The 240,031-nt window shown below is 46.2% G+C and overlaps 7 protein-coding genes across 10 annotated transcripts in view; 3 read left to right on the top strand and 4 right to left on the bottom strand.

Moving 5' to 3' along the window:
- The first annotated feature begins 8,529 nt into the window (after positions 1-8,529).
- ITGA11 (integrin subunit alpha 11) lies at positions 8,530-49,137 on the top strand. The gene is made up of 30 exons (XM_033070206.1): positions 8,530-8,676; positions 12,773-12,884; positions 19,252-19,361; positions 20,362-20,453; positions 21,767-21,881; positions 23,760-23,887; positions 24,400-24,548; positions 25,389-25,533; positions 26,540-26,705; positions 27,811-27,881; positions 28,297-28,441; positions 29,866-30,014; positions 30,229-30,369; positions 31,467-31,670; positions 32,312-32,442; positions 32,884-33,050; positions 34,597-34,739; positions 36,312-36,422; positions 37,007-37,092; positions 38,015-38,216; positions 40,233-40,331; positions 41,774-41,850; positions 43,089-43,178; positions 44,553-44,643; positions 44,741-44,854; positions 46,182-46,268; positions 46,707-46,817; positions 47,410-47,505; positions 47,708-47,821; positions 48,020-49,137. Exons 1-30 carry the CDS (start codon positions 8,625-8,627, stop codon positions 48,089-48,091), a joined length of 3,570 nt encoding a protein of 1,189 aa, XP_032926097.1. The 5' UTR covers positions 8,530-8,624; the 3' UTR covers positions 48,092-49,137.
- Positions 49,138-51,310: 2,173 nt separating this feature from the next.
- FEM1B (fem-1 homolog B) lies at positions 51,311-57,500 on the bottom strand. Its single transcript, XM_033070709.2, has 2 exons — positions 57,214-57,500; positions 51,311-54,335 (listed from the first exon to the last, which is right to left on the bottom strand). The coding sequence occupies exons 1-2, from the start codon at positions 57,459-57,461 to the stop codon at positions 52,700-52,702; spliced, it is 1,884 nt and encodes a 627-aa protein (XP_032926600.1). The 5' UTR covers positions 57,462-57,500; the 3' UTR covers positions 51,311-52,699.
- Positions 57,501-61,806: 4,306 nt separating this feature from the next.
- Positions 61,807-69,003, top strand: CLN6 (CLN6 transmembrane ER protein). Its single transcript, XM_033070710.1, has 7 exons — positions 61,807-61,889; positions 63,089-63,203; positions 63,639-63,737; positions 65,948-66,136; positions 66,234-66,289; positions 67,096-67,218; positions 68,613-69,003. The coding sequence occupies exons 1-7, from the start codon at positions 61,807-61,809 to the stop codon at positions 68,902-68,904; spliced, it is 957 nt and encodes a 318-aa protein (XP_032926601.1). The 3' UTR covers positions 68,905-69,003.
- A 426-nt stretch (positions 69,004-69,429) lies between these two features.
- On the top strand, positions 69,430-74,872 carry CALML4 (calmodulin like 4). Of its 3 annotated transcripts, none has more exons than XM_033070712.1 (5): positions 69,430-69,435; positions 70,849-70,879; positions 72,709-72,849; positions 73,728-73,916; positions 74,596-74,872. In XM_033070712.1, the coding sequence occupies exons 1-5, from the start codon at positions 69,433-69,435 to the stop codon at positions 74,691-74,693; spliced, it is 462 nt and encodes a 153-aa protein (XP_032926603.1). In that variant the 5' UTR covers positions 69,430-69,432; the 3' UTR covers positions 74,694-74,872. The 3 variants fall into 3 exon arrangements, with proteins under 3 accessions (XP_032926603.1, XP_032926602.1, XP_032926604.1); XM_033070711.2 differs by lacking the exon at positions 69,430-69,435 and adding an exon at positions 70,568-70,727; XM_033070713.2 differs by lacking the exons at positions 69,430-69,435; positions 70,849-70,879 and adding an exon at positions 70,571-70,727.
- Positions 74,873-83,587: 8,715 nt separating this feature from the next.
- On the bottom strand, positions 83,588-140,403 carry PIAS1 (protein inhibitor of activated STAT 1). Its single transcript, XM_033070872.1, has 14 exons — positions 140,342-140,403; positions 116,424-116,868; positions 101,739-101,823; positions 100,808-100,855; positions 99,235-99,325; positions 98,600-98,734; positions 94,940-95,045; positions 92,727-92,800; positions 90,305-90,465; positions 89,960-90,090; positions 89,609-89,786; positions 87,037-87,179; positions 85,706-85,743; positions 83,588-84,055 (listed from the first exon to the last, which is right to left on the bottom strand). The coding sequence occupies exons 1-14, from the start codon at positions 140,363-140,365 to the stop codon at positions 83,759-83,761; spliced, it is 1,956 nt and encodes a 651-aa protein (XP_032926763.1). The 5' UTR covers positions 140,366-140,403; the 3' UTR covers positions 83,588-83,758.
- Positions 140,404-160,814: 20,411 nt separating this feature from the next.
- Positions 160,815-166,248, bottom strand: SKOR1 (SKI family transcriptional corepressor 1). The gene is made up of 9 exons (XM_033070793.2): positions 166,170-166,248; positions 163,406-165,387; positions 162,935-163,028; positions 162,500-162,607; positions 162,363-162,434; positions 162,116-162,190; positions 161,963-162,037; positions 161,432-161,497; positions 160,815-161,357 (listed from the first exon to the last, which is right to left on the bottom strand). The coding sequence occupies exons 2-9, from the start codon at positions 165,368-165,370 to the stop codon at positions 161,260-161,262; spliced, it is 2,553 nt and encodes an 850-aa protein (XP_032926684.2). The 5' UTR covers positions 165,371-165,387; positions 166,170-166,248; the 3' UTR covers positions 160,815-161,259.
- A 6,692-nt stretch (positions 166,249-172,940) lies between these two features.
- The window catches only part of MAP2K5 (mitogen-activated protein kinase kinase 5), a 129,609-nt gene continuing 62,518 nt past the window's right edge, over positions 172,941-240,031 (bottom strand). Inside the window, exons 16-22 of one of the 2 annotated variants that reach the window (XM_033070741.2) lie at positions 239,986-240,031; positions 232,621-232,650; positions 216,345-216,371; positions 215,991-216,023; positions 199,987-200,048; positions 196,340-196,385; positions 172,941-174,540 (exon numbers count right to left, since the gene is read on the bottom strand). The exon at positions 239,986-240,031 is cut by the window's right edge and continues 26 nt beyond it. In XM_033070741.2, coding sequence (XP_032926632.1) covers positions 174,439-174,540; positions 196,340-196,385; positions 199,987-200,048; positions 215,991-216,023; positions 216,345-216,371; positions 232,621-232,650; positions 239,986-240,031 — 346 coding nt within the window. In that variant the 3' untranslated portion in view covers positions 172,941-174,438. Of the gene's footprint in view, positions 174,541-196,339; positions 196,386-199,986; positions 200,090-215,990; positions 216,024-216,344; positions 216,372-232,620; positions 232,651-239,985 lie in introns of both variants that reach the window. The other variant, XM_033070742.1, reaches the window with a different exon arrangement.

The following is a 240,031-nucleotide window of genomic DNA, read 5'->3' as shown; positions in this document are numbered from 1 at the left end:
GGGAACTTCGGTTCGGGTCCGGGTTTGGCTCCAGTTCAGGTTTAACTCTTGGGAGCCCTGGTTCAGTTTTAACCCTTTAGGAGCTGCGGTTCGGTTTTGGTTCCACTTTAACCCTTTAGGAGCTGTCGCAACATGGCCCGGCCCCCTCCCATCCCGACAGCGCCAGGAAATCCTGGAATGCTGCACTGGGAAGGAGCTTAAAGCCCATCCCATGGATCCCATCCCATGGATCCCATCCCATGGATCCCATCCCATCCCATCCCATCCCATCCCATCCCATGGATCCCATCCCATCCCATCCCATCCCATCCCATCCCATCCCATCCCATCCCATCCCATCCCATCCCATCCCATCCCATCCCATCCTTCACTTCTAACGATCCAACGGATGGAAATTCCATAGAAATTCAATAATCCGTGGATATTTCAATATTCTGGGATATTCCAGGCTGCTGCAGCTTCCAGGATGATCCATCCACGTGGGAAAGGAATTTTTTTTCCCCATTTTTATTGTGGGCAGTGACACCACGACCTGGCTGCTCCGTTTTCCAGGCCCAGCTGGAAGTGACACTTGGAATAATTTAAATTTAGGGCATTGATGTCCCCTGGTGTTCCCAAATAACTCCAAAAATCCCAGATAAAATTATGAAGAATTTTATCCCAGTTCCTGGTCTCTCCACTAAGGAAATCCTGCTCCCCATGGCATGGATTCCAAATCAGTTTGGGGGAATTTGGGGAATTCCAATGTGGAATAACTAAACTGAGGGGCATCCCTGCCACCCGTGGCCTGTGTCACCTTGCACGCCCCAAATCCCAAATATTGGGAATTTTCTCCCAATATTTCAAAATCTCTGGGATCACAGATTAATATTGGGGAAAAATATTTAGGGAAAAAATAGCATTTTATCTGCTTGTTTCCATGGAATGAAACCAGGATTCGGCCCAGGCCTGGAATTCTTCAGGATTAATTTGTTGCTGTTGTTGTTATTATTATTATGTTTATTATTGTGGTTATTATTATATTTATTGTTATGTTTATGTTAATTTGTATTTACAGTTATAAAAATAAAATTAAAATATTTATTTATTTATTTATTTATTTATTTTCTCCCTCCAATTAATTTTATTTATTTCAAACAACGCCAGGCCGATTCCAAAGGCATTCCCAACCCTCCTGGAAGAAAAACACAGCCCAAAAATCCACGGATTTCCCTTTTATAAGGAGATTATCCCACCAAGAATCCAATGGGAGATGAGTTTTATCCCAGGGCTGAGCTTCCCTGTAAAAATCCAACGGATCTGATCACGAGGGGAGGGAAAAATCCTGGATATTCCTTGGAAATCAGCGATTTTTGAGGATGAACCACGTGAGCTGGGCTGGAAAGTCTGGGAAAGGTTAATGCAATTAACGGGGAATTAATGACATCAGCACCTCTAAATCCCGACCCACCCAGCCCTGACCTTTTCCCAAAAAATCTCAGTTTTCCCGGGAGCTGGGCTGGACCCGAAGGATCCCAGAGGATGCTTGGAATGACGCAGAGCTCAGGACAGGGAAAATCCAGAAGGAGAATCCCGGATTTTTCCAAAGCCTTGGAGCAGCTCCACGTCCTGGCCGCAGCACCTGGAGCCACTGGAATTAATTATCCCAATGAATCCTTGGAAAAACTGGGAAAACTTGGGAAAAAACTGAGCTGGGATAGCTGGGAAAGGTAGGATGGGAAGGGAAGGCTGGGGAGGGCTCCTGGAGCTGGGAGGATCCCGGGAATTTGCTGCTGGATGGATCCCGATTTTCCACGGTGGGGGAAATCCCAGCACCTCCCAAATCCCAAATGCAGCTTGGGAGAGCCCCAGAAATCTTGGGAAAGGGGCTGGGAGCTGGGAAAGCTGGGAATGCTGGGGAACAGGGTGGGAATTTGGGAATTAATTTGGGAATTTGCAGCACTGCTGGTCCTGCCAAGGATGGGACAATTCCCTTCCCGGAGGGAATTCCTCTGGAATGAGCAGGGAAACAGCTCAGGCTCCACCAGGACAGCCCAGCAATCCCAAATCCCAGATTTGGGAATACCAGGGAGGATCTGATTCCGTTTGGGATCCAAGCGGAGGCAGTGCCACATCCCAGGGATTTTGTCCCTCAAGTTCGGCTTGGAATGTTCTGTGGGATCCCATCAGAGCTCCCACCTGGATTTGTTTTCCTGGAGAACATCCCTGATCCTGCTACAGATCCCAGGAGAGGGAGATGCTCAGCACCTGGAAAGAATTCCAAGGGTTCCAAACTCCTGCTGGCACCGACCAGGACCTGGGCTTTTCCATCTGCATGCCTGAATTCCCATCAGAGTCAGAGATCCCAGAATTCCCATGAACATCCCTGAATTCCCACCAGCACCAGAGATTCCGGCTTTTCCATCCGCATCCCTGAATTCCCAGCAGGAACGCTCCAGCGGGACTGGATCCAGGCCCCCCATTCCCGGAGTTGTGGAGAGGAATCCCGGCTGGAATTCCGGACCCGCAGCGTTTCCCGGGAATGGGAGGAGCGGATCCCGCTGGATGCGGCCTCGTGGAGCGGAAAATCCCTGGATCCGGGAGCGCCTCGGGCTCCCTCTCCTGGCGCTGCCGGGAGGGAATCGCTGCGGAAATCTTGGGAATGGGAATCAGAGGGAGCACAGCGGGACAGGGAACATCCCCTGGGAAGAGCAGAATTCCACAGAAATTCAGGATGAGGGATCTGGGCTGGGATAAGGAATGAAGCCATTCCCAAAATTTCCTGTTTTCCCCCTCGTCGCATCCAGAGCTCACTGTGGAGGATTTTCCATCTTTCCTCATTCCTCCCCTGGGGTTAATCCCAGAATTTCGTTTCCTGGTGCTGCCGGGCTGGATGTGAGCAATTCCAAAAAATCCTCGGGAAAATTCCCACCTGGCTGGCTGGGAATGTGGGGAGAGTGGAGCAGGATTGGGGATCCCAAATTTTCCATAGGGTTGGCAATCCCAATCTTTCCATGGGATTGGTGATCCAAATCTTTCCCTCAGACTGGTGATCCCAATCTTTCCACCGGATTGGTGATCCCAAACTTTTCTTACGATTGGTGATCCCAACCTTTCCATGGGATTGGTGATCCCAATGTTTCCATAGGATTGGTGATCTCAACCTTTCCATGGGATTGGTGATCCTAATCCTTCCACCAGATTGGTGATCCCAAACTTTTCTTAGGATTGGTAATCCCAACCTTTCCATGGGATTGGTGATCCTAATCTTTCCATGGGATTGGTGATCCCATCCTTTCATGGAGATCCCTTTGCCTCCACAACCCCAACCCCCCTCAGGGACAGGCGGGACAATTCCAGGTTTTCCAGGTCTTCCTCACCATCACATTCCATCTGAAATCAAGGCTGGACAATCCTCCTTTCCCAAAACCTGATCCTTAGGGAAAAACCCCCAGAGCTGCTGCCTCGGCCCTTCCAGGGATTCCGGTTCCGGGATGTTCCGGAGCCGCGTGGCCGAATCCCACAATTACAGAGGAGCGGGAATGCCATGGATACAACACCCTGGAATAACCGCAGCCGCCAGCTACCCGGAGCCTCGTGCTTGGATTCCAGAGCGGATAATTTATGGACAAGTCCAGAGCCGGGCATCGATCCCTGTGGATGAAAGTTCCTCTGGAATAACAATACCTGGCGCTGGGAGCACACGGACAGCCCAAATCCCGGGATTTGAAAGGGAGCTGATTCCATTTGTTCCGCCGGGAGCGGGAACAAACAGCTCCGTCTGCCGCCGGCAGCTGGTTCCCATTATCCCTGGAAAAGATCCCGGTTTTCGCAGGGAGCTGGGAGGGGAATTTGGAGCCGCTTTTACTCGTTCCAAGTATGAAGTGAATGTGGAGCACCAACGAAAATTCCAAGGGGTGAAAGGATCCCAGACGGGGCAGCTCCTCCCAGCGCGAGCTGAAATTCCCAATTTCATCTGGTGCCCTCAGCTTCCAGTCCTGTGGAAATCACCAGGATTGGGAATTCCTGGGAAGTGTGGATTTGGGGGAGAAGATCTTCCTAACAGGAAAACACTTCCAAAGAAATAGGGAAGGGAAGTGGGAAATGAAATTCCCAATTCCAAGCGGTGCTCTCAGCTCCCAGTCCTCAGGAATCCACCAGGACTGGGAGCACCAATCCCTGGGAAGTGTGGATTTGGGGCAGAAGGCTTTCCCAGTGGAAAATCACTTCCAAAGGATCAGGAGAGGGAAGTGGAAGCTGAAATTCCCAATTCCAAGCAGTTCCCTCAGCTTCCAATCCTGTGGAAATCACCAGGATTGGGAATTCCTGAGACGTGTGGATTTGGGGAGGAAGATTTTTCCAGTGGGAAATAACTTCCAAAGGATCAGGAGAGGGAAGTGAGAACTGAAATTTCCAATTCCAAGCAGTGCCCTCAGCTTCCAATCCTCAGGAAACCACCAGGATTGGGAATTCCTGGGGATGGAAGCTGTGGGGCAAGTGGGGATTCCATAGCATGGGAAAAGTTTGGGAGAAGATGACAGAAAGGAAGCAAGGCAAGAGATCCAGGGAAGAGATTGTGGAGGAAAAGAGAGGGATTTTGGGAATTTGAGTGGCCAAAAACAGGTTGGATGAGGCTTGGGATGGTGGGAATTGTCGCTGCCCATGGAATGGGATTTAAAGGTTTAAGGTCCCTTCCCACCCAAACCATTCCAAGATTCCATAATTTTTTCTGTATCTATTTTTAGTTCCTATCCCAGCTCCCTCATTTTCCCATCTGGATTTATTTGGAATCGGAAAAGCAGCGGGATGGAGGAAGAGAAAGCTGTGAGATCCTGGGAAACCCCAGCAGGAGAAGATTAAATGAGAATAAATGGGAAAATCTGAGGAGATTACAAAAATTCAATGGAATCCAGGTGGGCTGGGATGGGAATCTCCTTGTGTGGGTGGCTCTGCTCCATCCCCATTCCCAAATCCAACATTTCCCCAACATTTTCCCAACATCCTCCACAAACTGAGAACTGTGGTGACTCCCTGGAATTACCTGGCAAAATTCCTCTCTTTTTCCAGTGCCGATGGATAAAGCTCAAGGAATTGGGGGAAAAGTGGGAAAAATTTTTGGGATAAGGCCTGCACCAACATTCAGGTTTGTGGGGGATATTCCCAATCCAACAGCGTTTGGATCCCATGGATTGCCTGAGCTGTGGGAGCTTCCAGGAAATTCCCAGAGTTTTCATATCCAATAATTCCTCTCCTATAGGGAGAGGTGTCTGCTGGAATGGGAATTAACACAGTTCAGGAATTTCCAACCTGAACCTCTGGAATTCCACTGGGAGCTCCTTTCCCATCCCTCCTCCTCCTGGGGCTTCCCAGGCTCCTGCATGGATGTGGAATTCCGTGAAAAATGGAATTTAGGGCTGCCCCGTTCCTGTCTGCTGGGGAAAAGCAGGATTTGGAAACTGGGGGATCTGGTGGCAGCTCGGAAAACAGCTGGAGCCGAGCATGGAAAAGGCTCCTGGCAGGAATCCCGGGCTCTGGGAAGCCAGCCCAGGGAATTTAAGGAGCGTTTTCCATGCCTGGGTCCGATGTTTGATGGATGAGTTTGGCTCCAATGGGAATTTTAAAGGCAAACGTGACACCTTTGGCTCAGCTCCTCATTTTCCCCTCATTCCCGAATTTCCCTGGGATGGCAGGGAAGGGACCAGGTCCCCTCGGTGCCTCCCAAGGATTCCCACAATTCCCAGGAATGGGAGCAGGGCTTGGAAAGGGCTGTGAGGGAGCCCCCCAAAAGTTTCTCTTTCCCACCAGAATTCCCAAAATTTCCCCATCTGCCAGTCCCACCCATCCCAGAATTCTGGGGGCTGATCCCAGAAATCACCACAGCATTTGGTGGGGGGTGCTGGTCCCAGCATCCATCCCAGAATTTTGGGGAACAACCCAGGATCCATCCCAGAATTTTGGGTGCAGATCCCAGGATCCATCCCAGAATTTGGGATGCGGATCCCTGGATGAACCCCGGGATTTTAGGGGGTAAATCCCAAGATCCATCCCAACAATTTATGGGAGTTACATCCAGAATCCTTCCCAGAATTTTGGGGAGCAGATCCAAGGATCCATCCCAGAATTTTGAGGGCTCTGAAACCAGGATCCCTCCCAGAATTTGGGAGGTGGATCCCAGAACTCAACCCAGAATTTTGGGAGCAGATCCAAGAATCCATTCCCACAGTTTTGGGGGGAGATCCCAGGATCCATCCCAGAATTTTTGGCAGGATAATCCCAGGATCCATCCCAGTATTTGGGGGGCACTGATCCCTGTTTCCCTGTGTGGAAGAGGCTGCAATTCTGCTTCCCTGTTTTCCTGGCCCTGGGAAGAGCTGACACTGTGGGAGAGGCTGGAATTCTGCTTCCAACTTTTTTTTTTTTTTACCAATTCTCTGGAGCTCTGAGCTCAGCAGAGCCGCTGGATCAGGAGTGAGGGATCCACGTGCTCCAGCTTGGAGCTGCTCCGGGGTATCCAGGGGGACAAATCCCGATCCCAAACCCAGCTCTGGAGTGGGCTTTGGTGTTCCTGAGCATCCATCTTTCCCAGGAATGTGGGAAAAGTGGGATAAAACCCCCTCATGCCCCCCCTCCCCAGCTCGTCCTGCGCTGAAATCTGGGAATTTGGGAATTTGTTGTCATTCCTGGTCTGTGTTTACATTCCTGGTTTCCAGCCTGGCTCTTCCCAAACTCCCGAGGCAGCCACATCCAAGGTCAGACGCCTCCCAAAATTTGGGATCAAGGAGCTGCTGCGGGAACAGCTGGAGCCTGGAACAACTGAAAAATCTGGAAAACCTCCTGGGATAAACCCAAAAAATAGGGAAGGAAAGCGGAGAGATGGAAGCACAAAATCCTGTGGGATTGGAGGAGCTGGGATTTGGATCCAGGAGCTCCCATTCCATGATTCCATGAGGGATTCCTGTTATCCAGAGGTTTTTACAAACAAAACTTCTGCTGGATCCAGGGGTCAGCTGCGAGGACACGACCCGAGCAGCCTCCTCCTTCTCCAGGGTTTTTGAGGAGTCATCCAAGGATTTTAATCTGGGAAAAACACGGGATCTTCCCGTTGGGAATGGCTGATGTAATTCCCAGATCTGCATCCAGCTGAACTCATTCCCTGGGATGAAACATTCCCTGTTTTCTCCTCCCCTCTCCCAGTTTTTTCCTTTTATTTACCCCCAGTTTTTCCCCTTCTCTCCCAATTTCTCCCCACTTCTCTCCCAGATTTTTCCCCCCTTTCTTCCCAAATTTTCCCTGTTTTCCTCCCAGTGTTTCCCTGTTTTTCCTCCCAGTTTTTGCCCCTCTTTTCTTCCTAGTTTTTCCCCACTTTCCCCCCAACTTTTCTCTCTCCTCCCTCCCAGTTCCCCCTGCTTCTTTTCCCAGTTTTCCCCCCCTTTTTCCCTCAGTTTTCCCTCTCCTCTCTCCCAGTTTCCCCCCCTTTATTTTCCCAGTTTTCCCCCAGTGTTTTCCCAGCTTTCTCCCCCTTTTCCCCCTAGTGTTTCCATAGCATTTCCCTCTCTTTCCCCCTTTTTTTCCCAGTGTTTTCCCCTTTTTTTCCCAGTTTTCCCCCCTCCTCTCTCTCCCTTCTCCCTCCCTCTCCCCTGGAGGTGACACCAGGGCAGGGGTGACACCCCCGGACCCCTTCCCGTACCAAGGGAGATCCCACCGGGACAGCCCCGGGATTCCAGGCTGGAATTTCTGGCTGGCACATCTAATTCCAGGTCAGAATTCCTGGCTGGCACATCTAATTCCAGGTCAGAATTCCTGGTTGGCACAGCCCTGATTCCAGGTGGGAATTCTCAGAATTCCTGATTGGCACAGCCCTCATTCCAGGTGGGAATTCCTGGTTGGCACAGCCCTGATTCCAGGCTGGAATTTCTGGTTGGCACATCTAATTCCAGGTCGGAATTCCCATCTGGAATCCACTCCCTAAAGGATGGCACATCTTGGAGGAGCCTGTGCCCATCCCATCCTTTCCTGCTACACCTCATCCCAGGATTCCAGGCTGGAATTCCCGGCTGGCACAGCTAATTCCAGGTCAGAATTCCTGCTTGGCACAGTTCTGGCTGATGTTCGGAATTCCTGGCTGGCACAGCTAATTCCAGACGGGAATTCCCGGCTGGCACAGCTAATACCAAGTGGGAATTCTTGGTTGGGACAGCCCTGATTCCAGGCTGGAATTTCTGGCTGGCACATCTAATTCAAGGTCAGAATTCCTGATTGGCACAGCCCTAATTCCAGGTGGGAATTCTCAGAATTCCTGATTGGCACAGCTGATTCCAGGCGGGAATTCCCGGCTGGCACAGCTAATTCCAGGTCAGAATTCCTGGTTGGCACAGCCCTGATTCCAGGTTAGAATTCTCAGAATTCCCACCTGGCACAGCTAATTCCAGCTCGGAATTCCCGCCTGGAATCCGCTCCCTAAAGGGTGCCGCTGCTGGAAAAGTCCGTCCCCATTCCCATTTTTTCCCTCCTCCCAGTTCCCCTCGTCCCTCCCACTCCCTCCCAGCGCTCTCCCGCTGTCAGGGAGCCGGGAAAAGCTTGGGATAAGGGCAGGGATCTGGGATAGGAGCTGCCAGTCCCGCCGATGCTCGGGAGCCGGCGATTCCATGGCCATTCCCAGCGGGATTCTCCTGGCCTGTTCCCTCTGCCTCCTGCCCGGTGAGTGCCCATCCCAATCCCCCTCCCCAAAAAAACCGGGAATGGCTCGGAAAAAAGCGCTGGAGAAACCTTGGGAAGGTTTGGGAGGATGATGGAGATTCGTGGAATTCCCGGGAAGATCCCGATTCCTCCTGGGATTTGGAGAGGGATTAATCGGGATAATCCCAAAGGATTACTGGGGAGAAAGGAACTTCCCTTTTCCATAAATTCCGTTTTTTCTGAGGTTTGCACCCCTGGAAAACCGGGAATGTTCGGGGTTTAGTTCAGGAAAAGCTCCCTTTTCCCTAAATCCAGCTTTTCTGCGGTTTGTCCCTCTGGAAAAGCGGGAACGCTCGGGGTTAAATTTAGGAGAGGCTTTAGGCGGAGTTTAATTCCAGGAGCTGATCCTGCGGCTTCTCCGCAGGGCTGGGATGGATTTTTCGGCTTTTTCCAGAGTGTTTTTCCTTGTGAAAAAAAAGAAAAAGCGACTCCTCATTCCTGTTTTAATCCCATCTGGAATCCACCCGCGCCGGGAGCCGCCAAAGTGGGGGGAAAACGGGAAAAAACGGGGGAAAAAAATCGGGGGATGGGAAAAAAAAATAAAAAATAAATCTCTTTTCCCCACTGCCAGAGCTCGGCCACCGGCTCGCGCCTCCTCCAGCTGCAAACATTCCCAAACTTCCTGCTGGAAAACGCGCCAGGCTGCTTGGGGTTTTTATGGGATTGGCGCTTTTTTGGGATTTTTTTTTTTTTTTTTCCCTTTCTGCCGGGGGATCCTTTCAAGGCAGCCGCGGCCGAGCTGCTTTTCCTGGAATAATTGGATCCATGTGTGGATGGAGGGATGGATGTGGGGCTGCGGCTGTGGAAAAATCCCTGGAGCTGAAGATTCCCGGGAAATTCCCGCATAAAGGGGGGTTCTGGGAGCGGGATTTGGGAATTCTGCCTTGGGATATGTGGGAATGATCCCTGAATTTGCTTCCTGGGATGAAACATTCCCTGGTTTTCCCCTCCTCTCCCAGTTTTTTCCCCATCCGTGGATGTTTTTATGGACAGAAATTCCATGGAAATTCCCCCATGGACACGGGGCTGGTTCATAAAGGGGGAATTTGGGAATTCTGCCTTGGGGTGTGTAGGAATAATCCCTGAATTTTCTCTCTGGGATGAAATTCCCCAGTTTTCCTCTCCTCTCTCCCAGTTTTTCCCTCATCCATGGATGTTTCTGTCCATGGATTTTCCTCCAGGAATCTGCACCCTCGAGAGTTTCTGCCCCTGGAATTTTTTAGATCCAGAGGTTTCCACCCGCAGGGATTTCAATCCCGGTGGATTTCTGTCCCTGGATGTTCCTGGATCCAGGATTTTGTGGGAATTCCGGAAGCGCCAGCTCCTGGTGTAGCAAACCCCGTCTGGAATCGCTTCCCGGGGATTTTGTGGGAAAGCAGGAATGTTCCAGCATGACTGAGCTTCTGTTCACCCCCAGCATTCCCACCCAAATCCCGGGATTCTCCCTAACAAACTCTGCCTTGGAGGTGAAAACCGGGAGCTCTCAGCATTCCCTTGGATTCCCGGGAATTCCAGACCACCCTGCTGCTTCCCGGAGGTTTTTTTTCCCCCAAATATATTTATCCTCCAGAAAGTTTTCCTTGTTCAGCTCAATATTCCTTCCCCAGGAATTCCATCCCGAGCTCTGGCAATGCTGGAAACCAGGAGGGGGGGAAAAAAAATCTGGATTTTCCTGACATTCCAATAAAAACCGGGATATTCTTCCAGGGAATCAGAAAACTTTGGAGCAAAGGCAGCGAAATCCAGCCCCAAATTTTCATGGAAGCAGAACCAGGGTTGGAAATCGTGGGAAAGCTTCCAGGCACTTCCCAAAAATTCCTTTTCCAGCTGAGAATCCCAAAGGATTCAGGCAGGGCAGTTTCCCCCCTTCCCCCAACTTTTTCCCATTTCCCCCCTCCAGTTTTTCTGATTTTCCCCCCTTTTTTCCCAGTTTTTCCCCCATCTCTCCCAGTTTTCCCCTCTTTTTTCCCAGTTTTCCCACTGGTGCCAGAACCTTTGGAGTAATCCCCGTCCTGGAAATCTCTCTTCCAGGATTTTTTTTTTTTATCCTGATTTTTATCCTGGTAGGAAAGGTGTATTGAAGCATCCAAAGAAAAGCAGGAATTTGAGGCTTCCTGCCCTCGGAATTCCAAGGAAGACCTGGAGCTTTTGGTCACTTCTTTGGGACAGTGACATCATTCCCAGCAGGAAAATCTCTCCCAAATCTCCTGGATAACCTCTCCTAAAATTCCCAGTTGGAATATTCCCAATATTTATTTTATTCCTTTCTTTTTGTCGGAGTTTTGAGATTCCATCCATTCCTTGGAATTTTCTTTCCTGGATTTTTTGCTTCCCTGTGTCCCTTTACCTGGGATTCCAGTTCTTCTCCCTGTTTTCCCAGAGATTCCCCATTTCATGGAATATTTTTTGTTTATTGGAAGGTTTCTATTCCTTTTCTGGAGTTTAATCCAGAAGCTGCAGCTCCTAAACCATGGAATGGGATTTTCCAATTTATCTCAGTATTCCCATTCCCAAAAATCCTCAGCTTGGGGGAGTCTGCAGTGCAAAATCCAGGAAAATCAAGAGGAAAATCCATCCCGTCCTCTCCCACACTTTCTCTGCATCCAAGACGCTTCCAGATCTTGGAATTTCTTGCTGGGAATCCAAAATCCGAAATTCCCTGAATTCCCTCTGATTCCCCCTTTCCCTTCCCCATCATTCCTTGGCCAATCCCAGCTTCCCCCTCTCCCGAGGTTTTCATTTCTCTGGGATGTGAAATGAGGTCAACTCTCCACAAAATATTTTGGCTCTCGTCCCTGTCTCCCTTTTTTTGGTTGGTTTTTTTTTTGGGCTTTTTATTTTTTAAATCCCAGCTTTCTAGAATTTCCTTCTGGAGCTTTGGGAAGCTCCTTTTCCTCAGAATCCGTGCTGTTCCCTGCTCCCAGGATTCCAAACATTCCCTTTAGCTCCGACATTCCTGCCTGTCCAAACATTCCCAAGCTGGAGTTTTCCCCCCAGGAAGTGACGGTGCTGAGTTTTCCTACCCACAGCTCCTTTATATCCCGAGAAATTCCAAACTGAACCTCCCATCCCTGTCCTGGAGGAGCATTCCGAGGTTTTTCTTGGAAGGAAACATCCAGCAGGATTCAGGGAATCCAGTCTGGGGTATCCACGTCCATCCTACTGCTTTATCCTGGAATCTGAACTGTGCTTCCCATGGATGGCATCTCCAGCATTCCCAAAATTCCCACTCCTGGGGGGATTCCTGATTTCCCAATTTCCCACTGGGCACAGGGAGGAGCTGACAGAAAATCCCCCTAATTTTGCTGCAGGGACAGGAAATTTCTCTGGAATTTTTCCCCTGTGAGCACCAGAATCCCGGGATTGGGAACAGGGATCCTGCTCCCGCTGTTTGCATTTTCCAGAGGATCCGTAGGGAAAGGCTTAATCCCAAAAATCCCAGTTGGAATTCCATCCTTAGGGACATCCCTGTCCCCAGCTGCGTCTCCTCACTCCTGCTCCCACAGGGAATGGGAATCCCAGCTTTGGATCCTTGGGAAAAGCCTCGGGAATGGCCGGGATCCCTTTTCCATGGATCCCATCCCGTGATTCCCATGGAAGTGCTGAATCCAGCCCGGCTCATCCACAGATTCCAGAGGGAGAAGCTCCTTTCTCCTTCCCATCCTGGCTCCAGGGAATTCCCAGGATGAGCTGTTGAGGGCTGAATTTCAGGAATTCCAAGTCCTCAATGAGCTCCCAGGGCTGGATATTCCCTGGGAGCTCCAGGATGGAGAGCAGAATTTTGGGAAGCTGCAGATGATGAGGGGCTGGAATCCTTTGGAATTTTCATCCTGACTGGGGTGGGAATGGGATCAAACCATCCCTGGAGCATCCTCAAAAATTTGGGAGAAGCTTTCCCGGGATGGGCGAGGTTGGAATCCAACTCCAAGCAGGAATGGGGCTGGGATTGGAACCATTCCATGGCTGGAGCCCCTCTGAGATTTGGGAATTCTGAGTTGGCCCTGTGGAATTTTGTCCAGCTTTTTGGCTGACAGATCCTTCCCTTTTTTTCCCCCAGGATTCGGGAATTCCTTCAACATCGACACCGCGAGGCCCCAGATCATCGCGGGATCCAGGGAATCTTTTTTTGGATACACGGTGCAGCAGCACGACATCGGTGGGAAGAAATGGTGAGTGGGCTCTGGAAAACTGGGAATTCCAGCAGGAATTCCAGCGGAAATTGCACCAACCCACCCCAAATCTCCTCCAGAATTCCCAGTCTGGGGTAGGAATTGCTGTGCCAGGGTGAGGTTGCTCCTGGAGGCGCTGAACGGAGGAAAGGTTTTCCTGAAAAAAAGAGGAATTTTAGGAGGGACAAGGGAATATTGGGAATTTGGGAAGGCGGAGTGTGGATCACAATTCCTTGGAGCCCCTCGGGCTGGAATCACATCTGGAATTTGGGTCCAGGACATCCTGGTTTTTACAGTTTCCATGGGGCCTGGAGAAGCAATCCATGGGGAATATCCATTGGAAATGCGGGAGTGGCTCAGGTTTGGGATTTTGTGGTGGGTTTGGTTGATTCCAGGGATGGATCCAGACCAATCCCAGGGCTGATCCCAGGAGAATTCCAGGGGATCCCACCCAGATCTTTGGTGCATTCCAGGAGCCCATCCGGATTCTCCAAAACCCATGGAATTCCCTGGAGTTCTGGATCTGCCCCCCAGGTGGAGGAATCCAGGCTGAATCCCACAACTAATACCATGGGTACTCCTGGAATTCCAGAATCCAACCTTTTCTACCTTTGGAAAACCCTCCGGTATCCAGAACCTGAGATTCCCATTCCATGGAATTTCGGGAAGTTGGGGTCTCTCTTTCCATGGGAAAAGAGAGTTTTTCCCATTGGAGTTTCTCCTGTTGGAATTGTGCATCCCAAGGGGTGATGCCTTGGGATAAAATTTGGGAATTCAGTGTTTCCCAGGATTCCCGAGCTCTCTAAGGGAAATTGCTGGAAAATCCCAATTTTGGGAATATTCTCATCCCATCCATAGGGAGCTGGTTCAGCTCCATCCCAGCCGAGGGGCTGAAATTCCCAGGATATTTGGGACCTCTTATCCCATTTTTGCATGGCATCACCACTGCTGGGGTGGCCAAGGCCTGAATTCCCTGGAAACTGGGAATTTTTTCCTGCTTACCCAAGCAGGACATTGGCTTCTTTTCCCAACTTTTCTTGCCAACATCCTCAGGATTCACCTTTGGTTTTTCCTTCTGTTGGTTCCTCTGCTTGGAAAAATGGAATTTTTCCAGCAGGATCCTCTGGATGGACATGGACATAAAAACTCAGGGATCTGCAATTTAGCAGGAAAAAATTCCAAGGGAAAATCTGGACACAGCTGAAATCTGGGAGCAACTAAAAAAACCTCTGGAATAAAAACCATGAATGTGCAGAGGGAGCTGGATAGGAATTCCGGGAGCTGGGTAGGAATTCTGGGAGCTGGATAGAAATTCCAGGAGCTGGGTAAGAATTCAAGGATCTGGATAGGAACTCCAGGTGCTGGATATTAATTCTGGATTCTGGATAAGAATTCCAGGAGCTGGGTAAAAATTCCAGGTGTTGGATAAGAATTCCAGGAGCTGGAGAACTCCAGGAGCTGGCAGGACAAGGAAGGAATGGGAATGTTCTGAGATTCCAATTCCTGCTGAGCATCTTCCAATCCCATCCCAAAGAATTCCACAAAATCCCCTGGAATCCAGCAGAAACTCCGTGGTTCTCTCAGAATCCCGGCCATGGATGTGCCGGGATCCAGCTGCCAAATTCCAAGCGCGGAATCCGAGGATTTTGGCTCCTCTCCTTCCGTCTGAGCCTTTTAATGCTGCTTTTGGCTGCTGGGAATTGTTTGGGAACGGATTCCAAGAATTTTGTGTTTATGTTTTTTTCCATATATTTCTAAAGGAATATTGGAGTGGCTCCAAACAGATTCGATTGTCCAGGTATTTTTGAAAGTTGGGGATTTTCCCCTTTTCCAAACTTTTCAAGGAACCACCCAGCCTCATGGAAGTGCATCCCAGAGAGTGGAAAATCCATGAGGAAAAAAATCCAGGTTATTAAACTCTGGGGGAAAAAAATTCCACTTGGATATTTAACGCTGGAAAAAGCTCATCCATGTGGGATTTGATTTTGCTCCGGCATTTTCCAGAGCAGTGAGGGGTTTCCAGACCTCCCTTTCCACACTTTTTCTGTCTTTTCCACGGAGCTGGAGGTGCCTTCTCCAAGTGGGAATGGAAAAGATGACAACAGGTGCCTGGAATTTATCCCAAAAAACACCGGAGCTCCATGGAATGGCAGGGAAAGGGGTACCTGGAATTATGGGATGGGAGCATTCCCAGTGTCCAAACTGGGGATTTGTGGAAAACAGGGATATCCCTGCACTGCTGGGACAAAATTACCTGGAAGGAATTTTGGGGATAAGCAGAGGGAATTCCTGGGAGGATGGAGGGGATTTTGGAGGATTTGAATCCCAAATCCAGGCAGGTTGGATTTATTTGGGAATAATGAGCAGAACTCCCACAAATGGGATGTGTATCCATTAAAACCTGGAAACTGCCACGGGAGTGGGAGCTCCTGGATGTTTGTGGCAAACACAACCTGGAATCTCATGGAATTTTGGGGAGAATCTTCCTGGAGAAGATTCCAAGTGCAGGGAAAAAAGGGAAAAAAATTCCTTTCATCTTTCATCTCCCCCTTCCAAGAGTTTGTCCAGGTTGCTTCCCATCATTCCAGGAGCTGTGGCTGGTAGAATCCCAGAATTCTTTTCCAGGGAATCCCGGAGACAGGTACCCAGAACCCAGGAATTTTTGGGATGCTGGACACTTTCCCTATCCCAACCTCATATCCCATGTGTCCAAAGTGAAACTTTGATCCCAAAACTCATCCCTGGGAGCATCGTAAGCTCCTTTTCCAAGGGATCCTGGAGAGGGATGACACCAGAAAAAAACAGATAACAGGAACAAAGCCAGCCCAAGGAATTCCAGGATACCATGGGCAACAGGAATGCCACATTCCCATTTTTCCTGGTGTCATTTTTCCCCTTTTCCAGTGTTTCCAGGTGAGGCCTCTCCATAGTTCTTGGTTCAGCTGGGATTTTCCATGGATTTTCCGGGATTTTCTGGGGTCTGAATCCATGGGATCCTGTGGGATCTCCAGCTTCCCTCTGGATATTCCCAAGAAAACTGGGAATTTCCCAGGTGACTTTCCCCATTCTCCCATCTCCACCCCAAACAAATCCTTCTCCCTCAGAAGCACCGTTGATTCCCAGATTTTTTTCCCAGATTTCTTGCCACCCCCCCCATCCCTGGAATGTTCGAGCTCCAGCTCGGAGCAGCCTCTGGAAGTGGGGCTGGAATGACCCAAACCATTCCATGATTTTCTTGAAAAAAGAGGGAAAATCCCCCCCAAAAAACAGGGAATAGGGTGGGCTGCTCCAGATCCTGCATCCAGGGGTGGGAGGCAGAGCTGGGAGCAGACATTGTGGAATTCTCTGCGCTTCCACCAAAATATTCCAAGCGCTCCGGCGGCGGCCAAGCCACAGGAGAATCCCAGCCAAGAAAACCTCTGGCAGGAGCTGGAAAACAGAAACCCCTGGAAGTGTTTTTCCAGATCAGCACAATTCTGACTTTCAATCCAGCCAAAGGATTTTTCCTTTTTTTTTTTTCCCTTCTCCTTTTCCCTTCGGCTGCGCTCGGATTGGGAATATCCAGGATCTGGGCCTGGAGCTCAGGGGTGGAATGGGATGAACCTGAAGGTCTTTCCCACCCAAACCATTCCCAGATTTTTGAGCCTTTCCTAACCTGGAAATGCATGAATACATTCCTGGGATTCCCAGAAAACTGGGAATCAGGACCCAGCACTGGGCTTTGCTTGGAGAGCACGTACTGGGATATTCCTGCTTTTCCTCTTTTTTTTTTTTGGATGAAAGTTAAAAAATCCATCCTCAGACAACTCAGAGCAGTCAGAACTTTTCCCACTTAATCCCTGTTTTTTTTTTCCCTTTGTTTTCTCCGGGAGCAGGGAACAGAGAGGGAGGCGAGGCAGGAATTGTTTGGTTCTGATTTTCTTTCAAAGCCTTTTTTTTATTTTTGGCCAAGTTGTGACAGAGGAGCCACTTGCCTCGTGGGAATCCAGGGAAAAATCAGGAATTTTGGGGTGATCCCAGGGTGTCTGGAGGGGGAAAGCTTGGAAAAAACCAGGAATGTCTCCTTTCTACGGCGGGATGCTCCAGTTTTCTGGGGATGAGCTGGATTATTTGGATATTTGGGGGACGTGGGATAACTCATCCCAAATCCCTGATTTCTGTCTGTTTTTAAGAAGGAAAAATCCAGGATTTCTAGCCTGAGTTTCCAAGTAAAGGGAGAGTGGAGCAGCATCCCTAAAAACACCTTCCAAACAGCTGGAAAAGCCTTTTCCCAAGCTGCCAAGTTTCCATGAGGATCTGACAGCTCCAGCTGATGAATCATTCCCATTTAACCGAAAAGGGAAAACAATCCCATTGTTTTTTGGGAGGCAAGAATTCCGGCTTCGGGAGCTCCACAGCTGCTCCACATTCATGGCAAAAGCTGGGAATGTTTGGGTTTCCTTTGAGCTCCCGGAATTGGGGAGTGAGTGGGTTTGCCTCGTCATCCCAAAGGGATGATCCAACCCCAGATCCGCTGGATTTTTGGGAATATTTCTTAATGGGTGGTGTGATCATATGGATGTGGGAATATTAGTAGATGGAAAAGTATCCAAGAGGATTTCCTGTGGGATGGGGGGCACGTTCCCAGAAGTTCATGAAGTCCCATTAATCCAGAATCCCATTGGGAATTACACCTGGAGATCCTCATTTTCCAAGGAGCCTCCACCTTTATTCCTCCTCATCCTCAAGGTTTTTCCATTCCCCATCTTCCACCTTTTCCCTCCTCTCCACAACCAGTGTGGGAGAGCCTCAGGAAAACAAGAAAATTCAAAAAAAATCCCAAATTTTCCTGGATCCTGCTGAGGATGATTTTCCCGTTGTGAATTCCCACGTGAAGCCGTAAGACAGGAAGTGCTTCCATGAGAATCCTTGGATTTGGGAGCTTTTCCTTGGGTGAGCCATTCCAGTTTGGGAGAAAAGAATGGGATGTTTGTCTTTGGAGCAGCAACATTTCTAAGGAATGACAATTCCTGGTCTAACAGGGAACATCTGTGCCGGTGGCTTTTCCAGCTGCTGGGAAGGGCCCTGTGGAACAAAAGAGCTCCTGTTCATCTGGAGATCCAGACTGGGATGGTTGCATCCATAGGATTTTTGGGAAGCTAAAAAAAAATAAATTTAAAAAATCCCATTTATTTTGGGAGAGGCAGTTGCCGACAACTCGTGGTGCTGAGGATTTTTGGGATAGCCTGGAAGGAAGGGATGGATTCCTCAGGTCCCGCGCTCTTCCTGCTTTTTCGGGATGCTGGGTTGGAATGTTGTGGTCAAGAAAAAGTGGGGGAAATGTTTGGATGTCCCAAAAATATCCCAGGTCGGTATCCTTGCTGGGGAATGGGATTTAGCAACTCCTTCGTTTTGGAGAGCAGGAAAATTCCCGATGTCCACTGGTGATCCCAATGTTGGGATTCCCACATTGGGAACAACTCCAGCTTGGAGAAAATTCCCTTCTCCAGGGTTTTCCTGGGGAAAATTCCTTCCCTCCACTGGAGATCCCAGTGTTCATCTCCCAGTACTCATAACAATCCCAGCTTGGAGCAAATTCCCTTTTCCAAGACTTTTTTGGGGAAAATTCCTTCTCAATTTCCTCACTCACCACCTGAGATCCCAACATTCAGCTCAGGGCTGTTCATAACAACTCCAGGTTGGAGCAAATTCCCTTTTCCAGGATTTTCCAAGGGAAAATTCCTCGTGGATCCCTTGTGGGATTTGCTGGAAGTGCTCCACCAACTCCCAGTTATTCCTTCTGGTTCTGCTGGAATCCCTCATCCATATCCACGTCCTGGGGAAAGCTTGGAATGGAGTGGGAGATGTCTCCATATCCATGTCCTGGGAAAACTCTTGGAATGATGTGGGAGGTGTCTCCATATCCATGTCCTGGGGAAACTCTTGGAATGATGTGGGAGGTGTCTCCATATCCATGACCTGGGGAAATTCTTGGAATGGGAGGTGTCCCTGCCCAAGGAAGGGGCTGGGATGAGATGATCCATGAGGTCCCTTCCATCCCAAACCATTCCATGACCCTTTGGAAAAACTCCTCCCTAGGCAATCCATGGGCACCACAGCTGATTCCATCCTGGAGCTGCTTCCCTGCTCCTCCTTGAGATTCCGGATGAGTTCAGAGCCCTCCCTCCCTGCAGGAATCCATTCTGAATTCCAGAATTCCATGAACATTCCCAGCTTTTGCTGCTCCAGCAGGAAGAGAAGGAGCCATCCTTCCGCTGAGGCTGAGACCTTCTCCTGCCGCTCCCAAATCGGGGAATTGAGGCTGAGGAATCCATTTTCCCGGGGGATTCCCGTTGTCCCGGTGCTGACGGATCCGTGTTTTCCGCAGGCTGGTGGTGGGAGCTCCGTACGAATCCAACGGGCAGCAGAAGACCGGGGATGTCTACAAGTGTCCGGTGCCGAGTGACGGCCACAACAACTGCACCAAGCTCAACCTGGGTACGGCATTCCAACCCAAATTATCCCTAAAAAACGGGATTTTGGGAAGGAACTCCTCCCTGGGATGGTGGAATTCCCAGAGGTGGATCCCTGGAGGTGTCCAAGGCGGGGTTGGATGGGGCTTGGAGCAGCCTGGGATGGTGGAAGGTGGCACTGGATGGGATTTAAATCCCTTCCATCCCAAATTATTCCGTGATTCCCAGTGTGCTTCCCAAAGTGGGAGCTCTGGCTGGTGGGAGCTGTGTTTTCCAGAGGAATGGTTGGATCGGGATCTAGGACATGGCTCAGAGGGATTTGGGATTGACAGGGCTGCCCTGGGGGCCGTTCCCAATTTCTGGGCTGGGCCTTGGAAAAACTGGGATTCCCTGGACTGGGAATCCAGGATGAGGAGCTGAGCCCTCCGGGGGATTCACTCTTCTCCAGCTCCCAGCCTCATTCCCCAGAAATTTTCCTTTCTTGGTTGTCCATCTAGGAAAGGACCCCAATTTTCCCAGTTTTTTTACACCTTCCAAAAATCCCCAAAACCTGGAATTCTGCCAGCAGAGATTCCTCTCCAGCACACAATTCTGGTTGTTTTGGAGATTCCAGGGAACATTCTGGATTCCCCAGGAATGTCCCTGATCCCAGCCTCTCTCCCAAGGACAGGTGATGCTGGTTTTCCCCAATTTTTTCTCACATTCCAAAAATCCCCAAAACCTGGAGTTCTGCCGGCAGAGATTCCTCTCCAGCACACAATTCCCGGTAGTTCCAGAGGCTCCAGGGAACATTCCAGATTTCATCCTCTCCAGCTCCTCATTCCTGAAAAATTTCCTTCCTTGATTGTCCATCTAGGGAAGACCCCAATTCTCCCAAATTTTTTTCTCACCTTCCCAAAATCCTCAAAACTGGAGTTCTACCGTCAGAGATTCCTCTCCGACACACAATTCCCATTTTCTCTGGAGATTCCAGGGAACATTCCGGATTTCCCGGGAATGTCCCTGATCCCGGCCTCTCTCCCAAGGGCGGGTGACGCTGTCCAACGTGTCGGAGCGCAAGGACAACATGCGCCTGGGGCTGAGCCTGGCCACCAACCCCAGGGACAGCAGCTTCCTGGTGAGCAGCATTCCTGGGAACGCGGGCTGGGAATTTGGGAATGCGCGGCAGGACACGGAGGTGGTGGGCGGCTCCTCTCCGGGGGTTTTTGTTTAGGGAATGTTGGGAGATTTATGAGGATTTGTTGGTAAAGTAGAATGAAATGAAATAAAATGTGGAATAGAATAGAGTAAAATAAAATTGAAATGAAATAAAATTGAAATGAAATGAAATTGAAATGAAATGAAATTGAAATGAAATAAAATGAAATGAAATAAAATTGAAATGAAATGAAATAAAATGAAATAAAATTGAAATGAAATAAAATTAAATTAAGTTGAAATGAAATGAAATTGAAATGAAATTAAATTAAAATAAAAATAGTTATAAAATAAAGTGAATGAAATAAAACAATTAAAAACCAAAATAAAGTAAAATTACAATGAATTAAATAAAGTAGTTAAAAAATAAAATAAAATAAAATTTGGGTTTTGATGATCCTGGCAGGTCCTTTTCAACTCAGGATATTTTACAATTCTATTACAAGAAAATTATATTTCTATAAGCATATCTATTATATATTAGATATATAAATATTTAGATGCATTGTGTTATAAATATCTCCTACAATATATACATGATAAATATATATAAAACGTGCATATTTATATACACTAATATTTTATAAATGTCTTTTTATCTGGTAAATATTTTATAAATACATTATCTATTATAATATACTATGATAGATGATAATATATATTTATATATTATATTTATATATAAATTACACAGATAATTATGTATTTTTATATTATATTATATTATATTATATTATATTATATTATATTATATTATATTATATTATATTATATTATATTATATTATATTATATTATATTTATTATATTTTATTATATTATATTATATCATATTATATTGTTTTATATTATATTATATTATATTTATTATATTTTAATAAGGCTATAATAGAATGTATTTCAAATATATAATGCATAGAATTTTTTTTAATTCTTTGATCCATCCATCCATCCATCCATCCATCCATTTATTATGGAATCTCCATCCCTGGAAACGTCCAACACCAACTTGGAGAAATCTTGGAATAACCCTATGGAATGTTTCCCATCCCATGGCCAGGGCTGGAATGAGATTTTCCAGCTCCATCCCAACCCACCCCATAATTCCATCATTCCATAATTCCATCATTCCATCATTCCATCATTCCCTGTTTCCCACACCCTCTCCCCCATTCCATGTGTGCACACCCCTGGAAAGGGAAGCGTTGCAGCAATTCCTGCGTTTGTTCCGCAGGCCTGCAGCCCGCTGTGGTCCCACGAGTGCGGCAGCTCCTACTACACCACGGGGATGTGCTCCCGCGTCAACGCCAACTTCCGCTTCTCCCGGAGTGTGGCTCCAGCCCTGCAGAGTGAGTGCTGATCCCTGACCCGAGCCCTGACCCGATCCCGGCTGCGATCCCAGCTCTGATCCTGGCTGTGATTCCGACTGCGATCCCTGACCCGATCCCTGACCCGATCCCTGACCCGATCCCGGCTCCGATCCCTGACCCAATCCCTGATCCAATCCCAACTGCGATCCCTGACCCGATCCCTGACCCGATCCCTCACCTGATCCCTGACCTGATCCCTGGCCCAATCCCTGACCCAATCCTGGCTCCAATCCCTGACCTGATCCCGACTGCAATCCCTGACCTGATCCCTGACCCGATCCCAGCTCTGATCCCTGACCCGATCTCTGACCCAATCCCATCTCTGATTCTTGATCCAATCCCGACTGAGATCCCTGATCCCATCCCTGATCCAATCCCTGACCTGATCCCGGCTCTGATCCCTGCTCCAATCCCGTCTCCGATCCTGGCTCCAATCCTGACTGCGATTCCTGATCCAATCCTGGCTCTGACCCCTGATCCAACCCTGGATCTGATCCCAACTCCAATCCCTGATCCAATCCCTGTCTGATCCCAGCTCCAATCCCAGTTGAAATCCCGTCTCCAATCCCAGCTCTAATCCCAGCTCTAAACCTTGCTCTAATCTCAGCTCCAATCCCATCTCCAATTCCTTTTCAAATCTCAGCCCCAATCCCAGCTCCAATCCCAGCTCCAACCCCATTGGCTGCACAAAACAAAGTCCTCACTGACCAGGAGTTAAACGTGTCGGAATTTGGAAAATTGGGCCTGGATTTTATGTTGGAGGGCTTAAATGAAGTTTCCTGTCTTTCCTGGAGCTGGGAAGGATTCCTAGAAATTTGTCCGCCTTCTGGGAGCTCCTCATCCCATGGGATGTGATTCCCTGGCTCCAGAACCCCTCAGGACAGAGAGATGGGCTGGGAAAAATGAGATTTGGAGGGGATCAAGGCAGGAAAGGCAGAGCCCAGCATCAAATCCCCAGGGCATCAAGAGGGGTTTGTAAAGATGGGATTTTTGGGATCAAGGCAGTAAAGGAATCATGACATTCCCAGTGTCACTTCCCTCATTATGTTCCAGCCCTCGCTGCAAAGGATAATTGGGATTTTGGGGAGTTTCAGTGTTTATTTAGTGGGAGGCAGGGCCAGCTCCTCTCCCTGATTCCCAGGATGGGATGGAGGCACACAGAGGATCCCAGTGATCCACAAGTGACTCCAATCCATGGATTCTTTCACCCATAAAAACCTATAGGGTGAAAGAGCAGCTGATAAATCTCCAAAATCCAGGATCATCCTTTCCCAAGGAACGCTGTAAAACATCAGCAAGGCTGAGATGATCCTGAGCAATTTTCCCCACTGGAAAAAAAAATCCTTAAATCCTTCCTGCTCCATCTGCAGAGCTGAGCCCTGGGGTCCCCTCCGGGGTTTTTGGCTGCCTCGGAGCCGAGGATTTCAAGGGAAGGGAGGAAATGCCCGCCTTGTGTTCCATGGCAGGGCTGGGAATGACTCAGGGATCAGGAACGGCTCTGCGGGAGGAACGGAGCCGGATCCTGCTCCTCTTTGAAGTGTGGAATGATATTAGGGATCAAATTCCAAAGCTGAATCCCAAATTATGCCGCTGGGTGTTATTCCTAGGAAGCGATCCCATCTTTTCTCGGCAGAGAGGATTCCTGTGGCTTCTCCCCACCTTGCTGGAGCCCCAAGTTCTTTCCCAAATGATAGAAATCCGATTTTTTTTCCCCCTGAGAAATCCTAAGAGGAAGAACCTAGCTGGAAGTGAAGCCATAAATCTGCCCCTTTGCAAGAGAACTTTTAATAAATCCCTGGATTTATTTTTGATTTTTTATTTTTTATTTCTCCCTGGATTTATTTTTTATTTCCGTAGGATGCCAGACCTACATGGACATCATCATCGTTCTGGATGGATCCAACAGCATTTATCCGTGGGTTGAAGTCCAGCACTTCCTGATAAATATCCTGAAAAAGTTTTACATCGGTCCTGGCCAGATCCAGGTGAGGCCCTGAACCATTTGTGTCATCCCAGAGTGATTCCCAGCATCCCTTTTCTGTCAAGCTGCTGGAATTTGTCAAAATATTGGGATTTTTAATCATCCCATGGGAATAACGCTCCCATTAATGTCCCTAAGTGAGCTATGGAGGGATCCCACATTCCAATGGGGACAGGGAGGATGAAACCCCATGGAAAGGAACTCTCCGTGCTCTTGCTCCGAGTAATCATGGGTTGATTTAGGCAGGAATTTGAGCCAGGATTTGAGCAGGAAAATCCCAAATTTTCCCAAATAACCCAGTTTGCTCCCACCTGGACATGCTGTGGGTCCAAACTGGCACATCTGGATCATCCCAAAACTTGGGAGCAGAGCAGCAGGGAGAACCACAAAATTGGGAATTATGAATGATCCCACGGAGGGAAAACCGGGAATGAGTGAGCAACGGAATTTTAACGCGATTCCAAAGACGAGACCTTGTTTTGTTGGCATTTTTGGCAACATTCCCGTCATTCCCAGGTGGGAGTTGTCCAGTATGGAGAGGACGTGGTCCATGAGTTCCACCTGAATGACTACAGGTCGGTGCAGGACGTGGTGGCAGCCGCCAGCCACATCGAGCAGCGCGGCGGCACCGAGACCAGGACCGCCTACGGCATCGAGTTCGCTCGGTAAAACCCCCCCCATGCCCAGGAAAAACTTCCAATCCACGTTTTTCCCCCCTCTCCCTGCGTTTTCCTTGCTACTTAAAAATGGGGGATGACCAGGGTTTGGAGGAAAACATCATTTGTAGGAAGTTTATCCAAAGGTTCATCCTCATTTGTAGCTGGAGCAGAGTCTGGAATTGTGTCTGATCCCTGGGATTCAGCCCCAGGAACTGGAGCTCTCCTGGAAATCTGGAAATCCCCAGGAATTCAGGACAGCTCCATCTCCTCCCTTTCCAGGGACAAATCCTTGCTCCTGCTCTTTTTCCAAGCAGTATTCCTGCTGCAGATCAGGGAATTTTAAGTTGGAAAAGAGGTCAAAGATCAAGGCCACCACTGATCCTGTCCCAAGTGCCACAGCCATGTGGTGTTGAAATCCCTGCAGGAATGGCGATTTGGAAAAGTTTTAGATGGATCCTGGCCGGATCCGAGCAAGGTCCTGAATGATTTGTGTCACACAGAGTCCCCAGCCCTGCTCAGCATCCCTTTTCCATAAATACACTGGAATTTGGGACTGAGTTTTGTCAAAATAACGGGATTTGGGCAGGGGTGGAGAACTGGATGAAGAAATTTTCCCTCACAGTGAGAACAGGCCGAAGGCCTAAAGGCCGTAAAGGCCCAAACTTGGCCAACTCCATTCCCTCATCGGATTTTGCTGAATTAACGCCTCTTTCCTGCAAAAAGTGGGGGCAGAGCATCCAAACAGCATTTCCTGAGGGTTCCTGCAGCTCGGGGCGGGCTCGGTGGGCGGCGGAGCCTCCGCGGAGCCGGCGGGGCTGAGAGCCCAGGACGTCTCTTCACTTGCAGCTCGGAAGCGTTTCGGAAAGGTGGCCGGAAAGGGGCAAAGAGAGTAATGATTGTCATCACAGATGGAGAGTCCCACGACAGCCCAGACCTGGAGAGGGTGATCGAGGACAGCGAGAGGGACAACGTCACCCGATACGCCGTGGCGGTGAGTGAGGGCATTCCCGGCTTCTGGAAGTTTCTGTGGAGCTTGGTGGTGCTCCAGGAATGCCAAAGGGCCAGGACAGCCCGTTCACACTGCTCCTGGAGAATTCCAAGAGTTCCTGGCCATCCCTATTGCCCCTGGAGAATTCAAAGAGTTCCTGGCCATCCCCACCACTCTTGGAGAATTCCAAGAGGTCCTGTCCATTTCCAATGTTCCTGGAGAATTTCAAGAGCTCCTTCTGGAGTTCCAAGAATTCCAAGGGGTCCTTGTGTGCTCCAGGAATGCCAAAGCACCAGGACAACCCATCCCTACTGCTCCTGGAGAATTCCAAGAGTTCCCATCCATCCCCACTGCTCCTGGAGAATTCCAAGAGCTCCTGTCCATCCCCATTGCTCCTGAAACATTCCAAGAGGTCCTCTCCATTTCCAATGCTCCCGGAACATTCCAAGGGGTCCTTGTGTGCTCCAGGAATCCCAAAGCACCAGGACAGCCCATCCCTGCTGCTCCTGGAGAATTCCAAGAGCTCCTGTCCATCCCCATTGCTCCTGAAACATTCCAAAAGGTCCTGTCCATTCCCAATGCTCCTGGAGAATTCCAAGAGCTCCTGTCCATCCCAAATGATCCTGGAACATTCCAAGAGCTCCCTGTGGCTGGTGCTGCTTTTGGGATGCTCCCCTCGGGATTCAGCTGCCGGAGCTGGTGCTGGGACTGGGACCAGGACCCCAAATTCCATGAGGAATGTCCAGCCTGGAGGAATTGCAGCAGTTCCTGGGTTTGTTCCCACAAAGTGGTGTCAGATCCAAGGATGGGGCTTCTCCCATATGGATTTTGGGATGGTTTTATCCATCCTGGGAAAATGGAGCTGCTGGGATATCCCAGGCCAGGCTGGACGGGGCTTGGAGCAACCTTGGGATAGAGGGGGTTGTCCCTACCCATGGAATTTAAGATCCCTCCCAACCCAAACCATGTGGGAATTCTAATTCCACAGAATTTTTTTGTTCCCAACCAGGTCTTGGGTTATTACAACAGGAGAGGAATCAACCCCGAGGCCTTTCTGAACGAGATCAAATTCATCGCCAGCGACCCCGACGACAAACACTTCTTCAACGTCACGGACGAGGCGGCGCTCAAGGACATCGTGGATGCTCTGGGAGAAAGGATTTTCAGCCTGGAAGGTGAGGGGTGCTCCTCCCTGGGAATGTGCTGCTGATCCTTTTTTTCCCCCACTGAATTTGGCTTCCACAATAAAACCTGAAATCCTACTTGGAGTATCTTCAGGTTTAAGGAAATGTCTTTATTAGGAGATTTTGCGTCCCTCAGATATCGGGAGCAGAGATCGCTTTTCCAAAGGACACACTTTGGAATTCTGGTGGTTTTGATTTTCTCCTTTTTATAGAAAAACCTTGGGGATTTGGTATGGGGGGAATTTGGGCGTCAGTGCCTCCCTCATCCATCAAATTCCAGGGTTATAAACAGGAAAACCCACACACAGGAGCTTCCTGGGGTGCCAGACATCAGCAGATTACAGGAATAATGTTGGGATTTCGGCTTTGTTGGCTGAAATGAAATATCAGGAAATATTTCTGTCTTAAATGTCAGCTCTTGTGACAACTTTGTTGCTCTCCCAAACTAAATTTATCCGAATTTCAGAGGAAAAATGCAGCCTGGAATGCACAACTGGAACAGAGGATGGAGGGCTCGCACTGAGAATGAAACATCTTGAATTTGGGGGATTTTAGCTCAAACCAGCTCACAGACTCCCCACAAGTTTCCCAGTTTTCTCTGTCCACCCTGACGCTTCCCTGTGGAAGTTGCCCTGGATGAGGAATTTCCCTGGTTGGAATTAGGAAGCAGGAACCTCCCAGTCCCCATTTTTGGGTGATCTTTCTGCACCCCAGCAGAGCCCCCAGAGCTCCTGACAGCACAAGGGTGTGGAATTGGGAGATGTGGGGAGAAATGGGATCATCAAGGGAGAGCTGGGAATGCTCACCTGGAGAAGGGAAGGATCCAGGGAATCCTCAGAGCCACTTCCAGGAGAGCTGGAAAGGGATTTGGGATAAGGGATGGAGGGACAGGACACAGGGAATGGCTTCAGAGTGGAAAAATGGAGATTTAGATGGGATATTGGGAAGGAATTCCTGGATGGGTTGGAATTCCCAGAGCTGCTGTGGCTGCCCCTGGATTCCTGGAAGTGTCCAAGGCCAGGTGTCCTTGCCCATGGAAGGGCTGGAATGGGATGGAACCCACTAAAGACAAATTCCTTTTTTTTTATTTTTTAAGGAACCAACAAGAATGAGATCTCCTTTGGACTGGAAATGTCCCAGACTGGATTTTCATCCCATGTTGTGGAAGTAAGAGAGGAAATGTGGGATTTTTTCTTTTTTTTTTTTTCTGCTCCAGGTGGGAGATTGGGATTTGGGACAAATTATTAATTATGGAGCTAAATCATTAACATGAGGATAAGGAGATGGTGCTGGATTATCCCATGGGAAAGAGAGACCTGAGCATTCCTCAGGATCTGCAACAGCTCCTCCCTTTTGGGAAGGATGTGCTGGGATCTCCATGGAAAAAGTGTTTGGGGAGAAAAAACCCATTGGAAAAAAAAAACAGGAATAGGGTGGAAATGTCCATTCCAGCTTTTTTTAAACTCTCTAGCATTCCAGGTGGTTTTTTGGAAGAATGGTCTGTGTGGGATCAGAGGGAAGAAATGGGAAGAAATCCCATCAATCCCATCAATCCCATCAATCCTCTCCTGTTTTCCCCCAGGACGGAATCCTGCTGGGAGCAGTGGGAGCCTACGACTGGAACGGGGCCGTGCTGAAGGAAACCAGCAGTGGGAAGGTCATTCCTCTGCGGGAATCCTACCTGCAGGAATTCCCAGAGGAGCTGAAAAACCACGGAGCATATTTAGGTGGGAGAGCTGAACCAGGCCGTGCTGCCACCGGGGGAAAATTCGGGATTTAATCCTTAAAAACAGGATATTCCTCATGGGATGCAGCACAGGAGCATCCTCACCTGGGAAGAGGCTGCGACCCCTGAGCGGGGCACAAATTTAAATTTAAATTTGATTTAAATTCAGGAGCAACCGAGCCAGCTGCAGGTCATCCACAGCTTTTCTTGGAATGGTCTCAAAGCGCCGATGGAATTTCATGCCTGGGCAGGAAATACCTGCTGGGTTAATCCATTCCATGTGCAGCCACCGAAGCTCTGGAATAAAAATATCGGATTGTGAAATGCAGCCTCTCCTCGGAGATGAGGCTGCACCGAGGTGGGATTCTGTGGAATTCTGTGGGATCAGCTCTTCCAGCTCTTCCCTGAGAATGTGGGCATGTGGCTCATCCATGGGGTGACAGAGCTGTGGGTGTCCCTGTGGGTGTCCCAGTGCCTGGAGGGAGAAATCCAGGAATTTTCAGGAATGCTGGTGTATCCCGCTGATGCTTGGTGTAGGAATATCCCTCCAGGATATTCATTTTTAGGGAAGGAGGGACCATCTGGAAAATCCCTGGAGATAATCAAAATTCAACTGGATGGGAATGTGATTCAGTTTCAGTTTTGAATCCCAGAATCCTGGAATGATTTGGGTTGGAAAGGAACTTAAATCTCGTCTCATTCCACCTTCCCCTATCCCAGGTTTGTCTGTCCAGCCTGGGATTGGAACATTCCAGGCATGGGGCAGCCCCAGTTTCTCTGGGGTTCCACTTTTAAGGATTTAAGTGGAATTTAAACCTGAGCCTGAAGGTTCAGGATCCTGGACTTGGGGTTAAAAACCAGGATTTGGCAGCCCCAGCTTTATATTCCTACAAAATCCCACCTGCAACCATGGAAGTGCTGCAGCCCAGGGGGCGATCCCAGTAGGAAAAAGGGATTGCTCGGGGTCATTGGCTTGGGCAGGGTTATTCCCATAGGGGGGAGTGGTTTTCATGGATCCATAGCTTTTATTGGACTGGGAATGTTGACACCAAGAACCGGCAAAGCTTTTCCTGCCCGGTGTTCCCGGAGGAAAGGAACAGCGGGAGCTGCAACTTCCCAACACTCAGCACCTCACGAGTGTTTGTCAGAAATAAAACACTCAGAGGTCCGGGAATTGCAGGAATTGGATTCACCTTCGACAAAAGAAGGATTTGCACAGGAAGTGCGAATCAGGCAGCGCCAAAGCTCCTGGCACAGCTCCAGAGGCGCTGGGGTGCATCTCGGTGATTTTATCTCTGGAAAAATCCAGGTTTTCAAGCTTCCCTTCCTGGGAAGTGTCCAGAGCTGTGTCAGCATCCAGGGCTGATGGAAAGCAGGTCCTGGGAGCAGGCAGGGAATTCTCACTCTGTGCCCATCCCTTTCCAGGCTACACCGTGTCCTCCGTCGTCTCCACCAAGCACGAGCGGATTTACGTGGCGGGAGCGCCGCGGTTCAACCACACTGGCAAAGTCATCCTGTTCAGCATGCACAGCAACAGGAACCTCACCATCCACCAGGCCCTCAAGGGAGAGCAGGTGATTCCAGCCAGGAACGCTTTTCTCCCATGGAAAAATAAACCTTGGGTTTCCCAAGTTGGAACGGCTCGGCAGTGCCATGCTGGTTGTGGATGTCCCCATGGATCCCAGGGAGGATTCCAGGGACAATTCCATCATTCCCAGCCCCAGGGATGATTCCAGGGAATGTCCCAGGGATGGCTCCACCATCCCCACCCCGTACTGTCTCCTCCAGATCGGCTCCTACTACGGCAGCGAGATCAATTCCCTGGATGTGAACGGTGATGGCGTCACCGATGTCCTGCTGGTGGGAGCGCCCATGTTCTTCAGCGAGGGCAGGGAGAGGGGCAAGGTCTACGTGTACAGCCTGCAGGGGGTGAGTGGCACCGGGGACAGCATCGTTATCATCATCATCATTACTATCATCATTATCATCATCGTCATCATTATCATCATTATTATCATCATCATTATTATTATCATCACTATTACTATCATCACTATTATTATCATCATTGTTGCTATCATCATTATTATTATTTTCATTATCATCATTATTACTATCATCATTACTATCCTCAATACTATTATCATTATCATTATCATCATTATTATCATCACTATTATTATCATCATTATTATATTACCATCATTATTATATTATAATCACTATTACTATCATCACTATTATTATAATCATCATTATCATCATTGTTACTATCATCATTATCATCATCATTATCATCATTATCATCATCATCATTAATATTATCATCATCATTATCATCATCATTATCATCATCATTATTATCATTATTACTTTCATTATTATTATCATTATTATTATCATTATTATAATCATCATTACTATCATAATTACTATTGTCATTATCATTATTATTATGATCACTATTACTATAATCACTATTATTATAATCATCATCATTATTATTGTCATTATTATTATCATTATTACCGTTATCATCATTATAATGATTATTATCATTATCATTATTATCATCATTATTGAATATTCTCGTGGAATTTATATTTATTATTGAATTTATTATTAACATGGAGATTTCTTTATTACTACCATTATTATCATTATGGAATATTTATTATTGTGGAATTTATATTTATCATGGACTTTTTATTAATATGGCACTATTATTATTGTTGTTAATAATAATAGTAATAATAGTAGCAACAATAATAATAGTAATAATAATAATAGTAAGAATAATAATGGTAATAATAGTAAAAGTAATAACAATAATAATAATAAAAATGAATTCTTTATTCAGGGTGCAAAGCAGAAGTGGGGCTGGCTGGGCACTCAGGGCTCCAAAATCCCAAATCTCTGGGAATTCTCCCACCTCCCTTGGAGAATCCTGTTCACTTCAGGATTTCTCTTTGCAGCCCTGCTGCTGCTGCTTTGGGAATTGTTTTCCCTCCTTTTTTCCCTGGCAGAACCTCTTTGTTCCCAGCGGAGCCCTGCTGGACCTGCAGAGTTACCAGAATTCCCGGTTCGGCTCCTGCATCGCCGCCGTCCCTGACCTCAACCAGGACTCCTACAACGACCTGGTGGTCGGGGCCCCGCTGGAGGACGAGCACCAAGGAGCCGTTTACGTTTTCCTGGGATTCCAGGAGACCATCCTGAGGAAGTACAAGCAGGTGGGGCTCCCCTGGGTTTGGATTTTCACTTGTACTCCACAGGAATAAATTTAATTTGTCACTGTTTTATGGATTGACGGAGCAGGACAAAGCCACGCCCAGGGTTTAGTTGTTTAATTATTTAAATAATAATTAAGTTGTTTAGTTATGTTAGTTGTTATGGTCAGATCTTCCTTCTTTGGAGGCATCCAAAACTTTGGAATCCAAGCAATTTGGGCTCCCCATCCCTGCTGGGGTTTCAGATGTGTGGAGGTGGCACTTGGGGACATCGGTGGTGGCCTTGGCAGGGGGATGATTGGACAACCTTAAATGGCTTTTCCAACCTAAATTATTCCATGGAATAGCAGGAAAAAGGCTTGAAATTAGAGGTGGTAGTTAGCATTTATTGCAGGGGATTGCTACAGATTTATTGATTAATTGCAAATGTATTTACTCATTTATTACAATTTTGATAAACATTTACATTGGGTCAATCCAGTAGAAATTTTGGACGGTGTCTCCAAAGAGAAATTGCTTTAATTCCCTGGAAAACCACGTTGGGTGCAGCCTCCTGGGATGGGGAATTCTCAACCTGGCAAACCCTTGGCAGGCAGGGATGCTCCTGCTGGAATCCAGCCTGGATTGTTCCCATTCCTTTCCAGAGGATTGCGGCCGCCGACCTGGCTCCGGGTCTGATGTATTTTGGGTGCAGCATCCACGGGCAGCTGGACCTGAACGAGGACGGGCTGGTGGACCTGGCTGTGGGCTCGCTGGGCAACGCCGTGCTGCTGTGGTGAGCCGGGGATCCTCGGTGCCTTGTCCCGATTTCCTCTGCCCAAATCCAGGAAAAATTCATCTCCCAACCACCCAACCACCTTTCCTGAATAAACACCCCCATCTGACAGGGATCTCAGCGCCCTCAGGCCCTAAAGAGATGCCAGAGTTGGTTTGATGTTGAGTTTCACCCATAGTTGTCCCAAAGTTCCAAATTCATTTGTGGCGATTTGCGCAGAGTCCTGATTTAATTAGAGGAGGTTTTCAAATATTGATTAATGTTTGGGGAGCCCCTTGAGGCTGTTGGGATGGAGGGTGGCTGTGCCCAGATGGGATGGGTCAGTCTGGAGAGGGCCTTCTACAAAAACGGAGTGAAAAAGTCAAACCTGGAGCTGTGGGAGACTCCAGGATGTCCCACCCTGAGCCAGAGCCCACCCCACGCCCTCTCCCCACCCCACAGGTCCCGCAGCGTGGTCCAGATCAACGCCAGCCTCCGCTTCGAGCCCCCCAAGATCAACATCTTCACCAAGGACTGCCGGCGCAACGGGAAGGAGGCCACCTGCATGAGAGCCTTCGTCTGCTTCACCGCCCTCTTCCTCTCCGCCCACTTCCAGGCTGCCAGCGTGGGTAAGGCCAAAATCCCAGCTCCTGCCTGGCTCTGGATTCCTCTCTTTTCCTGCTGGACACCCTCAGCTCTCCCAGGCTGGCTCCAGAGCAGAAGGGCTCATCCAGGACGTGACTCTTCCACATGGAAATTATGGCAAAATCAAATAAATAAGGAAATCCCGCTCAGATTTTATTCACTTCTAGGTGTCAGGCTGTTCTGCCTTGCTCAGGTCTCCCAAAAAAATCCAATTTTTGGGATGGAAATCCAGGAGCTTGGAGGAACTCATCAGCCACTTTTGTGTCACTCACATTTGTCCCTACCCCGGCCAAGTCTCCAGGTTCTGGTGGTGGCTCTGCCAAAAATCACCCCCAGGATAAACCCCAGCTCACACCTCAGCTATTCCCTGGGCTGAGCTCTGCTGGGATTTGCCTTTCCCTGCTCCCTGTGATGGGAATTTCACCCCAGCAGGGCAGGAGAGGCCGTGCCCGTCCCGCAGGGCTCCTCCATCCCTCCCATCGCAGCAGCAGCACACATCTGCCGGCCAGATGTGCATTTTCCACAGCATCCAGGGAATCTGGAGCTGGCCAGCTCTCCTGCTCAGCCCTTGGATGCTGCCTGACCCCGAGTCCCCCCGGCAGATTCCCGGGAGTCAGCAGAGCAGGGAAGGGATGGCGGCTCAGCAAATGCTGTCCAAGGAAAATCAGGATCCAAAGCCAAAGGAAAAACTCCCATTGCCCAGGGCAAGGGTTTTGTTTTGTGCTGTCAAATCCAGCTTTTTTTTCTCCCTGATGCTGATAAAATCTGAGTGGGATTTCCTTATTTGTTTGATTTTATCGTTATTTCCACGTGGAGGAGTCACGCCCTGGATGAGTCCCTCTGCTCTGGAGCCAGGCTGGGAGAGCTGAGGATGTCCAGCAGGAAAAGAGAAGAATCCAGAGAAACCTCAGAGCCCCTTCCAGGGCCTAGATGGGCTCCAGGAGAGCTGGAGAGGGATTTGGGACAAGGGATGGAGGGATAGGACACAGCTGTAAGCTGAAGGAGAGATTTAGATGGGATATTGGGAATGAATTGTTCCCTGGGAGGGTGGGGAGGGGTGGGATGGAATTCCCAGAGAAGCTGGATTCCTGGCAGTGTCCAAGGCCTGGTTGGAGCACCCTGGGACAGTGGAAGGGGTCCCTGCCATGGCAGGGGTGGGATGAAATGAGCTTTAAGGTCCCTTCGAACCCAAAAACCATTCTGAGATTCTGTGGTTCTCCGAAATCCCTGCTTGGTTGGGAATCTCCAGTTTCTTTCCAACAGCACTGCAGGAAGCAAACGGATTCTGTAAGTCATTCAGGTGAGGGGCATGCTCTGATTCCTCCAGCAGAGAAACATCTGAAAGGCAAAGAATCCCCCTCACCAATTTTACACAGAGTCTTGCAATAATTGTAAATTATTGTTTGCAAATCTCCTCACTTGGAGAAGGGGAAGCTTTTCCCAGAACTGCCTGGGATTTCCCTCAGCAGGGGATGGGGCGGCTCTTTGCCCAGGGTTTGGGGTGAGGCTGAGCTGGGGCTGTCCTGGCAGGGCTCAGGTACAACACGACCATCGACGAGCGCCGCTACTCGCCCCGGGCACACCTGGATGACAGCGGGGACCGGGTGGCACCGAGGGCGATGGTGCTGCAGGCCGGGCAGGAGCTTTGCCACACCCTCCCCTTCCACGTCCTGGTGAGTACAGAGGCTGTTCTCTTCAGCATCCTTTGGTGGGAATGAACCTTGTCTCGCTGGATCCATCCTGTTGGATCCATCCTGTTGGATCCATCCCACTGGATCCCTCCTGTTGGATCCGTCCTGTTAGATCCATCCTGTTGGATCCATCCTGTTGGATCCACCCTGATAATCCATCCTGCTGGATCCATCCTGTTGGATCCATCCTGATAATCCATCCTGCTGGATCCATCCCATTGGATCCATCCTGATAATCCATCCCATTGGATCCACCCTGCTGGATCCATCCCATTGGATCCATCCCATTGGATCCATCCTGTTGGATCCATCCTGTTGGATCCACCCTGATAATCCATCCTGCTGGATCCATCCTGATAATCCATCCCGTTGGATCCATCCTGTTGGATCCATCCTGTTGGATCCACCCTGATAATCCATCCTGCTGGATCCATCCTGATAATCCATCCCATTGGACCCATCCTGCTGGATCCGTCCTGTTAGATCCATCTTGTTGGATCCATCCTGTTGGATCCATCCTGTTGGATCCACCCTGATAATCCATCCTGTTGGATCCATCCCATTGGATCCACCCTGCTGGATCCATCCTGTTGGATCCATCCCATTGGATCCATCCTGTTGGATCCATCCTGTTGGATCCACCCTGATAATCCATCCTGCTGGATCCATCCTGTTGGATCCACCCTGATAATCCATCCTATCGGATCCATCCTGATAATCCATCCTGCTGGATCCATCCTGATAATCCATCCCATTGGATCCATCCCACTGGATCCGCCCCGCTGGATCCCTTCCCTCCCTTTGATGTACTGAGGGATGCGCTGCCCGCCCATGGCAGCTGCTGTGTCCCCAGGCAGTGACATCACCGCAGCCTCCACGTGCTCCGAGTTCCCTGAGCCGTGTCCTCATCCCGGGGTCAGGCTGCCTTTCCCTGCTCCAAAACCAGGAATGCTCCTTTATTCCCGTCCCAGGGCCATCCCTGGGGGTGTCCCCTCTGGATCAGCAGGGTCCCACCCCGGGGTGCAGAGCTGGTGGATCCCTCGCTCAGGGAACAGCTGATGCACAAACCTGGCCAAACCCAAACATTCCCAGGGAATGAGCAGGATCTCATGGAAGCCAGGCAGCCCCAAGCTGCCAGACTGGCCCGGCCCCAAGCCTCGGCCTGAACTGCCGTGAACTTTTGGGAAATTTGAGGCTGGAGATGGAGCTGGAGCTCATGATTTAGCCCAAAAAACATCTCCCTTCAGAACATCCCTCTGCACCCCGGTGCAAGGCACGGGAGGAGCTCCTAGAAGCTTCCAGAGGGTAGGTGAGATACTGGGAAGGAATTCCTGGCTGGGATGGAATTCCCAGAGAAGCTGTGGCCACCCCTGGATCCCTGGGAGTGTCCAAATCCGGGTTGGATGGGGCTTGGAGCAACCTTGGAGATGGGATCTGTTTTTTTATTACATCCCACCCTGGTTTGGGGGTGCAGGACAGATCTGGGACCTTTGGGGGACACCCCGAGGTGCTGCCAGCCCCGGGCTCCCCTCCCACGCGTTCCGTGTGCCCCAGGACACGGCGGATTACGTGAAGCCGGTGACGTTCTCCATCGACTACGAGCTGGAGCATCCCCAGCACGGCCCCATGCTGGACGATGGGTGGCCCACCTCGCTCAGGGTCTCTGTAGGTACCAGCTATACCTCCCAAAGTGTCACCTCCCAAAGTGTCACCTCCCAAAGTGCCACCCTAAAGGCATCACCACCTCGCAAGGGATCACCTCCCAAAATGTCACCTCCCAAAGTGTCACCTCCCACAGTGCCACCTCCCAAAGTGCCACCCTAAAGGCATCACCACCTCCCACAGTGCCACCTCCCAAAGTGTCACCTCCCAAAGTGTCACCTCCCAAAGTGCCATCCTAAAGGCATCATCACCTCCCAAAGGATCACCTCCCAAAGTGTCACCTCCCAAAGTTCCACCTCTTAGGTGCCAGTTCCTACGGTGTCACTTTCCACAGTGTCACCTCCCAAAGTGCCACCCTAAAGTCATCACCACCTCCCAAAGTGTCACCTCCCAAAATTCTACCTCTCAGGTGCCGTGTCCCAGGTGCCACCTCTTAGGTGTCACCTCCCACAGTGTCACCTCCCACAGTGTCACCTCCCAAAGTGTCACCCCCCAAAATTCTACCTCTCAGGTGCCACCTCCCAAGGCACCAGGGCAGGTTTCTCTCTGTAGGAATTGTCACCAAGCTGCCCTCGTTGTCCCCTCAGGTCCCTTTCTGGAACGGCTGCAACGAGGACGAGCACTGCGTCCCCGACCTGGTGCTGGAAGCCCGAAGTGACATTCCCAGTGCCATGTGAGTGGGTGACCCAGAGCTTCCTCTGGGATGTCACCAGATGTGGGATGCCCCCAGAGTGTCACCAGCTGGGGGAGGCTCCAAAATCCGTCCCCAAGCCGCGCTCTGTAAATCCTGACATCGCTGCTCCTTCATCCAGCACCACCACAAGGCTCATCCAGCCCCTCCATCAGGGGCTCCTTGGCACTTCTGAGCCTCTCCCTGCTCCCTGGCTGGAAGGAATCCGTGGTTTTTCGGGGAATCCACAAACCAGCTCATACTTGGTGCCATGGTGATGAGTTCCAGGGATTCAAATCAGGAAATAGCAGGGAATAACTGCAAGGCTGGCATTACCCACCTGCCAATTACGGGCTTGACTCATGGAAATTATTCCGTGCTGCAGCTCTGTGGTTAAAGAGCTATTAAAGGTTATCCCTGAATCCACGGGAGGCCCTGGAGCTGCTCTGGGGGCTGGAGCACCTCTGGAGCGGGGCTGGGAGAGCTGGGAATGTTCACCTGGAGAAGGGAAGGATCCAGGGAGAGCTCAGAGCCCCTGGCAGGGTCTGAAGGGGCTCCAGGAGAGCTGGGGAGGGATTTGGGATAAGGGACAGGACACAGGGAATGGCTTTAGGTAAAAAAGGGATCAATGAGATATTGGGAAGGGTGGGGAGGGGCTGGGATGGAATTCCCAGAGCAGCTGTGGCTGCCCCTGGATCCCTGGCAGTGTCCAAGGCCACCTTGGTTATTGGCACAGGATCTGGTTTTACATCCCACCTGTGCCGAGCATTCCTAAAAAAATTTGAGAAAGCTCCAAAAATTCCCAAAATCACAGACAATGGGAGGAATCCGTAATTCCTCTTTCAGCAGGGCAGCACGGAGGGAGAGCAGGGATTTCCATGCACTACCCATGGCCGTAAAATCCCGGGAATGCCGCTTGTTTCAGGGAATTCTGCCGGAGGGCACTGCGGAGGGGGGACTGCTCGGCCTTCAGCCTCTCCTTCGACGCCTCCGTCTTCGTCATCGAGAGCAGCAGGAGGAGGGTGGCCGTGGAAGCGACGCTGGAAAACCGCGGGGAAAACGCTTACAGCACCGTCCTCAACATCTCCTTCTCCAGGAACCTCCAGTTCGCCAGCCTGATCCCCAAGGTGAGCTCCTGGGGAGATCCAGGCTCTTCCAGAGGTGCTGCTGGTCCTGGTCAGATGGGAAAGCCGCAGCCTAAAGCAGAGCCCAAATCTGTCTCCATCCCTCATAAATCAGAGCTGTTTATGGGCTCCGTTTCTAAGCACTTCCAGCTCTTTATTTTGGAAATGCAAAAAACGTTTGAGTTTTAATAGCCCGAGCGAAGGTCAAACACAGAGGAAATTATTTCCCTCTATTTTTCTCCTGCTGTTGTTTAAAAATACTCCCTGCACACGGCCAAGTTCCCGTCAGGAACGAGTTTTTGCAGCTGAGAAATAACTCCTGGAAGTAGGAGCTGATCATGGGGATGTGGCCACAGCTCTGCACCTCTCCATGGCTTTCCCTGGATGATGCAGAGTGCCCCAAAAATCCCAGTCCCCCACTCACTCGGTCTTGGTGCCATTCCTCCCTGCTCCCAGCGAGGTTTGGGAAATGTGCTGATGCTGCTGAGCCTTCCCTCACCCCCCCATGACTTCATCCCTGCCCGCAGATCCCATCTCCTTTGTTTTTCTCCGAGCTGTGCCAAGGGAAAATTGTGGGGCTCGCTGCCCACAAAATAAGAAAAATGCATTTTTTGGAGATTATTCCAAATGAAGTGAGGGGAGCAGGGAAAATCCCCAGGATGGAGGGGAGCAGAAAGCACCAGGCAGCAGAATATTTGCAGCTAGTCACGGAGGAGTCACGGATAACGGGCTCCTGGCTGTCCCTCCTTATAACAGAGAATCCAGAGGGGATGGAGATCTGTGTCTCATAAATTAAAAGTGGCTGTGGCCCCAAAAATTCCATAATTTCAGCAGATGAGTGGCAGGAAGCTCCAGGCTGTTGCTGCTGGCTGGTGCTGGGATATTCCAGCTCCTGGGTAAGACTTTTCCGGAGGCAGCAGCTCAAACTGACCCCCTGTGGGATAAAATCTGGAATAGCTCATCCTGTCATGGTGAGGATGGAAACCTCATTGCAGAAAAATCAGGAATGCCAGGAATGCTCAGGTTAACTCACCACAGTTAAATTCACCACTGTAACTAAATTCATAAAGAGGACTTAAATCAGGGGACTGGAAGTTGCTTCCTAGAGATGCCCCTTTCCGGGAACATCCATGGATGCATGGGAGGGACTCCCAGCTGCAGCGAGCAGGGTGGGATGGAGGACTGGCTGGGTGGGTGGGTGGTTCCATGGTCTGTTGGTTGGGTTTTGGCTGGTGGTTGGGTTTTGGCTGGTGGTTGGGTTTTGGTTGGTGGTTGGGTTTTGGTTGATGGTTGGTTGTAGGTTGCATCCTTCATTCATTAGTTTGTTGGCCATTGATTGGTTGGGTTTTGGTCATTGGTTGGTTGGTTGGTAGGTTGATCATTGGCTCTTGATTTTGGTTGGTCATTGGTTGGTCATTGGTTGGTCACTGGTTGGCCATTGTCTGGTTGGTCATTGGCTGCTTGGCCACTGGTTGGTTTGCCCTTGGTTGGTTGGTCATTGGTTGGTTGGCCACTGGTGGGCCATTGGTTGATGACTGGTTGGCCATTGGTTGGTCATTGGTCAACCATTGGTTGGCCACTGGTTGGTTGGTTTTTGGTTGGTTAACTATTGGTTGGCCAATGGTTGGTCATTGTTTGGCCATTGGTTGTTCATTGATTGGTCACTGGTTGACCATTGGTTGGTCATTGGTTGGTAATTGGTTGGCGATTGGTTGGCGATTGGTTGGCGATTGGTTGGCCACTGGTTGGCCACTGGTTGATGATTGGTTGGTCACTGGTTGGCCACTGGTTGGCCATTGGTTGATGACTGGTTGGCCATTGGTTGATGACTGGTTGGCCATTGGTTGGTGATTGGTTGGTGATTGGTTGTTCATTGTTTGGCCACTGTTTGGCCACTGGTTGGTCGGTCATTTCCCCAAAGCCAAGGCCCGTTTTCAGTCCGGGTGTTCCCAGTTTCCTGAAGAGCCTGTGGCTCCCGGGGCTCATTCCGGTGTCCCGGACACTCCTGTCCCGTTTCAGGACGACACCGACATCAACATCGACTGTGCCAGTGACGACAGACACCCCTCCAGGAGGGTGTGCAACGTCAGCTACCCCTTCTTCCGCGCCAAGGCCAAGGTAGGACAGTCCCAGCTGTCAGCTGCGCTCTCACACGGACCTTCTGCCCCCAGATCTGCCACATCTGGGCCGCTCTGAGCAGGAATTTGCTGATAAACCTCTGTTTTGTCCCCTTCTGGAGTCTGAAACGCATCTTAGGGAAGCTGGGGTGGTTGGGATCCTGCCCTGGGGCTCAGAGAACTCCAGAATCCAACCCACCTCCTCCAGGTGACAGAATTTGTCTCCAACCCTTTGGAAAAATTTAATGTGGGCTTCAAACCATGGATGGGAACTTCCCTGAGCTCATTCCCTGCAGGATGAGGCTCCTTTCCTGCCTGGGAGGTTTTCCTTGCTCTGAGGTGCCCCTGGGTCCTGCTCAGAGCCAGTCCAAGCCCCCTGGGTGGTGGCATCCTCCAAACCAGAGTTTGGGATGAGCCCAGCTCCAGTCTATCACTTTTACAATCCATAAACCTTTGGGAAACATCAAATTCAGGGATGAGGTGGGGGAAGGAAAAGTAGGGAGCTGCAGCCACTCGCCACTCGGGATCCATCCGGAATTCCAGTGACCCACCCCATACTCCTGTGGGAAAAGGGAGCAACACAAGCAGGATCTGGAGAGAAAATCTCCCCAGCTCCCGAATCCATCTGAAACTTTTCCTTGGTTATGATGGATTATCCAGGCCTGAGAGGGTTTCCTTGCTCTGAGGTTCCTCTGGATCCTGCAGGTGGTGGCATCTCCAAACTGGTGTTCCCAGTATTTGGGATGAGCCCAGCTCCAGTTTATCACTTCTACAATCCATAAACCCTTGGGAAACATCAAATTCTGGGATAAGGTGGGGAAGGAATAGCGGGGAAATCCACTCAGGATCCACATGGAATCCTACCTGCCACCTGTGGGAAAAACGACCAACACAAGCAGGATCTGGAAATAAAATCTCCCCAGCTCCCAAATCCATCTGAAACCTTTCCTTGATTATGATGGATGAGCCTCAGGCACCAGGCTGGGCTTTAGAGCTCCCAAAAATCCCGGTGGGATGCCTGTGGCTGCACGAGGAGCTGCCTGCCCATGACCTACGGGGCCGGGAATGTGTCCGTGGGCCGTCAGGTAGCGACGCTCCTGCCAAAACAAAGACAGGCTGGAGATGGAATTTTGGCTCTGGAGCCGCGGGAGCTTTAATATTCCAGTCAGCTGTGCCGGCCCAGACGGTTTGAGGTCACTGCAGATGGGACATTTATCACATTTATCCCTTTTTATTGGTGTTGGCTCTCTCCAGCTGCCTCCCCTTCCCGCCCATCCTGCTTCCAGAGGGAGCTGAGCTGCTCCCGTGATGGGGTTGAGAGAATTCCTGCAAATCCTCTCTGCCTGGAAGGGCTCTGCTGGGTCCCTGTGGGATCAGGAATTGTCTCTCCTGCTCAGTACTCGGGGTTTTATCCCCTCTGATGGTTTTTTCCCTTCTCCTCAGGTGGCTTTCCGCCTGGATTTTGAATTCAGCAAGTCCGTCTTCCTGCAGAGCATGGAGGTCTACATGGTTGCCAGCAGGTCTGGGGATGTTTTTTCCCTCTGGAATCACGGAATCATGGAATGGTTTGGGCTGGGGAAAAAACCCCGTCCAGTCCCATCCCTTCCCTGATCCCAGCGTGACCAAACTCCAACAATTCCAGGGATCCAGGGGCAGCCTCAAGGGCTTCCCTTGGGATTCCTTCCTCCAGAGCCAGAGGTTTTCCATGGAATAACCCCATGGAGACCCAGCTGCTCCCAAACTGGGCTGTTTTCCCAAACCCTGTGCTCCCAAACTTGGCTGTTTTTATTTATCTGGGAATTTACATCCATGATTTTTCCGTGGGCTCTGCTGGATCTCCAGCCGCTCCTGCTTTCTCATCTTTTTCTTTGCCCTTAGAAAAAGATCTCCTAATAATTTTGCAAAGTCCTCCTTACTCCCCATCCCCGCACAGGTAAAGATTCCCCACAGAGAAATGTGGGAAATCCTGCAAAGAAAAGGGGAAATCCTGCAAAGAAAAGGGAAAATCCTGTAAGAAAAGGGAAAATCCTGTAAGAAAAGGGAAAATCCTGTAAGAAAAAGGGAATTCCTTCAAGGAAAAGGGAAAATCCTTAAAGGAAAGGAGGAAATCCTGCAAAGAAAAGGGAAAATCCTGCAAAGAAAGGGGAAATCCTGTAAGAAAAGGGAAAATCCTGTAAGAAAAAGGGAATTCCTTCAAGGAAAGGGGAAAATCCTTAAAGGAAAGGAGGAAATCCTGCAAAGAAAAGGGAAAATCCTGTAAGAAAAGGGAAAATCCTGTAAGAAAAAGGGAATTCCTTCAAGGAAAAGGGAAAATCCTTAAAGGAAAGGAGGAAATCCTGCAAGAAAAAGGGAAATCCTGCAAAGAAAAGGGAAAATCCTGCAAAGAAAAGGGAAAATCCTGCAAAGAAAGGGGAAATCCTGTAAGAAAAGGGGAATTCCTCCAAGGAAAGGGGAAATCCTGCAAAGAAAGGGAAAATCAATTTAATATTGATTAAATTATTATTCAATAATTTATTAATTGACTAAATTACTAAAATTAATTATTTGTTAATAAAGTAGAGGAGGATTCCCCTGCACCACTTTAAACTGTCTGGGTGTGACAGGGGGTGGTGACACTTCCCTCCAAATCATTTTCCTCACAAAAATCCCAGAATAAAACCCCGCTTTGAGCAAAAAGCAGCAAAGTTCAGCATTCCCAAAAAAAAAATTCCCGATGATTTGGCTGTTGCCTGATCCCCTGGCCCTGCTGCTGTTGCAGTGACAGCAAGGAGAAGGAGAGCACCAAGGAGGACAACGTTGCCCACCTCAACTTCCAGCTCAAGTACGAGGCTGACCTGCTCTTCACCAGGTGAGGAATTGGGAAAATCCCTTGGGAAAAACCAGCCTTGAAACCGAGGTTTAATTTGGGAATTTATTGAAAAAACAGGAGCCATAAAAATTTTTAAAAATCGGGGAGAGGTTTTTATAAAACTGCCGAGCCACGGGCAGCTGGACTCTGCCGATGTTTAAAGGCAGGAATTTTATTAAAGAGGTGTGAGGGTGAGTTTTTATGGGAAAAAAGGGAATTCTTGGAGGTAATAATGGCCATAACAGGTGTTCCCCGTGTCTGGGCTGGTGGCCATCCCACAAAACCATCGGAGGGAAGCTCAGCTGTGGGATGAGCACGGAACCAGCGGGATTGAAAAGTCTGGGAGAGCCAGGGATGAAGGCAGAGATCATTTAGGAAGCTGCTGATGGGAAAATCAGGGATCCCAAAGCACATTCCCTGGCGCTGCTTGCTGCAATTTTTAGGGGATTTTTCAGCCCTTTGGTCATTTTATATTTTTTCACTCAGACGCCGTAAATGAAATTCCTTTAATAGTCAGGATTTATGGGGAGCGAGGGAATTCTCCAGTTTGGAACGAAGGGAAAGAAGAGCACAGAAAAGATCAGATTTGGGAATTTTGGAGGGGAAAAAGGACAGAGGGGATTTTGAAGAATGTGGGGATTTGGGGCCATCACAGGTGCTCCCGAATGGGTTCCCACAGGATATTCCGGGCTCTTTTCCCACCTCTCCAGCTGCAAAGCAGGGATTGATTTACCTCCTGTGACATCCAAACCTCAGCCAGCCCTGGATGGCTCGGCTTTACTGAAGAGGAGAGAAAATCCTGCAGAAAAGGGGGAAAATCCTGAAAAAAAAAAAAAGGGGGGGGGAAATCCTGCAAAACAGGGAAATCCTGCAAAGAAAGGAGGAATCCTATAAGGAAAAGGGAAAATCCTATAAAGGAAGGGGGAAATCCTGCAAAAAAAGGGGGAAAATTCCACAAAAGAGGGGAAAATCCTGCAAAAAAGGGGGGAAATCCTGCAAAGAAGGGGGAATCCTGCAAAAAAGGAGGAAATCCTGCAAAGAAAGGGGGAATCCTATACAGAAAGGGGGAAATCCTATAAAGAAAGGGGGAAATACTGCAAAGAAATGGGAAAGCCTGCAAAGAAAGGGGGGAAATTCCACAAAAGAGGGGGAAATCCTGCAAAGAAAGGAGAAAATCCTATAAGAAAAGGGGGAAGTCCTGCAAAGAAGGGGAAGTCCTGCAAAGAAAGGGGAGAAATTCTAGAAAACGAGAAAACCCTGCAAAGAAAGGGGAGAAATTCTAGAAAAGAGGGGAAAATCCTGCAAAGAAAGGAGAAAATCCTATAAGGAAAGGCGAAAATCCTGAAAATCCCTTTGTCGCCTTTTGCCCCACAGGACATCGAGCCTGGACTATTTTGAGATCAGATCCAACAATTCCCTGGATGGATCCAACCCCACGGGGCCCCCGTTCCACTGCACCTTCACGGTGAGTGGGAACCGCATCCCGGAGCTCTCCCGGATTTGGGATCTGCCCCAGGAGCCGGGACCCCCATCCCAAAACATCCCTGTGCTCTTCCCGGCAGCTGCAGAACCTGGGATTCTTCCCGGTGCAAGGGGTGACCCTAAAGATCACCGTGCCCGTGGCCACCCGGGCGGGCAACCGGCTCCTGCTGCCCGCGGGGTTCCGCGCCGACCAGGTGGGACAGATTTGGGATTGGATTTGGGTTTAGGATGGGATTCGGGTTTGGGACGGGATTCGGGTTTGGGATGGGGTTCGGATTTGGGATGGGATTCGGGTTTAGGATGGGATTCCAGCCCAGTTCAGGACAGGATCCTGTCCCAGTTCAGGATGGTATCCTGTTCCAGGATAGGATTGGATTCTACCCCAGTTTAGGATAGGATTCCAGCCCAGCTCAGGACGGGATCCTGTCCCAGTTTCCGATGGGATTCCAGCTCATTTTAGGATGGGATTCCAGCCCAGGTTAGGAGGGAATTTTGTCCCAGTATAGGATGGGATTCCAGCCCAGTTTAGGATGGGATTCCAGCCCAGGTTAGGATGGGATTCCAGCCCAGGTTGGGATGGGATCCCCTGCCAGTTTTGGATGGGATTCCAGCCTAATTTAGGATAGAATTTCATCCAGTTAAGGATGGGATTCTACCCCAGTTTAGGATGGGATCCTGTCCCAATTTAGGATGGGATTCCACCCCGATTTAGGATGGGATCCTGTCTGAGTTTAGGATGGGATTCTGTCCCAGTTTAGGCTGGGATTCTGTCCCAGTTTAGAATTGGATTCTAGCCCTATTTAAAATGGGATTCCAGATCAGTTTAAAATGGGATTCCAGCTCATTTTAGGATGGGATTCCAGCCCAATTTAGGATGAGATTCCACCCCGAGTTAGGATAGGATTCCCTCACAGTTAAGAATGGGATTCTAGCCCTGTTTATTACGGGATCCTGTCCCAGTTTAAGATTTCTGCTCCAGTTTAGGTTGGGATTCCATTCCAGTGTAGGATGGTATTCTGTCCCAGTTTGGGGTGGGAGTCCAGCCCTATTTAACATGGGATTCTACACCAGTTTAAAATGGGATTATAGCCCTGTTTAGGATGGGATTACACCCCAGTTTTAGGATGGGATTCCACCCTGATTTAGGATGGGATTCTGTCCCAGTTTAGGATGGGATTCTAGCCCAGTCTAGGAGGGGATTTTGTCCCAGTTTAGGATGGGATTCCAGCCCAGTTTAGGATGGGATTTCAGCCCAGTATCAGTGGGATTCCAGCCCAGTTTAGGAGGGGATTTTGTCCTAGTTTAGGATGGGATTCCAGCCCAGTATCAGTGGGATTACAACGCAGTTTAGGAGGGCATTTTGTCCTAGTTTAGGATGGTATTCCAGCCCTCCAGCCACATCCCAGCTCCAGCAAATCCTTGGGGGTGCTGGGGACCCCCAATTCCATCGAGATGGAAGCACAGGGAAGTGACTGCCCCAATCCCTGTGCCGTGCTGGAATTCCATCGACTTCTCCCACAGGAAAACACCACCTGCACCATCTGGGGGAACACCACTGACTACCGGAGCACCCCGGCCGAGGAGGACCTGTCCCGCACCCCACACCTGGTACTCCCCTCCCGGGGGCTGGTCCTGGCTCCAGGATATCCCAAAAATGGGAAAAACCTGCGATAGGGATGGTCCATGCACGCTGGAATTTTTAGGGGATTTTTAAGCCCTTTGGTCGTTTTATTTTTATTTTCCCTCTCAGCCACTGCAAATAAAACCCCGTTCATAGTCAGGATTTACGGGGAGTGAGAGGATTCTCCAGCTGGCAAAGACTGGGATCATTTTTTTCCAAGGGAAAACTTGGAGGGAAAGAACAACACAAAAAGCAGAAAAATTGGGAAGTTTGGGGTGAAAAATGGGGAGAAAATTTAAAGAATGTGGGGATTTGGCCACACAGGAGCAGGGACATGAGGGACTCTCCCTCCCTCAGTGCCAGGGATGAATCCCAGTGGGATTTCCCCTCCTTTCCCAGCCCTGATCCCACATTTCCCCTTGCAGAACCACAGCAACTCCGACGTGGTTTCCATCGAGTGCGAGGTGAAGTTGGCGCCCAGCGAGGAGCTGAACCTGCACCTGCACGGAAATCTCTGGATGAAGTCTCTGAAAGCAGTGAGTGCTCCACAGAAAACGGGAATTTCAGGGAGAAATCCCCCAAAGGAACCCTCACCCCCCAAAAATGGGGGATTTTCCCCTTTTCCCAGGAAGCCCAGGCGTCTGTGGAGTGATTTTTGTTCCCAAAGCCACTTATCTGATTGGATTGTGCACATAGTGGATCATTTAATTCCTTAATATTCCATAATTAGTTAGTGCAAATTTAATTAATTTACAACCTCATTTTTGCTGTTGTTCTGCCCCACTCCCTGCATCCTCATGGATGAAAACAGAATCCCTATGGATACAAAGCCATGGGATGGGATGGGATGGGATGGGATGGGATGGGATGGGATGGGATGGGATGGGATGGGATGGGATGGGATGGGATGGGATGGGATGGGATCCATGGGATGGGATGGGATGGGATGGGATGGGATCCATGGGATCCATGGGATAATGGGATGGGATAATGGGATCTGTGAGATCCATGGGATCCACAGGATAATGGGTTGTGATAATGGGTTGGGATAATGGGATGGGATGGATCCCTTTGGGAATGGTGGCTCCTGTTCCCTGTGGGATCCCCATCCCATCCCTCTCGCTGCAGCTGAAGTTCAAGGCACTGAAGCTCACCGTGATCGCCACGCTCCAGCGGCGCTTCCGGAGCCCCTTCGTTTTCCGGGAGGAGGATCCCAGCCGCCAGGTGAGCCCTGGGAATTCCTGGACTCTGCCAAACCCTGATCCCACTGGGAAAATCCCTGTGGATGGAGGGACCCAGCTCTGGAGGAATCTCTGCATTCCAGAGGGAAAACCGAGCCAAATGCTTGGACAGCATTCCCAAAGGAAGGGGTGCTCAGCATTCCCGCCATTCCTGCCCGGAATCCGCAGCGTTTTCTCTCCTCCAGATCACATTTGAGATCTCCAAGCCCGAGGAATCGCAGATTCCCATCTGGATCATCCTAGGGAGCACCTTTGGAGGTCTCCTGCTCCTGGCCCTGCTCGTCCTGGCGCTCTGGAAGGTGAGCTGAACATTTTGGGGGATTTTTGGGAATTCCAACGTGTGGAGGAACCCTCTGGATCCATGTCCAGCGCCCCAACACCACCAAAAACCCTCAAAATCTCCTCCAAACCCTCTTTTTCCATATAAACCATACCCAGCTGATATCCCATTAAAAACCCCTGGAATAACAGCGGGATTTTTGTTTCTCTTCCCACAGCTCGGGTTCTTCAAGAGCGGGAGCCGCCGGCGAGCGGCGGAGCGAGAGCAGAATTCCCAAGGGATGGAGTGACCCTCCCAGCCCCGGAGATTCCCGGGATCCCCAGGGATTTGGGGGCTGAGCTTGGCTTTGCAGCGGGAGGAGAGAAAATCCCTTGTGGGACAGCACTTAAAAGCCATAAAAAAAACCCCTCAAACCAACTGAGAATTCCCCAAAAGTCTCCTCGGAGGTGCTTCCAACTGGGATTCCATAAAAAGCACCTCAAACCAACAGAAAATTCCCAAAGAATCTCCTCAGAGGAGCTTCCAACTGGGATTTCATAAAAAAAAAAGTCAAACAAACTAAAAATTCCCAAAAATCTCCTCGGAGAAGCTTCCAACTGGGATTCCATTAAAAAAACCCTTCAAACCAACTAAAAATTCCCAAAAAATCTCATCTGAGGAATTTCCAAATGGGATTCCATTTAAAAAAACCCTTCAAACAAACTAAAAATTCCCAAAGAATCTCCTCAGAGGAGTTTCCAACTGGGATTTCATTAAACAATCCCTCAAACAAACTAAAAATTCCCAAAAAATCTCTTTGGATGAGCTTCCAAGTGGGATTTCATAAAATAATACCTCAAACCAAGTGAAAATTCCATTATAAACACCTCAAACCAACCGAAAATTCCCAAAAAATCACCTTGGGGGAGCTTCCAACTGGGATTCCATAAAAAAACACCTCAAAACACCCGAAAATTCCCAAAAAATCTCCTCGGCGGTGCTTCCCACCGGGATTTCACCGAGGTGGCAGCAGCGGGGACGAGGGGACGCCGACGTGAGGGGTCCCTGACGTGGGGCTGGAAAACTCCTTAAAATAATAAATAATGATAATAATTAATAATAATATCCAAAAAAAACCATGGATTGCTCCTTCCCGTGGCGGAGCTGCGGCAAATCCCGGGCTCTGCTGGCCACGGCTCTCAAACTGCCTTCGTTAAGCGGAGTAATTAAGTGGAGGCGTTAATTAGTCTGAATGCACTGAATGAAATTCTTGTGATTTCAAGCACCTTAAATGCCAAATCTCCAGCTGTACATAATTCTTCTAAAAAGACAGGAAGGAGGGGAAAAAAAAAAAATCCTGCCCAAAAAAAAAAAAAATTTTGAACGTATTTTTTTAAATTTTTAAATAATTAATTTTTTTTTAAATTTTAAAATAATTTTTTTGAAATTGAAAATATTTTTTGGAAACGAATTAAAAAGCAGTTTGATGAGTTTTGTCGCAGCAGAGCAGTTTGGGGAGCCCACCTGTATCATACCTGTACATAGCTGGTGCCATGGAAATCATGGAATTTTTAGGGGCGGGAATGCGCCCCCGGCATAGCGGAATTATTTATGCTAATATTAATTTTATGGAGAAGAGGGAAGTGGATTTTTCTGGAGGCGGGAGGAGGTTCGGGAAATATTCCTGGTATTTTTTAAGGATTAAAAAGACGGTATTTTAAAAATTCCTGGTGTCTGTTCCCTTTTTCCATGGATGTGAGGGGAGGAGACTCTCATCCCTCTGGGATTTGGGAGAGGATGGATCCTGGAATTATCAGGATATGAAAATATAAATTTAAATTTAAAATAATCCTGCTGTTATTTATTATCAGTTATTCCATGGATGTGAGGGGGGCTGCTCCTCTGGGATTGGGGGGAGGATGGATCCTGGAATTATCAGGATGTAATAATATAAATATAAAATAATCCTGTTGTTATTTATTGTCAGGTATTCCATGGATGTGAGGGGGGGTTGCTCCTCTGGGATTTGGGGGAGGATGGATCCTGGAATTATCAGGATATAAAAATATAAATATTAAATAATTCTGTTGTTATTTATTATCAGTTGTTTCCATGGATGGGAGGTTTTCCCAGGATGTTTGAGAGGGATGAGCAGTGATGCTGTTGGGAGACCAAACTTGGTATAAAATGGGATTAAAAAACTCCCAAATCAGATTTTCCATGCTCAGCTGGAGTGGGAATTCTGCATTTCCAGTTTTTTTATGGATTGGGAGCTCAGGGGTCCGGCTGGGGTGAAGGGATCCCCCGGAGAAGCCAAATCCTGGAATTCCTGTGCAGGAAGATCCAGCCCTGATCCCACAGAATCCTTCCCTGCCACATTCCCAGGATTTGGATCCCGGCACAGGGAGGGAAAGAGCCAGGGAGCAGCCAGGAATGGGCAGGATTTGAAAAATAAAAATAAAAATAAAAATAAAAATAAAAATAAAAATAAAAATAAAAATAAAAATAAAAATAAACTAAAAGTAAAAATAAAAATTAAAATTAAAATTAAAAACTATAAATATATATAAAAATATAAAACATAAATATAAATATATTAAACTATAACCAACTATAATATAATTAAACTATAAGAACTATAAATAAAACTATCTGATTATATATAACCAGATACGTTTATATATATTTATATATATGTAATGCAATATATAAATATATTGATATTTTTGTACACTTAAATCTTATGTTGATATTTTTTGTATTATTATATATGTTACAGTCTGTACATATATATTACATATTTATAATCTATATTCTATAATTTATTATTACATATTATATATAAATCATATATGTATTTTACATCTATATCTAGATATATGTTCTATATATTTATATATATTTTATTTATTTATATAATTTATATTTCTGTAAGTATATTTACTTATAAATAGGAAATCTTTGGGGAGCAGGAATTAATTCAGGAGCAGGAATTCTTTGGGGAACAGGAATTCTTTGGGATAACAAGCAGGAACACACCCAAGGCAGGAGTAGCTCCTCCACAGCAAAGACCTTCCCCTCTTGGAAATATTTAGGAATCAACTGCCAGGAATTTTTTGTTGCTTTGGAATCCTCTCCTCAAGAAAATTACACCTTCCACTATCCCAAACTGCTCCAACCTGGCCTTGGACAATTCCAGGAATGTGGAACTCACAGCTCTCTCTGGAAAACCTGATCCTAAAACTGATCCTAAAGCCGATCCTAAAGCTTTTCCCTCCAAGGACAGAACACCCAGTGCTCAGCCCTGGATTCAACTGCCAGGAATTTTTATTGCTGCTTTGGAATCCTCTCCTCAAGAAAATTACACCTTCCACAATCCCAGACTGCTCCAACCTGGCCTTGGACAATTCCAGGAATGTGAACTCACAGCTCTCTAGAAAACCTGATCCTAAAGCTTTTCCCTCAAAGGACACAAACCCAGGACAAAAAAAAAAAAGCAAAAACAAAAAACAAATCAGGAATTCCAAGGTAATTCCACATTCAATGTTTATTTCTTTGTCATACAAATAGAAACGTGTGCCCCAAATCTCGCCTGAAAGTTCTACCTGGATTGTTTCTTTTTTTTAAAAAAAAAAAAAAACAAAACCCACAGAACATTCGTTCATCCTGACGGTTAAAAAGCTGCGTGGGAAAGGAACAGAGGGTCCAGGAGCCTTGTCCCCAACAAGTGACATTTTCCTGTTGGAGCATCTGCCACTCCTCCCCAGAAGTTCTCAAGCGACGACGTTCCCGTACAATCAGCGAAGAGGTTGATGAGAGGAGAAATTTTTAATTTTTTTTTTTTTTATTTGTAAAAATCAGTTTTACGAAGAAGATTTTTTTTTTTTTCCTACTGAAAGGAGTAAAAACCATGAAAAATCCTCGAGTCCCACTCAGGGAGGCACAGACTCCAACTCTTCTTGGAAAAGCCAGGTTCAAGGAAGACTCTCTTTGGCGGCAGACGGCTCCGTGAGGAAGATACAGCATCTGGAATCCAAGAGTGCAGCTGGACAGACTTTGAGTCAAAATATATATTAAAAACAAAAAAAAAGGTGCGTGTTGAGCGTCGAAACGACAGAAAAAAACCCAAGAGAAAAGCAGTTTGAAATGTTGGGACACACACAAACACAAATTTCCCTACCCAGTTTCTAGGGATCCATGCATGATGTTTGGATAGGAGCGACGGCGCTACGGAAAAAACAAACGATGATTCCGGTTATTTTGGGAGGTTTTTTTTGTCCATAGGTTATCCAATACTTACTGGAGCAGTGTCAATGAAGAGCTTGATGATGGAATTCAGCCTCTCAGAGCTGAATTTTCCACCTGCATTTCCTGACAGAGCATCCCTCACGTCTGCAGCTGTGGGAATTTCGGTGTAAAAACACGACTTTTAAAACGTTACCGACATCTTCAGCACGAGCTGAAAGGCATAAAAGCACGGTGAGGTACGAGAGCAAAGCACTGCTCTGGGGGAGGACACTCTCCTTTCAACCCAACTGCCACAGAATTCCCAATTTCTCTCACTGTGAGAAGGTTGAAATCCCAATTTTGCGAATCATTCAACGGGAGTTACCTGGGGGATTCTTTTTGTGTTGTTCAGAAAACCGAGAGATAACGAAGTGATTCTTTTAATCAAAAATAAAAAAAAAAAAATAGAAAAGGACCAAAAAATCTCAAACATCAGATTGGACTACAGGACAACAACGTGGCTTTTCCTGCCCCCGCCCTCCACCATCTCCACCCGAGAACTGAGGCCGCAGACGGAATCCAGAGGAACCCAAAACCAAAGGAATGGAGAAAAACAACTTCATGGACACGGGTGTATTTTGCTGTCTGGTGTCGTCCCGGCATAGCACCACCACAAAAGGTTGGACACGGCCTAGTGGAACTGGACAAACTCCTCCAGAGTTCTGGGGATCTGGTTTTGGTAGCTGATGTTGTAGATCCGCACGGCGCGGGCAGCCAGGCACTTGAGACTCAGCTTCATTTGAGTTTTAAGGAGGATTTCGGACACCCCGGTGGTGCTTTTATCCAGAGGGGTTTTCTTCTGCTTGTTGGTCATGTCCGTGTGGGCGCCGGCCTCCACCAGGCTGATGATGATGGAGTGCAACGTCAAGAAGTCGCTGATGGGCCGGTGGTACTGCACGATGATGTGCAGAGGGCTGTTCCCCTCGTTGTCCACGGCGTTGACGTCGGCGCCGCAGTCCAGCAGCAGCTTGGTGACCAGGGCGTTGGGGAAGCTGCACACGTCGTTGGTGTGGAAATCGTCCACGGGCGTGCCGGAGTTGACGGCGTGGTGCAGCAGGCTGGAGCCGTCGCGCGTGCGCGGGTCCAGGTGGATCAGGTTGTAGATCTGCTTGTTGATGCGGGACTGGTCCTCCTCGCTGCACTGCGTCTTGGTGGAGATGCACACCAGGTAGAGGAAGGTGAAGATGTTGCACTCGTAGTTGTCCATGGCCGTGTGGATGTCGGCGTCCGGCGTGGTTTTGATGCGCGCCATGCCCTGCTCGATCTCCAGCACGCTGCAGCGCAGCACACTCTCGATGTCCTTGGCCTTCACGGGCTCGTTCAGGTGGATCATCTGCGAGAACACCTGGGCGAACCTCAGCAGGTCCTTGTGGGTGTTCCTGTTGCCTTTCTGCCGCAGGTGCAGGGCGTGCAGCCACAGCTTGATGCACTGCTCAAACTCCATGTTGTCCGCGTAGACGGCGCCGCGGTAAATGATGGGGTGGGAGACGTCGATATTGTCCGAGCCCAGGATTCTCTCCCGCACTATGAGCCCTTCCATGTGCAGGGCATCTCTGTCCTGCCTGATGGACTCTAATTCCTGAGGGGTCCTGCACTCCGACCTGTTCCCGTACGCTTCGATCTGGGGAAGCACCTCCTTCTCGATGACGTTCTCGCTGTCGCGGTACCTCTCCAGCATGGCTAAATATAAATAGTGGTAAGTCTTCAAAATGTCATAATTCTCCCTGTCGTTGGCAAACGAGGCCCCCAGCAGCTCCAGAGCTTCGATCCTGCTCCTCCTGTCGCAGTCAGCGTGAGCCAGCAGCAGCTCCACCACGTCGGCCTTGCAGCTCTCGGCGGCCACCTTGAGCGGCGTCATGCCGTGGCCGTTGACCATCATGGCCGCCTTCCACTTGACCAGCTCCCTGACGATCTCCAGGTGGCCGGCCTCGGCCGCGAAGTGCAAGGCGGTGGCCCCGCAGTGCGCCTTGGCGTTGGGGTCGGCGTGCTGCTCCAGCAGGTAGCGCACCACGTCCGTGTGGCCCTTGTAGGCCGCGATCATCAGGCAGGTGTTGTCGTACTTGTTGGCGATGCTGATGTTGGCGTTGTTCTCCACCAGGTACTTGACGATGTCCAGCCGGCCATCGAAGCAGGCCGCCCGCAGCGGCGTCGAGTTGGTCACCGTGGTGTGGTTGACGTTGGCGCCGTGGCTCACCAGCAGCTTGACCACCTCAAAGTGGCCGGCGCCGGCCGCGCACCACAGCGCGGTGGCCCCGTCGATGACGAAGCTGGGAATGAGAGGACAGGGAGTTAGGCTGGTGCTCTTCCAGAAGCATCCCACACCCAGCCAAAGCTGGACCCAGTTTAGGATGGGATTCCAGCCCAGTTTAGGATGGGATTCTGTCCCAGTTCAGGATAGGATTCCATCCCAGTTGAGGATGGCATTCCAGTCCAGTTTAGGATGGGATTCCATCCCAGTTTAGAATAGGATTCTTCTCCAGTTTAGGATGGGATCCCACTCCAATTTAGGATGGGATTCCTGTCCAGTTTAGGATGGGATTCTGTCCCGATTTGGGATGGGATTCCTGCCTGCTTTAGGATAGGATTCCATCCCAGTTTAGAATAGGATTCCACCCCAGTTTAGGACGGGATGGGATGGGATGGGATGGGATGGGATGGGATGGGATGGGATGGGATGGGATGGGATGGGATGGGATGGGATGGGATGGGATGGGATGGGATGGGATCCATGGGATGGGATCAGGTTTGGCCACCTTGAAGATCCCACTTACAAACTCCAGCCTCAGTTCAAAGAGGACTGGGAAGCAGAGCTCTAAAATTATCCCTTCAGTGCCATGAAGTGACACGTTAAAGATCAAGAAAAACTTTAAAATGGATATTTTGACACAAAAAATTTAATCTGCCAGCGCTTCCCTATTCCAGATCCCGTGCCCTGAACCAGCCCTGGTGACACAGGAAGAAAATAAAACCTAAGGAAGCAGAAGTTCTGAGCTGGGCTGTTCCACAGATCTGAGTGACTCTGTGGATAATGGGGAAATGAGGGGACACATCCTTCTTGCTGAGCTGTTTTCATTCCCTTAACCCAGCACACAACATAAAGGATTTGTCTTTCCCACTCCCTGGTTTTTGAAGGATTGAAATGAAGAAACAGGTGGGACTCACACATCCTTCAAGGCACATCCCAAACACACAGGAAGGACAAATATTTCCAAGCAGCCACATTCCCCAAAGTTTAAACATCATAAAATCAGCTTAAATTTCACTTTCACAGCGATTTTTAATCGTTTGGTGAAGCCCTCGTAGCTCTACAGCAACTGTTTGAAAATTCAGCACCTCCAGAGGCTCTCAGAGAGAATTCCCAGTGGGAATTTCTAATTTGGTAAATAATCTCATTAAAATCCCAGCGAGGCAGGAGGGAGGAATTTTTATGAACACGATTTTTTTATGATTTGTTGGTGTTTTGAGGTTCCAAGTGGAAAACCCAAAGGAGAGGAGCTCCACCTTATCTGAGGCACAACAATCCCTGGGGATCACGTGGGCTCTGCTCCTCTCTCTGCACCCATTGTGCCTCAGACAACTCCTCCTTCAATCTGTGCCAGGCACAGCCTCTGGAAAACACATCCCAGCACAGCCAGGCAAAATTCCAGCATGTGCTGTCTGTCAGGAGGGCCTTCCTCCAGGAATTCTCAACCTGCTTCTGATTGGGAAAAAAGAAACAAAAAAAAAACCAAACCAAACCAAAAAAACAAAAACAAAAACCAACTCAGAAAAACCAAACCAAACCAAAATGGGAAAAAAAAATAAACCCAGAAAAACCAAACCAGAACAAAAAAACTCCAGTTGGAAGGGAAAAGGAAGGAATAAAAATCAAACCACGCAGGGAAGTGAAAATGGAACGGTGTGAGAACCCTTCCCAATGGCACTGGCACCTGCAGCAGCAAAAATGTCCCAGAAAGGCCCCTCTGGCCCAGCAGAAGTTCTGGGGTGGGAATATTATCCTGTCCACAGCTTCACATGGGGAATTCCCAAATGGAAAAGGCATTTTTGGCTCATAAAGTATCAGGTGGGATCTCCAAGCACAAGTTGTGGCCTCCAACATCCCCATGATGTTTAGGTGGGGATGTCATGAATTCATTTCTAAAACCAGCAGAAAGGAGGGCCCTGGGCACTGCCACGATGGGAAAAGCAGAGAACAGATCCTCCTGGAAGCTCTGCAGAGCCCCACAGAGGGCAGGGAAGTGATCACAGATCACAGAATGATCCTTGGAAGGGACCCACAAAGGCCATAAAAACACAGAATAATCTGGGTTGGAAGGGACCCACAAGGGCTATCAAATCCCAGAATAATCTGGGTTGGAAAGACACACAGGGCCATCAAGTGACAGAATCCTGAGCTGGACAGGGCCTACCAGGGCCACCAAGTCACGGAACATCCCGAGCTGGACGGGACACACAGGCACTGCCAAGTCACAGAATAATCGGGGCTGGGAAAGGCTCCCAAGGGCCATGAAGTCACAAAAGAGTCTGAGCTGCAAGAGGCACATAAGGACCAATGAGGCACAGAATCACAGAATAGCCAGGGGTGGAAGGGGCCCACAAGGACATCAAGTCATAAAATACAGAGCTGGAAGGGCTCCATCAAGTCAGGGAATAGTCTGAGTTGGAAAGAACCCACAAGCACCAGCAAGTGACAGAATCCTGAGCTGGACAGGGCACACAAGGTTCATCAGGTTATGGAAAAGTCTGAGCTGGGACCACAAGGACCATAAAGTCATGGAATAACAGAGGTGGAACAGCCCACAGGACATCAAGTGACAGAATACAGAGCTGGAAAGGCCCACAAAAACTACCAAATCAGAGAATAATCTGAGCTGGGACCACAAGGACCACCAGGTCACGGAGCAGTCCGAGCTGAAAAGAACCCACAAGCACCACCAAGTGACAGAACCCAGAGCTGGAAATGCCCCACAAGCACCACGATGTCACGGGCCGCACCAGGACCATCATGTCCCGAACACTCGGGGCAGCAGAGCCCTCCCGAGCCCCGGCACAGCCCAGAACCCCGCAGGCCCAGCAGGCCCGGCCCAGGCCGCGCTCGCCCCGCCGTGGCCGCGCCCGGCGCTGTCCCGGCCGGGCCGCACGTACCCGTCGAAGCGGACGGTGCCGGTCTGCTGCGTGTGGACGCGGTAATGCTCGAGCAGCAGCCGCACCACCTTGGCGTGCCCGTTGCGGGCGGCGATGATGAGCGGCGTGGAGCGCTGCCCGCCGTGCTGGCTCACGTAGCCCAGCAGGTACTTGATGTCGCTCTCGGAGCGGTTCAGCAGCAGCGCGGCCAGGGTGAGCACGCGGCCCTCGCTGGCCGCCTTGTACACGTACCCCGCCAGCCCCTCCATGGCCGCCTCCGCCTCCGCGCGGCCCCGCCGCCCGCAACGGCCCCGCTCGGGCCGGCCCGGCTCTGCCCCGGCCCGCTCCGTCCTGGCGCGGCGCCCCGCGGGGCGCACATGCGGCCGCCCCGGGGCTCGCCGCCCCACGGCTCCGGCCCCAGGCTCGCAGCCTCCCGGCCCCAGCCCCGGCCCCGGCCCCGGCCCCGGCGGGAGCGCAGCCGCCGCCCGGCAGCCAAGGCGCGGCCCCCCCCGCCCGCAGCGCGGGCCCGGCCGGCACCGCCGCGCTCCGCCCCGGAACCGCTCGGCAGCGCCCGCCCGCCGCGCCGGGGCCGGCCGGCAACAGCGGCCGAGCCGGGCTGTTCCGGGATGTAAACATGTGCCACAGAGTGCAGGCCGAGCCGGGCCGTTCCGGGATGTAAACAACCCCAGGGAGTGCAGGCCGAGCCGGGCCGTTCCGGGATGTAAACAACCCCAGGGAGTGCAGGCCGAGCCGGGCTGTGCTGGGATGTAAACATGTGCCAGGGAGTGCAGGCCGAGCCGGGCCGGGCCGGGATGTAAACATGTGCCACAGAGTGCAGGCCGAGCCGGGCTGTTCCGGGATGTAAACAACCCCAGGGAGTGCAGGCCGAGCCGGGCCGGGATGTAAACATGTGCCAGGGAGTGCAGGCCGAGCCGGGCCGTTCCGGGATGTAAACATGTGCCAGGGAGTGCAGGCCGAGCCGGGCTGTTCCGGGATGTAAACATGTGCCAGGGAGTGCAGGCCGAGCCGGGCCGTTCCGGGACGTAAACATGTGCCACAGAGTGCAGGCCGAGCCGGGCCGTTCCAGGATGTAAACAACCCCAGGAGTGCAGGCCGAGCCGGGCCGGGCCGGGATGTAAACAACCCCAGAAAGTGCAGGCCAAGCTCAATTTTTCCGGGATCTAAACAACTCCCAGAATGTGCAGGCCAGGCCAGGCCAGGCCATTCCAGGATCCCAAACAGCCTCCACAGCCTGCAGGCCAAGCTTGGCCATTCCACGATCCCTAAGAACAAAGAAAAGCGCTCCAGAGTGTGCAGGTCACAGCAGCGATGCTCTGAGAGACTATTTAGAACAGAGGCTGGACACAGTTAAAGGAATAAAGCAGGGATTTATTAAAAAGCCTTCACAGGACGCACCTTAGGCAGTACAAGAGCCTGGCTGTGGTTCCACCCACGACAGGCCCCTGGTCATGAGTTCTCACACATTCATAGGTTTTGGTCCATTCCCTATTGGGGTTCATTGTTCAGTTCCAGGTTCTGCAGTCCCACCCTCCCAGATTCTCTCCTCAATTCCCTGTTTGCACTTTTTGGGCCTGAGCTGCAGCTCAGCTTTAAATCCTCATTTCCACTGCACGATCACTGAGGTTGGAAAAGACCTCTGAGGTCATCGAGTCCCTGTTCCCCACCTTGTCCCCAGCACCACGTCCAGCTCTTCCTTGGACAGCTGCAGGGATGGGCACTGCAAACCTCCCTGGGCAGCCCCTGCCTGACCACCCTTTCCATGGAGAAATTCCTGCTGGTGTCCAACCTAAATCCAACCTAAACCTCTACTGGTGCAGTTTAACAAAATGTCTTCTAATCCTGGTCCTTGTTCCCTGGGAGCAGAGCCCGACCCTCCCTGGGTGCTCCCTCTTGTCAGGGAGTTGTGGAGAGCGAGGTTGGGTTGGGTTGGGTTGGACTGGGCTTGATTGGGTTGGGTTTAACTGGGTTGGGTTGGTTGGACTGGATTGGGTTGGGTTGGAATTTATTCAGTTGGATTCAGCTGGGCTGGGTTCAGCTGGGCTGGGTTGGGCTGAGCGGGATTTAGCTGGGCTGGGTTGCTTGAGTTGGGTTGGGTTACACTGGACCGTCCTCAGTTGGGTTCAGCTGGGCTGGGTTGGTTGGGCTGGCTAAGTTTGAGTTTTTTTAAGCCAGAACCAGCAGCTCCCATCACCTCAGCCATGCCCCACCCACCCCAGCACACGCAGGACCTTCACCCCTGGTTTTGGGGACATTGTCACCAGCCTTGTCACACACCTGCCACCTCAACCCCCTGCTGGGCCACCTCCCTGGTGACACGAGCCACCAGCAGTAAGGGGACACCACCCCGGGCCCCGTCTGCCACCCCATTGTCCTGGGCGGGATCTGGTCTCAGCCCCATTAATTATGAATTCGGAGTTCTGCCACGGGAGCCGCGGATCCTTGCGGGATGTGAATTATTCATGGAGCAGCAGCCGGAGCCTGGAGAGCCCAGGGGACACGAGGGGACAGGAGGGGACAGGAGGCAGGCCATGCTTAGAGCCACGTCCCCATGTCAGGCACAGGGTGACAAGCAGGGTCCTGGTCAGATTAAGCGGCTCTGTTATCTCGAGGATCTCCTCCCCTTTCCAGGGATATTTTTCCAGGTGTCCTGCTGAGGGAACAGGGATAGCATGTGGACAATCCCCTGCTCCTCACCAGGGACCAAAATCTCCCTTCTGCTGCTTCTGGGAGCCCCCTCAGCTTGAGAATTCCAGGGCAGAATTCCTCGGTGGAAGGCTGTGCCAAGCTCTCAGGGATTGTCCTGCTGCCATTCCGTGTCACACCGTGCACATCCCAGGGATTGGGGACAGGGTGGGACACACAGAGCTCCCGTCCCAGGGATGATGGAGCCCCCCATGCCCAAACCAAGCCCTCCAGGAGGGTTTTGGTGCCTCCAGCTTTGTTCCCTGTGAGGATGGTGAGGCCCTGGCTGTGGCTGCCACATCCCTGGATCCCACTGCATGTTGGACAAACCTGGGATAATCCTGGGAAAATATCCCTGCCCGTGGCAGGATGCACCTCCCGATTTATCCAGGAGGGCTGTGAATCCCTCCCTGCCTGATCCCATCCTGCTGGATTTATCCAGCCAAAACCGAGAGCAGGGAGCAGAGCGGAGCATCCTCAGCTCCCGGCTGATCCAGGGAGATGGAAACTCGGGAAAAGCAGCGTTTGCTCATGGCCAGACCCACGGGAAACTCCAGCTCCTCATTCCCAATAAACCTCGGGCTCGCAGCGATGGATTTGCATGGAATTCCCTGAGTGTCTGAGCTGATCCAGAGGTTTATATCCAAAAAGGAGACAGAGATGTCCTGAAACTCAACTCAAATAAAGGAGAGGCCATGGCTGAAAGCTGAGGTGGTGACAGTGCAGCTGAGCAGTTTCTGTGTTACTGTATTTTGGACTCAACCATGCCCTGGTGCTGCTGCTGATGCCTTAAGTCTTAGCTTTCGTATTTTCCAGATTCTGCATTGCATTGGTATATATAACTCGGAATTTCTTATTAAATATCAGCAAGTTCTCCTCACACCTCAGTCAGACAAAACAATTCATTTCCAGCTTGAGAACCAAGGACACGCTGCAGCTTCAGGCCCAAAAAGTGCAAAAACAGGGAATTGAGGAGAGAATCTGGGAGGGTGGGACTGCAGGAGCTGGAATTGGAATGGGACAATGAACCGGAGCTGAGCCGGGAGCGGGGAGCGGAGCCGGGAGCGGGGCCGGGAGCGGGGCCGAAGCTAAGCCAGGATCCAGGAGCCGGTCCGGGAGCAGGACCGGAGTTAAGCCGGGATCCAGGAGCCGGTCTGGGAGCAGAGCCGGGGCTAAGCCGGGAGCAGGATCGGGCTAAGCCGGGCTCCAGGAGCAGCTCTAGGAGCAGGGCCGAGGCTGAACCGGGAGCAGGGCTGGGGCTAAGCCGGGCTCCGGGAGTCGCTCCGGGATCAGTACCGGAGTTAAGCCGGGCTCCGAGAGCAGGGCCGGAGTTAAGCCGGGATCCAGGAGCCGTTCCCCGGGAGCAGGGCCAGAGCTGAGCCGGGATGCAGAAGCCGCTCCGGGAGCAGGGCCGGAACTAAGCTAGGCTCCAGGAGCAGGGCCGGAGTTAAACCAGGACCCGGGAGCAGGGTCGGGGCTGAGCCGGGAGCAGGGCTGGAGTTAAGCCGGGCTCCCGGAGCCGCTCCGGGAGCAGGACCGGAGCTGAGCCAGGATCCAGGAGCCGGTCCGGGAGCAGGGCCGGAGTTCAGCCGGGATCCGGGAGCAGTACCGGAGCTAAGCCGGGCTCCGGGAGCGGGGCCAGCGCTGAACCGGGAGCAGTACCGGAGCTAAGCCGGGCTCCGGGAGCGGGGCCAGCGCTGAACCGGGAGCAGTACCGGAGCTAAGCCGGGCTCCGGGAGCCGCTCCGGGAGCGGGGCCAGCGCTGCCCCCGCCCCACCGGGGCGGTGCCGGGGCCGCCCCCGCGCAGCCGCCGCTGCTCCGCGGGCCGGGCCCGGAGCGGACACCGGCACCGGCACCGGCTCCGGGACAGGCAGCGGCTCCGGGAGCGGCCCCGGGAGCCCGGCCGGGCTCATGCAGGGCTCGGCACGGCGCCGGCCGTTCCCGGCCGCGGCCCCGGGCTCGCCGCCGCCCGCCGGGCCGCTCTACCCGGGCAGGTGAGCGCGGCCGGGGCTGGAGGGGGGCGGGAATGGGAAAAGGCACCCTGCATTCCCTGGGGATTCTCAGCCCATCCAGTTCCCCCTGCTCAGCCTGCTCTGCGCTTCCCGGGACTGCCCGGCCCCGTCCCGGACCGCCCCCGGGTGCTGCGGGGTCCGGAGCATCCCAAAGGTCCGGGATCCCGAGGGTTGGGGTCAGGAGCATCATTGGGGTCAGGTCTGGGCATCCCAAGGGTCGGGTCCAGGATATCCCGAGGGTCAGGGATATCCCGAGGATCAGGGTCTGGGACATCCCCAGGGTCAGGATCCTGAGCATCCCAAGGGTCAGGGTCCGGGACATCCCCAGGGTCAGGGTCTGGGACATCCCAAGGGTCAGGGATATCCCGAGGATCAAGGTCCGGGATATCCCCAGGGTTGGGTCTGGGATATCCCCAGGATCAGGGTCCGGGATATCCCAAGGATCAGGATCAGGGACATCCCTAGGGTCAGGGTCCGGGATATCCCAAGGATCAGGGTCCCCCAAAGTTCCCCCACCCAGCTGTGTCCAGGGCATCCCGGCGTACCTGGGTTATCCCAGCCCATCCAGGGTTTGACAGACCCTTGCAGGGAGCTGCAGCATTCCCAGCTCATCCAGAGCACCCCATCCTCACCCTGGGGCTTCATTGAATCATCCCAGAGTGGTTTGGGGTGGAAGGGACCTTAAAGATCCTCTGGGTCTGTGGTCAGCATTTCATGGACTTTGGACCGTGGGCTCAAGCTCGAGGCTGATCCCGTTCTGGTCTCAGCACCAGGAGAGGCATGGATCTGCTTTTCCATGGATCCTCTGCAGGGACAGAGGGTGCTGGCAGCAGGAGCTGAAGGTGATGCTGCACCCTGAGCATCCCAGTGTGCGATTCCACCGGGCATCGCCACCTTCTCAGCACTCAGCTCAACTCCTGCCAGTTGGGGTTTTGCTTCATCATGCAAAAGTTAAAAATAGTTGCACTTAATTCAGCACTTCTCACCTTGCTGAAGAGTCCAGGAGGAGCCTCCCCACGGGGACGGGTCAGGGATGGCGACAGCTCCGTGCTCTCCTGTGCTGCCTCCTCCTCAGCTTTGTTATCCCACAGATCCCGGGGAAAAGCAGGTTTGGTGTGGGACAGCAGCTCTGCCTGCTGCCAGCGCTGCTCCAGGGCTCTGTGTCCCTCTGTCCCCTCCAGGCACGGCGCAGTGAAGGCTGAGGACACCTTCAAGACATCCCCATTCCACCTGGACCTGTGGTTCTACTTCACCCTGCAGAACTGGGTGCTGGATTTCGGGCGCCCCATCGCCATGGTGAGCGAGGGGACAGAGCCAGGGGGTCCCCAGGGCTGTCCCCTGCCCCACTGGGGTGTCCTCGAGCAACTCTGGGGTCTCCTGGGAGAGCTGCTCCCTGTTCTCTCTCCCACACCTTTGTTTTCACACCAAAAAGGGATTTGGGAGGCTCCTCCTGCTCTTCCCAATTTCTTATCTCTGTTACCTGGGGCTGCTGCTTCCAGAAGTGGCCATTCCACTGAAATGGAATTTTTTAGAGCTGGGAGAAGGTTCAGGAAGATCCCAAATGCCTTCCTCGGCTCCACAGCTTGCCAACACCGGGCAGGGCTAGGAGGAAAAACTTCCAGAGAGGGATTTTTGGGAAGTTTGCTCCAAGAAAAGCTGCCCTGAAGTCCGGCTGAGCACTGCCAAGCAATCCTGTCCCTCACCCCTAATTGCTCTTCCCTCTCTCCTCAGATCATCCTCCCCCTGGAATGGTTTCCTCTGAACAAACCCAGTGCTGGGGATTATTTCCACATGGCTTACAACGTTATCACCCCCTTCCTGCTGCTGAAGGTAAACCTGGCAATGTCCAGGGGTTTTTCCATTCCCGGTTTTGTGAAGTTTCAGAGGTTTTTAGGGTGCTGGTTGTTCCCAAATTCCTGCCATAAGGAAGAGATAGGAGGATTTGTGATGCTGCCTTTCAAAGAGCACCTCAATTTCCTGCTTCCCCCTGGAATTCTGGCTCAGAGCCCCTTTCCCAAGTGATATTTTTAGGACAACATCCATCCTTGGCTTAAAGGACAGCAGGAAGCAGAGTGGATTTTCTGAATTGTTCAGAGCTTAATTCCACTTGCTCTTTGACCTTGGAGCTGTGGCTGGAGCTGGAATTTATCTGGCTCCAGCTGCCAACCCCTGGATCAGATCCCATAAACCATTCATGAGGTGAAATTCTGTCAGATCATTAGGAACCTTTTCCTATTCAGAAAGCAATTATAAATCTATTTTAACCTCCATTAGCTGGGAGCTGAGTTATGGCCTGAGATGGAAATGATTCTCTCTCGATATTCCAGGGGCAAAAAGGGAAAAGGAAAAAGGATGTGGGACCTTTCCCAGGTGATTTCTGCAGGCTGGGGAGTGTCCACAGAAAAATTCCAGCTGTTTTCCAGGATGCTTTTCCCTGGCCCAGGGTTTGTCCCTCCCTGCAGGACCTTGTGCTCCCCTTGTCCTCCCGTGACGTTCGTGCCGCAGTTCCAGGGAAAGGGGAAGTTAAGCCTCCAAATTAAACACAAATAAGGAGCTTTTCCCTGCTTGGGGAGGGCTGCAAAGCTGATTTAGGGAGAGGGGGGAGGGCCTGGTTGATCCCAGAGCTGGGACAATCCTGAGCCAGCCAAAGCTGGAGAACTCCTGGAGCTGGGATCTGGCTTGGGAGATCTTCCCTGCTTTGCAAGGAAGCAAAAAAAATAAAATTCTTCTGCTTGCCAGAATTCCTGCTTCTATTCCAAGGCTTGTCCCAGCCTCAGGTGCAGGGAGAGCCCAGCACTGAAAGCAGATCCCAAAAAGTTGTCCCAATTTTGTGGCTGTGGGGTCAGAGGGAGCTGAGTCCCTTTCCATTGGGAAAAAAGGGAAAAGAACCCCAAAATGTTCACTTGGAGAATCCTGAAGTGTCCAGATGGAGAGGGAAAAGTGAGGAGCTCTGTGCTGGAGGCTCTGCTGCCACTGGAGGGCACATCCAGCCTTCAGTCTTCTCCAGAGGCAGGAGAAACATGGAAAAACCACGGCCTGGCCTCCCTCATCAACGACATTTGTTCATTGCTGGTGAAATTCCTGAGTGCTCCAAAACCCAGCGAGGGCAGGAGCTGCTGCTCCTCATCCTGGAGGATGGCTGGAAAGAGTTAAAAGAATAAAGCAGGGATTTGTTCAAGGCCTTCAGAGGATTCAACTTGGGCACTGCAAGAACCCAAACTTGGCTACAGCCAGGATGGAGCCAGGGTGGACACAGGATGGACCTAAACGGATTCAAGATTGAACTCAAGATGGACCCAGGATGGACACAAGATGGACACAAGATGGACACAGGATGGATTCAAGATGGATTCAAGATTGATCCAAGATGGACCCAGGATGGACACAAGGTGGACACAAGATGGACTCAGGATGGATTCAGGATTGATCCAAGATGGACCCAGGATGGACACAAGGTGGACACAAGATGGACTCAGGATGGATTCAAGATGGATCTAAGATGGACCCAAAATGAACCCAAAATGGACTCAAGATGAACCCAGGATGGACTCAAGATGGACTCAGGGTGGATTCAAGATGGACCCAAAATGGACTCAAAATGGACCCAAGTTGGATCCAGGATGGACACAGGGTAGACACAAGATGGACCCAAGATGGATCCAAGACTGATGCAAGATGGACCCAAGATAGACCCAAGATGGATCCAGGATGGACCCAAGATGAACCCAAGATGGACCCCAAGTTTTCCCACTTTTATCAGTTTTGGTCCATTCCCTATTTGGGTTCATTGTCCAATCCCAGCTCCAGGTTCTCCAGTCCCACCCTCCCAGATTCCCTCCTCATTCCCTGTTTGTTTTTGGGGCTGGAGCTGCAGCATGTCCTTGTTTTTTGGGTTGGAAAAGCATTGTTTTGTGTGCCTGACTGTGAGGAGAATGCTACAACATTTCAGAAATTCAGAATTATATCCCAGCACCGTGCAGACCCTGAAAAAAAAAATCAAAATGTCAGGGCACCCCTCCTCCCTTCTCCTGTGCCTGCAGCTCATCGAGAGGTCCCCCAAGACCCTGCCCAGGTCCATGGTGTACGTCAGCATCATCACCTTCGTCATGGGGGCCAGCATCCACCTGGTGGGGGACTCTGTGAACCACCGGCTGATCTTCAGCGGCTACCAGCACCACCTGTCCGTCAGGGAGAACCCCATCATCAGGAACCTCAAACCAGAGACCCTGGTAAGGCCCTGAGCTGCCTCCCTGAAATCTCAGTTTGGGGTTGATTCCATGCCTTGTGCTGTTAACTCAGATTTTCCCCCCTCTGTTTCTGTCACAGATCGATTCCTTCGAGCTGCTCTACTACTACGATGAATATTTGGGGCATTCCATGTGGTGAGTGATTCCAGAGGTTGTGGGATGGCACAGGGGAAGGGCAGAGCTTAAAGTGGGGGGAAAAACCACCCTGAGCCAGAGCTGGCAGGGGATGATGTTCTGCTGGCCAGGGTGGATCTGGCAATGGCTGGGAAATCTCTGCTCGGGATATTTCTGGGATGTGGCAGCTCCTGGAGGGCCAGAGGAACAATTCATCCTTCCAGAAGGTTCCTCCTGGCTGCCAGCACCCCCAGCTCTGCCCCAAACACCCCAAGAAAACACCCCATGAAAGCTTTGATCTGCTGCCAGATAATCCTGGAGCTCCTCAGAGCTCAGGGAAATGTCTGCTGGAATCTCTGAGCAGGAATTCCAGAGCTCCAGGAATTCCAGAGCTGCAAGAATCTCTGAGCAGGGAAATTCCAGAGTTCCAGGAATTCCAGAGCTGCAGGAATCTCTGAGCAGGGAAATTCCAGAGCTCCAGGAATCACAGAGCTCCAGGAATCTCAGAGCAGGAATTCCAGAGCTCCAGGAATCTCAGAGCAGGAATCCCAGAGCTCCAGGAATCTCAGAGCAGAGAATTCCAGAGCTCCAGGAATTCCAGAGCAGGGAATCCCAGAGCTGCAGGAATCTCAGAGCAGGGAATTCCAGAGCTCCAAGAATCTCAGAGCAGAGAATTCCAGAGCTGCAGGAATTCCAGAGCAGGGAATTCCAGAGCTGCTCCATCCCCAGCCAAACCCCCAGGAGCAGCTCCATGTCTGGGATGGATTTTGGGAGTTTCCTGCCTGGCAGGCTGATCCCAGCTCTGGGAATTGCTGTGTTTTTTGCAGGTACATCCCGTTTTTCCTGATCCTGTTCATTTATTTCACCGGCTGCTTCACGGCCGTGGCGGAGCAGAGCAGGATGCCCCTGGCTGCCCTGCTCCTGGTGGGGCCCAGCAGCCTCTACTACTGGTGAGTGCCTCTGTCCCTGCAGGGGGAAATCCCACGGGAATCCCACGGGAATCCCACAGGAATCCCACTGGGGTGCTCCAGGAACAGCTTCTCCATTGCCCAGGGCTCCCTGGGCTGGAAAATCCAATTAAACCTCCTGGAAGTTTGCAGCCACTTGGATCTCTGGAGGCTGGGACAGCCCCAGGACAATCCCAGGACAATCCCAGGACAATCCCAGGGCTCCCCAGGAACTCTCCATGCTCTCCCTGCATTCCCAGGATCACCACTGATCCCAAAGATGGGACCAGGATCAGCAGTGATCCCAAATCTGGGAATGCTCTCCCTGCTCTCCCAGGATCACCACCAATCCCAGAAAAGCTGGGAGCAGGATCAGCAGTGATCCCAGAAAAGCTAGAAATGCATTTCTGGGATCACCATTGATCCCAAAGCTGGGAATGCTCTCCCTGCAATCACCAGTGATCCCAGAAAATCTGGGAATGCTCTCCCTGCATTCCTGGGGTGTCCAGTGATCCCAAATCTGGGAATGCTCTCCCTGCAATGACCACTGATGCCAGAAAAACTGGGACCCGGATCAGCAGTGATCCCAAAGCTGGGACCCCAAATCTGGGAATGCTCTCCCTGCTCCCCCAGGATCAGCAGAGTTCCCAAATCTGGGAATGCATTTCTGGAGTTCCCAAATCTGGGAATGCTCTCCCAGGATCAGCAGTGACCCCAGGAAATCTGGGAATGCTCTCCCTGCAATGACCACTGATGCCAGAAAAACTGGGACCTGGATCAGCAGTGATCCCAAAGCTGGGACCCCAAAGCTGGGAATGCTCTCCCAGGATCAGCAGGAGTTCCCAGAGCTGGGAATGCTCTCCCTGCAATGAGCACTGATCCCAGAAAAGCTGGGACGAGGATCAGCGCTGATCCTGAAACTGGGATTGCATTTCTGGAGTTCCCAAAGCTGGGAATGCTGCCCCAGGATCAGCAGTGACCCCAGGAAATCTGGGAATGCTCTCCCTGCAATGACCACTAATCCTGGAAAACTGGGACCAGGATCAGCAGAGTTCCAGAAACTGGGATTGCTTTTCTGGAGTTCCCAAATCTGGGAATGCTGCCCCAGGATCAGCAGTGGCCCCAAAGCTGGGAATGCATTTCTGGAATCCCAAATCTGGGAATGTTCTCCCAGGATCAGCAGTGATCCCAAAGCTGGGAATGCATTTCTGGAGTTCCCAAAGCTGGGAATGCTCCCCCAGGATCAGCAGTGATCCCAAATCTGGGAATGCATTTCTGGAGTTCCCAAATCTGGGAGTGCTCTCCCAGGATCAGAAGAGTTCCCAAATCTGGGAATGCATTTCTGGAGTTCCCAAATCTGGGAATGCTGCCCCAGGATCAGCAGAGCTCCCTTGCAGGTACCTGGTGACCGAGGGCCAGATCTTCATCCTCTACATCTTCACCTTCTTCGCCATGATGGCCCTGGTGATGCACCAGCGGCGCAAGGGGCTGGTGCTGGACAGCAACGGGCTCTTCCTCTTCTACTCCTTCATCATCACCCTCCTCCTCATCGCCCTCTGGGTGGGCTGGCTCTGGAACGACAAAACCCTGCGGAAAAAGTACCCGGGAGTGATTTACATCCCAGAGCCCTGGGCCTTCTACACCCTGCACATGAGCACCCTGCACGCCCAGGGCACGCCCGAGTTTTGATATTTTTGTGGGGGGGGGTTAAAAAGAACCAAAAAAACACAAAGAAATTTAGTTTTTCTAATGTAGATTGATGTATTTCGAATAAATTCCTGAGCGATGGGTGTGTGTGGTGGTTGTGCCTGGTCAGGGAGGGGTTAATTGTGTTAATTAGGGAATCATCAGGGAGTTGGGATCATGCTCAGCATTGGGTGTTGAGTGCAGGGATGGGGCAGGAGAGGCCAATTCCCCACAAAACAATCCCAAAATCCATCAGGAAGGGGAGAATTCCAGGGGTTACTGAACCAGCACCTTCAGCTCTCCTTTAGACATGAGAATTCCTGAGAATTCCCAAAAAATTGTCCCAAAATCCATCAGGAAAGGGATGAATTCCAAGGATTTGTGCACCAGGGCCTTCAACTCTCACTCAGACATGAGAATTCCTTTAAAATTGTCCCAAAATCCATCAGGCAGGGGATAATTCCAGGGATTTCTGCAGCAGCACCTTCAAGTCTCCCTCAGATAGGAGAATTCCTGAGAATTCCCCAAAAAATGGTCCCAAATTCCATCAGGAAGGGGTGAATTCCAAGGATCTGTGTACCAGCACCTTCTGTTCTCACAAAAGGGCAAATTCCCCATAAAAAAACCCCAAAATCCATCAGGAAGGGGATAATTCCAGGGATTTCTGCACCAGCACATTCAGCTCTCTCTCAGACATGAGAATTCCTGAGAATTCCCCAAAAACCCCAAAAGAGGAGCAGGGCTGAGCAGCTCCAGGGATGTTTGGGGTCCCAACAATTCCGGCCAGAGCTCGGAGGTGGAAGGAGGAAACTCGGGATAAAAACTTTTGGGGACATTTGGGAGCAGCTTCCTGCCCACTCTGGGAGTGAAATCCCAATAAATAAAACCTCAAAAAGAGATTTCAACCTCCTCAGCCTGGCCTGAGCCCTTCCCTCCAAACCCTCCTGCAGATCCAGAAATTCCAGAGCACTCAGAAAAATTTGGGGGGATTTTTGGGGTTTTGGGGGCTTGGATTTTTGTATTTGGGGATTTTTTGATCTGGGGGATTTTAGATTTTTGGATTTGGGGGGTTTTGGGTTTTCAGAAATTTGGGGTTTTGGGTTTTTGGGATTGGGGATTTTTTAATTTGGGGATTTGGAGGTTTTTTGGATTTTTGGGGTTTGGGGATTTTTGGATTTGGGGATTTTGGCATTTTTGAGGTTTTGGGGTTTTGGTTTTTTTGGTTTTTGGATTTTTTGATTTTTGGGTTTTTGGGATTGGGGATTTTTGAGTTTGGGGGTCTTGGTGGATTTTTGGATTTTGGGACTTAGGGATTTTTGGATTTTGAGGTTTTTGGATTTGGGTTTTTTTAGTTTTGGGGTTTTTGGGGTTATGGATTTTTGGATTAGTGGATTTTTTTTTTGGACTGTCGAATTTTTGGGTTTTGGGGGTTTTGGGATGTTCGGATCTTTGGATTTGGGGGTTTTTGAGTTTTTGCCTTTGGGATTTTTGCATTTTCCTTCTCCTCCCCCATCAGCCAAGCTCAGCGCTCGGTGCTGCTCTTTGGGACGATCGAACCCGATCCAAACCCGAACCAAACCCGAGCCAAACCCGAGCCAAACCCGAGCCAAAGAGCCCCAGAGCCCATCCCAGGCTGGGAAATTCCCTTTCCCGGAGGAGCCGGAGCGCGGCCGCCGTAGCCATGGCAGCGGGTATTTATTACATTTAATTACCTTTAATTACATTTCCAGCCGCCGCCGCTCCGGACTTTAACCCGAGCTCGGAGCGGCAGCGGCGCCTCCGCTCCTGCCCGGACCCGAAACCCCCCGGATCTCCCCCAAAAAATGGTGAGCGACCCCCGAGCCGCCCCAAAATCCACCCCAAAATCCCATTTTAAACCTTTTTTTTTTGTTTTGTTTCGTTTTTGGTTTTTTTTCTTTCTCCTCCTTCTCTCCCGTCCTGCTCCAGGCGAAGTTTCTATCCCAGGATCAAATTAATGGTAGGTACGGGTTTGTTCTGCTCCATAATTAGCGAGATTAAATTTATATTTATATTAAAAAATATATAATTTTTGGGGCATTTCCTCCCGAAATCATCTCCGTCTGGGCTTGTTCTCCCTCGGTCCCTCCTCCCCCGGGATTTCCTGCCTGGGAAAACGAGGGAATTCCATTAAAATTCTGCATCTTTAAAGCTGCGAGCACCCCCTCCCAGTCCCGCAGCAAAAATTCCCGGTGCCCGATCCCGGCTCGGGAGGGTTCAGAGGAGGAGGAGGATGAGAGGAAGGAGGAAAGAGAAGGAAGATGAGGATGAGGATGAGGAAAGAGGAGGCTCAGGGGATGCAAATTCCCACTGCGAGCCCCCCCCAGGGAAAGGGGAGCCTGGAATTGCTCCGGGAGCGGCCGAAGGAAGCAGAAATAAGAGTATTAATAAGAGTATTATTGCAAATCTGATAATCTGCCGGGGATTGGCGAGGGGAGGAGGAACGGGAGGGGGCACGGGAGGGCAGAGCGCCCACGGACAGCCCGGGACATCCCAGGACATCTTTGGGACATCCCGGGACATCTTTGGGACATCCCGGGACATCTTTGGGGCTCCCCAGCAGCGAGGGCTGGGGACAGAGGGGACAAGGACGGGGTGGCCCCGGTCCAGGCTGGTTTTCCTCGCCCGGAGGGAGGGAAGGGGAGGGAAGGGGAGGGAGGCAGGGAGAGCTCCCGGGCGGATCTGGGTCAGCTGCGAGCCGGGCTGTGCTGCTGGGAAAGTGCGGAGAGATGGGGGAGAACTCGGCGTCCTCCCCCTCCAAAATCTTCCATCTCCAAAATCTTCAAACATCATCCCCCTCTAAAATCTTCCACCTCCAAAATCCTCCATCATCCTCCGCCTCTAAAACCCTTCACCTCCAGCATCCTGCACTTCCAAAATCCTCCCTCTCCAAAATCTTCCACCTCCAAAATTCTCCACCTCTAAAATCCTTCACATCCAGCATCCTGCACTTCCAAAATCCTCACCTCCAAAATCCTCCCTCTCCAAAATCCTCCTCCATCATCCTCCACCTCTAAAATCCTTCACCTCCAGCATCCTGCACCTCCAAAATCTTCCACCTCCAAAATCTTCCACTTCCAAAATCTTCCACCTCCAAAATCCTCCACCTCCCACATCCACCTCCAGCATTTTCCCCTTCCAAAATCTTCCACCTCCCTCATCCTCCACCTTCAAAATCATCCCTCCCAAAATCTTCCACCTCCAAAATTTTCCTCCTCCATCATCCTCCACCTCTAAAACCCTTCACCTCCATCATCCTCCCCTTCAAAATCCTCCCCCTCCAAAATTCTTCACCTCCATCATCGTCCACCTCCAGCATCCTTCCCCTCCAAAATCCTCCTCCATCATCCTCTACCTCCCAATTCCACCCCCAAAATCTTTCACCTCCAGCATTCTCCACCTCCAGCATCCTCCCCCTCCTAAATCTTCCACCTGCCATCCTTCCCTCCTAAATCTTCCCTCTCCAGCATCCTCCCCCTTCACCATTCTCCTCCTCCAGCCTTCCCCTCACCATCCTGCTCCCACCGAAAAGCACTTTTAACAAAATCCTCTAAACTTTTAAACAAAATCCTCTAAACTTTTATACAAAATCCTCTAAAGTTTTATACAAAATCCTCTCCCTTTTAAACACAATCCTCTCCTTTCTCAGCCCTTTTCCCCCTCCCAGCCCCAATTAGCGCCGGGTTTTAATTGCCCTGAATTCCTGGAAAGGCGAAACCCGGGCGGACACCGGACCCGGCAGGATCCGGGGGGGCTCTGGAGGAGTAACCGAGTTTGGGTTTTAATCAGAGTTCAAGGAATGCTTTTCCCTGTACGACAAGAAGCAGAAGGGGAAGATTTCTGCCGCGGACCTGCTGGTGGTGATGCGGTGCCTGGGGGCGAGCCCCACGCCCGGAGAGGTGCAGAGACACCTGCAGCTGCACAGGATCGGTGAGCACGGCCCCAAAATCGGGAAAAATCCCGTTTTTATGGAGCTGGGATGGTCCAGGAGGGAGCACCCACCAGGAGTTGTGAAATCCAGCCTATGGGTTAACACAGTGCTGTTAAAATCCCCCCCAAAAGCAAACAGATCAATATGGATTTTTTGATGGGAGGGTGTCCAGACCAGCAGAGCACAGAAGAATGTTCAGGTCTGCAGGAAAAAACAAGCATGAAACCCAAGGAGTTGTGAGGTCGTGGGGGTCAAAAATTCGGGATCCAAGCTGAGAGAACAAATTTAACAAAGTTATAAATGGGATTTTAGGAGGAAAAAACCAATTGTGATGTGGCCTGGTCCAGAGCAGGGACAGGAAACTCCAGGAAAGGGAAAAGAAACCCAAAGTCAGGGAGAAGAAACTCCAGGAAAAGAAACCCCAGAAAAGGGAAAGGAAACTCTAAGGTCAAGGAAAAAAAAAACAGGAAAGGGAGAAGAAACTCCAGGAAAAGGGAAAAGAAACGCCAGGAAAAGGGAGGAAAGGGTAAAGAACCCCAAAGTCAGGGAGAAGAAACCCCAGGAAAAGGAAAAGAAACCCCAGAAAAGGGAAAGGAAACTCCAAGGTTAAGGAGAAGAAACCCCAGGAAAAGGGAAAAGAAACCCCAGAAAAGGGAGAAGAAACCCCAGGAAAAGCAGAAAAAAACCCAGGAAATGGAGGAAAAGGAAAAGAAACTCCAAAGTCAGGGAGAAGAAACTCCAGGAAAGGGAAAAGGAACCCCAGGAAAGGGAACAGGAGGAGGATGATGATGATGATGATAATGATGATGATGATGTTCAGTCCTGGACCCAGCCCCAAATGGACCCAGCCCCAAAGGAAATTCCCTTCTTTGCCCAGACAGGAACGCTGAGCTGGACTTCTCCACCTTCCTGAACATCATGTACCGGCAGATGAAGCAGGAGGAGCCCGAGAGGGAGATCCTGAGAGCCCTGGCCATGCTGGACAGGAACAAGAGGGGGGTGATCCCTGTGCCCGAGCTGCGTGCCAAGCTCACCCTGCTGGGGGAGAAACTGTCCGAGGAGGAAGGTGGGAAAAGGCAGAAATCCCACTGGGATTTCCCTTTCCTTTCCTTTTTCCTTTCCTTTTTCCTTTCCTTTTTCCTTTCCTTTTTCCTTTCCTTTTTCCTTTCCTTTTTCCTTTCCTTTTTCCTTTCCTTTTTCCTTTCCTTTTTCCTTTCCTTTTTCCTTTCCTTTTTCCTTTCCTTTTTCCTTTCCTTTTTCCTTTCCTTTTTCCTTTCCTTTTTCCTTCCCTTTTTCCTTCCCTTTTTCCTTCCCTTTTTCCTTCCCTTTTTCCTTCCCTTTTTCCTTCCCTTTTTCCCCTTTTCATTCTCTTTCCCTTCCCCTTTTCACTCTCTTTCCCTTTTCACTTTCCCCCTTCTCTCTTCTCCCCTGGGATGAGGAGGGGTCTGTGCCAGCAGGAGACACCAAACTAAACCCAGACAAACCCCCCAAACCTCCCCCATTTCTCAGCAACAAACCCCAAAACCCACTTGGATTAAATTTGTGATTTTTTTTTCCCTCTGTGGAACTCAAAAAGATGGATCTCCCTGCTCCAGAGAATTTTACATGGAATTAAAACCCAACTGCTGGCACCAGTTTGGAAGTGTCCCCTGATCCCAGGGGAGATTCCCAACAAAAATCCCCCAAAGCCCAAACCCTGCAGTGCTTTTTCCTGAACATCCCATGCTCTTTTTTCCCTTTTCCAGTGGATGATCTGCTGAAGGAAGCCAAGGTTGGGCCCCAAGGAACCATCAAATACGAGGAATTTGTTCACCTGCTCTGCCTCCCTTCAGTTGATTACTGACCCCACGGTGAGAGACAAAACCTCAAAGTTTTTATTTCTGTTTTCCCTCTCTGATCAGAGCCAGGAACCATCAGCTGCCTTTCCAAACCTGATTTTGCCTTCATTTATTGCTGGCACTCCCCCTGATTGCTGGGGAAAGATGTGAGCTGGTACTGAAATAAACTGAGTGTGGCAATGTGTGTCCAGCTTCCAAAAGTGAATTTAAAATATTTCAGTGCTGGGGCTGTGGCAGGAGGGATTCAGGGTCAAGGTCTCCTGGTGCTCCAGGAATCAGCACCACCCAGCAGGGGTTTGGGGGAAAAGGGAAAAATGGGGGAAAAGGGAAAAGAGGGTCAGGGAAATTCTTCTTTTCCACACCACAGAAAAACTTCCCAGGGAAATTCCCTTTTCCACACCAGGAAAAACCTTCCCAGAAAAATTCACATTTCCACATCAGGATAAAGAGGGCCAGGAAAATTTACATTTCCACATCAGGAAAAACAGGGCCAGGAAAATTCACATTTCCACACCAGGAAAAACCTTCCCAGGGAAATTCCCCTTTTAAATTCTCCTTTTCCACATCAGGAAAAACTTCCCAGGAAAATTCACATTTCCACACCAGGAAAAACCTTCCCAGGGAAATTCCCCTTTTAGATTCCCCTTTTCCACACCACAGAAAACCTCCCAGCAAAATTCTCCTTCTCCACACCAGGAAAATTCACATTTCCACACCAGGAAAAACCTTCCCAGGGAAATTCCCCTTTTAAATCCCCCTTTTCCACACCAGGAAAACCCTCCCCACCTCCAGGCTGATTCATCCCCTCTGCTCCTCCTTTTCCACATTAATTAACCCCCTCTGCTCCTCATTTTTATCCCTCCTGTCTCTCAGAGCCTCAAAGGAGAATCTGGAATTCCAGGCTGGGAAATTTCACGTGGATCAAACATAAAAATTCCCATATTCCCAAAAATCTGCTCCAGGAGCCTCTTCCTCTTCCTCCACCTTTTTTTTTTTTTTTTTTTTAAATCCTGAATCTCCCCTGTGCTCCATCATAAAAATAATCAGGAATTAATGAATTGATCCTGGCAGCCCCAGCAGATCCAAGGGATTGGGAAAGAATTCCCAGAGAATTCCCTGCAGTGTCCAAGGATTAGTGGGAGGTGTCCCTGCCCATGGAATGAGATGGGATTTAAAGTTCTTTCCTTATAATTTCCAAATTATCCCAGAATTCTGTGACTCACCCAGGAATGTCACACAAAAAAAGAGAAGAAATTGGGGGAAAAAACCCAAAATCTGAGCAAATCCCAACATTCAAAGTGTCCCTGTGAGGGTAAACCAGGAATTTTCCTCATGGAATATCAGACAGGGGAAAAGTGCAGAAAATCAAATTATATCTGAGCTTTACAAAAGGCATGGGAGCAAATCCAGGAATTCCAGTGAAGGAAAAAATCCTGATCCAAGCTCTGATCCCAAACAATCCCAAAGGCAGGCAGCAACCCCAAATCCCAGCCCCACATTCCAGACCCTCTCAGCAGATTTTTTACAGGGAAAATGAAATTTTCTCAGTGAAAAATGAAATTTGCTCCATGGGAAATGAACTTTGCTCCATGGAAAATGAACTTTGCTCCATGGAAAATGGAATTTGCTCCATGGAAAAGTGACACCAGCCACACCCTTCAGCTCTCACCGAGCTCTTCCTCCTCCAAGGACAGGAAATATTCCAGAAAAAGCTGAAAATTGGATTTACAGAGAGCTCAGGGAAGCAGCACACGGGGATCAGAGCTGGGATTCACCAGGAAAACCAAAAATGGGATTTTCCTGCTCTGTTCCCCTTATCCCAGGGTTTGGAAAATCTGGGAATGCAGCTCTGCCCAGGGTTTGCTCCTGGATTCTGGATTTATTTTTCCTGCTGGAAGAAAGAATTCAGTGAGAATTTGTTCCCAAATTCTGAGGGATTGCTCCCAAAGAAAAGCAGCCAGGGAGGAGCCAAACCTGCGCTGTCACTGCCCTGAATCATCCCAAAAAAAAACAATTCCAGGTGAAAAAAACCCAGGAAAATCCCCTCTCCCCACTCTCCCCCTGAGAAAACACAAAATAACCAAAAGCTTTTTATTATTTGGAGAGATTTCCACAGAAATGGGGAACAGTCAAAAGGTGAACCAGGTTTTTGGTTTGGGGTTTGGTTTTTTTGTTTTGTTTTTTTTCAATGTATATAATAAATAATTTCACTCAGTACTTTTATACAAACTGACATTGGGGACTGGACATTGGTAAATCCATGGATGGGTTTGGCATGCCCTATGGAAAAGGGAGAGAAAAGGTTTAAGGCAGTGGATGAAGCTTTCAACTCATGAATTCACGTTTTGTTTATTTACATTTTTTTCCCTTTGTTAATTCGTGAGCAGCAGCACTTTGGGGGACCACCAGTGTTAGAAATCTAAATTCTGTTAAAAAATAATTAAAAAAAATAAAATAAAATTACACTGCTAAACCAAAACCTTTCCCACTAAAATGTGCTTCCAAGCCTGAAATGTTCCAGAAGGAATTTTTGAGTTTTCACCACGTTCTCCTGGAGAATCCAAGGAAATCTCTGAGTCCCTGCAGGAAGCCTGGAATTGCTGCTCCCTCACTCTGGGGTGGTTCAGGGGGATGGGAGAGGGGCAGCTGCACCCCAGATGTGAGTGCATGTCCCAAAACCAGCTGTGGGCTCATCCAGATGTGTGTGCATGTCCCAAAAATATCCATGTCCATATCCCAGATGTGTGTGAGACCTGTGTGCATGTCCCAGATGTGTGAATGCCCCAAAAAAAACCTGTGTGCTCATCCAGATGTGTGAAAGACCTGTGTGCATGTCCCAGATGTGTGTGAATGTCCCAAAACGAGCTGTAGGCTCATCCAGATGTGACACCTGTGGGCTCATCCAGATGTGTGAATGTCCCAGAAACACCTGTGTGCTCATCCAGATGTGTGTGCCTGTCCAAAAACAGCTGTGTGCTTATCCAGATGTGTGCATGGCCCAAAACCAGCTGTGGGCTCATCCAGATGTGTGTGTGACACCTGTGTGCTCATCCAGATGTGTGACTGTCCCAAAAACATCAATGTCCATATCCCAGATGTGTGGGAGACCTGTGTGCATGTCCCAGATGTGTGAATGTCCCAAAAAATCCCTGTGTGCTCATCCAGATGTGTGTGAATGTCCCAAAAACAGCTGTGGGCTCATCCAGATGTGTCTGGCACACCCCAAACCCAGCCCAGATGTGTGACTGTCCCACACACAGCTGTGGGCACCCCCCACACACATCTGGGCAACCCCAAACCCGTGAACAGCTCCCAGATGTGGGTGAACATCTGGCACACCTGTGCACACCCCAGATGTTTGCACACCCCACAGACAGATGTGTGCACATCCAGATGTGTGCACACCCCACCCTGCTGCAATTCCAAGGATCCAGAGCAGGGGCACAGCCCAGGCACCGCTGGGGAGCTGGAATTTGGGAGTTTGGGAATTGTTTGGGAATGCCAGGGGCAGGGAGGGGGAGAAGCAGCCCCAGATTTGTTTGAAGCTGGAACCTTCCCCCATGGGATCTCAGGGGATGGGGAATGTTCCTGCCCAAGGAAATTCCCAAAGTGCCAAATCCCAGCACACCAACACTGCCGGGTTCCATCTGCCATGGGATCAACGGGGCTGGACCTGGAACCTTCCCCAGCAGGGAACTGGGAACTGGGAATGGTGGGGCCAGGAACTGGGAATGCTGGGTCACTGGGAATGATGGATCACAGGGAACTGGGAATGGTGGGGCCAGGAACTGGGAATGCTGGGTCACTGGGAATTGGGAATGCTGGATTACAGGGAAATGGGAATGCTGGGTCACTGGGAACTGGGAATGCTGGGTCCAGGAACTGGGAATGCTGGGTCACAGGGAATGCTGGGTCACTGGGAACTGGGAATGTTCCTGTCCAAATTCCAGGACACCAACACCATCACATTCCATTTTCCATGGGATTAACAGAGTTTTCGACCTGGAGCCTTCCCCTCCACTGGGATCACAGAGAATGGGAATGCTGGGTCACTGGGAATTGGGAATGCTGGGGCTTGGGGACTGGGAATGCTGGGTCACTGGGAACTGGGAATGCTGGGTCACTGGGAATGCTGGGTCACTGGGAATTGGGAATGCTGGGGCTTGGGGACTGGGAATGCTGGGTCACTGGGAATGCTGGATCCCAAGGAATGGGAATGCTGGATCACTGGGAACTGGGAATACTGGGTCACTGGGAATGCTGGGTCACTGGGAACTGGGAATGTTCCTGTCCAAATTCCAGGACACCAACACCATCACATTCCATTTTCTATGGGATTAACACAGTTTTCAACCTGGAGCCTTCCCCTCCACTGGGATCACAGAGAATGGGAATGCTGGGTCACAGGGAATGGGAATGCTGGGTCACTGGGAATGCTGGATCCCAAGGAACTGGGAATGCTGGATCACTGAGAATGCTGGATCCCAGGGAATGCTGGATCCCAGGGAATGCTGGATCCCAGGGAATGCTGTATCACAGGGAACTGGGAATGCTGGATCCCAAGAACTGGGAATGCTGGGTCACTGGGAATGCTGGGTCACTGGGAACTGGGAATGTTCCTTTCCAAGCTGCCATTCCCAAAGCCCCAAATCCCAAATGCCACCAGCACCACCTCCCATTTCCCATGGGATCACCAGGGTTTGAGGCTGGAGGGATCCCAGGGAATGGGAGCACCAAGCTGAGCTGCCATTCCCCAAATCCCAAATCCCAAATCCCAAATCCCAAATCCAGGACAGCAGCACCTCCCCTTTTCAGCATTTCCAGGTTTTTGATCCCCCTGTGCCCCTTTCCAGAACCATGGCAGGAGGGACCAGCAGCTGTGAGCAATCCCAAATCCCTGCTGGATGTCCCAGGAGCAGGTTCCAGGAAAAGCACAGCACTCACACCCCCAATTCCAGAGAATTTCACTTTATATCCATGAAAATCCTCACCCTAAACTGGATCAGAGCCATTCCTGGCAGAGCTTGAATCACTTCCAAATCAGACTGTTTCAAAAATAAGTCTTGCCCATTTTCTAGCCTTTTATTTCTTTTTTTTTTTTTTTAACCTTTTTTTTTTAACTTTTTTTTTTTTTTTGGAACTGACATTTAATAAATTATAAAATTGGTGTATGGTGAAATAGAATATATCAGCCAGATATGTATGAAATACACATGCATGGGAAAAAACTATTGAACTCACCTGGAACTCACACACACAGATCTATAAATACATATATACACACACATATACATATAAACACCAACAGTTTCCTTTTTCCAAAATTCAAGTCAACTATTTAGTGGCAGAGGGATGCTGTAAAAACACTAAAAACAATTTTTTTTTTGATGCCACATCATGTGAACCTTCCAAATAACCATACAACTGATCAGACAGCAATACCTAAATGCTACTTGGATTAAAGAATTTTTTTTTTGCTTTTTTTCTTGGTTTTTTTTAAATTTTTTCCTGTTTTTTTTTTCCTTTTTTTTAATCAATGCAAGATTTATTTACTTTATTTTTTTGAGACAATTTCATAGGCAAAAGGTGGCCCTTGTCAATGCTTGAAGCAGCTATTTGCAATCTTATTATTTTTTTTTGGACATGAAAAAAATTCAGACAAGAATCTGCTAATCTTAGTATTCCTTAACTCTCTTTTTTTTTTTTTCCTGATAAACTCATTACCTGCACTTTCAACCAGTTATAAAAATATTTTTCACACCAGAGGAAATATTTATTTTCTCTGACATGGACTTTGGGACACAAGAGAATCACTTCCTTCCCTCCCCCTTTTCTCTGACTTTAAAGAATCTCCTGAAAAAAATCTGCATTCCAGCTATTTACACATTCCACTCCTTAAGAACAACGGATCAGCCCAAATGACCCAAAAAAAAAAAAAAAAAAATTCCTATTCATGCACTTAAAAAAAAAAATAAAAGAAACCAGGAATTAAATAAGGCTGGAAAAAAAAAAAAAATCCAAAATAACTCCAAAGGGAAAAGTGAATTTTGAAAGCCACAAGGCCTAGAAGAGCTGGCTAAGGAGCAGAAATCTGGGATTTGTGCTGGGTTTGGGGCTCAGGCTGCCACTGCACATGGAATATTCACAGGGGAGCAGCCAGGGCTGCACACACCATGCAGGGGCTGCTGCATCTGCTGAGCTCAGGGATAAAAAACTCACCTGGAAGCAGCAACTGCATCTACTGCACTGAAATGAGGATTTTAGGGCAGGGCTGAGCTGCCCAGGGGGAATTTTTAGGATTTGAGGAGAAGTCAAACACGAGGTTACACTGACATGCTCAGGGTTGGGGATCCTGGAATAAAACCCTGCAGCCCCAGGGGGGCCTCACTCCCCAAAAATGGAACAGCTTGGTCCTGAACCTCTCCTCAGCTGGGATTTGATGTTGATTTGGGGTTTCACTCCATAAAAATGGAATATCTTGTTCCTAAACCATTCTTTAGCTGGGATTTGATGTTGATTTGGAGCTCCACTCCCCAAAAATGGAGTATTTTGTAAATAAACCATTCCTCAGCTAGGATGTGATGTTGATTTGGAGCTCCACTTTGGAATATCTTGTTCCTAAACCATTCCTCAGCTGGGATTTGATGTTGATTTGGAGCTCCACTCCATAAAAATGCAGTATCTTGTGCCACAGGTCATTCCTTAGCTGGGATGCTGGGATTGGGGCTCCACTCCACAAAAATGGAAAATTTTGTCCCTCAAATCATTCCTCAGATGTTGATTTGGGGCTTCACTCCATGAAAACTGAACTCAAACCATTCCTCAGCTGGGATCTGATGTTGATTTGGAGCTCCACTCCCCAAAATGGAACATCTTGTCCTTCAAATCATTCCTCAAATGGGATTTGATATTTATTTGGAGCTCCACTTTGGAACATCTTGCTCCTAAACCATTCTTCAGCTGGGATTTGATGTTGATTTGGAGCTCCACTCCCCAAAATGGAACATCTTGTCCTTCAAATCATTCCTCAAATGGGATTTGATATTTATTTGGAGCTCCACTTTGTAACATCTTGCTCCTAAACCATTCTTTAGCTGGGATTTGATGTTGATTTGGGGTTCCACTCCATAAAAAGGGAACATCTTGTTCCTAAACCTCTCCTCAGCTGGGATTTGGGGCTTCACTCCATGAAAACCGAACTCAAACCATTCCTCAGCTGGGATCTGATGTTGATTTGGAGCTCCACTCCCCCAAAATGGAACATCTTGTCCTTCAAATAATTCCTCAGCTGGGATGTGATCTTGATTTGGAGCTCCACTTTGGAACATCTTGTTCCTAAACCATTCTTTAGAAGGGATCTGATGTTGGTTTGGGGCTCCACTCCATAAAAATGGCAAGTTTTGTCCCTTAAAACATTCCTCAGATGGGGTTTGGAACATCATAAAAATGGGACAAGTCATTCCTCAGCTGGGATTTGATGTTGATTTGGGGCTGCACTCCCCAAAAATGGAACCTCTTGTTCCTAAACCATTCTTTAGCTGGGATCTGATGTTGACTTGGAGCTCCGCTCCCCCAAAATGGAATATCTTGTTCTTAAACCACTCCTCAGCTGGGATCTGATGTTGAATTTGGGGTTCCACTCCCCAAAAATGGAGTATCTTGTTCCTAAACCTCTCCTCAGCTGGGATTTGGGGCTTCACTCCACAAAAATGGAAAACTTTGTCCCTTAAAACATCCCTCAGATGAGGTTTGGGACATCATAAAAATGGGACAAGTCATTCCTCAGCTGGGATTTGATGTTGATTTGGGGCTGCACTCCCCAAAAATGGAACATCTTTTTCCTAAACCATTCTTTAGCTGGGATCTGATGTTGATTTAGGGCTGCACTCCCCAAAAATGGAATATCTTGTTCCTAAACCATTCTTTAGCTGGGATGTGATGTTGATTTGGAGCTCCACTCCATAAAAATGGAATATTTTGTAAATAAACCACTCCTCAGCTGGGATGTGATGTTGATTTGGAGCTCCACTCCCCAAAAATGGAATACCTTGTCCCACAAATCCTTGCTCAGCTGGGATCTGATGGAGTCAGGCCCTCAGGAAGGAGTGAATCTCAGAAATGTGGAATATTCTGAGTTGGGAGGGACCCACAAGGATCAAAGTCCTTGCACAGGAAATCTCCAAATCCCACCCTGAGCATCCCTGGGAGCGTTGTCCAAACATTCCTGGAGCTCTTTGAGCCTTGGGAACGTCCAAGGGAATTCCCTGGGGAGCCTCTGAGGGGGAAGAATTTCCCCTAAAATCCAACCTAAAGCTCCCTCTCAGCTTGGTGGCACTCCCTGGATGAATTTGTGACATTCCTGACTTAAAGCATGGAATCCAAAAGGAGAATTTGCCTGGATAGGGGGGCAATGCCAAAAAAAAAAAATCCCAAAAAACCAACCCCACTCCTGAAAGGCTCTGGGCTGCAGACAGGGCAGGGGCTGCTCTGCTGCCAGAATTACAAAATTCTGCACTAAATATGGGATGGGGAATCAGATTCCACCACCTGGAGACAAAACCCTCTCCCCAAGCCTGAACTTCAGAAGTTCAGCTCCTCTCCTGGTTCTTTAACTGTGGAGAAAATAATGCCATAGGTGTCCAAACTATAGGGAAAAAAGAAAATAAAATAAAAGCAACTCACATGAAAAATGCACAGGTGTAAAATCTTCAGCATCCATAAAAATGAACTGAAGCTCCTTGTTTTTCTTAAATTTTTTTTTCTCTTTTGTCTTTTTTTTTTTTCTTATTTTTACCAGCGAGGCCATCTTAGGTTTATATACAAAAGTAAAACTGAAAATAGACTTTTTTTTTTTTGTTCTCTGTACACATAAATTTTTTTTTTCCCCTTTTAAAAAAAGGAAAAAAAAAAACCACCTTGCTTAACATTTTTTTTTTGTTTGTTTGTTTTCTTTTTTTTTTTGAACAGAAAGGAAAACCGAGCATGAAGATTTCCTCTGTCCCACCACCCCACCCCCCCAAAAAAAAAAAGAAAAAACAAAAAAAACCCCAAAAAATAAAATACAAATGCATCAGTCCAATGAGATAATATCTGGTATGATACCAAAGATTGAGGCTGTGTCTGTGCTGCTCCTGCTGGCCACGGCGTGCCCGTGGTTCTCCCGGAGGCTGTTGGAGGAAACCAAGCTGCTGTTGCTGCCACTGCTGCTGCCGTTGGTGGCTGGCAGGGAGCTGCTCCCCCCTGCATTCAGCTGATCCAGGAACATTTGGGATGAGGTGTAGGGGAAAAATCTGGAGTGTAAAAGTTCCTGATCGTCCGAGGCCGAGACGGCGGCGGCGGCGGCGGCGAGGAGGGAGGTGTTGTAATGCTGGGGGGGGAAAATTGGGTTGGGGTTTTAATAAAAAAGTTCAAAGGGGTTTTGGAGTTTTGGTTGGGGGTTGGGTTTTGCAGTGCAGGCAGTGGATGGGGAAATGGGTTTTTAGGTTTGTGGGGTTTTGGTTTGGAGGAGGGAAGGAGTTGGAGATGGTGGGGGTGGAAAGGGCAGGGAGGGAATGGGAGCAGAAAATCCAAACAGGGAAAGGACAAACAGGAATGGGAACAGAAAACCCAAACAGGAATGGGAGCAGAAAAACCCAAACAGGGAAAGGACAAACAGGAATAGGATCAGAAAACCCAAACAGGGAAAGGACTAACAGGAATGGGAGCAGAAAATCCAAACAAGGAATGGGAGCAGAAAAACCAAACAGGGAAAGGACAAACAGGATTGGGAGCAGAAAAACCCAAACAGGGAAAGGACAAACAGGAATGGGAGCAGAAAAACCCAAACAGGAATGGGAGTAGAAAAATCCAAACAGGGAAAGGACAAATAGGAATGGGAGCAGAAAACTCCAATTAGGACTGGGAACAGAAAAACCCAAACAGGAATGGGATCAGAAAAACCCAAACAGGAATGGGATCAAAAAACCCAAACAGAAAGGGATCAGAAAACCCCAGTCAGGGAAAGGGCAAACAGGAACGGGATGAGAAAAACCCCAAACAGGAATGAGATCAGAAACCTCAAGCAGGAAAAGGACAAACAGGAATGGGATCAGAGAGTTCAAACCAGGAAAAAGGACAAGCAGGAATGGGATTAGAAAACCCAAATCAGGAGAGAGGGAAAACAGGAATGGGATCAGAAAACCCCAAACAGGAATGGGATCAGAAAACCCCAAGCAGGAATGGGATCAGAGAGTTCAAACCAGGAATGGGAAAACAAAAATGAGAAAAGCCAACCAAGAAAAAGGACAAGCAGGAATAGGATTAGAAAACCCCAAGCAGGAATGGGATCAGAGAACCCAAACCAGGAAAAAGGGAAAACAAAAATGGGATCACAGAGCCCCACCCAGGAAAAAGGGCAAGCAGCAGCATTTCTGGGGCTTTGTTTGTTTGTTTGTTTGTTTAGCTGTTCAAAAAATCCCTTGCAGGTAAAATTGCCCCAAATTCATTTTGCCAGCCCCAAAAAGTGAGGGTGAGGCACAACTGGGAGCTGGAAGTGTGCAAATCCCACTGGAACTAAAACCCCATTTGAACAAAAATACCATTTGAACCCAGCTTCCCTGAGGGGGAACTTTGCTCCCATCAGGGTTAAACACCCAGGTTGTCCCAGCCTTGTTCCCAAAGATTTTTCCACTGGCACAACCAGAGCAGCACAAAACCAGGATTTTGAATATTCAGAATTCAAATTCCAAAGTGCAGGCTCTGCTCTCCATTAAGATATCAAAGTATCCCTCAACTTTTACTGCAATTTTAATGCAATTTATTGCCATTTTAATGCAATTTTAGTGCAAATTTAATGCAATTTTAGTGCAATTTTCCTCCATGGGGAGCAGAAAGGGCAGGGAGACATCCCAGGAAGGAAAAAGGACAATTCCACAACAAAGTTCCTGCTGAGTTGAATCCCTGGTTCTCAAAATGTTTATTTTTGCTGTGCCTCATCCCACTCCAGCTAGGAAAAGTGTTTTGGTTCTCCCTGACTTACCTGATTGTCACCTGACAGGAAAGGGAAGAAATCCAAACCTGTCAAGAGACAAAAAAAAAAACCAAAATTCAGCTTCTCCAAACAACCCCTCTCCATTTTTCCACCATTTATTTTGAAATAAAACCAGCCCAACACCGATGCCACTCCAAATTCCCTGTGCCAGCAGATCTATGAAGGGAATTACAGGAATTTCATGATTATAAACCACATGTCTGGGTGTCTTGGGTTACAATACAGAGTGTGATCAAAGGTTTCTGTTCTGTCACCATCTGCTGAGGGTGGGGCAGTGATCCTGATCTCTGTGGGAGATATTCTGCTAATGGGCATCCATTGAAACCAGGCAGGGCAGTGTTCTTTATCTCATGGGATATCTCCTGTTCATGGCCATGTTTATAAACCAGCTGGGGCAGTGTTCTTTATCTCATGGGATATCTCCTGTTCATGGCCATGTTTATAAACCAGCTGGGGCAGTGTTCTTTATCTCATGGGATATCTCCTGTTCATGGCCATGGTTTATAAACCAGCTGGGGCAGTGTTCTTTATCTCCATGGGATATCTCCTGTTCATGGCCATGTTTATAAACCAGGCAGGGCATTGTTCTTTATCTTTTCACAACCCATCCTTCCTCCAGCCAGTCATTTTCTGCTCATGGCCATTGAGTCCCACTGTGGCACTGATAAAATTACTGCATCCCATTGGGAGTTGCTCCAGCCAGGGGGAAGAGCCCAACATTTCTTACCAAGATAAAAACAGAGGGTTTGGGACACTAAGGGAGCCCCTTTCTCCACTGGACTCCAGAGGAAAACCGGATTTCTCCACATCCCCACTGGAGCTCCGGAGGGAAACTGCACCTTGTACAGGAGCACTGCTCCAGCTGAGCCACATCTGTCACTGCAGGAGGATGCAGCCACCATGGAATGGGACTGCTGCCAACACCCTGCCTGACGGGTGTCAGGCTGTACTCTGACTGTGTCAGGGTTTGGGGTTTGTTCTTTGTAGTGCTGTATTTCTATTTTAATTTCCCTAGGAAAGAACTGTTATTCCTAATTCCCATATCTTTGCCTGAAAGCTGCTTGATTTCAAAATTATAATAATTTTAATAATTTCTCCATTTCAAAGAGAAGCTCCTGCCTTTCTCAGCAGACACCTGTCCTCCAAACTAAAACAGCAACTTTTATTTCTTTGTCCATATATAAGCTGTACCTGATTATAAGCCGCACTCTGGGTTTGGACCAAAATTTTAGTCAAAATGGTGCAGCTTATAATCGTGAAATTCCTGTACTTTGATTTTGTGCTGGGTAGGAGTGCTTGCAGGGCTGTGCAGGACTCACCTTGCAGGTCATAAGGCATGGGTGTCATGTGGAATGGGTGCCTGTAGTCCTGGATCAGGGAGGTGTTGATGTAGCTGGTGTCCACAGCAGGAAGGCTCGGGGTTCTTGACACAGGAGAAGCTTGGTGGGGTAAATTTAGAATGCTGGAAAGCAAAAAAATAAAGGTTTGTTAAAAGGAGGAAATGCTGGGCCATCAGGGGGTGTTTGTTTACTGGTTTTGGAATGGAACTTAAATTCAAAATATAAATATAAATATAAATTATAAATAATATATAAATAAATATAAATAGCCCAAGGCTCCTCCTCACAATTGTTCATCAGGAAAATCAGCCCAGTGCAAGAGAGTTGAAATTCAGGAAAGCTCAGCAAACTGCAGCAACTGGAAATGGTGCTGGGGTCTCTGTAAATGTCTGATATAAATGTGTATATATATATATAAACGCCTGTATGATCTCTGTAAATGTCTAACATAAATATGTGTATATATATCTAAATGTCTAATATAAATGTATCTATGTATATATATAAAAATGTCTATATGATCTATATAAATGTCTAATATAAATGTGTGTATATATATCTATATCTGTATCTAAAGTCTAACAAAAATGTCTATAGGCTCTCTATAAATGTCTAATATAAATTTTTATATATATATAAATGTCTATAGGATCTCTATAAATGTCTAATATAATTGTGTCTGTATCTATATCTCTAATATAAATGTATCTCTATCTCTAATATAAATGTGTGTGTATATATCTATATAAAGGTCTAATAAAAATGTCTATATGATCTCTATCAATGTCTAATATAAATGTGTGTATATCTATATCTATATATCTATATCTATATATAAAAGTCTAATAAAAATATCTATAGGCTCTCTATAAATGTCTAACATAAATGTGTATATATAAAAATGTCTACAGGATCTCTATAAATGTTTAATATAATTGTGTCTATATCTATATCTCTAATATAAATGTGTGTGTATATGTATCTATATAAAGGTCTAATAAAAATGTCTATATGATCTCTATCAATGTCTAACATAAATGTGTGTAAATCTATATCTACATCCATATCTATATCTAATATATATCTATATATATCTATATATCTATATAAATGCCTAATATACCTGTCTCTATGATCTCTACAAATGTTTAATATAAATGTGTGTACACCTATATATCTATATCTATAGGTCTAATATAAATATGTGTGTGTGTATATATCTATATAAATCTCTAATATAAATGTCTCTATGATGTGTATTAATGTCTAATATGATTGTGTATTTCTATATCTACATCTCTAATATAAATGTGTCTATATCTATATAAATATAAATGTCTACATAAATGTGTCTCTATGTTCTCTACCAATGTCTAAACAATCCCTTTACAAACCAGCTGTTCTCAGGCCAGGGCTGAACCCCAATCCCCAGAGGGATCTGTGACCCCAAGCACTGACAGCCCCAAGGTGACCCCAACAAAAACCCCTGGAGGGCTCTGGGTGAGCTCTGCCATGAGGAATCCCCATCCCAGAATATCCCTGCACACAGGAGCCATTCCAGCCTGGCTGCCAGCTGTGCCCAGCTGTGCCCAGCTGTGATTCCTGTCCCACACTGCTCCTCCCTGCCTGCTGCTCTGACATTTCCCCAGCTGTGCAAACCCTCCCTGAGAGCCTCTGCATCGTCTCACACTCGTGTTTGCAAACACAACTGAAATATTTGTGTTCCACACTCACATCTTTCATTCCTTTGCACCATTCTGTAAATACATCTGAAATATCTCACTGTGTTCCACACTCAGAGCTCTCATTCTCTTTGCTCCATTCCCCAAACACAACTGAAATATTTGTGTTCCACACTAAGATCTTTCATTCCTTTGCACCACTCTATAAACACATCTGAAATATCTCATTATGTTCCACACTCAAATCTTTGTTTCCCTTTGCATCATTTCCCAAACACAACTGAAAAATATATTTGTGTTCCACACTCAAATCTTTGACTCCTTTTGCTCCACTCCCCAAACACAATTCAAATATTTCTGTTCCACACTCAAAGCTCTCATTCCCTTTGCAGCATTCCCCAAACACAACTCAAATATTTTATTATTTTGCACACTCAAATCTTTCATTCCCTTTGCTCCACTCCCCAAACACATCTGAAATATTTTGTGTTCCACACTCAAATCTTTCATTCCCTTTGCTCCATTCCCCAAACACAACTGAAATATTTTGTTCCACACTCAAATCTTTGACTCCTTTTGCTCCACTCCCCAAACACAATTCAAATATTTCTGTTCCACACTCAAAGCTCTCATTCCCTTTGCTGCATTCCCCAAACACAACTTTAATATTTTGTGTTCCACACTCAAATCTGTGATTCCCTTTGCTCCACTCCCCAAACACATCTGAAATATTTTGTGTTCCACACTCAAACCCCTGATTCCATCTCAGCCCTTGTGCTCCTGAATGAGGACATCACCCAAACGCAGAACGTTCTGGAGCTGATTTATTTTGGCACTGGTGACTCCTCTCTGCACTGCTGTGCTCTCACCCCTTGTTGTTTATTGGTGATGCTGGAGAAATGGAGGGACAGCTCCTCTTGGCTGAAGGCTCCTCCTCCTCCTCATCAGAGGAGCTGTCGATGGTCAGGTCGATCACTTCCACCTTCTTGTTCTTGTTGGATTGCTGGTGAGAGGACACCTGGTGCTCCAGGGAGGAGCTGATGCATCCTGCACAAAACCAACACATCACAGCTCATCAAAAACTCTGATTAAAGCAAAAAAAAAATCACAGAATGTTGGGAACTTACAGCACCCAATGAGCTGATCTCAGAAGTGATTAAAGATATAAATGAATGTTTAGAAATTAACATTTTGGTAAGGGACAGCCAGGCATGGCTCACCATCAACTCCATTGTAGGATGCTGTCACCTCCTGCACCTCCTTCTTGGATCTCATGGGAGCCCAGGATCCATCCTCCTTGAACTGGATCTCATCACAATCTGTACAGAACTTCAGGATCTCCATGAACAACCTGGCCACCAAAAACATTTCATATCAGTCCTCAAAAAGAGCTTTTTTTTTTTTTCCTTTATTAACCAGTGTAAGTCTGAGTTTGTGGTAAAGCTTTTCTTGGGAAAATTAATTTCTAGGGAAATTAAAAACATCAAAATTAAAAAAAAAAAGAGGGAAATGAGCTCAGTTTCAGAGAGAAATCAGATTTGGGGCTGGGTTGCAGCTTCACTCACCCATCAATGATGAGGTGCTCGTAGGGAGCTTTCTTGTCACACACAGGGCACACCCAGGTTGGTTTTTTCTCATTCATTTGGATGTAGAGAGTGGCATCAAAGCACTGCAGGTGGGAGCAGGTCAGGGCCCTGCAGGGGATGGTCAGGCGCATCTTGCCAAGCTGCAAAAGGAAAAAAAATCAGGATTTTATTATTTTGGTGTGGAATTATCCACCAGGGCTTTTCTGCCTGAAAAGAGACAAGAGTTAGGTTGAGTTTTGTGGTTCAGAAATCAGAGTTTTGGCACATGCAGCTCCCTCCTTCCTGTTTGAAATGGTGTAAAAGTGAATAAAAATCATGTTTGGAATTATATTTTATCAAGGAAATTGAAGAATACATCTGCCAAATTTAACAAAACACAGGGCCCACTGTAAACACTGTCCTGGAAATCAGAATTATGCTTCTTTACCATGAAAGTATCATTAAAAGCAGCCAGTGAAAGGAATTTCACTTCAATCTGAAATAAACTGAGATTTAAATTGATCTGAAATAAATAAAAATCTCCTCACAAAACCCCAGAGCTGCTCCAAGTGCTGATGCTGCAGCTCAGGAGGGGTTTGCAGGGACCACATCAAAGGTGAGAAGCAGCAGAGTCTAAACAAGATTTTTACCACATGAAAACCCAACAAAACAATAATTTAATTATATGTTATCAAGGAAATTGAAAAGTATATCCTGCCATGTGTAACAAAACACAGGGCCCACTGTAAACACTGTCCTGAAAGGAACAAAATTAGAATTACGCTTCTTTACCATTCAAGTATCATTACACTGAAAGGAAAACAGACAGTGAAAGAAATTTCACTTCAATCTAAAATAAATTGAAATAAATAATAAATCCTCACAAAACCCCAGAGCTGCGCCAAGTGCTGATGCTGCAGCTCAGGAGGGGTTTGCAGGGACCACACCAAAGATTTTCAGCACATGAAAACCCAACAAAACAATAATTTATGGAGAATTGTTTCAGCTGAAGTTTGGAGCTGTGTTTATTATAAAATGCACCCAAGGCTGCACCTGAGCAGTTCTGGGGGATTTTTGGGAGCCAATCCAGGCTGATGCTGAGCAGTACAAGGAGGATCCACAGGATGGCACCAAAATATCCCAAAAACCCCAAACCAGAACAAAGGCTCTTCTCACTTCCTTTTTTAATTCCCTCTGAACTGAAACCCCTCCTCCCCATCCCCAGAAAATCTCTTTATTTTCCCTTTTCTGTGTTTCTCAGTCACTGTCCCAAGTTCCCAGAGATGGGAGGGGACACAGAATTATCTGGGGACAATTCCCACAGGTTGGGCACCTCCTCCCTCCAAATCCATCCCTAAATCACATCATTCCCTCCTAAATCACATCATTCCCATCCCTAAATCCCATTATTATTCCCACCCCAAAGCTGTTATCACATCAATTAAAAAAATCACATAATTCCCACCAAATCCCATTATTTACATCCAAATTATTCAGATTATTAAATCAGTTATTCAGATTATTACTTCCAAAATATTCAGATTATTACATCCAAATTATTCAGATTATTGCATCCAAGTTATTCAGATTATTAAATCAATTATTCAGATTATTACATTCAAATTATTCAGATTATTCCATCCAAATTATTCAGATTATCAAATCAGTTATTCACATTATTAAATCAGTTATTCAGATTATTAAATCAATTATTCAGATTATTGTATCCAAGTTATTCAGATTATCAAATCAGAGTTATTCATCTTATTAAATCAGTTATTCAGATTATTAAATCAGAGTTATTCAGATTATTACATCCAAATTATCCAGATTATTACATCTAAATTATTCAGATTATTAAATCAGAGTTACTCATCTTATTAAATCAGTTATTCAGATTATTAAATCAGAGTTATTCAGATTATTACATCCAAATTATCCAGATTATTACATCTAAATCATTCAGATTATTAAATCAGAGTTATTCAGATTATTAAATCAGTTTTTCAGATTATGACTTCCAAATTATTCATATTATTAAATCCAAGTGGGTATTTGCAATCAGCAATTTCTGAACATCAGCTCCACTCCCTTTTCCTCCTTTTTGAGAGAATTTTTATCAACCCAAGCCCAACCTGCACACTCAGTGACACACTGAAATATCTTTATATATATATATATAAAAAAATCTTTATATATATAAAAAATAAATATTTGGAGTAACACTTCCAAGCTAATGGAACACTCATTTTCCCAGGGGGATTTCAGAAGATTTTAAGCACAAAAAGAAGAGAATTTCAGCTGCTCTCTGTCCCCAAAATTTAAATAAATCAGGTAAACTTCTCCCAATTCTTAAATAAATTTGGGGTAACTTCTCCCATTTCCACCAGAATCACTTTTAGGGAATAAAAAATCAACTTACTGGACAGAGGAGAGACACTCTCAAGCTGGTTGTTGCTATTTCACTGTCTGGGTCAGCAGTTAGTTTCTCTTTAACTGGGATTTAAAGAAGAAAAAGTTTATTTTAGGTTAATTTGGACATGAATTGGATGATACAGAAATAAAAGAAATTCTGTGGTAAGCTTTGAATTCAAGACTCCCAAAATGTTTTTATGTCTTTACATGCACCTGACCATTATTTAATATTTAACAGCACATTATTTCACTTCAAATTAAAGTTGTTAAATTGTGAACAGCTCTCACATGGAGAGGCACCACCACAAACCCAAAATCCCCATAAAATTATTTCAAACTGAAAAGCAAAGTGAGCAACAGGAACCAGCAGCACCTGAGAAAACCTGAGCTTGAAATCCCTGCAGTGAAATACTGAAATGTGAATTTCTGCACTTTTTCACCCTCTATTTTTATTTGTTTCAATGGTAAAATGAACAAACCAAACTCATTTTATTCCTGCTCTGAGAACCAACAATTTCATTTTCACCTTCTGGAGCAGCAGCCAGAGTAGAATTTTGTGCATTTAAATCATCAAACTGCATCAGGACAAATTAAAGCCCAGCACTTTTATTTTATTTAGTGCTGGACTCATTTCTTCCCTTCTGGAGAAGGTGCAACCCCAGATCTGAGCATTGAAAAGTGATTAAAAAGTGATTAAAAAGTGATCAGGTGCTGGGATTTTCCTCTTTTCCCTGAAAACCAAAGCCACAGCACTTTTTGCTGGCTTTTTTATGCCACAAACTTTCACCAGTTTATTGTCAGAGGAAATAAAAAAGCAGCAAATTCAGGAGCTCTGTGCCAAGAAAATAAAAAATTCCCAATTTTTTTGCTGCTCCAACCCCAGGGTGAGCCCTGAGATACTCAGTGCCCACTTCAATACTTGTGCTATTTATTCTGCATTAATTTTCACAATTCTTCATTTCTGAAAAAGGTGCAACCCCAGATTTGAGCACTAAAAAGTGATTAAAAATTGATCAGGTGCTGGGATTTTCTTCCTCTCCCTGCAAACCAAAGCTGCAGCTCTGTGCCAAGGGAATAAAAAATTCCCAAATTTTTTGCTGCTCCAGCCCCAGGGTGAGCCCTGAGATACTCAATGCCCACTTCAATACTTGTGCTATTTATTCTACATTCATTTTTACATTTCCTCCCTTCTGCAGAAGTTACAACCCCAGATCTGAGCATTAAAAAGTGATTAAAAAGTGATCAGGTGCTGGGATTTTTCCCCCTCTCCCTGCAAACCAAAGCTGCAGCTCTGTGCCAAGGGAATAAAAAATTCCAAATTTGCTGCCCAGCTCCAGCCTGAGCTGCCCAGTGCAGAAACACAGTTGTGCCATTCTGCACAAACAAAGCCAGGATGGCTGAGCTCAAAGAGATTCTCTTGCATTTTTCCCCTGACAGTGTCAACAGGGTTCCTGGACTGGCTCCTAGTGCAAACAAAGGCTCTGAGTCTCTGAATTGGAGCTGCACACAAAGAGCAGCACTATCAGATTCCCAAAGCCCACAGGGCTCTAGGAAGTCCAAAGCTTGCTTAGCACAGTTCTAATTGCAAAGTGATTTTTTCCTTTTTTTAAAGAAGCCCAGCACACACATACTCAGTGGTTTAACTCAGATTTAACTATAAAGTGATTTTTTTGGTTTTTTCAGCAGCCCAGCACACACATACTCATTGCCCTGGTCAGCACAGCTCTAATTGCAAAGTGATTTTTTCCCTTTTTAAAGAAACCCAGCACACACAAACTCAGTGCTCTGGTTAACTCAGTTCTAACTATAAAGTGATTTTTTTTTGGTTTTTCAGCAGCCCAGCACACACATACTCAGTGCTCTGGTCAGCACAGTTCTAACTATAAAGTGATTTTTATTCCCATTTTTCAGCATCCCAGCACACACATACTCAGTGCCCTGCTTAACTCAGTTCTAACTATAAAGTGATTTTTTCCCATTTTTCAGCAGCCCAGCACACACATACTCAGTGGTTTAACTTAGATTTAACTATAAAGTGATTTTTTTGTTTTTTCAGCAGCCCAGCACACACATACTCAGTGCCCTGGTTAACTCAGATTTAACTATAAAGTGATTTTTTCCCATTTTTCAGCAGCCCAGCACACACATACTCAGTGGTTTAACTCAGTCCTAACTATAAAGTGATTTTTTTGTTTTTTCAGCAGCCCAGCACACACATACTCAGTGCCCTGGAGTGATCTGGGTTCCGGATTCCCTTGGCCCGCAACCGCTGCAGCAGCACCGTGGAGGAGAGCTGCTTCACCAGGTACACTGCCATGGAATAGTTCTGGAAAACACCAAAAACACCAGAATAAATACCAAAATATCAGAGAAAATATCAAAAATATCAGAGAAAACTCTGTGCAGCACAGCCAGCCTGCACAGTTTATGGCACTGCAAGGAGCTGCTTCACCAGGTGCACTGCCATGGAATAGTTCTGGAAAACACCAAAAATATCAGAATAAACACCAAAATATCAGAGAAAATTCTGTCTGAAATACAGACAGACTGCACAGTTTATGGCACTGCAAGGAGCTGCTTCACCAGGTGCACTGTCATGGAATAGTTCTGGAAATATCAAAAACCATCAGAATAAATACCAAAATATCAGAGCAAACCCTGTGTGCAGCCCTGGACAGGACCCAGATTGTTATGGAATGGCAGAGCACTGCACTGGTGTCAGTATATTTAATTTTATATGGATAATATATTTAATTTTATAAGGATAATGTTCAGTATTGGTGCCAATACATTTAATTCTACACAGATAATGTTCAGCACTGCACTGGTGTCAGTAAATTTAATTTTATATTGATACTGTTCAGTATTGGTGTCAGTATATTTAATTTTATAGGGATAATATTCAGCACTGCACTTGTATCAGTATATTTAATTTTATATGGACAATATTCAGCACTGCATTGGTGTCAGCATATTTAATTTTACATGGATAATGCTCAGCACTGCACTGGTATCAGTATATTTAATTTTATATTGATAATGTTCAGTATTGGTGTCAGTATATTTAATTTTACACAGATAATGCTCAGCACTGCACTGGTGTCAGAGCATTTAAGTAAAGTTATCAGCCTAAATATGATCAGATTTTTTTCCTTTTTAAAAATAAAAGCTCATTTTGTTTTCAAAACGGGAAAATTTGCAGCGCTGCCTCATCCAAAGCTGCAGCACCTGCAGTGTCTGGAAGCACTGGGCACCTTTTCCTTCCTTCCATTGTCTCTGAAATGAGAATTTCATCAGCAAGGCAGGGCAGGGGCAGAACCCAACACAGCTCAGGTGAACTTCCCTCCTGGAATGAATTCTGGAGCTCTCATTTCTGTTATCATCTCCAAAAAAAATCAGGTTATAAATGTCTTTCTAAAAATGTCACTCAGCAGCAACAGCCCTGCACCCCCAGCACAGAAAAACACTGCTGCCTTCACTTGTTTGTTTAATGCCTCAATTAGGAGAGGAGTTAGAAAAATGCTAATTAACGTTGGGAAATTATTTACTGACAGCTTGAATCTACAAAGGCAGGGGCTTGCCCAAGGCATCTTGTACAGAAGGCTCTGGAAGCAGATTGTGGAGAAATCAAAAGGTGGGGAGCACAGTTGGGACAAGAACTCATTCTTGAGGGGAAACTCAAAATTTGTGCTACACAGGCACAGCCAAATATAAAATAATTCTTCACATTTCACTGTCAAAGTCTTGAAAAATCAAATTATTATCATGGGCCTTAAAGAATCAATTAAGGAAGGATTGTGTATTAAGGAATCATTTAGGAATGATTTTATCTAGAGGTATCATTTAGGAAGGATTTTATCTTGAGGAATCATTTAGGAAAGACTGGTTTTTGTTTTTTGTAGAATTCCAGGATGGTTTGGGTTGGAAAGGATCTCAAATCCCATCCAGCTCCCACCATCCCAGGCTGTTCCAAGCCTCTCCTACCTGGCTTTGGACAATTCTGGGATTGTGTAATAATTCACTTCATTCCCCCAAAATGTTCTTTATAACTGGTTCATCTGTGGAACCTGAGAGCCAGCCAGTTCCCAAGGGATTGTCTCAAACTTCCTGTCCCTAAATCCTGAATTCTGAGCAGCACCCAGGGTCCATCCCCTGCACAGAGTGCAAACCCAACCTGGCTGATTTTAAACAGATACCTCATCAGATAAAACAGGATTTTTTTTCCTAACCAAAGTCACTCAGCCACCCTTTATCCCATCCCCTGAATGGAGATTGTTTTCCATCCAGAAATCCATCACAAAATCCCATCCTGATGTTCCAGAACTATTGTGCCTGAATGGAGTGTAAGCATTTTTTTTATTTTTTTTTTTTCCCACGCTGGGCTTTGCAAATTCTTGGCCAAAGTTTCACCTCAGGACAATTCTGGGCACTTCTAAAAGCAGGGTGGGGGCAGTGGCAGCAGCACAGGGTGCCCCTGGAATGCCCACCCAGCAGCTTTGCTGCCAGCACTGAAAGCAGCTCAGGAATTCATGGGCTCATTGATTGAAGTCACTTTTTGTAGCACGTTCCAGATTTCATCAGGCCGGTGGAACTGCGGCGATTTTCTAACAAAAAAATGTCCCACAGGGACAAAAAAATGTCCCACAGAGACAAAAAAATGTCCCACAGCCACAAAAAATGATAAAAACATGAAGGATAAGGAGAGAAATGTAAAAAAGGTCAATGGAATCACTTGGGTTGTGCTGGTTTTTTTTTTTAGCGTTTCATTTCTTCAATTTCTTCTCCCATCTCTCTGTTTGCCTTTCTGCCCTGATTTCAGGAATTCAGTGGGATAATTCTGGCAAGTTTTGGTCCTTTCCTTCCCTGATTTCAGGAATTCAGTGGGATAATTCTGTCAAGTTTTGGTGTTTTTCACTGCACCTCATTTCACCTCAGTACATTTGGTTGTAGTCACTCCATTTGCAAATTTTCTGTTTTTTAAACTGCATTTTATTTGCCCACATCTCCTCTCCAGAGTGGCTGCTCCACTTGGTTCTCTGATTCCAAGATTTCATTTCCTGAAAGGAAGAATTTCAGGAAATTTCCTGAATTTCAGGAAGAATTTCTTTTCAGGAGAGGGCATTAAAGAAATCTTGTGATTTCAGAGCAAATCAACTGGACAAGTTTTGGTTCACTTCCCACTTTTATTGCTTTCACTTCCTTTCTGATTTTTCTTTTCCTTCCATTTCTTCTCCTGTCTCTCTGTTTACCTTTCTTCCTTGATTTCAGGAATTCACTGGGATAATTTTGGCAACTTTAGGTCCTTTCCTTCCCTGAGTTCAGGAATTCACTGGGATAATTCTGGCAAGTTTTGCTCCTTTCCTTCCCTGATTTCAGGAATTCACTGGGGATAATTTTGGCAAGTTCTGGTCCTTTCCTTCCCTGATTTCAGGAATTCACTGGAATAATTTTGGCAAGTTCTGGTCCTTTCCTTCCCTGATTTCAGGAATTCACTGGGGATAATTTTGGCAAGTTTTGGTCCTTTCCTTCCCTGAGTTCAGGAATTCACTGGGATAATTTTGCCCCTTTCCATGTCGGTACATTTGGTTGTAGCCACTCCATTTACAAACTGTGTCCCCACTCACAGCTCCAAAGGAGCTCTGTGTCACCCACTCCTTGCAAACCCAAGAGCTTCAAAGTCTGAATTTTTTCCCAATTAAACCAAGTAAAGGTTTAGAGGATGCCTGGATCTCTTTATCCAAGTCCCAAACGAGGAGGGAGCGAAGGTGAGGGATCAGCACACCCCAGATCCAGCTGGAATCCCAGCTGGACAAGGACACTGTGGCTACCCCAGCAAGGATTTCCTGCCCAGATGATGCCAAAGAGAGAAGGGAGACTCACTCTGCCAATCTCTGCAGTCCAGGACACCACGATGGTGTTGGGGACCGTGGTGGACAGGCGCACGAGTGAGGTAATGTTGATTGGTCGGCTGGGGCGCTTTGGTTCTACTCCGTTTTTGGTTGGTGGCAGGTAACCCTAAAAAAACAAAATATTTCAGCTCTCAGAAACAAGAATCTCACAGTTTTTCTGCCTCCTGTCCCCTCCCCATACAGCTGGACCAGGCTCTGTGTTTAATTCAAAGAGAGAAGATAAAATATTGAGCGATTTTAGAAATCCAAAATCCTAACCCTGCCCCAAATATTACCCAGAATATAATCCCAGAATATTAAAAGGAATTTTGCCACCTCTGCTGTCTCAGCAAAGCTAAACACAAACAGAAAAACCCCAAAGTTTGGACCAGAGTTTCTAAAATTCAATCCTTTTTTTCTCTGCTCATTTAATATTTCTAAATAAGTGATCTTGAAAAGAGGTTTTCCATATTAACTTCTGGATCTACTGGCTAAAACAAATTACTTGATGTTTTCTATTCATTCCAGAAGCTCCAGAATGTGAAAACAAAGCCTGGGATAAATGTTCTGGCAGGTAATTCCTAATCATGCATCCCAAAAAGTGCATTAAAGGAAGATTTTACTCACTGGAAGGCTGCACGGTTTCGCATTGACTTTCACACACAGATTGGGTGGGAAGTGATCTTCTTGTGGACAACTGGTTTCTGACAAACAAAACCTGAAAGCAAAGAGCTGCCATCATCTTTCAAAGTGATTTAAAGAGCATCTCTTCCTAGAAGGAATTGTTTATCCACTGAGCTATGAAATCACGACAGATCTTGCTAAACACAGCCCTCAAACACCATCACAGAGCAGGAAAACCCCCCAAAATCCCCCCAAAATCCCTCCAAAACCCCAATGGTTCAAGCAGGCTGGAGGCTCCTCCCCACAATCCTTGAATCCCAATTTTTTTCCTGCCTTTTCTCCAGCCTGACCTCCCCACATAAAACCAATGTGTGACAAATGACATTTTCCACTGTCCCGGTTGAGTTTCAGGCACTGCTGAGCACAGCCAAGGAATCCTCAGGGCTCTGATGTTGGATTTATTTATTTCAAGTTCAAAGAGGTGTTTTTTGTGCACAGGACACACCCTTCCTGCTCCCAGCCCAGCTCATGGACAATGAGAATTCCAAGGAGCAGCAAAAACCTCTCAGCTCCCCTGGGTTCCTGCCAGGGACCTGCCCCATCCCTGCCCAATCCAAGAGGGGTTTTTGTTTTCCCTCATTCCCTCCTCATCCACCCCAGCTGGCTGACACAGAGAATTTAATCCAATTTATGATTGATTAAAAACCCCCAAATTAACCAGGATGCTGATCCCAAAGTATCCAAAGAAAATTATCTTGGAATCTCTGTCCATGGATTTTCCATCCCATCCCAGCTGGCTGAGACAGAGAATTTAAACAATTTATGATTGATTAAAAACCCCCAAATAAAGCAGGATGTTGATCCCAAAGTACCCAAAGAAGCAGATCTTGGAATCTCTGTCCATGAATTTTCCATCCCACCTTACCTGGCTGAGACAGAGAATTTATCCCATTTATAACTGATTAAAAACCCCCAAATTAACCAGGTTGGTGATTCCCAAAGAAGCAGATCTTGGAATTCCTGCTCATGGATTTTCCATCCCACCCCTCCCAGATGAGACAGAGAATTTAAACAATTTATGATTGATTAAAAACCCCCAAATTAACCAGGATGGTGATCCCAAAGTACCCAAAGAAAAAGATCTTGGAATTCCTACTCATGGATTTTCCATCCCACCCCACCTGGCTGACACAGAGAATTTAATCCATTTATGATTGATTAAAAACCCCAAATTAACCAGGATGTTGATCCCAAAGTACCCAAAGAAAGTTATCTTGGAATTTCTGCCCATGGATTTTCCATCCCACCCCACCTGGTCGACAAAGAAGATTTAATCCATTTATGATTAATTAAAACCCCCAAATTAACCAGGATGTTGATTCCCAAAGAAGCAGATCTTGGAATTCCTGCTAGGAAAAACAACCCTTGGATTTTCCAGCCCCAAACATTCACTGACAAGAAAATCAAGCAGGATGAGGCTTTGTCCATGCAGGAATTCCCAACCTGCTGGGAAAATTGGGAATAAATAAATTTATTTAGAGAAATCCTAAAAACCAACAGGCAATAAAATCCCTACCTTAGCTGGACCTGTACTGTGAAGTCACATTTGGTCCCAGAAATATCCCTGGAAAGAACAGAACTTGGGTTAAAAATCCTGGGTTTAGCAAGGTTCCTCAATATTGTGAGAAAGATTCTTCAAGAAGTTCAATTTATGGAAATCATTTCTTTTTTTGACACAAAAAATTCACATTTTCAGGTCTATGGAATGGACACCAGACTTTGCTGCTCCTGCTCAAACCACCCTCAAAGAGAGTTTAAAAGGAAGAATTTTTTTTTTTTTTGAGGTAAATAAATAAGTTCTGACCTCCAATTTTGTGGGGTTTTTTTTGGGTTGGGTTTTTTTGTTTTTTTTTTTTTTTTGTTGTTGTTGTTCTTGCTTGTTTTTTGGGTTTTTTTGTGGGTTTTTTGTTTCTTTATGGGGTTTTTTTTTGTTTTGTTGATTTGGTTTTTAGTATATCATAAAGAAAATTCTGATGGATGACCACAAAGTCCCAACTTTATAACGAATTAACAAACTGATGAATTAAATAAATTAATTAATTGGTGGCAAAAAGAGCTGCAGGAAGCAGAATTCTGGATTTTTAGGCAGCTCAATCCCAAATAAACCCACCCAAAACCCAATGATGGCATTGAATTCTCTCCTCCCCATACAGAAAAAATAAATTAAAAAAAAAAAAAAAATCCCCCAGAGGAGTTTTCTCTTCCCATGTGCAGGTCAGAAAAAGGAACATTCCCCTGGGAAGGTTTTTCCTGATGTGGAAAAGGAGAATTTAAAAGGGGAATTTCCCTGGAGAGGTTTTTTGCTGGTGTAGAAATGTGAATTTTTCTGGGGAGGTTTTTGTTGGTGTGAGAAAGGGGAATTTAAAAGGGGAATTTCCCTGGGAAGGTTTTTCCTGGAGTGGAAAGCTGCCCTTTTTGGGTGAATATTTGTGTTTTTCCTCACTCACATGGAGCTGCTGATCTGCTGCACTTGCTGCGGCGTCAGCGCGAAGGCAAAGCAGGTTTCCCGAAATCTCTGGCTGTTGTCTGAGGCTGCAAGAGAGAGCAGAGAGCATCAAACACAGCCAGGAAAACAAAAAAAATTATAATTTGTATTGGATTACAATACAGGATGTGACCAAAAGTATCTGTTCTGTCACCATCTGTTGAGGGTGGGGCAGTGATCCTGATCTCTGTGGGAGATATTCTGCTAATGGGCATCCATTGAAACCAGCTGGGGCAGTGTTCTTTATCTCATGGGATATCTCCTGTTCATGGCCATGTTTATAAACCAGCTGGGGCAGTGTTCTTTATCTCATGGGATATCTCCTGTTCATGGCCATGGTTTATAAACCAGCTGGGGCAGTGTTCTTTATCTCATGGGATATCTCCTGTTCATGGCCATGTTTATAAACCAGCTGGGGCAGTGTTCTTTATCTCATGGGATATCTCCTGTTCATGGCCATGTTTATAAACCAGCTGGGGCAGTGTTCTTTATCTTTTCACAACCCATCCTTCCTCCAGCCAGTCATTTTCTGCTCATGGCCATTGAGTCCCACTGTGGCACTGATAAAATTACTGCATCCCATTGGGAGTTGCTCCAGCCAGGGGGAAGAGCCCAACATTTCTTACCAAGATAAAAACAGAGGGTTTGGGACACTAAGGGAGCCCCTTTCTCCACTGGACTCCAGAGGAAAACCGGATTTCTCCACATCCCCACTGGAGCTCTGGAGGGAAACTGCACCTTGTACAGGAGCACTGCTCCAGCTGAGCCACATCTGTCACTGCAGGAGGATGCAGCCACCATGGAATGGGACTGCTGCCAACACCCTGCCTGACGGGTGTCAGGCTGTACTCTGACTGTGTCAGGGTTTGGGGTTTGTTCTTTGTAGTACTGTATTTCTATTTTAATTTCCCTAGTAAAGAACTGTTATTCCTAATTCCCATATCTTTGCCTGAGAGCCCCTTGATTTCAAAATTATAATAATTTGGAGGGAGGGGGTTTCCATTCTCCATTTCAAAGAGAAGCTCCTGCCCTTCTCAGCAGACACCTGTCCTCCAAATCAGAACATAATTAAACACAATTAAATCAACTTTTTCTGGCCAGCCCAGCAGTACCAGCCACAGCTGGCTCTGAATGGAGGGAGCTGCCATTGAGAGGCTCCTGTAAATTAAAAATACAATGAGAACAAACTGGATGTGCCTGTGAGGTGAACATTAAAATGGGGATGGAGATGTGGAGGCAAATCAAGGTTTTTTTTATGGCTGGAATTGAATGGCAAACATGCTCTGGTATTATAAATAAATAAGTAAATAAATAAAGAAATAAGTAAATAAATAAATAAATAAATAAATATTGTAAATAAATAAATAAATATTAAATAACACTCTTAGGATTTCCTATCAATTGCTTTTTTAATTTCCCTCAGTTCCCCAGATCTTGGCTGGAATTGAATGGCAAACATGCTCTGATATTAAATAAAAATTTATTTATTTATTTATTTATTATTGTAATTGAATGGCAAACTTGCTCTGATATTAAATAAAACGAAATAAAAATTAATTAAATAATTAATTAATTAACAATCTTAGGATTTCCCATCAATCACTTTTTCATTTCCCTCAGTGCCCCAGATCTTGGCCTGTAAAAGTTCAGAGGGGCTGAAGCACAGCACTGGGACATCTCACATTTCAATTGGATTTTTATGGGCACCAAAAAGATCCAAAATGAGCCAAGAACTCGTGAGATGTGCAGCTGTAAAATCTGATTTTGGGTTTTTGAGCCTTTGCACTCGGTGCTCCAGAAGCAAGCAGGGCTCAAGGGTGCTGGAAATGAATGTGAAATAGCTCTGAAATTGTGGTTTTAGCTAAAACACAGCTTTTCACAGCAATGAAAAGGGTTTTTTAAATAATAAATGAAAAGAAAGCACCATCTCCCCACAGCACACACTCATCAGAACACTCTGAATGAAAAGCTGCTTAGAAGATGCATTTCAATCTCATAATTCTTAATAATTTTATAATTATTCATGCATTAAACACTGGATAAATTCCCTATTTTTTGGTTTACTATATTGCACTTCCTGACTCATCCTGTGAGAGCTGAGTGAATATTTCAGGGGGAGAATGGAGAGATTTTGTTCCAAGCAGAGTGTGGATAATTTTAATTAAAATTACTCTATATTAAAATAAAACAATCAATAACCATATTAGTTAAATTTGTGATACCTCTCAAAATAAAAACCTAATATAACTCAAATCCCTAAACATTTCCAAAATTATATAATCCCTAAACATTTTTAAAATTTAGTGCCTTTCTATTCCCTAAACTTATTTATCTTATTACCCAAAAATATTATTCAAAAATAATCCCAATAATATTCTTGACACGTAATTTCTACAATAAAAAACTCAAATTAAAATAACTATTATCCTTAAAAGTTTATAAAAGTACTGAAATGTATTCCAAATATATATAATTTATAATTTTTTGTTCTACCCTAAACCAAACAAACATGATTAAGTTGGAACCAACAACAGCAAAGGCATTGATTGAGTGTAAATATTCCAGTAGTAACCTTCCAAAATCCCATTTTAAAATTTTTTTCCTGCATGACACTGCCCCAAAACCCTTCCATTTATCCCATTATTTATTTTTAAATTTCATTTATTGTATATAATTATTTCTTTATTCCAATTATTTGCTGCTGTGGATGAGGAGGAACAAGGAACATGAAGTTTCTTTGAGAAAGAATTCAGTTTTATAAATAACTTCCTTTTTTTTTTTTTTTTAAATGCATCCATTTCCTCCCTGCCAGCACAATGTCTGCAGGAAACATAGCCACAATGTGGACAATTCACAATGAAAATCTGCTTTTTCCCCATTTGCTCTTCCATACAATTTCACACCTATTTTTAGCTGTAAATGGCCAGATCACAATTACAAACTCTAATTAACAAAAGCTGAATTAGCAGAGCAATGAGGGAATTCCAGTTGTTATTTCCTGCTTTTCCATGGGTTTATCTGCTGGCTGGGTTTTTCTTCAAGGTGTTATTTGTTTTAATCTAGAAATTGTCAATTTTGGCTTCATTAGGAAAGTTCTGGAAGGTTTTTGGGAACTTTTGGTGTGAACTCAATTTTATTAATTAAAAACTGCTGACTAACTAATGCCACCTTCATTTAAAGCTCAATCATCAAGCAGCCACCAAAATTCCTCAGATTTTCCAACCCAAACTTTTCCCCTTCCCACTTTTTTTTCTTTTTTCAGCTCCAATTTAGGGAATCCAGCAGGGAGATGGGAGAACTGGAAATGTGTGCAGCAGGAAAATTGTGACAAAGTTTGGACCAAAGGCTCTAAAATTCTGCCACCCCCTGCTCTCCACCCCAATTTGTGGGATTACCACGGGAGCAGGGCCAAACAGATGAAATCTGATTTTTTTGGTGGTTTTCTCCAATCCTCTCCCTTATCATCTTTCTGTGCTCATATCTAGATCTGCTTACCCTACAAATGATGTGTGAAAATCCTACATTAAACAGAGCTCATCCAGCAGCTTTGCCATTAAAAACTGAATTTCCACGTTTATCTCTCTCTATTCCCACAGATCTGAGATTTTCCAGTTGGAAATTTGGAATTTCAGAGTGCAGAAAAGCTGACAGATTTCTATTATCTGCTGTGTTTAAAACACCAAACAGATCCTGGCAAGCCAAGCACATAATTTACTTTTAAAAGTTCTGGAGGATGATTAAAACCAGAAAAAAAAATCATTTTAGACAATAAAACGGCTACAAACACAACAAAGATCATTATTTCACAAAAGAAAGGTAAAAATAGATCTGCAATTGAAAAGCAAGAGGATGAAAATAGAATTTCTAATCCAATAAAGCTGGAATCAAGCCAGGACAGAATTAATGTGGAATTCTTCAGAAAGATGCCAGGAATGGGTTTGGGGGGCTGGGTTTGTTGTTTCTTTTCCATAACTATGATTTATTAAATATTAAAATGTTTTCTTTAGCACTGTGAATGCAACAGAGCTTGGGAGAGTCAAGAGTTCAAAATGCCTAAAAAAATCAGAATTTCTTCTCCCCAAGTTTTCTTCTCCTAATTCCAGCATTTCCTGAATTATTCCAGGCTTAGCTCACTCCAGGATTGGTACAGATTAACTGAGGGATAAAATTCTGCCTTGTTGGTTGTGGATTTCCTTAAACATTGCACTGAGGTAAAAAGTTTTCTAAATTTGAGGGAAAACTGCTTTAATATATGGCATTCACTGGGCCAAAACACTTGAAATCATATAGGAACATATATATAAATTAAAAAAAAAAAATAGAAATATAAAAAATATATCAACAAATGTATAAAATATTAAGATATAAAAGTATATAGAAATATATAAAATAGAAAATACAGAAATATATGAATAAGTATAAATGTATAAATAAATATATAGAATATATAAAATATATAAAATAGAAAATACAGAAATATATGAATATGTATAAATATATAAATATATAAATAGAATATACAAATATATAAATCTACAAATACATAGTAAATAAATAGAAAAATTTCAAAAATATAGAAAAATAATAAAAATAAAAAATTTTAAAATTTTAAAAAATAAAAATAAATAAAAGTCCAGACTGTATATACAAAAATAAATATATAAATATATGTATATCCACACAACCAACAGATCACCTACTTAATAAACAAAAATGATACAAAAAAAGCCATTTTCTATTAATTCTGCTCTTTATTTTGGAAAACCCCTCCAGCACCAGAGTGAAAAAAAAAAAACCAAGAACCCAGCTTGAGTGGCTGCATTTTCTACAGCTCTAAAAATATTCTGTTCCACCTCACCAGTACCCAGGGCTAAAAATAGCCACACAATCTTTCTGCAGTAAAACACCTCTTGCTGTCTTGAGAAAAAGCCACTCTGAATTTCCAGCCAGGCACAGGCACCTTCCAACCTTCCATCAATTTTTTTTGGTATCAGGGAGTTGAGGTGGGGATGTTCTGATGCAACCTGAGCTTCATCTTCCCATCATCATCATCACCAATTATTCAATATTGAAGGGAAGATATTAAAGTGAGGCTTGGACTGAAATTCAACTTGAATTATCTAAGATATCATTAAATGGGCCCACTTCCAATGATTCCCAATAACTGTGTTTATTTCTAAAAGCAAAAATAATTTTTTTGGAATAAGGAAGAGGATGAGGAGCAGAGGAAATTTTTGCTGCATGCTGTAAGAAAAACAAGAGATGCCTAATTGGTTATTCACCAACCTAATGGTCTGGATTAGATAAATCTGTCCAAATATTAACCAGAAATAAGGAAGAGCTGCCTGGGGAAGGGAGCTGAGTCTGGGGTTTGGGGTGAAAATCAGGAGAAGTTTTTGGGGTCTGGGGGAACTCCCCAGCTATGGGGACATTGCCAAGGCTGCCACAGCTCCAGGAGTATTTGGGATTTTGGGGTCTGTGCAGGGCCAGGAGCTGGACTGGATCATCCTTCCCAGCCCAGGATATTCCCCAGTTCTTGTTTTCCCTCCCCAGTTCTTGTTTTCCCTCTCCAGCCAGGGGAGATTCCTCATTTTGCTTTTCCATCACATCCATTCAACTTCAACCCTCTGTTTTTTCACCACTGCTGAAAATTCAACATCCTCCTCCCAGCCAGGCCAAAACTGAGCTGAGATGAAGGCACAGAAAACATCTGAGCCCTGAAGATGTTAAAATTCAGAGGGGATTTGAATCCAAAGCTGCAGGAAACGCAGCCACAACACAGATTTCTCATCCAGACCTCCTGGATCACCCTGCCAGGGCTCTCTCACCCAGCTGGGCTTGGGAGCAGCACCCAAGGCTGTGCTGGAGCTGCACAGAAGCAAAACCCAAGTGGGTTTGTGGAGAGAATGCTGAGAGGACCCATCCTGATGGGGATCTCACCTCAAGGTGCACTGTGAGGCCTTGAAAGCCACCCCAAATTCTGGAGTTCCTGGGTAAATGTTTATTTACACATCCACACTTCTGCCTCTCAACCACAACCCCTGAGCCCCAAGTTCTGCCATCTCCTGGAGCCAGCAGCACTTTTAATCCACCAACACCACTCCCTGCTGTTAAATGCGGCTGGGTTTAATCCAGATCCCTGCTGGAGCCACCCTCCCCCTGAAGATCCTCTCAGTCATCACCAAATCCATCCCAGCCCAAGCCAAAGCAGGGTCCTGCACCCCAAAACCCAAAATGTGACACCCCTCAGCCATGCCCTGCACTGGCTGTGGGATTCAGGAGATCTGAGCTCCAGCACCAAGAGAAATCCCAAATTCTCACTTTTTGTCCCACCTTGGCTTCATTTCAATCATTTATCACTTATGGATGTTGGATCCTCAACCTTTCCAAACACTCCAAACTACTCGAGGGGAAGCATTTTAGTAAAAACACCCAATTTTTTTTTTATCTTGAAGAGCTTTTCTGCCACCTCCACAGGTCACAGCTGTGCCCAGCAACACCCTGAGAAAAGAGAAGTGACAGGGCCACGTCCTCCACCTGAGAGCAGATGAAAAACTGAACCTGGTTCTGGTCAGCTGCTGCTTTTATCCCTTCAAATCATTTTTAGATTCTGTTCAACTCCCAGTTAATCCTCAGGAGGAACAGGCAGAGCCACCCTGGGGGTGGGAAAGGAAGGGAGTAAAGAGATGTGAAGGAGCTTATTTGAAATTGTGCCTAAATATATATATGAAAATAGCCTGGAAATACTCCAAGGGCTACAATTAATCCATAAATATTATGGATTTTATAACTCTTTCTGATATGTTGTATAAACAGAATACAGGAGAGATCAGCTAGAAATTGGACAGACATTTCTGTTTGATTATTCTTTAAATCAATCACAGGCTAAAGAACTTCTGAAGACCTGCAGGAAGATTTGGGGACATTTCCATGCCAGCATTCCCAAACTCTTCCCTCTCCCAGCTCTCCTCCCCTGGATCCCACCTGATCCATCATTTTGCCAGAGAGAAGGAACATCACAGGATCCTCCTCACTCAAATTCAGCCCCTGGATTCCCTCACACACCTAAATGATGTCCCACAACTCAAATGCTGCTTTCAGGCTTTGGGGTTTGAATTTTTATTCCTAAAAGCACCAACTCAGAGGAGCAGCACAAAGCCAGCAGTGCCACATCCCTGCATGGATCCTGTTTCTGGAGTTTTCCTCTCAAGAAGTTTTTTCCTCAGGCACAGGATGGGATGGTTGAGCTAGGGAGATGGGTTCTGTTTGTCCTAACTCAGGGTATTTTATATTCTCTGTGATTCTGTGGAAGCCAGGCTGCATTCCAGACATGTGTGGAAACATCCATGTCCTGTCAGGGCCTGGGATCTTGGGACATCCATGAACTGGAATACTGGAAATCCATGTTCTGGAATCTTGGGACATCCATGGCCTGGAATCTTGGGACATCCATGGCCTGGAATACTGGGACATCCATGGCCTGGAATACTGGGACATCCATGGCCTGTCAGGGCCTGGAATCTTAGTTCATCCATGTCCTGGGATCTTGGTTCATCCATATCCTGGGATCTTGGTTCATCCATATCCTGGGATCTTGGGACATCCATGGCCTGGAATCTTGGAAATCCATGTTCTGGAATCTTGGGACATCCATGGCCTGGAATCTTGGGACATCCATGTGCTGACAGGGCCTGGAATCTTAGTTCATCCATGTCCTGGGATCTTGGAACATCCATGGCCTGGAATCTTGGAAATCCATGTCCTGGGATTTTGGTTCATCCATGGTCTGGGATCTTGGTTCATCCATGTCCTGGGATCCTGGGACATCCATTTTTCTGGAAACTCGTTTCATCCATGTCCTGTCAGGGCCTGGAATCTTGGGACATCCATGTCCTGGAATCTCATTTCATCCATGTCCTGTCAGTATCTGGGATCTTGGGACGTCCATGGCCTGGAATCTTGTTACATCCATGTTCTGGAATCTCAGTACATCCATGGCCTGGAATCTTGGTTCATCCATGTCCTGGGATCTCAGTACATCCACGTCCTGCAATCTCATTTCATCCATGTCCTGTCAGGGCCTGGAATCCCAGTGACCTCAGCTCTACGCACGAGGAGATTGAGCAATCAGCTGAAGAAAACCTTCATAAATCCTTTTCTTTTTTGTTTCAGGAGTTATGCAGTTGCTTAAAGCTCTCTCAAAAGAAACACTCCTGACTGTGAAAAGCTCAACTTGAGGCCCAGTACATGAAAATATTAAAAAAAAGAACCCCAAGTGTGCAGTAATTCCAGTTCAGCCCCAGCACTGAGCTAATATTTCACCCCATTCTTGCACAATTAAAAGCTGCAGGGCCGGAAGTCACAGAACTCAAAGCCTGAGTTGAGAATTTAGTGTTTTGTTGAACTTCCTCCCACAAAGTACATTTCAAAAAAATAATAAACACAGCAGACAGTAAAAGCGTGACTTTCATATAAACCATAATAGCAATTGCACGGAGCCCGAGATCAGCTCGCTGATAGAGAAAAAGGAGAAATTCTTGCCAAGCAAAACTTTCATGGTTTCCAAGCCAGCTTTCTGGTGCTCTGAATTGTTTAATTGTTTCATGGCTGTACCTTGAACTGCAGGCACCCTCAAGATTTTTAGGCAGCTCAGCTGCAAGATCTGGCTCCGTGTCTGAGGCACCCAGGATTGCTCCAAACCACAGGAAAATTCATGGGAAGTGCAAGAGAGGAGCACAAATGCTGCTTGGGAAGCCTGGATTCAACCCCTGAGAGGGAAATTGTGCTGCTTGTAGAGCCCAGAAATTAAGGAATTGAACTGAGACCTCCATGCCCCAGCAGAGGCATTGGAAGCTCTGATGGAGCTGGAATTCTGCTGGCTCTGAGGGATAATGACTGATCTGTGCCTCTTCCTTCCAGGAGGCTGCAGGTAAAAATTCTAATTTCTCTGGCTCAGATCCAGCTTTCAGGGCTGTGTTCCTATCACTGAGAGCTGAAGAACAGCAAATAAACTGCAGGAGGATGATCCTTGTGCCATTTGGACTGATTTTAAACAGGAGGAGAACTCACAGCCTCTTTAATCCTTTCAGTTGGGAAAAAAAAAATTGAAAAGCTTAATTTCCCTTACAGGTAAGTAAAGACCCCTAAGCCAGTTAAAATGTTTTTTGGAACAACTACACAGCTCAAGCAATTAGGAATGACATTTGCTGTAGCAAGAGGCATTTTTAGGATGTTGCTTAACTATCTCATGTCCCTTCCATAATAATCTGGCAAATTCTGGGCCTTGTTACTGACAGTAAACACATTTCACCACACAAAAGAGATCTTATCTGTGTGTTAGGAGTTACTTTTAGAAAATGTGCTTAAAAAACAACCAATTAGCAACAGTCTGTGCTCTGGGGGCTGGAAATGGGGGAATTAAGTGAGAGCTGCAGCTTCACTTGACAAACAACCAAAATTCTCCTTTTTAGATCCTGAGAGAAAAACAACAGAGAAGCACAGGAATAAAGCATCAAAGCCAGAGTGGACAGCTTGCCCTCCAAACATTAAAAAAAAATAAAAATGACTTTAAATGGTGGCAAACCATGAGTTCCATGCACACATCCCCAGAGCAGGGAGCATTCCTGGCTGGCTCGGACACAAACCCATCCCATCCCCGAGCTCTCTGCACTTGGCACTCAGGGTGACTAATAAAATGTGGATCAAATTCAACAGCTCCACTGCAAATGAACAAACAGCTCTTTGTGCCACAGCAAAAACGTCCAGGGAAGGGCTGGAGGTGGCACTCAGGCTGGTGACAAGGTGCTGATCAAAGGTTGGGATCCTGGAGGGCTTTTCCAACCTCTGGGGTTCTGGGATTCAGCCAGCCCTGCTCAGAATTCCATGAATTTCCTATTTCTATTTCCCCCTTTTGTCCCTGTTACAAATAGGAGTTAGCAGATTTTCATTTCCTTATCTGTTCTCCACGTTGGTTGTGTGCTACCCACCCACACGAAATATTTGGGTACAGAATGCCTGCTCGAGTGCCCTGCTGGGCACCTCCCTGCCCCGAGGCTTTCTCTAATTATTGCTTCTTCAATCAACCATCATTCCTCAAAGGGACAGAAAATTGCAGCAAACCTTCCCAGCTGTGCCACCTGGACTTGGGAACAACCAGGGGCAACCCAAGGATGTGCTTTGCCCGGTTTTATTTCATTTCAGGAGGATCTGAAATTTGAATTACACAAATTCTCTCTCTCTCACACACTTATTTTTTTTTCTCTTCCAGTAGGTTCTGTTTCAAGCAGGCAGAGAATTATTCCAAAACCCCACACAGGGTCATCAGTTCATCCTTGTGGGGGAGGGAAACAGAGTAAATTCAAAAGTTCTTTATCCCTATCCCATGAGTAATCTGATGGGAAAAAGCAAGCAGGAGATGCTGAAACACTGGCTAAATTCCAAGTTCTGAGTGTCTGCAGTAATTTGTGCCAGTGGAAAACAAACCAGGGAACCCACACATGGGACACTTGAGGAAACCCACACTGCTGGCAGCAGAGACAAGGATGCCCAAACCATCTGGGGCAAATATTCTACAAATGATTTCAGATTTTGTAATCAAAGCATCGGTGCCTAAATGGAGAAAATGAATGTGAACAGGGTGGGGAGGGCTGGGATGGAATTCCCAGGGGAGTTGTGGCTGTCCCTGGATCCCTGGAGCATCCTGGACAGTGGAAGGTGTGGGGATGGGCTTGAAGGTCCTTCCCAACCCAAACCATTCCAGAATTTTATGACATGCATGGATACTGAAGCTCTTCCCCTAAATGCTCAAATAAAGGTTTTTTAACAGGATTGCTTCAGACAAACAGAATTCCCTCACAAAACAAAAACCCCAAAACATTCCTGAAGTTAAAAAGAAAGGACAGGGAAGTTAAAAAGAAAGGACAGGGATTGCTTCCAAATACCTACTTGGAATTTCACTTCCATTTTCTTACCCTGACACTCCACAAAGAGGAAGAACATCCCATTGTCCATTCCTGAGGCACTGACCCCAAAATTTGGGGCTGGGGTCTGTCAGACACAGCAAAGCTGACAGCAAAAGGTTCTTCCCACATCCAAGAATAAATAAATAAATCCATCCCAGCACTGGAATGCCTTGTGGAAATTACAGCCTTATTTTCAAGTACAGTAATTTCACGACTATAAGGCGCACCCTTTTGACTAAAATTTTCCCTCGAACCCGGAAGTGCGCCTTATAGTCCGGTGCGCCTTATCTGATGTACAAAGCGGCGAAATTTGCCAAACCGGAAGTGTGAGCTGAGAGCCGTGGGGGGAGCCGGAAGTGCCACTGCAGCTGGCTGGGGGCGGGCCCGGAGGCCCGCGGCACTGCCCCTGCCGGGTGGAGGCGGGCCAGGGGGACCAAGGCACCGCCCCTCTCCGGTCCAGGCAGTCCTGGGGCCTCATGGCTGCCGGGTGAATGTGGGCTAGGGAGGCCGCGGCACCCGCCTTCCCGGGTCCAGGCAGTCCCGGGAGCCCACGGCTGCCGGGTGAATGTGGGCAAGGGGGGCCGCGGCACCCCCATTCCCGGGTGGAAGCAGTCCCAGGAGCCCACGGCTGCCGGGTGAATGTGGGCAAGGGGGGCCGCGGCACCCCCATTCCCGGGTGGAAGCAGTCCCAGGAGCCCATGGCTGCCGGGTGAATGAGGGCAAGGGGGGCCGCGGCACCCGCCTTCCCGGGTCCAGGCAGTCCCAGGAGCCCATGGCTGCCGGGTGAATGAGGGCAAGGGGGGCCGCGGCACCCGCCTTCCCGGGTCCAGGCAGTCCCGGGAGCCCACGGCTGCCGGGTGAATGTGGGCAAGGGGGGCCGCGGCACCCCCATTCCCGGGTGGAAGCAGTCCCAGGAGCCCATGGCTGCCGGGTGAATGAGGGCAAGGGGGGCCGCGGCACCCGCCTTCCCGGGTCCAGGCAGTCCCGGGAGCCCACGGCTGCCGGGTGAATGTGGGCAAGGGGGGCCGCGGCACCCCCATTCCCGGGTGGAAGCAGTCCCAGGAGCCCACGGCTGCTGCGTGAATGTGGGCTAGGAAGCCCACGGCAACCCCGCTCCTGGCTCCAGGCAGCCGCGGGAGCCCATGGCTGCCGGATGAAGGCAGGCTAGGGAGCCGGCAGCAGCCCCGTTCCTGGGTCCAGGCAGTCCTGGGGAGCCATGGCTGCCGCGTGAATGTGGGCTAGGAGGGCCACGGCAACCCCGCTCCTGGCTCCAGGCAGCCGCGGGAGCCCATGGCTGCCGGATGAAGGCAGGCTAGGGAGCCGGCAGCAGCCCCGTTCCTGGGTCCAGGCAGTCCTGGGGAGCCATGGCTGCCGCGTGAATGTGGGCTAGGAGGGCCACGGCAACCCCGCTCCTGGCTCCAGGCAGCCGCGGGAGCCCATGGCTGCCGGATGAAGGCAGGCTAGGGAGCCGGCAGCAGCCCCGTTCCTGGGTCCAGGCAGTCCTGGGGAGCCATGGCTGCCGCGTGAATGTGGGCTAGGAGGGCCACGGCAACCCCGCTCCTGGCTCCAGGCAGCCGCGGGAGCCCATGGCTGCCGGATGAAGGCAGGCTAGGGAGCCGGCAGCAGCCCCGTTCCTGGGTCCAGGCAGTCCTGGGGAGCCATGGCTGCCGCGTGAATGTGGGCTAGGAGGGCCACGGCAACCCCGCTCCTGGCTCCAGGCAGCCGCGGGAGCCCATGGCTGCCGGATGAAGGCAGGCTAGGGAGCCGGCAGCAGCCCCGTTCCTGGGTCCAGGCAGTCCTGGGGAGCCATGGCTGCCGCGTGAATGTGGGCTAGGAGGGCCACGGCAACCCCGCTCCTGGCTCCAGGCAGCCGCGGGAGCCCATGGCTGCCGGATGAAGGCAGGCTAGGGAGCCGGCAGCAGCCCCGTTCCTGGGTCCAGGCAGTCCTGGGGAGCCATGGCTGCCGCGTGAATGTGGGCTAGGAGGGCCACGGCAACCCCGCTCCTGGCTCCAGGCAGCCGCGGGAGCCCATGGCTGCCGGATGAAGGCAGGCTAGGGAGCCGGCAGCAGCCCCGTTCCTGGGTCCAGGCAGTCCTGGGGAGCCATGGCTGCCGCGTGAATGCGGGCTGGGGGGCCGCGGCACCCCCCTTCTCAGGTGGAAGCAGTCCCGGGGGCCCATGGCTGCCGGGTCCAGGGTGGCTCGGTGGCTCGCGGCACCGCCCCTACCGGGTGGAGGCGGCCCCGGGGGCCAATGGCTGCCGGGTGGAGGCGGGGCCTCGGCCAGCAACCCCACGGGGTGAGCTGGGGGCGGGGCCTCACTGCAAAAAAAAAGTGCGCCTTATAGACCGGTGCGCCTTATCTGATCTACAAAGTTGCAAATTTTGCCGAATCCGGGGGGGTGCGCCTTATAGTCCGGTGCGCCTTATAGTTGTGAAATTACTGTATTTCTAATGTAAAAGTGATGGGACACATACTGAGCACCTAATTAGCTCACACCACCAGCACTGCCTGGAATGGTTATTAATCAATTAGGGCTTAGATTAAAGCTAAATAGATACAGTGCACCTCTGCAAAGAATACCTGAACCAGAAGATTAAATTACCAAAATCTGTTTTCTCCTCAACTACAGCAGCTAAAGCAAAAAAAAAAACCCACAAACAACTGTGCCAGATCCTTCAGAAATCCAGAGACAACCTGAAAATCACCTGAAACAGAAGATCAAATTACCAAAATATCTCTGTTTTTCCCTCAATTACAGCAGCTAAAGCAAAAAAAAAAAAACAGAAACAACTGTGCCAGATCCTTCAGATGCACAGACAAGCTGAGCACTCACACATCAGCCTCCCACTCCCCCCAGCCCTCCAGACTGGCACTGGAAAGTACCTGCTCAGCTTTGTTTACAAGGGATTTCTTCTGCAAAGGACTTTTTTTTTTTCTCACTCACCCACCCTCTCTCCCCAGATCTCCTCTCACAAATCTGCTCCTCCTACCAGCAGGGAATTTTTCCTGGGGTTTCAAGCCAGCAGAAGGTTCCAACACACAGAAATCACCAGCACTGGTGAATTTAGGTAATATTGAAGAGTATTAGAAGTTAACCAGGCTGTGGAGCCAGAAAAATCCCACATTATAGAATGCTCTGGGAGCAGCAGATCCTTCTCAGCAGTTCCACACCAGTGATTTAAACCTTCACACAAAAAAATCAGCTGCAAGAAAAAGTAGCCACAACTGCAAAAGAACCACAAGTTCCCTAAATTCAGATGTTCAGACTGTAATGGATCCAGCAAATTTCCAGCCTGGCACAGATGAGAACATTTTAGAAGCTTGACACATTTGGGGGTAGTTTTGTTTAGTTTGTTGTTTTTTTTTAAACAATGAAACTCTGTGGTTTATAGGAACTACTGAAAGGAAACTGGTTTTTTGTTTTTTCCCTTTTTTCTCTAAGATTTGGTTTGTTTCTTGTCAAATCCCCCCCTCACAAATAACGGATGTTCCAACCATATTTAGAGGCTCGGCTAAAGCAACTAATGAATGTTAGGTAAGATGTCTCTCCATGCAGAACAATCTGTTCCAAAAGTTCCCAAAAATAGCAATTCTCTAAACACTGCTGTGATGCAATATTTAACCACTTGCTGCAGCAGCAGCAGCTCAGCGTGTCCCTGATCCCCCAAAACCCCACATTTCCTTACCTAGGCTGGTGGGTTTGATCAGCTCATCCAACAAGTCATAAAAAGGGAGTTTCTGCAGTTTGATGTCGGGGTGCACGGGGTGCAGGGCCGAGGTGAGGTGGGGCAGTTCCAGTTCGTGTTTGGGTCCCAGCAGTGACACGGGGAGCAGGGGGGACGTGGCGGGGTGGCCGTCGTAGCCCAGCTGTGGAATGGTGGACGGCGACAGCGCGGCCGGCATGGGGCTCGAGTGCACGCTGGGGATGGACAGGTCTGCTGGGGTCATGATTTTCTGGGGGAACCTCCTCCTATAGAGTTCTTTGATTTTCATCTGGACAGCAGGGCTGCAGCCAGCCTTGAGCAGGTGCAGGGCTTTGGTCAGCAGTTCGTGTTTGCGGCCGTGCTTGTTCCTGCCCGCGTAGCCCAGCAGCACCTGCAGCTCCGAAACTCGAAGGCTCATAACCATTTGCTTCAAAGAGACAAAACAAACAATTAATGGGGCACTTCCAGCATCCTCACCCACACCAGAAAGGCCCTGAAGCCTGGGAAGCATCCAGGTTTTAAAGGCTCTGCCCCACTGCTCTGCCCACTTTGATAATGCTCCCATATTTATTACAATGCTCCCATATTTATTACAATGTTCCCATATTTATAACAGTGCTCCCCTATTTGTTACAACACTCCCATATTTATAACAATGCTCCCAAATTTATTACAGTGCTCCAATATTTCTTACAGTGCTCCCCTATTTCTTATAGTGCTCCCACATTTACTACAATGCTCCCATGTTTACTACAGTGCTCCCAAATTTATTAGAATGCTCCCAAATTTATTACAATGATCCCACATTTATTACAATGCTCCCCTATTTACTACAATGCTCCCAAATTTATTACAATGCTCCCAGTTTATTCCAATACCCCCATATTTATTCCAATACCCCCATATTTATTCCAATACTCCCCTATTTATTCCAATGCTCCCATATTTATTGCAATGCTCCCACATTTCTTCCAATGTTTCCATATTTATAACAATTACTACAATGCTCCCATATTCATAACAATGCTCCCTTATTTATTACAATGCTCAATATTTATTCCAATGCTCCCATATTTACTACAGTGCTCCCCTATTTATTACAGTGCTCCCATATTTATTACAATATTTATTCCAATGCTCCCCTATTTATTCCAATGCTCCCCTATTTCTTACAATGCTCAATATTTCTTTTCAAGTCTGCAATGAGAGATTTTTTCAAGCTGTTCCCATTCTGTGGGCAAAAACCTGAGCAGAGGACTCGGTGCAATATAAAGGTTGTAACTCTAATTATTTTTTAATCACTTGCTAGAATCTCTGATGCTAATAATTCTGCATTGCTCTAGCTGGATGTAAAAGCAATTCTCCACTGACAATACCCAAGCTGTGCCAATCCTCAACTCCAAACAGCAGCTTGGAATTTCACTTCCATTTTCACTTCCTCAGCTTCTGCCATGCAGCAGAACCGATGCACACAGGTCAAAGAAAGGAGATTAATGACATTAAAAGGAGAGTGATAAAATTCCATTTGTGTGCAATCCCTTGTCATCATTCCTGGGTTAAAGGAAACTTCTTCCCACTCCATGCCTGCCTCTCCCATCAGAGCTGTGTGTTCTGTTTTGGCTTTGCTTTCAGTTAATTAGCATCCTCATTAACACAGCCATTTAGTGTCTCCCAATATGATCTAATGAGACTGGTACAACTTGTCACCTTCTCCAGGAACTGAGAAAACACTTCCCAAACCAGTGTAACCAGTCATCACCAGTGTGCATCAACTGGGCAGGAAGGAGCCAGAAAATCAACTTCAGTGCCTGGCTTTTATTGAAAAATGTATTTCAGTGCTTGGCAGGGGGTTACTCATCATCAGAAGGGCTGCAATGATGACAGCCCTGCAGAATTCTGGATTCCCAAGGAATCCTAAAGAAATACAATGCCCAAACCCCACTGATGGGACAGGCTGCCTGCATCTTCTGCATGAAAAACCCTGAATATTGTGTAGTCAAGCCCAAATCTGATTCCAAACAATTCTTATGGATATATCTGGAGCAAAGCAGCTAATCCAGCACTCGAGGGAGGGTTCTGCAATTTCCCAGCCACTGAAGGGTGAAGACCCAAACCAGAATTTGCATTTGGAACCCTGAATTTGACTACAAACGCTCCCATCCTTCAAACTGTGCAAAATACAGCCTCAAAAACTGCTCTGATTTTTTTTTTCCACGTGAACACTCAAACCTGAAGTGCCAAGATGAGAAAGGTGCTACCCCTGGCTTTAGCAAAACCAGCCCCAAACTCCTCGAAGCTCCAGCACCTGCCAGAGATCTTCAATGCCCAGGTGTCCACAGGAGGATTTTCCCTCCCCTGAAACTGCTCCTGGTGTTTAAAAGCCCTGCATGAGATGATTCAAGTCTTTAATGAGGTTTGCAGCAGCCACACTGAAGTCAAATTTGCCACAAGATTTTTGCTGTGCTGAACCACACTTGGGAACCTCGCTGCAAATCCTTTCTGCAGCCTTCCCAAACTCTCTGGATAGAACTGGAGTTGTTCTGTTTTGGTTTTTTTTTCCCCTGAATACCCCAAGAACCTTCTTCACACTCAACTCTGAGACTGTCACAGAGGCACTAATGAGAACAGACGAGGTACTTGGGAAGAAATGAAGATGTCTTAAAAGAATAAGGCATTTCACTTCCAATCTGAAGTGCTGACAGCTGAAAGGAAAGTGAAACAAATAGATTTGAAACATGGAAAAACACTATTTATAATGCTTTACAAACACTTCTTGAGCAGAATGAGTGGTTACAGCTGAAGGGTTTAATGCCATCACCATTAGAAGTCACTTCCTGAACAGCCAGAACCTCTCAGAGCTTCACTCTGTTCTTGTTCTGTCACAAACTCACGGGCTCAGCTCGCACAGAGCACAGCAGGATTAAGAAAGAACTGAGGCAAGGGAGAAGCTCCACGCTGGATGGTTTCCATCTCTGAAGGTAAAGGCTGGAATGAGCACACAGAAAGCAGGGTCCATGCTGGAGCCAGACTCTGAGACCAAAACAAACAAAATTCCCACATCCTCCCCTCCCCGGCGCATTCCTCGCTCAGGAGGACAAGAACAATTTTGTTTGCAGTGCTCAGGGCACCGACACATCCATCCCTAAACCCAGCACTAAAGCCATGTGGGTTTATTGATGATTTACAGATAAACCTTTTATCCACAAGGAAGAGAGGCAGTGCCTCAAACCGTGCCCACCTTGCACAGGGATTGCGTCCCTGGGAAGCAGAGCTGGGAAAATCTCCTACACCATGAGCAGGAAAATTCCTCTCCCCTCCTCCAGCCCAGCTGTGTTTTACAGGATCCCAGCACAAATCCAAGCCCTCTCCATGCTCTGATCCATGGGATCCTGGAACAGGCAGGGAAACAACCCAAGTGCTGCTGAACACACCAAGAAAATCCATGAAAAAACTCAATTTCTCCCATTTTCTCTGTCTCCTCACAATGCCAGCTGCAGCAGTAGAGCTGAAGGGGGAAGACACAAAGAGTTTTGCTTGGGGAAAAGTTGTTTTTCTTTCCTGTTGCCTGCAGCAGGTGAGCAAAAAGATCACTGGCACCTGCCAGGTACAAACCCCACCAAGAGCAAAAACTGCCCCTGCCTCTGGCACAACTGCCAAAATATTCAGATTTCTGCATCCCAACAGGAAATAAAGCACCAAAACAACACCAAAAAGCTGAACTGCAGGGAAATAAAAGGACATGCACAATCCCAAGGATTAACTACAGAGAAATCCTGCATGCTGCAATTCCAGGTGTTTCCTTATGGGAATATTCATTGCCACAAACAGCAGTGCCCAAGAAATTGATGTTTATTAGCTCTAAAAAGGTTGATGTTTTGGCACTCAGCTTCAAATCCCAGCATCAACCACACACTGGTATTGTGAATTTTGGTACTGAGTGAACACTCAAAATTCAGAAAGAGGATGAGGATGGTGAGAAGCATTTCTCAGAGAGTGAAAATCAGAATAAGTTTTCAAGAAATGCAGCTCAGCTCAGGCTGGGGACACATTTCTGTCCTGGCTCCTGTCACAGAGTGAAGATGAGAGCTGTGATCCTGAGCACACATCTGACATTTCCTGCTCCACAACACGAGTTCCTCCAGCAGAGCTGCTCCCTCCTGGATTCCCCATCCCAGCTCCAGAGCCCTCCCAAACCCTCAGGGAATTCCCTGCCAGCCCCACAATCATCTCTGCAAACAGAGCAGGTGATTTTTATTTTCCCACCTCCCATTTTTCTGGCTGGGTCAGGATTTGATGCCATTCCTGTTGTAAAATATCCCAAATTTCTGTGTTGAGGAAACACTGAAACAAGCCATGTGGAAATAAGGAATATTCTCACCAAGCAGATTTGGAAAGAAATAACTGAAATAGATGAGAATAATCCATGGGTGGCACTGATGTCCCTGCTCTCCTTCTCACCTATTTCCAAAATAATCATGACAGAACTACTAGGGATGAGAATTGTTGAAGGTAAGAATCATTTACTTGGATTTTCTCTGCAACAGCAGAGATGAAATCTTGGCTTTCCACACAAACTCAGTTGTTCCACCCAAGGAAAAATTCCCAAACTGGGCAGATTCCCAGTTCAGGGAATTCCAGCCCAGAGCATTTCCAGGAGTTGCATCTTGTCTCCATGATCTATGAAAATTGGGAATGAAGCTTAAAAATAAATAAAATCAAAGTGTTGGTGCCTCTGGATAAGAAATTCCCTGGGTAACCTGTGGCTGGACTCACAGGCACTGATTATTCAGGGAAATAAATAAAATTATTCAGGGAAATAAATAAAATTATTCAGTGGATTCAGGCTGGGAACATCATGGAAAGCACAGGGAGGTTTCAACTCTGCTTTGAAGTGCAGGAGGAGAAGCTCCAGGTCCTGCTGCTGGAGAAAGATCAGACCCAGGTTAATCTGCAGAATCCCTCAGAACTTGAACTGAATTTTTTTCCCCATTTTTTAGAAGGGAGGGACTTGTCTGAGAGATAAAAGCCAATATTTATTTATTTATATTTTTAATAAACTGAGCAGCATCCACAGAGTGATGGACAAGACTGAGCATTTTTCACCCATCCCAGCAGCACAAAAGCAAAATACTCAAATCCAGGTTTAATCTGTGTTTTTAAAAAAGATATTTCTCCAGTTATCACAGAATCCAAGGAGTTATTCCTGGATGTTTATGATAAGCAGAAGCAGGGAATAAGCTCCAAAACATATTTAAATTATTTGCCAGCACAACAAGAAGCATTTGGCTCGGGCCCACACCCCATCCTGTGCCTAAAGGACCCAGCAGCTCCTTCCCAACCCTCCAAACATTCCTGTCAAAGGTAAAAAACAGGAATGAAAATTAAAAATTCACCTCAAAAAGATGGAAGAGAGTGAGTAAAAGCAGAGGAAAAAAAAAAGAAATGGGAGATGATCGATTTCTAAACAGCAATTTCAGGCAGTGACAGTGAATTTCTCATTATTAAAAACAGTGATTAGCTTTAGGGATTTTTTAGTAATTAAGAGTCATTAAGAGAAGAGAGCAAGCTCTGCAGTAAATTCCTTCAAAGGTGAAAGGACAACACAAATGGAAATTTCCCCCTTATGAAAAAAGAAAAAAGAATTCCATAAACACTTCCAAAAGACAGGTTAAAAAATTCAAATTGATCTTTTTTCTTTCTCTAATAAAAGCAAGGAGGAAGTGTTAGATGAGAATGGAAATGGTTCTGAATTAATCCCAGTAAACTCCAGCCCCCAGCTGTAAAAACACAGCTCCTGCATGCTCTGAGCAGCCTCTTTAACCCCTGAGAGGAATTTTCTGGACTAGGGAGCTCTCTCCACTCTTGGCTTCTTGAATATTTAACATTTATGAAACCAGGCAATAACCAAGGTTAAAATATCCTCGTTTTTAATAATTCCCTAACCCAAAATTCCACCTGCAAGGCTCACCCAAGGAAACTCTCAAGGCTAAAACTATAAAAACTGAATTTATTCTCCCAAAAAGCTGCAAAATTCCCTCGAGGACAGGCTGGAACTTCCTGCATTTGTCTCAGGCAACCAAAACAGCCACAGGTTGGAGTCCCTGTAATCCAAACCAGAGGGGAGAAAAAGAACAATCATCAATATTCAACATCCTCCAAGCTTTAAGGAGGGTTTTTTTCCATCAGGAAAAACTTCTTTTGGTTGCAGTGAGATCTCCAAGGTTTGGGGAATTAAGGAGGAAAAAAAGGAACAATGCAGTGGCAGGTATAAATATAAATATAAATATATATAAATATGATTTGGTTTTTTGTTGCACTCATGAGGATTTCTCCATGCCAGCTCTGTTTACACAGGGTATCAGTGCTCAGAAAGGACAGGTGGTAATTGGAGGAGCAAATTGAATAACTAACAAGAAAAACAGGCTTGAAACTAGGCAAAAAAAGCAGTCAACAAAACCATGGAAATGCCAAAAACAGCCTGGGCAGAGCTGCTGCTGGAGCCCCCAGAGATGTGGATTCCTTGAATTTAAACTCAGAATTTTCCCCCAGGAATGGATTCTCTGAGAAAGCAGCCAGGAACTGCAGCCAGCAGGTGTTATTTACCTTTGCAGCCTCCCAAACAGGAGATTTCCTTGGGAATTAAATGGCTGCAGAGTTATTTATGGCAACACTCTGACCCTCGAACCAAGCTGGGAGTGCTGAAGCCTTTCCAGCCTCAGCCCTGCTGGGATTGGGCCATTTTAAGCTCAGCTTTTACAACTTTAAGCTCGGTGCTAGAATTAAGAATCTGTCAGGGAGGAGATGATAAAAACTGCAGCACTTCAGATCTCCCACCAAAACCCTTCTGTATCAGCACAGAACCACTGAATTTGGAATTTCACAGATCATTAATCCAAGGAAAATTCTCCTGGCAAGCAATTCTAGTTTCTACCTGTTATGTTAAAACCTGGCTATCCCCAAATTCAGTGAGTTTTGGGAAGCTCAGTGATGTTGTTTCATACCCAAACACCAATAATTCCCCAAATTCAGTTGAATTTTAGGAAGCTCAGTGATGCTATTTCATACCTGCACACCAATAATCCCCAAATTCAGTTAAATTTTAGGAAGCTCAGTGATGTTATTTCTTACCTAAACACCAATAATTCCCAAATTCAGTTACATTTTAGAAAGCTGAATGATGTTGTTTCATACCTAAACACCAATAATTCCCAAATTCAATAAGTTTTAGGAAACTCAATGGTGTTATTTCATACCTGAACACCAATAATTCCCAAATTCAGTTAAATTTTAGGAAGCTTAGTGATGTTGTTTATACCTAAAAACCAATGATCCCCAAATTCAGTTAAATTTTAGGAAGCTCAGTGATGTTATTTCTTACCTAAACACCAGAAATTCCCAAATTCAGTTAAATTTTAGGAAGTCCAGTGATGTTATTTCTTACCTAAAAACCAATAATCCCCAAATTCACAAAATTTTAGGAAGTTCAGTCATGCTGTTTATACCTAAACACCAATGATCCCCAAATTCAATGAGTTTTAGGAAGCTCAGTGATGTTATTTCATAACTGCACACCAATAATCCCCAAATTCAGTGAGTTTTAGGAATTTCAGTGATGTTGTTTATACCTAAACACCAATAAATTGAAATTTCAGCCTGTAAATTCCAGCCAGAGCTCTCTGACTTCCCCTCCCTCAGCGATTTCAAAAAATAAAATACCCACTTTAGAATGCACAATTAACACAAAACCTAATCCCAGTGATGTCACTGAGCTCTTTGAGATGTCTGTCACTGCCTGGATTCCAAAAACCCACGGTGACAAAAGTACCACAACTCAGGGATGATGAGTGACAGCATTTTGGAAAAGCAAACAGAGAGAGGCAGCTCCAGCCCCCTGAGCTGCTGCTGCTAAAAGGCACAAGTTGGAATTTTAAAGGTTTTAAAGGTTGTGCTGTGCTTTTGGCAGATGCTTGGGGTATTTTGGTGTGCTCTGGGAGATGGGAAATATCTAAAAGTGGGGTTAGTGCCCTTCTAGGCCTGTTCCTACAGGCCTTTCCTCCCAGCCAAACTGGGAGACCACACACCCCAAAATTCAGTGTTTAACCTCTGATCCCTGTGGGGTTTTTGTGAGATCCAGATAAATTCTGTAACCACAACCCCCAAAATTCAGTGTTTGACCTCCGGGGGATTTTTGGGAGATCCAGATAAATTCTGTAACCACAACCCCCAAAATTCAGTGTTTGACCTCTGGGGGGTTTTGTGAGATCCAGCCAAACTGGGAGACCCTAAATGACCTCTGTGGAGTTTTTGTGAGATCCAGATAAATTCTGTAACCATAGCCCCCAAAATTCAGTGTTTGACCTCTGATCCCTGTGGGGTTTTTGGGAGATCCAGCCAAACTGAGAGACCCCAAAATTCAGTGCCTGACCACTGATCCATGTGGGGTTTTTGTGAGAACCAGCCAAACTGGGAGACTAACAAACCCTAAAATGCAATGTTTAACCTCTGTGGGGTTTTTGTGAGATCCAGATAAATTCTGTAACCATAGCCCCCAAAATTCAGGTTTGACCTCTGTGGGGTTTTGTGAGATCCAGCCAAACTGGGCAACCATAGTCCCCAAAAAATTAAGTGTTCGACCACTTAACTCTGTGGGATTTTTGTGAGAACCAGCCAAACTGGGAGACCATAGTCCCCTAAATTCAGTGTTTGACCTCTGAACTCTGTAGGGTTTTTGTGGGATCCAGCCAAACTGGGAGATCACACACCCTAAAATTCAATGTTTAACCTCTGTGGGGTTTTCATGAGAGCCACATAAATTCTGTAACCACAGCCCCCAAAATTCAGTGCCTGATCCATGTGGAGTTTTTGTGAGAACCAGCCAAACTGGGAGACCATAGTCCCCAAATTCAATGTCTGACCTCTGAACCCTGTGAGTTTTTCTTTTATTTTTTGTGACAATGATGCACCAACCATTGCAGGCAGAGCTGCTGGGGCAGGGATTTGTTCCAGCTGGGAGAGAGATTTGTTAGGAACAGCCTGCCAAGACTTAAGTCATGTCTAAAGCAGGTTTGATTTAAAGCAAGTCCCATTTTATCTTAATCCGTAACGAAAGTTTTACCAGTCCCAGGAGAGCTGCCCTGCTAGGTGAAGGATATTATTACTTTTGGAATTAAATAAGGTTGCTGACACAGTGGTAATCTCCATTTTCTTGGAGACTCCAGGCTTTTTTTTTTTTTTTTTTAGCCATGCTTAAACTTAATGGTCCCTGGTGTCTTTTCCTTTAGCAGCTGGGAATTCTGGGCTGGAATGATTTCCATGCCAAGCAAGGGCAGAAATTCCAGCTGGGGAAATCCTGGATCTGACTCTCTGCAAGCACACCTGAGGCCAAGAGTGAAGACAGTGATTTGGGAGAGGGTCACTGCCAGATAAATTGAGTTTTTATTAAGGATATTCCTCACTAAAGCCTTGCTGGCTGACACAAGAGGTGCAGGTGCAAAAAGCTTCCTGAACCCAGTGTCCCCTCAGAATCACAAAGTTTACAGCTCCTAATCAAAATAAAACACCTGTCAGAGCACTCAGGAACAGTCTGAAATTCTGTTTGTATTCAAGAATTGATTTCCCTTTCCTCAGTGATCTAAAAAAAAAATTAAATATCCACTTTAGAATCCACAATTAACACAAAAAAAATGGTCACACCAACTCTTGGGATTTCCTCAGAGGATTTTCCTCCCAGCCAGATAAAAGCTCTGCTCACTTCCTAAATATCTCAAATACCTGCAAGAAGCACAGGGAGTTTTTGTAAGGCAGCTCTGAGGGAAAGCTGGAGAAGAATGCACCTGGAATTCAATGAATGCACTCGAGGAGCAGCTTCCAGAGCCTCTCACAGCAACATTCCCACAGCCAGGCCCTGAAGTTTGCTTGGAAAATTCAGAAATCTCTCCTCCATCCTTACCTGGTTTGTGTTTGTCAACCTGAACTCGATTTAAAAAAAAAATATTGTCATGAGAGATGCAGATTTTCCTCCAAGATTTGAAAAGAAAATCTTTCTCTATCTTTTAAAGTGATTTATTCCCCACGTGCCACAAAGTGAAAAATTAGTTATCCACCACAAGGTTGCTATTAATTAGCTCCAAATGAGATAACACTTCAAGATATGAGATCATCACTCAAATATATCCAAACTCTCCCTTTTTTTTCCTCCTCATTTGTCCCATTTTCTAGGAACAGACAACACCATCCCTGACTATTATCCTGGTATCTCAAGCAGGTTTAATTAAGAATCATATTAAATTTGGATACTGAATTGCAAAGAGCTGAACAGCAGGGAGAAGGCAGGACATAATTGAATCTCATTTCCCTGAAAAGTAACCAATGGCTCAGTTAATGCCCCAAGAGAGGGAAAAAACTGCAAACTGCAGTGAGCAGCTCCCAATCCACACTGGGAAAGGGGAAAAGCAGAGAAAACCAAAATGGAACGTGACAAAATTCATGTTTTCTTGTGGAATTTGAGGTAAAATTCCTTTCAAGAAGTGAATTGCCAAGGTTTGGGAACTGCTTTGTCAGTGGGGAAAGGAAAAAAAGGGGGAAAAGGAAAAAAAAGAGGGAAAAGGAAAAAAAGAGGGAAAAGAAAGAAAAAAAAGGAGGAAAAGAAAGAAAAAAAAGGAGGAAAAGAAAGAAAAAAAGGAGGAAAAGAAAGAAAAAAAGGAGGAAAAGAAAGAAAAAAAGGCGGAAAAGAAAGAAAAAAAGGAGGAAAAGAAAAAAAAAGGAGGAAAAGAAAAAAAAGGAGGAAAGGAATAAAAGGGGAAAAGGAAAAAAAGGGGAAAAGGAAAAAAAAGGGGGAAAGGAAATAAAAAGGGGAAAAGGAAATAAAAAGGGGAAAAGGAAATAAAAAGGGGGAAAGGAAATAAAAAGGGGGAAAGGAAATAAAAAGGGGGAAAGGAAATAAAAAGGGGGAAAAGGGAATAAAAAGGGGGAAAGGAAAAAAAGGGATTCCACCAAGCCATCACCCTGGTATCTGCATGGAAAAGCCAAATTTTCAAGAAAAAAAAAAAAGAGCCCCAATTCCACATTTCTGAATTTCCTGAGGTCTGCAGAGCCAAGCACAGCTATGATGTCAGGCAGCCAAAGTACACAGCTTTTTTTTTTTTTTTTTTTTTTTTTTAAAGCAGTCACATGGCAATAAGTCATCAAGATTAATTAAAAGCTTGAAGGATCCTGAGAAATTGCCTTTTTATATTCTGTTTTTATGGTATTTAAAGAAAGGATTTGAGCTTCTGAAATGTTTTCCCACTGTATTAGTTAAGAATTATATTGTTGTATTAGAAGAATTATTGTCCCTTTCTGATTTGTAGAAGCATCTACCTCGTTTTTCCATGAGGCTGGAATTAAACACACAGATTGAAGTGCTGAAATATATTTTATAAATAGGGAAATCAGAAAAAAAAAAAAACATTTCTGTGATGACATTAATCCAAGCCCAGGTAAAAATCCTGGCAGGGAGAGTTCAGCTCCCACTGAAAATCCTCTGCCCTCACAGAATTGCAACTTAATTTTTTGTATTTATATGCCATATTGACACAGATTAAAGTGCTAAAATATATTTTATAATTAGAGAAATTAGCAAAAGAATTTTTTGATGATGTGAATTCAAGCCCAGGTGAAAATCCTGGATCCCACTGAAAACCTCATAGAATTGCAATTTATTTATTTATTATATGGTACAGAATTTGTACTTATATCCCATAGTGACACAGATTAAAGTGCTAAAATATATTTTATAAATAGGGAAATCAGTCAAATGAGCACTGTGATGTGAATTCAGGGGATACTGAGGAATTCCAGGATTTCATTTCAGGAATTCCAAGATTTAATTCCAGGAGGACACTCAGGAATTCCAGTATTTCATTCAGGGCACACTCAGGAATTCCAGTATTTAATTCTAGTGACACTGAGGAATTCCAGGATTTCATTCAGGGGAAACTCAGAAATTCCAGAATTTCATTCAGGGACACTCAGGAATTCCAGGGGACACTCAGAAATTTCAGGATTTCTTTCAGGGGACACTCAGGAATTCCAGGGGACACTCAGAAATTTCAGGATTTCATTCAGGGGACACTCAGGAATTTCAGGATTTAATTCCAGGGACACTCAGGAATTCCAGGATTTCATTCAGGGGACACTCAGGAATTCCAGAATTTAATTCCAGGGACACTCAGGAATTCCAGAATTTCATTCAGGGACACTCAGGAATTCCAGGGGACACTCAGGAATTTCAGGATTTCATTCAGGGGACACTCAGGAATTCCAGGATTTCATTTCAGGGGACATTCAGGAATTCCAGAAGCACACTCAGGAATTCCAGGATTTCATTCAGGGACACTCAGGAATTCCAGGATTTAATTCCAGGGACACTCAGGAATTCCAGAATTTCATTCTAGGGACACTCAGGAATTCCAGGAGGACACTCAGAAATTCCAGGATTTCATTTCAGGGCACACTCAGGAATTCCAGGATTTCACTCAGGAATTCCAGGATTTCACTCAGGGCACAAAGAAAGGGAAAGGGAGAGCAGAAATTTCATTTTTTTCTATCAGCCACAGGGCAGGGCTGCTTCCCACTGGGGGAAAATGCAGGAATGACAGAGGAATGGCACAGGAAACAAACCTTCCTGCTTTTCTTCAGCTCCAGTGAGGAGAAACAAAAAGGTTTTCAGTGAATGTGCACTCAGAGATGCATCTTAAGCAAACCCTAAACCCTGGCAAAGCTGATCCCAACCCCACAAATTTGGGATATTTCTTCTTTCCATCTCCTAGAGCTGTCCCTGCCAGCAAAGTGCATTTTTATGTGCATTACCAGAGTGTTACCTATGGGCCCAAGCATGCAGTGAGCTAGGAAATTCTATATATTCAGTGTGCAATATTTTCCTGGCCCACACAGAGCACAGCAGGGCTTTGGGGAACATTTTCCCAGGCTTTGGCACAGCCTGAGGACACTTTTTGGTGGGAAGAAGGAGATTCCATCCCCCCCAAGCCCCCACCTCATCCTCCAGACACTTTTTCTTACAATCACAATTAATTTCTTCCCACAAAAAGCCCTGCCCTGCATAGAAACAAACCCCTGGATGGAATGAGGGGTTTTTTAGAAGCCAAGTTTGAGCCACACCTTGGATTTCAAATAAATGAAAACCATTGCAAGAAAACTCCAGGCAGGATCCTGCACTCACTGGGCTTCAGCCACAGCAGTAAAGGATCCAGAGATCTAAGGAAACTGATGGCAAAAATCAAAATTATTTCTGATTCAAACATTCCCTCACTTTTCCAAACTTCAGACACCAGAATAAACCAGGATCCAGAGATCTAAGAAAACTCTAATAGCAAAAATCAAAATTATTTCTGATTCAAACATTCTCTCATTCTTCCAAACTTCAGACACCAGAATAAACCAGGATCCAAAGATCTAAGAAAACTCTAATAGCAAAAATCAAAATTATTTCTGATTCAAGCATTCCCTCACTTTTCCAGGCTTCAGCCATAAGAATAAACCAGGATCCAGAGAGCTGCCTGAGAAAACTGTGATAGCAAAAATCAAAATTCTTTCAGATTCCAGCACTCCCTCCCTTTTCCAAGCCTTTTCATCCTGACTGACCCAACCCCTGCCCCACCTCATTAACCACCCAAATCCCACCCTGAATAGGAATTTGCATCCAGACAAGGCTTCTGCAGCTCATTAATGGCCTCTGAATAACTCGGACACGTTCATGAATTTATACCCAGCCTCTCCTTTTACACACACCAGGGATTATTGAGGGTCTGGTGACAAAACAAGGCATTTTCTGCCTTTCAGAACAGAATTTTAGTGTGAGTTGGCTTCACCTTTGTGCCTCCTGATCCACTCACCAGGTAACAACCCCCAGCTAATTCCAGGTAAGGATGTTTCCATCACAACACTGCTCAGCCTTTATGGCAAGAGGAAAAATAGAAATAGAAATAAAAATAAATAAAAATAAAAATAAAGGCAGCCAGACATTGTGTGGGCCCAAGGAATGGAGTCCATGCAGTTAATCAATTATTAATTAGCTCAAGCCTTTTGCCACACCGTGTGAATGCCCTCTGAAAAAACAAAGGCTCATTTTACCAAACTTTTTGAGTGAACTGAAGGTAGGAAACAAGTCCCAACACATCTCTGCTTCCCCTTCACGCAGCTTGGCACCACCTCAGAGTCCTCCACGTGTTTAAAAACAACACAAGAGCCCAGGTCAAAGGAAACCATGAAAATCCAGTCTGCACACACAAGCTGAGGATTCCTCCAGCATCAATAACTCCTTTAAAAAAAAATAAATAATAAAAGCAGGCTCTGGATGCTCAGCTGCTATTCAAAGTTCTTCTGTTACCATCTGAGCTGTTCCAAGAGCAAACAATAGGGGAAGGTCATGCATGGAGTCCTGCATGGCTTAACCTGTTCCTGCACATCCAGGAAAAATCCAGGAGCAGCTTTTTAAGGATGGAGCATCACTGGCAGAGCCCATTCCACGTGCAGAATTTGTGGGAAAAGCAGAGCAGCCAGCTCAGAGCTTTGCAGAGCTCTGGGGTGAACTTTGCCACTGCTGGGCCCAAGATAAACACAGGTATGAAAATATCCAAGCACACAAATCACTGGGAGAAATGATTGGGAAGGGAGCAGAGAGCAAATTAAAAAATCATTCAGGATGATATAAATTCCTGTTTCAGCCACAGCTCCAAGGGTGGGGGGGTTTGGTGCTCTCATCATTAGAAATGTATTAATTAATTATATAAATGTATACACACATGAGAAGTGGAAATGGTCAGAGGATGGCAGAAGTCCAGCATGACTTCCCTAATGAAGAAATAATAAAAGTTAAAAGTTTTTAACCTAAAAATGGAGGAGCTGGGGACAGCTATGATCCAATCTAGAAAACCACGAGTAGCACACAGGGATGAGCTGTTTGTCCTCCTCCATCACAACACCCATGGATGGAACCTGGCTCAAAAACCCCAGGGAACAAAATCAGCTTCTAAAGGTTCAAGAGAAACCTGGAGAGGAACTTGAAAACAGATTTCTTGTGGCTCATCCACCCCTGTGCATCCAGAGGGCTGAGCAGGAGCAGGCTGGAGATGGAGGAATACTGCAGGGAGGGGATTTCTCTTTTCCCCACTCACTCATTGCTAAAAGCTGCAGGAGACCCTTGTTCTGAACCAGCACAGCCACTTTTCCATTCCTTAGAATCAGTTCTAACACATTTATTTTTAGCCATTTCCTCCGAAACCCAAGTGACATCGTCGAGGGCCTCAAATAAAAATGTCACTGCAGAACAGAAAGAGTCAAATTCTAACAGCAGAGAGATAAAATTAGGAATCAACTGAATGAAAACCTGGGTGGACACCCTTTAGAAAAATATTATTTCAAATCCTTGTGATTCAAACCAACAACAGTTCTGATACTTGGAGAGAAAAAAAAAATAAATTGAAGCCCTGCCATGGAGCAGAGGAGATGCTGTTAAATCAACACAGAGCCCACCAAAAAGAACAGCTCTGTTCCTGCCCCACCTTCCTCATCCTGCATTTCTAGGTGCACTCACAGCTCCAGCCAGAGCCTCCAACAGCTTTTCCAAGAAGCTGAAAATCTCCACAAATACTTGGACTGCTTCAAAGGCTCTTATTTGGCACCAGGGAAACGAGATGCAACATCTGCACAGGAGTGAGATCATTTTGTCAGGGGAGTCTCGAGAAACAAGATGAGGAATGAATCTATCAAAAACATTCTCATCCACACAACTTTTTACAGGATTCTCCTGCAGCTCAGATTAGAGATTTGACCTGAACCAAGTCAGCCCTATTGCATTTGGCTTCTGCTTTTCACAAAAAAAAAAAAAAAAAATAAAAAATACAAACTAGGGAGCTGCACCAAAGCTGAGCTGCCAAGGAAAACTCTGCTTGCTATTTTCATCCTCTGTTCTATTTTGCACACTAACTAATAATTGTTCAGTTTAATACCTTGTATACCCCATTTTTCCAGCTGAATGTTTTGTATAAACCCAGCTTAGAAAAGCCAGGCCTCTCAGTGCTGCCCAGCACAAATTTCTGAGGACATTTCTCAGGTGTTTGCACGCTCCACTGACTGTGGCAACAAAAGATTCAACTTCAGGTGTTGCAGCCAAGCAAGGAGGAGACTGAGCTCAGTTTTCCACATGCTTTACAACCATGGATTTCATGGGAGAAAATGGGAGAGCTTGGTACCTCGATTTTCAAATGGACAATAATTTCATGGAGCTTCTTGCTGCAGAGCTGTGTCACCTTCTCTCAAGGTTCACTATTATCAATTTCAATTTTTGGAAGCAATTTCCAGTGGGCAGGTTCAGGAACTACTTTTGCACACTGAGGATTTCCACAAGCAGAAACCTTCAGGAGTAAAAACTCATTGAGAACAATATCATAGCATGGAATCACCTGTCCAAATCCCATTCCCAAAAAATTCTTTGTCCAGGATGTGGGGTGCAGCAGGAGGTTTGGGAACAGGGCTCCTTCAGCTGCTGGAGAGAAGGTTCTGGAAAAACCTCCTGGCAACCTCCCAAAGTGTCCAGGAGGTCACCAAGGAAACAGCCACGATCTTCCCACCAGCACACAGCACAAAAAAAGCCAAACCAACCCTGATTTTACCATGAAAACAGTTCAGCCATCTCCATCCTTGGAGGTTTCACAGACTGATCTGGAGATTCCCCACAGCCCCAACCATGACTGATCTGTGCTCAGGATCAGGGCTGTGAGAAAGTGTCAAACTGAAAGGAGCACCATGAAAAACCAACCATGAAAAACCAACCATGAAAAACCAACAGGAGACTCCTGCTGCACTGTGGTTTAAAGAATCCAGGGTGACAATTTATATCAGGGCTGGAAAGTGGCAAAAAGCACTCAACAAACACAAAAGGGACAGGGAACAAAGGGATAAAGGGATTTATCCATTTTTTTCCATTTTTATCCAGCACTGGTGAAGGAAGAGCTGCTGGCTGTGTCACCTGGGAGCAGGGCAGGGACTGGAGGTGCCCCTTGCTCTCTGTCCTGCTGTCACACTTTTTTTTTTTGGATGCAAAGTGCCCACTGGAGCATTTCCTGCACCCATCCATGTTTGTCCAGGCAGCTCAATCCCATTTTCTGACCCAAACACCCAAGTTCACTGCAGAGAAGGTGTCTGTGTCCCCTAAATAAATTCCCAGATGGGAACAGAGTCCTGGCTCTGCTGCAGAGCCCAGGGCTCCCCTCTCCTCAAGCACCCTCATTAATTATCACACCACTTCCCATATAAATCCCATGAATATCATTTCCTATGGACCTGAAGGTCAAGCTCAGGCTGACCTCTGCTCTAACTGCACCCTGGCTTTCATTTCTTTGTTTCCCATATTCCAGACAAGCCCTTAAGAGCCTCCCACTCTTCCCCCCAGCCTTGGGATCCAATCTCCAGAGCTGAAGGGACACAACATCCCCAATCCCAAAAGGAAAACAGGATGAAGCAAATTGCTGACCAGCTCCTGGATCAATACAGCTGCACCAGCCACAGGAGCCTCAGCCAAAGAGGGAGAAGAAAAAAAAAAATGTGGAGCACAGCACAGGGAGGACAATAATTCCCTGTTCAAAGAGGGAGAAGGAAAGGTTTGGAGCACAGCACAGGCAGGACAATAATTCCCTTTTCACCTGGTTCCATGGGGCTCTGCCTGCCACAGAAAATCTGCAAGATCAGAACAAAACTGGTCCCATCCTCAGCTCCACATATTCTCAAAGGTTTAACACTTTCTAGTTTGTCTTGTAGCCCCCAAGGTTTAATTTACTTTGAAATAGCCACATTTTATGGTAGTGACTGTGTCTGAGATGGCTTTGATAGCATTGAGTAAAATTACAGGAATAAGCAGTCTTTTGTAAGCTCCTTTCTCCTCCTCATCCCCCTCCCTAGCAAAAGATTCTACTTTTAAGAAAGGCATTTGTTTCCATGAACAGACTGCTATTGAAGGTACTCTGTGCAATTTCTGCATCATAAAATCCAATCAGCTCCACTTTAAAAAGCCCAAACCAACACTCTGAGCACTTACTGGTCTGCACAGAGCAGAATCAATACCTGACTCCACCAAAATCCAGATTCCAGCTGCCCCAGCAGCCACTCCAAATGGGCACTGCCCCTTTTCTCCCTGCTCAAGAACAGGACAAACTTTTATTTGTGATTCTTGCAGGCACAATCCTGTTACTCACAGGTGAAGGGGGGCACCACAGGCTGAGGCACACGAGACACACAAGGTTATTTACAGAGAAGTTTTTCACATAAAAGCCATGTTTGCATTCTTCCCTGAAATCTGGGGTTTTCAAAAGGCTTTTACTGCTTTTTATGGAGGGTGATAAAGTTGAGTTTTCCATTAGAAGGGCACCTGTAAAGCAAAAGTTTCTACACTGGAAGCACAGCAGCAAAAGCAAACAGACATTTCTGACACAATTTCAGGTCTGGAGGTGAAATTCTTTCCTTGGAGCCAACAGTCAAACACCAGCACCCCATGGAAGAGAAAAGCCCCAAGAGAGAAAATTCACCCTCCAGCCACAAACCCTCTGGGATACAGAGTGATCCAAAAATTAACCCTCTCCAAATGCTGATTCCCAAGGGACTATTGCTTCAAATTCCATTATTTCAGCAGAGCCTAATGCCACAGGGATGGAGAGCACCAGCACAACTCATCCCAAGGTTTAGGACAAACAGGAATTCAGGAGATGCTCTAAAGGGTCAGCCCCAAACTCACTCTAAGCTTTAGGACAAACAAGAATTCCAAGAGATGCTCTGAAAGGTCAGACCCCCTTCTCACCCTAAACTTTAGGGCAAACAAGGATTCCAGAGCCCCTCTTCACTCCAAGTTTTAGGACAAACAACAATTCCAGGAGATGCTCCAAAGGCTCAGCCCCCTCCTCTCTCTAAGCTTTAGGACAAACAACAATTCTCCAGAGGGTCAAACCCCAACTTATCCCAAGCTTTAGGACAAACAGCAATTCCAGGAGATGTTCTAAAGGGTCAGCCCCAAACTCACCCTAAACTTTAGGACAAACAAGAATTCCAGGGCCCCTCTGACTCCAAGTTTCAGGACAAACAAGAATCCAAGAGATGCTTTGAAGGGTCAGCCCCCACCTCACTCTAAGCTTTAGGACAAACAAGAATTCCAAGAGATGCTCCAGAGGGTCAAACCCCAACTTATTCCAAGCCTTAGGACAAACAAGAACTCAGGAGATGCTCTAAAGGGTCAGACCCCTCCTCACCCTAAACTTAAGGGAAAACAAAGATTCCAGGGCCCCTCTCACTCCAAGTTTCAGGACAAACAAGAATTCCAGATGCTCCAAAGGCTCAGCCCACTCCTCACTCTAAGCTTTAGGACAAACAAGGATTCCAGGAGATGCTCTAAAAGGTCAGTCCCCTCCTCATCCTAAACTTAAGGGAAAACAAGGATTCCAGAGCCCCTCCTCACCTCAAGTTTTAGGACAAACAAGGATTCCAGGAGATGCTCTGAAGGGTCAAACCCCAATTTATTCCAAGCTTTAGGACAAACAAGGATTCCAGGAGATGCTCCAGAGGCTCAGCCCCCACCTCATTCCAACCCTTAGGACAAAACAAGAATTCCAGGGCCCCTCCTCACCCCAAGTTTTAGGACAAACAAGAACTCCAGGAGATGCTCCAGGGAAAGGCCAGGGCTGGGGGTATCTCAGAACAATTACAGAGGGCTCTGGAGTCTCAAGTGCCTGAAGTTCTGCTTTGGTTTTCACTCTAATGGCACTGAAGAGAGAACTGATGAGAGGCTGATTTCCCTGAGAAGAGATTCCAGGAACTCCATCCCACCCTGCCAAAGCCATTAGTGACAAGTCTGCCCTCCCTGGGCTCTGGTGGATGCAGGGCAGCATGAAAAGCACAGCACTCAGAGGCTCCATCCTATAAATAACTTCAATATCAGAGGTATCTGAGCTGTCCACACCCTGCTCCACGGGATGGTTTAACTGTTTGTCTTGATTCATGAACATTCTCACCAATGGCCAGGCAGCCCTGAGCATTTCTCCTCCCTGCAGGAACATTTTTCTCCTGCAGTAAAGCCCAACAAGGTGCATCTCCTGCCTGCTTTAACTGGAACTGCTGAATACCTTTCTAACCAAAAGAAAAATCAGCTGTGAATCCATTAAAGGCAACTCCTGGGAAATGCTGGTGCTGATGCTTTCCTCCTCAAATGAATTTCACTTGCACAGAGCCACAGATCCTCCCAGGATGGGGAAGGTTTACCCACAAGTACACTGGCAATGTATTTATGTTTATTGCCAATAAAAAAGGATTTGACTGTTCTGTCCCTCTGATATCTGCAACCCCAGTGTGGATGACCAAAAGCTCAAAAAAAAAAAGATACCAGCCCAAAAATCAGTTTAAAATGCAATTCTGCTGACACACACCAAATTACAGCATGAATTAATGTAATCCACGGGCTCAGATAACAATGAAAAGTAGATTATATTTACTTTAATCTCAGCAACACACAACCTCAGCAACTTATAAAAGGATTAAGCAGGAAGAGCTCCTAATGCAGGAGTGTAAAATTCTAATTGAACACTGAAATAGGTAGATTGTGTTTATTAAAATGAGGGATGTAATTCCACAGGTCCATTTGTCACTGCTATCCCTGGATTTCAGGGAGGGGGATTTCCCAACTGAGAATATTTCTAAAGTGGTTTTCCTCACCATTGTGTGGAAATGCTGTGCTGAATTTTCATTCAAACTCTTGGCTCACTTTTTTTTTAAATTTTTTTTATTTTTAAAGTATAAATTATGTCTAACAAGAAACACACCAGGGATCTCTTCAATCCCCAAAGGCACTTTCTTAAAAGGAGAGAGAACAAAGGAGAAAACCTCCCAGCATGTGCTTTCCAAACCAGCTTCTTAGGACAGTATCAAGAATGACAATACTTGAACATAAGCTTTTCTTTCTCATTCTTTGATCCGTGGTTAATTGAATTGATTATTGCAAACTGTGTAATGATTTCCAAAATGCTGGAGTGGAAGGCAGAGATCACAACAATCTAATAACCAATTTAAAGAGATGTAAGAAATATTGAAGGAAAGATTTAATCACTCAAGTATACTCCTTCCAATTAGAAAGAGCTTTAAATAGCTTACCTTGAGATAAATTAGAGTCTGGGTGCAATTAGACAGGAATAGTAATTAAGATCAGGAAAATTCACATATCAGCCTATGGAGTGAGGGAGAACTCAGCAGAACAAACTTTGCAGATCCCTCATTTCAGCAGCAGAAAGGGAAACACACTGCTTCAATTTATCCAACCCTTCCCCAGTACCCAGGAATTCAGCAAGGCTGGGATCTGCAAAGTTAGGTTTGATCTTATCTGATTTTTTTTTTTTTTCCCCAACAGAACAAACAATCCCAAGTGGGGCCAAAAGGCTGAAATGCTTTGTGGTAAGGAAATACATTATGGGAAAGGCAATTTCATGATTAAAACTCCATGAAAAATTGTGGCAAGTGAGACTGACCACTGCTGTTCTGGAGGGAGCAAGAACTTTAATTTTGCTTTGCCATAGCCCCCATGATATCACATTCCCTAATTTCCACATGTGACACTCCCCACACACAACCCCAGGGCTCTCTGCACAGGAAGGCCACAAACTTTGAGAAATTTGAGGAAGTTTCTCTGACAAACTTTTTCTGGCCAGGCAAAAAGAGTCCCTGCCCAAGTATTACTGTTGATTTTAGTTTTTTAAAGGTCACTAAATGTGAAATCAATCCCATTTGTTAATTAATCAGAGGAGAGCCATAAAAGGTTTTACCTAAGAAAATGAAAAATAATTAAAGGACTGCACTGGTCACTCTTCAAACAGCAGAGTCTTAATCACAAACCCTCCCTGAGCTACCTTTCAACTCCCAAAAAAAGAACTTAAAAGCACTTTTTTCTGGGGATTTACTCCTGCTTAAAAAACCCAAGTGTCCCAAATCAGATGGCAGAGTTTTCCACAAGCCACATTTTTCTGAGGAGCTCCTGCAGCACCTGAGAACCTGCAGGGTGACAGCCCTGACCCCAAATGATTTTGTGTCCCCTCTCCTTCCTGACACAGCAGGACCCACCCACAAACATTTTTTAACTCAGAATGTCCTGAGGTCTTCAAAGTATAAATTTAGGAAGTAATTACTTTTTTTTTTTAAGCAAACTGCCCAGCTCTTGGTGCTACAGAACTTTCCAGTGCCATCCTCCAGTCCCTGCCTGGTGAGCAGAAAACTGAAATTGAGAATAAAACAGCAACTTTGGCATTTCCCCTGTACATCCCTGAGACACTTTAGGAAACAAAAACTTTAAAAACTGGGATTTCTCTCTAAGAGTGATCCATGAAGGGGTTTGGAATTATTTTATTCCCTCCCATCTCTTTTAACTCCTTTGGAGTCAGTCCTGCTAATGAAGGCATCACACAAACCCAAGCTGGCTGCTGTGCACCACCAAACCCTGGCAATGAGTTCTCAAAACACACTATTCCATTTGCCACGCTAAAATTAACAAAAACTCGAGCACTGCAATCGCATCTTAACCCTTTGATCTCGTTATGTGGCAAGCGGAGTTTGAAAGGAAAAAAAAGGCTTAAGGACCACGCAGCTCAAGCAATACAATATGGTCTGGAGATAATAAAAAAAAAAACGAAGGCCAGAGGATTTAAAGGAGGATTTGAAGGGTCCTGACCCACCCAAGTCAGAACACACTCGAGATTTGATTTTTCTTTACCTGCTGACAGCTCTGAAAATGAAAGTGCACCAGACCTCTGATACACAGAAAACCGAGAGCTGCCAAACCTCGAGGGAACGACAAAATCCTTCCTTAGTCATACCTGACATATTCTGTATTTATGTTACACATTTAACACGCCCGTGACCGTACACATCTAAAATCCACCTGTAGGAACTTTAAAGCAAGAGGCAGGAGAATGCTGCTGAAAAACGACCCTGTGACAACTGCGAGCAAACTCTGAAAGTTTTTAACACCTCGCAGGGTGTGCAGGGCTCGGTCTGCACCCACCCCCAGAGCTCCAGGGGGGATTTTCCTTGGATTTTTGGGTGGATGTCACCACCCTCTATCCTAGGATTTAATTCCTCAAACCCGCTGATTCTCCTGCGCGTTTGGGAATCCAAAGTTCCGCGTTGGGCACAGCTGCCCCCCCCCTCCTCCGCCCCAGGGTGAGCGCCCAAAAAAACAAAACAAAAAAATGAAAAAAAACCCCAAAAAAACGCCCCAAAGGCAGCGCCCCCCGTGCGGGCAGCGCCGGCCCGGCTCGGAGCGCCCCGTTTCCATGCGATCCGCAGGATGACAGGGACCGCCGCCAGCTCAACACCGCGGAACTCCTCCACATCTGCTTGTGACGTTCTTTATTTACCGGCGGGGCGGCGAGCCGCGCTCCCCGCCGCGCTCCCCCCGCTGTCACCGCGCCCGCCGCCGCTGCCGGGGGTCGCTCCCCACGCCGGACACCGCCGCAAAGTTCGCGGGGAGCCCGGGCTGCGTCCCCCCCGGCCGGGCAGCGCCCGCCCCGCGCCCCGCGGGGGCTGCCCCGGCCGCCGCCCTCAGCTCCCGGCGGCGCGGCCCGAGCGGGCGGGCGCGGAGCGGAGCCGCCCGCGCTGCCCCGGCTGCTGCCGGCGGGGCCGCCCGGCGGAGCGCGGCCGGCGAGGGGGGGCGCCGAGGGGGGGGAGGCAGCTCCGCGCTCCGCTCCGCACCCACCCCGCCCCTCAGCCCCCGCTGCCGGCGGAGCTCCGCCGCGCCCGCACCGGCAGAGCTCATCTCGCCGCGGGCCGCTCTCGGCCGCGGCCCCGGCGGCGCCGCGGGGGGACCCGGAGCTGCGCTTTACCTTTAGTTCCGCACTGTCCGCCATCTTGCGACTCTGCGCGCAGGCGCAGTGAACCCCGCCGGGACACCGCCCCCCCCCGCCGCCCCGCCCGCCCGCAGCGCGCAGCGTTTGAATCGCGGCGCCATTTTGTGCTCCCTCAGCCGGGCGGGGGGTCCGCGCCGCTCCGGGCTCCCTGCCCGGGGGTGCGGCACCGCCGGGTTCCCGAGCGGGTCCCGGGAGGTTCCTGAGCTCCCCATGGTGCCGTGTGGCCGCTGCCATGGCTGGGAAGTTCGGCCCTGCCTGGGGAGTTCGGCCCTGCCTGGGGAGTTCGGCCCTGCCCGGCCCCCGGCGCTGGCGGCCCCGTGAGGGGCGCGGGTCCCTGAGGGCGCCCCAGGTCCCTGAGGGCGCCCCGGGTCCGTGAGGGCGCTCCGGGTCCCCTCAGCCTTGCGGCCGCGCTCCGGCTGCGGTGGATGCGCGTTCCTGCGGTCATAAATAAATTTATTAAAATCCGATTTGGCAATTCCGCTTTCTGCTATTTAATCTGCTTTAGGAGTGGAATGGGATGGGGCCGGGGTAGCTCAGAGGGCGCTGGTGGAGCTCCGGCTCCTGGTGAGCACCAAGCGGGAAATTAAAGAGTTTTATTTCGGGGAATAATGAGTTTTATTCCGGGCAATTCTGGGTTTTATTTCTCTGAGGTACTGCGGAGAAGTTCAGGAATCATTGTGAGCTTTCCTGTTCCCGAGGAACAGCAGTACAGGTGTTTTAGGAGTCCCAAAAAGCAGAATTTCCGCCCAAATTTACCCGTTTCGCGTCAATTTTAAGTAAAATTTGCGTTCTTCCAACAACAAGCCAGGTAGTGCAGAGATGAAAAGATCTACCAAAATTCTGCCTGGCAAGATGATGCCATCAGATATGAATTTGGATTAAATATTATATTTCTGTCACTACAGCTTGATTAGCTTTTTTCTGTGTTTTTCTACAAATATCGATCACCGTGACAAATTCTCCTCTTGGCCTTCACCTCAATGCACAGAACGGAACAAAGAAGACAAAATTTCCCTCTTTGCCATAAAATCCATCATCCAACATTCAGAAAGCGCTTAGGTTATGGACACTGAAAAACAAAATCTTTAATTTTCCACATTAAAACAAGACACATGGTAATGTAACGTGGGACACAAAATAACCACGAGTGGTGATGGCAGAATTAAAATTTGTAACATTTGACTCATTTAACCAAGATTTGAAATTTGTTCATTTGTGTTAATGGGAAAGAGGTGCCAAATGGGTTTAAGGAGATTTTTGGTACAATGCTGTTTGTTGGTAAGAATATTTATGTGAAATCCTGAAGAAAACAACTCCCAGTAAATAGGGATGACAATGGAGTTGGATCAAAATCCTGGACAAAATTTTATGGATTTTTTTAATGGAGTTTGACCAGGTCACATATACTAAACCCAAAAAAGAAACATATATAAATTATATATGCCATAAAGAGATTTTTGATGGCATCTTGTTTATGGTAAGGACATAGATGAAATCCTGATCTGCTGAGCAAAGCAAACTCATCTCTCTTCCCAAACATTCCATTTGCCAAAATTTCACCCAGAAATATTCTCCAGGCTGACAGAAATCCAGCACAACCCCTCCAGGCCATCCCTCCATCCCATTTCCTTTTTTTTGTGTTCTGCCACCTTCAGCACATCCAACCCAACGCCCAGAAAATGAGCAGCAATTAGAGAATTCCGTGTAATGAGGATTTCTCTCCTGCTTTGGGGAGGGGGGCAGGATGACACAGCTAAAAAAATAAAAGTCAGATGATTCCAGCACGCCCACAGCTCCCAGAATTAGCCCATCTATTTCAGTGGGCTGAGCCAGCCCAGTGGAGAATTTGGAATTATTAAATCCACGCCACAGCCGTGTTCTAACAGGATCAATGAGTTCTGTCGAGTTGGAAGGATTTGGCTGAAAAGATCTATAATTTTTGGAGACAAATCCTTGCTTTATTTCAGTTATTTTTATTTTTTTCCCCCCTGAATGAGGCTGCTGCACAGCAAAAACAGCTTTTCCTCTGCTTCTTCACTTCCTAGCAAATTCAGTGGGATGTGGACGTGTGCTTGAAGTGTTTTGCTAAATCATGGCACAACACTATCAAACTTGACACGTGGCCATAAACCACAGAGTCCTCTCAAAACTTGCTTTAAAAAAACCCAGCCCAAGAATGGTTTCAGCTGCATTAAAATAAGGAATAGAACTTTTAAAAATGGATACAGAAAATCAGGTTTAAAATGATCCTACTGGTGTTTATTACAGACAAACCTCACTTCATTTATTTTTTTTGTCATTTTGGGCTTTTTGATGGTGGCTCCCTTTTCAGAATGCACAATATACTTGGAGGATGGAGAAGGAACTTAATGAGAAAAACAATCTGTGCTTCTATTTTTAGGCTATTATTTACATGTAGTGAAATTTTGTTCCTCTCTGCTGCCGAGGCTCAGCTGATGGGTTTTTTTGCCAAAAAAATCTTTTATCAACACAGTCATTTCCAGAGGTGCTCTCCAGCTGTGGCAGTGGTGGCAGCACTCAGATCTCTCAGGGTTCTCTCTCCAGTTCCAAATGGACATTGGAATTTTGGTGTTTTGTATTTCCTAAAAAAAATGCAACTGGAATGGGAGGAACAGCCCCAAAACAATCCTGCAGTTGTGCTGCTGCTGAGATAAAGCTATGATTTTTTTATTATTCTTTTTAACCTCTGTGGGGAGGAAAAAATGAAAGCTCAACCCTCCAAAATTTCAATTCTCGATGTTCCAAAGTTACATTTCCCCCTTTTGGCCGTACCACAGTGAAATAAATGACTTGAGAATCTGCCTCCTACCCCCATTTCTTTTATTTTCCTCTTCTGTAACTTCCCCAAAAATGTATCATGTCACATAAGTCACATGCTCCAAGCCATGCTCAGACACAATAATATTTTTGAAGCAGATATGCATTTTTTTTTTCTGTGAACATGTTGTTTTCATTAGCCTGAGTATCCAAGAATTTTCCCTCTTTGTCTAATAATCTGAATTTACTTTTTGTTTAAAAGTAATATAAGGGCATTTCTGAGCCTGAATAAATCTGATTTAATGATAGAGTTTCAGATAATATTCCTTGATAGAAAACACGACCAAGCTCTTAAAACCCCTTTATTGCTGAGGTTAAAAATAATAAAATGTGTGAAACACCCTTTTCTGCAGGACAAAAAGAGGAATATTTTAGTGAAAACCACTTGGAGAAAGCAATGGAATGACCAATAACTGATAAAATAAATCCTTTTTTTTTTTTTTTTTTGCTTTAAAACAACACACGTGGCTCCATTGCTGAGCAGGAAGTTGATGTGGAGTGGCTGGCACAAACATCTCCCCAAAATCCACATCCAAGAGCAATATCAGACCAAATTCTGTCCCATCCTCCCCAAAATCCACATCCAAGAGCAATATCAGACCAAATTCTGTCCAAACTCCCCCCAAATCCACATCCAAGAGCAATATCAGACCAAATTCTGTCCAAACTCCCCCCAAATCCACATCCAAGAGCAATATCAGACCAAATTCTGTCCAAATTCCCCCAAAATCCACATCCAAGAGCAATATCAGACCAAATTCTGTCCCAAAATCTCCCAAAATCCACATCCAAGAGCAATATCAGACCAAATTCTGTCCCAAATTCCCCAAAATCCACATCCAAGAGCAATATCAGACCAAATTCTGTCCTATCCTCCCAAAATCCACATCCAAGAGCAATATCAGACCAAATTCTGTCCCAAACTCCCCAAAATCCACATCCACGAGCAATATCAGACCAAATTCTGTCCCTAACTCCCCAAAATCCACATCCAAGAGCAATATCAGACCAAATTCTGTCCCAAAATCCACATCCAAGAGCAATATCAGACCAAATTCTGTCCCAAACTCCCCCAAAATCCACATCCAAGAGCAATATCAGACCAAATTCTGTCCCATCCTCCCCCAAAATCCACATCCAAGAGCAATATCAGACCAAATTCTGTCCCAAACTCACCCAAAATCCACATCCAAGAGCAATATCAGACCAAATTCTGTCCTTTCCTCCCCAAAATCCACATCCAAGAGCAATATCAGACCAAATTCTGTCCCAAAATCCACATCCAGGAGCAATATCAGACCAAATTCTGTCCCAAAATCCACATCCAAGAGCAATATCAGACCAAATTCTGTCCCATCCTCCCCCAAACCAGGCCCAATTTTTTCTGCTGCTCACAAAACAAACTTTCCTCTCTGTGTTATGAAAATTCCCAGAGGTGGGGGTTCAAATCTGAATTTTGGGAGCATTTTGGGAATGTCACCTTTGCAAACGAGTTTCAGTCATTGTTAATTACTCATTAATGATGTCAGCAGTGCCGTGGGTGACACATCCCTCGTTTCCCTGTTCCTGTTTTTCCCTGCTCTGATATCCAGGGAATTTTGCACCACTGAGCCTTGGCTGCTTTTCCACAAACTTTCCCTCGCTGCAATTTGTGCAAAAATTTACCCAAAAATTTTCATTTCTCGCCTCGTTTTGTGGCTGCCCAAATTGTGTTCCCAGCCTGGAATGCCAGAATTCCATCCCAGCCTGAAATGCCTGAATTCCATTCTCGTCTGGAATGACAGAATTCCATCCTGGTTTACAATGACAGAATTCCATTCTAGTCTGGAATGACAGAATTCCATCCCAACCTGGAATGACAGAATTTTATCCCAGCAGGGAATGCCAGAATTTCAATCCCATATTCCCAGATTGGAATGCCAGAATTCCAAACCCACATTCCCAGCAAGGAATGCCAGAATTCCCAGCAGGGAATGCTAGAATTCCAAGCCCATATTCCCAGATTGGAATGCCAGAATTCCCAGCCTGGAATGACAGAATTCCCAGCAGGGAATGCCAGAATTCTCAGCCCATATTGCCAGACTGGAATTACAGAATTCCCAGCCCACATTGCCAGCAGGGAATGCCAGAATTCCCAGTCCATATTCCAGCCTGGAATGCCAGAATTCCAAACCCACATTCCCAGATTGGAGTCCAGAATTCCCAGCAGGGAATGCCAGAATTCCAAACCCACATTCCCAGCATGGAATGCCAGAATTCCCAGCCACATTCCCAACAGGGAATGCCAGAATTCCCAGCCCACATCAGCCTGGAATGCCTGAATTCCCAGCCTGGAATGCCAGAAATCCCAGCAGGGAATGCCAGAATTCCCAGCCTGGAATGCCAGAAATCCCAGCAGGGAATGCCAGAATTCCCAGCCCACATTCCCAGACTGGAATCACAGATTTCCCAGCCCATATTCCAGCCTGGAATGCCAGAATTCCCAGATTGGGATGCCAGAATTCCCAGCCACATTCCCAGACTGGAATTACAGAAATCCCAGCAGGGAATGCCAGAATTCCCAGCCACATTCCCAGATTGGAATCCAGAATTCCCAGCAGGGAATGTCAGAATTCCCAGCCACATTCCCAGACTGGAATTACAGAATTCCAAGCCCACATTCCCAGCATGGAATGCCAGCATTCCCAGATTAGAATGCCAGAATTCCCAGCCCATATTCCAGCCTGGAATGCCAGAATTCCCAGCAGGAAATGCCAGAATTGCAAACCCACATTCCCAGACTGGAATTACAGAATTCCCAGCCCACATTCCCAGACTGGAATGCAGAATTCCGAGCCCACATTCCCAGCTGGATGCCACATTCCAGAGCCTTCTCCGTGTCACTCCCAGCCCCACCCAGCCCTGCAGCTGCGGGACAGTGGCGGTGGCACAGCCGTGACACAACAATCGGCTCCTTCTTTGCCGGGATTTGCATTCCCGGGATGATCTCGGGGTGGGAGGGGCTCCCAGTACCTCCCAGTATCCCCCAGTACCCCCCAGTACCCCCCAGTACCCCCCAGTATCCCCCAGTATCCCCCATTCATGTCTGTCCTGCTTTGGGTCACCTGCCCACAGATGAGGGGGGGACACCTGGGGACATTGGGGACAGCACTGGGGACACCTGGACAGGGTTTGGGGACATCTGAGGATGTTGGGGACTGGGTTGGGGACACCAAGAGACACCAGGACCGGGGTTGGGGACGCGTGGGATCATCAAGGACAGAGCTGGGGACGCTGAGGGACATTGGGGACAGGGTTAGGGACACCAGGACCAAGCTTGGGGACACATGGGGACATTGGGCACATCAGGGATGGGGTTGAGGGGGTGTAAGGGACACCAAGACCAAGGCTGGGGACACCTGGGGACACCTGGGACTACCAAAACCAGCCCTGGGGATACCTGGGGACATCAGGGACAGGGCCTGGGGACACCTGGGGAGGCTGGGACAGAGTTGGGGACACCAAGACGGGGCTGGGGACACCTGGGGACATTGGGAATGGGGTTAAGGGGATCAGATGGACAACTGGGGACACCTGGGGACACTCTGGGGACACCTGGGACTACCAAAACCAGCCCTGGGGACACCTGGGGACAACAGGGACAGGGCCTGGGGACACCTGGGAATGCTGGGACAGGGCTGGGGACACCAAGACGGGGCTGGGGAGACCTGGGGACATTGGGAATGGGGTTGAGGGGGTCTAAGGGACACCTGGGGACACTCTGGGGACCCCTGGGACTACCAAAACCAGCCCTGGGGATACCTGGGGACATCAGGGAGAGGGTTGGGGACACCTGGGGACCTCAGGAACAGACCTGGGGACACCTGGGGACATTGGGAATGGGGTTGAGGGGATCAGAGGGACACCTGGGGACACCTGGGACCACCAAAACCAGCTCTGGGGACACCTGGGGACATCAGTGACAGGGCTGGGGAACACCTGGGGAGGTTGGGACAGAGTTGGAGACACCAAGACAGGGTTGGGGACACCTGGGGACATTGAGAATGGGGTTGAGGGGATCAGATGGACACCTGGGAACACTTGGGGACACTCTGGGGACACCTGGGACTACCAAAACCAGCCCTGGGGACACCTGGGGACATCAGGGACAGGGCCTGGGGACACCTGGGGATGCTGGGAGCAGACCTGGGGACACCTGGGGACATTTGGGGACACCTGGGGACAAGAGCAGCTCTGAGTCCTTTCCAGGCCGAGCCATCCCTGGGCTCTGGTTTGTACTGGGAGGAGGTGACAGCCCAGGGGAGGTGACAGCCCTGGGTGACATTTCCTGCCCTGGCATCGCCACCTGCGTTTCACTCACCTCAAATTCACTTTTGAGATTTTTCCCTGGAAAAAAGAAATAAGATTTTTTTCCCTGCTGGGTGGATCTGCTTGCTCTTGTCCAGGTTTTTATTCGGATTATTCTATAATTTTATTTTTTCAGTTAAAACTGGACTAGTTCTCTGAGAAGAAATGGTCACTCCTGAGATATTCATCTCCAGTAGGAAAAGAATTTCCTTTGGCTCAGTTAAATTTTTTTTTTTTTTTTGGTCAACAAAATTCCATTCCCATGACTCACACTTGGGATTTTTATTCTTTTTACCATTAGCCCCCGTTTTCATAATTTGTGGCTGCAGCACAAGAAGAAAGAGTAAAAAAAAAGTGAAAATCAACCCCAGCAGGTCCTGGGAAGCTGAGAAATTCCAAAAACAACAGAAATTGCCCAAAAACCATTGAAAAAGGAGGAGAAAAGCTGCAGAAAATTGAATTTATTTCCAAAATACCATCCCAGAGGTGAGGCAGGATTGGAGTTGCCCTCTCCAGACCCCCACAAAGCCAGCGAGAAACTTTCACTCCGATTAAAAGGGATTTTTTAGGGCCCCAGTGCTCTTGTTTTACAGACAGTAAATGATTCTTAGCAAGCCAAACCTGTGGCGATAAAATAAAGAAATCAAAATAATTACCATTTTCCAGAAGTGATTCCTTGGTGTTCCCCCATCCCTCACTCACACAGTGAATGGAGAATGTTTTTATTTCTATTTCCAGTTCATCTGAATTTTAAATCATTTTTTCACAGAGACTGAGCCAGAAAATTTGAATTTGCCCCAATTTGAATCTCCTTCCTGTCCTAGAATTCCCATTGTGGAATTCCTGGGGAGGAGATTTTGCTCCAAATTTCCAGGTTTTCATCCCTAAAAATCAGAATAAACTCAGGATAAAGCAGCAGCAGCCAGGCTGTGCCCTGAGAGGGGCTGAGCTATCAATTGTCCAGTATTTATATTTATATTTATATTTATATTTATATTTATATTTATATTTATATTTATATTTATATTTATATTTATATTTATATTTATATTTATATTTATATTTTTTAATTTTTATTTTTATTTTTAATAATACTAATAATACCAATACCAATGCTACTACTACTACTGAGAATAAAGTTTAAATATATTTGTACCTATATATATCTAATATATATATCTCTAATATATCTATATATATTTCTATTTCTAAATATAATATAATATAATATAATATAATATAATATAATATAATATAATATAATATAATATAATAATACCAATGCTACTACTACTGAGAATAATATTTAAATATCTTTAGAGGCATATTTATATTTATATTTATATTTATGTTTATGTTTATATTTATATTTATATTTATATTTATATTTATATTTATATTTATATTTATATTTATATTTATATTTATAATAAATACTTATATCAATGCTACTGCTACTACAACTACAATTGCTAAGAATAATTTTTAAATATATTTAGATGCATATTTGTATGTGTATTTGTATTTATATCTATATCTGTATCTATATCTATATTTAAAATATAATAATACTAATATCAATGCTACTGCTACTACTGCTAAGAATATTTAAATTTAAATTTAAAATATTTAAAATATATTTTTATGCATATTTGTATTTATAGCTATAGCTATGTCTATATTTAAAATATAATAATACTAATATCAGTGCTATTGCTGCTACTACTACTGCTAAGAATAATATTTAAATATATTTAGATGTATATTTTTATTTTTATTTATTTTTTAAATATAGTTATATTTATATTTATGTAATTTTTTTTTTGCCAATGCATTCCAATATATAATTTTCCCAACATTTTGAAATAAAATAAAATAAAATAAAATAAAATAAAATAAAATAAAATAAAATCTTCATTTTCCATCCCAATCCCTCTCCTTGCAGCATCCCCTGAGTCATGGGAACCGAGCTGCAATGAAGCTGAGCTGAGTTCATTTCTGATGGCTCATGTGGAAACACCCCAGCCAATCACACCCCGGTAATTAACTGGAAATGACACGGACGTGTTTATTCCAGCAGCCCTTGGTGCTGGTCCTGAGCTCCTCGCGCTTCCCAGGCCTGCTGCAGCCGCCCTGACCCCAAATTCTCATTTTTGTTCTCACCCCTCTGCCTGGGGAGGGGGTTCAGGACAAGTTTTACTTTTGTTCTGCAGCTCTGATCTGCATTTCAGGAAATATTCACATTTTAATTGTGTTTTAAATAAGAATTCCAAGATTCTGACTCAACATCTCATCATTTCCTCCTGCTCATCAAAATCCTGAAAATTCGTGGATTTATGGTTGGGATCACCCTGATTTGGAAGAATTTCATTTCTTTCAGTTCAGATCTTCACCTGTGCTGCATTTCAGGAAATATTCCCATTTTAATCACATTAAATAAAAATTCCAAGATTCTGATTCAACATCCCATCATGATTTGCTTCTGCTCATCAAAAATCCTGAAAATTCATGGATTTATGACCAGGATCATTGGGATTTGGAAAAATTTCATTTCTTCCAGCTCTGATCTTCACTTGTGCTGCATTTCAGAAAATATTCCCATTTTAATTGTGTTTTAAATAAGAATTACAAGATTGTGACTCAACATCTTATTATTTCCTCCTGCTCATCAAAATCCTGAAAATTCATGGATTTATGGTTGGGATCACCCTGATTTGGAAGAATTTCATTTCCTTCAGCTCTGGTCTTCACCTGTGCTACATTTCAGGAAATATTCCCATTTTAATTGTCTTTTAAATAAAAAATCCTGGATTCTGACTGAGCATCCTGTTAAGATTTGCTCCTGCACATCAAAAATCCTGAAAAATTGTGGATTTATGATTGGTATTATCAGGATTTGGAATAATTTAATTTCCTTCAGTTCAGATCTTCACCTGTGCTGCATTTCAGGAAATATTCCCATTTTAATCGTGTTTTAAATAAAAATTCCAAGGTTCTGACTCAACATCTCATTATTTCCTCCTGCACATCAAAAATGCCAGTTTTCTGGGATTTGAAAAGTTATGAATTTACCTTATATAAAATCCTAAATTTCTGGGATTTGAAAAATTATTTATTATTGGGATCCACCCCAGGAACTGGAATTCCATCATTCCCAGGATCCATCCCAGAACTGGAATTCCATCATTCCCCAGAACTGGAATTCCATCATTCCTTTGGGATCCACCCCAGAACTGGAATTCCATCATTCCTTTGGGATCCATCCCAGAACTGGAATTCCATCATTCCTTGGGATCCATCCCAGAACTGGAATTCCATCATTCCCCAGAACTGGAATTCCATCATTCCCCAGGACCCATCCCAGAACTGGAATTCCATCATTTCCCAGGACCCATCCCACAACTGGAATTCGATCATTCCTTTGGGATCCATCCCAGAACTGGAATTCCATCATTCCCCAGGACCCATCCCAGAACTGGAATTCCATCATTCCTCTGGGATCCATCCCAGAACTGGAATTCCTTCATTCCCCAGAACTGGAATTCCATCATTCCTTTGGATCCACCCCAGAACTCCTCACCCTCCCCTGCCTCCCAAAGTTTTCCAAAGTTTTTCCAAGGCTCTCCCTCCATCCCATCTCATTCTCCAGCTTCCTTTAGGGACAAATCCCAAAAACCCAAAACCCCCTCTGCACTTCCAGCCTTTTTCCCGTTCTTTCCACCATTTCTGTGAAGAAAAAAACCCAAAAATAATCCCAAAAAACCAATTTAAGCCCAGCCTATTGTTCTCACCGAGCTCAGCTGCAGCAGGATCTCAGCCCATGGTTGTGATTTCCCACATCTGTTATTTTTATGCTATTTTTATGTTATTTTTATGGGTTGTTTTGGTGCCAGGAGTTTCTCAGGAGGTGTTTCACAAGCCCTGGCACCTCAGAATTCAGCGTGCTGCCACAATTAGGAGAGCCCTGAGCGTTCCAGGGGTTTTTATTCCTCAACATCTTTTAGCCCAGCCAGGCACGGAAATCGAGCGTGGTGTGGGCTCCTCCTTCCACAGCCAGGCTCAGTGCACGAGTTCATGGAATCCTGGAATCCTGGAATCATCCAGTTCCATTCAGGGACTCCTCCTCTCATCCCAGGCTGCTCAAAGTGTGGACATCCAGAAATGGTGGGAGAAAAAGGCAGCAGAAAAAAGGTGGAGGAAAAAAAAATATAGAGAATGGAGGGTGAGAAAAAAAATAGAGAATGGAGGATGGGGGAAAAGTGGCAAAAAAAAAAAGTCAGAGGAAAAAAGTTGGGAAAAAAATGGGGCCAAAAATGGGGGGAAAAAAGGCAGCAGGATAAGGCAGGGAGGAGTGAAAAAATGGAGATGGATAATGGTGAAAAGAGGCGTTTAAGAGGAAGGAAAGCACTGGAAAGGTGAGGAGAAAAGGGTGTGAAACACGAGCAGAAAAAGGATCAGAAATATGAGGGGTTCCATGGCAGGGACTCCTCTCACCATCCCAGGCTGCTCCAAGTGTGGACATCCAAAAATGGTGGGGGAAAAAGGCAGCAAAAAAAGGGTGGAGGAAAAAAAATATAGATAATGGAGGGTGAGGAAAAAAAATAGAGAATGGAGGATGGGGAAAAAGTGGCAAAAAAAAGGTCAAAGGAAAAAAGTTGGGGAAAAAAGGGCAGGAAAAAAATGGGGAGGGAAAAAAGGCAGCAGGATAAGGCAGGGAGGAGTGGAAAAATGGAGATGAATAATGGTGAAAAGGGGTGTTTAAGAAGCATGAAAGCACTGGAAAGGTGAGGAGAAAAGGGTGTGAAACACGAGCAGAAAAAGGATCAGAAATATGAGGGGTTCCATGGCAGGGACTCCTCTCACCATCCCAGGCTGCTCCAAGTGTGGACATCCAAAAATGGTGGGGGGAAAAAGGCAGCAGAAAAAAGGTGGAGGAAAAAAAATATAGAGAATGGAGGGTGAGGAAAAAAAATAGAGAATGGAGGGTGGGGAAAAGTGGCAAAAAAAAAAGTCAGAGGAAAAAAGTTGGGGAAAAAAAGGGCAGGAAAAAAATGGGGCCAAAAAATGGGGAGGAAAAAAAGGCAGCAGGATCAGGCAGGGAGGAGTGAAAAAAATGGAATTTCTGGGAATTCCAGCCCAGCCCCTCCCCACCCTCCCAGGGAATATCCCTTCCCAATATCCCAAATTTCCAATTCCCTGTGTGCTGCCCCTCCATCCCTTGTCCCCGGATCCCTCCCCAGCTCTCCTGGAGCCCTTTAGGGGCTCTGAGATATTCCCAGAACCTTTTCTTCTCCAGGCTGGACCATCCCAGAGCCCTGCAGGGGATTTTCTTCGTTATCTCAAATGATTGAAGCAGCTCATGGGGGCTAAAATTCTGTTTATTACAAAAGCAAAGTCACAGTCACCAAAGTCTCTGCTAAGTTTTGTTACAACAGAGCCCTAAATAAAATAAAAGCTGCTCCTGTCAAAGTCCTAAAAAATGATGTTACTACAGCTCCTAGCTGCTTCTCAAGTGATAAAAATGCTAACAAACAAAATAACAAAATAAAAGTCAATAACAAAATAAAAGAAATAACAAAACAATAGCAAAAAACAGAACCAGCAAACAATAATATAAAAACACTAACTTTCCTTAATACATAATTTTATATAATATTTTTTCAACAAATTAACACACCAACTCAAACTGCCTTTTAACCTGTTAGAATTTTAATTTCCTAACACACACCAAGATGTGTATAAACTATGTGTATGATCTGTCTTGTTTAATCTAAAAAATATAAACAATATTCTCACTGAAGTTCTGTTTTGTCTAAACAGAATCTCCCAACAAACTTCTAAAACCTCTACTAAAAACAACAATATATTTTTCTACCTTCACTACAACTTATTCTTCTCCTTTAGCATCTAAACCTTTTGCTTATTAAAACCACTACAACATTAAAATTTACTTACACCTAAACTTATGTATAAATAATTTAACATCCTTCAATCCATTCAAAAAGTTTAATTCAACCCCTGCACTTGGATTTCTGTCTGAAAAATTCAGAGAGAACTAAACTCAGTGACTCCAACAAGCTGGGAGCAGGGACAGCAGGAATTTGGTTGTCCCAGATTTCCAGGGACACCCCAGAGCTCTGAGAACTTTGGGAATTTCCAGCCTGGAGCTGCTTGAAATGAAATCCAAAGCTCCATCTCCTTCTCCCAGGTCAGAGATTCTGTGTGCAGTTTCTAATTTGGATCACAGCTCTGGAAAACTTGATTGGAGCTGTGAAAAGGGAATTTTTATTGGGAGGAGGGAGCTCTTGCCAAGGTTTGTTTTTCAAGGAGTGAGAGCTGGGCCTGGAAGTGTTTCCAGGGCTGTGCTGGCCTGGATGCCCTTGCAAGGTTTATGGCAATTCCTGAGCCCAAACTGGATGGGCTGGTGCTGTTTGCTTTGGACAGGTGCTGAGATGGAAACCAGCTCCAAATGTTCTTACTGTGGTACAGGCACTGCTGAAAATCCATTTTCTCCTTTTCCCCCCAGACTGAAACCAGCTCCAAATGTTCTTACTGTGGTACAGGCATGGCTGAAAATCCATTTTCCCTTTTCCCCCCAAATGGAAACCAGCTCTGAATGTTCTCACCCTGCTGCATGGCTGAAAATCCATTTTCTCCTTTCCCCCCAGATTCAAACCAGCTCCAAATGTTCTCACCATGGTACAGGCACTGCTGAAAATCCATTTTCTCCCTTTCCCCCCAGATTGAAACCAGCTCCGAATGTTCTCCTCACTGTGGTACAGGCATGGCTGAAAATCCATTTTCTGCTTTCCCCCCAATGGAAACCAGCTCCAAATGTTCTCACCCTGGTGCAGGCACTGCTGAAAATCCATTTTCCCCTTTTGCCCCCAAATGGAAACCAGCTCCAAATGTTCTCACCCTGGTACAGACATGGCTGAAAATCCATTTTCTCCTTTTCCCCCCCAAAATGGAAACCAGCTCCAAATTTTCTCACCCTGGTGCAGGCACTGCTGAAAATCCATTTTCCCCTTTTCTCCCCAGATTCAAACCAGCTCCAAATTTTCTCACCCTGGTGCTGGCATGGCTGAAAATCCATTTTCTCCTTTTCCCCCCCAAAATGGAAACCAGCTCCAAATGTTCTCCTCACCATGGTACAGGCATGGCTGAAAATCCATTTTCCCCTTTTGCCCCCAAATGGAAACCAGCTCCAAATTTTCTCACCATGGTACAGGCACTGCTGAAAATCCATTTTTCCCTTTCCCCCCAGATTCAAACCAGCTCCAAATTTTCTCACCATGGTACAGGCATGGCTGAAAATCCATTTTCCCCCCAAATGGAAACCAGCTCCAAATGTTCTCCTCACTGTGGTGCAGGCACTGCTGAAAATCCATTTTCCCCTTTTGCCCCCAAATGGAAACCAGCTCCAAATTTTCTCACCCTGGTACAGACATGGATGAAAATCCATTTTCCCCTTTTCTCCCCAGATTCAAAACAGCTCCAAATGTTCTCACTGTGGTGCAGGCAAGGCTAAAAATCCATTTTCCCCCCAAATGAAAACCAGCTCCAAATTTTCTCACCCTGGTGCAGGCACTGCTGAAAATCCATTTTCCCCTTTTCCCCCCAAATGGAAACCAGCTCCAAATGTCCTCACTGTGGTACAGGCACTGCTGAAAATCCATTTTCTCCTTTTCCCCCCCAGATTCAAACCAGCTCCAAATTTTCTCACCACAATACAGACATGGCTGAAAATCCAATTTCTGCTTTCCCCACAATGGAAACCAGCTCCAAATGTTCTTACCATGGTACAGGCATGGCTGAAAATCCATTTACTCCCTTTCCCCCCTTTCTCCTTCATTTCTCCACAATTTTCACATTCCCAAATCCACCCTACCTGCAAACAACAAATTTAAAGCAGGCAACAGAGCAACAACCCTGAATTCAGACACCACCACCACAGACATCTCCCAAAACCCAAATTCCCCCAAAATCCAGCAGCCAGCCCCAGCTCAGGTGGAAACCTTCCAGGGAATTCCAGCAGTTCCTGCAGAGTTTGTGCTGTGCAGTGACCCTCTGGAGGGAGCTGAGCCATAAATCCAGGAATGCCTGGGAAAAAAGCAAATTAAAAGGTGCTAGACTTGGCAGGGCCCCGGGTGACACTGATGGCCCTTCCAGCTGTGCCAGAGGATTCCCAAAAATCCCTCCTGGCCTCTGCCAAAGGGTTTGCCCAGGTGGATCCTGCCCCTGCAGGGGGTGACACAGAAATGGTGACATCCTGGTGAGGATGAGGGTGAGGAGCTGCTCAGCCTGGAGGAGACATCTCCAAAATAACAGCAAATAAAGGGGAAAATCTTATATCTTAATGTAAACAATCCCTCCAAAGTCAGCAGATCCCACAGCTCCACTGAGAGGCAGAGGGGAGATCCAAGGAAGGGATTATTGGTTTTTAAAGAGCAGGAAAATGTTTAAAGTTTCCAGGAGAATCATGGAGTTCACTTTATATGAAAATAAAAATGATTCTGTGAGCGAGGCAGAGCTGCCCAGCTCACTCCCTTCTCACAACAGAGCAACAACAAAAAGTTGTGTTAGCACCCAAAATTCAATTTAATCAATTTAATTAAACCCACACCTCCTCACGGGTGGACACCCCTGTTTATGCACAGCTCCTTGCTAACACTTGCCCCTAAAATACTGAATTTCAACCCAAAGGACGCCAGCCAGACACACCAGTGCTCAAATTAAATTGGTTTCCAAAAAAAAAAAAAAAAAATTAAGATAAGGCAGGAGGAGCCTCCAGCCAGGCAAGGACCAAACATCACCTTGTCCTCAGCAGATCCTGAAACAGCTGGGATTTTTAAAAAAAAAAAAAAAAAATTAAAAAAGAAATTGTATTTTAATTTTTTTTTTTTTTTTTTTTTTTTTTTTTTTTTTTTTTTTTTTTTTTTTGTAATTTGCAGGCGGCCAACAGCTCAGGGCATGTTTTGGTCACACCTGAACATTCCAGGAACACCTCAGGGCCCTGGATGAGGGATCCACGGTGGGCAGAACCCAAAGGGCACAGAAGTGCTGGGACTGGGGGAGAAAGCACCTGGGAGTGGGGAAAGGTAACTGGGACTGGGGGAAAAAAAGGGTAACTGGGACTGGGGGAAAAGGGTAATTGGGACTGGGGAGAAAAGGCAACTGGGACTGGGGGAAAAGGGCAACTGGGACTGGGGGACACCAGGGCTCTGTCACCTTGGCTTTAGCGAGGTTCTGGCCCCTCTCCCACGGGATCCTGGTGGCCACAGCAGAGTTTGGAGTTTTTGACCTCTCTGACAGCACAGAGCAGGGGGAGGATGAGGAGGCACATTCACTGTGCAGATTAATCTTCATCAGTGGAGAAAAGCAGAAATCCCATGGCAGGACCAGGCTGGATTTTCAGCCCCACCCGGGGCTGTCTGTGAGCCCTGGAGGTGTTGGATGGTTGAGGAAGATGCGACATTCGCCCTCCCGAGGTCCCTTCTCCAGCCTGGGATGCTCCCAGCTCGCTGTCCCATCACACAGGGACAATGAGGAGCCCAAAACCTCCCAGGCTGGCACCGGGAGCTGCCTGTGATTCCCTGCAGGACACAAATCCTCCCTGGGGACATCCCCAAACGCGAGAGCAGCGCTGAGGATGCTGCGGCCGCCACCTCCCGGCGCCTCCTTGGAATCGTGGATTGGGCTGGGAAGGACCCGAATCCCCCCAGAGCCACCCCTGATATCCAGGGACACTGTCCCAGGACATTAAATCCCCCCAGTGCCACCCCTGATATCCAGGGACACTGTCCCAGCACCTGGAATCCCCCCAGTGCCACCCCTGATATCCAGGGACACTGTCCCATCACCTGGAATCCCCCCAGTGCCACCCCTGATATCCAGGGACACTGTCCCATCACCTGGAATCCCCCCAGTGCCACCCCTGATATCCAGGGACACTGTCCCAGCTCCTGAAATCCCTCCAGTGCCACCCCTGCCATCCAGGGACACTGTCCCAGCACCTGGCATCCCCTCCAGAGCCACCCCTGATATCCAGGGACACTGTCCCAGCGCCTGAAATCCCCCCCAGTGCCACCCCTGATATCCAGGGACACTGTCCCAGCACCTGAAATCTTCCCCAGTGTCACCCCTGCCATAACAAGGACACTGTCCCAGCACCTGAAATCCCCCCCAGTGCCACCCCTGATATCCAGGGACACTGTCCCAGCACCTGGAATCCCCCCAGTGCCACCCCTGCCATCCAGGGACACTGTCCCAGCACCTGAAATCCCCCCCAGTGCCACCCCTGATATCCAGGGACACTGTCCCAGGACATTAAATCCCCCCAGTGCCACCCCTGCCATGACAAGGACACTGTCCCAGCACCTGAAATCCCCCCCAGTGCCACCCCTGCCACATCACAGTGACACCTCTCACTGTCCTGGGACCTGAAATCCCCCCCAGTGCCACCCCTACTCTGGGAATTCCATCCCCGCCCTCCCAGGGAACAATTCCATCCCCAAATCCCACCCACACGGGTGGCAGCAGAGCTTTGGGACAATCCCACCCATCGCCACCCCCTGGCCCCTCCTGGGGACATCCCAGCCCCAAATCCTCCCCCAGCCGAAAAAATCCCAAAATTCAACCCCGAGCTGGCTCCCCAAGGGGGGAAATCGCTGCTGGGGATTTTCCCGGAGGGGATTTTGGTGTGTGCACCCCCCTGCGAGGGGACAGCAGGAGCTGCTCTGTCCCCAAAGCCACGGGGGGAGCAGCATATGGGGACAAGGCTGCGGGTCTGGTGCCACTGGCCTGAAAGAGCAGCTCCATCAGCTGCAGCCAGCAGACCTTCTGCTTCCCCCGATTCCAAATTCAGCACAGGCTCCTTCCTGCTTGAATTATTTAAAAAAAATCCTCACTCTGGTGCTTTGTTTTCAGGGGTTATTACCGCATTCGGCTATTTTGAGACTAAACACCAGCACAAAAAAAAAAAAAAAGAATAAAAAGATTTGAAGCCTTTCCCTCATTCTGCCGGTGAAGTTTAATTCACTCTAATTATTTCATATTACTTAGACTGTAATAGTTTCATAATTTCTACTATATTAAGCACTTAATACGTTGTGTCATTTCAAGTCGCATATTAAATTCTGCAAAGCACATTTTAATGAGCGCTAAGTAGTGGGGAAATATTAATACAGCTAATGGCTCATCGTGGTGCCCGTGTGGGGAGCACCGCTGGGGCAGGTGGGGACAGGGGGGGCTGCAGGAAATGATGGGGTGGGGACAAACCCAGCTGGGTGTGGGGACACCCCCCGTGTGTCACTTCTGGGGTGGCACCAAGGACACAGAGAGGCACAGGAAAAAGTTCCCGGCCCCTCTGCAAAGCGGTGCCGATGTTTGGTTCTCTCACCCAGGGTTTCATTCCCTGGGGCTCTCAGCCCCTCCGTGTCCCCGCAGCCCCTCCGTGTCCCCGCAGCCCCTCCGTGTCCCCGCAGCCCCTCGGTGTCCCCGCAGCCCCTCCGTGTCCCCGCACTCACCTGTGCAGGTGCCACCCGCCCCCTGTCCCCGTGCAGGGGCTGGTGTCGCGCTCAGGATGTCCTGGGCAGGATGGCTGTCACCAAAATGCCAGAATGGCTCGGAAGAGCCCTTAAATCTCATCTCACTCAACTCCCGCTGTCCCAGGCTGCTCCAAGCCCAACCCAAGGATGGGGCAACGAAACCTCGAGGATTTTCTCTGAGACCCAAACAAAAACCCCCCAAACCTCATCCAGGCTTCCCCCACAAGGGTTTTAAACCTTCATCCCAACCGTGTCTGAGGCCTCCTCTTCCTCAGGGCACGCGTGGGGGATGCTGCTCCTGCCCAGCTGATCCTGCCCAGCTGATCCCGAGGTCGGAATTAGGGACGGAGCTGAGTGAGGAGCTGCAGCCCCGGCTGAGCCCACGCGGTGGCGGCCCAGCCCGCGGAACGGCCTTAATGAGCCCAGCGCTAATTAACAACAGCTCCGCGGAGCTCCCGGCTCCGGCTCGCACCGCCGTGGGCAGCGCTCAGACCCCGGAGCACCCCCGGTGCCCCCTGCCCTGTGCCACCCCTGCCCCGCTCCCGGTGCCCGGGATGCTCCTGGTCCCAAGGATGCTCCTGGTTCTCGGGATGCTCCCGATCCCAAAGATGTTCCTGGTCTCAAAGATGCTCTCGGTGCCCGGGATGCTTCTGGTCCCAAAGATGCTCCTGGTCCCAAGGATGCTCCCGATTCTCGGGATGCTCCTGATCCCAAGGATGCTCCTGATCCCAAGGATGCTCCCCGTCCCAAGGATGCTCCCGGTGCCCGGGATGCTCCTGATCCCAAAGATGCTCCTGAGCCCAAGGATGCTCCCCGTTCCCGGGATGCTCCTGGTCCCAAGGATGCTCCAGGTTCTCGTACTCCTGGTCCCAAATATGCTTCTGACCACAAGGATGATGCCGGTTCTTGGGATGGTCCTGATCCCTGGGATGCTCCCGGTTCTCGGGATGCTCCTGGACCCCCCATCCCTCCTCCCGGTCCCAGTCCTGGGGTGCCACCCCCGGAGTTCTCCCTGTGCAGCCTCACTCCGCCCCGCTGCCGGTCCCGCTTCCTATCCCGGTCCTTCTGCCCCATCCCGTTCCTGTTCCCGCTTCGCCATCCCGCTCCTGCTCCTCATCCCGGTCCTGTCCCGCTCTCCCATCCCGGTCCTCTCCCCATCCCATTCCTGCTCCCCATCCCGGCCCCGCTGCTCTCCCACATTAATTCCGGGCTAAACCCGGGTATTCCGGGCTAATAGGTGTGCGCGCACCTCCGCTCTCCGAGCTCATTAACGCGACACCTTCATGTGTGAAACGAGAATATAAATGGGCACTAATGAGCTCCGGGGGCGGCGGGGAGGAGCGGGCCGGACCCCCGGGCCAGCCCCGGTACCGAGGGGCTGTGAGACCCCCAAACCCCGGTACCGAGGGGCTGTGAGACCCCCGAACCCCGGTACCGAGGGGCTGTGAGACCCCCGAACTCAGAGCCAGCCCCGGTACCGGAGGGGGCTGTGGGACCCCCGAACCCTGGACCAGCCCCGGTACCGAGGGGTTGTGAGACCCCCAAATCCCGGTACCGAGGGGCTGTGAGACCCCCAAACCCCGGTACCGAGGGGCTGTGGGACCCCCAAACCCCGGTACCGAGGGGCTGTGAGACCCCCGAGCCCCGGGCCAGCCCCAAGCAGCAGGCAGCTTCTTCAAGTGTGTTTTTATTAAAGAACCAAAATCACGTACAGAGGGGGATGTCCCCAGAGCGGGCGAGCGTTGTTGTGCTCCGGGCCCGTTAAAGTGCTGTCAACATCCAGAATTTACAGGGATGGGGGGGAAAAGGAGGGAGGAAAGAAGGGGAAAAGGGGGGGGAAGAGAGAGGATAAATATACATCATAAATTAATAAATAAATAAATAAATAAAAATCCGACAAATACTGTACCAAGAGAATCACAGTACATTTATATCCATTGCACATCGCCACTTTTTTTTGTTTCCAGGCTGGACGAGGGTGGAAGAAGCGGACACACGGGGAGGGAGGGGGAGGCGGAGGCCCGGGGCCGCCCCCCGCCCTTAGCGCCAGTCCGAGCAAAGCCGGGCTCCGAGTCCTCTATGTACAAATTTCTCCTCGTGGGAATGGCTTGGGTGGGCTCTGCCCGCATGGCTTCGGGGGTGGGGGGCTCCGGGGGGGGCTCACTGGGGCAGCAGCGGCGGCTTGAAGGAGCAGTTCCCGGTGCAGTGCCGCGGGGTCAGCATCTTGCAGGAGAAGTGGTGCAGCGCGTCGTGAGCCTCTGCAAGACACGCGGGTGTCACCCCCGAGCTGTCACCGAGTCCCTCCCGGCACCTCCCGAGCCCTGCTCGGTACCTTTTAATTTCTGCTGGATGGCGTAGCGCGCTTTCCTCTCCTGGTCCAGCTCGTTGCACAGGGTGTCTGTGATGGGGAGCGGCACCGCTGAGCCCCCCGGCACCCAAAGGGGAGGGGAGGGGGGATGGGGGCACAAAGGTGGGCACTGGGAGGTGTTCCTGGCTCGGTTTGTAAATTTAGCACGAGGGGAAGTGACTGCGAGAGGGAAGGTTTCGTTCGCTACCGTGCGGCCGTGTGTTTGAGGGGCAGCTCGAAATCGCGGGAGGGATTGGAGGGCGACAAAAGATATAGAGTGAAACAAAAAAAAAAAATAACCAAAAAACCTCAAACAAACAAAAAAACCAAAAAACGCACCGCCAAAAAAAAAAAAAACAATCAACAAAAAAACCTAAAAAAAATATAAACGGAAACCCCTCACCCAAACAATCAAACAAACAAACAAAAAAAAAAAAAGCAGAAATTAATAAAATGAAATTAAATATTTTGAAAGGAAATTTTTAAAAATGGGAGTGTGAATAGGCTCGGCCTCACCTCGCACGATCTGCAGCTGCTGCACCATCTCCTCCCGGTACGCCAGCTCCCGCTTCATCTGGTCCTGGAAGTTATCTGTGGGGCCGGGGGTGAGCACCGCGCCCGCTGCGGGCTCCGCTCCCGCACCGCGCCCGGGGGATGGGGCAGCGCTACCTTTCAGGCTCTGGAAGTCCCTCTCCAGCTTTTTCCTCAGCTCCATTTGCTCCAGGACCAGTTTTTGTAACTCATCTGTTTTAAAAATACACGGCGGGGTTGAGGGGAGCCCGCACTTTTCCATCTGGAGGCGGCTCAGCGCGGCGCTAATCGCATTACGTTACATTAATCACAGGAGTTAATCACTCCTGCACAAAACACAAATACCACGACCCCCGAGCCCCGCACCCCGAGCCTCGCTGCTCACCTCGGGCCAGGTTCTCGATGTCCTTTTCCAGCAGCTGCGTGGCGGTGACATCCATGGGCAGCGCGTCCTCTCCTGTGGGACGGGAGCGGGGTCAGCGCGGCCGGGGCAGCGCGCAGCGCCCGCGGAGCGGTGCTTACCTCTGTCGGTATTTACAGGGCTGGCATGAGCCACATTCCTTTGGTCCTGATAGGATTTTCTGCCCTCTAAATCCTCTGCCGCCGAGTGATTGTCTTCTTTATCTTGCTCTTAAAAGTTAATAAACCGATTTTCAACCGTAAGCAACGAAAGTATGGTCCTGATATATCCTTAATTACATAATTACGGACAAAGCCCTCGTTAAAACCTTCTTAGAGGACATCCTAATCGCTTTGCAGTTGGAAAGGAGCTTGTGGGCAGGAGCTTGGCCCATCCCCGCCGCACCGGCCGCGGCCCCGGCGGCATCCCCGGCCTCGGGGGGGGCCCCGGCCCCGTTCCCCGCCCCGATCCCGTTTGTTTCGTTTATTTTTTCCCCCCGAGAGCCCCCAAACGAAAGCGGCCTCGCGGGGTCCCCCCCGGGGCTGAGCCCGCGTTACCCTTCGCCTCGGGGGTGCACAGGAAGGCGGCGGGGGCTCCCAGCGCGGCTGCGGGCTTCAGCGGCTGCAGCTCCCCCCTCTCCGGAGCGAACACCTGCAAGAGAGCGAGTCAGGACCCGGGCCGGCCCCGCGGGGACCCCCGAGGGCACATCACTCCATCCTGACACCGAGGGGACCCTCGAGGGATCCCCCATCCCCTGTCTCACGGGTACCCCCGAGGGCTGATCCCCCATCCCAGAACCGAGAAGACCCCCGAGGGCTGATCCCCCATCACGACACCGAGGGGACCCTCGAGGGATCCCCATCCCCTGTCCCACGGGGACCCCCGAGGGCTGATCCCCTCCATCCCAGCCCTGCGGGAACCCCTGAGGGCAGATCCCCTCCCATCCCCGGTCCCCTCGGGGCAGACCCCCCCATCCCCAGCCCCGAGGGGACCCCCGAGGGCAGATCCCCCCCACCCCGGTCCCGCACCTCGTAGGCGCCGCTGCTGCCGCTGCGCTCGGGGCTGCCGTCGGGGGCTTGGCCGCCCTCCTGCGCCCCCGCCTCGGCCGCTTTCTCCTCGGGCCCGTCGGGCGGAGGCTCCTCAGGCCCGGCCAGCAGCCGTGGGGGCGGCGGCTCCCGGCCCTCGGAGGGGCCCACGGCGGGCACGGCGGCGGCTTCCTCCTCCTCATCCTCCGGGAAACGATTTGACTCCACATCCACCTCGGGCTCCTCGGCCGTGTCCCCCCCGGGGGACAGCGAGCGGTAGCTGGAGCTGCCCTCGCTGAGGAAGTCCGGCGAGAGGTAACCGGGCCCGCGGGGCCCCGCGCCGCCGAACGCCTCGCGGGTGCCGTAGAGCTTGGCGATGCTCTCGGCGTCCTTGACCACCGGGCGGAAGGCGGACAGGTAACTGCCCTTCCTGGGCAGCGGCAGCGGGGCGAGCAGCGCCTCGTCCCCGGAGCGCTCCTCCTCGCCCGCCGCCCGCGACAGCGCGCTGGGGCAGCGCTCGCCCTCGGCGCCCGCGCCCTCCTGGGGGGTTGCGCTGCTGCGGCCGCTGCCCGAGGGCTCGGAGCCCTCCAGCTCCCCGTGCCGCCCCGCCAGCCCCGCCGGTTCCGCAGCCGCCGCCGCCGCCGCTGCCGCCGCCGCCACCACCACGGCGGTGGCGGCCGCCTTGGCCGGGCTCTGCGCGGGGTAGGGCGGCACGGGCAGGCTGCCGGCGGCCGGCCAGAACACGGGGAACGAGGGGTACACGCCGCTGTCCTTGGCGGCGCCGGGCTGGTGGGGAGGCTGCGCCGGCTGGTGCGGGTGCGGGTGCGGGGGTCCCCAGAACATGCCGGGGGGCAGCGCGCCGCCCTTGCCCGCCTCGCCGCCCCCCGCGCCGCCCAGCGCCTCCTCCTGCTTTTTGGGGCACAGTCCGAACGCGGCGGCCGGGAAGCCGTAAGGGTGGGGGAAGAGCGGCGGCGGCAGCTTCTGCAGCATCCCGAAGCCCTTGCTGGGCACCGGGATCACCGGGTAGCTGCGCACCGCGCCCGCCCCGCCGTGCGCGCCCGCGGCCCCGCCGTGCGCCGCCGCCAGCCCCAGCGCGCCGCGCTCGCCCGCAGCCTCCTGCCCGCTGCACCGCAGGCTCTTGTGCGCCGGGGCCAGCTCGGGGCCGGCGGGCGGAGGAGGGTGCAGGGCGGCCTTGGCGGCGGGGGAGCCGGCCCCGGGCCCGCCGGCGGCCGCCCCTTGCAGGGAGAAGGTCCGCTTGCGGGTGCCGCCGTTGAACATGGCCTTGACATCCTCCCAGGCGTGCGACAGCTCCTCCGTGGCCGTCTTGTCGCTGAGCTTGAGGTGGCGGCGCCAGGAGTTGAAGTTGGCGGCGTCGGGCTGGGTGTACTTGGAGTCCGGGGTGCGGTGGGAGTGGAAGATGAACTTGTTGGGCGAGAAGTACATGCTGCAGTAGCTGCACTTGATGCACTTGGCGCGGGAGCTGTTGTAGCGCGCCGGGATGAAGCTGCCCCGCGAGCCCCAGGCGCACTCGTGCACCACGTCGAAGGCGAAGTTCTCGGGCAGCTTGGGCGGCTTGTGCTCGCCCAGGAAGGACTTGCAGAGCCGCTCCGCCTCCCTCTTGGTGATCATGCCGCAGCGGCGGGAGGAGATGGGCATGGCCCCGGCCCGCCGCAGGATCTCCAGCTGCACCGGCGTGCACTGCACGCAGGTGATGCCCAGGGCCACGCGCCGGTTGTGGATCTCATTGTAGCTGTAGTTCTTGAGCAGCGTGTTGGAGATCTGCGCCAGGCACAGCCGCTCCTGCCCGTCGATGACCAGGGACACGATGGGCACGCCGTACAGGGAGGTCTCACCCACTTGGTTGGGCTTGAGGGTATTGGAGCCCTGGTACGGCTGCAGCTCTTGCTTTGAATTTGGGGAGGAGCTTGCATCTCTCCCATTTCCCATCTGACTGGCGATCGCCTCCATTCCCCCCCAAAACGCCCCTGCAAAACAAAATCGGGGAGAGGCGCAGGTTAGAGGCGCTGCCGGGGCTCCGCCGCCGCTCCCGGGGCCCCGCCGCCGCTCCCGGCCCATCCCCGCTGCACGGCCCGGCCGCTCCTCGCTCGCCGCTACCGGCCCCGACCCGGAGCCCCTCGGGCGCTGCCGCAGGACCCTCCCGGACCGGCGGGGTCCGGCGGGGCCGGAGCGCATCCCCCGCCCCGCGGCCGCCGGTACCGAGCGCCGCCGCATCCGGGCGCGGCCGAGCGGCCCCGGGAGCCCCGGGGCAAGGACATCCCGGAGCCGGGGTCAGCACCTGCGCTTCCTCCCTGGCCGAGTCGCCGGGAGGTGCCGCGTCCCTTCCCTTCTCTTTGTGCCGGCTCGCCGGGCCGTGCCGTGCCGGTTTGCGGCGGGCTCCAACGAAACGCGCCGGAGGATGCGGCCGGCGGCTCCCGGGGGCCCGAGCCCCGGGCCGGAGCGGGCGGGCCCAAACTTGGCTCTCGGTGCCCGCGGTGGGCGCGGTGGCCCGGAGCCCCTTTGTCGCGTCCCCGGCAGGCTAAGATTAGGCACGGGCGGATTAGGGGCCGGGGCGGGCAGCCCCCGCCGCACGTAGCAGAAGGGCAGCAGCGAGCCAGGCAAATTGGCTTAGCGGGGAGGGCTCCCGGTGCTTAAGCCGCTTCCGTGGTAATTACACAAAATAACGGGGAGCGACTCCCGAAAACGCGCTCCGCTTTCCGCCTCCCCCCATCTCCATCCCCATCCCCACCCGCCGCCCGCTCGCACTCACCGCGCCGCGGAGCCCGGCTGGACGTGCAGGCTCTGCTCGGGACTAGGGGCCGCAGCCCGGGGCCGGGGCCGCCATCCGCCGGGGGGGCCCGTCCGCGGCGAGCCCGTTCCCGGGGCAGCCGAAGCTGCGGGGCGCGGGGCGGGCGGGCAGCGGGCGCGCCCTTCACCGACGCCTCGGGGCCGCCGCCCGCCCCGCCGCCGCCGCCGCGTCCGCCCGGGCGAGATGCAACAAGAGCGAGTGACCAGGCGCGCCACCGAGGGAGGATCCGGATCCGTACTTGGAGACGCTGCACATTGATCCGGTGACAGCTAAAATAACGGGAAGACACACCCACTTAGCACCAGCATATTTACATTAACGGCCTCCGGGACCCCGCCGCCGTCAATCACCGATGCGCTCCAGTCAATCACGGCGCGGCTTTAAGGCACGGCGGAACGGGGAGGGAGCGGGAGGGGGGGTGGGGGAGGGCGTGGGGGGCCGCCACCGAGCGGGGACCCGCCCGGGCTGCCCGAGGTAAGAGCGGGGATCAGCCTCGCACCGCACCCGCGTGGGGCTCCGCGCCCCCGTGTCCCCCCCCCGCGCCCGCCTCCCGCGGTGCCGCCGCCCCGGGGGCAGCGAGGCTCGTTCAAAGTTTGCGTGGGGAGCGGGCGGTAACGAAAAGAGGAGCCCGTGGGGAGCGGCGGAGGGACCGCATCGAAATCGGGGATGCGCTGCTGCCGCGCATCCCTCCCGCAGCCGGGATGCGCGCTCCGGTGCGGGGCGCGGGTGCGGGAGCGGTGCCGGGGCCGAGGGGGGGGACGGCGGGCGGCAACGAAATCTCCGGGAGGAGAGGGCAGAGCGCGGCCAGCTCGTGTTTTTCGTTCGCCACCGGGGCTCACGCCACACCGGCAGGACCGGCCAGCAGGACCGGCGGAGCGGCTTGGGGCACCCGGCGCTCCGGTGTCCGCCGGTCGTGCCGGCGTGGCGGGGCCCTCTCGCCGCATCCCTGCCCGGGTTGGGCACCCGCACGCGGCGCTCGTCACGGCCACGTTAATTAAACTGTAATTAATCATCGTGTCCGGCCGCGATCGGCGCAATTACAGCGATCAAACAGAAGTTAATAACGGCGCGGATCGCCCGCAGCTATCACTTTTGTGTGTGCCCCCGCGCCTTCCTTCCCCGCCATCACCGGCGGCACCGGGAGGATGCGGCGGAGCCGCCGCGGAGCCAAACGCAGGTGCGGAGCCTCCCCTTCCCCTCCGCGGCCGGAGCGCGCTCCAGGCGGGACAGCGGCCGCGCATCCCCCCGGGCCGCCCCGTCGGGGGGGACGCGGACCGGGAGCTCCGGCCGGGCCTTGCGGCGCGGCCTTCCCGCAATGATCGCAACCCGAGCCGGTAATTATTCCTCGCCTTTTAATTATTTATCCTCCCCAGCCCCCCCTCCCGGAGCCATACGGAGGCAGGAGCGCGGTGAGCCCCGCTCGCCACCGCGGGGCACCGGGAGCAGACCGAGCCGGTACCGCCGGGCCCGGAGCCGCTCCTGCGGTACCGGGAGGAAAGGGGGGGGCTCCGGGAGGACGCGGTTCTGCCCTGATTCTCTCCCCGGTGCCCGCGGAGCTCGGAGCGGCGGAGGCGGCCCCGGCTCGCCCCGACGGCGGCGCGGAGCCCCGGGGCGAGGAACGGCCCCGGGCCCGACCCCGGCCCCGCTCCCCGCAACCGCCGTATCTTTTAACAGTTGAATTGACTGCAGTTTTTGTCAGTTAATTAGGTTTAATTTACATAATTAGTACAGTATAAAGAGTATTGGGGATAATCAGGAGGTACGTCTCGCTTACTGTGTAAACACGGATTCGGAATTAAAAATCAGATGTAATTAAGGCGTGTGCGCTTTTAATTGTAATGAATTTCTAATTAACGCTCAACGATCGCCGCACGCGAGAGCCGGGACATTTGCGGGCTCCGGCGCCCCCCAAAGCGGGGACACCCCCGGGGACCCCCCCGGGACCCGCCCCGGGCCGGGGAGGGCGCTGAGCCCCGACGGGACCCCCCACCCCTGCCCGCTCCCCGGGCCGCTGCCGCTGGCAGACGGAGCCTGCGGATAATTTAGGTTAAAACTTAGGGAGCCGTGTCACGGGTGTATAAATAAATAATCACGCGTGGCGGGCGCGGAAGGCCCCGCGCTCCTGGAGGGCTGAGCCGAGATTGCCACATAAATCACGGCGGTCTAATTCAGTGGAAGTTTAATAAACGCCTCCTATTGGAAATGAATGTTCCCCATTTAACAGTTGTATCAGCACCATATAAAACCATGACCCCAATAAATTTAATTTTAGAGGCCGATCAATCCGGGCTTCTCTCCATCGATCCGCGGCGGCTCCGCAGCCTCTTCCGCGGCCCTTCCCGCCCGGGCGGGGGAAAGAGCGTTTCGATTAGACTCTTTATTAGGAAAAGATTGCTCCGAGAGGCCTGAAAATTAAACGGTGACATTTTAATTACTGGACATTGACAGAGGGAGCGGGCCGGGCACCCTCCGCCTGACCCGGCTGCCGAGCCCCGCGGGCCGGGGGGAGCTGCGGGAGCCGGGCGGGGGTTCCAGCCCGGGCTGGGGACACAGAATCACCATCCCCACCTCACATCCCCTTTTCCGTCCCCACCATCCCCGCTGTGTGCCTCAGTTCCGGCCCCGCCGCTGTCACCTTGTCCCCTGCCCCTCACCTCCCCGCCCACCCAAACGCTCCCTGCGCCTCAAATCCCGATTTTCCTGTGCCGGAGGAACGCGGGATCGATGGACACGATCACTTTATTGATCAGGTGAACGCGAACACCTTGGCAGGGACGGGGCGAGGGCAGCGGCTCCGTCCCCTTCGCTCCGCACTCACCTGCGGGGGGGCGGCAGCTCTGCCTCGGCTTCGGGCAAGTTTTCCTCCTCCTCCTCCTCCTCCTCCTCCTCCTCCTGCTGCTGCTGCCCATAAAAAACCCAGACATCCATTTGCCATTCAGCCCCTCCCGGGTTCTGCCAAACCTTGAACTTGCAGCGCGGGCCCGGCGCCGGGAGCGGCCGCGCGGGGAGCGGCGGCAGCAGCGGCTCGGGAGCCGGGAAGGCTCAATCCATAAATCCTGTCCTGGCCGCTGCTTTATGGACACAGCCCGTGCTGAAGGTAACGCAGCTCCTCGGCAGCAGCTTCCCGACGGGAAAGGCTCGGGATCACAGCTCGCTGTGGCTGCTTTGAGTTAGGAGAGACCTTAAAGCTGCTCTCCTTCCAACCCCACCTCCATGGGCAGGGACACCTTCCACTAGAGCAGCTTGCACAAGGTTGTTGCCTTTTTTTTTTCTTTTCTTTTTTTTTTTTTTTTTTATTCGATGTGACCAAATACTACAATTGTAGATTTTTAAATCTCTCTTTTTATCTCACTCAGGTTTTCCCAGTCCAGTGAGCTGGGGGAGCAGGAGGAGGCCACAAACTTTAGGGGACGGTGCCCTGATCCCTCCAAATTTCTGGTGCCTGCGAGCCCCCCCGGGAATGCTGAAGATGAGTTATCCTAAAATACCGATCCCACATCATTCCACGGCTCCAGTTCCTCCCCTGCACAGCCCCTGTGCCCCCCACCACAGGGACATCACACAGCATTCGGGGCCGGGGCTGGGACAGAACCACCCCAAACACCCAGCCCTGGGTGCCGAGGGGCACAGCTGGATCCTCTGCAGAGCAAACAGCTGGAATTGGGTTTGTTCCCCGACAGGCCGGCCCTGGCAGCTGGGCAAGGACGGGTCCCCGGGTTTATAATTAGGTTTATAACTGGGTTTATAACCGGGTTTATAACCGGGTTTATCTCTGGGTTTATAACCGGGTTTATCTCCGGGGGTTCCACATCCCAAGGGCAGTGAAGGAAGAGCCCGTCCCTGCACGGGGATGTGTCCGAGCAGCCTGGGCACCCCTGGAGCATCCTGGAATTGGGATTTGCAGCTCCTGCTCCCAGCCCCGGGGGTTCCTAGCAGCATCTCCGGTGGCATCTGGTGACTCTCGGATTGTCCTGGGCACAGCGGGGGCCACAGAGCCGAGTGCTCCTCACTGTGGAGCCGCTTCTCTCGCTCTCCCTGCACCTTTTAATTTTCCCAGCAAAGCCCCAAATTCCCAGGTTTTGCCTTTCCTGTGGATGCCTCCAGCTGAACTTTCCCTGCAGGACCGGGAGGAAAATCAACCCAGGGCGCTCCCAGCTCCAATCCCCCCGCTCGCTTTTTGCTCTCGGGTATCCAAGGGATCGGATGGAGCTCCCAGGAGCTGCTCCCGGTGATTGCTCGGTTATTAAAGCGATCACATTGCCGGAGCTGAGCCCGGGGACAGCCACAGGTAAAGGATCCCGCCTCCCCTCCCGGCTCCTCAGGCTGTTCTTGGGAAAACAAAGACGGACACTTTGCCTTTGGAATGCTGACAGCGGGCTGGGTTTGCCCACGGGATACCAGAAACAAAATATTTTATAGCTCTGTGCTGATTTAAAGGCGGATTTCCACGGGCTCTTCTCACAGGAGCTTTGCCTGGCAATGGGAAATGTGGGAAATATTGGAAGTTTTGGCACATGTGGGATATAATCCGTTTTTCCCACATCCATGCTCCCATGGGAATTGTCATCACTGGGGTTATAGGAGGCGAGGCAGAGAGGTGTGGGATGAGGAGTGGGATTTGGGGGTCGCTCTGCATCTGTGGGATCTTCTGCTTTCATCACAGCCCTGGGCCACCCCTGAGCAGGGCTCGGCTGTAGGTGTGAAACTGCTGCATTTCCTGCAGCCGAGAAATGCCCCGAATTCAGACCCCAAAAAACTGCAGCAGGAAGGAGGAGAGAGGGAAAAAACATCCCCAGCTCGGGGTCAGCGTGGAGAGCAGCATCGCTGAGCCCCTTCCCTGCACCCAGCACTGCCAGGAAAATTTGGAGAATCATTCCCATCCCTGGAGGATCATTCTCATTCTTGGGTGATCATTCCCATCCCTGGAGTTCATTCCCATCCCAGGGGTTCATTCCCATCCATGGGGATCATTCCCATCCCTGGGGTTCATTCCCATCCCAGGGGTTCATTCCCATCCATGGGGATCATTCCCTTCCCTGGGGTTCATTCCCATCCCTGAGGGTTCATTCCCATCCCTGGAGGATCATTCCCTTCCCTGGGGTTCATTCCCTTTCCAGGGGTTCATTCCCATCCCTGGGGTTCATTCCCACCCTTGGGGTTCATTCCCATCCCTGGGTTTCCCGTCCCTGGGGATCATTCCCTTCCCTGGGGGTTCATTCCCTTCCCTGGGGTTCATTCCTATCCCAGGGATTCATTCCCATCCCTGGAGTTCATTCCCATCCCTTGTTGATCATTCCCATCCCTGGGGATCATTCCCATCCCTGGAGTTCATTCCCATCCCTGACTGCTCTGAATCCAAGCATTTGGGAGAGGAAAGGGGATGGAGGCCCCAAAGTTCCCTGACTGATCACACTGATGAACCAAGCGAATTTTAATTCCATCACCACTTTAAAAAAACCCCCAAAACCCCAGGAAATTTCCCCAGCTCCATCCCACACAGATTTCCAAGGTGAGCCTTCCCCTCCCAACCTCCCTACCAGAAAAAGCAGCAGGAAAACCCCAGCTTTGCTGATTTTTAAACCAAATCCGAGCGAAAGAGAGAGAGAGGAATCTTTTCTGCTGCTGCAGACTGTTAGGGATGAATGAACGGCAGCGCTGCCGATGCCCTGCCCGGCTCAGGGGAGGGAATTTGTCTCACTTTAGCCAGAGGAGCTGCAGGAACGGGGCTGCTGCCTCATCCATCGCGCTCCCATCTGCCAGCGAGGTTGTGACATCAGAGCAATTAAGACAAACTTTAGTCTCTAAGTTCACGCCTGCAACCTCCACACTTCAAAAGAAGACAAACGATCCCTCCAAGGAAGGAAGGCAAGTCTTTTCCGGGCTGCTTCCAGAATAACATTTAGGATTTGCAGTGGGTTGGGAGGAATATTTCACTGAATTGTGTGTGGTGGGGGGTTAAGCTGTTGGTAGAAAATAAATTACCTGAGTCTTTTTTTTTTCTTTTTTTAGCAAAAGTTTATTTTTAATGCAAAGACAAGCAGACAAACCCCAACCTCCTCCCACCCAACTCACTCACCCCAAACCTTCCTCTCACATCCATTTTTAATTTTTTTTTTCCTTTTAACAAGCATTTTGACACAAGGACTGATCCAATCTGTGTTGGAAACGTTCACAGGAATCAGAATCACCCAGCAGAGCCATTGCAGCCTTTCCTTTTTCCTGGAACAGCAAACCTGGAGCCTGTGCTGTGCCAGGGCCTCCCCACCCTCCCAGGGAAGGATTATTCCCAAAATCCCACCCATCCCCAGTGTCCTGTCCCTCCATCCCATCCCTCTCCAGCTCTGCATTCCCTGGATCTTTCCCTTCTCCAGGTGAGCATTCCCTGGCTCCAGAGCTCCCTGTGCTCCTCCAAACCCTGTGTGATTCAGGCTCAGCCTGATCTCTGGATGCTCCAACCCTCAGGATTTTGGGATTTTGATCCCCATCCCCCAGCAGAAGGCACTGGGAGCAGAGAGGGGAATTCCCAGTCACTCACTGGTGTGATGCTGGCACCCTCACAGGGTGGGCAAACCCAGACATTTTTCTTTTTTTTTCTTTTTTTTGTTTTTTTTTGGTCTGTTTTGTTTTAGATTTAAAGCCAGGATTTTGTGGCTGCTGCGCTCAGAGACAGCCACCAACTCCTCAGGAAATCCTCTGGACACTCAGACAGGAGCAACAGGTAAAAAAATACTCTGGAGCCAGGAAACAGAGCACTCAGTGACTCAAAACCAGAGATATAAAACACTTGCTTTAAGGCTGTGTAGAGTATAACTGAAGATAATTGCTCAGCAGCAAAAGAAACAATTAAAAATCCTTAAAAAAGGAAAAGGCAGCCAACAAATCTCCTGATTCTGTCGATGCTTTGGGAAGTGGATGAAGTAAAAATGATGGGGATAAAGGCAGAGTCCCAGGGTCCCAGGATAAAGGCAGAATCCCAGGATAAATGCAGAGTCCCAGGAGCATAAATGGAGATTCCCAGGAGGTTAAATGGAGAGTCCCAGGGTAAATGGAGAGTCCGAAGGTGGTGGAAGTAGTTGAAGTAAAAATGATGTGGATAATGCAGAGTCCCAGGACAAATGGACAGTCCCAGGAGGATAAATGGAGATTGCCAGGACAAATGGAGATTCCCAGGATAAATGGAGAGTCCCAGGAGGATAAATGGAGAGTCCCAGGGTGGTGGAAGTAGATGAAGTAAAAATTATGTGGATAATGCAGAGTCCCAGGAGGACAAATGGAGAGTCCCAGGATAAATGGAGAGTGCCAGGACAATGCAGATTCCCAGGACAAGTTGCAGAGTCCCAGGAGGATAAATGCACAGTCCCAGGACAAATGGAGATTCCCAGGATAACTGGAGAGTCCCAGGAGGATAACTGGAGATTCCCGGGGTAAATGCAGAGCCCCAGGACAATGCAGAGTCCCAGGAGGATAACTGGACAGTCCCAGGAGGATAAATGCAGATTCCCAGGAGGACAAATAGAGATTCCCAGGACAATGCAGATCCCCAGGACAATGCAGAGTCTCAGGACAGTGCAGAATCCCAGGAGGATAAATGCACAGTCCCAGGATAAATGCAGAGTCCCAGGATAAATGCAGATCCCAGGACAGTGCAGATTCCCAGGACAATGCAGATCCCAGGAGGACAAATAGAGATTCCCAGGATCAATGCAGAGCCTCAGGACAGTGCAGAATCCCAGGAGGATAAATGCAGATTCCCAGGATCAATGCAGAGTCCCAGGACCAATGCAGATTCCCCAGGACAATGCAGATTCCCAGGAGGACAAACAGAGATTCCCAGGACAATGCAGATTCCCAGGGTAAATGCAGAGTCCCAGGAGGATAACTAGAGAGTCCCAGGACCAATGCAGATTTCCAGGAGGACAAATAGAGATTCCCAGGACAATGCAGAGTCCCAGGACAATGCAGATCCCAGGACAAGTGCAGATTCCCAGGAGGATAAATGCACAGTCCCAGGACAGAGCAGATCCCAGGACAATGCAGATTCCCAGGACAGTGCAGATCCCAGGACAATGCAGATTCCCAGGACAGTGCAGATCCCAGGACAATGCAGATTCCCAGGACAGTGCAGATCCCAGGACAATGCAGATTCCCAGGACAATCCAGATTCCCAGGACAGAGCAGATCCCCAGGACAGAGCAGATCCCAGGACAGAGCAGATCCCCGGGCTCAGAGCTCACTGCGCCCCCTGCGAGCGCCGCTCCTCCAGCATCCTGCACACCCACATGGACACCACCTCAGCGTGGCCATCGTTGTACTGCAGCACGAAGGGGTGGCCCTGCAGGGACAGGGGACATCAGCTGGGACAGCAACATCTCACAGGTATTTGTGTGTAACAGAAAGGTTTCTGAGTGCAGAGTCTGAGGGAGGAATAGAAATGATGGAATAGAAGTTTTGATACAGAGAAGAATTGCTGAGCCAGGCTTGGTGGGTGGGTAAGAAAGTGAGTTACAAAAAAACTTTTATGATTCAGAGAAAAGATGTTTTTACCAAGCAAAAGGATTTTCACAAACAAAAATGCCATGTTGCAAGTAGAGAGAAGATCTCAGAATTTCCCACTGCAAGAAAATGGAAAAACTTCTAGCTTAAAGTGAAAATCAACTTCCAGCTTAAACTGAGAATCAACTTCTAGCTTAAAGTGAAAATCAACTTCCAGCTTAAACTGAAAAACAAGTTCTAGCTTATACTGAAAATCAACTTCCAGCTTAAACTGAAAATCAACTTCTAGCTTAAGCTGAAAATCAACTTGTAGCTTAAACTGTAACACACTAACTCATTATTTTTTTATTTTTTTGTTGTTTTTTTGTTGTTGATATTCCCTTTTCTCATTATGTTTTGAGCCAGCCCCTTTCCAGGCAGCTGAATGGTAAAATGATATCCCAGAAAACTCTGCTCCTCTGTTCACAGATCTGTGTGGTGCCCTAAAATTCTTCTCTTTAACATCCCCCAACCCTCCAGTGCCCAGAGGGGATCCAGGGGAGGGACCCTGGACAGGGCAGGGGGTGACAGGGTGAGGTTCGCCCAGCACTGAGCTGGATTTGGGTGGAAAAATGCAGGAAAAAGGTAAAATAAATGTTTATTAGAAGGGCTGGTTTTGGGTAGAAAATTATCTCCCCCCAGAACCTGGGGCTTTCCACACTTTTCTCTTTTTTCCTAGGAATAAGTTTAATTTGAAACTGCTCCTCAGATTCCCCATGTTTTGACTGTCCTGCTCCAGGGAGGATTTTTCTCAGGGATTTTTTTATTTTTACCAGAAGCTGTTTCTCAGAATCTGGTGGTCGATTTTTTTCTGATTTATTTGATTTTAAACTCAGCAGGATCTTTGCAAATCTTGGTGGATTTTCAGGCCAGGCACCAAAAACCAAGGAAGACATCCAGTGCTCAAGGATGTGCCAAAATCTGCTTCCAAAACTGCTTTTAATACAAATATTTAAATAAAAACATTTCTCACAGAACCCCACAGAGCTGGGGATAAATCAGGAGCGCATCAAACCTGGCTTGGCCTTTCTGAGCAAGATTTGGAGTGAAAATCAGATCAGCAGCAGCTCCAGAAGAGGCACTGGCAGTTGGCTCAGCACCTAAAAATGTCTCAGGGAATTACTGGAGATTTCCTCCAAGGTCTCCAGCCCTTTTCTGAAATCTTTTCATGAATTCAACCCTGCCCTCCATGATTTTGTCACCCCCAGGTTCCTTTTTTGGCATCCCCAAAGCACCCAGGGAGCAGTGCAGGAATGGAGAATCCTCTGGAAATTCCCCTGGGAGAAGGGGCAGAGAGGGAAAAATAAAATAATAAAACCCAAATAAAAATGCAAAGCAGAGCAGGGAAATGCAGCAGGACAGAGCTGTCACCTCAGAGAGGGGACAATGCCAGCCCCAGCACTTGGGACAGGGACAATAAATCCTGGGGCTGCCACAGCCACAAATCCAAGTGAGCCCTGGAGCAATCTGTGCTCACCCACAGCCACAAACCTTAAATATTCCTGCAGGGATTTACTGCAGGGCAAGAGTGAGCAAAGGTAAATGTGGGCAAGCTTGAAATGCATTTTCTGTGCAGGGATCAGATCCTGCCTGGCCTGGAGAGGTGAGCCTGCCTGCTGTGGTGTGCACATTGAATTTTGGGGTATATATTTATATTTATATTTATATTTATATTTATATTTATATTTATATTTATATTTATATTTATATTTATATTTATATTTATTTTTATTTTTATTTTTAATATTTATTTTATTTTTATTTTCATTTTATTTTTATTTTATGTTTATTTTATTTTTATATTTGTGTTTATTTTTTTTTTCATTTTTATTTTTGTGTTTATTTTTATTTTTATTTTTATTTTGTGTGTTTCAGATTTCCTCAGACTCCTTCCCAAATTTTAAACATTCAGCCTTAAAACTACCTGGAAACAGCACAACCAGAAGGAAACAGGTTGAAAATCCATCACCAAACTGTTTTTTTTTTTTCTTACTGGTATGTGCAATAATCCCTTCCTTCCCAAATTTAAATATTCAGCCTAAAAATTACCTGGAAAATCCAGCACCAAACTCATTTTTTCTTACTGGCCTGATATTGGTGTGCAATAATCACTTCCTTCCCAAATTTTAAATATTCAGCTTTAAATATACCTGAAACTCAGCACAGCCAAAAGGAAAGAGGTTGAAAATCCAGCATTAAACTGGTTTTTCTTACTGGTATTGGTGTGCAATAATCACCTCCTTCCCAATTTCTGAATATTCAGCCTTAAAAATACCTGAAAACAGCACAGCCAGAAAGAACCAGTTTGAAAATCCAGCACCAAACTGGATTGGTTTTTCTTACTGGTATGTGCAATAATCACTTCCTTCCCAAATTTTAAATATTCAGCCTAAAAATACCTGGAAAATCCAGCACCAAACTGGTTTTTCTTACTGCTATTAGTGTGCAATAACCACTTCCTTCCCAAATTTTGAATATTCAGCTTTAAAAATACCTGGAACCCAGCCCAGCCAGCAGGAACCAGTTTGAAAACCCAGCCCCAAACTGGTTTTTTGGTTTTTTTTGCTGGTGAGCCCTGCCTGGCTCTGGGAATGCTGCAGGGAGAGGAGCTGGGAGCTGCAGAGGTCAGGCAGAAGGGAAGAGGTTGAAAATCCAGCACCAAACTGTGTTTTTTTCTTAGTGGTATGTACAATAACCACTTCCTTCCCAAATTTTTAAATATTCAGCCTTAAATATACCTGGAAAATCCAGCACCAAACTGGTTTTCTTACTGATACTGGTGTGAAATAACCACCTCCTTCCCAAATTTTAAATATTCAGCTTTAAAAATGCCTGGAACTCAACACAGCCAGAAAGAATCAGTTTGAAAAACCAGCCCCAAACTGGTTTTTTTCTTACTGGTCTGATATTGATGTGCAATAATCACTTCCTTCCCAAATTTTAAATATTCAGCCTTAAATATTTCTGGAATTCAGCACAGCCAGAAGGAACCAGTTTGAAAATCCAGCACCAAACTGGATTTGTTTTTCTTACTGGTATGTGCAATAACCACTTCCTTCCCAAATTTTAAATATTCAACCTTAAATATACCTGGAAAGTCCAGCACCAAACTGGTTTTCTTACTGCTACTGGTGTGCAATAATCACCTCCTTCCCAATTTTTGAATATTCAGCTTTAAAAATCCCTGGAACTCAACACAGCCAGAAAGAACCAGTTTGAAAATCCAGCACCAAACTGTTTTTTCTTACTGGTATTGGTGTGCAATAATCACCTCCTTCCCAAATTTTAAATATTCAGCTTTAAAAATACCTGGAACTCAGCCCAGCCAGCAGGAACCAGTTTGAAAAACCAGCACCAAACTGGCTTTTTTTTTTACTGGCCTGATATTGGTGTACAATAACCACTTCCTTCCCAAATTTTAAATATTCAGCCTTAAATATTTCTGGAATTCAGCACAGCCAGAAGGAACCAGTTTGAAAATCCAGCACCAAACTGTTTTGTTTTTGTTTTTTTTTTTTTATTGCTATTGGTGTGCAATAACCACCTCCTTCCCAATTTTTGAATATTCAGCTTTAAAAATACCTGGAACCCAGCCCAGCCAGCAGGAACCAGTTTGAAAACCCAGCCCCAAACTGGTTTTTTGGTTTTTTTTTGCTGCCTGGCTCTGGGAATGCTGCAGGGAGAGGAGCTGGGAGCTGCAGAGGTCAGGCAGGACAGGCTGCCTAATTCTGGGTGTCAAGGCTGAAAATGAGATAAACAATGACAAACCAGGCTTTTTAAATGAACTTGTCTCATCTGGTTCTCTTGATAAAGGGTACATTTCTGCAGTGTCCCCCCAGACAGCTCGAACTCTTTCACAGGGGGGGAGGATTTAAATATCTGACAGGGAATTCAAAGGGCAGAGCCCCCCTGAGCACAGAGCTCTGCTAATTCCAGCTCCCTGCTCACCCCCATCAATCATTTAGCCCAGTCAATTAAATTGCCATTATTCAAGGGTAAAAGTTCCATCATTTTAGCCACCCCTAAAATCCAGCAATTTGCTTTCATGGCCTTCTCCTCTGGCCTAAAAAAAAAAATAAAATAATTTTTTTTTTTATAATAACCCACCCTGAGGTTATAGCCCCAGACCTGGGCACGGCTGCAGGTGCCAGCTCCAGGTGGAGGAAATCCAAAATACAAATACAAAATCCTCACCCAGAGCCTCAAAATCCAAAATCCAAATAGAAAATCATCACCCAGAGCCCCAAAATTTAAAATACAAATACAAAATCATCACCTAGAGCCTCAAAATTTAAAATACAAATACAAAATCCTCACCTAGAGCCCCAAAATCCAAATACAAAATCATCACCCAGAGCCCCAATACCCAAAATACAAATACAAAAATCATCACCCAGAGCCCCAAAATCCAAAATACAAATATCATCACCCAGAACCTCAAATCCAAAATATAAATACAAAATCATCACCTAGAGCCTCAAAATCCAAAATTCAAATACAAAAATCATCACCCAGAGCCCCAAATCCCTTCAGCTCAGCAGGTAACAACTTCACTCCCAGGGAGCAGCTTCAGGAGAGCCTCTCCCACAAAAAAGGATCCTCTAAAATAAAAATAAATTAAAATGCTGTGTTTGCAGAGCATCAAGGAGAACCTCTCCAACAAAAATGGATCCTCTAAAATAAAATATAAAAAAATATTGGTGCTTGTAGACGTTCAGGATCTCCCACAAAAAAGGACCCTCTAAAATAAAAAAAAATAAAATGTTGATGTTTGTAGAGCTCCAGGATCGCTCTACAAAAAAGAATCATCTAAAATAAATAAATTAAAAAGTTGGTGCTTGTAGAGCTTCAGGATCTCCCACAAACAGGATCTCTAAAATAAAAATAAATTGAAATGTTGGTGCTTGTAGAGGTTCAGGAGAGTCTCTCCCACAAAAATGGATCCTCTGAAACAAAAATAAATTCAAATACTGTGTTTGCAGAGCACCAAGGAGAGTCTCCCACAAAAAAGGATCCCTCTAAAATAAAAAAAAAATTAAAATGTTGGTGTTTTCAGAATTTCAGGATCTCCCACAAACAGGATCCTCTAAAATAAAAATAAATTAAAATGTTGGTGCTTGTAGAGGTTCAGGAGAGTCTCTCCCATGAAAATGGATCCTCTAAAATAAAAATAAAATAAAAATAAAATAAAATCTTGGTGTTTGCAGAGATTCAGGATCTCCCACAAACAGGATCCTCTAAAACAAAAATAAATTCAAATGTTGTGTTTGCAGAGCACCAAGGAGAGTCTCCCACAAAAAAGGATCCCTCTAAAATAAAAATAAATTAAAATGTTGATGTTTGCAGAGCACCAAGGAAATCCTCTAAAATAAAACCAAATTCCAATGTTGTGTTTGCAGAGCAGGGCCCAAGAGGGGAATTTTCCCATTTTCCCATTTTCCTTTTCCATGGTTGGCACTTGGTGGGACCCTGGAAATTGAGAATTTGAAACTTTCTGTGCTGGCAGGAACTGACCCCCAGGAAAACACAACTTTTGTCCTGAGCTCATGGAGAAAACTCCCAAAACTCAATGGTAGAGCTGGGCAGTTTGAACAGAAGTGTGTAAACTTAACATTTAAATTAAAATTTAAAACTTAGAATTGAAGGGTTTAGAATATAGTAATATATATATAGAAAATGGAGGTTTTAGTCTTTTTCACCTTCTTCTTAAATCTAAGTAATCTTGTTTAATTAAATAAAAATATTCTTACTGAGGATCATAAATAGTTACTTACTAAGTTAAAAATAATTTAAATAACTTTTCTTAATAAAACAATTAACCCTTAAAAACCTTACTAAAATATATTTCAATTTTAAACTTGTTAACTTAAAACACTATAAAACTCACTGTAATATAAATAATAAATAAAAATGAATCAACATCTGAATCCAAACTAAAAATACCATTTAATCCCAACCAAAAAAAACCAAAAAATAAAATAAAAAAAATCCAAAAAACAAAACAAAATCCACAATCCTGGCAGTGACCAGCCCCAATTTCCTTGAAAATCACCAAAAAATGAGATTTTCCTCCCAGGGTGGTGTCCCCTGGGGCACAGACCATGGCAGGGGTGAGGACAGGAAATCCCAATATCACTCAGATTTAACCCACAACATCTCCTTGGATTTTTTTTCCCCTCTGGGACAGTGAGAGGCTGATTGGGGAGAAAAATGATCAGAAAATTCCTCCTGCTCATGCCAGGCAGGTTGGGGAATGAGAGGCACTGCATTGGTGCCACCTTTTTTTTGCACATTTCTTTCTCCATTCATTACCAAGCAGCACAGACAAATTCTGCATTCTACTTAAAAATAAAAAAATAAATAAAATTCCAACTCAACACACAAAAAAATAAAAATAAAAAAGAGCCCAACTGTTGCAGCCCAGCCTATGAAGACAATGGCCATGCCCTCAGCCAGCATTTCAAATACAGTTTATTAGTGTGTGATATGAAAAGGGTATTTTTATTGCATGATATAATGCAATAGGACCTTGGGCTCTCTGCACAAGGACCTTGCACTCAGAAGTGTAATGAACCCAGAGTCCAAAAAACATTTTACTGTACATTAACCTATCATTAATGGCACATTAGGGCTGGGGGCATTGCACGCTGGCTGGGCAGGGCTCCATCAGGACAGTGTGCAGGAAAGCACAGCCTCAGACAAACAGAGAAAATAAATATTCCAGCTGGCTGCAGCATGGAGGGGAGCTCAGGCCCTGCTGCACTTGCAGGGTTTTGTGGGATTTTTTTTAAGTGGGGGTGAAGAAAATAAATATTACACCTGGATTCAGGCTACTTTGAGGGGAGCTTGCTCCCTGCTTCACTTGCAGGTTTTTGGGGAAATTATTTTTAAAAGAGGGGGTGAAGAAAATAAATATTCCAGCTGGCTGCAGGCTGCTTGGAGGGGAGTTCACTCCCTGCTTGACTTGCAGGTTTTTGGTGGAATTCTTTTAAAGAAGGGGGGTGAGGAAAATAAATATCACACTTGGATTCAGGCTGGTTGGAGGGGAACTCAGTCCCTGCTGCACTTGCAGGTTTTTGGTGAAATTATTTTAAAATGAGGGGTGAGGAAAATAAATATTCCAGCTGGCTGCAGGCTTGGAGGGGAGCTCAGGCCCTGCTGCACTTGCAGGTTTTTGTGGGATTTTTTTTAAGTGGGGGTGAAGAAAATAAATATTACACCTGGATTCAGGCTGCTTGGAGGGGAGCTCACTCCCTGCTGCACTTGCAGGTTTTTGGGGAAATTCTTTTAAAGAGGGGGTGAAGAAAATAAATATTCCAGCTGGATTCAGGCTGCTTGGAGGGGAGCTCAGTGTCTGCTTGACCTGCAGGTTTTTGGTGGAATTCTTTTAAAGTGGGGGGTGAGGAAAAGAAATATTCCAGCTTGCTGCAGGCTTGGAGGGGAGCTCAGTCCCTGCTGCACTTGCAGGTTTTTGGTGAAATTATTTTAAAGAAGAGGGGTGAGGAAAAGAAATATTATAGCTGGATTCAGGCTGCTTGGAGAGAAGCTCAGTCCCTGCTTGACCTGAAGGTTTTTGGTGGAATTCTTTTAAAGGGGGGGTGAGGAAGGTGCAGCAGTTTTTTGGGTGGTGGTGGCATGCTCTGAATGCATCAGATGCAGCTTTTCCTTTGGTAAGACTAAAAGTGGAAACCCTGCCATTCCCTAATTCCTGCCTGGCAGTAGGAGCTGGGGATGGGAAGAGCATCCTCTCACCTCTCTGCTGGAATCTGTTTTCCACCTGAGCAGAATCCCAGCACTAATTCCATGAGAAATGTGAGCAAACCACCAAATTCCTGCTGCTCCCAGGGCAGGTGCTCTGCTCAAAGGAAAGCCACAGAGCAAATGTTAAATCAGGAAAGCCTGGCTGGCAGCTCATCCCTCCAATTCCCAAAAAATTCCAAGCTGGATGTCCAACAGCACATCCCAGCTGCTCCTCCCACGGCTGCTGAGGTGTCTGTGCTGCTCACAGCTCCTGGAATTCACTCAGGGCATGGATTGCAGGGGAAATCCTCATGTCTGATGGGAGACAAACCTGACCTCCAACAGGACAAACACAAAGCTCTGGAGATACACCAGCTTCCCAGGACTGCTGGAAACACCAAGTGCTGAGTAATCCAAACAGAATTCCAGGAAACACAGAGAGCTGAGTAACCCAAACAGAATTCCAGAATTCCAGGAAACAAAGAGAGCTGAGTAACCCAAATAAAATTCCAGGACTCCTGCAAACACCAAGAGCTGAGTAACCCAAATAAAATTCCAGAATTCCAGGGAACACAAAGAGCTGAATAACCCAAACAGAATTCCAGGAAACACAAGGAGCTGAGTAACCCAAACAAAATTCCAGAATTCCAGGAAATACCAAGTGCTGAATAACCCAAACAAAATTCCAGGACTCCTGGAAACACCAAGAGCTGAATAACCCAAACAGAATTCCAGGAAACACAGACAGCTGAGTAACCCAAACAGAACTCCAGAATTCCAGGAAACACCAAGTGCTGAATAACCCAAACAAAATTCCAGGACTCCTGCAAACACCAAGAGCTGAATAACCCAAATAAAACTCCAGAATTCCAGGGAACACAAAGAGCTGAATAATCCAAACAGAATTCCAGGAAACACAAGGAGCTGAGTAACCCAAACAAAACTCCAGAATTCCAGGGAACACAAAGAACTGAATAACCCAAACAGCTTTCCAGGACTCCTGGAAACACCAAGTGCTGAATAACCCAAATAAAATTCCAGGGCTCTTGCAAACACCAAGTGCTGAATAACCCAAATAAAACTCCAGAATTCCAGGGAACACAAAGAGCTGAGTAACCCAAACCACCCCAAACTGACCCCAGATTCCCCTGCAGTGACCTCAGCACGTGTCAGGATTTCATCACTCCACCCCTGCCTCCAGTGCTGGATTTTCCATCTCGAGCTGCTGCCTCCAAGGACAAGCCACACTAAAAGCTGCTCTAATTATCTGTGCCAGCTACCCACAGTATCCAACTGCGGCTCCCACAGCCAGGAATAGCAGCAAGGAATCCTCAGGCCAATTCTCTCACTGCAGACTCCCAAAACATTGTTAATTCACAGGCACAGAAGGTGGCAGGACATCCTCAGGGGATGCTCCACGCAGCTTCTGAGGCTTGAGTGGGGTAAAAGCTCTGCAGGATGAGCACAGCTTAACCCACAGAGAGCCAGAATGCATCCAGAGCTGAAAGGACCCTGCAAGACACTGGTCAAGTGGGATCCAGCTGCTCCATCTCTTGTTTTCCTTTGGAAAATTTGGGATTTTTTTTTTTTTAAAGCCTTTTAAGCAAAGTGTGAGCACCTGAAGTGCTTGGAACAGCAGGGACTGTGAGGCTCAGTGTGTGTGTCTGCCAAGAGTGTCCCCAGTGTCCCCAGCAAGGTCAGCTGCAGCCTCCTTGTCTCTTCCAAATGGGACTGCAGATCACAGCCTGAGCTTAACCCTAAAACTCCAGCTCCTCCTTGGGACTGGCAAGGCTCAGCTTGATCTGGGAGCGAGTGTTTGCTGGCCCAGTTCTGCCTCCTGTTCCTGTCCTCAGATTATTGAGGGCAAGGACTGTGCTGGCTGTGCCAGACAGGCTCCAGCAAACCCAGAGTAACCCCAGAGCAGGGCAGGAAATCACAGAACCACAGAACCATGGCACCCCAAAACATGGGCTGGAAGGAGCTTATAACCCAGCCTGTCCCACCCTGGCCTGGGCAGGGACAGCTTCACCAGCCCAGGCTGCTCCAAGCACAACCTTGAGCACAACCTTGAGCGTTTTCTGGGTGGAGATGAACAAGAATACAGCTGATGCCTTGGGTTTCAGCTTTTAGATTTTTCAGAATTTCTGCTGCTCCTCTGAAACTTCATATTAGTAAGTTCTCTTCATAGGGGAGTTAGACAAAAAAAAATCCTTTCCCAGGTGGAGAATCAAGGACCCAAAAAGCAGAAGCAATGGGAGGGAAAGGGGCAAACTGGGGGCTGAGACCTCATAGCTGGGGCTGTGCTTGGATAATTGACCCCAATGTGTGAATGAACCAAAACTTATAAAAGTGTAAAACTCATGACCAGGATCCCTCTGGGATTTGATTTGGGTACATCCCCATCCAGGCCTTGCACTGCCCAAGGTGCATCCTTTCAATAAATTCCTATTTTATTCCTTTTGCTCTGCCTGCTCTCTGTTCCAGGCCACACATCCCCACAGAAAACCGAGTCTGATTCTTTTCCTGGGATTTCTGCTCCTTCCCAGCCTGCTGAGCAGCTCCACTCGGGGAGTGGAGACTTTTGTTTGTTGTATGGCCTCCCTAACATACACTGTAATTAAAATGTTGATTACTAAACAGTTTAAATATATGACAGACAATGCAGTTAAAGCCTACAGTTAGGTCAATATGTGATTTAGATTTGCCATTTAAAAACTCTCATTTAAATTTTGCATACATTAATCACTACCATACTTCAATGTTCTGATATCCACCTGACTACACTATTAAAATAAAACTTGCTGCCCCAGGGAAATCCTACTTATTCTTAATTGTTTCGAGGCTTTGATGGGCTTTTAATCTAAGATTAATTTATGCAATTTTAAATAACTCTTCTTATGATTAATAAGCTTGAAAATTAAAAGGAGTCTAAAGCAATTATAATGAGCATTTGGTCATAACCTCATTAGGAGAAGGAGTGAAGGATACAGCTCTGGAATTCTTACAAGACTACAATTTAAGGTTACTTTCAGAGGAGTCAGACATAGTTCTTGAAATTGCAAAGGCAGATTAGCCTAGGTCAGCCTTAGAACTATGGCTACCTAGATTAGCACACTAATGAATTTATCCCTCTGATGATATGGGAGACAGTGAAAAGATGATACAAACCAAAAATGGGTAACACAGCTAAGCACTGAAGCCTTGGGGTTACATTTCTTCCTTTTTTTTTTTTTTTTTGAGAAGTACTTTTCCCCCTATTATTTATCTATTTGTAGATTGACTTTCACCAATGCATTTTTCCTTTTTATATGACCAATTTCTTTGCAAGCGATTTTCAGCTGGCTTAGTTTTGTTGAGGCACCAAAACTCTCCTGCAATTTGCAGAATTTTTCTTCAAATAACAACAGTCCCCAGGATGGATGGATGATGGATGGACCAAGAGGAAGAACAACTTAACTTCGACCTCAACACCTTAACCTGAAGAGCTCCACACCTCACCTGAATTTCCATTTTTAAACAGCATTACAGATTCTTCCTTATGATTAAAGCTTTATTTTTCCAAGCTTTGGACAGCTGGTGACCCCAAACCAGATCTCAGAGACCTCACTTGTCCAAGCTGGCAACTCCTCACCAGACAAAGGGTCAAGAGGGAATTTTTCAGGTCAGAGCAGCAGGAACCAGAGCAGCTCTGCTCCACAATGTGGTCCTGACTTCAAACCACTGAACCTCTCCTCCTGCAGGACCCTGGGTTTGTTATTTGTTCCCTTCCTGTGGCAAAGACTGGTCTGAAATTCACTGCAGAGTTTAGGGTTTGGCTGTGGCACAGAGGAATCTATTTGCCCATCTGCAGATCATTCTTTCAACAGCAGTTTTGCTTTTGATATTTGCTGTTAAACCAGTAACTGTCCTTGGCATTCCTGGCGCTGCTCAGCTCCAAACGAGCTCCCACCAAAGGTACTTCAGTTTTTGTGTTATGACTCTTAAAACAAACTAAAGCAAGCGAAATCTAATTGGAGTTTACTTCTGCAAGTGCTGCTGAGGTTAAGAAGAGCTGCAGAGGAGGAATGGGGAGAGTGGCCCAAGGCTGATGGAGTCTGTCAACATTAGCAAGCTGTCGACAACAGAAGCAGCTCAGCTCAGTGAAACGCTCGGTGCAACATTTCAGGGATGGGAGAGGTTTGACTTTTGCCCAGCTCTGGTCTGGTTTGTGGCCTCAGTGCCCATTAGTGGCTGGAGCTCATTAGGTGTTGTGCCTGGAGCTCCTCTTCTGCTGGGCTTTCATTTGAAATCGATTCAATGTGTGAGCTTCAAGACGTGGCTGTGATGAGAATGAAGGAGTGGGGGGCTCAGAAAGAGCAGAGATTCACACCAGAATCACCTGAGCTGCACCTGCAGGAGTGTCCCCAGCTCCAGCACAGGAATGGGCTCACTGACACCAAACAGCTCATCAGGAATTAAAAACTGATACAGAATTTCCATCAAACAAGGATTAAATGTTCCCCACAGTATTTCCTTCAAATGGAGGACTCAATGTTCCCTACAGCACCTCCAAATGAGGACTAAGTGTTCCCCTACACTGGGGGAGAAGGGTGAAGAAAACAACTGTTTTCCCCAAGTTTTTATACTGGGAAAAAAAAAAAATGTGCTAAGCAAATTACTAAGCTGAAGTAAACTGAAACAATCTCCTAAATGTTTTTCACCCAAACCTCGGAGAAGAAAACGCTGTGTGCATGCACACACAAATAACAACAATTAACAAAAGTAAAAAAAAAAACCCTGAAAATGATGTGGCTGGAAGCAAAAAGGGAGAATGAAACAGCTCGTACTTCGTTAGCATTTTTGTGATGAAGTTTCTGCAAATGAACAAGTTGTTTTTAAAAGTACCACGACGATCATCCTGCATTCCATGGCTACGTGCTGCCTGCACGGAGTGCAAAATAACATCCCTGTGTCTGCCAGCCTTTGTAAAGGGACTCAATAAAGTATTTGTAAAGGGACTAAATAAAACATTTGTAAAGGGGCTAAATAAAGTATTAAATGACTGAGGTGAAGGTGCTGCCAAATGCCCTCGTCTGAGGAGCAGAGAAAGCTCAGGTATGAAACCGCGCTGGAATAAAAGCACAGAGCTCTGCTGAAAACACAGAGAAGGCAAAATATATCACCACTAGTTGGCTTGGGGAAAAAAAAATAAATTCCTTTGAATCTCTCCCAAGGTCACTGCACAACGACCGAGGCCACCACCACCATTTCCACGCTCAGAGCTGTATTTTAATCTAAATTTAAGGGAGCTTTTCCTGGTGGAAACCTGGCTCTCCCCAGCCCCATTTACACCAGCTGAGCGTTCCCCCAAACCTCTCCCATCAAATCCGAGCAGGAAAATGAACATTTATGGGACAAGGGACTTTTTCCTGGCTGGATTTTGATGTTTCAGACTGAATAAATTTGAGTGTTCCCAGTCCTGGGAGCGCGGCTCTGGATGGGAGGCCGCGGCTTCAAAAAAAAAAAAAAAAAAGAAAAAAATCCCCCCCCACCCCTCGAAAATAAATAAAAAAGAAATCATGTTTAATTTAAAAATTAGAAACTGGAGCAGGCTGTGAGCACAGAGGTTGATTGAAAGAAAATTTAAATTCCTGTCAAGCCCATTTAAACACAGGGGCCCTTCATAGGCAATTAGCTGCTCCCTGTGAAGGCCGGGCCTGGTCACTGTGAGGAGCCGAGAAAAATTAACTAAAATCAGGCGCTATGAAATATTTAGCCTTAGTTTATCACCGGGGTTTGGAAGTGTAAACAAGACAAAAATCGATTCCTCGGTGCCCTCCAATCAATCCCCCAAAATGGTGAGGGCATCTGTTTCTGCTCAATTTTGTTTACTCTGGCAGATTTGCCTTAATTGCGGTTGTTTATCTCCCGTTGTCCCCGGGGCCCTAATCTCCCGATTACTAATACTTAACACTCATTTCACATCTAAAGCTACTTCTAATCCTCAACAGGTTTCTGGAGCTCTTAAAATTATGGATTCGAGGGAGATTTCTCTTTGTTGAGAGGAGCATTTTGCCACCCGCGAGCAGCTGGGCCCAATCGTCACCAGGGATGGCGGCGACAAAGGTGCTAAAAGGCTCTTTCACAAACTCCGCCGGGAATGGCACCGAGAAAAAAAAGCTCTTTGATGGGGAAAAAAAGGAAAAAACCACCCTGAACAAGGGGGCTCTAACAGTCCAGCCAAATAAAGTTACTGTCATAATCAAGCGCTGTCAATCACAATGAAAATCCAATTAAAAAATCTTTCAGCACGGCCCCTCTTCAGGAGAAAAATGTCTCCTATTTATATGCGGGTTTTTTTTTTTCATTTTTCTTTCTTTTTTTTTTTTTTTTTTGTCAACTGCACAAATTAGAAAGTCGTATTAATTGATTTTTTACTACTTTAGGCCCTGATCCTCCAGCTGAATTTCTGCGGATGGAAGAATCAAGCGGCACAAATCTGATTAAGGGATTTGAGGCATAATGCACACAGGTCACTAAGAAGCCATATCTCTATCTCCTGCTTTATACTCTGCTTATTCATAGGCAATTATTACTCTTATTTAATACTGCAGGAGTGTCCTGAGGTGCTAATTGGACTAGAGACCCACATGTAGCTGGTACTGCCATTTTAATGCATGCAGAGTGCCTGAATACATTTAAAATACCAATTTCATCACACAAATAAAAACCGTACGTGGATTTCAACAGTTGCCTGTTAGAGTGAATTCCTTGATGAATTTGGAATGAATGGAAAGGACAGGATTCTGGGGTTTAAAGATATGGGTCTTATTTTGGAGCTGCTAACAGATTTGTTTTCCTCAGTTTTTCCAAATAAATACGTACAGAAGACAGCTGACATAAAATATCAACAAAGCAAATTCACGACTTCTTAATATCCAGTAATTGAAAGATTTGCAATTCTGCTACCAAAATGAGTGAGATGTAAATATTTGTCCCTGTGCCTGGAGAACTACTGAACAACCAGCAGTGCCAAATGAAACATTTGCTCAAATTAAACTGCAAAGCCCAGGAGACTCAAGTAACCAAAAAATATGAACTGGATCCCTCTAAGCTGTTGCCAGTTCGTTTTTGTCCAATTTCCTTAGATTTTCAACACCTCTTTGAGCCAAGTGGAGTTAGTTATTCCTTTCCACATTTCACTGGCAGGGCTGGGATTCTGTGCAGCTCTAGGGCAGGTCAGGAGGGGAAATTCAGATTTTCCAGTTTGCTGGAAGAGTTGGGTGATCCCACAGCAATGGGTGCAGAGAATTTGAGCTCAGCCCTTAACCTTGTCACCATCCTGCCCTCGGGTGATGCCTGGGTTTAGTGACACTGATAGAATGGATTTCTCCATTCCCAGAGCTGATTTCTCAAGTGGCAAAGAAGAACTCACACCCTCAAGGACAGAGATGGCATTCCCCCCCTCCTTTTTTTTTTAAAATTTCCCACTTTCACCAATGCTGTCACCTGAAGAAACACAGATTTTTTTCCTCTTAAGCCACCTTGAGCAAGGAAGATAATGGAGACCCAGGACAGGAGCATCCTGAGCCCTGCTGTGAAATCCTTACCTCAATATAAATTTTGGTTTGTCTTCCAGGATTTGATCCAGAACTCCATGTCTGAACTGAGAGCCTGAAGACCCAGTTTATTATTTATCACATACATTTCATGGTTGAACTGGATGATCCTGAAAAACCTTTTCCAACCTGAACAATTCTAGATTTACAACAGCTCAAATACTTGGCTCTGTGCTTTTTTTTTCCTTGAGGAAGCAGGAGAGAGCCCTTTCCTTCACACCTGCACGTGTCTGGTGTCTGTCAGAACTTCCCCTTGTCGTGGAGTGAATAACTGGGGCAGAGGAGAGGCTGAACATCTCAAACAAAGCCATTCATCACAGCTCCAAGCACAATTTTATCATCCCTGATGGGAGATCCTGCCATTTTAAAGAGTAGCCAGAGAGGGAAAATTCTTGGTTTGCTGGGATTCAGCAACGATGCCCAAACATCCCAAACAACCAGGGATGGCCAAGCTGATCTCACAGCATCTCTGGGGTGTGTTTGTGAAAAGGAAACACAAAAATCTATCCCAAAAATCATCATCACCCAAAGCCCAGCCCTGGCTACTCAGTGACATCACTGGGGGAATGCCCTTTTATTGACAAACCCAAGCACCAGTGTTTTATTGGCTTTATTCTGGGGGTTTAGATGAAAATCCAGGCAGGATTATGCTGATCCTCCATTTGTTTGTTTAAACCATGAAAGTGTTTCCTGGGAGCTGAAACCAGGGGTTTTACACAGTGAACTGCAACTATGTTTAGCTACTGTGCAGACCCTCTAAAATATAAATAAAATAAAATATAACTACTTAAAATCCAGCTACTTAAAAGCCTCACATTTTTAATTTCCTTGCTGTACTTGTTGGAGATGTGAGAACAGGCAGCCAGAATCCATTTTTGAGAGTCTCTAACATTTTGACAAGTGTCTCAAGACATTTAAATACACAAACTAACTGTTTCTCTAGAAAAAAAACAAAAAAAAAACCCCCAACAATTATAGCCAAAAAAATCAGGATCCCTGGTCTAGAGCCATTCCTGGAATGGAGAAAGGGATTGCTGGATGCATAGGAATGGGAAATTTCAAAACTGCATTAGGCATTAAAATAAATAAAATACCAAAGGAGAACAGGTTTTCCAGCATGGCTTTGACACAGATGATTTATCACACAATGTTTAAAATAATAAAATGTCAACATAAGAAGGGTTAGTCATTTAAAATTTAAAAAGGAAAAAAGCTCCCGGTCACGTTGAAAATTTGCCAACTTGAAGAAAAAAATCATTAGATCTGTGCAGAAGTAATGGAGTGCAGGAAGTGACTGGATCCAATTTTTCCTTGAGGAATCCTAAAGGCTCTGATGCCTCCACAACAGCACAACTGCTCCACTCCTGACTTTTGCTCTTTCAAATATCATTTCTGTACTCAAACACCGAGAGGTGTTTCCATAACCAGCACAGACGAGTTCAACACTGCACTAAAAAAAAAAACAAACCTCACCAAGAGACTCCAACAATCCCCCCCAAAAAAAAAAAAGCACCAACAACCCCTGCAGCAGCAAAGGCCGAGCTTGCAGCTAAAGAAGAGATTTTAAACAATTACCAAAGCAGGGCAGTGATATCATAAAGGCAATTTCTGCGCTAGCTTGTTTTCTGCAACTCTCCCTGCCTCTGAACAGCTAGAACAGATAATAACTATTAGTAAATCAAACTCCTGCAATATCCAGCTGTGTCTCCCACATTTACATACAGATAGAATGGGTATATGTTTTTAATATGTATGCCAGGCGTACTTTTAGCACAGCTGAAGTGCACGCTACAAAGGAGGAGGAGAATGGGAATGGAATCAGCATGAGATAATAAAGTGGCCTAGATAAAGTATTAGCCAGCGATTGATCTCAAACAGGGGATGTTGCTTCTCTCTGACCTGATTACTTACTATGCATAGATTCCATTAAATAGAGCTTAGAATGGAGAGCTTGAGGAAAATACCATAAATACATCCCCAGCCTGCGTGCTTCCCTGGACTCTGGGCATGAGCAGGAGCTGAGACCTTCCCTGGGCTGCCACAGCACAGCTCCTGAGCAGGAAAACTCCTGGTTCTGGTAAAAAAAATATAGTGCAAAAGGGAAAATCACAACAGCAAAACACAGCACAGCTCCTGAGCAGGAAAACTCCTGGTTCTGGCCAAAAAAATATAGTGCAAAAGGGGAAATCACAACAGCAAAACACAGCACAGCTCCTGAGCAGGAAATCTCCTGGTTCTGGCCAAAAAAATATAGTGCAAAAGGGGAAATAACAACAGCAAAACACCCACCAACTTCAGGATCACAATTCCTCCTCTGCCTTGGCTGCAAATGTGGAATTAGAGAGAAATACACTGAAAAAAGCAGGAAAATACAGAGAAATTTCTTATTTGACACAGCACAGCTCCTGAGCAGGAAATCTCCTGGTTCTGGCCAAAAAAATATAGTGCAAAAGGGGAAATCACAGCAGCAAAACACCCACCAACTTCAGGATCCCCCCTTGGTTGAAAATATGGAATTAGAGAGAAATACACTGAAAAATGCAGGAAAATATAGAGAAATTTGCTATGTAACACAGCACAGCTCCTGAGCAGGAAAACTCCTGGTTCTGGTCAAAAAAATACAGTGCAAAAGGGGAAATAACAACAGCAAAACACAGCACAGCTCCTGAGCAGGAAAACTCCTGGTTCTGGCCAAAAAAATATAGTGCAAAAGGGGAAATCACAGCAGTAAAACACCCACCAACTTCAGGATCACAATTCCTCCTCTGCCTTGGTTGCAAATATGGAATTAGAAAGAAATACACTGAAAAAAAGCAGGGAAATATAGAGAAATTTCCTATGTGACACAGCACAGCTCCTGAGCAGGAAAACTCCTGGTTCTGGCCAAAAAAATACAGTGCAAAAGGGGAAATCACAACAGCAAAACACCCACCAACTTCAGGATCCCCCCTTGGCTGAAAATATGGAATTAGAGAGAAATACACTGAAAAATGCAGGAAAATACAGAAAAATTTCTTTTGTGACACAGCACAGCTCCTGAACAGGCACTGCCTCCAGAGCCAGGAAAACTTGTGGTTCTGGCCAAAAAAAAACAAGTGCAAAAGGGGAAAAATCTCTCTGTACAGAAGAATTGGTGAGGTTTTCACCCCTCAGTCTTCCCTGTGATAATATGAGAATATATTCAATTTAATTGTTCCCTCTTAACAGAGAAAACTGGAGATGAAAGAGCAGCATTTTAGAGTAACTTGAGGATGACCACTGGTAAATTCTGAGGTTGTTCCTTTCCCTGAATTTTCTCATTATTTGGTGGAATTCCTTATTTTGCTGTGGAACAAGTCAGTTGATTTGATTATCTACATACAAAAAAACCCCAGTGGGATGTCTTGTTTTGGAGATGGCTGCATGGGAGAAAGGGTAGTGAGTAAATAAATAATAAAAAAAAAAAAATTAAAGCCTGATCCACCTGCACATGGACATCAATGAAAACCTGAGTTTAAAGAGGAATTTTATCCAGCCTCAGTTTGTCCCTGTCTCCTGACAAAATGGACATTCTGGGTTTTATAAAAAATGAATTTTTTGCATGACAGGCAGGAAAAATCCATCCCTGCTGCAGCCCTGGCATTCCAGCAGAGGGGCCAAGCTGGCACTCCAGGTATTGTCCTGAGATGCATTTAAATCTGATTATCACAGAGCAGCAAAAGATTGATCTTCTGCTCCCTTCGTTTTGATTTTGGTCTTTAATTACCCTGAACTGGCCACAAACAGTGATTTCCAGTACAGCAGTGATTTCCAGTACAGCTGGGGAGGAAGATGATGGTTTGGCTGAAGGTGAGGATGGTTCTGTGACACCTCCCATCACTGCTGGCACACTGCTTTTAATTTAAAAAAAACCCCACAAAATTCAATGAACAAGGTGAAATCCTGCTCTGGTTTAAATCAGTGCTGAGGTGACCTTGAAGATTCAGAGTTTCACTGCATCCCTCTGTGAATTCCTCAGATCCTCAAGTATTTACATCCCTTACACCACAATTTCTGGCAGTTTCAGGAACAGGGAATTACAAGGATGCAGTGGTGAGAAATTCTGGATTTCCCAGGATTTTTGTGTTCAAGGAATGTGACACTCAGTGCCACATTTATTTAATTTTATTTTTTTTCCTGGCCCCATTTTCCAGCAATTATAAATTAATTCCTGTACACAGATTTAGGCACAGATATTCTGTGTGTACCTGTGCACACAGACACATAATGCTGATGTTATTCTTATTCATTTTATAAATAAAGTGCTCCTTGGGAGGACTGGGGGAAAGCAAAAATAGAAAGGGCTTGACTCTATTAATACAATATAGAATAGAATAGAATGGAATAGAATAGAAAAGAATGGAATGGAATGGAATGGAATAGAATAGAATAGAATAGAATAGAACAGAATAGAAAATACAATATAATATAATACAATATAATAAATACAATATAATAAATACAATATAATAAATACAATTAATATAATATAATATAATATAATATAATATAATATAATATAATATAATATAATATAATATAATATATATAATTCCTCTATAATATAAAGGAGTGAGCAGCTCCTATTTTCCTACTTGTTGTTGCAAGCTCATTTCTAACTGAATAAAAAGGAGAGGGGAGGGGGAAAATGCATTTAAAACATTTAAAAAGTAAGAATGCTTCTTTTTTTATTTATTTTTTTTTTCCAGAGGAGCCAGAATTTCCAAATAATTTCACAAAGCACCTCCTTTGAAGGGGACTAGCACACTCCAGGGCATGTAGTTGTAAAGATAAATCTGTGCACTTCCCTGCTACTGCAGGCACTCACCCTTTGGCCTCATTTTTATGGCTCTACACCCTGGAGTGGTGTTATTGCTCACAAACATCCCCACACACACTTCTGGGGGGCTGTGTGATCCTGCAGATGTTTTATTTATAAGTGGCAGGGCTATTGCATCACCAAAATGTGCATTTGCAAGCAGAGGGAGAGGTTTTGATGCAAGGCCATTCCATTGTTTTTATGGCTGAGCCACCCAGCCATGGCAGAGCAGAGCTCGAGGTGAACGTGGCTGCAGCTCCAGAACCTGCTCCAAGTTTGCTCAGATGTGACTAACTGCAAGAATTTCCCAGCCATCAAAAGTTAATAAAAAAAAAAAGACCAAAAAATTTTAGAAAATAAAAAAAAATTTTTTTTTAAATTTTTAAAAATCAGCCTTTGGGATGAGAAACTCTAAAGTGCTCTGATAAACTTGTTTAAACACCTCTCTGAAATTAAACAGATTGAAGGTTCAAACCCTTAAAATAAATCAATATTTAAATGTTTTCCTAACCAGGATCTCAGCTCAGACTGGTCTGGGTTGGGAGACCCCTGCCCCTGGGCGTTTTCAGGCATTAGCCTTTAACTAGAGAATTCCTGCAGTAAAAAATTCCTGTTTGTTCTCCTCTCAGCTCCCAGAAATGAGAGGATGCACCAGGTCCTGATCCTGTTAAAATCCCCCCAAAATTCCTGTGTTCCAATTGTCTCTGTGCATTTCATGCTCAGCAAATCAATCAGGATGATTTTAGAGAAGCTTTCGAGTTACAGCAAACAGGACATAAAGGAAAGTAAGGGAACATTTAGAAATTAAAGGTAGGTGACAAAAGTCAGAGGGGTGAGACCACATAAATTGGTGGAAATACAAAATAATTAATAATTAAAACAAAAAAAAAAGAATTATCAGCACAAGAAGTGAGCTCTGAGCTCAGATTCCAACCCTGAGAACCCTTCCATGGACACACCTCTCCAAATTTTCTCTTTCTCCTGCAGCCAATCTGATTTAATTCCACATGAACATCAGTGGAAACATTTCATTAAAATAATATTTTAACCCCACTCCCTGTTTTCAATCCTCACATTTGGGAAGGTTCAGGCTGACAAAGAGTGACCTACATTAAGCTGTAATCCCTGGACATCCAAACTGGAAGAAAATGTGCATCAAGCAGCAAAATTATTTAGATTTGATTAAAAGTGGCTGTGAAAGTTCTGAATTAACCCCCCCAAATCACAACAGTAAAACCCCCACCAACTTCAGGATCACAATTCAACTCTGATCAGGGTGCAAATATGGAATTGCTGCACAAGCAGGGAGAGTTTAGAGAGAAATACACTGAGAACACTGAAAAATGCAGGGAAAAATAGAGAAATTTCTATGTAAATGACCAAAAAAATATTCAGTGAGAAATCCAAAGTGAGGTTTCACTCACCATTAAATCTTCAGGTGCTGGCCTTTCCTTTGGCTGCTTCTTCATGCTGTGTCACAAAACAAAATGTTGGTGTCAGAACCCCTGCTTGGTGATCTGAAATGCTCAAATATTGAACTGCTTCATTTGAAATATTTCAATATTGAATTATTGGGAACGTGGGAATATTGTTTTATTTGAAAGGCTGAAATATTGGATTGCTTGTGTTGAAATGTTGAATTGGATTTTATCTCTGTTATCACAGAGTGAAGAAGTTCAGTGTGCTTCTTAACTTTAACAGGAGCTGATGGGAGACAGTAACTAAAATATTACTGGGATTTTCTGCCTTCCCATTTGGGATTTATAACAACAAAAAGTGTGGAAATATGGAAATTCCTGAAAACCAGGAGGCACTGAGAGCTGAGTCCCATTTTTTTCAATTCTATTTTTTCCCTTTTATCACAAAGTAAATAATTTCAGTGTATGGGAGACAGGGCTCCTAACAGTCCCCAAATATTGGGGACCCAAATAATGGGAACCCAAAATAATGGGAACCTAAATAATGGGGTTTTTTTTCCTTCCCAGTCTTCCATATGGGATTTAGGGCTCCACACTGTTTATAACCACAGAAAGTGTGGAAATACAGAAATTCCTGAAAACCAGGAGGCACATAGAGCTGATTCCCATTTTTAAAAATTGTATTTTATCCTTCTCATCACAGAGTGAAGAATATGGGAGACAGGGCTCCTAACAGTCCCCAAATAATGGGAACCCAGAATAATGGGAACCCAAAATAATGGGAACCCAAATAATGTTTTTTTTACCTCCTTCCCACCCTTCCCTCATGGGATTTAGGGCTCCACACTGTTTATAACCACAGAAAGTGTGGAAATACAGAAATCCCTGAAAACCAGGATGCACATAGAGCTGATTCCCATTTTTTAAAATTGTATTTTATACTTTTCATCACAGAGTGAAGAATATGGGAGACAGGGCTCCTAACAGTCCCCAAATATTGGGGGAACCAAATAATGGGAACCTAAATAATGGGAACCTAAATAATGGGAATCCAAATAATGGGAACCCAAAATAATGGGAACCCAAAATAATGGGAACCCAAATAATGTTTTTTTTCCCTACTTCCCACCATTCCCTCATGGGATTTAGGGCTCCACACTATTTATAACAACAAAAAGTGTGGAAATACAGAAATTCCTGAACACAAAGATGTACACAGAGCTGATTCCCATTTTTTAAAATTATATTTTATCCTTTTCATCAAAGAGTGAAGAATTTCAGTGTATGGGAGACAGGGCTCCTAACAGTCCCCAAATATTGGGGAACCAAATAATGGGAACCCAAAATAATGTGACCCAAATAACAGGAACCCAAATAATGGGAACCCAAAATAATGGGAACCCAAAATAATGGGAACCCAAAATAATGGGACCCAAATAATGGGTTTTTTTTACTCCTTCCCACCCTTCCCATTTGGGATTTAGGGCTCCACACTCTTTGTACCCATGAAAGGTGTGGAAATACAGAAATCCCCAAAATTCAGTCATCTCAGGAGGCACAGAGAGAGCTAAGTCCCATTTTTTCAATTCAATTTTATCCTTTTCATCACAGAATGAAGAATTTCAGTGTATGGGAGACAGGGCTTCTAACAGTCCCCAAATATTAATGGGATTTTCTGCCTTCCCACATGGGATTTAGGGCTCCACACTGTTTATAACCACAAAAAGTGTGGAAATCCAGACCCCCCTGAACACCAGCAGGCACACAGAGCTGATTCCCATTTTCCTGGAGATTTTTACCACAGCTCAGCACAAAGAATTCTCCCAACAGGTGGGAAACCCAAGGCCACTCTGAACACCCTGGGGCTCCTCCCTGCATCCCCCCATTTATTTCCATTCCCCTGCAGGGTGAGAGTTCATTACCCAGCATTAACCTGCTCACAGGATCGTGTTTCTCCTGCAAACAATCCTGGTTTTCCCTGCAACAGGTGCAATTAGCTGGGCTGAGCTGGAGAGGGAACACGAGAACGTGGCACAGGGGTGACCAGCAGGAGCTGCCCATGGATTCCTTGGATTTTTTCCAAGCAGCCAGGCTTTCTGGAGGGCCTGGCACCAAGTCTGGGATGCTGCTCACTTGACATCCCTGCACTGTTATTCCAAATTGATTGCTTAAATAAGATATAGCAGCTCCTCGTTTGTTATTTTATTATTATTATTATTTTTTTTTTGTTAAGCAGTAATTCCCCCCACTGCAAAGCACAGCTAATAAACCACCAGGATATTAAATACCAAATGAGCTGTGCTGTAAATTGGAGATATTAAGGACACAATTTACCTTCTCCTACAAATAACTCCGAGCCCCTCAAATAATCAAGTCCCACAAGCTGTGTGAGGCTGCAGCTCTAATCTGACAGCCCAAAGTAGCTGCATCCCCAGGGACAGGCAGGCTATTAGCCACCATCACTTATCTGCAGCTTGACATCTGGGGAGATTTTAGCACAGGTTAGCCCTCCCTCTGCCTCCACTCTTTATTTTGTAATTTTTTTTTTTTTTTTTTTTTTTTTTTAAGACATGGATATTTTGGAGCTGGAGCTCCACACCCAGGGTTGTGCTGCAGCATCCTCCAGCTACCCTTGGTCTTTGTAAGCTGAGAGCACTGCAAACTGAGGCCTCTGTTACACAAACTTTAATTATTTAGTTACTTTAATTAACTGCTCATCAGCCTGCTTTTGGTGCCTGTATTTGTTACACGCCGTGGCAGAGCTCTGAGATCATTTCTGCTGGATGAGCTGTGCAAAATTCACTTTTGTGGGGTCACAAAGCCCAAGGTGTGTGGGGTTGGGGCTTGGGGGAGGACAGGGATAAATCCCTGGATAAAAATTCCAGGATTCCTGCTCTCACTCAGGTGGCTCCACCTGCTTCAACCCAGCCCTGCAAGGGGGGATGTTCCTCCCTCCAACACTTCATATTTTTACAAAAAGCTAATTTATTCTTCTGTGCATAAATGCCTTCCCATTTTAAAATTATTTTTGGATTTTGGGAGGTGTGGGGCAGTTAAAAAGAGATTTTTCCTTTCACTTTAGTTCTTTAGGGTCTCTTACCCTCCAGATTTGTATCCTCTGCTCACTCAAGAACTTTATTCTTTATTCTTTATTCTACAACCTCCTCTTCTCCCCAGTTCCCCTTTAATTTAAAAGGTTCCCAATGAACTGCTCCATTTTAAGGACAGCAAATATACCCAGTGGTTTTAGATTTAAAATAAAGTAAAAATTACTTACTGAGAAACCAATGAATTCATCAAGGCCTTGTGAACACCGAGTCGGTTTTACACAAAACATTTGTTATAAAAACCCCTAAATAATGACATTACACACGAGTTTGGCAGATGAATTCTCAGAGTCTCAGCACCCACATTCAATGTAAGGATTATGAAAAAAGAGGAAAAATAACAACAAAAAAAAACCCAACCCAGGCAAGAACTTTTACGACCCTTTGTGTAAATAACATTTCCATAATTTCCAGAGAATTTGAGCACTTTGCTCAGCTTTGCTGCCCCATCTGCCCACGGCCCCCGTGCTCTGGGAAGGGCTGCAGAGGCAGAAGGGAGCTGGGAGTTAATGGCATGGATCATTTCTGTGTGCAGAGCCAGCTCACCATTGAGTGATGAAGTGCACAAATGGCTCCGAGAACTCCCCGGCTGGAAGCACCGGCGATTCCTGGGATTGCAGCGAGACAAGGAGCAGTCAGGAGCAGGAAACTGCTTTTTTTTTTGAGGTGGAAATCAAAATAACAACAGCAAAATAACAGCAAAAACGACACACACAAAAAAAAAAAAAAACCACCAAAAAATCCCAAGTAATAACAACCCCAAAATTCTTCTTTTGGCACGCAGGGTTTGAGACATAAAGGTACAAATTCTTTGGAGGATGTGTTATAAAACACTGAATTTCAACTAATGAGTATTACACAATGGGTAAAAACATGTGGAAAGACACTGAGGGGAGGTGAAAAAAGGACAATGATAGCCACAGGGTAAAAAGGAAGGTAGGGAAAGTGTAAATGAGAAATTAATGATTATTTAAGTAACACACAAATGGTCTTGTAATTAACAAAGAGCTGTGAAATTATTCTTGTGTTGACCTTTGTTTCTCTCACTGCATTCGCTATTTATTTACACTCATGTTTATTTACACTTATTCATTTTCCAGGCTGTCCTCATATGCTGCCTGTTCAGGATTTAAAAGGCAAAAAAGAAATTTTTTAAAAGCGAAAAAACAAAACAAACAAAAAAAAAAAAGAAGGAGAAGAAGGATTTACCAGGCTAGTGGTAGAAAACAACCAGCCAGTATTTATGGAAGAAAAAAAAAAGGAAAAGAGAGCAGAAGAGGGAAAAAAAAAAGCAGCTTAGGAGCAGGGAACAAACAACAGCACCATTTGCAAAGCAGGGCTTTACGAATTTCGGAGTTTTTCCAGGAATGACGGAGAGCTCCACTGTGTTTATGGTGTAACAGCTCAGGATGTAATGAAATTACACTGCAGAGTACTTTAACAGTGTCATCTCATTAGACCTACAGTTGGAACAAGAGAGCCACATAAAACACGCAGCTGCAAATGACTCCATTCTCATCTATTCTCATTTGCTATTAAAAATACCTTTCGGCGTCTTTTTTCCTCCCTGACATCCCTGCACAAAGTACCCTGCAAAGTATGATACATGCACCTATTTAAATTAACAAAGGAATGACTTATTTTAATCTCACTGTGCTTTGGAGTGCTTTGGCCATTTGGATGAGCAATATATCATTACATACAACCTTCCAGCGCTGCAGGCAAGAAACTCGGAGCGTGCAGCATTTGGTGGGAGCCAAACAATTTCTCTAGCACACAACTGTGTCAAATGCATGCATGTATTCATTATGGGGAACGGGGAAATAGCTTTGATGTAGTGGAAAAAAGAAGATGATAAAAGCACCTCTGCAATGTGTGTGCCATTATCAATGGTGGCAGATAGACACGACTGCAGAGCCTCCTGTGTGATTAGTAAATATACATATAATTGCTGTGGCCAATTATCAGAAAAATGAGATTGGTAATTACAAGAGAGAAAATTAACTAGAACTCTTATTAAGGCTTTGTTTCCAATCCCAACAATTGGAAACTGCTGGAAAATACAATTAAATCAGAAGTAGCTGAAGAGTAAAAGGAGAAGCCAAAATTGCTTGACAATTTTCAAAGACTTCTATTGAATGCGAGGAGTGCTTGAGAGAACGTGGCCAAATCCTCTTTGAACTCAGGCAGGGTGAGGGAGAGGTTATTGTCCCCAAACTTAGAGATGACAGCAACCCAGGCAAGGTTTGTGCTGGGGAGTGGAGGGAACAGCAGCACAATTAAACTTTCTCCACTTCAAAGCACTGCCCACGAAAATGATCTGTATTAATAGGAAAACCAGAGGGAAACGACAGCCCTGCTCAGGCACAGCAGGATTTGCCTCTCCCCATCCTTTTCTCCTGCTCAGAAGAACCTGCTGGGCTCCTCCTGAAGTCACTGGGAGGGAGCCACAAGGGACAAAACTCATGGATGGACCCAAAAGGGACAGAATCCATGAGATGGACCCAAAAGGGACAAAACTCATGGATGAACCCAGAAGGGACAGGCAGGAAATGCTCCAGAAACAGAATTAATGGGATGGATCCAAAAGGGTCAGGCAGGAAATGCTCTGGGTACAGAATCCATGGGATGGACCCAGAAGGGACAAAATTCATGGGACAGACCCAGAAGGGACAGGCAGGAAATGCTCTGGGCACAGAATTAATGGGATAGACCCAAAAGAGACAGAATTAATGGGATGGACCCAAAAGGGACAGGCAGGAAATGCTCTGGGTACAGAATCCATGGGATGGACCCAAAAGGGACAGGCAGGAAATGTTCTGGGTACAGAATTAATGGGATGGATCCAAAAGGGACAGACAGGACATCCTCTAGGGACAGAATCCATGAGATGGACCCAGAAGAGACAGAATTCTTGGGATGGACCCAAAAGGGACAGGCAGGAAATGCTCCAGAAACAGAATTAATGGGATGGACACAAAAGGGACAGAATTCATGGATGGACCCAGAAGGGACAGAACTCATGGGACAGACCCAAAAGGGACAGGCAGAAAATGCTCAGGGTACAGAATCCATGGGATGGACCCAAAAGGGACAAAACTCATGGGATGGACCCAGAAGGGACAGGCAGGAAATGCTCCAGAAACAGAATTAATGGGATAGACCCAAAAGGGACAGAACTCATGGGATAGACCCAAAAGATACAGGCAGGAAATGCTCTGGGTACAGAATTCATGGGATGGACCCAAAAGGGACAGGCAGGACATCCTGTAGGGACAGAATCCATGGGACACCATCCCCTGGGGACCTGGCTGTGCCCAACAACCCAGCCCTGCTGGTTTATTTTCCCCCAATGCCAGGCAGGAGCTGTTCCCAAGTTCCCAAGCCCAGCATCTCTCTGGGGCTGCCAGCTGAGCCCAGGGCACGCTGCAGGACCAGGGTGGGCATCCAGCACTTCACACTCATTTGGGAGGTGATAATTTCTGCATTCACAGGAGATGAGGGAGCCAGAATGGAGAGAAAGCTCATTATGAGAGGGGAGGAGAAGCTGCTCTGGAGCCACTCTGCTTATTCCAAACCCTCTGGGCTTAAAAACCTGGAGTGTGCAGCTCCTGTCCTGCAGCACAGCCAGGGCACAGGGGGCTCCTGCATGAGGAAATTTCACTGAATGGAAATAAATGTTAAATCCTATTTTTTTTCCCATTTTTTGGGCATATTTTTCTGTCTAATTCAGGTATTTGACCTGCAAACCACCAGGGCTGGTTTGCTCTGAGGAGCTGAGGAAGAGATTTTGTGTGGAAAAGTGGAGATGAACACCCTGGATGTCAGGATGGAAAGGACATGGAGCCATCCTGAGGGTTTCACTGGACACAGATTCATCAGGTATTTGCCTGAAAAATGAAAATTTTGGGAGAAAATCTGGGAGAAATCAAGGTGGAATGTTGAGGACCCCTTGCACTAGAGCAGGCTCAAGCCCAGAGGTGCAGGCAGAGCTTGTTTTGTATCCTGAGGTTTCCCAGCTCTTGTCTGACCCCCCAAGAGATGGAATAAAGAGAAATGAAGCAAAGCCCCACTCCTGTACCCAGCCTGGGGGATGGAATGTGGGGACATTGCTGCACCCCTGACCTGCCTGATCTCCCCACCTACAAAATGAATTCACACTGCAGAGGGAAGGAAAGTAAAAACCCAGGATTTGAAAGGAGTGAGGAACAGATCTTTCCAATCTGGACTGGGAAATGCTCCTTTCCTTTCCTTTCCTGAACTGCCACAGCTTCTGACCAGCACCACAAACTGGGGATGATCCCAAACAGCAGTGAAGGCACAAAGGGTTCTAAGGATCCATAAAATGTTATTCCCATTATTATGGCTGCTTCCCTGAGATCCAAACAGCATTTCCACAACTGGGATAAAGATCCAAACAACATTTCCACTGATGGGATCTGCTGCAGGAAAAGACCCAAACAACATTTCCACAACTGGGATAAAGATCCAAGCACCATTTCCAGAACTGAGTTGTGCTGCAGAAAATCCAAGCAATATTTCCATAACTGAGATTTGCTGCAGTGAGAAAATCCAAGAAACATTTCCAAAGCTGGGATCTGCTGCAGGACATCCAAGGAACATTTCCACAGCCGGGATAAAGATAAAAAAAAAACATTTCCACAGCTGGGATCTGTTCAAGAGATCCAAGAAACACTTCCACAACTGGGACCTGCTGCAGGAAAAGATCCAAAACATTTCCCCTGCTGGGATCTGCTCAGGAAATCCAAGCAATATTTCCACTGTTGGGATCTGCTGCAGGAAAAGATCCAAACAACATTTCCACAACTGGGATCAGCTCAGGAAATCCAAAGAACATTTCCACAGCTGGGATAAAGATCCAATGAACATTTCCATTGTTGGGATCTGCTCAGGAAATCCAAGGAACATTTCCCCTGCTGGGATCTGCTCAGGAAAAGATCCAAAGAACATTTCCACAGCTGGGATCTGCTGCAGGAAAAGATCCAAAGAACATTTCTCCTGCTGGGATCTGCTCAAGAGATCCAAAGAACATTTCCACAGCTGGATCAGTTCAGGAAATCCAAGGAACATTTCCATTGTTGGGATCTGTTCAGGAAATCCAAACATTTCCCCTGCTGGGATCTGCTCAGGAAACCCAAGGAACATTTCCCCTGCTGGGATCTGCTCAGGAAAAGATCCAAAGAACATTTCTACTGTTGGGATCAGCTCAGGAAATCCAAAGAACATTTCCACAGCTGGGATAAAGATCCAATGAACATTTCCATTGTTGGGATCTGCTCAGGAAATCCAAGGAACATTTCCATAGCTGGGATCTGCTCAGGAAACCCAAAGAACATTTCCCAAACTGGGATCTGTTCAGGAATCCCAAGGAACATTTCCCCTGCTGGGATCTGCTCAGGGATCCCAAACATTTCCCCTGCTGGGATCTGCTGCAGGAGCAGCCTCTGATTTCTCCAAACCAACTCGTGCACACCGAGCGAGGGAAGGGCAAGAGGAAAAAAGAAGTTTGAGTGATGCCTTTGCCTTGTGAATAATGAACAGTTCAGGGAGGTCAACCCATTACAAGTGCAAGCGTTTAATTATTAATTATGCACCATCCATGAGCAAAAGGACAAGTTGAGAATGTTTAATGGGTGCTAACTCCGACTGGACCCTCTCCTGGCACTCTGTTATTAGCACTTGTCAGCAAGGTGCTCAGGCAGAAAGACAAAAGCACAGCGGCAGAAAAGCTGGGCTGGAGGAGGAGGGAGGCTCCAACTTCAAACACTGCTCCCAATATTTAATTTAGAGAGTGGAATAAACCTGATTGACTTCCCTGCAGCCAGGGGAAGCCACAGAGCCAAAGGAAGAGCTGAGGATGAGCACACTGAGCAATCCTTCCCAAATCCCTCTCTCAGCAATATCACTGGGTCTGCATCTTCCTTTTTCATCTCTCAGAGGTCTGAACAAAGGAAGGAGGAACCTGAGAGCACGTCCAGAAGAAATCCTTTGGAATATTTGCAATGTGAGCTTGAATTACAGATCCCAGCATCATCCTCACTTACTCCTCCAAACGATTATTTGGAAATTCTCCTGCTGTTTGCTCTCCCTCAGCAGAGCAGAGATGCTGCTGAGGCTCAGGAAATAAATAATGTCCAGCAAATCTAGAAATAAAGGAACTTTCTTCCCTTTCCTGTGTCCAGCAAATCCATAAATAAACATGGATATGGAACTTTCTTCCCTTTCCTGTCCAGGTTTACATGGATGACCTCAAGAAGAAAATTCAACAGATGCACTTTGGAGTTGTTTTTTTTTTTAAAAGACTCTCATGTCAGTGGAATTTGGGAGTCATTGCTGACTGGGGCTTTGCACACCTTCAGGGCTCTCCCCCAACACCTGAGAGGGAAATATTTTCTCAGAACATATTTCAATGTCTGAGATTTATCAAAAAGGGGAATTTTTTCCTGGAGGAGAATCCCACACCCTGCCTAAGTGGGAAAGCAGGAGTCTGAGCTTTCCTCAGCACCCAGGGAACATTTCCAGACCCTCAGCACTCAGGGAACATTTCCAGACCCTCAGCACCCAGGGAACATTTCCAGACCCTCAGCACCCAGGGAACATTTCCAGACCTGGAATCTGCCACAGGACAAGACAAGAGCAGCTCTGACTTCTCCGATTCCTCCAACCCCACGGGTGGGGGAACAGGAACAAAGCCTGGGTGATGCCATCAGGGTGGTGATGGAAAACTGGGCTCAAATCCATGTTCCCTGTCCCCTGGGCCAGCTGGACACTGCCACCAGCACGTCCTGGTGACACCAGGGGCTGCAATTCCCACTGGGTGTCCCCAAACCAGCAGGGTTTTATCCCTGCTGCTCCAGCAAGGGTTAAATTTTCCTGCTCTTTCCCCTCAGCTCTGGCTGTGCAGAAGGAGCTGCCATGGTCCTGTGGCTGCATGGCCACAGGAGGGAAGTTTCCAGAAGCAGCAAAGCAAAGCTCAGCTCTGGGCTCAGCTCTGGGCTCAGCTCTGGGCTCAGCTCTGGGCTCCCCTGGCGCTCCCTGCACTATCAGGGCTCCTCTGGGCACAAACTCCTGCTCTGCCTCCCCACCAACAACCCCTGTGCTCTGGAATCATTCCTGCCTCAGCACCAAAGCCCTCAGCATCTCTACATTAAACAGTTTTTACCCTTCTCTCACACTAAAGCTTTTAAAAAATAAAACGCTTTGCTGTAGTTGCTGCGTTTCGCTTTGCGGCCAAATAGTGATTTGGGTTTTTTTTAAATTTTTTTTTTCAGAAAAAATAAGTTTTAGATGCACCAGAAATGCTGGCAGGTGCAATTACAGGTAATAAATGCACTGCCAGAAAATTCTGGGTTGGAGGGAACCATGGGGATCACCAAGTCCAACTCCAGGTGAATTCCTTGGCAGTGAGAGCAGTGGATGACAACATTGCACAAACCCAGATTCACCCCTACAAGAACAACAAAAAATTATACACACCCATACATACACAAATAAAATCCATTTCCCAATTTAGACTGACTCCTTCCAGACCAACTTTCTCCCTCCTAAAAACCCCCCACTCTCTATAAAAACAAAATCAAAGCTGTGACTTTCGATTCACTCTTACAACTTCCTTCCACAGCATTCCTAAAACAATACATCTCTATAAAAACAACAAAAAAAAAATCCATGCCTGCCTTTCCAGCCAATCTACTTCAAAAGGCCTGAACAAACCTAATGCAGGGATTTCTGACAAGTAACAAGTTGGCAGCAGGCAGCGGTGGCTGGAGGTCCCAGACTTGAAAGAATTCCTGGATTGCTCCTGCTCTGCCCCCAGCCTGGGCAGGAAGGTGAGGGATGATTACATCTCTGCTCCTCTTGCTCTTTGCCTCAGGAGCAGGTGCCAAAAGGGACAAATTATCCCTGGGGGTGGGAAGTTTTGTGTGCAGGAAACTCGTTTGTTGGCAGAGCTGGAGCTGGGCAGAGCTGAGGTGGAAAGGCCAAGGTTTCAACCCAAAACAATGGATTCATCCAAAAACAATGGGTTCATCAAAAAAACAATGGATTCATCCCAAAAAACAATGGATTCATCCAAAAAACAATGGATTCATCCAAAAACAATGGATTCATCCCAAAAACAATGGTTATCCCCAAAACAGTGCTTCATCCCCAAAAGGTTTCATCCCCAAAAGGTTTCATCCCAAAACAATGTTTGGTTTCATACCCAAAACAATGGTTTCTTCCCCGAAAAGGTTTCATCCCCAAAACAATGTTCATTTTCATCCCAAAAACAATGTTCGTTTTCATCCCCAAAATAATGTCACCATCCCCAAAAAGGTTTCATTCCCAAAACAATGGTTTCATCCCCCAAAAGGTTTCATCCCCAAAATGGTTTCATCTCCAAAACAATATTTAATTTCATCCCCAAAAAAATGGTTCCATCCCCAAAACAATGTCTTCATCCCCAAAAAGGTTTCATCCCAAAACCAATGTTTGTTTTCATCCCCAAAATAATGTCACCATCCCCAAAAGGTTTCATCCCCAAAAAGGTTTCATCCCCAAAACAATGGTTTCACCCCTAAAAGGTTTCATCCCCAAAATGGTTTCATCCCCAAAAAGGTTTCATCTTCAAAACAATGCTTCATCCCCCAAAACAATGTTTGTTTTCATCCCCAAGAAAATGGTTCCATCCCCAAAACAATGTTTGTTTTTATCCCCAAAATAATGTCACCATCCCCAGAAAGGTTTAATCCCAAAAAGGTTTCATCCCCAAAACAATGTTTGTTTTCATCCCCAAAACAAAGGTTTCATCCCAAAAACAATGTTTTCATCCCCAAAACAACGTGTTCATCCCAAAAAGGCTTCATCCTCAAAAAAATGCTTTAAGCCCAAAAAGGTTTAATTCCCAAAACAACGTCTTCATCCCCAAAATAATGGTTTCAACCCCAAAAAGGTTTCATCCCAAAAAAGTTTCATCCACAAGACAATGTTTGTTTTCATCCCCAAAACAAGGGTTTCACCCAAAAAAGGTTCCATTCCCAAAACAATGTGTTCATCCCAAAAAGGTTTCATCCCAAAAACAATGTTTGTTTTCATCCCCAAAATAATTTCTTCATCCCCAGAAAGGTCTCATCCCCAAAACAATGGTTTCACCCCAAAAAGATTTCTTTCATCCCCAAAACAATGTTTGTTTTCATCCCCCAAAAAATGGTTTAATCCCCAACACAATGTTTGTTTTCATCCCCAGATCCTCAGCCCTTCTGAGGTTTTGCCCTCCTCAGCTCCCCCAGTTCCTGGCAATTCCCTGTCCTGGTTAAACATCCCAGTGGCTGTTGGGATTTTTTGGCTGGAGCTGCTGGGGGAGATTTTTCAGAGCTCCAAAAAAAGGGAGGAAAGAAGAGGTGAAGAGCAGGAATAATGGAAAATGTGGGACTTCCCTTATCATGATGCCTTAGGATTTCAGCTTTTGTAATTTTTTATATATTTGTGTATTTTTTATATATTTATATTTATATATTATTATTTATATATTTGTAATCCTGCAATTCTTTAGTTTATAACTCCAAACTCCAGTGTCACTGCTGATTCCCCATTTTGGGCACAATTCCTCTCCAGGCTGGGAATCAAGGATACCTCACTACCTTGAGAAATGGAAAAAATAGTGATTGGGGGAGCAAATTTGGGGTAAATTACTTCATTACCTGCAGCTCCAATATATATAAGTATATTTATATATATATAAATACTTATTAAAGTATGAAAACCTGTGGCTCATTTTTTGTAAGAATACCCAAAATCACCTGAAAACCTTTCAATAAACACAACTGATTTTTTTTTGTCTGTCCCATGGTTTTTTGGCAATCCCAAAAAGGCTCTGTGCCTCTGAAGGACCTGCAGAAAAAGCAGGTTAATCCTCCCACCACGGTGAAATTGCTTTTTCTCTCCAACAAGCCAAGAATTCCTTCCTCTCCTGTCGCTCATCAGGCAGCAGAGCACGGCAGCTTTGGGCACACAGCACAGAAAAACTCAACCCATTTGTTGTTCCCTCTCCTCCTCTGCACCCTCCTGATGTATTTTTATTGCTTTTTTCATAAAACACCGTGCAAATAATCAAGCATGACCATTGACATCCACAAGATTGAGTTTTAGGAACCATTAAATGAGCTTGTTCTCCTGGGAAGGTTCTTGCTCAGGTTGGTCTAAAGGTAATTATTCAGCAATTCCTACCTGTGGTTTTACCTTGTTCCTGCACAAATCTGAATCTCAGACACTGGTAAGGTCACATTTCTGTCTCCATGAAACTATTCCTTAAAGCAGTTTATCCACAAAAAAAACCAAATTATTGTAGTTTGGTATAGACACACACACATGGGGGTGTGACCCATGGAAATCATCACAACTTCAGCAATTTCCAGGTTTCCTACATTTAAATCAAGGCCTGAGAACCTAAAGAGAAATTCCTAAAGAAATTAAATGAAATCTTGTTCCACTCTGAGCCTTTTGGAGATTTTTTGCAAGAGCAAAATGCAGCAGGGGTTCAAAAGGTGAAGGAATTCAGGAACCCTCCTCATGGTGTTTGAACATCCTGGGAGTTTTTAAGGCTATTTTAAAGCTATTTTAAGGTTATTGGGATTTTTTAAGGCTATTCCAACAAGTATATTTTAACCACATTAAAAAGAAATAGGAACAACTACACAGAAAACATGGATTAAAAGTTAATTTTTTTTTTTCCACTGGAAAATCTGCAAACATATCGACTCTGAAATGCTTCACAGCTCAGCCTTAACACCCCAGCAGCTCTTAAATGTTTCTGGAGGAAGGATTTAAAAAGAGACAAAAAAAAAAAAAAAAAAGAAAAAAAAAAGAGAAAAAAGAGGTCTCTGATTTGTGGAGTTTGGAAAGTCCTTGAGCTAGATTAAACTGCAGTCTTGTGAGACCAAGTATCTCAGTGGGGGCACTTCACAAAAAGCTCAAGGAACTCATGGAAAGCTCCTCTCTGCGCTCTAGCAGGGTGAGGATTCATCAGCACAACTAATTAATTTTTCTTCTCCATTTCTGCCTGTTAAAGCAGGCAGGTTCTGCAATGCTGCCTCCTGTTTGTACAAACCAGGCTTTGCTCCTCCCTGAGCTTCTCATGGAGTTGGAATTACAAAATAATTTAAAAGTGATGGGTAAAAATTGAGTTCTTTTCCTCCCTAATCCAATACAAAAAAACCCCAAAAAAACAAAAAACAAAAACAAACAAAAAAACCAAAACAAAAACAAAACAAAAAAAATCAAACAAAAAAAACCCAAAATCAACATTTAAATCTGAAATGCTGAAATCACAAAGCTCCTGAGTTTGGGGTTTTTTTTTGGACCTGATCTGCATCACCCAGGAATGCTGAGCAGGAAAAATGGCATTTTTACAAGGTTTCAGGAGTTCTGCAGCTGAGGAAGCAGCTAAATGGATTTGAGGATTTTAGGGGTGTTTTCCAACCTAAATGATTCTCAGCAGTGATTTCCTTATAACAAATTTTGATTTGCAAAAATCAAAATCAGCAAGATAACAGGGAAACAAATAAACACAGTTTGGGAGAGCCTTGGAAATAATGTCACTTCTCAAAAAACTTCTATGAGCAGAGCTCTGCTTCTCCTGGAAAACCCAACCCCACATTCTCCTGCAGCTGCAGAACCCAGTCAGTCCCCAGTTCCAAACTGGGAAGGCAGAATTTCTGAAGCACCAACAGGAAAATGCAGAATTAGAATCAGTTGTTGGAATTTGGAAATGGAATTGGATTTCCTGAGGGACCTTTGCAGACACCAGGAGAGGATGGGGGTGGCCCAGGGGGGTGTCTGGGATATTCTGCAGGTCTGGACTGAGCAGGATTTATTCTCTGATGTTATGGGAGATTGTGAGGCCATGAGCAGTCAAAATGTTGAAAACCTTCACATTCTGCCTGCAGTATTCAGGTTTCAGAGCCAACACCTGCATTTCCCCAGCCACACAATCCTGGAATTGTCCAAACTGGAGAAGTTGTTGAAGATCACTGAGCCCAGCTGCCAGCCCAGCACCATCCCCAAGTGCCACATCCTCCCTTTGTTCAACATTTCCAGGGATGGTGACTCCACCTCTGCCCTGAGCAGCCTGTTCCAATGGTTCAAACTTTTTCCACAAGGAAAATTTTTCCAATATCCAAATTAAACCTCCCCTGGCCCAGCCTGAGCTGTTCCCATTCCCTGGGGCAGATCCCAAATCTGTCCCCTCCTGGCAGGGACTTGTGCAGAGCCAGAAATTCCCCCCTGAGCCCTTTCCCTGCTCCCTGAGCTGCTCCTGGGGCTCAGGGGGGTTTGCATTCCTAATTCCTATTTCTACTTTTTTTGGAACAGATCCCAACAACAAAAACTTCCACTGATGATTTCAAACTGCAGCAATTCCTTTGGGAGCACAACCCCACTCCATGGCAAATCCTTTGGCTGCATCAAAACGAAAAAAACCCAAAACTGCAGCACCAAGCAGCCCCTGCCCATCCCTGCCCATCTCTGGCCAGGAGCAGGGATTGCCATGCTGGAGGTGCTGCTTAATTAGGATCAGGCTTTAATGAGCCTGGCTTATCTGGAGCTGGATCAGAGCTCGTCCTAAGTCAGCGCATGGTGGAAATCAAAAGTTCTGGCAGGTTCATCCCATCCTCACTGATTCTGCCATTAAAAAATAATCCCAGCCCCAGAAGATCATTTCCCAACAAAACCCATCAGGCACAGCTTGCTGGGATTTCAGAGGAGCCTGGATGGTTTGGGTTCAGTGATCAAACTGCTCACTCATCCTTTCTGTGAGTCTGAACTCCTAAAAAATGAACAAACACTTCCCAAACTGCCACTGTGCCCCATGGACTTCACTAGGAATTTAAATTTAAATTTAAATTCAAAACCAGCTCCAGAAAATCTAAACATTCCCATGGCCAGTTGTTATTCCAGCCTGGGAATCACTTTCCCAGGTTGCTCCAACCCAGCCTTGGAACAAAAAATGAACAAACATTCTCAAACTACCACAGGGACTCACTGTGCCCCATGGACTCCACTAGGAACTACATTTAAATTTAAATTTAAATTTAAATTCAAAACCAGCTCCAGAAAATCTAAACATTCCATGGCCAGTTGTTATTCCAGCCTGGGAATCACCTTCCCAGGTTGCTCCAACCCAGCCTTGGAACTAAAAATGAACAAACACTTCTCAAACTACCACAGGGACTCACTGTGCCCCATGGACTCCTCTAGGACCTACATTTAAATTTAAATTTAAATTTAAAACCAGCTCCAGAAAATCTAAACATTCCCATGGCCAGTTGTTATTCCATCCTGGGAATCACTTTCCCAGGCTGCTCCAACCCAGCCTTGGACATTTCCAGGGATGGGGCAGCCCCAGCTTCTCTGGGCAGCTGAATTAATGAATCCTGTGAATTAATATTCAATTAATAGCAATATTAACTTGGTGGAAGTTCTACCAACACAACACACAACCCCCAGAAAGAATCAAGGTCTCCATTTCATCCCTTGGAAACATCTCCAGCTTCTCCTGGGTCAGGCTCTGAACTTTTAGCTGCTCCAGGGGGAGGATTGAAGGAATTTTGGGACCTCCTTAGAGCCAAGGGGAAAATCTGAATCCTCAGCCCTACCAACCCAGGATTTCTAATTCTGAATATTCCCATTCTGACATCCAGAGTGTTCCAAACAAAGTGGAGCTCCAAGAGCTTCCAGCTGAGCTGTGCTGGCACCTGGAGCTTTAACCCTGCACATCACCTCAGTGCTGTGGATATAAATCCAAAAATTCCCCAAATTCCAGTGCTGAAGGCAGCTCAGCACTCAGATGTTTACAAAAAGTTCCCTGCTGAAGTTCCTGTGAGCAGCTCTGATCTGAAAGGGCACAGAATCCTCCAGGCTGGAAAAGATCTCCAAGATCATCAAACCCAACAATCCATCCCACAGGAGTTCCTCAGGGCTGGGTTTCAGAACTCAGTTTTAGAACTGAGCTCAGATCCATTTAAAAGGGATTTTACAGCAGCAAAGCACAGATTTAAAAAAAACAAAAACAAAAAACAAACAAATAAAACAACAAAAACCCAACAACAACAACAAAAAACCCCAAAAAACAAAAAAAAACCCCATGGTTAAGTGTCCTCCTTGAGGATGGAAAGACCCTTAAAAAAAACCTTAAAAAAAATCCAAACAAGACTAAGTGACCTCCTTGAGGATGGAGAGACCCTTAAAAAAAAAACCTTAAAAAAAATCCAAACAAGATGAAGTGACCTCCTTGAGGATGGAGTTCTGTTGGTGATGCTCTGGAACATCCAAACCTCAACCAAAGTGTGTGCAAAAGGAATAAGGATGGATGGAAGAGATTAAAAAAACAGAATTCCCTAAAAAGCACCAAATATCCAGCTGGGAAAACTTCTCTTTACCCAGAGGATTTTTCATTTGAAGGGACCCCTCAAACCCAAATCTTTTAGAGGAAGAATTCAGCTGCCTCTTTTTTTTTTTTTCTTGTTGGAACTCCCTAATTAGAAACATTAAAAAGTGAAGCAAATTTCAGTTTTTCAACAGCACATCACATGCAGCCTTTGCTAAAGGATCAAGAGATTTCAATCTCTTGGCTTTGAGCTGTTTTATTTCAGGGAGAAAAAAAAAAATCTCACTTTTCACAAGGATTCTGGTGCCCTCAGCTATTTCTTCATTGCTCAGAGCTGGGACCCTGCAGGGAGTGCTCCACTGCACAAATGGGATGTTTGGCCATGGAATCCTGCTCACACCTGCACCTCCTGCACCTCCTGCAGCCCAGATTTTAATTCTGGATGAATAAAAATTTTGGGTGACACTCAGGTGCTTTGCTGCTCACCCCTCATTTTCTCTCCTTGCTAAAAATGCCCTTTTAACCCATCAAAACCTCCTTAAGGACATAAAAAATTTGGATTATCCCTGTCCCAACTGATCAGAGGATGAGAATGAGGAAGTTTTTAATTCTGGATGAATAAAAATTCTGGCTGACACTCAGGTGCTTTGCTACTCACCCCTCATTTTGTCTCCTTGCTAAAAATGCCATTTTTGCCCATCAAAACCTCCTTAAACACATGAGAATTTTGGATTATCCCTGTCCCAACTGCTCAGAGGATGAGGTTGAAAAAGTTTTTCATTCTGTCTTTCTGACTGAATAAAAATTCTGGGTGACACTCAGATGTTTTGCTGCTCACCCCTCATTTTCTCTCACTAAAATGCCCCCTCTCATTTTCTCTCATTAAAATGCCCTTTTTACCCACCAAAACCTCCTCAAACACATTAAAAATCTGGATTATCCCTGTCCCAACTGCTCAGAGGATGAGGATGACAATGAGGTTGAGGAAGTTTTTAATTCTGGTGTTGTGACTGAATAAAAACATCTGGGTGACACTCAGGTGCTTTGCTCCTCACTCCTTATTTTCTCTCCTTGCTAAAAATGCCATTTTTTACCCATCAAAACCTCCTCAAACACATTAAAAATTTGGATTATCCCTGTCCCACCTGCTCAGAGGATGAGAATGAGGAAGTTTTTAATTCTGGCTTTCTGACTGAATAAAAACATCTGGGTGACACTCAGATGCTTTGCTGCTCACCCCTCATTTTCTCTCACTAAAATGCCCTTTTCCCCCTTCAAAACCTCCTTAAACACATTAAAAATTTGGATTATCCCTGTCCCAACTGCTCAGAGGATGAGGATGAGAATGAGGAAGTTTTTAATTCTGGATGAATAAAAATTCTGGGTGACACTCAGGTGCTTTGCTGCGCACCCCTAATTTTCTCTCACTAAAATGCCCCCTCTCATTTTCTCTCATTAAAATGCCCTTTTTACCCACCAAAACCTCCTCAAACACATTAAAATTTTGGATTATCCCTGTCCCAACTGCTCAGAGAATGAGGATGAGAATGAGAATGAGGAAGTTTTTAATTCTGGATGAATAAAAATTCTGGGTGACACTCAGGTACTTTGCTGCTCACCCCTCATTTTCTCTCCTTGCTAAAAATGCCATTTTTTACCCATCAAAACCTCCTTAAACACATTAGAATTTTGGATTATCCCTGTCCCAACTGCTCAGAGGATGAGGTTGAAGAAGTTTTTCATTCTGGCTTTCCGACTGAATAAAAACATCTGGGTGACACTCAGGTGCTTTGCTGCGCACCCCTCATTTTCTCTCACTAAAATGCCCCCTCTCATTTCTCTCACTAAAATGCCATTTTTTACCCATCAAAACCTCCTCAAACACATTAAAAATTTGGATTATCCCTGTCCCAGCTGCTCAGAGTCTGGGGCTGAGTCTGCAGCACCTCTGCAGCTCCGAGCTCTACCTCAGATCTTGGCTGAACTCAACATTTGGAGCAGAAAAATCAGCTCAGAGCGGGACCAGGGCGGTTCATGAGCGAGCTGTGAGCTGCAGCTTGTGCTGGGGAGGATGTTGGGCACTGTGCTTCATTAGGAAACAAAATATAAGCTTTCCACCCCATTAGGGATGACTTTAGGAGTGAAAGCACATAAGACGACGACTCACCTCATCAACAATGCACTGCAATAACTGGAGAGGCTGCAATGGCAAGGAGAGAGGGGGGAAAAAAAAAAAGTATTAGAGTATATGCAATATCTTTACAGTGGAGTGGAAAGAAAAAATCATTAATGCAATAAAATATAGCAAGATTAATCAACGGCAGCAAACTCTTATCAAAACATTGATGCTCAGGATGTTCTATTATTTCTAATGGTACCTAATCTAATACAGGCAGTTAAAGGTTTGCATTTTCTTCAAAATGCAATTTGCTAAGTTTAAAACAAGGCATCCAAGCATGCAGAGGGGAGCAGCCATCAGGAAAAAGAAAAGTGAATTTTTTTCTGAACTCATAAAGCTTACCATTAAAGATCCCTGGTTTTTCTGAATCTGAAAAAAAGACAATATGTAATTAGCATGTCATAATCAAAATGACTCACTTGGACACATTATGATCACTGAGAGAAAATTATTGCATCGCTGGTGGCAATTTGTGGGCATGTGTTAACACAATTTACATAATGAAAATACACAAATGTTAATAGCTCGCTCCTCATTTATAGGCGAAAGTCAGCAGAATGCTAATTTCACACAACACTTTTTAGTACCCTCCAGGTTGTATTAGAATAGGAAGAAAAACCATAATCCATTTCAAAAGGCTGTTTACCATTCAGATATAAATAATGTTTTATATTGCTAGATTGTGAGCACTGGGCTTAATGTTGCAATCATTGCTAATGTTATGAAGCTCACTCTTTTTAAATTAAAAACCGATTTATTTAAAATTGAAATTAAATCATAGTCAGAAATTAGAATTTTGGATTACTGCCAGGCTCTGCTCACAATCCCTTTTTTTTGTGAAGAAAACTTTAATTATGTGGTTGAAGTATCTACTGCTGCTCAGGAAAGCTTTCAGTGCTCCACTTTTTCCCCAAGTTTTTTATCCAGTTTTTCCTTGGACTCTGAGCAGAGCATCCCCACCCACGGGATGGGGAAGTTTGGTCAACTTTGTGTGGTTTTAAACTGCACAGGGAAGATTTGTTTCTGAATTTCTGAACAATTTGGGGGTGGAAATCCACACAAAAACCTCCTGCAGCTCCCAAATCTCCTGCCCCCCATTCCCTCCATGCAAAAAAAAACAAAAATAAAAAATAAACAAAGGCAGGGTCCCAACACAAAGAATGAAACAAAGCACAGAGCAGGGATTTGTGTCCAACACTGAATTTTGGGATGCTGCTCTGCCAGCAATTTCCAGTGCACCCCATTTCCAATGGCTCATTAATAACCTGCTTTTCCCAAATAATCCTGATGGAAAATCTTCTTTTTACCCCATTTCCAATGGCTGGCTTATTAATTACTGCTTTTCCCAAAATAATCCTGATAGAAAATCATCTTTGTACCCCATTTCTAATGGCTGGTTCATTATTTACCTGCTTTCCCCCAAATAATCCTAATGGAAAATCTTCTTTTTACCCCATTTCCAATGGCTGACTCATTAATAACCTGCTTTTCCCAAAATAATCCTGACAGAAAATCATCTTTTCCAGCCCCATTTCCAATGGCTGGTTCATTAATAACCTGCTTTTCCCAAATAGTCCTGATGAAAATCTTCTTTTTACCCCATTTCTGGGCTGGCTCATTAATTACTGCTTTTCCCAAAATAATCCTGATGGAAAATCTTCTTTTCACCCCATTTCCAATGGCTCATTAATAACCTGCTTTTCCCCCAAATAATCCTGATGGAAAATCTTCTTTTTACCCCATTTCCAATGGCTTGCTCATTAATTACCTGCTTTTCCCAAATAATCCTGATAGAAAATCTTCTTTTTACCCCATTTCTGGGCTGGCTCATTAATTACCTGCTTTTCCCCCAAATAATCCTGATAGAAAATCATCTTTGTACCCCATTTCCAATGGCTGGTTCATTAATAACCTGCTTTTCCCAAATAATCCTGATAGAAAATCTTTTCCAGCCCCATTTCCAATGTTGGTTCATTATTTACCTGCTTTCCCCAAATAATCCTGATGGAAAATCTTCTTTTTACCCCACTTCTAATGGCTGGCTCATTAATAACCTGCTTTTCCCAAATAATCCTGATAGAAAATCTTCTTTTCCAGCCCCATTTCCGAAGGCTGGCTCATTATTTACCTGCTGAAAAATCTTCTTTGTACCCCATTTCTAATGGCTGGCTCATTAATTACATGTTTTCCCCCCAAATAATCCTATAAAAAATCTTTTTAGCAGCTTGGGAAGTTCTTCTCCATCCCCAGCCAGGCTCAGGAAAACTTTTCCAGCAGTAAAAAGGGAAAAGAGGAGGGTGAAGGACCAGCACCAAGGAAAGAGCTGGTGTTACACACCTCAACTCTTTTATTAGCACTAACAGAAGTATTATTTTAATATTTACTATTATTAGTACTACTAGAAATATTATTTGAATATTTATTATTATTAGCAGCACACAAAGTATAATTCTATTTTTTTTCCAAGGAGGAAAATAAATTAATAAATAGGCAGGAGTAGCCCATTTTTTTTTTTTTATGGTCAATCTCCATCTATTACAATTCAAAATAAAGCTGCTGGTTTTTGCTAATAAGTAAAATATTCCATGGCCATAAAACCCCATTTTTTTTCTTTTTTTTCTCCTACTTCACTTCCAGATGTTAAATGACAAAATAGACTGAACTGATTCAACAGGGATGATGTGGAGCTCCTTTACAGCAGAGCACGGGAAGAGTTTTTATCCAAACAGATCATCAGTCACATTTCCTTCCTGGGAAAACACATTTCCTTCTTGAGAAAACACATTTCCTTCTTGGAAAAATGCATTTCCTTCTTGGAAAAATGCATTTCCTTCCTGGAAAACACATTTCCTTCCTGGAAAACTGCATTTCCTTCTTGGAAAAACGCATTTCCTTCCAGGGAAAACACATTTCCTTCTTGGAAAAATGCATTTCCTTCATGGAAAAATGCATTTTCTTCTTGGAAAAACACATTTCCTTCATGGAAAACACATTTCCTTCATGGAAAACATATTTCCTTCTTAGAAAAATGCATTTCCTTCATGGAAAACACATTTCCTTCTTGGAAAAACGCATTTCCTTCCTGGGAAAATAGCAAGGAACCGAGGTGGGGCCACAGGAGCAGCCTCCAATTCCAGAGCAAGATTTCCAACACCATTTCCAACCAAAGCCCAACCAAAGCCCCCAGCCCTCCTGGTGAAAAACCAAACCCAAAATTGGGGAATTTCCCCCCAGCCCAGCTCCCAAACCCCTTCCCAACCTCTGTCACACCCCCCTGAGGGCCACACACGATTGGGGACATCACCTCCATGAATTCTCCATGAATTCTCCATCAATTCTCCATCAATTCTGCAGGAATTGTGCCCTGTCCCCACCTGCCATCCCCTCGGACCCGCGGTGATTTCTGAGCGCTCTGACGCCACATCGCCGTAATTGATTCATTTGCTCAATTAAATCCTCCCTGAGCCCCTGCTCAGATGGATCACCTCCCCTCCCTGCCTGCCACAACTGCCCTGCTCTGCTCCTCCCTGCCCTCAGCCCCATTTTTCACCCTGAACTTGGTGGTTTGATATTAGGCAGATTTTTCTTTTTCTTTTTTTTCTTTTTTTTCTTTTTTTTTTTTTGTGGTTGTTGTTGTTGTTGTTGTTTACCTCTCTGCCAGCTCGCATAAAGCAAAGCTGAGCCCTGACAATTTTACAGCCAGGGCTTCTCCTCCTGCCCACAGTTCAGGGAAAAGGGGAGCAGCAGCTTTGCTGAGCATTAATGACTCTCTTAAAAGGGCTCACCATAAAATGTTGTCTCGTTTTTGCCTCCTCCCCCAGCACCAGCATTTTGTGCTTTACTGAGAGGTTTAGGAGGCAAATTCATCCAAAGCTGCAAAATTTGGGGTGTCCCTACCCCCTAAAAAAGTGGGGATTGAGGGGATTTTTGTGTTCTTTTCCATGAAGAATTTTAAATAGTGAAATGCCAGCAGTGACACAAGAACAGCCAGAGTGGAAGGAACACAAAAAAAACCCCAGGAGATGCTTTGGGAGCACCAAGGAAGGATTTGTTGTCCTTGTTGGAACATCCTGGTCCAGCTCTGGGACCTCCAGCTCCAGAGGGACAATCCCAGGGGAGCTGATCCGAGGGGGAGCCAGGCTGGGAATGCTCACCTGGAGAAGGGAAGGATCCAGAGAGAGCTGGAGAGGGACTGGGGACAAGGGATGGAGGGACAGGACACAGGGAATGGCTCCAGAGGGGGAAAATTGAGATTTAAATGGATACGGGGCAGGAATTCCTGGCTGGGATGGGATGGGATCCATGGGATGGGATGGGATGGGATGGGATGGGATCCATGGGATGGGATCCATGGGATGGAGCCAGGCTGGGAATGTTCACCTGGAAAAGGATCCAGGGAATCCTCAGAGCCTGAAGGAGCTCCAGGAGAGCTGGGGAGGGATTTGGGACAAGGGACAGGACACAGGGAATGGTTTAAACTGGGATAGGAAAGGGATGGGTGGGATATTTGGGATGGGATGGGATGGGATAATGGGATGGGATAATGGGATGGGATGGGACCAGGCTGGGAGAGCTGGGAATGTTCACCTGGAAAAGGGAAGGATCCAGGGAGAGCTGGAGAGGGACTGGGGACAAGGGATGGAGGGACAGGACACAGGGAATGGCTCCAGAGTGGGAAAATTGAGATTTAAATGGATACTGGGCAGGAATTCCTGTCTGGGATGGGATGGGATGGGAGAGCTGGGAATGTTTACCTGGAGAAGGGAAGGATCCAGGGAATCCTCAGAGCCTGAAGGGGCTCCAGGAGAGCTGGGGAGAGATTTGGGACAAGGGACAGCACACAGGGAATGGATTCAGAGTGGAAAATGGAGATTTAAATGGATATTGGGCAGGAATTGCTGGGCTGGAATTCCCAGCTGGGTCCCTGCAGTCCCTGGACACCCTGGGATGGAGGAAGGACCTGAGCCTGGCAGCAGAACGAGCTGAGCTTTAAGATCCTTTCCCAGCCAAACCATTCCACGATTCCAGCACCATTCCCCCCAAGAAAAGTCACTTTTAGCCTCTCCCCACCAAAACTCTCCCACATCTCTGAGCCCTGCTCACCACCCAGCCCCAGCTCAGCTTTCCCAACCTTCTCCAGAGCAGCTGAACCAGGCTGGACCTGCAGGATTCACAGGATTTGCAGAATGAGCTCTGCTATTTGATATTTTTGGGTATTTTCTGTGGATTTTCCTCCTGCATGAGACACTTTATGATTTACAGAAACAATCAATAAACCTGTGCCACTCTCAGAGAGTTTCTCAGGACACAGAACAGCAGAACCTGGATAAACCACAATCTCCAAAAGAGCTTTTTCTTTTTTTTTTTTTTTTTTTTTTTTTTCTTTTTTTTCCCCCCAACCCCCAAGGTTGGTTAAAAACGCCAAACTTTGTCTCCTGTTTAATGAATGCCTCTGGTTATGAAAGGCAACTTGTGACAGCCCATCAGGTTTTTGTTCTGTCTCCTTGGAGATGCTTGGAGGGAGGGAAGAGCTCTCCCATCCCTCAATCAGGGAAACTCAAATGAATCCACCCCGGGAAACTCGGAGCAGCCACCAGCTCCAGCTTCAATTTTCCTTTTTACTCCCTGGAATTAGGACTTGCCCTGGAGCTCTTGTTGGAGAGATTTGCAGCTGACCCAGGGTTAGATCTTCCCACAGCACTTAGCAAGTTTTCTCTTTACATATATACTGCTTTTTCAGCTCCTGGTACTTTGTTTGGGTTTTTTTTTTTTTTAATAGAAAAACCCATCTACCAACAAATCATAGAGTTATGGTTTTTAAGGGAGGCTTCACGTGCCCAGCATTTATTTTAAAAGTAGATAAAAGTTGTTTTTCATCTGTACAAATGAGGGTTGAGTTTTAAGAGCAAAAACTAACATTGTCCTACTGACAAAAAAAAGCTTTATCTCTGCCCTGATATAAAAGGTAAAGGAATATCTGAATATTCTGCTTTCCATGGGCGCTTCACCAGCTTTCCACAATTCCTGTGGAATTCAGGGATGATCTTCAGATATATTTTACAATTTTTAAATTGCAATTGCTGGTACTTCTGCAAGAAACCAAAGCATCAAACCAGTGAGAACGACCCCCCTGATTTGTTCCTGATATTCCAAACCCCTTCCCCATCCCCAGCTGGGGATTCTGCAAATGGCAAACTTCAATCACTGTCAGAAAACATAAAAAAAAAAAAGAAAAAAAAAAAAGGAAATTATTTCCAAATAAAAAACCCAGACAATTCACAACAACCTTAATATTAAATATATTCTTACAATTATATTACACTGCTTTTCCCTGAGGTCTCCAAACAAATTTATATAAAGAGATTATTTCATCCACCATTGAACTGCAGCCACTTCTCAGAGAAATCTCTTTTCCAGAGTTCAGAAACACAATTCAACAACGTGGGCATGGAAAGCTCCACACTGTTGGAGGGATTGTGGTGGCAATAATGACAATAATGATGGTTCCTCCCAGCAGGAATTTCTACACCAGAGTAGAACCAGAACACCCTGACAACAAATCCCTTGGTCAGCAGGAGTAGGGACAAGGAAAAAAAAACCAAACCAACAAAATTAGCAAATTGCTGTTGAAAATCCTGGAATGATTGAAGCTGGAAAAGGTCTCCAAGCATCACCCCAAATCCTGTCTGTGTTTGCTCCCAGCAGCACAAAAAGTGGGAAAGGAGAACAAAGAATGCTCAGGCAGGGACCAAACAAAGAGCTGGGTTCTGTTCCACCCAGAACAAAATTAATTTGTCAATTTGTGTCACCCAGAGAGGAACAGCAGGAGAAGCTCTGGGACAACATGGGAGAGGGAAAATGGGCACAGCTGAGCAGGGAGAGATCATGGAATGCTCTGAGGGATCCAACAAAGCCCAAATCCCCAAAATCCACAGCGTGGGATGGTCAGGAGGGACAGGCTGGAGCACTTGGGGTGATCCCTCCTCCCTGTGCCTCAACCTGGGCACCCCCAGGGGGCTGAGGGACCCCAGAGAAGAGCCCCAACAGCCAAAAATCCAAGGAGAACAGAAGATCTGGGGTGTTCCAACCTGAGCATCCTCAGGGAGCTGTTTGACCACCCAGAGCTGGACCCCAACAGCCAAAAATGCAGGAAGAACAAAGGAACTGGGGTGGAAACAGAGCAGGGACATCAAAGCCACCACCTCTCCAATCTGAACATCTCCAGAGAGCTGAGGGAACTCTCAGAGCAAAGCCCCAACAGCCAAAAATCCAGAGAGGACCAAAGAACTGGGGTGTCCAACCTGAACATCCCCAGGGAGCTGAGAGACCACAACAACAGGACCCCAACAGCCAGAAATTCAGGGAGAAAAAAAGAACTGGGGTGTTCCAAACTGAGCATCCCCAGGGAGCTGAGAGACCATCCACAGAATGACCCCAACAGCCAAAAATCCAGAGAAACCAAAAGATCTGGCATGTCCAGGCTGGAAACAGAGCAGAGACATCAGAGCCACCAATTCTCCAACCTGAGCATCCCCAGGGAGCTGAGGGACCACCCACAGCTGGACCCCAACAGCCAAAAATGTTGGGAGAAAAAAAGAACTGGGGTGTCCAACCTGAGCATCCCCAGGGAGCTGAGGGAACTCCCAGAGCAGAGCCCCAACAGCCAAAAATCCAGAGAGAACAAAAGATCTGGGGTGTCCAGGCTGGAAACAGAGCAGGGACATCAGAGCCATCATCTCTCCAACCTGAGCATCCCCAGGCAGCTGTGGGACCCCCAGAGCAGGACCCCACCAGGCAGAAATCAGAAATCAGAAATCCCTGCTGCCTCCACGGGTTCATTGCACACAGAGCTGCCCCCAAACCCAAAAACCTGCCAGGAATAAAGAGAGATCAAATCTGCAGATGAATTTCCATCAGGATTGTCCCTGCTCCTGAGGACACCCCTGCAAGTCCCTTCTGGCTTGGAAATAAAATGTTCATTGCTGAAGTCTCTCACTTTTGGAGACATCTTAAAAAATATATAAATTCAGATCTTCCTCTGAGGAGCTGCAAAACCAACTGTGATCGCTGCAGATGTCACAGCTGAAAGGGCAAGATAAATCTGGGGGAGTTTTAAAATAAATAAAAGAATGAGGGGAGTTTTCCACCACCCCCTCCACGGAGGGCTGTGCTGCTCTCCCAGGAATCAACCCTAAATTTCCACGGGATTGCCAGAAGAATGGATGCTCTGAAGGTGAGGGAAACCTGCCTGGAGCTCAGAATTATTCACTGGGCTGCAGGTTCCTCTCTGTGCTGAGCAGAGGAGATGGGTGAGGGAACATTGCTCAGCCCAAACCCTGGGACTGCTCCCCACAAGAGCCTCCTCCAGCTCTGGGGAGCTGCAGCTGGGGAGAACAACTGGAGAAAATTGGGGAGAACAACTGGAGAAAATTGGGGAGAACAAGTGGAGAACAAGTGGAGAACAACTGGAGAACAATTGTGGAGAACAACTGGAGGAACTGGAGAACAACTGGAGAATAACAGGAGGACAACTGGAAAACAATTGTGGAGAACAACTGGAGAAAATTGGGAAGAACAACTGGAGAACAACTGGAGAACAACTGGGAAGAAAAACTGGAGAACAACTGGAGGACAATTATGGAGAACAACTTGAGAAAATTGTGGAGAAAAACTATGGAACAATTGTGGAAAACAACTGGAGAACAAATGGAGAACAACTGGAGAACAACTGTGGAGAACAATTGGACAAAATTGTGGAGAACAACTGTGGAACAATTGTGGAGAACAACTGGAGAAAATTGTGGAGAACAATTGTGGAGAACAACTGGAGAACAATTGTGAAGAACAACTGGAGAAGAATTGTGGAAAACAACTGGAGAACAGTTGTGGAGAACAATTGGACAAAATTGTGGAGAACAATTGTGGAACAATTGTGGAAAACAATGGGAGAACAGTTGTGGAGAACAGTTCCCTCCAGGGGATGCAATGGATGATCTGAAGGTCCTTCCCAACCCAAACCTCTGCTGGATGATGATGAAATCCCAGCAAATCCAACATTTCCTGGTGGTTCCCAACCTCACAAATCCCTCCCACCCTGCCTAAGGGAGCCCCAGGCTCAGGTTTAAGGTTTGAGATCCTGCTCAGGCTCCTCCTGCACTGAATCCACACCAGGAATGGGAACTGGGAGAGGAATTTCCCAATCCAGGAGATCCCCAAAGCTGCCAGAAGGACTCTGAAGGAATTCCAGCATTTCCAGGAAAGGCTGGGAAGGGAACTCAAAGCCAATCTCATTCCACACAGGACAGAAGAAATCCTGGAACAAATCAGAGTCTGGAATTTCTGGGATTAGAGATTAAAAAATGCACATCAACCTTTCAAGATCCCAATAAATCACTGTTAAAACACACTAAGATAATACTAAAATTCATTACAAAATCATTATATTAAACCTTGTAAAATTTTACTGGTTACCTCATTTCCATGCTTGACCATATTAATTAAACATCAATTTTACACACAAAAAATATCAGGAAGATTAAGATAAATAAATAAAGTTTTTCTCCTTATATCTCAGATTCTTAACAAATCCTTTAAAAAAATTTCTAAAAATCTCTCAATTTTTCAAAACACGAAAGCACCTCTGGAAAAACAAACTAAATTCAAATTTTACAGCAAGTTCCCAGCAGGCAAATCAAATTCAAGTTCAAACTTATTTCTGCCTATGGAGAAAAATAAAATAATAAAGCAAAAAGTATCTGAAGCAAATGATCAGGGATGATCTATGTGAAACCTATGCTAAGAAATTAGGAAGAGTTTAAAACAATAGCAGATGACTTCAGATATTGCCAGTGATTTCTGGAATATATTATAAAAGCAGAAAGATTTGCAGAAATCTGTCATATTTAAGATATTACCCAACAATTTCATTCACCACTTTGGCATTAGCATTTGAGCAGTGTTTAATGTGTTTTAAATGGTTCGATGCAATGCTGGATCTGCAAGACAAAACATTTCTTCCTTCCCAGGAAAAGATGCTGTAAACAACCCTCAATTTATCCTCCCCAAAGAAATGAATGCTTAAAGGATGTTTCTGCCCATGAAAAAAAAAACAAAAAAAAACCATTAAAATGGTTATTTTGCATCCCAACTTTAAGGAAATATTTTTTTTTCCCCTTGACAAGCTGCTTCCATTTCAATGCAGCCAGGATTTGGTCAATAGTATGGATTGCAGAGAACAAAAAGAACCTCAGACCGTGGGCATGCAGGGACCAGAAAGCAGCAACTTCATTTTTCAAGCCAGGCAATTATTTAGCAAACTCAGACCCAGCAGATAAATTCCTGTTTTCCATGGACAAGCTGGCACAGGAATTAAATCTCCCTGGCAGAAATCACAGCCAGGGAGGAGAGGAGAAAAAACCAAAGGGGGAAAAAAATGAAATTCTGTGAAACCCCTCAGCTTGGGGGATCAGAAATAAAAGAATAATATTAATAATGATGATAATGATGTTTAAAGAGGCCAAGTGTTGTCCTGCTGGAGGAAGGAGCCTCATTGTCCCCAGTCCCCCTGGATCCAGCCTGGAATGTTCTGCATTGTCCCTCCCAAGCTTTTCAAACGCTGGGGTTTGGGAAAACCACAAAAAAATTTGGGAAAACCACAAAAAAATTGGAAAAACCACCAAAAAAATTTCGGGAAAACCACAGAAAAAATTTGGGAAAACCACCTTTCCCTGCCAGGAGCAGCAAAAAGCTGTTTGCTTCCACTGAGGGTTTTTTAAATTTAATTTTATTTTTTTTTCCCTGCTATGTTTTCTTAGGAAGTGAAGCCACAACGGGCTGTAAAATTCCCTTTTATTCACTTCTGCTCCCTTTGCTGGGGGATTTAAGGGATTTTCTCTTCCTCCAGACCAGGAATTTGTCATCATTTTTTTTTTTGGACTACCAGCCTTGCCTCTCTCAGTCTGAGCTCCTGTGCTCACAACCCAGAAAAAAAAAAAAATAAAGGAGAAAATCCAACTATAACTAAATTCTTCCCTAATTTATTCCCCTTATTTCTCCTGCTGCAAAAATAAGCTCTGTGTATTAAAATAAAAAAAGCTTTAAATGAAAGCCTCTTGCTCCCAGTGCATTTTGCAATAAGTTATTTGAATCCTTGTTTTAACAAATATCATCTCCCACGTCCATCATCCCCTCCTGTCTTTTTGATCTCCTCTCCCCTACTTATCATGCTCCTGATTTGAAACAGATTTTTAACAGATAATCTCCGCCGTTATAACAATATCCTGCTCGCATTTTATTCAAATAATTCTTAAGAACAGCTTAAAAAGCCGTTTGGAATAACATCAAGCTCTCCATCAATCAAACAGCAAAAATTCCGCTGGCGGTTGTATAAACATCAGCTCAACTCCGGCGTCTTCAAGGATTTCAGAGCAAACCATAAAAAACTCCATTAACTTCTGACAAAGAATGCAAATTAATCACAACATGGGGTGAAATGAAATTAAAGGCTCTTTTCTAATCAATGACAAGGCAGGATGAAATATTCGGTGGCGGGGATGCTCCTGTTTGTATTTTTTAATTTTAATTTTTATTTTTTTTTTTTTCTCTGTGTGTGTTAAAAATAAGGATTCACCCTCTTTAGCCCTCCCCATCCCTACAGGGATCTGCTCACAAGTCGCCCCAGCTCCACCAAACACACTAATCATCCGAATCTCAGGTGCATCCAATTTGTTATTCACACTCTCCCAGCGCCAAGAAAATTAAAAAAAAAATACAAAAAAATAATAAAATAAAAAAAAAGCTGGCGCAGACAGATGCAGCAGGAACCTTAAATGACAGTTTTGGCCTGCGGAAGTGCAGCAGAATCGAGTACAGCCTGCAGGTGAAATGTCTGCAGCTCCATATGGAGCAGGGAAAATTAACAACAAGATGGAAATCGCTCCAGCAGCGGGGAGCCCGAATTTAACACAAAAAAAAAAAAAAAAAAAAAAATTAAAAAAAAAAAAAAAAAAAAAAAAAATGATTAGGGAAAAAAAAATCGAGGGGAAAAAAAAAATTTAAAGTACTAAATTAATGGGGTGTGAAAACATTCAAAGCTTTACAATACCAGGGGCAGTGTTTGCTCAGATTTGGGGGCTGCAGCAGCATGGGAAGGGGGAATTTTTGGGTGCTTTTTCTCTTTTTATTTCTCTTTTATTTCTATTTTTATTTCTCTTTTTCGTTTTCCTTTTCCTTTTCTCTTCCTCTTTTTCCTTTTCCTTTTCTCTTCCTCTTTTTCCTTTTCTCTTCTTATTTTCCTTTTCCTTTTCTCTTCTTATTTTTCTTTTTCCTTTCCTTTCCTTTCCCCTTTCCTTTTTTTTTTTAATCAGGTCAATTTACACTTTTATTTATTAAATTATTAAAAGAAGACTGGAATTGTATTTTTTTTTTTCTAAATATAAAAATCTCTTAAACAGAGCTGGTGAAATCCCCAGTCCTCAGCCTGTTCCTTTGGAATATTTCCCTCATGGAAAATCCTTTTTTTTTTTTTGTAGAAAGTTTTGACTCCAAGCAGAGAATATTGAGTGGGCAATTCAATTTTTTTAAATCAGCATTAAACAAATCACTGCCCCCACCGTGGTTTTATTTTGGAGATTTGAATTTATTTTGGGAATTTGAATCTCTGGGATTCTCTGTCAGGTTTGTTCAGATCTTTGGGGTTCCAACCTTAAATTTAATTAAATATTAAATATCCAAAGTCTTTTGAGCTGTTTTCTTTTTCCTTCCAGTTGTTGGTGTAAAATCAAAATAATGCAAATTGAGGTGAAACTTTGAAAGGAAAATTTAGAACTTGGTTCCTTCCTTAGATCCCAAAAAAATCTGGATGGGTTGTGGAGCAGCACCTGGAAAAGGGGTTTCCTTTCTTTTTTAAAATGCTAATATATAAAATAACTTTGTTCAAGAGAATTTGTGAGCACATGCACATAATTCTATTTAATTAACTGAGTTGTGCAAACAAACCCAGGGTGAATTTGCCCTTAAACACTTCAGCAAATCCTACAAAATTCTTCCAAAGGGATTTTTACTTTTCCCAAAAGCACATTCCCTGACCACCACAGCAAAACCAACACCAGAACAACAAAAAGCACCAAAAATTCAGATTATTACCCCATTTTAAGGCTTAAGAGTTTCCTGTGCCAAGTTCTGAGAGGGGAAAAGTCACTTCTGAGCACCCCTGTTTGTTATTTCCCTGCTCAGACCCTTCCCTTCTGCTGTTAGGTGCTGATTATAAACATTATATTCTGTACACTGAGGCCAAAAAATAGAATTATAGTTGATAATTATATATATAAACTCTAAACACACCCATAAGGAAATTCACTGACACACCAGATAAAGTTATTTCAGGGTGAGACTGAATTGTAAAGATTAAATCATGATTAATAAATCAGCAAAATAAAAAATTACAAAAGAAAAAAACCTATAAAAGATGTGGGAAATGACAAGGGGGGAGTCCTGCCATTAAAATATTCCACTGAAGAAAATAAAATTTGGTTTTACTGGCAGATTGAGGATGTCCTGAATTTCCTGAATATCCCCCTATAAATCTCCTTCATTTAAACTGGATTTGCACACACCATTTGTCTGTGTCTTAAAAATAAAGAAAAAAATTTTAAAATATATATATATTTTATTTTTGTTTTGCAGTTGCAGCCCAACCTGCATTTGCAGGGAATTTCAGGTGCTCCCACCCACGTGGCCACACTCCCCATTTTCACAAGGAATTTGATTTGAGGATAAATTTGGATCCACACACGTGATGAATTCCTGGAATAACCCCACTGAAAGGAGGAGGAATTATCCAAAACGAGCAGAATCAGGAAAACAAAGAGATTAAAACCACTATTAATTAATTATCCCCTAATCAAAGCTGGTTTCTAAGGGTTCTCCTGCCCAGCACACCCCTAAAACAGATAAATTCACATTAAAAAGCAGCTGCTGAAAAACTTAACAGCCACATCTCAAAGTTTCACCTCCTCAACTGCTTTGCATTAAAAAAAAAAAAATATATATATATACAATTTCATGGGCTGCTGCCTTGCCAAATATTCTTCTACCAACCCCATCCTCTTTTTAATTAGAGCTGCAAAAAGCATTTTTAAATTTGGCAGTGGAGGTTTGCTCCCAGCTCAGGGAGGTGATTTTGGAGCTCATGGAATGTCCCAAAATCCTGCCCTGAGCTCTGACAGGTTTGTTTGAAATAAAAGATGGAAATGGGTTATGGAGCAGCACCCTGGAAAAGGAGTTTTGGGTTTTTCTTAATGCTTATATATAAAATAACTTTGTTGTTAACCCTCTTCACTTTGGGTTTTTGGGTAATAACCAAATAAAAAACCATCTTCATTTTGGGTTTTTGTTTATAAAATAACCAAGTACAAAACCTTCTTCACTTTTGGTTTTTGGGTATAAAATACACAAATAAAAAACCATCTTCACTTTGGGTTTTAGGTTATAAAATACACAAATACAAAACCATCTTCATTTTAGGTTTCTGGTTATAAAATAACCAAATACAAAACCCTCTTCACTTTGGGGTTTTGGTTATATAATACACACACATAAAACCATCTTCACTTTGGGTTTTAGGGTATAAAATAATCAAATATAAAACCCTTTTCACTTTTGGTTTTTGGGTATAAAATACACAAATACAAACCATCTCCACTTTGGGTTTTTGGGTAATAACCAAATATAAAACCATCTCCACTTTGGGTTTTAGGGTATAAAATAACAAAATAAAACCTCAATGAGTTTCCCATGCAGTGAGTTCTCCATGAGGTTTTATTTTGAATTGTCCCCTCTTCACTTTGGGTTTTAGGGTATAAAATACACAAATACAAACCATCTTCACTTTGGGTTTTTGGGTATAAAATAACAAATACAAAACCATCTTCACTTTGGGTTTTAGGTTATGAAATACACAAATACAAACCATCTCCATTTTGGGTTTTTGGGTATAAAATAACAAATACAAAACCCTCTTCACTTTGGGTTTTTGGGTATAAAATACACAAATATAAAACCTCAGTGAGTTCCCCATGCAGTGAGTTCTCCATGAGGTTTTATTTTAAATTGTCCCCTCTTCACTATGGGTTTTAGGGTATAAAATAATCAAATATAAAACCAACTTCACTTTGGGTTTTTGGGTATAAAATACACAAATACAGAACCATCTCCACTTTGGGTTTTAGGTTATAAAATACACAAATATAAAACCATCTTCACTTTGGGTTTTAGGGTAATAACCAAATACAAAACCCTCTTCACTTTGGTTTTTAGGTTATAAAATAACCAAGTACAAAACCATCTTCACTTTGGGTTTTTGGTTATAAAATACACAAATACAAAACCCCCCAGACCCTCAGTGAGTGCCCCATGCACAGAGGGCTCTCCAACACAGGAGTTTCTCCTCCAAACCCACTTTTAAAACCCAGCTAAAATATTCCAAGTCTATTCAGTTAATGGTGTCAGAGAACATTTCACAGAGGAAACAAAACAAAATTAAAAAAAAGTGAAAAATCAGAATATTTCCACCCAGGCAAAACCTTCCCAAGTCTGTAGAGGTGTCAGGAGAATTTCCTTAAAACAGCTTCTAAAAATGGGAGAGGGAATGAGTCCCAGCCTATTATTCAATAACCATGTTTGTGAGGCATCTGCATAATCTAACCATGCATAAATTAGTGTGTGTATTACAACAGTTATTTGCATAATAATAGCAAGTTAATAGATGCTTAAAGAGCACAGACCAACACCACCTTTAAATCAGACATGCCTCCAGGCACAGAGCCCAAGATGCAGAGAGCACTCCTCAGAAAAACATATGAAAACATAAAAAAACCACATTCAAATAATTCATTTCAGTCCCTGGACACTCCACTTTTTTTTTTTTTTTTTTTTCCTTCCCTCCCCCCAGAAAGAATAATTGGAGGAAGTGCTGAACAGTTTGTTCCTGTGAATTCTAACATCCATCTCGAGATGAGAATTTCATGTAATTGTCAGAGGCACTTCTGGGTTTGTTTTTGTTCAGAGCTTCGTGGGGTTTTTGGACATAAAAAGGAAAATATTCTGTGGTGCTGCAGAGCTCAGCACCCACCCCACCAGTGCCACCAGAGAAGGGAAGAGCCTTCAGGTGGGAACTCAGAAAATACCAATTTTTACATAAAATTCTTTAAATATTTCCATTCACATTCCATTTTTGAGGAGATTTTAAATCCATTATTCAAAATTGGAATTAAAAAATCAAATCAGAAGAAGAAGAGCAGATACACCTTCCTCCTTCAAAAAAAAAAATGTTAAGACTGGATTATTTTTTAATCTCCCACCAAAATTAACATCATAATTTTCATTGTCTCCAGGGAAAGAAAATGCAGAGTTTGGAGAAGGGGTAAAAAAAAAAAAAAAAAAAAAAAAAAGAAGAAAAAAAATCAATAGAGACTTCTAAATGACTCCTTGCAGCTCCCACTTTTCAATTTAACAGGACAGATTTATTTGTATGTGGCTCAAATGTTCACAATTGCTCTCTGCACCTTCATACATAGGAATGAATGTCACAGTGGCAAGCAGCAGTAATGAACAATCTTACCTGAGGATATGGAAACCTCCCAAGAGCAAGCTGGGAAAGGAAATAATATTTGTCTAGTTAGAGAGATTTGCATGGAGGGCACATTTCCTTCAAGAGAGAAAAGTACTCAACTCTCACGGTGGCAGAAATTGGGGAAAAGGCACAAAAAAATAAAAAATAGTTTAAAAAAAAAGGGATTTCTGGGGGTTTTTTCCACCCCTTTTTAATCCCTCAGTGTCACCATTTGATGCCCAAATTCAGGAATATTCCTAAAACAGAAAAGTTCTCAACTATGACAGAAATTGGAGAAAAGGCAAGAAAAAAAAGGGATTTTGCAAACACAAAGGATATTATATTATTATATGATTTAGAATTGGTCTTTCACAACCATCACCCCCAATTTTTCTGTTTTTTCCACCCTTTTTTCTCCCTCAGTGCCACCATTTGATGCCCAAATTCAGGAACATTTCTAATAGAGAAAAGTTCTCAACTCTCACAATGGTAGAAATTGGGGAAAAGGCAGAAAAAAGGGATTCTGTGTTTAGAATGGGCCTTTCACAATCATCACCCCCCATTTTTCCTAGGATTTCTGTTTTTTCCACCCCTTTTTAATCCCTCAGTGCCACCATTTGATGCCCAAATTCAGGAACATTCCTAAAAGACCAAAGTTCTCAACTATGGCAGAAATTGGGGAGAAGGTAAGAAAAAAAAGGGATTTTGCAAACACAAAGAATATTATATTATTATATTATTTAGAATGGATCTTTCACAGTCATCACCTCCCCATTTTTCCCAGGATTTCTGGTTTTTTCCACCCCTTTTTAATCCCTCAGTGCCACAATTTGATGCCCAAATTCTGGAACATTCCTGAAAGACGAAAGTTCTCAACTATGGCAGAAACTGGGGAGAAGGCAAGAAAAAAAAAGGGATTTTGAAAACACAAAGAGCTGTGTTTATATCTACAAATACAGGGTGAACACACACACACACACACAAATATCTGTATACAGTAATTTCACCATTACAAGTCGCACCATTTTGACTGAAATTTTGATCTGAACCCAAAGTGTGGTTTATAATCAGGTGTGGCTGATATATGGACAAAGAATGAAAAGTTGCTGTTTTAGTTTGGAGGACAGGTGTCTGCTGAGAAAGGCAGGAGCTTCTCTTGGAAACGGAGAATGGAAACCCCCTCCCTCCCAATTATTGTAATTTTGAAATCAAGGGGCTCTCAGGCAAAGAGATGGGAATTAGGAATAACAGTTCTTTACTAGGGAAATTAAAATAGAAATACAGCACTACAAAGAACAAACCCCAAACCCTGACACAGTCAGAGTACAGCCTGACACCCGTCAGGCAGGGTGTTGGCAGCAGTCCCATTCCATGGTGGCTGCATCCTCCTGCAGTGACAGATGTGGCTCAGCTGGAGCAGTGCTCCTGTACAAGGTGCAGTTTCCCTCCGGAGCTCCAGTGGGGATGTGGAGAAATCCGGTTTTCCTCTGGAGTCCAGTGGAGAAAGGGGCTCCCTTAGTGTCCCAAAACCTCTGTTTTTATCTTGGTAAGAAATGTTGGGCTCTTCCCCCTGGCTGGAGCAACTCCCAATGGGATGCAGTAATTTTATCAGTGCCACAGTGGGACTCAATGGCCATGAGCAGAAAATGACTGGCTGGAGGAAGGATGGGTTGTGAAAAGATAAAGAACACTGCCCCAGCTGGTTTATAAACCATGGCCATTAACAGGAGATATCCCATGAGATAAAGAACACTGCCCCAGCTGGTTTATAAACCATGGCCATGAACAGGAGATATCCCATGAGATAAAGAACACTGCCCCAGCTGGTTTATAAACCATGGCCATGAACAGGAGATATCCCATGAGATAAAGAACACTGCCCCAGCTGGTTTATAAACATGGCCATGAACAGGAGATATCCCATGAGATAAAGAACACTGCCCCAGCTGGTTTATAAACATGGCCATGAACAGGAGATATCCCATGAGATAAAGAACACTGCCCTGCCTGGTTTCAATGGATGCCCATTAGCAGAATATCTCCCACAGAGATCAGGATCACTGCCCCACCCTCAACAGATTATTTCAGAACAGAAACCTTTGATCACACTCTGTATTGTAAAGTGCAGCTTATAATAATGAAATTACTTGTATATATACACATATACAAACACAGGGTGAATACACACACACACATGTATCTATATATCTATCTATATATATCTACATATCCTCAAACACAGGTGAATCAACGATCACCAAAGACCCCAAATCACCACCACAAGCTCAGCCCCTGCCCCCCTGCACCCCCTCCCTGCAGGATTGCCAAGGTGTGATAAATTCAAAATTTAACAGAGAGCTCCCCCTGAAACAGCCTGCAGATCTGTCACTGTACCCAACGTGCTCCAGATTTAATGGAGCTTTAATGTCCTTTTTAATTTTGCCTCTTCCTGCAGCACCAGGGGTCGAGCAGGCAATCAGCACTCGAGAGGGTGGCGTGCTTTAAAACCACCAAAAACTCATTTGCTTATGAGTTGCACTGTATTTTCTTAATTAAATTTACTAAGGAAAACGGTTTAAGTTCAGCCAAGCAGTGACCTCTGGGTGCAGAATTTAGATTTATAAAAAGTGGCACCGTTAAAGGGAGATTAAAAAAATAAAATAAACAACAACAACAACAAATAAAAAAGACCAAACAACAAACAGATGAGAGATTCACTAAAGGGATTTTCAAATCATCATTTGTCCCAAGGAAGTCACAGGAACACGAGGATGGAAAAATCACAGGGCAGGATGGAAAAATCAAAATGAACACACTGTTCAAAACTTCTCTGCAGTGAAAGGATGAAACTCCTGAATTTATAACTCAAAAATTAGAATATTTCAGTTGAAATGAGTTGGGTTTGGGAGCTGCTCAGTTTTGTGTCTGGATGTTGAGGAGGGAATTCTGAAATTCAGGGAGCTGCTCCCATTTCCCCATGGATCCCTCCCAGTGCATTTGATGATTTTGAGCTTTTTTTCCAACACAAGAACTGTAAAAATTTTCATTTTGGGAACAGGAATGAGAAGCAAGCACCAAGAATTATCCCAGGAAAACTTCCTGAGCTCGATTCTGCTCGGAGCAGAAAGCTGCAGATTTTTGGGGTGAGGGTTTGAGTTTGTTTTTGAGGTTTGTCCAAGGTTTGGGATGGATGGATGAGATTCACCTCTCAAAACTGAGAAATAATCCCAGATTATGGAATAACTGAGGCACAGGGTGTTCATACACTGACTTTCACCAAACTATCCACAAATTCTGATTTTAAAAAATCTAATTTTCAAATGCTGAAGTGTTGATCCAGGAAGAAGCAGGGCTGGAAACAACCAAAACCAACTTCAGCTGCAGAGAAATGAACCCAAAATTCCAACCACCTGTTGGAATAATGTAATTTGCCATTTTAGAGCTAAAAAGGGAAATCCAGAATCTCCTTTCCTTCTTAAAAATCCCTTTCTCCAGCTCACTTCTTACTGCTGCAATTGTATAAATAAAATAAAATAAAATACAAAAAATAAAGTAAAATATAAATACAAATATAAAATAAAATTTTAAAATTAAAATAAAATAATAAAATATAAAATATAAAATAAAATATAAAAAATAAAAAATAAAATAAAATATAAATATAAAATAAAATATAAAATAAATTAAATTAAATAAAATTAAATATAAATATAAAATAAAATATAAAATAAATTAAATTAAATATAAAATAAAATAAAATAAAATTTAAAATGTGGTAATAAAACCAGCTGCATCCTGCTCACAGAGTGATTCAGGGAAGGAAATCCAAAATATATTTTTGGGATATAAAGTTTCCCACTTAGATGATTGTGGATGTTGTGCAAGTTGTTTTTTAATTGACAGCTGCCCTGGAGATGCTTTTACCCCTCATGCAGACTCCTCAACAACTGCAAATTGAAAATAAGAGCTGCAGGATGGGACTGAAGGAGGAATTGATGTCCTGGAATGTTCCAGAATTTGTTTTAATTACCTGGTGCACATTGTGCACAGTTACAGCTCCAGCCCAGCATTCCCTCTGCAGTTAAATTTCATTTTCTGCCACCTAAAACTTCCCCAGAGCTGCCTCAACCACCCCAAATTCCCCAGGTGGGATCCCATCCCACCCCCAATTTATACAATTTATACAATTTACACAATTTACACAATTTATACAATTTATACAATTTACACAATTTACACAATTTATACAATTTATACAATTTACACAATTTATACATTCCTGGATAGATGGGCTTCAAATCACCTGAAACTGCAGGGTATGGACCTCAATAAATATTAAATACCTCAAAAACCACTCCAAGATTTTTATCCTCCAATATCAATTCTGCTGTCCTCTTATTGTGGATTTTTTGGGGTTTTTTTGGGGGTTTTTTGTGGTTTTTGTTTGGTTTTTGTGGATTTTTTTTTGTGTTTTGTGGGGGTTTTTGTTTGTTTTTGTTTTAAATAAAAAATCCAAAAGGATATACCAGCCATTTAGCAGAGTTAAAGTGCTTCTGAGGTTAAATGACAACAAAGAGGAGCAGGAACACAAAGCAGTGTGAAGTAGGGCTTCAATTAAACGTGCAGGATTTATATATAACAAGAAGGAAAAAAAAAAAAAAAGAATAAAAAAAATAAAAACCCAGAGTTACAAATTAATTTAATCTTCTGCCTATAGTTTGCAGCTGCACTCCAAAGTGTCTGGGGCTTAAGAACAAAGCCTTGCAAGGGCTGGGAGTGAGGGAAGCTTCAATTTTTAATGTTTGAGGCCATTAGCTGGAACTTGGAACCTGCAGAGGGGCAGGGGACAAAGTGACAGATCTGCTCTGCTGGCCAGCCTGGAAATGACAGCAGCAGAAAAATGCCCCAGTAACCTCTGGGACACTCCTTGGCTTCAGCAGATGAGTGCCAGCTCCATGGAAAAAAATTAAAATTAAAAAAAAAATTTATATATATATATATAAATAAATTAATTAAAAATCAAAGCGTAATTCGCCTTAATTAAAGATAATTAATTTCACTTTGACTTCTGTTAAATGTGAATTTAGCAGAGGCAGCTCAAGGCTGGGTAAATTGCATTTTTCTGCCTGGTCACAAATCCTGGGTAGTGCCAGATTTTACTGCAGCATCTCCAGAGGTGACACCAGGAATTGCCAAAGGTGGAAAATTCAGAATTCAGGAGCAAAACCAACACAAATCCTGCAGGGGGGGTGGGATGATTGGGCAGAGGATTCCTGTCTGGTTAAAAAAAAATTAAATTTAAAATATTTTTATTATTAGTGAGTTATATTTGAGATGAATGTTGTTAAATAAATAGATTTAGTTCTGTTTCAATGGGTTTCAAGGCTGGGGTAAATTAAATTTTTCTGCCTGGTCACAAATGCTGGGTAGTGCCAGGTTTGACTGGGGATTCTCCAGAGGTGACACCAGGAATTGCCAAAGAATTCAGGGAAATTCAGAATTCAGGAACAAAACCAACACAAACCCTGCAGGGGGGATGGGATGATTGAGCAGAGGATTCCTGTCTGGTTAAAAAAATTAAATTTTAAATATTTTTATTATTAGTAAAATGAGTAATATTTGTTATGCATATTGTTAAAAAAATAGATTTAGTTCTGTTTCAATGGGTTTCATCATTATGTAATAATAATGATAATAATGATGATAATAATGATGATAATAATACTAATTATAGTAATAATGACGATAGTAATAATGATAGTAATAATGATAATGATAGTAATAATAATGATAATAATGATGATAGTAATAATGATAATAATAATGATTATGATAGTAATAATGATAATAATGATGATAATAATAATGATGATAGCAATAATGATCATAGTAATAATGATGATACTAATGATTATAGTAATAATGACAGCAATAATAATGATAGCAATAATGATGATGATATCTAATTTTATCATATTTTCATCTCATTTTTAATGACAATTGACAATTCCACATCCTCACACCCCTGCCTGGTGCCAGATATTTATTTAAAATTAATTTATTTAAAATTAATTCATTTAAAATTAATTTCTAATTTATTTTAAATTAACCAACACCAAGGTGTGGTCAAGGACTTGGCTGAGTGGAGCTGATTTTAAACCCTGCAGGGATTTCAGGCTTTCAAACCCAAAATTCCCCTTTTTAGCAGCACCAATTGAGCCTGCCCTGCCACCCCAGGTCACCAAGGTGTCACTTTAATGACAGTGACCTGGAGTGGCTCTGGGAGCACCTCTGGCACCTTTCCCTGAGCTCTGTCCTGGATTTTTATCATTTAACTGCAGTTAAATGGGGGTGGGGGCACAGGGCTCAGAGCAGCTGCCAAAAAAAAAAAATTACAGAGCAGCCAGCCCCAAAGTGCACATCTGGAGCAGGAGGAACCCTGGGAGGAGAGGAAATGCAAATTAAAGGAGTTTTCCTGGTAAAAATGAGTTTTCCCAGTAAAAATGAGGGGTTTTCCCAGTAAAAATGAGTTTTCCCAGTAAAAATCAGGAGTTTTCCCAGTAAAAATTAAGGAGTTTTCCCAATAAAATTCAGCCTGCACATCTGGATCAGGAGAAATCCCTGGGAAGGGAGGGAGAAGGAGGAGTAGAAGGAGAGGAAATGCAAATTTTAGAGGAGTTTTCCCAATAAAAATGAGTTTTCCCAGTAAAAATGAGGAGTTTTCCCAGTAAAAAATAAGGAGTTTTCCCAATAAAATTCAGCCTGCACATCTGGATCAGGAGAAATCCCTGGGAAGGGAGGGAGAAGAAAGTTGGGAAGGAGTAAAATCAGAGGAAATGCAAATTAAAGGAGTTTTCCCAATAAAAAATGAGGAATTTTCCCAGCCAAAGAAAGAAAGAAAGAAAAAAGAAACGAAAATTTAAAAAGGGAAAGGAATAAGGAAAAGGGGGAAAGAGGGAAAAAAGGGGGGAAAAAGGGGGAAAAAAAGGAGGAATAAAGAGGGAGAAAGAGGAGAAAAAAGGGGGGAAATGGGAAAAAAAGGAAAAAAAAAGAAAAAAGGAAAAAAAGGAAAAAAAGGAAAAAAAAGGAAAAAAAGGAAAAAAAGGAAAAAAAGGGAAAAAAAGGAAAAAAAAGGAAAAAAAGAAATAAGGAAAAAAGGAGAAAAGGCAAAGCCTCCCCACTGCAGGCCCTATTTTATTTAATTAATTTTATTTTATTCCTGCCAGGAACAAACCCATTCTGAACACAGCCCCCAGGTGAAAGCACACACATACAGGGAATGCAAAGAATAATTCCAAATATTTTAAATATTTAAACCAATGAAAATATTTTGATTTTTTCTCAGTTAATTGGAGTTTTTGTGCCCCTGCTCACCTCCATGAAGGAAATGCCCAAGCTCCAAACATCTGAGTGGATCCCG

This window comes from Catharus ustulatus, chromosome 12 (assembly GCF_009819885.2).
Source record: "Catharus ustulatus isolate bCatUst1 chromosome 12, bCatUst1.pri.v2, whole genome shotgun sequence".
Taxonomy (NCBI): Eukaryota; Metazoa; Chordata; class Aves; order Passeriformes; family Turdidae; genus Catharus; species Catharus ustulatus.
The sequence above is the reverse complement of the archived record's forward strand: the minus strand, read 5'-3'. Positions and strand labels throughout refer to the sequence as shown.

Bases quoted from the DNA above. Each gene is read 5' to 3' on its own strand.
- ITGA11 (XM_033070206.1), top strand. From the start codon at position 8,625: ATGGCCATTCCCAGCGGGATTCTCCTGGCCTGTTCCCTCTGCCTCCTG. The intron at 19,362-20,361 runs GTACGGCATTCC...CTCTCTCCCAAG, and splicing joins CTGCACCAAGCTCAACCTGG to GGCGGGTGACGCTGTCCAAC. The intron at 32,443-32,883 runs GTGAGCCGGGGA...CCCACCCCACAG, and splicing joins GGCAACGCCGTGCTGCTGTG to GTCCCGCAGCGTGGTCCAGA.
- FEM1B (XM_033070709.2), bottom strand. From the start codon at position 57,461: ATGGAGGGGCTGGCGGGGTACGTGTACAAGGCGGCCAGCGAGGGCCGC. The intron at 54,336-57,213 runs GTACGTGCGGCC...TCTCATTCCCAG, and splicing joins GGCACCGTCCGCTTCGACGG to CTTCGTCATCGACGGGGCCA.
- CLN6 (XM_033070710.1), top strand. From the start codon at position 61,807: ATGCAGGGCTCGGCACGGCGCCGGCCGTTCCCGGCCGCGGCCCCGGGC. The intron at 63,738-65,947 runs GTAAACCTGGCA...CTGTGCCTGCAG, and splicing joins CCCCCTTCCTGCTGCTGAAG to CTCATCGAGAGGTCCCCCAA. The intron at 66,290-67,095 runs GTGAGTGATTCC...TGTTTTTTGCAG, and splicing joins TATTTGGGGCATTCCATGTG to GTACATCCCGTTTTTCCTGA.
- CALML4 (XM_033070712.1), top strand. The intron at 70,880-72,708 runs GTAGGTACGGGT...GGTTTTAATCAG, and splicing joins ATCCCAGGATCAAATTAATG to AGTTCAAGGAATGCTTTTCC. The intron at 72,850-73,727 runs GTGAGCACGGCC...TTCTTTGCCCAG, and splicing joins CCTGCAGCTGCACAGGATCG to ACAGGAACGCTGAGCTGGAC.
- PIAS1 (XM_033070872.1), bottom strand. From the start codon at position 140,365: ATGGCGGACAGTGCGGAACTAAAG. The intron at 99,326-100,807 runs GTAGGGATTTTA...CTTTGCTTTCAG, and splicing joins ACAGTACAGGTCCAGCTAAG to GTTTTGTTTGTCAGAAACCA. The intron at 84,056-85,705 runs GTAAGTCAGGGA...TTCCCCCCCCAG, and splicing joins TCCTGTCAGGTGACAATCAG to CATTACAACACCTCCCTCCT.
- SKOR1 (XM_033070793.2), bottom strand. From the start codon at position 165,370: ATGGAGGCGATCGCCAGTCAGATGGGAAATGGGAGAGATGCAAGCTCC. The intron at 162,608-162,934 runs GTAACGCGGGCT...TTAACTTTTAAG, and splicing joins GTGCACCCCCGAGGCGAAGG to AGCAAGATAAAGAAGACAAT. The intron at 162,435-162,499 runs GTAAGCACCGCT...CCCGTCCCACAG, and splicing joins CCCTGTAAATACCGACAGAG to GAGAGGACGCGCTGCCCATG.